The sequence below is a fragment of the Tricharina praecox genome (genome assembly GCF_024521635.1).
Source record: "Tricharina praecox strain CBS 144465 chromosome Unknown BZA05scaffold_6, whole genome shotgun sequence".
Taxonomy (NCBI): domain Eukaryota; kingdom Fungi; phylum Ascomycota; class Pezizomycetes; order Pezizales; family Pyronemataceae; genus Tricharina; species Tricharina praecox.
The window spans coordinates 12,874-284,366 of record NW_026250408.1 but is presented as its reverse complement, the minus strand read 5'-3'; the positions used below and the strand labels follow the sequence as shown (position 1 = coordinate 284,366).

Genomic DNA, 271,493 nt, shown 5'->3' with positions numbered 1-271,493 from the left:
CGAGCATCACGAGATCGAGACTACCTTCCTTCCTACTGGAGGATCTCGGTGCTATGAACGGTCTCGTTTTTACCGCCTCATTTCGCGATCCCAGGCTCCAGCTACCGCACCGTACATACGGCCCAATGGTGATAGAGAAGGTGCTCGAGAGTCGACCCCCAGCAAACAGCGTCGGGTCTTAGGCTTATGGTTAGCTGCATCGTTTGTGAGAAATGATGGTATCTCTATTACCCCGCCAATGTTGCAGCCGAAGTTTCAACCAGTGGAAACGACACGATCCTCGGGAAGGAAACTCGGAGCAGCATACACGAACACGGCCCCTCGACCTCCCGGCATCCAAATCGTCGATCTTGCGCATGTGGCATCCCCGCTGCAGGCTACGGTTGGTCGTACCTATCAACCTATCACCGTACATCTTGTCGTGACTGTGTGGTCCCGCTTCGGTGGGGGCTTTCTCTACGCTTGCCTGCGTCTCTGACTCCTCTGGGAGTCCGGGGTAATCCAGGCGTCCCAGGTTCTGCTGTACGTAGCCCTGGAAACTGTAAATAGACGTACAGTCAAGGATCCCCCTTCCCCGCCCGCAACGTACCGCTGCAGCAAGCGCAGAAGCAGCGAAGGATTGCTCACAGCACGGTGCTACATACGCAATCAATGGCTGGGCTCCATATGGTACCATTTACAAGGGGGGGTTCGTATCCATGACACACGCGACCATTTCGACTGCGGTAGTCATTCGATGTCGTCCAGAGCAAAGCAAGCACGCCTCTGGCTGGCATCCGTGCATGTGCGGGTAGGATTCAACCTTGTTCGTGTCCTTTTATTTTCAAGGTGCACAGTTGTTGGATGACTTCAGCTCGTATGTACCTATGTATGCAAAAAAAGCACTTAGGCCTTCCAGGCTTTCATCCAATAGCCAGGCATGCTGTAGTACTTCAAGCCTGAGCATCCTGTGCCGCCGAGTCGTCGACCGGCAGAACACTCGTCTGACTGGCCAAAGATTCCGGGGCGCGTTGGGGACACTGTAGCTGAGCTGGAGTTTACGACTGAATAACGCGGGAGCTTTTGGCCGCGTAAAGGCCCGTCAACAGCACTCGTAACTACCGTAGTTTCCAACCCAGAAGACAGAGGGATCACCGGGGCTCGAAGGAAGGGCCATGAATCAAGATGGGACCTCCGAGGCTCCGACTCTCCGAGCTTCATTCCATGAATCTACCAATTCACGGACCAGGGGTTGGTATACTTGTAGTATCGAATCGGATCGGAGCACGGGCAAGTCGTCAGTCAGCCTGGAAGCTAACTGATCAGATCTTTAACTGCCCAGGTACTTGGCTGCCAAGTGTTGGTACTCGGGTGTGAGGGAAAGTCGTGCACCATCACCATTACCAATGGTGCCTGATGGGGTGCACCACTTACCCTTGCACCCGAGTACATATGATGATGTTTGAGGCTTGTGAAAGATCGTTGGTCAGATACCTAACAAATGTTCTAACTTCTCCGTAACTTCTACTACAGCTCTTGAAAATTCAGATTCTATTTATAGATGATGATGGCCTTCAGGCTTCCGCCGTGTTTAATGCTTTTCTCGTAAACAAACATACAGACAAAAAGGAAGGACGACAGAGTAAAGGAATTATATACCGCAAATCATGCTTGCTGACCACATACCACCCCACGTTTTGCGGAGACAAAGCCGTTCTCGAAGCTTTTCCGATATCACTCGCTCCGCTCATCGCGAGCGAACCTCATAGCTACATAACATAGTGACGGATGAACAATTGCTCATCTCGCCAACTCATACTCCATATCTATCCATTGCTCCGGTTTCTATTCCTCCCAGACCAGAGGTTCGCTGGAACCACCCGAGCATCCCCTATGCCAGCCTCTCTCGTCCTCGACAGCACGGAAAACTCTGACGCCCCCCTGACACATGCCGCTGCCTGAACCCAGACGATACTTTCCAGTCTGCACAATCTTGACCCCGCCGACGTTCTGCTCGAGCACCTCACACACCCACGTCTCTCCCTCCTTCCAGGCATCGGTAACGACGGCCGTGTGGTCGGGAGCACCCGCCGTAGTCCATCCCCCGTCAGGGTAAACCCACTTTGCGCTCAGGAACTGCAGGATATCGCCACGTCGGATGTCGACACCCTCGGTTTTTTGTGGAGGTGAGGGGGGATAGTGGGAGAAGATGCAGGCTCCGTGCGTTGTTTGCTGGCTCGACATGAGGCCCGCAGTGGCTTCGAGTGCGTCGTGCGCCAGAGTCCAGCACTCGCCATTGCCCACCTGAGTGCCTATTCTCTGTTCGCACCACTCGACGATTTCGTGCCCCCGGCCTTCCTGTGTGTGCAGCTCCTGTGCGGAAAGAGGAGGCGGAGGCGGGAAGTGACGCTGCTCCGCTTTGACGGTGGCGGCCGGCGCAGATGCATCCCAGGTTAGTCTGATCAGCGTATAGGAGAGGTTTTGCGTCCACAGGAGTGAGAGTAGCAGCGTGTGCTTGGCGCGTCCAGCGGCTGAGCGTGTCCAGGAGTTGGATGTGCGATACGCCTTGTACGGATTGTTGTGAATGCTCGGCGGGAAGCGCATCAAAGATGTGGTGAACCATTCCTGCTCGAGGGAAAGATCTAAATCGCATGGGAGCTCCGAAACGGTGTCGGTTGGATGACCGCAATTGGGCAACGAGGAGCATTTTGCTAAAGATGATGACTGATGCGGGCGGGAGGCTGCAGGGATCGGCGGAGGTGGGGGGCTCGGTGTGGCTAATATCGGTTTCTTCTTCGGCGGGGGTGGCGGTGGCTTTTTCTTCGCGGGAAGAGGTGGGGGTTGCATATGTGCCCGCGTTGGCGTCGGCGGGGGTTCGATATGTGCCCGCGTTGGCGTCGGTGGGGGTTCATGATGAGAGGCTTCTGGTGGTGTCTCGGCATTGCCTGGGATCAGTCCCAGCTTGTTCCCGACCCTTACGCCCTCGGCGACCTGCTCTCCATGACGCTGCTGAAAGTTCCTAGCGGTACCAGCTGCAGCTTTCATGTCTGTGAATGAAACCTTCGTGGGGTCTTTGTAGAATGAGTTCGCCGTTTTGATCGCTGCCTGCTTCTCTTTGAAGGTGGTACCCGTAGCTGGAGCCTCGGGATTGGACTTTGAGAAGCGGTCTCCTAAGGAGCTGATGGAAGGACGACTTCCAGGTGATGGTGGTGGCGGTGGCAGTATGGACGTCTTCGTGGAGGATTGGTTCTTCGTAGAGCTGGTCGTTTCGAACCCGGGAATCGTGATCCCTGAATTCCCCAACCGCCTAAGCGCACCGACGGAGCCGGAGCTCAATCCACCTCTGTGGGCCAAATCCTCTCCCGAAACCTGTCTTTCCTCGGGAAACGCAGCAGTAGTATCCGTAGCCGGCGACCTTCTCGGCGGCAGACGCGGCGGTAGCGGGGGTCTCGCACCATCTTCAATCGTAGCCCTTCTCGTAGGCACAGGCGGGGGCTGGGAGCCCATACGGATCGAGGCGGAGGCCACATCGTCTCCGTAGGCAGCACGGTGCTTCGGCGGAGGCGCGAAGGAATTTGGATCCTTCAGAGCGGCCACTGGACGCGCAACTCGTTCTTCCTCTTCATCTTTGCCCGTAACGCGCTTCACCAAGCCCGTAAACCGCTCGCCCAACCCTCCCTCGGACGTGGAGCTGCGGAGGCGGCCGGGAGGAGTCGATTTCCGTGAGTCGCCGTACCCCGCATACGACGACTTCGGCTCTTGCCCTGGTATCCGCTCCTTGACGGCGTTCGACATAGATTTGAGGCGATCCATACTGAGTGAGTGAAGCGTTGAAACTTGACAGGAGCTGCTGCTGACGGCGGTTGGCGATGGTGATAGCTGGCTCTAGTATGACCGTTGCCGAGCCGCTAGCTTTGATAGCTTTGGCAGAAGTCAGACCCTGCGAGAAAAATGTTGCAAATCGTGGTAAAACGCCAAGCTCGAACGGATACCTTGTCCCCCCCCCCCCCCCCCCTCTGGCCACCAGCAACCCTAACCTCCGATAAATGACGTGCGAACCATTTGGTCGAGACTGAGCAAGAGAAGTGAGACAAACGGACAGCAGAATTAGCCTTTTTTACTAAATTGTTTACGCGGAAGATCACCGCCACCTGTACTCGGGTGTGAGGGTATTTAATCATCTATTCTGACTCTGTACACGATCTCTTACTTTTATTTCTTGTGGTATTTGAGTAGAGTAAAGGAGTCCCGGTATGATCGATTGATTGCCAGCGGGGGCGTCAAGATTGCCCGTCCGATACTCATTTGCATGTAGTCGAGATCCGAACGGTAGAGTGGGCCGGAAATTGATAAGATAAGAGTGACCAGCGACCCTGCTGGCAATAACAAAGTGTACAGCGAGTGCATTCCCTATTATATCCTTCAAAGTTATCGCATCCGTCATATAATTCTGAAGAACGTGCTGAAAGCTGGCATTTACACTTCTCGCCGACACGCCGCCTTACGTACCTTTCTTATCAACTATCGAACACATATTATTAGGAGCAACCACTATGTAGCAGATATTCTCGCCATGGCTCGTGGGAAGATCTGATAGAAGCTGATCTGAGACCTGATCTGGTGCTCGAGCTTGCTGATTACCATGGGCACAGTATCGAGCGTACTCTAGAGTAGATCGTATGATGACCCGTGTGCGTGCTGGATGCTTTCTGCGGGTGGCTGTTGGCGAGGCCTGTTCGTAAACCTGCGGTTGAGTTGTGAATGCCGGCGATGGCTCGGTGCATATGTACTACTGGTCACTGCAGCGGGCTGTGGATTGTGGGACGAGAGGTGAATACATACACCGCCGGGCAATACCTACTCTAGTTGGTACCGGTACCCAGCACCGCGCGATCATCTGCTCACGTGCGCAGCGCACGCCACTCGCTACCTAGAGTATTATCTGGCAAATCCCAGACCCCCGTTGTTCACCTCTTCACCGCACACCCAAGTTTGGCAGGGCTAGAGTAGTTGACGCATGTGGCGATCGCGGTGATGTGATGCGCTGGCCGCTATCGATATCTACCGTACTATACGACAGTGTACTTATTCGGCTACTAGACGCAGAAGCTAGCTATTAAAGACAAAAGCAAAAAAAAAAGCAACAACAATGGGACGACGACGTAGGTTCAATATATCAAGGCCGAGGTGATGTGCCCAAGTGACTGTTTATATCGTTTAAGCAGACGTCCAGTTATACTATATAGCGTATGTATGATACATATCAGTAGCCGCCAATCAGTACATATTTACATAATCCATCCCTTGCCCCGTAGTATCACGGCTGTTGTAGGTGCCCGGTGATCAAGTGCCCTCCCGAGTCCCGATATGGTTTTAACTACTGTATAGTCAAGGGGGAGGGGTAAGAAATGCGATGTTTCTCGCTGGACGCATATTGATATCGTATCCGGGCAGAAAAATACGTATTATGACCGTACTGATACGAAATCACTACCATTGTTTTTGAAAATACGTTGGCACTACCATTTTACGGCATAGTTCAGGGGAGGGCGAAACAACATCGTTTCCCGCTCCCACAGATACTCTATTAAGATCGTATCAGACATCAAAACACGTATTTTGACCTTGTCGATGCTACTACCGGTATTCCATGTCACAAGTAACTGCCATTCTGTTTTGTAGAAATCGAATATGTAATCATCGCTTTCTCGGCTGCCTACTACCAATGGTCCTATGTAAATAGCATTGGCATATGCGTTACTACTAACTATAGTTAGGCCAAATATTAGTATGTTCTGCCACAAGACAGCCCGCTACCTAGGTACCGAAGAATGTAAGGTGGTAAGGTGGCTGAAGATAGCTAAAGAATGTGTAACAATCGTCAGGGAACCCACCAGGTTGAGATCCTTTGCTTGACGCAGGGTATCATGTCAACACACGCCGACGGTGAGATGGGACGGACATATACATCCGACAACGTTGTTACCTAGGGTATTTACATTCTGGATCTCTTCAGTCAGCCATGTAACCGCCCTTTAGGTACATAGCGCTCAGAGCTGGATGATATTCCTTCATCCACCGAACCCTCTGTACCTAGGGGATGAAACTTACGCCGCATATGTAGATGATACTTGATCGGCGACCCAGTTCCATCTCCAACAAAGCTTACCGGTTAATTGGGACGCCATGCTTGTACTAGTAGCCATGACTACGGTAACTAGTTAGTTAGTTATGGACAGGCCATGCTTGCAAGTCAAGACCTATGTATGAATGGCGTGTAGGGCAACTGGTATCGGCCGAAGCGATGTGCACTGTTCACATGAAGGCCTCAGGCGCCCCTCCGTCTCTGCTCCCTGTTGAAAGTTGACCGTTCGTCCGATGATATGTATGATGTAGATCCCCATGTGCAGTACCGTATGTACACCCAGCCGCCCGCAGAAAAGCAAAATCCTAGGCAACACGGTAAAGGACGAATGGCGGTTGTTGGTTGCCGGGAGTTTTGATAGGTAGGGCGAGGAAGGTGTGCTGGGCTGCTGCTGCGCTGGACGAGTACAAGGCGTCGGTTCTTCCTGTATGGGATGTGGGTATGTAACATTCATCTTCCTCCTGTTCGGACCCTTCTGACCCTCCAGCAACAGTCTCGCCGCTCGACGCGGCCCGCTCCCTCTCCCCCGAGGAACGGAACGCGATTAATCCGCCCCCCGCCCCCCATGGCAAGGCACGCCGCTCCACCGACTAACCGACCGACAGGTCCTTCGGAACCCTGGCGCAATTAACTCGCTAGTTATCGGTTGGTCGTCGATGATTTCGATTTCGAAAGGCTAAGCTCGTTCGGTGGACGTGGACGCCCCCAGTCGGTACCTAGCCGTTCAGCTTCCCATCACGAGCCGCTGAAAACACACCGCCCTGAGGGTTCGGGATATATCCAGGACTGGAACGGCAACCGGAAGAGAGGTCGTAATAGAGGACAGGCTCTATATTTCGCCGAAACCGGCTTCGCTAGTTCGTGTGCTAGTGGAAGTGGAAGTGGAAGTGGATGTCGGAACATTGTTTCCTGGTCCAGTGTGTCTCGGGTATGCAGATCTTTGTCGGTTCCGTGTGTGCCGGCCCTCATGCTAAGAGCTAACAAACACCATCGGAACATAGGCCGACGTTCGGACTTCAAAGACGCTCCAGAAATCCCTTGCAGTGACACTCCTCTCCGATGAAACCGCGAGACCGTGCCGATGACTACAACCGCCGGGAGAGCGTTCCGGGAGAGCGTTCCGGGACCGTCGCCCACGACGAACACATCATTACCAACAGGCGACACCGCTATGTTGGATGCAGCGGTGCTAGTGCGACCCACTGCCGGTCCGAGTTGCTGGCCGCCCGAGGATCGGACCAGGATGTCCAAGCTCAAGATCGTCCCAAGAAGTGTGAGTACAGCGCTTCGAGCTAGTGCCTCTCGGAGATGGCGTGCTGATCGAGACAGGTTGATTGGTATCCGTTCGTGTGCTCGGGCAGCATCAGCGGTGGAAGACCCCCGTCAACCAAGTGGGGGGCCGGGGCCAATCGGGAGTTAAAATTTGTCTTTCGCAAATGGCGGAGGCGTCAAGGTTCCTGCCAAGATGCCGCGAGCCGGCTGGGGTTTAACTACATATCGGCCTGTTCCCCAGCCCGGCTCAGATCAGGGAGAATGACTGAACAGAATGCCGCTGCCGTCAGACGGGACGACAACTCGGTCGTGACATCGAATGCCACGGCTTCGACCAGGGGGTGGGAGCGGGGGCACCACCGGACTTCCGCTTCAGTGTATATCTGCAGAGATCCTTTTAAGGTTCTCGTCTGCAGCGGCTCCTAGTATCGGACTGAGGGCTGTAGCAAAGACGTCACTGGCGTCCTTTTCCTGTGGTTTGGCGGCCAACTTCCAACAGCTGCACACTTAGCTTTCCAACCGGACGTGGATAACCACCCCCTACCTATCCGAAAGCCAGCTGGCCGTGCGTTCTGCGTTCTGTTGCCCGATGCAGAGACGAATCCGTCGCGAGCTTTTATGCATATATCAGCCCTTTACGAGTGAATATAAGCCGAAGCATGGAAGTCGAGAAGCGAAGTTCCATACCTGTCCCGTGTTGTTGCCGCGCCATATGATTCGTTTCGAGTATCAGATGCCGTGCTCGTTTCAAGTCTGTTGGCAACTTTTGCTTTTGTTGTTCTGTTGTTCTGTTTGCCACTTGCTTGTTCCTCCAGGGGCGTTGCGAGTTGTTCCGCTGACGTCGATAGGTAGGTGGTCGCGATTCGCCACCCCCTGGGGCATATATAGGGACAGCTCGACAACACGAGAAGTCGTGCGACTCGTGCCAGCCTTCGAAGGAACTGCACCGCAGAACATTCTCGGGGCGGCCTCTCAACGCTCCAACTGTACGTGTACACCTCAGCCGCAGTACCAGTTCGCGGGGGAAGGGGGACGGAATCCAGAACAAGCAAACCCGGGATCGATCGATCAGCATGCGCACTTCGTACCTAAGGGAAATCCAACGTTCAAATAATCGGGGGAGGGTGGTGTATTGGGTTTGAGGAGTGAAGGTATCTTGAATGAAAGAAGAGAGTGGTGGAGATCGAGACATGACTGCCAAGTGCATCCCAAGTTGCTTCTTGGACTCGCTATCTGGCCAGTTTGTAGGACACCATCCAAGAACATTACTTATATTTCTAACGAATAGGATCGTCCGAGCAACTGCCGCGTTTGCACACCTGAGTGGGCGGGGTGGAGTTCGCGTCAGTTTTGGCCTCAATTTCGACTCTAGACCTCTTCGGCCCATGGATAAGCGGCCCGATTTATTACAAACAATATACTTCGGCTCGACCTCTAACGACAGTACCTGATCTAAAACAAAGACACTGCAGTGAATGTTTGATTCAGATGAGTGCATGCTCCTCCACCAAAGTAACTTCCCCACCCCCACTAGAATAACTTCCCCCACCCCCCTTCCCCTCCTCCCACCTTACCCCCTCTTGCCAAAACCTCAATAAAGAGAGTTAAATCATAGAACCGCAAAGAGAAATGAAGAAGAAGAAGAAGAACAACAGAGAAAAACACTGAATCTATAACGCAGGAAATTAGAACGGAATCGCATCGCTGTTGTTTGTGGTTCAATACCGACCGATGCCACCTCCCATCACCAGTTATCACCGATCTCTCTTTCGATCGAGCATCGCTCCTCCTCTACGACAGCGCCCCCCTCCACGACCGTTGCCGGCATATATGAAACCTCCTGCCACACCTTCGTATCCCACTGCACCTCCATATCCCCACTAGCATTTCCCCTCCTGTTCTTTCCTTTTCATGCACTTCACCCCTCCACCCCTCCCGCCACCACGGAACGGGGTAATCCGGGAACGCTGCATATATCCCCAGTATTTCTCCGCCATAACCTGCTTTCCCGCCCTCCTTTCCCATCACCGTTACTGCCAAATCCCCACTTCGGACCCTTGTGCGGCGGCGTGGCTAGACGACAACTCGGGAACGGCTCGGCAGGAGGGTGATCATACATATGATGAATCTAGCGTTGGAGGGCTCGATCCTGCGAAGTACGACATAGGTAGGTAGGGAGGCGAATTCCAACCGGGTCGCCGCATGGGTCTGTTCCTCCTCCTTCTCCTGCTCCTGCTCCTCCTACTCCTCATCCTCATCCTCATCCCTGCTTCATTTTTTACCGGTTAAACTTTCGCTCGAACTCATCAATCTCTCGTGCGATGCGAGCCTCCCGTTCGTGCGCAAGGCTAACGTTGAGATTGAAGCTCTCGGGGTCGTTGAGGAAATCGCAGACGCACTCTTTCTTGTTCACCTGCGTCGCCGTTTTCACGTACGTCGAAAGAGCATCGCGGTTGGAGTTGTGGAAGTTTGCTGCTGCGGCGGCGGCGGTGTTGCCGTGGCGAGGATTCGGGGCCGGCATTGTCGCGGATTTTCGGATTCTAGACGGAAGCGCGTGTGGATTGATGCGAATTCGGATCCGAGCAATAACGGCGAGTCTGCGAGTTTCGGAGTCGAAGAAATGCTTGTGTTGTTGCGGGAAGGGGGAAGGGCAGGATGGCGGATGGATGTTTCGGTGTTGCGGCGTTTCGGATTCGACGAATCTCGCGGATTGTGCTCGATTGCCTCTCTTCCTTTTTTTTTCTCGCCCCGTTGGATCTTACGGCTATGAGACCACGCCTGGCGATGGGCAGGACGAAAGCTAATGAATTGCAGGAGGAAAACAAACGAAGAGGGGTTGGACTTGGACTTTACTTGACCAGCTTGCTTGTTGTGGGGTTCGAGGAGATGGAGGGTGATGCGGAGAAGTAGGCTCTATTTAAAAAATTATTCTGTCCCATCCAGCTTCTACTGACGATGGACTCAACTAATTACTATAGGGGCCCAGCCAGTGTATCGAGGGCACCCATGCTGCGGTTCCGCCTCCTCCTCACAATCAGGTTGTACTTCCGCGAACGAATCGAGCTACACCTCCATAGACACATTGCCAACGCACTAATACTCATGGTCACATCGGATGATTGAACTCGTCGCGGGACCTTTGCGGGTCTGGATTACTGGACTCGACTCCGCCAACTTGTCTCGGTAGGCTCAACGTGGGGGGCACTGAGTTCTAAATGCATTCACCTACACACAAGCCGACTGGGCGCTGCTTTCACTTGACCCTATGAATAGAGCGCAACTAACCATACGCCGGCACGCTGTGTATCGGTGCGATCGGTGGCTATGGGGAACAGAGTTTTAGGTCATCCGGGAAAGTTGGGGGGTGCAGCCGTTTCGACACGCCCACTTCGATCGTGGGGATGAACGCGGGCCCGATGGCGCGCAAAACACTGATCCGCACAGCTGCTGCCTGGAGGTCCATCCAATAAACAGTGACGGGTCATGGACTTGCGGATGGGCGAACCACCCACCCTCTCTTCGTCAAGAACGGACAGACGAGTCGCTGCGATTCCACCCGCAAATACATTCTTTCTTATTGATACGTGTGCAAATTTTCGTGGCCGGTTTCAACTCGAGAGTCAAGACTTTTTTTTACCACCAGAAAGCCCGCGAGCCGCCTGGTTGTGTCACGCAGCGTTTCTTGGAGGAAAGATGCCTGCAAAGTGTCTCCGTATCATCGAGAAACGGGACGAACTTTTGAGCGCGTCCCGAGTTGGGGGATTCCACGCGATTATCCAAATTCTTGAATTCTTTGTGACTTGAGCTCAACCGTAGAAACGGTTGGCTAAAACATAGCCGCTGGCTGTTCTCGCCGAGTAGAGTACAACATACTCTACCTAGTACTGTGTCAATGCGACCCGGTAGCGGCTCCGCCCGCCGAAGACCATCGCATCGGCATCCGTTAAACGGGTCCGTTGCGCGTTCACCTACTACCTCACATTACTTGCAAGGCCCTTGATCGACGTCACCGAAAGGCCTCGGAAGGTTGAATGGTATCTACCATGTCGAAGCTACGATGGGTTGCTCGTCAGGCTATGCAACTGCAGAGTTGGAATTAGGTTTCCCATCCATGGGCCACGGTACCGTACCGTACCGTACCGTAGCGTACCGTACCGTACTTTTTCCAATCGCTCGTTTGGTGAGAGTACAACCTGGAGGTATCCGGACGCGGTATCACATCACATCGACTTGGATCCACGTAGGTATAGGTGGTACATATCACAAATGAGGGGTTATGTACCAGTCGCTCGGCTTGGGAAGGTGGACGCATCGCCGCTGCTGCTGCGTATACTCTCTGACTCAAGATTAGGGTGTTTCTCCTTCGACACTCTTCACCAAAAATTCGGCTATGTAGTTACTTGGGTTATGCTATGCGGCGCATGTGGGGGAAACGGCGGGGGGCGGTACATCCGGTATTGATTGTTTCCTCGCAGATGTGGCCCATGTAGGATCATGGATGCGTCCAGGTACAAATCTGCCACCCATCCGAGTAGATATCATCCCGATCAGCATTGCCTTTTTCGCTTTTCTTTCTTTTCTTTTTTTCAGTTTTGCTTTTACTTCTCGCATGCGCCTACTTGACCAAGTACCGTATCTACTCTACTTACTCTACATAATAAGTACCCCGAGGTTCTCCCTCCCTCCCTCTCGCTGGTGCTGGTGCTGGTTCCCCGGTCACCGAGCTATCACCTACCTACCTACCTACCCACTCTATGCATACCCACAAGGCTGTGTATATTAAGCGTAACTTGTCCTTTTTTTTCTTCCCCCATGATCCATCACGGCGTTTCTATGTACGGACAACGAATAGGTGTAGATTAGATTGGAGTCTGCCTTGCGGATAAAAATTTGACATTTGAGACATAGGTGGCCACTGGCAACTGCGGACTTTTTGCGGTGGTGCTGGTGCTGGTGGTGCTGGTGGTGGGGCGCATTGGGAGCCGGAATCTGCCTCGTTGTCGTTGTCGTTATTGATGCACTGTGGGCCGTGGCAGACGTGGTCGGGTCGTCGGCAGAGCCCCGAGGAGAAGCAGAGGAAAGCAGAGGATTCCTGTTTCACGCACGGCTTTGGGTGTCTCGATGAGGCTGGGTGCGGTGGGCGGCATATACGCTGATGCTGTAGTAGATGCGCACACGAACCCACGGGTACATATCGTCTAGCTACAGCGACACATTCCGCGCGTATGCATGAAGTGTCTACCGCATCCGAGACGATATGGAAGCCGCTAATGATAAAAGGTGATAAAAGGCATGGGGAAAGCCCACACTCAGGTAAGCTGTCAAGCACAGCCGTTTATCGGGGGCTGTTAAGCTAGAAACAGCCATGGTGGTGGGGCTGGTCGTGGCGGTATGGTGTAGAGAGTTGCCGGCGGAGTTGCCGGAAATCGTGTCGAGTTCCAATAAGATTGGATTGGCTAGGCCGGGCCCTGTTGCACTGCCGGAGCCGACCGGAGACCTTTGGTTGAACCCGTGAAACTCCTCTGCCTTTCGCGCAATGCACGGTTCACAACTCACAATAACAACATCAACAACAACAACAACAACAACAGCCCGTTTACAATCGTTATATTTGGGCATGGCCATGGTACAGGGTATGGGGTATGGAGTTGGGGGTTCGGTGCTCTGGGCTCTGGGTTTTTGATATTCCTACTTAATTTGACCTGCCTACGTATACCGAGTACTCTACTAGTACCAGTGTGTTTGTTTTCATGTTCTGTAGATACGTAACTTTATACTTACGAAATCTGTTGATGATCTCCATCTGTATATGCATTTATGTAAATCGACCGTGCATGGTTCATTTTGGGCTTATGTATAGTAGGTGATGCTAGTCATATGCAAGGTGCGATTTGGGCTGTGCGCAGCTGATCCGACATACATCACCACCCAACGTGCATGAAGACTGCATGCCGTGCATATGTGTAATTGCACAGACTGCATGCCGTGAATATGTGTAATTGCACAGACTGCATGCCGTGCATATGTGTAATTGCACAAGTACTAGTATTTCCACTGCGATTCATCTGTGCTAGGGAACCATGTTCCAGAGCTTTAGAGTTCCAGGGTTCCAGAAAGCAGAGTGTGGTAGGACCACACGTTTTGTTTATTTCAGAGTAGGTAAGAAGTACGTATGTAGATCCTACCAATCGAGAGTAGATATCGGACGACACACCCCCCGACCCTGTCGGAAACAAACCGCTCACGTCTTACATACGGGGTAGTAGGGAGGGCCCGGGGGGAAGGGGAGTAATACAAGATTGCCGAAAGGAAAGGAAAGCCTAAAGGAAACAGATGATAGTACAAGATCCACTGCCATCCATCCGCCGTTCGCCCTGTTTTCGTCCAATTGTCCAACCGTAGTCCGTTCAACCGTCCCACCGGCCCCGCCTCTTCTCGCCGTAAGAAACGCTGCCACAAAATACAACCCAACACGCCAGTGACCATTACCGCCTCCACTCTCCACTGCACCTCCACTGCTACTCTCCATCCACAGCAGTGGCATCCCCATCCCCCTCAGCGACCACCGTCCCCTAAGAACCACATCACCCACCAATCCGCCACTCAAAGTCCGCCAGCCTAGCCGCCGCAGCGGCTGCGTAGTCGGTGTTGGCGTTCAGAATCGGCGTCCACGGGCCATCCGGGTCATGGATGAAGCGGACGACTTTGGTGTATGCGGGGGGTTCTTCCGGTTTTGGCGTGGGCTGTGGAGCAGGCGGAGTAGCGGCGGGAGTAGCGGCGGGAGGAGCGGTGGGAGTGGGAGTGGGAGTGGGAGTGGGAGTGGGAGTGGGAGTGGGAGTGGGAGTGGGAGTGCTGTTTTCGGCCGGTTTGGACTCGGGCTTGGGCTTGCGCTTGGGGTCTGCGGCTTTCTGTGCAGCGGCGGTGGGAGGGTTGGGGTTGTCCATCGTGACGGTGGTGGTGGTGGTGGTGCTGGTGCTGGTGGTGGTGCTGGTGGTACTGGCGGATTTGATGCTGGATTGTGGCTTGAAGACGGGACTGTTCGCTGATCGGAGGTTGGCTGGATGGCTAGATGGCTGGATGGCTGGATGGTTGGATTGGTGATCTCGATGGGCGGATAGATACAAATATATATGCTACGAAGGGAGGGGAGGCAGGCGAGTGGGTGGATGGAAAAGCTAGGGTGGTGGTATTGTGGCCAGCCAGCAAACGAACGAACAGAATCCGTCGTCAACGTTGTAGGCAGCCAATCGGAAAAGCGTGCCAGCTTTAACAAGCAGTGGCCGACGTTAGCCAGGGCAAAAAGCGGTGAGCGGTAACTGCGATCGACAATCAATCAGTCTGGTAGATAGCCGAAATCTCGAAATTACTAGGTATCTCTGCCGCCACTCTCTCTAGATTTCGTACATGATACTCCAGTTAGTTAACAGCGATGCTTAGTTGAACACGCCCTCGATCCTGGGGGTTTACGTAGGGCTGAAATGAGGTTCGACGCGCGGGTGCAGTCGTGATTATTGACTAGAGTCATTCCTGATCATTTACTAGAGTCATACCTTCAATGACCCTAACTATGTGGATTGATTAACTCTTCCAATGCTTCCTGGATGACTCTTGTACGTAACAAAGACCAATACAACAACTTTCCTTCTCAAAGCTACTCCCCGTCTACCTTTAAAGTTTAGAGCATACCTGAGAGTAAAGCTTGGCAGAATTCACGCCCAATCATGCCCTGGTGTTATTATGCGCCTTACCTACGTTAAACATGCAGAGAGTCTTCCATCTCCCGTCTACTATTTAATGGAAGCCGCTTATAGCCCTACGAATTGGGCGACCGGTGAGGTGACGGAGGGGGGGGGGGGGGGGGGGGGGGGGGGGGCTCGCGCTTCCTCCAACTACCACGTAGGTATGTAGGTAGCTTCCTTCCTGTAACCTAACTCCGGGATATAACAGTACGTACCAAACTCGGCTCTGCCCCGGTCGTGAGAGATAGATGCGGTACTTTGTGATCGCCGACTGCTCCTCTCTGTGCTTCTAATTTTGCCGAAAACCGGGACTGCGGTGTGAGCTTCAAATCTCGCAACCTCCTCGCTCCACGTGCACGAAATCCACGGCCACTATTTACTCTCGCCGAACGGATTCCACGCAGTTCCTAGACTATTTCGTTACGAGCGGCCCGCACCATACCTATGCACGTCCGAGATGTATGGCGCATACCGAGCAAGAAGACCCGTCAAAAAACGCAACGTCGGCTCGCGTAACTACTAACTAATACCTACCCGGTGTGAGTACCTACTCCCTACCTAAATGTACTATGTCGATCACAGCGACGGCCTGCCCTGCTGGTACATAGGTGTCAGCGATTGGGGTATCGATCAATTAGTAGTACCGCTACATGCGCTTGCCTTACTGGAGAAGTTCCTATGTACTCTACAGTAATTACTCTACATGTCATCCATCGAGCCATCCATCGCCATCCATCCATCCCTCTCCATCTAGAGCATACCTCCTCTACTCACATGCAGTTGCTTCGTCGTGCATATACTCTAGTTGGTTCTAACTAGTAACTAGAGTGTGTAATAGAACCGCTTCGCGTGCGCACGCCGCACGGACGCTGAGCAGCTACTCTACTAGCATTAATGGCCAGGGGCCTGCCGATTTGGCGTTTGCACGCGCAACGGTATGGCGTTCGTCGCCTTTCCCATCCCATCCCATCCCATCTCTTCCCCCTAACTCCTCAATCCGTCTCTCCGCAATCTACTTTTCCAGCTTAGGGCTAGCTGGCTGCTGGCGAGCTGGGGCAATGGGTATGTGAGACTCGAGAGTCGAGACGGCTGGCGATAGTGGTGCTGATGGCGGTCATGGTACTGGTGGGTGCATAGTGGTATGTAGAGTAGTGGTCACGGTGCCAGGCGGCGGTCGGAAGGCGAGGTAACGTAAGGTAATAATAGCCGACCTCTTCCTTTCCCTTCCCTGTCCGGTTCGCTGGAGGCAGCCGGCTTGAGGTTTGAGCTTCTAGGTAGTAGGTAGGGCCTGCCAGTGGGAGGAGGACCTGCGGAAGAAGATTGTGATACGTTTGCCAGGGTATGGGCGCGGGGAACGTACGATGATGATGACGAGGATGAGAAAGGGAGGAGGAGGGGAAAGCAGCGTTTGCCCTGACTGGTCCCGCGTATCACAGTATGTAGAGTACGTACTAGTAGAGTATTTACTCTCGATGTACACACACCGCACAGATCCTCTACAGCCTCCAGGGCCAAAGAAAGGGCGGCGTCGGTATCACTCGCTCGCCCAACCATGATGTGGCTGGTGCAGCCGTGTTTGTGCTGGACATCCTACATACATGTCTAGTCACACGACGTCCGACCGCAAGCAACATCATATTATTGAATGAGCGGATACTACTCTATTGCCTTACCGTAGGTAAGCGCCACGCAGCAGAGTAGAGCAGAGTAGAAAGAGAAATCCCTCCCCTCCCCCCCTCAGACCCGCAGAGAGCCTCACACACATACCTGGTAGCTTCCATGCTTCCATGCTTCCAGAAAACACGGCTTACATTCTAATTCCTGTTTGTTTTTTTTCTCGCCCCCTCAGCTGTGTAAACTGCCAACTTGTTTGGATGATTCTGCAGACCTATTCGAAACTGAACTGCTGGACCATCGGGGGATAATCATGGAGCGCCAGGGATGGTCAGAAACATTGCTGGTCACAAGAGCTACTCTGGAGGTGTAGATGCTCAGCCTTGTCTTGTATGGTGGGTCACAGGCAAAGGTTGTGTACGATGACCAGGGATTGAACGCCGAAGGAGTGTCCCTGAAGTTAGACCCGTTCTCAGTGCTCACTGCGCACAGTCCTTAGACACCGGTCAAAAACCAAAAACAAATTCTGCTAACAGTCAAGCCGACGCAAACGGAAGTTAAAAAGATGCAAGCTCGAGTGTCTAGGTATGACCCCGACGTGATTTGAACACGCAGCCTTCAGGTCTGGAATCTGACGCGCTACCGTTGCGCCACGGAGTCTCGTAGCTTGCTATAACGGCTGTCATGTTTTTTGGTATATAAAGGACAATCAAACGTTCTGCAGGATGAAGTAAGCACTTTTTAGCTGCACTTTGGGTAGGATTTCTTTCTGTTTGAATCTTGGCATTATTCTACGAGGTACGAATACTAACTATTGCTCATATGAGAAGGCACTTCCGACTTTTAGAAGCCGAACCCCCAGCAGAGCAGGCTGTAGGTGGTCAGATGCCCCTACAAAGGCAATCGCGGAAATCCAATACCCAAGCTCGCCCCTTCCCTTCTAGAAGATGGCCCTTTGCCTTCTAGAAGATGTCGCTGTAGCCCTGATTTACCCCCAAGCCCACTCGACCCATGCGGTGTCCCACTCTGACCTTCTCTCCTCCCACTGTGAGCCGCTCTTACGAGGCGCTGATTCGCATGACCGGCCAAGCTGCGAAGTATAACCACAGGAAGGGCTACACTTCGTCTCGGCGTTCTCCCCATCGTCGATGTGGGTGTGGGTTGTATGTAACGGAAGCCGTGGACTCGCAGCGATCGATCGATTGCGGCGCCGAGCGGTTTTGTCGTCGAAGCCTTCGGAATGAGTCTGAGCTGTCCACCATCAATTGGCCATCCCTCCTCGAGCAGCAGCAGCAGTAAGCATTCCCCCCCTATCGTTCACACCAGTGTCTCGCCCTCCCAAGCGTGGAGCGATTTCCAAATACCGATCCCAGATCCTCTGTGTGCCATTATATTGCTCAATTCCTCGTCCACGCCTTCTTTCCAACCTTCGAGAACGAGCTGATTTCCAGAACCGGGGATCTCAGCGGGCAGTGCTGGACTATGGCTCTCGTCGCAGTCACTTCTGCAGCCCATACATAGCGTCCATCTCCCCGGACTCTGGAGTAGTGATCCATCGATGCATGGAAGGTGGAGGTGGAGGTGGAGGTGAAGGCGGAGGTGGAGCTCGCTTATGATAGCCGGCAAAACTACATGCCACCGCAAATCCGCCAGTTCTCGTGAGTATGTGAGGATGATGACCGCAGCGTCAGCAAGCACCTAGTCAGCAGTCAACCTGTCAAATCGATGGATGACAACAGGCTCGCGGCAGCACATAAGAAGAAGAAGAAGAAGAAAAGAAGCCACTTACCGACCCTTCGAGCTGCTGCAGATGCAGCGAGCGACTCATGACACCTGAGCATCTCGTCCGCCTCAAACTCTCGTCGCTTTTCCTGCCAGCCCAGCCCCCCCTCCCCCCAAAGGAAGTCGACAAGAACCCAACACCGTTCGCCGTAGATCCCCGGACTCAAATCGCTCATCGAGTCGCCGTTCAGTGTCGTTATCGTCACCACCAGCAGCACCACCACCAGCACCACCCACCAACCGTATCCTATCTGATTCGAATCGATACGATGCGATGCGTCCGTGCAGGTATCCCTCACTCTCCACGTCGACGTGGAGGTAGGGTGGTAGATATGGGTCATTCGTGGCCTCGACATACGATCGTTTCGCTTAGGTGTATATTCCGGCGTGTTCTTTGCTGAGTCGTGTGTATGTCTGCGTGTATGTGTGTGTGTATACGGGATGATATGAACTGTGTACCAACAGTCGGCGACTCTCTCTCTCCGCGGAGGTTCGGGTGGTGGGTGGGGGGGCTGAGGGGTTGTTATGTGGAGGATCCACGCATTCGACGGGCTGCACAAAAGCGGAGAACCTGAGGCTGGTAGGGGCTGGGGGGGGGGCTGTGCTGTATTTTTTCTCCCGCTCCATCATGCAAATCGCCGAGTGCGGAGAAGACTGCAGTGGAATGGAACATTCCAACTCGCTATCAGCTAATCTTGTAGATTCAGTCCAAACCTGGAATGTAAGTGCCGGGGTGGTTATTTGCCGCCGAGCCATGAATGGGTTAATACGTAGAGGTGCATGTGGTATCACTCGCGACGAGCTGTTGGAAGGAGGTGGGATGGGTTTTGGTCGGTCATCAATGAGTGGGTCGTCTAGACGAGGTGCTGTAAATCCCCCCGCCCTATGTACCAACTGAGAGTGGAGCCGTAGTTTTACTGTGTGCCTGTGAGGGAAGACGTCGATAATGATCACTGCCCGGTATCGTCAACGCAAGACCGCCAGGCCACACCCTGAGTGCGCGGTACCTAAAGGTAATTTGGAGAGAGGCAGAATAAGAATCGTGTGGTGGACCGACCGCGGGATTAACGAGAGTTGTGTAATGTGCACACCGCTTTTCTAAAAAGTGCAAGTGGTGAGCTGGCGATGCAAGAAGAAACGAATTTGACAGGTGCAGGTGCAGATATATCTGTTGGCTGAACAAAAGTTCATTCAAGGAATAAAGGGCTTTCCCAGGCCCCAGAGACGCTGATGGCAGCAGGGCAGAGTACCGTAGTCGTGAGATTTTCGGAGGAGTAGAGGAGTACAGGAGTAGGAGCGGGAGAAGGATGGGAGACTGCGAGTTGATCACCTCTTAGGTCTTTTACTTCGAGTGTACAGTAATTAGTTCCTTTTGTTGGGAGACGGCGATGGGGACGCTCCAACCTACGTGCCCCCACTACTCGTAGATACGTGGGGGAGCAGAACTACGGAGCGAATATCTCCACTACTATGATAGTCATTGGCCGATACCGGCCGAGTGCAGTGATGATGAAACAAAACCAAAAATAGAACGGTTCGCTGGGCGTGGGACGTGGGGGACGATTCTCATATGGATTATGGATGGGGACGGGTTTACGAGTGCTCGTCTGTGTCAGACTTTTGGCCCAGGGTCTTACCTATTTCGCCGTCTTGGTACTGTTTACCCAAGCATCTACGACACAGTCAAAAAATTGGTGTCTAGTGATGCGGACGAGAAAGTACATACTCCTATGTATATTCTTTGAATATGGGCGTTGGATTTACATCGATAACAGCGAAAACACCTGTGACGCATCGTCCGGCAGTGTTGGAGGGGTGGTAAGTTAGCACTGCTATCTCGCGAACCAACATCGTATTTCACCTGGGATGGCAGTACATACCATCAGACATTATCGTAAACCCTCGTTTCGGCTGTTTATACAGACTATGTATTCCGCATTTCAGGCTAGGTCAACACGTGCGTGTAGTTCATGGGGAATATCGGCATTCTGCGTCTGTCTGTCGGACTGCTCGCGCCGCGGCCACGAATGTCCATATTTTCAGCCGTACCGGTAGTACACTATTACACTACTGTAGCCCAGTCTTCGCTATCCGTCCGCTATGTACATAGAAAGCTTCGGTAACAGTCTACAGAGCTCCCGTTATCTACGGTACTCGGTTTCTGCCTCACAGCCGGAGTCAGGAGTCAGTCCTGTCCACACCTTTTCACTCGCGGCTGTATGCATGTATGTGCAGTACATACACACGCGCAATCCAAAACACGATGTCACGAGGGACGTATACGCTCCACTCGGTGAAGTACCGTAGTCGTCCTGCCAAGTAACAGTGCGCGTGACCTAGAGGTCGACCGGCTCGACAAATCACAAGTGGGCCATCTCATTGGAGAAGCACCTTGGTTAGTGGTGACAAGACCATCTTGAAACAAATGAGAACGAAACCAAACCGAACAGCTCTGGGGGGTGAGGGCGAACGTTTAGATGAAACTCTCTATCTAGATAGGCCAATGATTGGATCTCAGCTAAGGTTACGCAGGTGTCGAGAATCAATTTTTCATGGTTGCCTCAACTCCAGATTCCAGAGTCAATACTACATACATACGGCCGTCCAGCCAGAGGGGGAGGCGGGAATTCAGGGTTTTCTTCAGCTATTTCATCATACTGCATTTGACCTTCCAGATTCCGGATCGCGGATTCACGATTTGTTCCAAAACCTGTATCCTATTGGTCACTCGCCGCCGTCCAGGTCGAAACCTGGCATGTTGGCACCGTGTGACGTTCCTGGCACCCAGATTGTTTCATTGGTAACCGTGTCCAGCCAGAACAAAAGAAAAGAAGCACACGTACGCATTGGATCGCTGATCCTCCCGCCCCACGCTCCGCCCCTACCCGCCACGCCCCCCGCGATTGACGGACGATCCACTCGCTAATCTCCGATCCTCCTCCTCCACATCCTCCCCCTCCTCATTGCTGTCCTCTCCGGGTATGGTCTCGGTGCTCCTCGGAAGCCTACTGCAGGGTCTGCACTTTCTTGCACAACCACAACGAGTCGGATTTGTGTCTGAAGTCTGCAGTCTGGAGTCTGGACCTGTCCTTTTTTTAGATGCTTGACCCTCCCGGATCCGTCGGACCTGTCGGACCCGTCCAGCGGGATAGTAGGATAGCAGGATGGATTCCTGACCTCCTGCAGGTCACGATGAGCTACTTATGGGTCTGCCTTAACGTTGATAACTGGTTCATCGGGTATTGGGGTTCACGTTTTTTTTAGGTTCCATCCTAATGCATTCGACCGCATCTCAGTGCTCAAGCTCGTGGCATTTTGGACCGTGGCCTGTCTATAGTGCCTCAGATGGTATTAGTGGCTTGATTTAGCGCCCTATGCACTTTCCTGTTCACTACCAGCCTCCACAGCTGTTGCGAGCCTAAAAAAAGGTAATGTCGCTCTTCCCTTGCTGGAATACATCACCATCAGTGAGTGATTTTGCATGATGTCGACTGTCGACTTTCATCGACAAGCTTTGTCCATAGGGCCCGTTTAGATGCACTCACTTTTCAGTTCCAGTTTTAGTGGCAAATCCAGTTCCCTGCCGGGACACCGAACACTGTCCAGTTTCAGTTTCCGGAAAACCTTGAGGTGAATAGAGTGTTTGGCAGTTCTCAGATTACTCAGCCATAAGTCTGAATAATAGGCTTCACCAGAGCTTTAATAGTGGACACATTGTGGCCCCGCTTTTTTCTCATGGTTGAAGTTAAAATGCGATACTGAATGGCGGCAAAGAAATGACCTCTCGAGGTCAGTACCAGTTTCGTCGCTGGAGCCGCACAGTTTCGGTTTTTTTAAAAAAGTTTTTGTGCCATCCAAACGGGGTCTCAGTTCCATTTGCTCAGTTTCTCGAAAAACTGAGGCCATCCAAACGGGACCTACAAATGTGTCGCGGCAGTGCCGATAGGTACTCTCTTGAGCGGGCTGCGGGATGTTTTCACCGTCACCTACGGGTTGCAAAAGCCCCGCAGCCTCACGCAACCTCACGCAGCCCACGCAGCCTCGCACTGCCGCACGCGCCCGCGCCCGAGACCGAGTACCGACTACCAACTTGGTACCGGTATAAGCCCGCTCCCCGCGGGTCGCGACGAACTCCGCCATCCCCCATCGGCGCACGTGGAGACGCGCCTGGAGGTTAGTCTCGAACTCCTCGGACGGTCGGACCACCCCAGCGCCATGGTACCAGATATCCGACCCCGTCGGCAGACAGGAACAGTCCCGCCGTGCTCGCTGTGCCGCCATCCCGTAGGACACCATTCCGTATCCCGCCGTCCCGCCATCGCACCATCGCACCATCGCACCATCGCACCATCGCACCATCGCACCATCGCGTGTCGCATCCACGTGCAGGCGCGACAAAGTCTTTTGTGACCAACCATTAATGAAGGCCCCCCACCCCCGCCCCCGCCCGCCGCCGGCTTCGCAAAGTCATCGAGCGGATTCGGCAGAGTGTACCTATCGTATCGCATCATGGCGCTGCTGGGAAGTACCATCTACCTATATGTACATGATGTATGTATGTACAATACACGACCGTTCGGGGGGACCCACTACCTACTGGTACCGTAATCCGCAGATCGGATCGGCATAACTACGATACCGTACCTGACTAGAAGGGCGAGTGAGACATTGTGATGAACACCGTGCGAGTAATCCCCTCCTGTTCTAGGTATCCCATTCTAGGTACTCTAGTCTTTTCTTTCGTTTTCCACTTCCTTTCCACAATCCCAACTCCATTCCGCCTCCATTCCGCCTCCATCATCCCCCCCTCCCTTCCTCGCCGTCCCCCTCTCACCAACCCCGAGTAAGCCGAGCAAGCCGATTGATCCGAGTGAGCCGATCGAGCCGAGCGACTGATGGATGCGTCAGCACTAGTGAGAGACCTCCGAGTCTCCAACGGGTACGGGCAACTGGCGAGACTGATTGAATTCGCTAGAAAACAACAAGAATGAAAAGCAGCCTGTATTCTTCAAGCCGAACAACCTCAAGTACTTCCGTGATGTTAAACTAATAATGTCTGATGTTTCGTGTATTGAACGACAGACTGACCGACCAGACGAACATAAAAGCAGTAACAGAGAACATCTCAAGTTCTCAACGTTGAGGCGACCGCCGACCGCATCGGGTCTGGCCCCCCGAATCCCACAGTACTCTAGCCAAGCCCCCCACTGCGAACACAACGTCTCGGGAGTACTCTACATTCCCTACGTAAGCACTATAAATCCTCCCCCTATCCACGCTCCGACGCTCCGACGAGTCAACGCCACCACGGAAATACGGGGGAACGGGGGAAGAATGGAAGGATGTCCGATCCGATGGAAGGATTCTGGGGTTCTAGGGGACGACGTCATAATTAAAGGGAGTGAGGTCGGGGACTCGCGACTCGCGAGGGCTGGCTGGGGCTGGCCGCTGGGGATGGGGCTGGGGAGGTCCGGGACACCCCTACGCATGCTGGGTAGTGGGTAGTGGGTACTCCACTCTCCCGGGGTCCGACGGGGCGACATGTCAACACTCTATGTACTCTATGTATCTACATGGAGATTTCGACATCTCTATGTGTAGCAGAGTAGAGTAGAGTAGGCGTGTATTTCGGTAGTACTCAGGCAGAGTGGGAACTGTGCGCCGATTCCTCAATTAGATCGCACGTAGGGATCGCATCATCACATCACATCACATCACCACCCGCGTCCACCGTCCGCCGTCAGTCAGATGCTCTTCAATCCCCCGCATCGCATCGTCAATTATTTTGTTTTCGCTCCACCGTACAGAACACACACAACCACAACACCATGGCCATCCTAAATCCCAATCCAGAAAGAAAGAAAAAACCGATTCGATATTTAAACCTTCTCCTGCACCAGACCGTCCTTCCAGAAGATCATGTAGGGCGTTACACCGTCCTCGCGGTAGTTGAGGAGCGCAACCATGCCGTCGACGTCCATCGACTCGCCCATGTAGAACTCGTAGTCTTTGAAGTTGGCGATCAGCTTCTTGGCGGCCGCGGCGGCGCGCTTCTCGAAGCTGGCGACTTCCTCCGCCGACTTGCCCTTCTCCTGCATCTTGCTCTTGACCGCCTTCATGTAGCCTGAGGTGGAGAGAGTGTTAGTGAGAGGAGCAGGGGGGAGGGGAGGGGAGGAAACTCGTACCCTTGAGGTAGGTGAGGTAGCCCTTCTTGTCGAAGTTGGTCGAGTTGAGACGGAACGAGTGGACGATGTTGTTGACGGTCTCCTGACCATCCTCGAGCTCCTCGCTGGCCTCCTCGGCGGAAGCGTTGGCACCGATATCTATCCCCAATCAAGTCAGCCATGCGCACGCACATTCCCACCACTCCCTCTCCGAGAAGAAAAATACGTACCGACATCAGCGCCCTTCTTGATCGTGATCATGGCACAGTCTGCCTCGTAGAGGGTACCATCGACCTCCTTGAGGTCGTACACATCCGAGATCATCTCATCGTTGGAGAGGATATCCTGTCGAGCGAGTCCGTCAGCTTCTGTTTCGCATTGGCCCTATTCCGTTCTGTCCTGTCCTATGCGTCGAGATTTCCACCCATCTGGTACCCCGCTACCCCGCACCTCGCCTGGTGGTGCTGCTGGTATGCGCTCCGCTTCCAGTACTCGACAGAAACCCGCGCAAAAGAGAGGGACAGAGATCATCTCACCTTGAAGATAAGCATTTTGGCGTGTGTGTATGGGGAGTAGTGAGGGGAGTCGAGGTTATTGGCGGGCGGTGGTGTGTAGAGGTGGTGAAGGAGAGGAGTGGGAAGGAGCGGGGTGGGATGGGTGGGGTGGCACGAATGGCTATGAAGAAACAACTTTATCCCACGCCCCAACTTTAATTTTCACTCACTCGGGCTAGCCAAGACGAGGGGGGCATGGGAAATTTTTTGACAACTAGAAGCAAAGCTTGCATGCATGCAACGCAACGAGATTGATCCGCTAACCAGCCAGCAACTCTAGACGCACGCACGTGATCGCCTCCGCCACAGCACGGATCGCCACAGCACGGATCGACGCCGCCTCGGGGCGCGGCTTATTCAGCCACGTGGGGCTTGCCTCACCCCGGCCAATTCCAGTGGCGGCGAGGCGACTTGTGCATTTTGGACGATGGACGACATCACTCTATTGGACGGTGGGGTGGGCCGGAGTCCGGACGGATCGGCTCTCCGGAGATACGCGCGCGAGCGAGCTGCGAGCGTGGTTTGTGCGGCATGCGGCGGGCAGCGTGCGGCGTGCGTCTGGAACTGGAACTGGAAGAATCTCGGCTCGGATGCCGACCGGAACAACGCGATGCCGAGCGCACGAAGCCCAGAACTGGTGCACAAGAGTGGGGGGGAAAGGGGAAGGAGATGGGGAAGAGGAAGGGGCAACTGCCATTCGTGCGAAGGGCGAGACGACTGTGGAATGAGGTGCTTTACTCTACATACGTCCAGTTGCATAGGCAATCAGCGGACGCGCTGCAGTTATGGGCCGGCCAGTCATTCATTCAGTCGGTCAGAGGGCGGCGCTCTCTCGGGGGAACTTGAAGCCGCACACGAAGGATACGAGAGAGACACGAGAGCTGTGATGGCAGTGCTCCAGTGGACGAGCGGAAGAGGGACATGAAGATGAAGACGAAGTAGCAGTGGCAGTGGACGGTACATGTATCTATGTACTATGGACCTGGGTGTCTGCTCCATACTGCGTACCCGACGTGTTCAAGTGGTGGTATAACTACTACGGTGCATAGTACCTACTAACTACTTCATGGTACTGGGATTCGGCGATAGGTAGTGATAGTGGTGGTGGCCGGAGGAAAACACCGGACATTTCGGGGTTACTCCAGAGTATTGGACGTTTTCCAGAGAAAGAGTGTGTACCCATCACTTTAGAGTAGCGACAGCGCGTGAAACTCACGCGACTGTCAGCGCACTCGTCAAGACCAAGCATCCATGGAGACGGCGCTGCCGAGTTGAGTCGAACGGAGTCACCGGCCGCCATCTGATAATCTGGTGGTTCTCCATCTGATTTCACTCGTCTCCATCTCCAGCTCATCGCAATCCCTCCCCTTCCGCTCGTTCGACCGGATCCACGCTCGACACTACCGAGTATACCTATAGTACCTGGTAGGTACCCATTGACCTATCTACACACCTGAGCACTCACTCGCCCACTCCCGACTCCCCGCCCACTCCCCAGACGACTTTGATGCTCCAATCAGGCGCATTCGAGACCACCGCTGAATAACATCGGACATCCCTCGAATCAGCCCAACCCCCCACCGCAGCCACGGAATTGCGTTCCCGGTTGGCTGTGTGTGAACAATCTCCAAGACACAGCCTTGCCCGCCTTTGTCCTGCTCGCCTCGCCTCGCCTCGTCTCGTATTACGTTCTTGCTTCCTTCCTCACCCGCATTATCATCGTCTTCTTCCTCTTCCTCTTCCTCTTCCTCTTCCTCTTCCTCTTCCTCTTCCTCTTCATCCTCGTCATCATCACTTGTCTCTCTCTCGTTGTTCGTTTATCCCTTCCGTTGGCCGTTCGGATCGTCGGACTTTGGCTTCCCTCCTTCCTTTTCCCGGTCTTCCTGGTCTCATATACCAGACCAGACCATACCATACCATACCTCCGCAGCAGTCAGCAAGCAGGCACCACTAGTAGCTAGTCAGCAGCCGTTCGAACCTCTATCCGCCTTGTCCGGCCGTTCCAGTCGAAGAATCCTCCATCTCTCTTCTTCCCCCCCCCCCCGCCCCCCCGAACCTCCAACTCCTCCTGTCCGCTCCTGAAACGACTCGTCCGTTCCATCACCTCCTGCCCGCCGCTGACGATCCGCTGGCTGCTCTCCTCTCGACTTTGTTCGGCTTCGTGGCGAGTGCTCTGCTTACATAGCAACAAATCCGAGCGGCCTTTTTCGTCCACCAAACCCAATTCGCTACGCTTGGTAGCACCAAACCCTGCACGGAACCTGCCCACTAATCAACCAATTCCATCCTCTGCGGCAAAAAACGCCAGACAGGACACAGACGGAAGAGACAGACCTCGTCACCACTCACCCCCCCTCCCCCCCCCCAAGACTGACAGATCAACCCACCACCCTTACGAATACCTCCAAGCCAAGTTCCTTTCACTCTCTTTTACCGCTCCGCCTACAAACTCGCAAATCCTCCTCTCGATCTTCCGTCGCTCGCTCACACCTCGTTTCGCCCACCTGCCCCCCGTAACATCGGTACTCTACAGCTCTTGTCGTCGTGTCGTTCTACTCACGCACTCACTCACACACTCTCCCCCGGACGAAAACGCACTGTCGCTCCTTTTCTCGCTCCCGGCCCTCAGCCCTTCCGGCCCGATCGCCACACAGACTCCGCTCCGATTCTCTCACATACACAACATGGCTTCGCAGCCGCCAACACTACCTTCACTGACAAACAGCTCGTTCCCCTTCCCGCCTCCTCCGCCGACCACGTTAACTCCACTACCGCCATTGCTACCCCCAATACCCGACAGTTGGGTGCTGCTGGCGCTGCCCATCATCACCTACTGGTCGCTGTCGCTGTTCTTCCATTTCCTCGACACCTACAATCTCCTGTCGCGGTATCGGCTACACACACCCGAAGAGGTCCTGAAAAGAAACCACGTTACGCGCCGCGAGGTGATCCGCGATGTCGTGCTGCAGCACATCGTCCAGACGATCGTCGGCGGGATAACCGCGTTCTATGAGCCCACCGAGATGGTGGGTCGAGAGGCGGCCGAAGTGTTTGCGCTGTACACGCGGTTCTTGTCGGTCGAGCGATGGATGACGGCGGCCCTGGGGGTCGTCGGGATCAATGGTGCCGCGTTGGAGGAGAAGGTTGTGCGCGGGGTTGTGGGCGCCGGCGGCGGCCAGCTGCTGAACACGGCTATGGGATGGTTGGGGTTGGGCGGTGGTCCGGCGGACTGGAAGCTTTCGGTCGCAGAGTTTGTCTACTGGTATATCCTGCCGGCTGTCAGGATATGGTTCGCAATCTTTGTTCTCGACACATGGCAGTACTTTTTGCACCGGCTCATGCACGAGTCCAAGTGGCTTTACAGTGCGTCTCCCCCCCTTTCCCCCGTTACAACAGTCGTTTACGTCATCCACCTCGCCAACTGTTTGTAACACTAACCGAATTCTATAGAAACGTTTCACTCTCGTCACCACCGTCTCTACGTTCCATTCGCGTTCGGCGCGCTCTACAACCATTGGTTCGAAGGTCTACTCATGGACACCATCGGCGCCGGGCTCGGTTACAAACTTTCGGGAATGGGCATCCGCGGCGGAATGATTTTCTTTTCTTTCTCGACCATGAAGACCGTCGACGACCATTGCGGGTACGCACTGCCATGGGATCCTCTGCAGAAGATCTTCTGGAATAATGCCGGCTACCACGATGTGCACCACCAGAGCTGGGGAATCAAGGTACGTGGGCGCGGAACAGCTGGGGGAGAGAAAACACGGAACACGGAACACTGACACCTCCGGCAGACCAATTACTCGCAGCCATTCCTGATCTGCTGGGACCGCTGGCTCGGAACGCAATGGACGGGTGGCGACGCGTCGGCGCGCTACGCCGCCTCGCGCGAACGTGCCGCTGCCGCTGTAGAACGGGACCGCGTCGCCGCTCTCCTCCCGCCGCAGAAAGACGACATCACAAACTCGCACGTGAATGGCCACACCACCACCAACGGCGGCGTCGCGGCCATGAACGGCAAGGTACGGGAGGGGCGGAAACAAGTGGGCGAGACGGTGGTGCGGGAAGAGGCGGCGGAGGAGCGGCGAGCACAGGCCGAGGTCGAGTCGCTCCGGAGGAGTACGCGCAGGAGGACTACAAGGATTGCCGCGTAACCGGCGGGACGGGCTTACAGGCTTGCAGGGGTACGCGGGGTCGTAATATGTGGTTTTTTTTTTCCGTTTCCGCGGTGTTTTTTTGTTTTTTTTTTTCCAACTTTTTGTTTTGTTTCTCATGGTGTCGTGCGCGCAAAAGAGAGTACCCTTCTTCTTAGTTTTCTCTTCTTTCTCTTCTTCTCTCTCTTCTTATTTCTTATTTTTCTTTTATTTTGAGGGGGGGGATTTGTATCAGAGTGTGATGTATGGATGCGATAGGATGGGATGGGATCGGATGGATGGCTGTTTTTGTACCATGTGGTGTGGCGGGGGGTTTGTGGGGTTTGTAGTGTGGGTTTCTTCTTGTGTTGTGATGGTAACGACGAAAGGAAAGGAAAGGAATGGAAAGCATGCGGCGACGGGGCGGGGATGAGGCCGGGGACGGCGGGGGTAGGATAGCTCGACACAAGTATTGAAGGGTTTCTTTTCTTTTCCTTTTTCTTTCAGTTCACTTCTTTTCTTGCCGCTCCTGTGGAGCGTGTACTATATACTACTAGTAGTACTAGTATTTAGTATCTAAGTACTTTGGTGTCGTTTCTCATCTTTCTCGAGGTGGGATTTTGTGGTTCCTTTAGTTTACGGTGGGGGATTTTAGCTACGGCGGGATTGGGGAATGACATCACTGGCACTGATACTGACGGTTATGTATTAAATGAATCTGGTTTTATTTCACATTATCCCGTTCAGCCCGGTTCGGTGGCTTGTAGTATGAGCGAGGAGATTCTCGGATTCTAGGTGGGGGAAAAAGATAGTAGGCGAGTGATATGAAGTGATCGCACGTTACCGCCCCCCGAGTCGAAACAACGATCTGTTTCCGAGCACTGAGCACTGCGTGCAAACGAAGCGGAAGTGGGTTTGCAGTAGAGTAGGGATAGGTATTCAGCCTCGCACTCGCGCTCGCGGGAGGTGGTAAACAAAAAAAAAAAGAGTGTGGTGTGTGGCGTGTGGCGGGGTTTGCGAACATCATCCTCCTCCGGCCACCGGCCACCAGCCATCGGCCATCGGCCATCGGTCTGAGCGAAACAATACCTACAGACTATAGTAGTGTAGGTAGGTACTCTGTCGGTTTCGCAAACGTCTCATAGGTACTGCGCCGCCTCGAGCTAGGTATCACACTCAGGAGTCAGCGTGAATGGGGAAGGGAGGAACCCCCCCTCGGTGTACAATACATCCCCTCTCCCGATCGCGGCAACCCGTTACCTAGTGGTTACAGTACCTAGTCTCGCGAATTGCCACAGGAGACGGAGGAGGTAGATACCTCTGTCAAAACCCTATAGAGTACTGAGTTGAACGGAAAGCGAATGGGGAGGGAAAGGAAGTTGTAACTTGTAAGAGCCTGCCGGAATGAGGGTGAATGAGCAGGGAGGGTGAATGATGAGGGATGGTGAATGGGTATTTTAAGGGCGTAAAGAATTGATTCTAGCCTCTAGCCTCTAGCCTCCGGGCAGTATATATGGCGGTCTACCTACATATGCTCTATAGTACTAGGTACCTGGGTAGCCGCCTGTGCTGGGCTTGGTGGTGCGACTCACGGGAGCTGTGAATGGGTACTACATAGCACATTGACAGAGCTTGGAATCGTCGGGTTGTACTAGTACCTGGGTAGCTGGTCGATGGAAGTCAACATCATGCAAAACCACTCACTGAAGGTGATGTATTCGAATTTCCAGCAAGGAAAAAAACAGTGACATCAGGTTTTTTGTGTGTGGAAGGGGTAAAAGGGGAAGTATTGTACATAGGGTGCTACATTGAGCTACCATGGGCAGGCCAAAGTCTATGTACCTATTTAAAATGCCACGAGTGAGATGGAGTCGAATACCAATCCGGCAAGTATTTCCGACGAGCTGTCCGCAAGAATCACAATATCGCACTCGCTACGGTCACCGTCAGTCACGTGCTCCGTATCCTTCGTTGACGGCGTATGTAATCCACGGATGAGGCCAGGTGGAGGATAATAACTGCCATGATCTACCTACCTACCTACATGGTATCGTCGATGCAATGATGAAGTAACAAAAAACGTAGTCCACGGATGGATGGTTAGGTACTCTATTTCAGCAGTGGATGGATGGAGCTGTCCCACTCTACCGGCGCGGGAGCACAGCTCTTCAAGTGCCGCCCCGGCCCTCGAGTGGAAGAGCCAATGAGCAGAAGATATCTAGATACAGTAGAAATCGGTTCAGAAGTCGAAAACACGGTAAATTTGGAGGAAATGGGACAGGATGGATAATACTAGGTATGATGATCTGAAACGATCGAGTACAAAAATAAATGTGAAAAAAAAACCAAGGAAAGAGTACATCAGGAGGCAATTGTAAAATAGAAAGCTGCTATCAGTTCGAATCCAAACCATGACCGATCCCCGATTCCACCGGTGAACGCCTAAACTAAAGGAATAGATACCAAAAATTATCCCAGTGCCCGCCGCGGCGCCGCCTCCCAAGTTCCTCCATATCCCATCCACCTAGGCCGCTCGGACGGCAGTGTTCGACACAGTCCGGTCAGGGCAGCAGTCCGGACCGGATGGCCCGCCAACATACAGTCCAGTCCAGTGCAGTTCAGTGCAGTCTGGTCCTCGGCCCAGGACGGACGGACGGACGGACCAGACTAGGTAGGTGTGTCGAACACTGTCCGCCGGGTGTCTACGCCAGCTTCTTCTTCTTCGCGCCCTCCCACTCAAACATTTTCAGAGTAGCGCGACCACATTCCGCACACAGATCGCAGTCCTCGCAGGGGGCCATATCTCGACGCTTGAGTATGCTGAGACATGTGCAGACCAAGTACACTAGGTATATTGTCTGGAAGAACGAGAGTACGCCGACGACTAGTACGACAAATTTCGACTGTGGGTTCGTGAACAGAAGGTTGCGGAAGTCGCTGATGGTGTTGGGTGTATCGCCCGTACTGCCGGCTGCAGCGACCGCGTGTGGGTACGTGTGGAGGTGGTGATGGTTCATCTTGATTTTTGGTTCTTTGCGGTGTTGATGTGTGATGTGTGATGGAAGATGTTTGAAGGGGTCGTAGTGGAGGGAGGGGAAATTCCTGAGTGGTACTGGTAAAGGGAAGAAGGGGTATTTATGTGGAGGGGTGGGAGCTAGGGCTGAACTGAACTGAAAGCTTTTAAAGTGAATGGGGATTGAAGGATATCCAGCCCCGGCTACAACTTTGGAGGACCCATCCTCAAAGGCCTGTAGGTACTCCGCGTCGTATTTCAATCGTCCGTGTGATTTTCGCTGCTTCCATTGGGTACCTGCGGGGCTACACGGTGTCACTCGCAATAAGAGGGGGTCGGAGCAGCAGCAGAGCAATTGACCCAAGCCCCTCCTTGTACGCATGGTACAATAGCGATTGCCCATCGTTGTCCTTGACTCGAGTATTAGCACCACGGCTAATGAGTGAACGTACCACATCGGCACCAATCGAGAATACCCCCGGAAAATTGTCACGTCAATATCCAGTCAAACCGCTCTGTAGAGGGCAGTATTGCCGTCTTGTCGGCTATGTTGATTGCGGTGCCGCGATGAAGTAGGTAGGTAGCCATTCCGTTATCACCTAAAAGCCTCGGCACAAAGTGGGACATCCCCAGAAGCACCGACGGAGTGGTATCTATCAACGTCTGAGAGTGGCAGAAAGACGATCGGGCTGCGTGGGAGTCTGCTCGGCATGCTTACAAGGACAACTGGTCCTCGAAGGTGGGGATTTGAGTAGCTGGAATGGCCGTCATTGTCGGTGCGCTAGATCGGAAGCTCAAATAATGGTGGATTTGAGATCACATTAGCGAGACTCGGCTCCGACAGCATCGTCCACCATGTGCCTCTCGTCACCGAACTTCGAGGGTGAGCGTGGAGAGATTCCAAACCCTCTGTTGCCTGTATAGTAAACCATACTTCCCCGGAGGGCACACTCAAATACGAAGGCCATTTTCCGTCCACGAACAGTGTCGTGACTCCCGGTAGAGACGACTGACATTCCATCGTCCTCTAGACGGATCTTGTCCAAGTGGGACATCATATACCGATCGTGCATCGAAAGCTCGCGGTTCGACTCGAGGACGTCGTGAACAGAAGCCCGGAGATTTGCCGAGCTGCGGGCAGCCTCCGTAGATGATTCGCTACACTTGATTAGCAGAGCGTCACGACGAACTTTATTCACACTGACCAAGCACATGGACGATCCAGCCGATCTTTCCCGACAGTGCGAATAGACCTGGGAGCCGCCCGGGAAGCCGCAAGCGAGATGGGTTCTGCCACAGCAATATAGTATCGACGACGCGGCGACGGGGAAGTTGGGATTTCTTTGAAGGGTTGCGGCCGCGTCGTAGGGAGTAGATTCGTCCGTTCGAGCGGTAGAGTGTTCCCAGGCAGGAGCATTGGCGGCGCTTGAAGGCTTCCTCTCCACTCTCCACTCTGGCCTGGGTTTCTTGCGGCTGAAGAGGCTGCACCGGCACGATTGATTCGACCATGTACGTACTGGTAATCTATGTAAGTAGATAGGTACGTAATTAAGTGGTTATCACTGGCCACTGCCTCGATAGTCTACCCCGCCTTTCGCAGGCTCGGCGAAAACATGGCACGACTATTTTGCTTTTTGTGCCGCCGATGTGAGGGGGCCATGGGCTCCACGGCGCTACATACCCACGCTGGGCCCGGGCCCCCGGGACGTCCGTTTTTGCACCCGTATGATCCCTAACCCATCATGAGCGCCCTCGCTGGCAATGATCAGCAAAAAAAGACCTATTCGCATGTTTGTGTTTCACCTTCCTTCTCATTTCCTGGTCACTCCCATTGGCGTTTCCACCAAGCAATCATTCTCCATTGCTTGCATTCGCGGATCGTGCCGCGCTGGGAAAGTGCAAAAGTGCACATCCGCACGGAATTGCGAAATGCCGATTTTGCGCATGGTTAATCACTCGCTTTGGTCACATGCCTTCCAAACAGAGGAGGAAATCCGGAAGTGAGTGGGTGCCGTAGTTCACATTGAGCATCGCAACGAGATGTTTATTGGGGATGATAGAGGACAGGGCGCTTGCAACCGCGCGGTACTTGCGCTCCTCCTCCAAGTGTTTATGCGGGCTTCGAGAATCGAGACTGGTGTGTTGGCATCAGGCGGAACGGAAGTGTTCGATGTACGATACCGGCTGTTCGTGGAGGTTCTTTCATCTCCGTCGTAACTATGGGTTGTCAAAGTCCGATCTGGGTCTCCACTGGCCCACCGTGACTCCTTCGATGGGACCGTTGTGGTAGTAGTACATACGTTGTGGTAATTCGAGTCGTGGGGAGGGTAGGCCTGCACGAGACGGCTCGTGGAGAGAGGACCCCAGAGGAGGACACTGGAGATTATTGCACATCGGACAACTCCTCTCGGGCCTCTATCCTCTGGTGGAGGCTCGGCGGAGGTTCGGCGGACATTTTCTGGATGTTCTTCCTGAACGGCGAAATCTCTGTGGAGATTACCACGTGCTGGCCTACGAACTGACTCGCTGAGAGTATGTATTTAGCATGTACGCGGAGCCGATATTGCGTGGCATATGTGTACAAGAAGACGGCGGGCCTTAGGATACCTACTCAAGTCCCACTTACTGATGATATCCACAGCGAGATGGACCGTCGCTCAAGACCGTTCTTTCGCCGTGACTATGTACGGATGATGCCAATCGCGGAAATTTCGGTTGGCCACGATACCCTTATCTTGCGCCCTTCACATCCATGCCCGCATTGCCCACCGATCTTCACATCTTACCCCGCTTCCGCGTTCTCATCTCCGGATTCTGCGAGCGGCGCGAGTGACAATCGGTGCGTCCAAAGTATTGGTCATCTGTTTCCATGTCCACCCCAGATCCGCAGGCTCACTTGCTAGCTGGCTGGCTGTATGGTTGCTAGAAAAACAGCTGCTTGTAGTTATCAGCAACTCAGTAGTCACTACGGTATAATAGTATGTATCTGCCCACTCGCGCTTTCACTGCGACCCTCGCGCAGGATCGTCTTTAACTACACGCGGAACCAACCCAACCCGCCTAGCTACGTAGACTCTAGAGTACTCCACACCACATATAACTATAGCTATCGAAAACCCGCGACGGCAGCGTGCACAGACTGCAAGCAGGGAAGGGAAGGGAAGGGGCGGGGCGGGCAAGCACCCCACATCATTCCGACCATCTAGAAGGAATTAAATCTGCACATGCGGTCCAACCGCTTCACGACTAGCACCAATAGCCCCCCACTGGATCCACACTGGATCCCGCAGGATCCCAAATCCTCAGCACGAAATAACCGCACCGTACCGAAGATGAAGATGAATCCGCACGTTGATCACCTCAGTCCACCCCACTTCCCCGATCAACCCGTGTGAGGATAGTTTTCACCCCCCACACACATACACACACACATGGGGCCCGGATTCCTCAGCGGATGTGCCTTTCCGTTCGTGCGACGGGCAAATCTTGCACCTATGTATGTACCGCCGAGTAGTCTATAGTAGTGTATCGCGGTGGTTGGTTGGTTGGCAAGTGTTTTTTTCCGGGTGTAGGTGCTGCGTTTTATACGCTAAAGTCTTTTGGGCACCGTAAATAAAAATAAAAAAAAAGTACAGCGCCACAGTGCTCGGGGGATATGCGTTCAGGGGGGGGCATCCTTCTGCAGACGCGTTACCATCACCAAAAATTCACCACGTACACACCTTCCGCGATGCGGACAGCACACTGTCTCCGCAACGAATCATCCGCTAGTAAGTTCACTATCCTTCGCTGTCCGACTGACAGCTCCTACTCTTTAGCAATTTCCTCGCCGTGGATACCACGGTTTCGCGTCGCGGATACCACAGTTTTGTCGCCGCGGATAGGTACCACAGTGTCTTTGCCGACTCACCGCGAATACCATCGTTCAGAAGGATTTCTCTGTCCTCGATTCAAAGAAAGTACTTCGTTGGGGAATGGTTTTTGTGTTGCCATCGCGGGTTGAGATTCTACAGAAATGGGGACACTTGGCACAATTGACTCCACCCACAAAATGAACAAGCGGAAGAATTGTAATAGATTTATTTGCGGAGTGTTTTGTCTCTTTGTTTTCCTGTCGCGACATTTCACAGAGCGCGCCGGGTGATGCAGTTGCCTATATACTTTTATTCCAGTTCACTGATCGCACTGGGTGATGCTGCTGAGCGCGGGTGATGCTTCTGAGCGCGCCAGGTGATGCTGTTACCTACAAACTTTTATTCCAGTTCACTGAGCGCGCCGGTGATACTTCTGAGCGCGGGGTGATGATGTTGCCTATATACTTTTATGCTTCTGAGCGCATTGGGTGATGCTGCCACCTACATACTCTTATTCCAGTTCGCCGAGCGCACTGGATGATACTGCTACCCACATAATTTTATTTACAGTTCAAGGTGATGCTATTACCTACATACTTTTATTTCCAGTTCACTGAGCCCGCTGGGAGATGCGGTTACATAAATACTTCTATTTCCAGTTCATTGAGAAAACCGAGTGATGGTGATGTCGCAGCCTACATGCATGTTTCCACTCCAGTGAGCGCGCCGGGCCCGTCAGCACGCCGAGTCAGTCAGCGCGCCAAGAGTCAATCAGCGCGCCAAGCGATGCCATAAATTGTACGGTGGGAGTGAGGGTGTGGCAGTGCTAATTCCTTTAAGTGGTTAGTGGAGACTAGCGTTCGCAACGCAACAGAGTATCCTTTTTTTCCTCACATAAGTATGTACTCGCACAGTCGCAAAGTGCCCCTTCCCCCGGGTGACTGAGGAGTGAGCTGCAAGATCTATCCGCCCCCGGCCCCTGAACCATGTCTCTCCGCCACGTCCCGTCCCGTGGGTTCTTGCGTCCGAGCGGTGGGCGCGGGGGCAAGCCGGCACCGCGCAGTGGTAGTTGGTTAGTGGGCGGGAAAAGCGGTCATGAGTGATCACCACAGCGCAGTGTCACGAGTGATCACGAGTGATCACGAGTGATCCCATGAGCCCCTCCCTCGCTCCCTCCCTTCCCTCCGTCAAGCCTGGTCTTGGGAATGTACTTACTTCCGCCTCACGGCGGGTGGGCGGGGGTAGGACGCACCGCGGAAAGAGTGCTGACACCGACGAATCCGCATAGCGCTTCGTACTTTGTATGCGTGGGCCTATGGCGTCGAGAACAAACGCCCGTATACAAGCGTGCAGGGCGGGTTGGGACAGCAGCCAGAGAGCGCTGCGGTTGCTGTGCAGTGGTTGGTTGGCTCGATCGATATCATATGCATACTGCGTGCTGGAGGGAGGGTATCCGCCCGCGACAGAGGAAGAGCAGTAGGGTAAACGCCGAAATGCAGGCTGGCAGGCTGGTTGGAGCAGCAACACCACCACCACCTCCACCAAGTAGTTATCCACTAGCTCGTAGCAGCACCACCACCTCCACCAGCACCACCACCGCCATCACCCACTAGCTCGTAGCAGCTAGAGATGAGGTAGGAGATCTCTGGAACTAGCCCGAATCCCGCGGCGGTGCGAAACACTCTAACCCCGAAGCAAGGAATGCGGTATGTCGCAAATCACATGCAGTCAGAATCGAAATGTATTCGGCATGAGAGGGCGGCGGCGCGGATGGCCACAGGAAGAGAACACGAGCTGCAATGGATGGCCATATCAACGATCGATAACCATCTACACGAAGGGGAAGATTATGCTTTCGTCACTGTCCGCTCCTCCGACCTCGTATCGGAGTCGTTGCGAAAGCCCGAGGTACATACGAAGCCTACGATTGCTTGCAGACCGCGTCAGGTGGGCGTTCGTACTCATCTGCTGCTGCGAAGTCCAAGGAGTCACACCCCCCCTCTTACCATGGGTCTGGTCCGTACGGGAAGCAAGGAGTTTCGAGTTTTTGGGGAGGCTCGACGTTGGTATCTGACTCGCTCTAGTAGAGCTGAGGGGGGTTCGCGCTTCCTGTAGCTACCATGCGCGTACTCGAAGCCTCGAAATACGATAGGGTATTCGGCCCAGGGTGGTGGAGTATGGCGGCCTGGCAGAGAACCAGACGCTGGACGTGTTAGTGCGCGGTTGATATTGTGGTGATGAGGAGTAGGAGGAGGAGGAGGAGGGAGAGGAGAGCGAGGGGCGGGAGTAAGCTATGTGACATACCGGTACATCCCTTTCGTTGGCCCTACCCACGGGCCAAACGCGTTTCCTGGGTCATGCCTGCTCTCTTAATTCTTGATCCCATGGGAAGAAACGCAGTATCCGCTTGCTGCAAGTAAGCATCGGCGATTCAAAGCACACGAACGGAATACAAAATCTTACATCGCATCCCTTTGTATCGTACAGGCCATAACCGTCTTGATATAGGCGTCTCCCCCCGCCCCCATAGCTGGCTCTTCAGTTCGATCCACAGAAAGCAGACCAACCAGACAGGGAAATGGAAAACACTGGGCAAAGAACTACCCACGAAGAACGTAGAGGAACTGCGGATCCCGGATGAACTTCGTTAGGGGTGGGGGAGGGGGGGTGGGCGTATCACTCCAAGACTACCAAGCAGCGCTTTCGGCAAAGCAGCCCTATATCGAGGTTCTGCACAGCCCGTCTTACATAGGTCGTCACAGCAACGGAGGGTTGCAGGGGTGTTGCAGGGGTGGGTCCAGGGAGTAAATTTAAGCACATCGTCGAGGCTATGGACGAGGCTGACAACGCCGGGCAAAGTATGCACAGGAAAACTTGGGCGTAACCCCTGTCCGTCCTGTGCACCCAAGATGTAAACAAACTACCTGATTGAGAATTCAGCCACAACTCATGTCAGAGACTCCTGTGGCGCACGCGGAGGTACAGAGAGAGAACTCCCACAACCACAACCATCACTATCAAGGCTTCAGTTCAATATGGACTCTATTACGTCGTTCGCATCAAATCAAATTCCCTACGGTCGCTACAAATGGGGTTTTTTCTCTTGTGAACGGTTGAGTTGCGCGTCGCGGCGTCGCGGTGTCATGGCATCACGGTGGATTGTTGGTTGTGGCTTTAGCTGGTTATGGGTCGCCTCTCCCCGCCACCCGACCGACTTTTTTTGGTTTTGGATAGGTTATGCAATGCCAAGAACGATACGTTACGACGGCCGCTGCAGAACTTCGTTTAAGTTTTGTGCTTACTTACTCTGAAAAATAGGACGGGAGTTAAGTAAGACGGGCCAGAACCTCGATAATAGGAGCGAAGACACCACGCTTGCGCTGCGGCAACGAAAGTGTCGATCGCGGTCACCTTCCGCCGCTCCGCAGGGGAAAACAGGCCAGCGCTCACAAAGTGCAGCTATTGTGTCTGACCAGCCGTAACTACGTGCTCATATAGACTTCGCACGGATGGTGGTTTAGCGCTTAGCCAAAGGAAACAGAACGGATCCGGAAACCCTCGCGAACGAACGTGCATGCGTGCCGGACGGGCCAAGGAAAGCGCACACGGTCATATGTGCTTGCTGCGAGCGGCAGCGAAACCGCCTCCCATCGACCTGAGACTCCTTTTCCGACAACGCAAGCGAACGGGGCGTCGTGGTTTTGCTGTGCGTGCTCGGTCGGGTTCATAATCTCTAGTGTAGTGTAGTGCAGTGTAGTGAGCGAGAGGAGTTTTGCTTTTTGAGGCCCTTTTGCTCTCGCAGGCGCGGGCGGTCATGGGAATGCACTCTGCACCCTGCGCAAAGTTCAAAGAGCCAAGGCGGAAGGTCGAGTGCACGCATACATACATACGCGTAACGCTGCTGAGGCCTGGGCGTGCGCATCCAACTGTACTACTCGGTGGTGGTGGTGGTGGTGGTGGAGGTGGTGGCCCTCTCCACCAGTGGTCGGAACGGAAAGCCGGCCGGCAACCCGTGTGCGGAATGGGAGGGGCTTCACTACCTAGTCAATCGCGTCCTCCTGTTATCGCGTCCGCGAAGGCTCATCCCCGTCTCCCACCACCAGTCAAGTGGCTCGGTCGTCGATAGTCGGAGCAAGCCGCTGGGCAAAATCCCGCATATGTACATGTCCACAAGCGCAAGCAAATCGGAGTGTCATACGTACATACCAACCAGTATGCACAGCGTTTCGGAGAAATTGTTATGGACTCCTTCACGTGTGTGTAGTAGTGAACATGGTCGTCGACGTTACTAAACCTGACGGGAACCGTTAACCCCCCGATAGTTGCAGGCAGCGAATTAGATTCCGTACCTTCAGGCAGCTGGCTGGCGAGGTTCTCTCATATCGAACCTGTTGACATGCAGTCGAGTAAGTGTGTAGATACCGGTATTGGTGGTCCATTCATACTTTAGTGGGGGTGGGGGGGAGGGGGGGGGGAAAGTTAACATATCGTAGTAGTCAGCGGCCTTTGGATCATTGCCATTCCCGTGGCTCGTCGATACTCTAAACCGATGGACTGTTGGCTGATAGGTTTGGTATGTATCTGCAGTTTCTCGTAGACCTCCAGGAGCACAGTCCAGGAGGTCGTTCCCTGGACTCTAGGTCAGTAAATGGTTATGTGACATTGAAGATGATGGACGAATAGGCAGAAATGGGGGCCTCTCTTTTTCCTTCCTTGCATTAGGCGTCTCTAGAGCCTAGAACCATCCCAAAACATCCCATTCCCCACCCCTCCCCCCGAGTCCCCGGGCTGAGCAGTGAGCACTGCAAGGTTGGTATTTCCCCTCCACTCTAGTGAAGTAGATCCCTGCATTAGGCGCAGCTCGAACCAACCGATAACCCAACTGATTGCAACTCGGCTGGCGTCGGAGCTTGAGAAGCTAGAGTAGAGTTATGTACTAGTGGTTGGCCCGCTCGTTGAACGATCGTACATACATACGTTCTGGCAGATGACCTCGGGAGGAAGGTCTGGCATGAAGTACATACCGTACCGGCGCGTAAAACAGAGTCTCTCTCTCCGACGTCGTGGCTATGATACCTTCCACAACAAAACAAACTTCAAGCATCGTCAATGGCGAGGGTAAGGCCGGGGAAGCCCACCGCTACTCAAGATCCGGACCGCGGGAGGATGAGGGGAAATGCGAACCAGGGACGGAAAACGGCACTAATGAAGAGTATTATGTACCATTACCGGTTTCTCTCCGTGCATGGATAACTAGAGCACACAAGTGCGCATTAACTTCATATCATATCATAAAAGGGACACAAAAAAGCACGTACATGGGGAAGTACTTGGGTATACATACCGTATGGCGAGCCCCCTCTCCCTCTCCCTCTGCGCAGTGGTGGGAACTGTATCGGACTGTGGCGACCAAGTTGCAGGAAGGGAAGCTGCGCGGCGAGAATCCGTGCCCGCCCCCCTCACATACCTCAGAGCACCGTAGTATGTACTAGTATGTAGCTCTCTCCGCTATGTATGTAGATTTGTATGTATGATACCGTCGAACACTTGCGAGTCGTGGGGTCGCCCATCCCTTTCGTCTGATTCCGCGATAAGCCCTTGTTAGGGAGCTCCCTATACTTAGAAGTTAGTACTGTTTAGCCCTATACTTAGCCCCCGCACCCACCTTCGAAACAATTTCCGGCTAGCTGCCTCGCGTGATATTCCGAATTCGGTTCCTGTCCTAAGGCGAAGTGCACCGTAGGTATTCCCCGCACAACAAGGAAGGGAAGGGCAAGTGCAGGCGGAAAAAAAAAGGGAAAAAAGAAAGAAAAAACCGCACAACTTCGCTCAGCTTCGGCGGGGTGTGTGGCGATCGTTCATACCTTCAGGTCCATTTTGCCAGCACCGGCACCCCCATTCATGGGCGGGGGGGCCTACAGGTTCCGGTGATGCCGGTGGCGGCGGTTGGGGTGGTGCCATAGTGGTGGTGGTGGCGGCGGCAGGGCGAAAAGTGCAAATAAGCTGGTGACAGACCCAAAAACTGGATGAGACAAAAAGGGTTGATCAATTGAAAGTGAGGTTTTTGTTGCATGGTGATGATGATGATCAGAAGAAAGCAAGACGGACAGACAGGCAGAACAGAATAGTTAGAAGAAATAGATAACAAGTCAACGTTGAACGACCGTATCAGGTCTGATCCGGGTCCCACCTCCATAGCACTTAGGTCCGACCAGGTCCCCCCTAGTCCCAACAAGGTCGCTCATCCCAAACACAAAGTCTCAGCAAGGTCTCTCTCTCTCAGGTGCTCGCCAATGACGCCAAGCCGCCTCGTCCTCCGCACCCGTCCCCATCTAGCCCGCGCCATGGTGTTGCGGACGGAAACCGGCGAGGATGCGCATCGCCTGTCGGAGGCGCCTGTCGGTCCTGGTGCATCGAGTCATCGGAATGCAAGAGGTATACAAGCAGTTTGGAGCGGTCCAAGTTTAACGCCTTATCGTGTTGTAACTTGTTGCGAATCAGAAATCGGGCGCCGATCAAGCAAGGAGTGACGAGCAATGTTGTATCGTAACTATGGTCTGCGTGGATGCGGAAGGAGAGAATGCAGAGATGATCCGGCCTCCCCCTCGAAAGATACCAGAGACCAGGTAACAGGCAGAGATGCATCTCAGGCCCGATCAACGGTATGATCCTTTGATCCTGCGACGAGTCGACGAGTCCCAAGCGCACCACGGGTTACTAAATTAGTTCTAGTGACCACCCCGATGCGGCAACCAGCGCTCCGGATTAGGGCTCTTGGCAGGGATTTTCGGAGTTACTCGAGCTGATTTCTATTTTTCCGTAATTCCCTCTTCCGCTAGTACCCACTCTAATCATGCTCCGAGTGCGAAGAGCAAAGAACCGGGTTTGGGCATTGGTGTCGCACAAGTGTGTGTGCAGGAAAAGAAGCAATTACGAGCTATTCTGGCGTACCGTGGCTGGGCTGGATGAAACCCGCAACGTCGAATCGACGGGCGAGTCTGGCAGGTATCTACACCAAAGTCGTGATGTACTCTACGTGGGCAGTAAATGTGGAGTGAAGCCGTGAAACAGCGAACCTGTCCGTGGACTCTGGATGGCTAAACACGGATTTCACACGCGCGCCGACAAACGCCGCAGTTGGAAAGCCCCCTACGTAAATGGGTACCGAGAAACCCAAAAACGGGTGAGGAACAAACACATGATCAATTGAACCAGAGGTTTCGGTCGATGGTGATGATGTAGAAGGTGGAGATTTCTAGAGAGAACCGAACGACGAGTCGACGACAATAGGAACAGAAATAGTGACAACAAAAACAATTAAGCGTTGGACGACCGCGTCGGGTCTGCATCGGGTCCCGCCTCCACAACACCCAGGTCCCACCAGGTCTCAACGAGGTCTCCTCTCTCCGGTGATCACCGAAGACGCCAAGCCGCCTCTGCCTCCTCACCCCTCAGTACGTATGTGGACCCCGGGGGGTATCAGACTCCAGTGTGGTGGAGCGATGGAGGAGCTGTCGGCGAGAGAAGGACAGCTGTCGGCGAGAGGAGGAAGTGAAGGAGGACTCCTGTCGGCGGCAGAAACCGAATGTGGTTAGTAGTAGGCTTCAGCATTGGCGGGCTTCAACGTTGGCGGGCATGGCGGGGTCTTCTTCTTCTTCTTTCTTTCTCGATCATCATCTATCAAATAGACGGTCAATCCCCCATCTCCTCTCTCTCTCCTCTCTCTCTCCTCTCTCTCCTCTCTCTCCTCTCTCTCCTCTGTGTACGGTTCCTTTCTCGTCAGGCCTGGAGAGGCATCGGCAAAGAGCACTCGAAAAACCAGACTACGGTGACCGCGCGTATGGCTGCGGCGGACTCATTGCTCACGGGCCGGAACTGGATCGGAAATATTTCGTCCTATCCCCCGCACCCGCACCACCACCACCACCACCACTATCTGCAGGGAAAAAAAACCAATAGGGGAAGTGTTGAAATCGCGACTGTTTCGTGCTAACTACTGCTACTATTACTTTCCTCTAGCAACTAGTTCCCGATCCCGCCCGCCGCCTTTCCCTCGCCGAAGGAACGGCGCCGTTTCTGCACCACCCACGGAGTATATACCCACCTACCATACTGAAGTATGTACCTACTTCTTAGGTATGTACTACGCGCCGCTCCATGCATGTCTCTTCTCGTACATAGGCTCCCAAGCTCACGATCGGACCCGAAAATTCCCCAGAGAACCGTTAAACAAGCCTCACGATTCGCAGCCAACCGAGGTGTCGGTACCCTTTTTTCACGATCACGATCGGGATCGCTGCAAGGATTTTTTCCGCAGCACCTAGCTGCAGATGATTGGCATGACCTCTGCTGTGGGTCCGGCCGTGGACGAGTGAGCGAGGCCTTCCGACGCGGGGGTGGGAGCAGCTGTTGCAGCCGTTGCAGCCGTTGCAGCAATGGAGAAACGGAGAAACGACGCTCATTCGCTAGGGACTCTGATGGCTGCGCTGAACTCTGGAGGGAGGCTGGATTGGAGTGCGGTGCAGTGGGGTTGGGTGCGGTATGAAGGTTACCTAGGCGCCGCGCAAGAAGGAGAAACTTCAAACCCCCGCCAGCTGCAATACATAGCGTGATCAGTCCACGACTCCTCGAGCAGTTACATTCGGTATCCCCCCTCAGGCCTCTCAGTCCCCCAGGCCCGCCATCGATCTCGATCCTGAGTCAAGGGCATACATATCCGTAGTGTATCTACTCTTACTATCATAGTACTCGGGAACATACTGGTATGATACGGTGTTATGATGCGCCACAGCGGTTGGCTGGCCTGGCTAGCAGCTGGCTCGCCGGTGGTGCTGAAAGCTGCATCTGCACGCGAGTCCTCGCTACGCAAGTCCGTAACTACTCTATGTACATCCATGATCCAAGTGACTATCTTGCTGGTTAGCGGGCCAACCACAGCACAGCAGATAAGAGCAAAAGTCCCCAACGCTGCGCGATCATCGATGGCGATCATGGATTCCTGGATGGGCTCTTGGAGTCTCAGACTCTACATAGAGTGTCAGACATGCAATTGCAACCGTTAATTAACGGCCACAATCTGGCATCTGCGCCCAACAGCACTGTAGCAGATCACAGCAGCTCTTTCGTTTCCCCGCCAGCCGCCAAGCCGAAGTCCGCGAAAAAGTTACTTACCGTTGGTTACTCGGCTCGAGGGACCTCCGCATTAGAAACGTTTGGCCATTTTTATTTACTTCTTTATCCATTTAATTATTTTTATTTACTGTCTCCGGCGAGACTCCGAGAAGATTAGACACGGACACCAGCGGCCTCCAGTGACCACGCACCGAATTGATCATGGGAATGGGGATTCGCCCCCGCCAGCCAGCCAATTCCCCCCGCCAGCCAGCCGGACGGACTGGACTGATGGACGGATTGACGTTCCGTTTGCAACCGCATGCTATGCACGGGCAGCCGTTCCTCCAGTTGGGTGGTGGTGGTGGTGGGCGTCCGTGGGCGTAGGTGGGCGTGGATGGGCGTGTGTGTGTGTGTGCTAGATATATCTATCTACATACCAAGTAGGTTAAGTATAGTCCTCACTGACACACATACATAACAAATCTGCCCCTCGCTTGAATAGGGCACTCCGCGCCTCCCGAGTCCTAGTTAAGACCGCCGCGAGGATCGTGACCATCCGTGCCCCCCCCTCGCCTCCCGTCTCCTCGTCCCTCCTCCCCCGCCCCCATCAACAGATGATGGCCACCGTACTTCTCCGCGAAGATCATGTACGTGGGTCACCATGTACGGTGTGCATATCACACATCCTCTACTAGGTACACACGACCGGCAGGCAAGTGAACGGCGGTGCGTAGGGACCGGTGTGGGATCGACGTCGAACCCCAGACCTCGCTCCCTCCCACACGGTGAGGGCGAAAGGCGAAAGGCAAAAAACAAGTAAAAGCACGCAAAAAAATGCACAAAAAAGGCAAAAAGGCAAAAGGCGAAACAGGCAAAAGCAAAAAAATTGCACAAAAGCAATAACAAAAAGGGAAAAAAGCAAATCCGATGCTTATGTGTATGTGTGTCCGTGTGTGTGTGTGTGGTGTGTGCAACTGGCTGTGCGTAGGTGTGTGCATTGTGAACACTGGGTTCGCATTGGACTTCAGCTTCCTGGGCCGGTGGTATACCTCCTCGACTCGACTCGTGAACTCCAGACGAGACCGCAACGCGCTCTTCTTACTGGTCGCGTGGACATGGAGACGGCGGAACAGATCGGAGTGTACTTTGATACTAGGTATATTGCGATTGGGAATCTTCGTGTAATTTTCGTATGGGGTACCCAAGAACGTGGGGAAACAGAGAGACAAAAAATGCCAGACGAATGAGCTCCTATTCCCCCTCCTCCACCCCCCTCCTCTTCCTCCCCCACACCCTCCCCTCCCCTCCCAAAGTTATGAAACGGATAAAGACGGACGATCGTAAATAAAGAAATAAAAACGGCCCAGCAGACAAACCAAACTAAACCAGAAACAGACCGGATAGGAATATGTAGAGTAAAAAGACGGTAAAGACTAAATCGATGAACCGAGCGACCAACGACCCTTCCCCCTCCCCCAAAAGAAAAGAAAAAATAAGAAACCCCGGAATGACGAGAGTACCTTTTATATACCATGAATACCATGACAGGGACATAGTTTGACCCACAGACCTCCATTATGGCCGCGACAGGCGGCGACATGCGGTCAGAGTCTGGTGCGAAAGTGATTTGAGCGAAGGTATGCCCGCGGTGGAGCTAAAAAGGTACGCGATACCCTCACCAGCCACAGCAAAAATCCTGCAACTTACGCGTCGACGCAACGAAGACGATAGAAAAAGAGAGAACCCCGAGATATCGTAGTGAAATAATTTTTCATGAGGATCTGCTTGCATTTAATAACCGTCTAATGGCGAATTTGTCTCCAGTCGCGCGTTGTGAATAGCGCAGACCAGATGAGTGGAATCGCTTGAGTCATAAAAGTTACTGACTCACCATGCGCACATTTACTGACTTGTCATTAAGTTCGATTGACTCGTCACTAAAATAAATTCACCCGCCATTAAATTGGATTGACTCGTCACTGAAGTACCAACCAAGATTTTACTTCTCAACTGATGGAACACATAACCCACGAAGAAATAGTTATAAAAGTTGGGAACGTAGCACCGTAGTGAGCTTCAGTGCTTCAATAAAATAAAAGTAAAAGAATTATTTTTCTCTCTGTCGAACTCTCGTTGCCCAGTTGACTTCTTTTTTGTACGCAGAATTAGGGTGGCGGTGCAGCGGGCATCGCGTACCGACGAGATTTTCGCACCAGACTCTGACCGCCTGTCGCGGCCATAATGGAGGTCTGTGGGTCAAACTATGTCCCTGTCATGGTATTCATGGTATATAAGAGGTTGCCCCCTGTATTTCATGGTATATAAAAGGTACTCTCCGGAATGACTGGCCGAAAAGAAAAAACAACCCAACAGCAGAACAGCAGAAGCGATAGGTATCCCGAACCAAACAAACCAAACCGAACCCCATTCCCAAAAGTGAACACGAAATATATATGTTACGCCCCCAATCCATCCATCCCAATCCATCCGAATCCATCAATCCATCCGAATCCATCAATCCATCAATCGATCCATTCCCACGCCGAGAACCGGGGAAACAAAAAAAATGAAAATGAAAAAATAATGAAAAGAGAAAAGAAAAATAAAAAAAGTGACCTCACATCAGTCACATCCCGTCAGCCGAACCATTAGCCCGATTCTCCTTGAGCCAATTCAGCGTCCTCATGGCGTTCTCGCACGCGGCCTCGGCCTGCTCGTACTGTCCGATCTCGACCCTCCTCTCCGCCTCCCTTAGGTTCTCCTTGAGCGCCGCTTGCTGGAGGTGGGTGACAGACGGGAGCGGGACCTGTTGAGGGCCGCGGCCATGGTAGGGGCCGAGCGTCATTCCCGGCGGAGACTGCTGGTGATGGTGGTGGTGGTTGTGGTTGTGATGGTGTTGCTGCTGGTTATGCATCGGACCCATGTGTTGCTGTTGTTGTTGCTGGGGGTGACCAGTATTGTTCGGCGCATAGTGGCCCATGTCCGCGGCCGTCACGGGGGGGTATGTGTCGTGCTCGTACTTGAGCACGGGGATGTGCGCGTACTGCTCCGCCGCGTAGTGGTGTTCGAGCGGGGCGGCCATGCCGCGCGTGGACCCGCGGTGCACCACCGAGTGCGTGCTCATAAGCCGGTATAGCGAGTTGGCGCGCGGAGAGTTGTCGTCCGCGTTGCCGTCTGGGTCCATCGGTGGCATCGGCGGCATCGGGGGCATGTCATGTTCCGTTGGCACGACGATGGGGGATTGGCGCTGGAGAGGGCGGGCAGGTTAGCCGCACTGGCGAGGGAGCGAGAGATGTGATATGATATGGCAAAAGCAGGGGGGTGAGGGGGGGATGCGGCGGCGGCTTACTGGTGTCTTTTTGAACCACTTCCACTCTTTGAACTTTTGTTTGTAGGCACGTTCCCTTTACCCAGCTGTTAGGAATAGAGAAAGGAAAAAAACCCGGGGCATCACATGAGAGAGGACGTACGAAGCCTGGAATCCGTAGTCCTGTGCCATTATCCGAGAGACCGTCGCCAGCTTCATGCGACGGAGCATATAGCTTGATACATATCACCGTGAGCGAGTGCAGGGGTGTGGCAAAGCCAGCCAATGTGGACGGACAGCACGTACAGGTCATGGAGACGCTCCTTTTCTCTCTCCCAGTTCTTTGTCATTTTTGTGTCGGTCTTCTTGTCGTCGCTTTTGAGGATATTCTCGTGACGGACCTTGGGCGGGGAGGGAGGAACGGGGGGAGGGACGGAGGAATTCGGGTGCAGTGGTGGTGTTGGAGGTGACGGTGGATGTGGTGGTGGTGGAGGTGACGGTGGTGGTGAGTAGTAGGGCGAGTTACGAACGAACGTTGTATGTATGCGTGTGCCTGGATGTCGTATGTCGTATGTAGGTAGGTGTGTTTTTCTGGTATGATTGGACTCAAAGTGAAAAAAAAGCCGGTGGTCTGGAAGATCGAAGGTGCTGAAGTTTGAAAGTGATGTTGAAAGAACGCGGGCACAAGTGTGCTTTTAAAATGCCCGCAAAGGGGGATCGAAGATGGCCTCCATCATAGTCCCCTCTCCCACACACACACCCACAATCCACGTCCGATGGTGGGGGGGGGGGGGGGGGGGGGCAACGAGATTTGTGGTTCCACAAAGTGAGTTGCTTTCGATCCAGGACGGGATAGTACCATTGGCCGCCTCGCTGACCGCAACCGTTAAGACGGTCAACTGACAAGGGGATGGAAAGCTTGGATGGCCATCCCTCCTCTTCCTCTCCTCCTCCTCGCCCTCCTTCTCTACCTCCTCTTCTTCCTCCTTCTCCTACTCCTCACTTACCTCCCCTGTCCCCCCTCCCCCTCTCTGCATGCTCAGAAAGCAAGGCACCTATCCATTGCCGGGAACAGTGGAGGGACAGGCCCGGATGTAGAGCTGAGCAGCGCGGCTCACCCCTTCGCCAGTGGCCTGGCCACAACCTGCATACTTGGAGTCTGACGGGTAGCAATCAGCAATCGACGATGATGATCATGATGCTCAAGGATCAGCGGTAAACCTGTCGAACATTGCTTGCTTTCTGGACGGATGGGACCGGCATTGTGCAAGTGTGGATCCCCCAAGCGCAGCCCTTCTTGCGATGGGAACTTCACTTGCTCTGGCAGAGAATGTTGCATGGGGATGGATGGATCTTTCTTACTGAGCGCTGCCGGCGTGGGACGTGGCGTATAATGCGCTTCTAGAAATATACCACGCTTCTAGAAATATACCACGCGGCTGTATCTCGTGTTCTCCATCCCGCCCCCAACTTCCCAAGTCTCTCCCGCTACAAGTGCTGAGATATCCTGAGCACCTTCTGCCCCCCGGCGGCGTGTCAGGATCCTCCCGTTGCCCTGATATCCAAGATCCTATTGGCCTGATGAAGTGTGTGCTGCCGTGCCTATAACCCGGACTCGTTATTCTGAACGAGCTTCACGCATACTCCGGCAAGTAGCACGTGCAACATGTATATGGATATCTCCATATTACCTCATCCTCCACACGTCGTCCTGCGTGCAGTCCGCAGGAGAGCATCCCTCGCTCTCGCTATGCATTCGCAACCCTAAACAGCGTATGTATGCTAGCTCCCCTCCCCGAGCGCGAATCGAGGCCATCCCTGCCTCGCTGAGCGCACACAAACTTCAAGCATCGCTGCCAGAATGTGACCTGACAGCAGGGCCAGACAAAGTGATGTTCAGATGGAAGTATGTAGTGTATGTAGCACCTGAAACAGCCCACCATGCAAGGAGCCACCACATAACAACACAAGCCAAGGGAATGAATGTCTCCGACTCAAGGGAAATAATGTCACCGATCTATGGAGGTACAAGCACAAGCAAAAGCACGAGCAAAGGGACGGGCAAAAGACCGAGCAAAAGAACGAGTGCAAGCATGAGCACGAGTGAAAGCATAAGCACTGGGAGGGAGTGTGTGGATGTGCTGATGCGCCGATCGACAGTTACCGTTGAGGCCAGGCCCGAGGCACTGCTGGTCGCCCAATTGGCGGCTACTCCGCGAGGACCGCAATGTGATCCCCCATTCTTCTATTTCTTCATCTTTAGTGCCGCGATCACGACTCGAGAGACACACACACACACACACACACGCGCAAAGCACCCGGACATCATATTGCGAAAAGGCCTGACAGCGCTGGAGTGGATACTGTGAGTTGTAACTGCTATACATACGGCAAAGACGGTATATGCGCTTGTGAGCAACTGGCAAACACCAGTAAGATACTCTCCATACCTACACAGACACATACGTACATACGATTCGGGCGCTGCGCACCACCCACGTGCCTGCAGGCTGCAGCTTGCGCGTCTGTTGCACCGCGCCAGATCTACTTTACCCCTGTTCGGTAGACCGGCAAACTTTTTAGGGAATGTAGATGCTCCCAGCGCCCTGTCGACTGTCGACTGTCGCGCAACCCCCCCGGCCAGTTACCCAGTTTACTCTTACCTACCCACTGACCAGCGTCCATGAGCATGGGGGGGGGGGGGGGATAAAAAGCAAAGCGACGAGATATCGCTTTTTCTGCTGATTGTGATATAGCCGTGGACGGCAGGCCAATAGCCGTGGTTATGGCGCTAACTGAGTATTACATGACTACATATCACATCTACCTGCCGCTCACCACCGCCAACGTCCACGAGCAGTGTGTCCGTGTCAGTGCCGGCGCAAGAGAGCGGCGCGTCTTCCTACTAGTATCTATCTATGCTCTCCGGCCGCAACTACTCCACATACATAGATGATAGACGCCACACAATGCACACAGTGACAGCAGCAGAAGCGCGACAGACAAATCCACAGCTGACCGCACATGACTGCATCCGCCTGCACGTAGAGTACTCTATGTATGTACGCGGCGGTGGCGCATGGTCGAACGAAAAGTCAAATGTGATGTGCCCACAATCAATCTGACAAGCGCCAGTCCTGTTCCTAGGCGGATCGACCGACCGACATCAAAAGTCCAACCCACCACCCCCCCCCCCCCCCCCCCCCCCCTTGTCTTGTTTTGTTTTTGTTTGATCGTACATACGTACATCTGATACTGCCATCTGGCGATTTCGGTCAATGCAAGATTGTGGCTGTCAATTGTGTGTACTTTTTTCGCTCTCTGTTTATGGTGTCAAACCCCCCACACCCCCACCCCCTCACTACCTTGAAATGGTGGAGAAGCACGAGTGATATTCTGTGAACAACAGTCCCGAAAAAAAAAAAGAGAAAAAAAAGAAAAAAAAAGAAAAAAAAAAGAAAAGAAGAAAAGAAAAGAAGACAAAAAAAAGCATGATTTCTTCTCTTCCCCGCCCCCCTCCCTCCCCCCCCTTCAGTAGAGACTGGAGATATGCAGTGTTCCCCTACCTGGTAACTTCCGAGAAAGTACCGCTTACGTGTGTGTACACTGTACAGTAGCTGTACGGCGATACCTACGTTTGTGCCAACCAAATCAGAAATCAAGCCTTCCCGCCGCCGTGACACAGCACGCGCACACTCTATTCTATTCCCACATTCCTTGGACATTTTGAACGATGAATGAATGATGAACGTTGCAAACGTACGTGCTTTTCCTGCCTTTCTCCGCACTCACGCTGGAGAGGGTGCATGGAGTGGAGTGGAGCTCTTCTCCCTCCATACTTTAAGCTTACAAGCATACATGAGGTGCATATCTCGATTGATCCGTATGGAGACACTGGACGCCGACTCTACATATATCCTTCCATCCATTGCGGCAAGCGGCTATGCCCCCGGCATGAGCATATAACGAGGTCTCACCATCTCACCTTAGCCCGGTAACATCCATCTTACAGCCTACTCTACAGGCTATGCTACAGCCATCAGCCGAGCCTGTGTTCTTTCTTTCTTTCTTTCTTTCTTTCTTTCTTTCTTTCTTTCTTTCTTTCTTTCTTTCTTTCTTTCTTTCTTTCTTTTGTTTTTCCAGTCGTTCCTCTCCCCCCGGCCTTTGATCGTTACCTAGTCACCTAGGATTTCTGATAACCCGGGACAAACATTCCTCCGAGTCTGTGTTCTCGGTTCGGTACGGTACTGTCGTTACGTTTTCAACTCTTCAAAGCTCAGGCTTCGACGGAATGTAGGGATGGGCTTTGGTTTGTACATCCAACCTACGTGTGGAGTACCAGTAGGTATGATATGTATAGTAGTACAGTACGTTTGCTTGAACGTCTAGGAGCTGGAGCATGCAGCACGGATTAAACTTTCGTTCACACTAAACTGCCGCCCGCTTCCCCTCCCCCTTCATCGCCGCAACCATATGCATCGGATCGATCTCTGGCTTTTCGAAGGAAGCGTGATACTCTACCTAACCTACCTAACCTACCCTACATCTGCCACCTCCCCGCGCCCCAAGCGGAATCAAAGCTTCCTGCCAACATACATATGCGTGCGTGCGCGATCCACGCGGCTGCATCTCCTCCTCCAGAGTCCATCATCCATGCACGGTCGTTTCGAGCCTGCGAGCTCTTCGAGGTCGGAGGGACTCTAGACTCTGGAACGGCGGACTACGGAGGCAGACGTCCGTCACCACGAACGGCTGCCAATCAGCTGAACTTTGGTGACTGGTCGGTGTGCGTGAGCAGTGTGGAGACCCCACGGTGCGTGATCGAGGGGGACGATCGACTGGGCGTGCTGACGTGATGCCCTCCCGCCAAAGTTCCAGTAGTTGCAATACTTGGTATGCGGAGAGGGCTCTACTCTAATTTCCTCTAGACGTATGTACTCGGTACACAGGTACAAACACACAAACCACAGGCCAAGCCAACTTCCAAGCATTGCAAGCAAGGTGCGGGGCGGCAGATCCCATCCCATCACATCACATAAGTTTGTGGGCTTGTGGCGTTACCGGGAATATTCCACCGCCGTCGGAGGCTTATTTATGTACGTACATACTGCATACAATCTTAAAGCTGCACCCCCTTCCTCCCTTCATCTCTCTCCTCCTTCCACCCCTACATACATGCATACGGTACTCCAGCTTACATGAACGTAGAGTAGAGTACGTCGGAGTCCGGACGAGCCCGGAGGGAAAAAGGATATCCCTTTGCTCCTGCTTGCTCCTGCGTGCTCGCAACACCACCACGGTAAATCCCCGCTTGTACAGTTCTGCAGCTCTGCAGCAGCAGCAGCAGCAGCAGAGAGACAGACAGAGCCCAGAGATGCCCGTCAGCGGCTGCGGGGATGCACGCACGCCGGGAAGCTAGCTGCTGGATTGTTCCGCTTGCCCTGTACTGTGCTGTGAGCACTGTGGAGCGCATGGGATGGGATGGGATGGGATGGGATGGGATGGGATGGGATGGGATGGGATGGTATGGGGTGGGATGGGATGGGATGGTTGGGGTGGGATGGGCTGGGATGGGATGGGATGGGATGGGTTGTGTGCACCGTGGAGTGCACTGTGGAGTTGAAGTGCAACAATGCAAACAGAAAGCAGCAGACAGCAAGCAAGCAAACAGGGCTAAATGCTGACGGCAGTCTGTAGCTCGTGCCCCGGATTACCATGTTAGAGTACTGCCGCCGCCTCTGCTGCTGCTGCTGCTGCTGCATAGGTGGAGGATCCACCCCTTGGAAGTTGGCTTTAGAATCTTCGATGCTTAGATGCACGCGGACGGTAGGCAGATTGAGGCTGTCGGTAACGGCGGGGCTGGGTTGGGTTGAGGAGGGATAGTTAATGGGGTTAGAACGGTGAACACTGAGTGAACGGTCCGCAGCGTTTGCCGGTGAGCGATCAGGAGTCCTCGAGGCCTCAGGCTGCGAGCTCTCACGCCCGTCGCCCGAAATTCGAAGGCCAATGATGGCCCAAAGTCAAACTAACCCGTGGTCACTGGTCACTGGTAAGTTTAACGTCCGACTCCATTTCCATCATTGCGATTTGCCGCCTCACTATGTCGGAAAAAGGAACTGTAAAGATAGAGTATAAGCGCTGCCGATGCGAGCGAGCGAGCGAGCTCTGGGTGGGTTTCAGGTCCCAGGGCAAACGCTGGATTGCGGTTCGTTTCGTTTCGTTGACCATCTATCCAACCATCTATCCAACTATCGATCCAACCATCGATCCATCCATCCATCCAGGAGACGTTCTGGTCTGGTGACTGGTCTGGTCTGGGCCCACAGTGGGAGTACGGCCAGCCGAGTGAGAAACCGGACCACCAACTGTAGGTACTATGCTCCTATGCAGAGCGTCCTATAGCCAGTACATACATACGTACTCACCCGTCATGGCAATGGAAGGAAGGACGGGCTCCCGCAACCACCAGCCAACCAACCAGCTCGACTGTGGATGCCAGCAAAGCAAGCTGGAAGCAAACGAGCCGAGCGATACGAGATGCCTGGGACACATATTTAGAGCTTGCAGATGGATAATGGACCAGCAAACATGGCCGGAGTGAAGTGGATTGGAGTGGAAGATTGTTCTCGTAGTCGGTCGGGGGGGGGGGGGGGGGGGTTTGCTGGCAGGCCTGCCAACTCACCGTCCCCCAGGAACGGTCTCCCTTGGCGAAGAGCTCGGAAGTGGCGATTCCCTGGCTTCACACAATCGCGGCTTCACACACTCACGGCCTCACGCTCTTCCCCGGACCCACATCCCAATCTGGAAGCCGCCGGACAATGCGCTCCACCACCTCACCGCCTAGTACCTACCTACCTACTTTTCAGTGTTTACAGCGGAATGCCTGGAAAACACACGGGAACCACGATCATTGAAACAGCACTTCACTTCCATAGCTCTAGAAGCTTCCTGCCCCAATCATATATAGCCATGCATTGAAGCGGAACTGCGGAACAGCGGGAGTGCTCAGCGAGCCTGAGTCAGAACGGTGAGACTCCAATGTAATTATAGTAGTTTCCATTGCACTTTCGTTGTTTGAACTTTGAACTTTGAAGTCCCTCGGCCGCCCACGTCCCACGTCCCACGTCCTATGTTCGTATCATACAGACATGATACAGCGGGTGGCAAGCTACCTATGTAGATTCCGTCCACGAGCTCGACCGATATACGTCCACGATAAAACCCCCAGGGCCCACAGGTCGGCGGGACCGGTGATGACACTGTCAAACACCGGGGATTCTGTGTATATAGCTACGCCTGGAAGTCCCGTGTACATATCATAAGAGCTGCCACCAGGCTCCAGCTACCATTAGTTACTTAGGTACCCGCATCCACTCGGAACTTCGTTCGCACAGCTAGATGGACACATCCCGTCACTCGGCCGGAGCCATTTTCGCTACGGAATACCGTTTGAAGTTGTTGCCAGAATCAGGGGTAGAGTGACAGTGGCAGCGGCAGATACTTCGACTAGACCCGTATATAGCCAGTCGGCGCAATCCAATAATTTTTCTACTGTCTACATACATGTCGGTACGAGCCATCACACTTAACTAAAAACCTCCCAGTAGACTTGGAATCATCGCTTCCTCGGCTAATTCTCCCTCAATAGGTATTTAGGTAGATACGGTACTTCTGGTCAATCAAGATTCGACAGCCGCCAGCGAAAGAAAACCAACCGCCGAACCTAGAGTTTCTTTGAAGTTTCTATATAGGTACACAAGCGTAAACTCCGACTTCCAAGACCCGGCTGGCTCGACCATTTTCTTGGGCAGTGTGAATCCAGTTCGTCGTGAATCTCTGCTGACCAGGCGTAGCGAATCATCTACCGAGGCAGCTGGTAGCTCGGAAAAGCCCCCAGGCTACTGTTCACTACGTCCTCGAGTCGAACCACGAGCCTTCGATGCACGTTCCGTATCTGATGTCCCGCTTGGATGAGGCCCATCGAAAGGAACGATGGGATGTCTGTCATGTCTACCGGGAGTTGCAACACTGTTCATCGACGGAAACTGGCCTTCATATTCGACCGTGTCCTCCGGGGAACAAGGGTTGACTATCCAGGAAGCAGAGGGTTGGAATCTCTCCACACTCACTCCCTAAAGTTCTGTGACGAGAGGCATATGGTGGAAGCTACTGTAGGAGCTGAGTCTTGCTGATGTGATCTCCAATCCACAGTATCCGAGCCTCCGATTTGGCGCATCGAGATCTATGACGATGGCCATTATCACACCGTCGGCATTTCCGGGGACGTCTCAAGCAGTCCTGTCCTACATACCTTGCGCGGTGTTGACGGGAGACGATGAAGCTCTGGAGCTGCTTCTTGCCCGGGACGCCGATGTCGATGCCCACAATTACGAGAGCAATCGTGCTCTGTCTTGCTCAGCTCCAACAGGCACCGAGGATCATCATTTGTGTCACTGCACTGTGCGGAGGGCCTTTAGGTGATGACGGAGGAACTCTTCGGCTACTTAATTGCGGCACCGCAATCGAAATCCCCGACCGAGACGGCAATACTGCCCTCCACAGAGCGGTTCGTCTGGATATTGACGTGACAATTTCCCGGAGTTCCTCGGTTGCGGTGCCGATGTCAATATTGCCGATAGAGGCGGCAATACAGCCTTGCACTTCGCAGCCAAGCGTGGGCGGATAACGATGGGAAATCTCTTTTATACCACGCATACGAAGAGGGTTTGGGTCAATTGCGCTGCTGCTGTTACCACCCCCACTTATTGCGAGTGACATCGTGTGGCTCCGCAGGTAGCGGAGGTTGCGACAATCCCACGGACGATCGAAGTACGACGCCACGTACCTACAGGCCTTTAGGCACTGGCCAGATTCCTCATAATTCCTCACAAACAGAATAGGGCCTCCGAAGTTGTAGGCGGGGCCAGGTATCCTTCGATCCCCATTCACTTTAAAAGCCTTCAGTTCAGTTCAGCCCTAGCTCCCACCCCTCCACATAAATACCCCTTCTTCCCTTACCAGTATCACTCAGAAAGTTCCCCTCCACCACAACCCCTGCAAACATCTTCCATCACACATCAACAGCGCAAAGATGAACCACCACCGCCGGCACACCTACCATCACGCCGTCCCTGCAGGCACTGCCGGCAATACTCCCAACACCATCACCGGCTTCCGCAATCTGCTCTTCACCAACCCACAATCGAAATTTGTCGTACTGGTCGTCGCCGTACTCTCGTTCTTCCAGACAATATACTTAATGTACCTGGTCTGCACGTGTCTCGGCATATTCAAACGCCGAGAGCCTTGTGAAGACTGCGATCTTTGTGCAGAATGTGGACGGGCTACACGGACAATGTTTGAGTGGGAGGGGGGGAAGAAGAAGAAGTTGGCCTAGACACCCATCACGAACTTGGGAGGCGGGCACTGAGAGAATTTCTAGTATTTCTTTGGTTTGGGCACTCACCGTTGGATCGGTCATGGTTTGGATTCGATTCAATGCTTTCTATTTTGTAATGGCCTTTGTACTCTTTCTGAGGTTTTTGTTTCACCTTTTTTTTGTACTCGATTGTTTCAGATAATCACAGTATTATCCATCCAATCCTATTTCCTCCATGTCTACTGTTTTTATCCATCCAAACCTCCACCCACTGTGTCTATCTTCTGCTAGCTCTTCCACTCGGGGCAGCGCTTGAAGAGGTGCTCCCGCGTCGGGGTCGTGTAACGGCACCACCCGCACCGGGCATCGGAGCGGCTTTTCGTCCACTAGGGGTATAAACTAACCGGTGAGGCAATGCCCCGTATTCAGCTGGTAGAATCTTCAGGCCAGGCACTTGGGGGCCCACGCCGGGATCGGGCCCCCTTCCACCCCACACACGGCGGGGTTATCAGTCGCCAGCTTGACCCATGTGTCGGCCCTTTTCGTTCTCTGGGGATATCTATGTGTGCCGGTACCGTCGAATCTCGATCGTGATTCTTGGTTCCCTCCGGTGCACGGCTGCGATGTGCTTCCTGGCCTGGATGGCGTACTTCCGATCGGGGCCAGGGGCGTCGTGGGTTATCTTCCTAATGGCTGCTTGCACGTCTGTAAGTCTACTATGTTTTGTTTTTGTTTAATCATTGATTGTGTGCGACCTAGCTATAGTAGCTCATGACAGTACCATGTAAATCTACCATGTTTCCGTGTTTCGCTGATGACCAATTTTTCCATGCGTGACATCCCATGAGTCTTGTTCACTAAATGTCACCCGCGACCTCAAGCCTTACGCAGCACTCGGAAGCCTCGCTACCGTACTCACACCTCTTGCCCTACCACCCTACACCATTGAAAAGCTGTATTCATGATTAGATTACCACCATTCTCCCACTTCATTGCGCTTGTTCTACCTTCACTATCTGACCCGACCACCTTTATATCCCACAAACTCACCCACAACATACTTCCTTAAGTAAACCCCACTCTCCTCATCGCACGACCTCCACCAACTAACGTCTTCAGAACTCAACAACACCTATAACGAAACAATGTCATCAAACTTCACCATCCTCTCCGACAAGGGCCGTCTTTACGCCATCGTGTGCGGAATCTTGGTCGCCTACGTCGTCATCTACACCGTCTACCTGGTGTGGTGCTTTCAGCGCTTCAATGCCCGTGCCGAGCTGCAAGAGGCCGAGGAGGAGGAACACAGAATGTATGTCGAGAGGGAGGGCAGAACGATGTTTGAGGCGATGATGAAGGAGCTGGAAGAGGCGGAGGCGAGGAAGAGGGAGATGTTCGCAGACTTCGATAGCGGAGACGAGGCCGAGTGGTCGACAGACTCTGAGGTGGGATACAAAGACGAGTGATGGTCGGTGAGACAGCGGGTTCGAGGAGGGAAATTGAATCTGTTACCGGCTGCTCTACTCTTCTATTCTTTGCAAGCTTGCAGTAAAGATTGTGCCTAGTGAATACCTTTGAATCCACGCTACCCTCGCACCCTCCTCCTTCTCCGCCTTGCACATAATACCATCATTTTTCTCCTCCCAATCACCCATCATCCACAACTCCCACACATACCCCAAACCGCTACACCAAACATCAAACATGCCAGCCACTATCACCGCTACTGATAACACATCTGGAGACTTACAACCGTCAACCTCGACTTCAACTACAGTGCTATCCTCGACTGTTTGGGTGACTTCCATCACTTACATATTATCGACACCTACTCCTACGCGGAGTAGTACCTCAATGACGGATACGATCAGAGACAGCATGGGGGGTCAACCCATGCCGACAGGCTCCGTTACAGAGACGATCAGAGATGACATGAGCGGAATTCCTCCACCAACCAGCTCTGATACCAACGGCATGAACTCTACGTCCAGCACGGGGACAAATTCGCTGGCTACGGAGCGAACGAGTTTGATGAGCTCTGAAACTACAAGCTCGGTGGCTACAGAAACGATCAGAGATGACATGAGCGGAGTCCCTCTACCGACCCACTCTCATACCAACGGCATAAACTCGACGTCCATGACGATGACACATTCGGTGGCTACAGAGGTCGCCAGTTTGATGAGCTCTTCACCTTCAAGCATGGATACCGAGCCATCCACAACTATTACAATACCACTAACAGCCACAAGCACTCGCACCTTCATAGTAACGGTAACACTACCGTACGAGAGCTCTCAATCACCATCTTCGAGTCAGGAGACCCCAAGCTCGAGCAGAATCCCGATGACTACACTGGATCTGAGCAGCTATATTGTCTCAACGATGGCTGCAAACACATCCAGCTTGATAATCCCTCGACCCTCCAGCCTGATAGTTAGCTCGAGCACTTTTGAGGTGTTTACAAGCAACCCAACAGGCGTGTTCGCTTCAATGTCGGATATCCTCCTCGGCTCGAGCACGAGGACCACGCACGGGATTATGACGAGCGACACTGGTTCGAGCACGATGCTCGCGACCACGAGTCCCTCGCGAACCACCACGCGATTGAGCAACGTACCGGCGGAAACGGGGATGCCGGGTTTGATAACTCCTTCGACCCGGCCAACTCGGTCGAGCACACTCCCGACCAGTGGGACCGGCCCGTCACTTTCAACTCCCATCCCCAGCGTAAGCGGTACAGGCGGCCCAACAGGCGTCTTCGCTTCAATGTCCGATATCCTCCTCGGTTTGAGTACGCGTACAACTCGCAGAATTACGACGGGCAACACTGGTTCGAGCACGATGCCCGCGAGCACGAGCCGGTCAAGAACCATGAGGCGAGTGAGCAGCGTACCGGCGGTGACGGGAATGCCGGATTTGATAACTCCTTCGACCCGGCCAACTCGGTTGAGCACACGCCCGATCAGTACCACCCGCGCGTCACGGCCAACTTCTATCCCTAGCCTGAGCAACGCCCCAGCGAGCACAAACCTACCCGGCATCATTTTTGCCTCTCCATCACGCTCATCGCGCACTCTTGCCAACACGAGCACGCCGCCAGTGACGAGTATCACCGCCTCCCCTAATACCTCTAGCTCACCCACACAGGATATTCTCCCATCGCCACCCACACCTGCCCCCCGCAGCAGCAGTAGCATCATCACACTTACGCGGCTGTTCCCGCCGCTCCCCCACCCGTCAACTACACCCATCATCCCCGCAACCAGCAGCACCTCAACCAAATCCTACAAAACGCTCTGGCTACCTCCCATCACGCCCCCAATAACGCATGCGCACATACCGACATACCCATTCCCGGCCACCACCCCGACCACCACTCCCACCCCCAGCAGCAGCAGCAGCAGCCCGGCGGGGCGTGTCAGTGGCAACAGCGCCTCCTCCGAAACCAGCAGCGGCAGCTCGGCCGCGAAGGAAAAGTACCACACGTCGAAGAACCTTGCGGTAGGGCTTACGTTCTGTGGCGTCTTCTTCGCAGTCGCAGCGGGGCTATACTTCGTGTACAGGCACCGGAAGGGGGTGATGGTAAATGTGCGGTCTTACAAACAGCGGGCGCAGGCGCTGGGGTATAAGAGGCGAAGGAATTTTGAGGACGCGCGGCTCGAGGCGCAGGATCTCGAGGAGCAGGGGCGCAGGGCAGAGGATGTCGAGGAGGAGAGACGGCACTCGGAGATGCGGGAGCGCTATGCCGACGATATCGACCTGCGCGAAATTGCTATCGACTGGGGATCCACGACAGGCGTCGAGGATGAGGATGAGGTCCGGGAGAGGGAGAGGAGGGAGAGGGACTGGAGGCAGCGGGAGGCTAGGAGACGCGATGAAGAGGTGGTAGAAAACCTGCGCAGCTTTGTGCCTGGGTTCTATACGAGGAGGGAGTTTAGGGGGGATTCGAGACGGTCTAGTAGGCCGAGCAGTGGTGAGAGTCAGGGCTCGTCGAGGGTAAGGAAGTTGGTGTAGGTTGGTGCTTGGACGTCTTTTGGACTTTTCTTTTGGTTTTCTATTGGGATGTGCATCTGGTATGAGTTGGAGCTACAGATAGGTGTAGATAGGTGTAGATAGGTGTAGATAAGTTCTTAGGCGTGTTTTGGACTTTTTTTTGGATCGCTATTTTAGATTTTTCGGTAGATATTCATAGATACTCTTTCTACCTACTCGCGCGGGCACTCACGACTGTGAGATCTTTGCTATGTATCAAATCGCCATGAAGGCGTGTGTGCAGAAAGCATGCCCGATCTTTTTTTTCTTCGGAAAACGTTCACGCCTGGGAATCGTCCGTCCAGTCCGTCCTGGGATATGCCCCGGACGGGACCGATTTTGTTGAGCCTGGAATATCAAGGACTGTAGGGCTCCGGGAAAGCCAGAGGAGGACTGGAGCCCCATCGGGGCCCGGGGATTCTACTGCTAGTGGTACTAGTCGGGGGCGGTGGCACAGCAGGCTTCCACTGGTACAGTATTGGCGCATCACTTCAATTATATTGTTCTTCACCAGTACTCAGGTTTCCTAGGGATACAGACTACAGTGACAAGTCGTACGGATACGGTGTCTAATTAATGTGAAGCGTGCTGCAGGTACGGAATGTCGGGAGAAGATGACTGTAAACTTAGTAGTCAGCCAGCTTCTGCAAACTTTCGGAGACCTAAGCTGGTGAGAAGATGCGAAATCTTGGGACAGTGACGGATAGGGTTGTCATTGCGCAGAATGAAGCCTGTATCATGCTGATTATGGTAGTAGTGAGGGTTCGTACGGTGGTAACTACTAGTGAGGTCGTTTGAATGTTGAGTATATATGGCACGCGAAATGGTGGTACAGGAAAGGTTGCTGAGTAGCGATTGAGAGTAGTGCACACATTAGTTGGCGTTTTTCCGTTTCATTGACCGTGATTTAAGGCCTCAAAAGTACCACGGTCTCTAGAAAAATTATAATTACCAGCTCCTCGCTCCCACTCTCTCCTTTCTTTCTACATCCACCACCCTAAACACTCAAATTCAAGAATTGTAAGTCCCCCCTCCTCTCCCCCCTCCCCCCACAACACACATACGACTCCACACAAAAACCGTTCCTCGCAGACATCTTTTACAATTTCTGTTTGCGAACTGTACTCACATTCAAATAGATGGTAGCACCAAATATCCCCGCCACCCACGGGCACCTCCTCCGAGACCGAGCCACGATTAAGGCACCGGACAGGGTAAACTATTCACTCTTCCCTAGCCACAATTTAATGCATCACCCACTCATTCGATTTGCACACAGCTTTCCCCAAGCTTCGTCCAGCGGAAGAGGGCCCGTGGCGCGAAGAAGCACAAGATCCGGGGCGTGAAGGTACGTTCATTCATGCTGATCCATCTCTGTATCTATATCTCTAACAATACACAGAAAGCCGCCGCCGCCACCACTGCCACCGCCGCCACCACTACCACCGCCGCCAAGGGTCGATCCAAGAACCCACCCAAGGCCATCAAGTACTGGATGGTCCTCTCTCCCGCTGGCGGGAGGATTATCATCCAGGTCGCCAAGGGTCGCCCCAAGAGGCCGTCTAAGTCGATCAAATACCGGATGGTTCTCTCTCCTCCTGGCGGGAGGAGAATCATCCAGGTCGCCAAGGGTGCGGAGGTGCCTGCGAACGCGATCTCGGTCGTGATCATGGTCCAGACCTCCCACCGATTCTTGGACTGGCCCGAGGTGGCGAGACTGAAGGGAAAGGAGGAGGTGGAGGGGGAGGTGGAGGGGGAGGTGGAGTGGGAGGAATAGCTGGCTATTCCTCACCTCAAAAATAAAATAATCTTTTTCAAGTCAAACTTCTCGTGAACCGTCCCGTCCGTAGTCTGCCGGTGTTCTCATCTAGAATCAACCCTGAATCTGCCTTCGCTATGTAAACAGAGTGGTTTTGCGAGGGCTGTTTCGTCATAGCCTATTCAGGCCGGGAAGCGGGGCGAGAGAAGGAGAATGCACAAGTTACCTAGGTGATGCAACCGGCGAGGGGAGTTGAAGAAAAGTTCCGGGTTCAACCCGGGGGAAACCTCTTTGGATTCAGCTCTTAGGGATTCAAAGCCACCTGCCGGGGTGGTGATGGGTTTTTGTTTTTGGTATGGTGGCGGAGTGAGCACTAGTCAGATATCGCTCGGTATTTAATAACACGTGACAGATTTCACGCTGCCACCGGCTGTGAAGGCGAGACGAGAAGCGACCCTACTATAATATCCTCAGTGAGAAGTAGCTTACCAATTGGCAGCCCGGCGCTCCGTTCTGGCGGGTTTCATGAACTTCGTCGTTGTTCCAGTCCGTCGTGGGGTGGCACCCACCATGTGGCGAAGTGGTGGAGGAGCTGTCGGCAAGAGGAGGAAGTAAACTTTGGCCAGGCTTTAGGATGTTTGCTTGGTGTACCACTATGTAAATTCATCTACAGTCGCTTCCACACGGCTCCCCTAACTTTGTTGGCTCGGACGGATCCGTCCTAAATTACTATTCCAGTCCATGAGTAACTACCAGTAGCTGCATCGGCACAAATCCGATCGGTTTGTGAGCAGCTAGCCATTGGCCGAATAGTTTCTATCCACGATTCTACTATGTACCTACAAGCATTCCCCCGAATGCCAACATGTCTGCATACGCTCGCCTCCACCACAACCAAAGATCCAAAAGCCCCACCATCCAATACGCCAGCTCACGTACCAATCCGCCATCAGGGACCGGGGTCCGGGGGTGGGCGTGATGGACGTGAACCTCACGCAGGTAACCGTGATAGAGATCATCCGGCATGCAGCCGGACGATCATCCGGCGATCATCCTCTGCTCCGTGAATCGCCCCCGGATCAACACCCGTCCGGGGGCGAATCGGCTGACGTACTCGTTGTAATTCCTGTACGAGTGGAGCTGGCTGGCTATTTGGCCGGTGCTTTGCAGTGACGCTGGCCGTGGTACCGGCACCGTACTGCGCAGATATTAGTACCGTGTGGTGTAAATCTTGCATCTGGGTAGAATGGGGACACACAGAGTGCTCAGCCTCCAGTGGACCTGTTGGCTTTCCGAAGCGCGACCTTCCACTACAGCCGTACTGGCGTCGGTCGTGCATCCCTGCTCGTGATCTTGTTCCTCCGCGTGCGCGGCTGTGCATGGCGTGTGGACGAATGATGATCATGTATTTCTTTCCGATGAGCGCCGGTAGTGTGCTGGTAGTGTGCTGGTGCTGGTGCTGGTTGGGTGGTTCGTTGAACTTTCTTGTTTTTTTGGTGGTGATGTTGGTATTAGAGTTGATGTTGGTGATGGTTAGTAACGTGACGGGTACCGCAGTACCGGGCCGCCGCTGCCATAGGTATCACCATCCCCGAGTTCACGAGTTCACTGACGCACAGCTCCCAGTAAAGAGGGTATATTAAGTACCTATCCATCCGTAGTATCCATCCGTATCTCCAACCTCAAGCTGCGAGTCGCTCAAAGAAATATAGAAACGAAAGATAAGATGTAAGGAAGTAAGTATGAACATAGAAGGTATCGTATCATCCACTCATCATCAAGCCAAACCAAACCAAACCAGTAAACAGACAACTCCTCGCCCTGCCCAAACCCACCTCAAACAAAACGAAACAAAACGAAATAAAAAACACGGCCGTAAAAACGCAACCCTCAAAGACAAAGACGATGCTGCCAGCACAAGGCAAAAACCAAAACCAAAAACCAAAAACCAAAAACAAAGTCGTAGAATTACCACACTGCCTCGACTCGACCAGAACTTAGAAGATCTTCTTCCACCAACTGCCTCCACCTCTCGCTCCCTCGCGACCTGTCATGTATCCCTCATGATCCGTCATATCCGCGGTGTATCCATACGTCTGCACCTTCCCCTCCTTCTTGCGTTTCCTGCGCTCGCGCTTCTCCTCCGCGTCTTCGTCAACGCGCTCCTTCTCCTTCTCCTTCTCTTTGCGGTTGGTCCCGGTCCCGCTTTGGTGGTGGTTGTGGTGATGGTGGTGGTGCTTGTCCTTCTTCTTCTCTTCACTCTTCTCCTTCTCCTTCTTCTCCTTCTTCTCCTCGCTCCGCTCCTTCTTATCTTCCGCGGGAGAACCAGTATCCGAGAGCTTTCGCGCCTCCTTCCGCATGCGCCGCCGCTCACGGCGAGCTTCGTCTTGAATCTCGATCGAGCTGCCACTGAACCTAACATCCTTCGAGGGGGATAAGCTAAGCCTGCGGCCCTGGGGGCGGCCCTGACCTCTCGTGATGCTGCGGTTCCTCCCGTCAGCGGCGGCGGCGATCTCAAGGCCGCCGCGCATCGACTTCGACCGGCGTTGCGGGTGGTGATCGGAGTGCGATGTCGCAGGAGTCTGGTAAGCGCTGCTCTCGCGATGGGCGGATGGTCGGCGGCGGGGATGGTTGTCGGACTGCGAGGTCTGGTAGCTGCCGTAGCTGCCGCTGCCGAAGCTCCCAACGAGGATCTCGGGCGCGGCCTTCTTCTCCTTGCGCCGCGCACGTCGCGCCTCGCGCTCCATCGCCTCGGGGGTGTACGGGTTCAGCTCCTGGATGCCGTTGGGTGTGTACCCGTTCGTCGAGATGCCCGCGGAATATCCGGCGCTCGCCACCTCCGCGCTGTCCTGGGAGTGCTGCGAACCAGAGTGCTGTAGCGACCCGTCGTTTCCCTCCTTCAGGGCGCGGCGGCGGCGTCGCTCGTCGCGTTTCGCCTCCTTTTCGTCGACTATCACCACTTCCGGGTTGGCAGGAATGGGACGGGACTTGCGGCGTTCCGTGCGCGGACGTGACTGACGTTCAGCCTCCTTGGCGCGTCGCTCAGCCTCTTTGGCAGCGTGAAGGCGCGCCTTCTCGTGTGCCGCCTTCTCCGCCTTCAGCTGTCTCCGCTCCATGCGGCGGCGTTCCTTAGCCGCCTCTTCCTCGTCGGCCAGCCTCTTCGCCTCCTTCTCGGCTTTCTTCTGGGCACGGCGTGCGCGACGCTCCTCTTCGGTTTCGACGGCGAATGGGAGCGAGACGGGCATAGCGGGACGGATGAAGCGCGCGGGAACGATAACGTCATTGCCATCGGCGTCTTTGAGGACGATGTGTTTGCTCGAAGACAATTTCTCCGATTTCGTCGCGGCGACGACGACATCAGCTATGCTGTGCTTCTTGCTCTTGCTGCTCTTGCCGCTCTTGCTCCGGTGCCGTCGGGGCTTGTCCTCGGGTGCCGGTGCCGATTCGGGTTCCGTCTCCAAGGGTGGAGCACCATATGCGAGCTCGCGGAGTTCGTCGTCGACGGTTGGCATAGGAGGGTCCGAGACATATTCGAAGTCTGTAAGCGCTGCAGCAGCAGTGTCTGCTTCACCAGGGCCGTCCAGAGCATCTAGGAACTGTGTTTCGTCTCCAACATCTTCGTGATCGGAGTCCTGGGCTGCCTCCTCGGATGCCAGTTGAGCTGCTGCCGCCGCCGCTGCTTCAGCCTCTGCCGCCGCCGCTGCTGCTGCCGCCGCCACTTCTGCCGCTGCTGCTGCCGCCTCAGCCTCTACCGCGGCAGCTACAGCGATACGGGCTTCCTCCTCGGCTGCCCGCTTGGCCTTCTTCTCCCTTCGCTTGCGCTCCTTCCGTTCACGGCGCGCATCCTCTTCCTGTCTCACCCTCGCTTCCTCTTCATCCTGCAGCCTCTGTTCCTCGAGCAGTCGGTCTTGTTCTTCCTGTCGTAGGCGCTCCTCTTCCAGCCTATGTGCCTCCTCCAGTTGCCACTGTGCTTCGCGCTGGCGTTCCAGCTCCTCTTGTTCCTCTCGCTCCTGACGCTCAGCCTCTTCGCGCTCGAGCCGTTCCGCCTCCTCTGCCTCCTCCTGTTCTCGCCGGCGTTGCTCCTCGATCTTCCTATCATCCTCCTCCTGCTGCCTCTGTTGCGTGAGAAGCTGCCACGGACTCATGAACTTACTAGCGAATCCGCGGGCGGCTGGCGCCGGAGCCGTCGCAGCTGTAGCTGACGTCGGCTCCTTAGCCTCGTCGATCTCGCCCTCCTGCTCAACCTCCACCTCCGGAAGAGCAGCGACCTCCGCAAGGACCTCGGCGGGCACTTCCGTCTCAGGCTCCGGTTCGGGCTGCTCCTCTACCGCCTTGCCTTTCATTTCCGTCCTCTTCTTTTTCCGCTCTTGCTTCTCCAGCTTGCGTCGTTCTTTGTCGGTCAATTTCTTTTCAGGCGCCGGGGGCGGAGGTGGTGCAAGCGCCACTTCCTCTTCCTCGGGGACTTCTTCAATGACCTCGGGTTCTCGCTCGTGCTCGTCGTCGGTGAGGAGGGGTGCGGCGACCACTGGTGTGGGAGGCATCAGGAACTGTAATGGGTTGAACATGCTGCGCGTAGCCTTCGGGGTAACTGGGGATGGTGCTGTAGGTAAGTTGTCTAACACGTCAGTCACTACCCCGAAGTGGTGAAGATACAAAACCATCATACCTTCGTTTCCAGGCTCCACACGCTCGTCATCATTACCCAGGTCGAATGCCAGCCCACCTTCCGGAATTGGCTCTGCCTCAACGATCTCCGAGCCGGACGCGTGCTCCGTATCAAAGAACTCATCATCATTCTCCTCTTCGTATTCTAGTTCGGGTATTGGGGAGGGCTCGCGTGGCGGGGGCGGGTGAGCATGAGGGTGAGCCGGTGTTGGCGTAGCACCCCGCGAGGAAGCCTCCTTCTTCCGTTTGTTCACTTCTTTGTTCAGCTTCCATAACTCACGCAGTCCCATCGCCCGGACAGGTTTGCCGTTGCCGTCGGCCGCTTTCGAGCCGGACGACGTGCTTCTGACTGACTGTGGCCTGGAGGAGAAGGCGGGAAGTGGTTTTGGCTGCTCACCTTCACTCTCAGCTTCAATTTCTTCAACATCATCATCATCGTCACCAACAATCGCTCCGCCAAGTTCTTCCTCAGCCGCCACAGGCACCAGGTCCGGGATGATCTCTCGATCCCATTCCTCTGTGGGGAGTACGGCGCCCCCGTCGTCGTCCTCCTCGAAGTTATTGACGTCGCTGACTTCGGCATCGGGGACTTCCACAGCGGACGTCGGCTCCATTTCCAGTACTTCCGGTGGTGCCAGAATGGAAAGAGCAACATCAGCAGTGGGGTCCCCGTCCTCCGTCGTGACCGTCGGGGTATCAATCACCGCCTCCTGCGCCTCCTCGAAAGTCTCTACGACTTCCGGTGCAGGCATTTCTTCCCATTCAACCGTGGCGGGAGCGTCTTCAACAGGGAGGGTGGAGGGGGTTTCATCTGATTCGGGTTCAGGGCTAACCTTCATTGCTTCCACAACCTTCGCAGCCAACTCCTTTTCCCGTCGTTCCTTCTTCTCACGACGCTGTTGTTTCTCTGTCTCTGCGCGCTCGTGGGCTTCCTTCTCTTCTTGCTCTCGTAGTGCAGCCGCTGCGATTTCCTTCTCTCGGCGTCGTTCTTCTCGACGTTGTTCCTTAGATTTCGCTTCGCGCTCTCGCTCTTGATTCTCGAGCTCCTCGCGTTCCCGTACTTCCTGTTCCCATGCTTCCCGTTCCTCTCGCTCTCGCTGTTCAGCCGCTGCGATTTCCTTCTCCCAACGCCGGTCTTCACGACGTTGCTCCTTGGTTTTCGTTTCCCGCTCTTCCCGTTCTCGTGCTTCCCTTTCCTCCTGTTCGCGCTGTTCCGCAGCCGCAGCCGCCGCCGCTTCCTTCTCGCGGCGCCGTTCTTCCCGTCGCTGCAGTTTTTCAGCCTCTTCGCGCTCCTGCACCTCGCGTTCCTCCTGTTCGCGCTGCGCCGCGGCGGCAGCAACAGCAACAGCTTCCTTCTCCCTGCGTTTCTCCTCGCGGCGCAGTTCCTTGGCCTCGCGCTCGTGCTCCGCGATCTCCTTCTCCTCCTGTTCGCGAAGTTTCCGTTCCCTCTCCTCGCGTTCGCGACGATCCTTGACCCTCTCGCCGCGCTCAGTCTCGCCGCGCTCCCGCTCCCGCTGCTTCTCGAGCTCCTTCTCCTTCTTGCCCTTTTTGGATTTCGGACCCATGATGGAGGCGAGGAGGCCGGGCTCTTCCTTCTTCTTCTCGGACTTCTTAGAGATCTTCTCTCGCTTCGAATCCACGGGCTCGGGTGCAGGCGCGGGCGCGGGCGCGAATATTTCCGGTTCAGGCTCCGGCCCCGGCGCCGCCTCGACTTCGACAACTTCCGCTTCGGCGGTTTCGAAGGTGGCCTCTACCTCCTCGACAACAGGATCCACCTCGATGACTTCTGCCGCGGGTTCAAATTCGGGTTCGGGGTCTTCTTCGGCGGGCGCGGCCTCTACTTCTGGCTCGACTGGAGGAGAGGGTGGTGGTGGTGGAGGAGGCGGGGCTGGTGCAGGTGCGACCGCAGCCTTGCCAGCCTTTCCAGCAAGCCTGTCATTCTTGACCTTCTTCAGCCTTGCCTTCGCCTCGGCCAGGGGATTCAGGGGCGCGGCAGCCTTTGCCGTCTCCGCTTCCACGGCCTGCCTGGCAACCGACCGCAGCCTATTTCCCTTCAGGAGTGGGTTTCCCAGGGCAACCTCTTTCTCTTTCTCCTTCTTTGCGGCCTCCGCCTCGACGGCCTGCTTGGCGACGGATGCTAGTCTACCTTTGCCTTTGCCGAGTAGATTCGCTACGGGCGCGTACTCGAACTTGGTCGGCTGCGCGTAGGTGGGCACTGTCGGGGCGTATTCGAACTGCTTGACGTCGGCGTACCGGGGCTTATCTGGCACTGGCGCATAGCCTGGTGCAAGCTCGGCGTACTTCGCTTTGGGGATCTTGGCGTAGAAGCCGTTGTCGTCATCTTCGGCATCGTCGGGATCTTCCACGGTTTCGGGGACTACAGTTTCTTCCTCGACGGGAAGTGCGGGAGCAATCGCTTCGATGGAAGATCTCTCGGGAAGGTCGTCGGGATCAGCAGCGTCAAGGTACTCGTTCTCGGGTTCTGGATCGAGGTATCGGCTCAGTTGCTGCGGGGCAGGCGCTTTCGATTTGCTGAACCATCCGCCGACCCACGAGTTACTCTCCGCCTGTTTCCGTTCCTTTTCGGCGCGAGATGCGGCTGCTTGGAGGGCAAACGGGATGGGTGATGGAGCTGGTGAAGGAGCGGGAGCAACTTCCGGCTCAGGCTCTGGCCCTGGCTCCACGACTGGTTCGGGTTCAGGTTCAGCCTCTGGTTCTGGCTCTGGCTCTGGCTCGACCACGGGTTCGACGACGACAGGTTCGGGTTCGGGTTCCGGAAGAGGGTCGGGCTCTCTGATCTTTTTGCTCTTCTTGCCCTTTTCTTTCTTCTCCTTCTCCTTCTTTTCCTTCTCCCTCTCCTTCTTGCTTTTTTTCCCTTTTGGGGCAGCAGCCGCTTCCTCTCGTCTCCGCTCCTCTTCTTTGCGTTCTTCTGCGAGTCGTCGCCGCTCGGCTTCTTCGCGCTGTCGTTCTTCATCCTCGAGGTGCTCGCGCTCCAGCTGGTCTTCCTCTTCCTTCCTCTCTTGCTCGATGCGTTCTTGTTCGAGGCGTTCCTGTTCAATGAGTGCCTGTTCAAGGCGTTCCTGTTCGAGTCGTTCCCGTTTGAGGCGTTTCCGTTCAATGAGTGCCTGTTCGAGGCGCTCCTCATCGATGCGTTCCTGCTCAATGCGTTCCTGCTCCAAGCGTTCCTGCTCCAAGCGTTCCTGCTCCAAGCGTTCCTGCTCCAAGCGTTCCTGCTCCAAGCGTTCCTGCTCCAAGCGTTCCTGCTCCAAGCGTTCCTGCTCCAAGCGTTCCTGCTCCAAGCGTTCCTGCTCCAAGCGTTCCTGCTCCAAGCGTTCCTGCTCCAAGCGTTCCTGCTCCAAGCGCTCCTGCTCCAAACGTTCCTGCTCGAGGCGTTCCCGTTCGCGGTACTCCTCTTCTTCGCGCTTCGCCTGTTCCTGTCGCTGGAGCTCTTTCCGCTCAGCCGCGAGCCTTTCCTTCTCCCTCAACATCTGATTGAGCCTGTCGTCGTCATCGTCCGGATCCCTCGATGCCCACGCGTCCGTCGCGTCGTCCTCGTAGCCACCGCCGTAGTCGGGCGTTGCCAGGAACCCCGCGGTCTTGGGTTTGCCATTCGAATTCGCATTCGCGCCCCACGTATTATTCGCAGTCGGACGAAGTTGCGGTGGTGGATTAGTCTTCGGGGGAGGCGGTGCGGCTTTGGGCTTGGGCTTCTTCTTAGCAGCGAACAACCCCCACAGGCCACCGGCGCTCTGTTCCTCCTCCTTCTCTTCCCTAAGCCTTCGCTCCTCCTCTTCGCGCTTCCGTCGCGCGTCCTCAGCTTTCCGCCGCTCCTCGGCCGCGCGCAGTCGGATCTCTTCGCGCCGCCGGAGTTCCTCCTCTTTCCGTTTCGCTTCCGCCTCCTCCGCCAGACGTTGCGCTTCGGCAGCTTCCTTTTCAAGACGTTGTGCTTCGGCGGCGGCGGCGGCCTCCTCCTCGAGCCTCTTCGCCTCGGCCTCTTCCTCCTCCGCTTTCCGTCGTGCCTCCTCCTCCTCTTCCTCCTGCTTCTTCCTTGCCGCCTCCTCCTCCTTCCGGCGCTTCTCGTCGCCGCCGTCGCCGCCGTCACCGCCCGCACCCGCGCCACCAGGGCTCACGGGGCTATCATTCTTTCCGCCGCCACCACCGCCGCCACCGCTGCTAGGGGCTGTAGCCGCCTTCTTGCTGGTCGCGACGGGCTTCGTGTTCTTCTTCTTCTTGGGGGGCATGTGAGCTTTGACGCCGTAGAGGCCAGTGAAATCGATGTCGCAGTCGAGGTTCGGATTTACTGGCGCACGCGTCGTCGTTGTGGGGTGTTGCCGAGGCGTATACGGTGGAGGAGGAGCGACGAGAGCGACGAGAGCCGTTTCATAACTCGGGGGAGCAGGAGGAGGAGGGGCAGTCGGTGGGGTCGGTGGGGCGGCGCACGCTTCGTATGCAGGCGGAGGGGTGGTGGTGTGTGCGGGGCTGCCGCCGCCGTCACGTTCGAGGCACGATGATATCGTCAAGGACTCGCGCATGACCTACATACGTCCCCCCCACACAAGGCTCTTGTTAGCATCCGTCCATCCATCTATCGTCGTTTGCACCCACCACCGCAGCCAGGATCGCCAGGATCCGGCTAAACGGGGCGGTGCGGAGAAAACGAAACGAAACGAAGGAACCGCGCAAGACGCCTAGCACACTGCACTGCACTGTGCACCACACCACACCACCTTTTTTCTTTTTCTCCACCGTCCGAAAGCGGGGGGATGGGGGAAGAAAAGGGGTGTGTGATCTCAAGGTGTGGGATGTGCGGAACGAGTGCGGGGGAAAAGCGAGATAGATTCAGGTTCAGGTTCGGTTCGGGAGGCAAAGTTACCAGCAGCAATCTATCGCCACCGTCGGCGCACCAGCTGTTTCTGTTTCCGTCGCGAAGGAAAAAGCATTTTGCTTCCTGCTGTCGTCGTAGTCGTCGGAGAGAATTTGAAGTCTAATGAATGTGGGGTTAGTTTCCTTCGTGTATCGTACAGCGCCGCGCATGCAAATCGTGGGCACGTATGTGAGATGTATGTAGGTTGTGTATGCGAGGAATCTTGCGATCGCGAGCAGCGAGCGAGTTACCTCGGTCGCACCACTGCCGAGAAGAACATCGACATCGCAAAGTAGAGGAGGAGGAAAGGAAGCGCGCGCACCTCATCACCACCATCATCGCGACTCAGGCTTCGCGATTTGTAGTCGCCGCGCGGTAATGTCGTCATCGTCATCGTGTCGTCGTAAACGGGCGGCGCCACGATCGTCGTCGTAGTCGTCGGTATCGTCGCCAACAGTATTGTCGCCATCGAGGTCGCCATCGTCGTGTCGTGTCGCGCAACTAGCTGTCGTTCCTTCGTTCGGTCGGTCGTTCGCGGACTCGTGCTCACTTACCCATATGTACTATGCGTCCTGTGTCTGTCTGTTTGTCGGTGTGGTGGTCGCCTCGGTCTCGGTCGGTCGTGCGAGAGGAGGAGGGGTGGAGCTTCGAATGCGTCCGCTTCGCAAGGGGGAAAGCGACGCTGTTTTCTAGAACTAGAGCAGTAGTCAAACGCGAACCAGCCTAGAGAGGGTGAGTTGTTCTGTTCTGGCAAAGAAATTCCGACAGCTGCATGGAGTACACCGAGCTGGGGAGAGCACTGGACGATGCTGCGGGATGATGCACGAACAAAAACCGGAGGATGCTGGGCCCCTGGATGGATGGGAACTGGACGGGAACTGGAGATGTGTCTCCTGACGAAGGAAGCTCTCCCTTCCCTTCTCGCATCTCCCATCTCCTTCATCCATCCGCCGAAAGAAGAAGAAAAAGCACTCTGGAGTATGTAGAGTACGCACTCGTGAAATTACGCTCCTTCTCAACGCGTCGGCTTATCCGAGCTTGCAGGCACCTTTTCCTTTCCCTTTCCCGAGTTTCCTTCCTTCGCTGCAGCTGATGGATGGGATGATCCCCCCAACTGGCACCGGCTGACACCCCCCCTTGCGCTCGTGTTTGCGGGAGAACATAGTAGACGAGCCACCCACCCAAAGTGCCCACCCAGCGCCGAATAGAGGAAACAAGACACTCGCCGTGGGGTGTTTGCATGCGCCGGGCTATCTAGGTACTCCACACATGTCGATACTCTACGGTAGAGTAGAGTACGCAAGTAGTGAAGTAGGTACCGTGTGGGCCAGACCTGCCAGCCTGCCTGCCTGCATCATAGAGTACCGTAATAGTACCGTAGTGGGCATGTACTCTGCACACCTGCAACATGCACACATGCACGCAACCTCTGCAAGAAACTGCAGCAGAATGCCAGAGAACATCCTATCTCGCACGCAGAGACATTCCATCGCGGTGGCGACGGCGCGATTGGCCTCCTCCCATTCCTCCCACTCGGCGGCTGCAAGCTTGCATCGAAAAAATGGACGGAAAACTTGGAATCCGAGACATGGAGGATAGTCGGTTGGTTGGTCGGGTGATTGGCTGCGGAGGCGGGGAGGAGGGGGGGGGGGGAGTTTTAGCTGAAACCAACGAGGTTGTGAGATAGATACCCAGTAGAGCACCGGTAGAGTAGAGTAAAACATTTGGGGGTGAAAAGATTAGGCGCGCGAACGGTGCGCATAGTTTACCTCATACCTGGATGTAGGTATATAATCCAGACTCCAGACTCCAGAGAGGGCAAAAGTCAGCGCAGTACGGTACGCAGAATAGTACTCGTAACTATGGTAGTAAATAGTAGAGTGGACTCTAGGGTGGATTATCCGGTGCGTACCGCTAGTTACCTGGTCAACGCCACTGTGCCCAGTGCCCCCGCAGGCCGCAGGCCACTTCGTCCCCCAGCAATTGGGTGGTTCGGTCCAATCACGCCCCATACCTTTCGCACTCGCCTCGAGTCTCGAGTCTTCTGCGCAGGCCCGCAGGGCCGCAGGGTGCAGGCCGCAGGTGCAAGGGAAATTATTGGGATGCCGTCGAGGCGATCGGCCAATAGAGGAATGGGCTGGGGTTTCCTGTTTCGGTTCGCCGTCGCGAGAAACACTCGCGGTTCCGAGGTGGGGAGAAGAGTGTTCCTGAGGTGCCGAATCTACTTTACGCGTGTTGAATCTATGAAATGGCGAGAGTTCTCCGCGTTGGGAAGCGGAGGTCAGTTAGTACATGAGGTACTCTGGGTAGGTGTGGAGGTATGGAGAAGGGAAGAAAGGCCACCCGTCGGGTACATACCATAGGTAGACACTGTAGGTATACGGCACTTTATTCTGCAGCTGCAAATATCAACTCCCACCGCTACGTACGTATTGTACTCTACCGTACCGTACCGCACTCGCCAATGAGGCCGTTGAGTATGTAGATAGTTATGAGATGTCCATCTCCATTGGCCGTCTATGTACCCACTATATTCCGCAGCGACAGTTAGCTGCAGGTCCGAGATTGACTGGGAGCGGTCTCACGTATTGCAAATAGAAGCAAACGGCGCGGCACCGTCCGATTTGTCGGCCGCCCGCTCATCAAACCGACGAGCGAAAGAATCTTTTTTTTTTGCCGAGATGAAGAGGCGAGATGTTCGGAGCGGGTCGGAACATCGGCCGTATATACGTGCAGCGACCCCGGATCAACTACCGGCTGGCCACGTTTGTCTCGCGATGGCATTGGTTGCTGCCGAAGCGCGGCGATCATGCTGCAGATCTGGAGGTGCACGGGCATTGGCGGGCGGTCGGGCGGCGGTGTGTACCTAGTCGGTTCGACGGTCGAGCGGTCGCACTTGCTTTTTCGTTTGAGAATCATCGCATTGGACCGTGATAGAGTAGATGCTATAGTAGAGCATGGCAGTCGAGGCCGCACTTTCGCATGCAACGTGCTCGAGCTTCGCCTGCAGAAAGTCACCTGCAGAAAAACATGTCATGTCGCTGAAGTGCCGCCGCCGCTGCCGCCGCCGAGCGCTGTAGCGGCGATGGGATAGGTAGCGATGCTCGAGAGGATACTGAGAGACCCAAAATGGGTGAGATACAAAAGCGTGATCAATTCAACCAGAATTCTCGGTCGATGATAGGTAATGATGTACACACAGGATGATGAGTGTGATGAGTGTGATGGACAAGAGACAAAGCGACAAACAGCAAGAACAGAAACAGTGCCAACAGAAAAAGTTCAACGTTCAACGATCCGCATCGGGTCTGCATCGCGTCCCACCTCCATAACGCACAGGTCCCACCAGGTCTCAATAAGGTCTCCTCTCTTCGGCGCCCGCCGACGACACCAAGCCGCCCCTACTCCCCCGTCCCTCAGTACCCACGTAGCCGAGACCGGTTCGATATCGATATGCATCGATAGACTCGGAGTAAACGCTCCCCACCCCCCCGACCAGATGGAACCGGTCCGGACCAGTCGCCGCACACAATCTCACTCGCATCGCCGCATCTCGGCCTGCACCGCGACGCATGTGGAAATTAAACCGTTTTAAAGTGGTACTCCGACCACTCACCGCGATAACCGGTATCGCGAATAGAATAGAGTAAATACAAGTGCCAGATGGCAAACTTCGGGCTCTTATCGTCTTGACTCTTCACGCTGGAGCTCGACTTCGAGCTCGCCGGCCTGGACGCAACTGAACTGCCGCACTAAGGATTCGGGCCGCCTCTGCTTCTGCTTCTGCTACTACACACTTCTGCGTATGTAGGTTATCTATGCCGTGCAGCGCACGCAATAATACATAGCCGTGTCGAGTGAGTAATCCAGACCAGACCAGTTCGGTGTTCTCCAGCTCCGCAGACGGCACAAGACACGGTTATCAGAGAAGCTATCAGAGAACGGACGAAAATGGGACGGACAGATAGGTAGGTGGTGCGGAGAAAGTTGAAACATGTGAATGTTTCCTTTTGGAAACGGATTCATCACGTTGTACATACGATGTACCTAAGGAGGTGATATCACCCATCTCCGGTAGCGAATATACCACCCTCCCCCATCCCCACCCCATCCCCGCCTCCAGGAGCCCGGGAAAAAAAGAAAAGAAAAAGAACCCTTATCAAGAGCTATCATCAGCTACAGCTACAGCTCGATACCGGCATTCTGGTCGGCATGTAAGGGCTCACCAGCTACATACTTACACTCCTCTACATACGGTACTCTAGCAAAGTCTACTCTGCATATGATTTCCGCGGGGGGGCGCGGAGTGGGGTGAAGATATTGCTTTTTCTTTTTCCATCTGCGGGGGGCGTGCGGGGCGTGCATCACGCAGTCTGCACAGTGGGCGATAAGCGCCGGGGCCGAGACGAATTCGCCGCCGCCGCCGGATACGAGGTTCGGATACGGGGTTCGGCATGTACGAACAGAGCAGAGGAGAGAAGAGAAGACCACCATGGCGATGTCAAGGACTTGCCCGGATCCGTGAGAATGTTGGGGGATTTGTAGATACTGCCGCTGCTGCTGAAACAAACGTGTCAGAAGTCGGGAATACCGCGCCATCTTCCAGTCCTGATTCATAGGTATTTCATCTTACCTCCTGTGTAGGGGGACCTGGGTTCCTCACCGTACGTTTTGCTTGCTGGCTTCTCTCGCCTCCACAGCCGGCGGCAGCGTAAGGCGTGTCACGTGACATATTTACCGAGTGATATCTAACCAGTGCTCCCTCCTTGCGTCACCACGCCAAAAACAAAAACCGTCACCACCCCTGATATTTGAAGGGTCGTTCTGCTGGCTGGTGAGGGGAACTCTCGACCCCTTTGAAGGAAAGCACTAGGGCTCCTTCTTTGTAACACACACTCTACTTACCTTCCTCCTTTCTCTTCCCATTCCTCTTCCTCTTCCTCTTCCTTACAATCACCACCACCACCGGCCTTGGGCAACAAAAAAGAAAAGAGCCATCCTCGCGCAGCTCCTAGGACCACCACACCACCAGCGCGGCACGGATCGGAAAGCCATACATGATCAACATTCGTCCATACGCCACATCTTGGTTTCAATACCTTGGCAGTGACAACGTGGGCTGATGCAAATTGGGAACCTGGGGACCAACTGGACACACCAACCGGACAACGCACGCGGCGGATACCAACGGACCCAGCAGCAGTCAGCAGTCAGGGAACTGTGTGGGGAGGGAGTGCGGACGTAAAGCAGGCCGCACAGCAGATCAGCAAACTCAATAAACTCAACAAACGGGATCACGTACCCGCGACCTCAGCAACCTCAGCAACCTCAGCAACCTCAGCACGACGGATCAACAAATGCAGCAGATATACTGGACCAGTACTGAGCAGCAACACGACTGGGTATCTGGATACCATCACGATCAATGGACGTATAGCAAAAATGCACCCTTTCATCACGCTGAGGTTTTCTATGCTCTGGTTATGGGGGGCGCGAGCGCACGCAGATATGCCGGCTTTCGGGGGAACGTATGTAGTAGACTGTAGCATCGTGTATAGAAACGATTCGGCCAAATGGCTGGTCACAAACATCGGGAGAAACAATTGCCTAAGCACGTAGCCTGCTGCGTTGGTAGCGCTTCGGCCGCTTTCACCCCACTATATTCCGTGGGAACGACGTCAGTCGGATCCTTGCCGTACGTTTTGCTTTCTCCCTTCCCTCGCCCCACAGCCGGCAGCGTAAAGCATGTCACGTGACAATTCCTACCGAGTGATATCTAACCAGTGCTCTCCGCCACGACGCCAAAAACAAAAAACTATCACCACCCCCGGCGGGTGGCTTGGAAACCCCAAGAGCTGAATACATAAGGCATTTACCCGGTTTTGAACCGGGGACTTTCCCTCAACTCCCCTCGTCGATTGCGTGGCCCTTGACCACTGGACCACGCGGGGTTTTTTCCGTTCTAGATACAGGAATTTGATGGTTATAAAGTGGTTGGTGCCAGCCCCCGCGAAGGAGAAGCCCCGGCGCCACAACGCTGTCTGCGTTTGAAACGAACAATAAAGACAGCACGCCTATCCATTGCAAATGCACCATTGCCGCATGTCTTGTAAATACCCTAGACCCAAGGCTATCCGTGCAAGCAACCCGTCACGACGGTCCACGAGCCGTAGGTACTCCACCTACTCGTATGCGTAACCCAAAGACAGACAGCTAGGCGCCCCATCATTCAGACTCGGGGAATTCTACCGTTGAGGTCTGCCGGATATGGATACTGGAAAGACAATAAAGGAAGGTGGCGGGTGCCAACTGCCCACTCCTACCTGCGCTGGACAGTAGGCACGGTGTATGTCCATTGATCGGCCACACCGCTCATCTGACCTGGTTCGTGCTCTGCATGCGATATCACTCGTTTTTCTGCAAGGAGTGGGATTTTCAAAGTCTGCGTGGCACCGCAGGAGTATTCGCTATCGCCATCGAGACCCGCATAACTCTTAGGATGGAAATTTGGCGGCCACCAAGTTCGATGGCTTATACCGAAGGTATGGGGTAGTTCCTTCTACTGGCTGGTACCTTGTACATAGCACAAAGAACAGCCATCGGGGAGAAGCCCAGACCGTTCAAGATGAAGGCAACCGGACGATGGAGGTTCACAATGTGGGTGTGAATGTGAGTGTGAACGACACTCACACTCACAGCCTTTGATCTTGTACGTACGCAAGTACTTATATAACGGAATGGCCCCGCAGCGCGCCGTGGCAGAAACTTCTGTCCTCCGTTGTTGATGTCACCCCTGAGCGACCCCGAGCGCCGCAGCGTGACCTTCACGCTCCAGCATCCGCGCAGCGCGCAGCACCTCCCAACAAAGCTCCAACGGGACCACCGCCAGCCCAGCGACCGAACGCTCTGCACCGCCCACCGGATCTTCAACAGCACGCTTCTGAGCTCGCTCTCCTCGCGCCTGCACTCACTATCAACCAACAAATCCGACCTCCTAGCCACCGCCCTCGCGCTCGCGCGCGCCCCCTCGCACCCCCCTCTCAGGGCCCGCGATATCGACGCCGCCGAGCGGCTGCTACACTACTACCGCGCGCTGCTGCACTCGCCCGACAGCTGCGACGGCTGCACGGTGGCGCGCGTGATCCGCAGCAACGAGGCGCTGTTTGCGCTCGTCGCCGGGGAGCTGCTGTGGCGGCGCGACCGTAGCGCCGTCGTTAACTGGCTGCCGATATGGATGGAGCGGATCGATCTCGTGGAGCGCAGGTGCTTCGTGGATGAGGCTGGGCTGGACGCGCATCGTGTCAGGAGGTTGTTGAGGACTTTGAAAGCGCGGGCGCCGCTGACGGCTCCCGGTGCGGTTCTTGACTGTGCGACTCCGCCGGACATGCGGGATGAGGCTGATCCCTTCGCTGATCCGCCCGCTCGCGGGAGGAGGAGACAGCAGGAGGAGGACGATAACCGCTTGCCGGCTGCGGCTCGCGCGGGCGCCGTTTCCACGTCGCCGGGACCGTTCGGTGATGCCGGTGGATACGCGTACAACACTTCCCACTCCAGCGGTACGTCCGGCCGTGGGTGGGGAGGCGCCGCTGGTCTCCCGGGTGGTACGACCTCGAACATACCAGCGAGCCAGTGGACGCAGAGCTCCGGGAGCGAGCGTCCTAGGCGCTCTCCACGCGAGGGTGAGTTTTTCTAGAGCCTCAATCGTGTGAAAAGTACGTATAGAGTCAGATTGCCTTCGTGTCATACATCGTGTCAGGCCACACGCGAATCCCAGAGAAAAGAGCTACCTCATGCATTTCCAAGCAGACTGTAGATTGTACAAAAAACGCAAGCCAACGAAAAATAGCCAAAAAAAAACCGTCCCTACAGATCCCGCACGTCCCATGTGGGATTGCCATCCTACTCCACCGGCGCCTCGGGCGGGTCCCACCTCATGACCGGCCCGCCGACGCCTGTGTTTTCCAGCACCATCTCGCCCACAACCCTGAACCCCAGCTTCTCGTACAAGTTCTTCCCATTCGGGCTGGCCTCGAGCATAGCGGGTACGCCCTCCTCGCGGGCCCTGTCCACGCCAGCACTGACAAGGATGGCGCCCACGCCGCGGCGCTGGAACGCAGGATCGACGCCGAGGTACTTGAGGTGCCATCTTGCGGGCGGTATCAACTCGTCTTTAGCACCGATGCGCGCAAACGCCCTATCGAACTCTGCGCGCACCTCGGGGGCCCCGGAGCGATCGTTCGGCGGGAAGATGCGCGCGAAAAGCGCGCGAAGACCAAACTCGACGTCTGTCAACCACTACATGAGATTCGGGCGCGCGCGCAGTGGTGGAGTGGGTGGGCACACACCGAGCAGCAGTCCGGCGCGGGGGTTGATATCCTTCCCGCCCAGCGTGCCATCGCGAACCCACACGCCTACACCGGCAACGCCGTTGTTGGACGACTCGTCGGCGGCGACAAGGATCAGCACGTTGCGCGTGCAGAACAGCGTCTGGAAGGTGCGCGCGAAGGAGGCGGTGAAGTCTTCGGGGAACTCGTTGCGGCGCGGGTGCAGCGCGGAGAAGAGCTGGTCGTCGTGGAAAGCGCGTGCGTAGACGCTGGCAAGCGTCGGGATGTCGGCGCGGACGGCGGCGCGGACGTGCATGGTCGCGGTGGATGTGTGGGTGCGGTTGTCACATCGGTCCTGGGAGGGCTGCGGCTTTATGGCTGCGTGGCCTCGCGTCCATGGACTGTTTGCGAGGAGGACTGGGAGGTGGCGTACGTGAGCTGGTGGGGTAGCTACCTATCTCCCAGTGCACTTGGGGGGGTATACGTACCTATGGGGGACGGAGGCTAGCCTCACTGGGGATGCTCGCGGGAGAGGGATTCATCTGATCTTGTCATAGCTGACGGAGAGAACCGCTGAGCTCGCGTGTGCGATCCTGGCTTTGATGGCGAGGGTTAGCGAACGCCCGCTTCTCGAGCGACATGCCATGCTGGGCAAGAGCGGGGCTCATCATTGTCCTCAATGGGTTAGCCGATGGACTAACAGGTGTCAGGGATGATGTCAGTAGGCTTAATCATGGGATATCACTCTCGGTTGCGATCAACTTGGTGGCTGGGTTGGTTTGTCAGGGTTGCAAAGACGCTGTTAGTGATGAGTAAATCTAGGGTAGAGAGTATAACTACTCGTATTGGAACCGACAATCAGCGGGAATAGGAACAGGAACCTCCTCGAAGTATGGATGAAGCAGATTTGATTCCGTGTCTGCTGGGGCCAGCGGCCAGCCCATGCCTACGGCATAAACCCGATTCCCTTCGATGCATATCCCGTAGAAGTGTTTGAATGATGTTAAAAGCTAGATCCATATTATTCTGATCAGAAACCATACGCGATGAGTCATAGTTCATGACCGCAGTTTTTTCATCTCCGCATTGAATGCGTCACTCGAGGATTAGTGTTCGGAATCGGTTGGCTCGAACCAAATCGCCAAGAGAGCACGTGAAAGAAGTCGTCTGGGCCGTGGACCCAGATCACAGACGTCACGACTAATAACAGAGTAACAGAAGGGCGGTGTCCCGACTCTGGACTCCAGAGCCGGGTGGATTTGTCGTGACCTGGAGATCCGAAACCTGGCGCGATGGCGTTAAAGTAATCATTCAGACGGGGCCATATTAAAAGGGTAGGAGAATGCGCTTCGATTGATGGTTTCCACATTGTAGCTTGCGCTCAGGCAACTGATATCCTCAGATTTGGACATAATGTCGGTATCACTCGCAGGTGCTTGGCCATCTCGTAGATGTAGAGATTCCGAATCAAGGGCCGCGGCCCGACTCTCCATCTTCGGTTCACGAAAACTTCCCGGACGCATACCCAAGGTGGTCGGACACAAGAGTACTAGTAAATACAGGTAACAGAAGTCCAAAACATTAACTCACTGGAAATCTCAGATGCGCTCTAACTTCACACGTGGAGACTGTTGCAAACCGTCCAAAGATCGCAGATCGCCGAGGCAGGCATTCATGTGATTCACCACCGATTGTTATGTCGAGTCCGCCCTGGATTCAAACTTGACCATATCCGTATGGTTTCTGTTCACCAGCAGCCGATGTTCCGACGACAAAAATAACCGAGCGGAATAACTGGGGACCATCATAGCCTTGTCCCATCTCGAGAAAACTTTCCAGATTCCGCCGACTGCATGACATCAGCGGTTGTAGTAACAACATCAGTCGAGGCATATATATGTGCGTGGTCACCTGCTTGACCGTCGCTGTTTCCATCGTCTCGTAGAAGGTGATAATTTGATGTTTGAATTGCTCCCATACACGGCAAAGATCCTCCTTCTGGGTGACGAGAAAGTCCGAGCCTTCCCTCAGCTGCGCGAGGAAGGTCGCCTTTTGCCCGCCTGGACCCGAGTCGGCCGAGTCAGCCTCCACCATCTCGTGTAATTCGTCGACTCGAAGTCCTAAGTGTGGCGTTCCGAAAAGGAATGTCCCTTGAGTTGCGTCCAGGATAGACCTGTGAAGAGGATTGCGATGGGAATCGGCCAATGCCTGGAAGTGGCATAAATACGGTCAGAAGAGCAGGAGTATTTAGAGCCGGGAGGGTGGCAGATGGATTCTAGCCATTCTTGTTGTCCAAGATCAACAAATGTCAAGATCCCCGTGCTCCCGTATGGATGTACCTGTAAAATTAAAATACCCCCAAGGCTGTGCCCTATAAATATGATCGGCCGGTCCTAATTGTAACAACAATCACGTATGTACGTCAACCAGCGCGCACCTTGGCTATCGAAGTCAGCTATTGTAAACATACATCACGTACTTTTGCATCGCCTCTAGAATTCTTGAGCTGTTGGATGAAGTGACTTCTGTAGTCGACCATTTTCATGGAGGACTCGCGAGTTCCGAGACTGCTATCGTAGCCGTAGGTCATGATCCTGATGTTCTTGACGTCTAGCGGCAAGAAGTCTGTTAGCCACATACGGCGAGTTTTGCGGCTGCGCCAGGAATCAAACGCATGGCCGGCGAGACCGGTCACTGCGACTACGCTAAGAGACGCCCAATGTTAGTTACGTCAATCATTCTAACGGCGGCGGCGAGGAAAGGTGCACCAACTCGGCGATAATGTTGTCGCTCGGGACGTTCAACGGTGTCAAGTCGTCGAAATGGCAGTCGATGACAAGATCCACTTCTGCCCTCCTAGCCGTTTTGGGAATCCGCTCGTATCTAGTTTCCTTGCCGTCAAAGTCGAGAAAGTATTCGGTGAAGGTGCGAAAATTCAGCAACGCGGTCTGATCCAAGTCGCAACACGTAGGGTAGAGTGATAGTTCGTAGTCTTGGTCGCTCAAAGACCCATCGATAGCTTGAAGGGCAGCACGCAAGTCACTATCGCTCCAATCTCGTGGGACGGCAGATATCCGAAAACACTTCGGCGCCGCACCCGCGATCCGATCGATGATACGTGCCTTGGTCGCGGTGGCTGAAATTTCCGAATTATGACACTCGATAGGAGGCACTTCTACCGTATACGTACAGGCGGGATCACGAGGCTCCGGTGACCTCGACGTTTGGTTCGGATTTCGAGGACTTCTTCGACGTCTAGACAATGTGTTTATGGGAATAGACGAGGCGTCCGGCGCCTCTTCGGTTTCGGCCAAGGATGAAGATAATCTCTACGGACTTCAAGGTCATCGCTTGGTCGCTTAGGCATCGCCGATAGAAGCGACTGTGACGTAACTAGGCGAAGCCCCTGGTATTTCTAAGGTTCGCGTTTTGGGTCGCGTCGTGGAATCGAAACGTTTCGTGGCGACGGCTACTGAAGGTGAGGGACAGAAAGCGGGGATACTCCAGAAGGCCAGACCACGAGGCTCTGCTACTTCACTGGAGGCCGACCTCGCATGGGATTCCGTAATGCAGAATTTCCGAACGTGGAGATGTGACACGAAATGTAACACAGCTGGTTGGACTATGCACAACTAGGTGGATATTTGTTTTCACGTACTTGCAAATGCCACAACGGAAAATATAAAAGAAATAAAGACACACAAAACGGGGTTGGATTTTATAGTGTCGGTATGATGAATCTGCAGCCAGCTTGTTACTAGAATCGAGTCGGATGAGACTAGGTATTAGAAAAGGCAGATGACCGATTACCCCCATTAGGTCGATGGGGGCACAGTTGAAGTGTGGGGCACGCGCGACAAGCTTACTGACACCCCGAGAGAGAGATACAGCAATGAAATATCACTCGTGCGCGCCTAGACTATCTCATGGGATCTCGGCTTCCACAAGGCCCAGCTGGTTTAATTCGTCGGATGTAGGCGTCTAGAGAGGAGCGAATTGCCGCAGCATTCGGTGATGGCCCCCACCGACGGTTTGGGCTGGTTATCCATATCCGCTCTGTCTCGATGCCCGAGCTACCTATAGGGACCAAGATGTAAGGAAAACTCGGGTAGACTTTGTCCTTTGAAATGGACACATCGACGTCTAGGGAGCTCCATGACAGATAACCGAAACCCAAACCTAATACTGGTACATGTAGGTAAATCAAACAGCCTCCGGAAAGTTTAAACCAAAGAAGAACACCCCAAACTCCCCCAAAAGCTTACCAAAACCTGTAGTAGCACCGGAGAGCTCAAAGCAACGCCGCTCGAAGCTTTGATCCTAATCGAACACACCCGCGACACTCGGAACCTTGCCCATCCTGTTTCGAACCTATTCTTTTTGCACAGCCATAGCCAAATATCACCTGCCAGGCAATCCCATTACTTGCCGATCTTATGTACATGAAGCTTCTGAGAACGTGGATGCGGCAATCGATGGGTTTTCTGAATCCAAGATATGATGCTTCCGGCGGTTGAGTTTTGGCGTGAGCCTTCAAAAAAAGGTGGACTAAACGCGATGTACGAAGGTGAAATATTCGCCGGATGCGAGTACGAGCGACGGATGGTACGATGCGGATAAAGATATCGTATTAGTGGCGATTCCGGTGGTGATGGTGATGAAAGGCTTCTTGCTTTCGGTTCGGTGTATACTAGTTGAAGCGATAACGGCTCGCGCATGCGTTCTAGGAAGAAGGTGGGGGAATTGTAGCTAGTTAGAGTGATGCTCCCGCTAGTTGGAGTGGTGCTCCACGTGGGCCGCGGATCTCGATGCCCAGCAGCAGCTCGGACAATAGGGTCTCGGGCAGTGAGTAACGCAACCGTAGGCTCATGTTCGTTTTCCACGGCACACAGCACCGCTGTTTTGCGATCTAGGTCCACCGCTCCGGGATTTGCTCCTCGATCGAGGAGCACCTGGACCGTTTCAGCGTGACTACCCTTGGCAGCCCAATGTAGCGCGGTCTCGTTGAAAGGGCTTCTGGCCTCGATATCGGCTCTCCGGTCGAGCAGTAACTGTACCGTGGCGGCATGCCCCTCATGAGCAGCCCAATGTAGTGCCGTATGCTTAAATTCGGTGGCTTCGATGTTGGCGCCTTAGTCGAGGAGCAACCGAACTGTGGATTTGTATCCATAAAGGGCAGCCAGAGGAAGCGCACTATGCATATTGCCATCTTCAATCACCTCGATTTTCGCTCCTCGTTCGAGGAGTAGCTGGACCGTGGCATCGTGTCCATTCAGGGCGGCCCACTGTAGTGCTGTACGGAGTTTCCAGGCGTCAGTTGACGTACAAGCGCGGGAACAAGTGCGGAGACATCTTCGAAACCAGGAAAGCCTTCTACCTCTTGCATATGTGCTCCTAGGCAGCTCCGCACATAGTTTATGAGCGGTCGACTGTCCAAATGTCGGACATAAGCCTCAAATTTGTCCGTCTTCCAAGTCTCAGCTGAAGCTTCCCTTGGTGCCTTGTATGCGGCGTAGAGAATGAGATAGCGTATACAGATAGTGACCAGCTAGATATGGGCATCTTTCGCGTTTTTCGTGAATCGTGATGTCACCATGGAGTCGTTAGGCCGGAGGAGAAACTCACGGGCGGTTTGGTGCATGACTTGAACCCTGGCTTTTACCGAGAGTGTCAGTCGGGCTCTGGGAATGGACATTTGAATCTCAAGGTATTTACTTATGTACATACCATCACGTCCCTGGATTTCTAGGAAGTTACGGCCGCAATGTATCACTCGTTTTTCGATTCCCATGATCATGCGGTCCTGAAAGGAGTTCTCGGTGACATCGGCAAACGGACCATCAGGAACAGCAAGTGCATGTTGGAGTTCGGCCACTGTAGGTGACTGGCGGCCAAAGAGTATAAAGCGGAACATCTTGATGCCATGCGCAATATCCCGTTCTGTACCGCTGTCCAACTGTTTGAGCATCCGGTTATAGAGACCTTCTAGCTCTGTCGGCAGACTTTCCAAGAAACCAAAGATTTGCGCTTTGAAGCAACCGGTTTCCGAGTATCTGAGCAGTTCTTCTTTGACTAGGCGAACCCACAGAAATACTCCTTGCGAGTGATCGACTATGTATTCCGTCGCGTTTTGAAGGATATCGTCCGAGAATCCAAGCTTTGGGCCAAGAAATAAGCCCACACAGTTGACTATGTCGGGTTTGTTCATTTCTTGCATCTATATGACTTCGGGTGAATTGATGCACCGGTCGAGCTCCGCAATTGGTCGACTTGCGAAAACCACCTTTACGGTGCAGCATTTCTTGGAACAAAGGTCAAAAAAACGTCGAGAATAGCACGACGGTCAGCTTCGTCAGACTTATCGACCGCATCGATGATAAAGTAAAGCCGTCCTGTCCTGGGGTGATCACCCAACGAGAGCAAAACTCGCTTCAAAGACTCGTAAGGACATTCCGCGCAGTCTTCTCGGCCTCGCTCTCTCATCATGTCACGGTACAGTCGGTACTCTCGCTGAAAGTGGTAGAAAAAGAACTCATTTTGACTGAGGACATCGTAAAGAATTGATCGAAGCATGTTGTGGTGACTCTTCTGGAGCTCGCCTTCCCTGAAGCTGTAGAAGAAAGAGGCGATAGTTGCTGAACGCGCGTCGGGTTCCAGTTCAAGGATATTGTCTTTGAAATATTTGACAAGAGTGCTTTTTCCGCTCCCAGGTTTCCCTCCGATATATAAGAGGCTGGAGCTTTCCGATGCGGATCAATTCCGGTACCGGTGGTGAGCCCATAACCATTGCAACGAGCCTCGATGCTCCCTTGATATTTTGCTGTAACGAGTGTTATCGAAGCGAAGAGCATTGAGACAGTCTGCATATCTGGAATTAGAATATATGATGCGGGGATCCCGGAGTGTGTGATCGGACCTTTTCGTTCCTTTTCGTACTCAATACAACGAACTGACACCCCCTCCAGAGAAAGCTTAACTCCGACCTGTGGCCCGCTTGTAAGCAGAAGCCTGACTTCCAACTTTCCCTCCTGCAGCCCGGCGATGAACGAAGCAATCTCTTCCATGAACCGCACCCATTCCCCTTCGCCGGATTGCGGCACTGACATGTAGATGCCGTCGACGATGAGACATAGATCGACTGGATGTACGGTCTTCAACGCGGATACTAGTGCTTGAATTTGTTCGTGGTCTTTTGCGACATTAAGCAGTTTTGATATGTGATCGAGACCTCTGTCACTTTGCTTCCAATCAGAAATGCGAAAAAATCCTCAGCATAATTATTTCGATAATAGTACTACAAATTAACGGGGCGCATTCTTTTTCTACATCACTTTCTGTCATGTTGCCTTGTCTTCGTTGCGTCGACGCGTAAGATGCACAATGTTTTTTCTGCAGCTTTGCTGTGGCTAGCGAGGGTATCGCGTAACGACGAGGGGATCGAGTACCTTTTTAGCTCCACAGCGGGCATTCTATACCTTTGCTCCTTTTGAAAATCGCTGCTGGTAAAGGTCTAGGATCCAGCTAACAGCCAGCCGTCCACTGTTGGAATCCTTGGGTAGACGAGAAGAGATGATCCATTTGATACCACAACAAGACCAGCGGCGGCGAGGCCTCTTTTATATACAGACAAGTTCAGACTCCGAGGTTGGCCTCTCCGACGGCACTGAGCCTCGACTGCTCGCCGCGCAACCATATTCGCGTCGACACGCGGTCTCGAGTCATCCGCAGGGAACCTTATTGCAGCGAAAGTCTCCGGGCGTCCAAAGTTTGACATCAACCTGGGAACCCTGGAACTGACTCGGCATGGCATGGTCCTGTCAGGACCGAACGTCGTCTTAGAGTACAATCTCTTCCATACGTATTGTTGAATAGAGTGGACGATAATTTCATCGAAGCAGCAGATGGGTAAGGGAACTGCTTAGGTACTGGTAAAAGAAAAAATATAAACAATACAAAAGAAAACAACAGCAAAAACTTCAATATCAAGCCTCAGCGCTAACTAGTCGAATAATCCCTACACTCGTTCCCACATTCAGAACTGGATCGGACGGACTGGGCCGGACTTCGATGCGAGCGCGATACGTGACGATGATGAGAATTCTCGGTCGACATCCGGCATACATAGCATATGAAAGGTAGGACGTCGCGATGGTGTATCGGATCATTATAGCCCCAAATGGGGATAACGATTTGAGTCGTTTTGGAGATTGCTGTTGGACCAGCTTTCTGGCGTGTGTGCCGCAACAGATGCTTGGAATTGCTTTAACCGAAAGTCTGCGAATAGTCGGGCAGTCGACTTGTGTCCTCTCATAGTCGCTAGGTCTCGCGTCATAAGTCCGTAGTTATCGTGCGCACCGATATGGGCTCCGTGGTCAAGAAGTAGTTGAATAGTGGAATCATGTCCGCCCATGAGGGCTAGGTGTAGCGCTACATTCCCCGCTTCGCTATTAACTGCCGCATCAGATAACGGATAGAAGTTGAAACCGTATTGATTCCTGGCAGCAGCGTATGGTGCTATACTTATACTATTGTTGTACATAGCCCTAATATCAGGTGTACGGTGAAGGAATGCCCGGACAATAGAAGCGTATCCTCGCTCTTAGTCATAACGGCTATGTGCAGCGCTGTATCGTGCTCTTTGTCCTTCGCATTGATGTTGGCTCCATGATCAAGGAGTAGCTGGACAATAGAGTCGTGTCCGTTCGTAGCTGCCAGATGCAGTGCAGTACGTTCATGCTTGTTCATGGCCTCGGTGTTGGCTCCACGGTCGATAAGTAGCTGGACAGTGGAATCTTTTCTATTCATGGTGGCTAGGTGCAGCGCCGCATTGTGCCATTTGTCCTTCGCCTCGATTTTGGCTCCATGATCAAGGAGTAGTTGGACAGTAGTGTCGTATCCACTCTTCGCTGCCAGATGTAGTGCAGTACGTCTATGGTTTTCCATGGCCTCGGGATTGGCTCCACCGTCGATAAGTAGCCGGACAGTGGAATCGCGTCTTCCCAACGCAGCCACATGCAAGGCCTGCCCCAACGGTGTCTGCGTCTCCATCCTGCCACCACACGCAAGGATTATCCGTATTGTCGAATCGTGGCCATTCTGGGCGACGACTACCAGCAGGGTCTTATCGTCCAATTCCTAGTTTGCCGAGGCCCCAGCCAAAAACAATGTTTTGGTCGCCAGATGGGATCCCGCAGTAACCGCAGTCAACAACATGCTACGCTTAAATCGACCGGTGCTTGCCGTATCTTCTCCGAAGTCAGAGAACGAGTTGTGAGCCCAGTCGCCAAAGAGGTAAGTTGCGGGGTTTCCAGGTGTCAGGTGCTCAACAAGCGCGGAAACGAGAGCAGATAGTTGGAACGTAGGATAACCTTCCAAATCTTGCATGTGGCTTCTCAGGAAGCTCATCGCGTAGTTAAGGAGGGGTCGGCTGTCTAGATATCGAACGTAATCCTCGAAGTTCCGTAACACCCAAGATTTGGTTCCCGGCGAACCTTCCTCTGGTGTCGTGTTTGCGGCGCAGATAATAAGAGTGGGCAACCTTTGCATTGGTTCTAAGTATCGAGGCTGCTGCGGATCCGTTCGGCCGGAGAAGAAACTCCCGCACGGTTTGGTGCATCACCTGAACACTGGGCTCTATCAATGCTGTTAGTGGGAGGTTGGATGAGCTATGGGCAGGAATAGTAAATACCGTTGTATCCTTTGATTCTGAAAAGTTTCGTCCGCAGTGGACGATCCGTTTCTCCATGTCTATAATCATGCAGTCTTGGAAGTCTTCTTCCCCGAATTCGTCACCTGGACCGTCTGGCACAGCTAGCGCATGCTGGAGCTCTGCAACGGTAGGGGATTGGCGGCTGAATAGGATGAATCGGAACATCTTTATTCCGTCGATAATATCCTCCTCCGAACCACCTTGCAACTCATCGAACATTCGTTGGTAGAGCCCTTCTAGCTCTGTGGGAAGACTCTCTAAGAATCGAAAGATTGCCCCCTTGGAGCAACCTCTGGCTGAATATCTGAGCAGTTCTTTTTTGACCAAGTGCACCCACAGGAATACTCCATGCGCGTTCTCGAGTATGTATCCTGTAGCTCTGCGAAGGATATCGTCGGAGAACCCCAATTCTGGACCGAGAAAAGCATCTACGAAGTTGAGTATGTCGGGCTTATTCATATCTTGCATCCGTATAACTTCGGGCGACTTGATGAAATCCTCGAGCTCCGCAACCGGTCGACTTGCGAAAAACACCTTCACAGTGCATTCTTTCTTGGAACAGAGCTCGAAGAACATCCGAAGGATATCGTGTCTGTCGGACTCATCTGACTCGTCGACCGCATCGATAATGAAATGAAGGCGTTCACTCATGGGGTCACGATCATCAAGGAGGTTCCGACCTGATGCGAATGCCTGATATTTCCAGTACTCTCGTTGAAAGTAGCAAAACAGGAACTTATTTTGACTTAAGACATCGTAAAGAATTGAGCGAAGCATGTTGTAGTGACTGGTTTGGCGTTCGCCCTCTCGGAAGCTGTAAAAGAACGATGCAATTATCGTCGGGCGTGTCTGTGGCTCTCGTTCAAGGAGATTGTCTTTGAAATACTTAACAAGAGTGCTTTTTCTGCTCCCGGGCTTTCCACCGATACATAACAGGCTGGAACTCTCCGACGTCGACCAGTTCCGGTACTTCTGGTGGGACCAGAGCCACTCTAAGGAGCCGTGGTGTTCCCTGGAGATTTTACCGTAGCGTGTGTTATCAAAGTGAAAAGCATTGAGACATTCTATAAATCTTGCATCAGCTTAATTCGGGATGAGAGTGGGGCAATCGAACCTCTTCTTTCCTTGTCGTACTCAATAGACCGCCCTGGTATACCGCTTAAGGAATACGCCGGAACCCCTGTCTGTGGTAGGCTCGTGAGTAGAACCCTAACCTTCAGCCCACTCCCACTCAAGTTTGCGATGAATGTCGAAAGTTCTGTGACGAATCGTTCCCATAGCAACTGATCGCCATGGGGTACGACCATATACAGCCTATCGATGATCATGGAAAGTTCTGACGGTTGTTGGACCTGGAGAACAGACAGTAGAGCATCCATCTGCGCGTGGTCATCGGCGTCAAGCAACTCCGGCAAGGTGTAGTAGCGGTCACCTGGTAACTTCGAGGGGGACTCAAGTTTTCGCTGGCTTAGAAGGACGTGGTCAAGGAAGGCATGAAAGAATACCGCACCAATTGCTTCCTTAGGAAATTGTACAAAGCGGTGAATTTGGTGAAGTAGAGTATGAATAAAAACGGCAGTAAGCGATCGCTTGCCGAATTTGCTTTCAGAGGAGCACGAAAAGTGAAGCACCATAGCATGTGTACCAGCTAACCTTTTCCGCTCTAAGTCCACAATGTATGATGCAGCGAGATCGAGGCGGCGTTCAGGAGGTCCAGATAGCCACAGCACCGGATCAGAACGGCCATGGACCCAATCACCGAAATCAATGTTTTTGAAGATCCAGTGAAATTCCGGTTGGTCAGCAATCGATGAGGGAACCTAGGGCTCATGCTGTGCTTCATAAACTGTAGATAGCAACTTGAGAAAGCTATCTGCACTGGTGCCGTCTATCCCACGCCGAAGAGAGGCCTCCTGGGAGGGTTCTTCTTTGATGATGTCAGTCAAGAACTATTGTCTAAATACCGAAAAGAAAAGAAATGTTCGGTTGAAGTCTAAAATATACGAACAATGAAAGAACACAAGCATAGTAAGAAACCCAACATATTAATTGAATTCAAAGCACGGGAATTTCCAAAGCCCATCATTGCGCGGTGCGAATCATACGACCATCAGAAACCACTGTAAGACCAGGCTCACCGATGCAGGCTTTCATATGGTAAACCACTGATTGGTATATCGTTTCCACCTTAGAATCAAACTTGACCATTTCTGAATGGTTTTTGTTTATCGGAAGCCGATGTTCTGATGGTAGAAATAATCGAGCGGAGAAGCCCTGCACCATCATAGCCATGTCACCATCTCGAACGAATTTTCCCGATTCCGACTGACTGCAGTTAGTGACTGAACTTCGGAAGCGGAAGAGAAATCACCTTCTTAACAGTTGGTGCTTTCATCGTCTCGTAAAAGCTAATAATACACCGTTGGAAAGTCTGCCATATGGGTGCAAGAACCTCAATTTGGTTGACAAGAAAGTCTGAGCCTTCCTCCAGCTGCGCGAGAAAGTTTAGTCTTTGCCGGTCTGTATCTGAGCCCTCCTCGACCATGGACTGTAGTTCTTCAACCCGAAGACCCTGATGTGGCGTCCCAAAAAAGAAAATCCCTTGCGTTGCACCCAGGATAGACTTTCCTGGGTCCTTGAGAGTGGAGTCCACCAAGGCCTAAAATTGCGAGTCAAAATTAGTGGACTGCTGAGTATTTTTGGAGCGTAGACATACATACCTGCAGAATAAGGATTCCTCCTAGACTATGCCCCACGAATATGATTGGTCTATTCTAATAGTTGGCGACGAGTACGCGTATTAGTTGGCGCACATAAAAAAGCATAAAATGAAAGATTGTCGGATAGATAGACTGCACGTACTTCGGCACCGCTTCTCGAATTTTTGAGCTGCTGGATGAAGTGGGTTCTGTAGTCAACCATTTTCGTGGAGGATGTCCGGGGCCCGGTCAGACTGCTCTCGTAACCATAAGTCATGATCCTGATGTTCTTGACGTCGCGCGGCAAAAAGTCTTTCAGCCACATTTTTGGGTTTCGCGGCTGCGCCAGGATCCATACGCAAACGCCTGCAAGGCCCGTGACCGCGACTACACTAGATTGACTAAGTGTTAGTATATTAGCTCGCGAGGGGTTGTCGAGAAAAGGGAGCACAAACTCTGCGAGTATATTCCCGTCCGGTGTGTTCAAAGGTGTAAAGTCGTAGAAGTGGCAATCGATGACAAGAAGGGCGTCTGTCCTGACGGCGGTTTTTGCAACGCGCTCATATGTCGATTTATTGACATCTATGCTATGGAAGTACTGGCTATAGGTATGCAAATTCAACAATGCAGTCTGAGTCGAGCCGCAACACGCCGGATATAGTGACAGATCATTCCGATTGTGTAGAGATGGATCGACGGTCCGGAGAGCATCAAACAAGTCATCGTCGCTCCAACCGGGTGGAACTGCAGATATCCGAAAACACTTCGGCGCCACAGCCATGTGGGCTTCGACAATACCAGGCTGAACCTCATGAGGCAAATCGCTGGGATCTTGATCATCGTTACCAGTAAATGGTACTTCTGCTGTCGCGATGACACTCTAAAGTTTCGGCGATCTTGTCCAGGGACTTCGACCACAACTCTGACCCCGGCCCCGACTCCGGCCCCGGCCCCGAGTTCGCCCTCCACGTGTCGGCGGTGTAGCAGAGGGAATTGGCGCGACTTCCAACGCGCTTTTTTCGGTTTTTGCTGGGGATGAAGATATTCTCCGGCGACTGCTGGATCGCTGGGCACGAGCGGAAAGGTCCTCGCCTAGTCGCTTAGACATCGTCGACGACGGAGAGGTGATTGCGATGCCGACGAAGTTGTATTTGTTCTCGAGTGTGGCGTTTTCGCGTGGGTTGTAAAATCGATCTCTTCCGTGGTGATGCTAAGCTGGATGCGGGGGACAGAAGCGGGGAATTCTTCACAAGGCGAGAGTACGAGCCTCTGTTGTTTCACACCACCAGGCCAACCTGCATGGAACGCGTCACCAATTGCAACTGAGCATTGCGCTCCAGCCTCTAGAAGCGGCAGGTGCAGAGTGGTCGCATGTGGCTGAAGGTTAAGCCGGTCACTTCCACCGAAGTGATTATTATATGCGTTTATACGTAGCGATTAGGAGCTCTTGTCACGTCTGGATGGCTCGCTCGGAAATTCGGTCCTGGAACGACACAGCCACTGCATATACCTATTTTGAGAGCAAAGGTATAGAATACGCGCCGTGGAGCTAAAAAGGTGCCCGGTACCCTCGTCGGTACGCGATCCTCTCACCAGCCACATCCAAAATTTTGCATCTTACGCGTTGATGCAACGAAGATGCAACATGACAGAAAGTGGGGTAGAAAAAGAGAGAACTACGTGATGTTGTAGTACTATCATCGAGATAATTTTACTGAGGATGTGCTTGCATTTCATAAATGTCTAATGGCCAATTTTTCTCCTGTCGCGCGTTGTGAACAGCGCAAACCAGATGAATGGAATTTGCGATTGAGTCATAAACGCTCTTGACTAACTTTGCACACCCCTAGTGACTTATAATTAACATGAATTGACTCATCACTGAAATAAATTCACCCGCCACTAAAATAGATTGACTCGTCACTGAAATGCTATTTCATAGAGGCAGTCATAAAAGTACACTAATTTTTGCCAGTTCCCTACACCCTCGAAAGGTGATCTATATACAAGATCGTTTTCTCTCTGATAACTAACCGACTAGGCGGGGTAGATATCCAACGAATAACCGATCGTCGCGTTGGTGACCACAAGTTGCACCAAAGCTTCACCGTTCGTCACCGTGTAGACCTTATCGGCAACCACCACGATCTCATCGGCGTCGACCTTCTCTCTAAAGCCGATCCAGGGATACTGTTTGCGTTTGTCAGTACAGTTCTACACAGCTAGTGTGGGGTTGGAACTCACAGCTTTGGTCACAACTCTGACGGCGGTGCTGCCCTTCTTCCCCACCTTCGGCAGACTCTTGAGCTGGATCTGATAGGTCCCGGTCTTTCCATTCGTCCCTGCAATGAGCGCGCCCTTGCCCTTCTTGCTGTTCCAGGTCGAAAATACATCGAAGTACCCGTCCGTGGACCGTGTAGATGCTACTCGGACTCCGGTTTGCGCCTGGTAGTAGTATTTGTACAGGTGCCATTCGCCGGTTGCCCAGTAGCCGCCCGAGGACGGGTCGTACACGCCGCCGTTGGTGTTGTCGGGCTTGCCGACTAATGAGGCGAGATAGTCGTGGAGCGCTCCGCCCATGGCCTTGAAAAATCAGTGGGTGATCGAAAGGGAAGTGGAAACGGTGGAGTGTGGTACATACCCAGTTGGCACGAAGTCCCCAGGTATCGTAGCGCTCGAGCGCAGAGATGGTGTACGCGGAGTATCCGGGATTTTGGGTCTCGGGGATGGCGCTATGATATACCATTAGCCAATGACTCAACCGACTCGTGCGAAGGAGTTGTAAGTACTATTCGTTGACGGATGCCGGCTTCTTCGGCAGGCCATATTTATCCAGAAGTCCATCGAGCTGCGACCTGCTCCACTGCACATCATTGCCGGTTCCGCCGGGCTGGAACAGCACGTGCCAGGTGTACATATCCGGAATACTGCCGTTGGTCTTCGCGTACTCGAACCACTGCGGCCAAGGACCGCCGTCCTGCAATTCCGTGGCGAAAGCAGGCCCGGAGATCAGGACCTCCTTCGGCAGGAGCGGCCGCAGCCGGTGATATGCCCAGCCCCAGGTGTCCATGAACTGGTCGAGGGTGCGGCCCGTCCAGAAGCCAGCGTTGTAGTCGGCTTCGTTCCAGAGCTCGACTATGAGCCCTTCGGTCATGCCGAGACGGTTGATGTCGGCTGCTACGCGGACGAGAAACGCGTCGTACGATGCCCAGTCGCCGTTGTCGCCTGGGAACGGGTCGCTGGCGGTTTGTAGGCCATCGGCTCCCCAGAGCGCGGAGTTGAGGAGGAAGAAGCGACCGCCTAGGGCGCGAACATGGAGGTAGTTCTGATATGCCGATTCGATTCGTGCCTGGTGATTGGTCGGTCAGTAAATACCCCCTCAGTTGTGTGTGGGGATGTCGGATGAGGAGGACATACCTCGTAATCTGCTTCTCCTCCCATCCACCCCTTACCGGCTACCTGCGAGCCTCCCCCACGCCCATGGTTGATGCCAATCTCGGTGTAGAATGTCTTCGGGATCTGCCAAGTATCGATGGAAGTGTCCGGAATACCGTACAGCACACCACTGCCGTACTGCTGGGGCGTTCCACGGGTGACAGAGAAGTCGACAACGGCTACATGAAGTCAGCATCACCTCAGTCATTAGACACAAAGTACGGGATGACATACCAGTCGCGTTGTCGACAGCAGCGGAGACGGATGAAATGCTCGCCAGAGCACACACGGCAAGAGAGGTCAATGTATGGAACCGCATTGTGTTAGAATGTTCCGCAGGAATGGGATCGATGATGCAAACAACATGAGGAGCATACTGGCAATAGAATATATACCGATCTGTTCATGGGTGGTATCACCACCTCCGAGAGGGTGGGGAGGTCTTCGGGGAAGACTGACACCGAGATGGTGAACATCCAAGTATCAATTAATCCACGATGATGTATATTGAGGATGAACCTGTGCCTACCCTACAGTGCCGGACGTTACCATATTACCCAGAGCTACTTAGCCATGCAAGGTACTGCACCATCACCGTGGCGAGCCGCGACACTGCAGGCGTACAATCTATCTGACCCTGCACTGCATTCTTGGTTTTCGGTGGTCCTTGTTTCAGCTGAGTGGTGGCGCCGGAGCACCAGGGTCCCTTCAGGAAGTGGATATTTCGCCGATATTAGGCGGAACCTTTGAGAGTCGCTAAGGCCCACAGCCGGGTGTTTGTCACGATGCACTCAATATCGGTAAGCCGAAGTTTTTGCCTGTAGACAATGCCGATGAGAGTAGGACATATTCTACTCGTACCTATTGGTGCATAAACTCGGAGTGTAAAAACTGCTCACCCCCACCCTTGGGTTTATTCAACGACACCACAGGTAAAAATTCAAAGGGATCTATAGAATAATACAATAGACCTTAAAGCTTCTTCCTATACACCTAGATAATATATGGGAGTCTTGGTTAATTAGTTGGTCGGCCTTGATGTGCGGCAATTTTGTATAGGGAGCCCCAGGCATATCACCCAATGAGGAGATATATGTACTGGGCTACAGCTCTAGCGCTACTAATATCTCCCAGAGTGGCAATACCGGTGACAAAGAACGCAAATTACTCTGAGATCCCGTTGAAATATCCTTGGTCACTCCAACTGAGCTCGCGCACTATCCAGCGTAGTTCGACCGGGAGACGGTTCGGCAAAATACAAAGCGTTAGGGGGCCTGATCAATAGGGATACGACCACGAGAGTCGTCAACTGCATGCTCTGCGGAATGTTCCCCGTGCGGCGGACTACATAAGAACGTAGAATAGAGGATGTACTTACATATAGTAGCGCCACCCCACATCAGTTCCCCCCGCGCGATTGATCTTCACGCCGTGTAATGTGAGCGCCCACCCGCAATAGGTGCTGGTAGCGTAACCGGGTTCCCCAGGGTCCTGCAACGTCGATCTCCATTTAGCCACTGAGCAGTGAGCATCATACAGACGCGTCGATCCAGTATAGCCGACTGGAAACCCCGCTCTCGGTCGTACCAGTAGCTGAGCGTATGCAGAATACATCTACCTTGATGAGCCGTCGGAACGTGTTAAGCGGAGAGGAGAAGATCAGTGAAGCTTGCCCTTATGTAACGTCCGGATTCCGGCGGCGGGTGGGCGGTGGGTGGTGGGGATACAAATGTAACTTGCATGCTGAAGATGCCGAGTTCTTCCAAGGGCATTCCCGGGTTCGTCCTTCTGCATGCCGCCCTAGGTCTGCGTACGCGACAGCGCGGGGGTGGGGGACATTAATTAGCCTGTCAATTTAACCGGGCATATCCCTCCCCTCCCGTTCGGCATGAAACAAACCGAGACCAAGTTGATACGTCATGTTATCCGATGGCGATGTCCTCTAGATCACCGTCTGGGTAGGGACGACGAGTCATCGTCCGCTCTACATCAGCGGCCTCATCTCTAATCTCTCGTGGCTGCTGTCACGCTCGTACGGTTACTCGCAACACAGCAGAGATCTCGAGACATTGGACCGTTTTGTGGTTCGTTTTTTTTTCTTCAAGAGACTCTTCGGACCCTCACCAACATGTCGCGATCCCCGAGTAGCTCAGACTACCCTCAATGTTCCTATGGCTCCACAAGTCTCCCCAGCGGCTCGTTCTGGGGAAAGCAAACCGCCGGTGTTAGGACGACCACGCTCGCATTCCAGCTGCACATGCTCAAGACGACGGGGCGGTACGACGCGTTCAAGCTCAAGTGGCATCCGAGCTACGACGATCCGCCGACGCACTGGCCAGTTCCAAACCATCTCTTCTGGGATTCGGACGTTGCGAAGTGGATCGAGGGGGCGGTGTATTCGTTGGCCGTGAGTGAAGATGCGGCGGTGGAAAACGCCGTGGAGGAACTCGTGGACATGATCCGTGGAGCCCAGCAGGAGGATGGTTATCTGAATATCCACTTTACCGTGGTGGCGCCCGAACAGCGCTGGACAAACGTCAGGGATCTGCACGAGATGTGAGTTCCTGATGGGCTGCGGCGGCTGCAGCGGCGGAGCCTCGACGCACATTCACTGATGTTACGGTGAAGGTATAACGCGGGACATCTGATCGAGGCGGCAATCGCGCACCACAACCATTTCGGGAACCGTCGTCTTCTAGATCCGATCGTCAAGTACGTGGACCATATAGACCGCAAGTTCGGACCCGAAGACGGAAAGCTCCACGGATATCCCGGCCATCCCGAGATCGAGCTGGCATTGCTGAGGCTGTATGGCATCACTCGCGACGAGAAACATCTGCGGCTTGCCAAATATTTCCTCATCGAGCGCGGAAACCTTACGGGCCAGGATGGTAAGCACTTCTACGACTGGGAGATGAAGCAGCGCGGGGACAGAGAGAACGAGGTCCCTCGGTACTACCCAGAGAAGGGAAGTTACTGGTATCAGCAGGCGCTCACGCCCATCACCCAACAGCAAACGATCGAGGGCCACTCGGTGAGAGCGATGTACCTCTACACCGCCGTCGCGGATCTCGTACGGCTGGATTCTACCCTGTCGGAGGAGTACCAGGTGGCACTGAAAAGGCTCTGGCGCAACATGGTGGAGCAGAAGATGTACGAAACTGGTGGCATCGGCGCAGTGAAGCAATGGGAGGGCTTCGGGATCGATTACCTCCTTCCACAGGCAACGGACGAGGGAGGTTGTTACGCCGAGACGTGCGCTAGCATTGGAATCATGATGATGGCGGAGAGGATGCTAGCAGTAATTTTCCCCACCTTGCTGTTTTGCCTTCTGGCACGCCCGCTAAGACCGGGGTAGATCGACCCCGACGGTGACTACGCGGACGCCATGGAGCTAGCCCTCTACAATACGATTCTGGGCAGTAAATCACTCGACGGCAAAGCCTTCACGTACGTCAACCAACTAGCATCGTGTCCCAACGACCCCTCAAAACGCGACGAATGGTTCGAATGTGCATGCTGCCCACCAAATGTCACTCGGCTATTCGCCACACTAGGCGGCTACATATGGTCGTGGCGCGAACAATCCCCCGACAGGATCGAGGTCACCGTGCACCTGCACACAGCCGCGACTCTGCGTATCCCCACCAGCCACGGCGAGGTGGTATTGGAGCAGATCACGAACTACCCGTGGGACGGCAAGGTTTCGTACCGCGTCACAGCACCGACCGAGGTCACTGTCGTTATCAAGTCGCGGATCCCGAAGTGGACGACGATCCCGGAGAAGCAGCCGTACCCGGTGGTGGGAAGGAAGTATATCCTCGAGGGCGCATCGGAGTTCGAGGTGAACTTCGATCTCACCCCAAGGTTTGTGCGTCCGCATCCGTTCACTGGCAGGGATACGATCGCGGTCGCGAGAGGGCCCGTCGTCTATTGCGTCGAGGATGCGGATCATTCGTGGGTCGACGATCATTTCAAGGTGAGTCCCCAACCCCCATACATTCTCGTGCCTACGACTCGATTGACAGGTATAGACTACGTACCTCGATCCGGTGGTCTCGCTCGTAGAAGAGAACCACACCGACGCCAGTACAGGCGAGGCGTTTGTGCGGATAAAGAGTCCTGGCGGGGGTGCGTTGTTGGATGTGGACGGTACCATGCAACGGACAAAAGACACCTTCAAGGAGCGGAAGGATCTGGTATTTGTGCCATTCTACTTTCGGGGGAACAGAGGAGGCAAGGGCATGTTGAGAGTAGGCCTCAGAAGGTTGGCGGAGTGAATCAGGGTGGGTCCGTTTGATGTATGTACGGATAAGCTGTTTCTCCGTAGAAACCAAGATTCAGTCTTCCTTCCGTCTTCGGCGATGGGACTCAGCGTCTGGGCAGTGGGGGTTGTGTTTTGTGAACGAGCAGTCGTTCCACCGAACGGATGTACATGCATATCCGCTGGAGCCCCGAATATGTATCAACCATGTCCCCGGCGGGAGAGCACGAGACGTATGCCGACATCCGAGACCACGCGCATATCTAGAGACGGTTAACGTACCATTTGTATTTGCTTTGTCAACGGTTATCCATAGATTTAGCCAGTGATGTTCGGCAATTGAGCATAAATTGGGCTCCCGACGCGAGATGTGAGCGGCTGGCAGAAAGCTATGAGGAATACTGAATGGGAATTCAGCCAATTCAACGATAGCGATAGATTTACGGCCGTTTCGGGTGCCAGCTGCATTTTGAATCTACCACAAAATCGAGATGCGGTTTGAACCCCGCAGTTTCAGGGCGATGGGTGAGCGTTCGGCACACCACCTCATGTTAACAATTTGAGAGACTGCATATTATCGACTGAGCCATAATACCAGCAAGATGTGCGGCGTGATGTTGAATATCTGGGTTGCCGAACGGGTCATCCGGGGGGATGAGAGTTTGCAGCTACATCTTTGGTAACCTTCAACTTCTCAGAAACTCAAGGTTTGAAAATGCAGCTGACGACCGAAGCGGCTCCTAGTTAGCGATGCAAAAGCCGACCACGACGAGGATGACGACGACAAGACAAGACAAAACGACAGCGCCTCACGTATGCATACTTCCGCCAGCGTCCCCGTGAAGCCTCTCGGCTATGCACCCGAGTCACACGGCCTACCGGTAGTTACGTATGCACTTACCGGTATGTACCCTCTGCGGCCAGTGAGTGTGCTGGACCGAACCCGTTTTCGGTTCGGGTAACGAGCCAGACTATTGCCTCGCCGCACTGATGCAGCCCCTTCTGTCCGTGGCATTGCGGGTTTATCCGCTCGTGCTTCGCCAATAATCCTTCCACCGCCACCCACCCACCGCTACGACTGATATCATGCACGTGACAGCAGATGGAGACAATGATCCCCAGTCCCTGCGAGATTCAGCGTCTAGGTCCGGAAGACTGGAAGGCCTGGGAAGCGCATTTGACTACAATTTGTGCAGTTCTGGTCACGCATACGCTCTCGAGGATCGAACCTGCCGCACCGGTATTGCCCCATCGATGGACACGGAAGTGCAGAACGGGGCCGTCCAAGCGGGCCGTTAGCTGGCCTAGGTATCGACGCAGGGTGGTATGACAATCAAAAGCGTTTGGTCGATTTATGATGCTATGTAGAACTACCGTACCCGAAAGCTATATCCGCCGTCAAGCGACCGCGTCCTCGCCAATAATTGCCGTTAGCTACATACGTCGAGGTGTCAAGTCTGCGTATTCGTACCGTAGCTGGCTAAATCGATGCAAGGCAGTGCCTTGTCTCAGGCCTGCAGTAATTGACTACATTATGTACATATGCCGACTTTACCCCGCCGAAATGATCATCACCCCACACTCCGCAACCCCGCTAGCTCCCCGGGCCCCCAACCCTCCCCACAGTCCAACCCCGCGGTTAAATCAAATAACATCAGCCGCGAAAACTCGCATGAGAACTGATGGGTGGCATACCAAGCATCACACCGCTCATGCAGATCTTCCGGATTATGGTTTCTCGGTAGCGGCGTCGACCACGAGCCTGGGTTCTCGGGTTATCGATGTCCGGCACGGAAAAACAAGCTCGTATAAAGAATAGCAAAGTCGTTCGGGTCTTCTTCGTCTCATTTCTGTTCCTGTGTTTGGTGGCTGTTGCCTTTACCCACAGTTAGTTATTTACAAATCATACCTCCGGAAATAGGAAACCTAAGCGAGAATGGGGTTCCTGAGCAGATTTCTACCCCCGGATGATCGATATGCCGCGTTGCTGTTGGTGAGTCGTCACTGTCCGAAGCCTTAACTAGTCGAGATGTTGCCCGGAGCTCACACGCGCACGCGCAGTACGGCATGGTGTTTTCCACCTGCTTCAATGGCTACGACGCTTCGATCATGAGCGTTATCCTGGCCGATAAACAGTTCCAGGACTACTACCAAGTGGATGCCAACAGGAGCGGTGTCATTGCTACCATTCCTTGGGCTACCACAGGTGTCGCACAGCTGTTTGTCGCCGGAACCCTAGCGAACTATGTTGGACGTCTCTGGGCACTCCGGATTTCGATCGTCACCATGATCATCGGCGTGTACGTTTCCATTCGTATCGATGTTTGGGGATGGGAGGAGGACCGTCGCTGACCTCCACCAGTGTGGTCCAGTGCGTGCCGAATACCTATGCGGTCCTGATCGTGGGGCGCATGATCACCGGCCTCGGATTCGGTTGTGTCTACGTAGCAACGTAAGTCCCTTCTCCTCGGACCATTCTCTTTTGCACACCCACTCCAACTCGAGTAGAAATTTGTACGTTGCGGAATGTGCACCCACACGGCTCCGTGGTTCGTTCGTCGGGACTGTAGCGCAGTTCGGCTACCAGCTCGGCGCGCTGATCGCGTTCTGGAGCGGCTACGGGATGTCGTTCCACCAGTCCCCATACAACATCGCATGGCGGGTGTCCAACCTGATCCAGATCCCCATCGGAATCGCATTCATCGCTGTGACCTTTTGGTATCCCGAGTCTCCGAGATGGCTAGTACGTTCCGCTTCCATCACCCCACCCCATCCGGCAGGAACAGGACTGATCCGTAGGGAATAGTTGGAGAAATACCCCGACGCGCCCGAAGACGCACTGAAGACGCTCGCCAAGCTACGCTCCGGAACAGTGGAGAGCGAGCACGTGCGCGCCGAGTTCCGCGAACTAGTGCTCTCCCGCGAGTACCGGCTGCGCCACGCGATCCCGGGATACTTTGGGCTTCTCAAGTCCGGTGCGATGCGGAAGCGTCTCGCGTACGGATTCTATGCTGCTGCGTTGCAGCAGGTGGGCGGAATCGCGGCGCTGACCATGTACGCCGTGCTCATCTACAAATCACTCGGATGGGACTCCGGGTCCCAGGCGCTGGCGATCAATGGAATCCAGAGCGTCATCCAGCTGTTCATCGTCCTGGTCAATACCTTCACCGTTGATAAGTACGGACGGAAGACGCTGTTGATGGCCGGCTTTGCGATCCAATCCATCGCCCTGCTGATATTGTCATCGCTCACCACATCTTTCCCGGACAACGGGTTCGTTTCCCCCTTCCACTCAACTCCGTTCATGGCGACTAACCGACAACAGGAATAAAGCCGCCGCAGTAGTCGAAGTAGCGATGCTCTTCATCGTCGGTCTAACCTACTGCTGGAGCAACGGTCCGATCGCGCCCGTGGTAGCAACCGAGATCTTCCCGCAGCACGTGCGTGACAAAGCGTTCGGATTGAGTATGTTAGGACAGACCGCGTGTCTCCTCGCACTCACGCAGCCCTGGCCCCGGTTCAACGAACAAGTCGGACCCAAGAGCTACTGGCTGCTGTTTTCGCTCAACGTCGCTGCATTGGTATATCTTCTCCCCGGAGGCGATAAGTGATTAGAGAATTCTGGCTAACGTGCATATCTACCGCAGATCTCGGTGTACTTCGTCCTTCCAGAGACCAAGGGAGTCTCGCTGGAGCGCATGGACGCCCTCTTTGGCGAGCTGGACGTGGTCGACGAGGGAGAGAAAGAGATGATGGACAAGAAGGGAGTGGTCGAGGTCGAGGTTACTGGCGCAGACAAGAGGGATGCGTGATCAGATGGCCTACAATGTACATACTAGTAGTTTATCAGTGCGTATACATAACGAGAAACGACCGTAATTAGCCTTCAGCATTTGTCTGTGAAATTCTCAGGATATCTAGCCGCGATGGAGAGAACACTGGGTGATACCTCATGCTCAGTTGTACCTACACATCAACGTTGGCGGGGCCAGCGAGGCGCCTGCTCTCTTGGATGTCCTACATAGCCAAGGCAAATTCAGGCGTATTTCTGAATGACAACACCGGCACACTACGAACGGTTCACGAGAAATTGGACTTGAAAAAAATATAATTTTATTTGAGCTGAGGAATAGCTGGCTATTCCTCACCTTGTGCCTCCCCCTCCATCTCCCCCCTTCCCTTAAGCCCCGCCACCGCATGCCAGTCCAAAAACCGGTGGGAGGCCAGGACCACGATCTCGACTGAGATCGCGCCCGCAGGCACCTCCTCCCCCTCGGTGACCTGGATGATTCACTTCCCGCCAGTGGGAGTGAGAACCATCCGGTGCTTGCTGGTCTTTGCCGGTTTCTTAGACCGACCCTTGGCGGCGGCACTGGCGGCAGTGGCCTTCGAGTTTTATTAGAGATTTACTTACAGACATGGAGAAGCATGAATGATCGTACCTTGGCGCGTGGCGGTTTGGTCACCTTCGCCCCAGTCGGCCAAGAGCCGGCCTTTGTGGGGCGAGAGGTTCTCTTCTTGGGGAGGAAGTGCGGCGAGAGCTGTGTGCAAATCGAGTGAGTGGATGATGCACTGAAGTGTGGTTCGGGGAAGAGTGAATGGCTTACCTTGACGGGCGCCTTGATAGTAGCGCGATATCGGAGCAGGTGCCCGTGGGCGGCAGGAGTAGATGGGGCAATCATCTATTTGACTGTGAGCGCAGTTGTCAAACTGGATAGCGGAGGGGAGAGGAGTGGGAGGACCTACATATTTTGATTGTGTAGTTGCGATGAAGAAAGATGGGAGAGAGTGGGAGCGGGGAGCTGTTATTTATAGGTTTTCTGGATACCGTTGTTCTTTTGAGGGCTCATATCACGGTCGATGGGACCTCAAATTGATAAAGGATGTATGCCTACTCTCAATCGCTCCTCAGCAGCCCTTGCTGTGTCGTTTCACGTGCCATATATCCACAACATCCAAACGGCCTCACTAGTAACAACCGTACAGCCTCTTACCGCTACCATCACCCGGAGATTACAGGTATCAAGCAACATAACGCCAACCCTATTCGCCCTCGTCCCCAGATTCCCGTCTTCTCACCAGCCTCGGTCTCCAACACTACCACTTCCTATCATTCCTCTCCCTGTCATCGTTCTACCAGCTATACCTATAGATACCAATCAGTTAGACTAGCGGAAATGAGGAGGCTCATGTCGTGCGGAGTCACGGAAAAACCCTTGGGCCAAACATGTTTATGGACTTGTCATTCCGAGTGACACGACCTGATTGGATCCTACCCGTAGGCTGTCATGACGAAGACGTCACTACCATCACCGCCTATCGTTAATTACTCGCTTCCGCCACCTTCCGTGGCGCCTAAATAGAGTACCAAAGCTCTTCCGCCCTTGCCACTCCACCCGCCAGCTGCATCAGACACGGATGAGCCCTGCCCCGAGCGTGCCACAGAAGATCCACGGCACCTCACCACACCCTCCGCGGCGGTCCAGGTGGCTGGTGGCAGGTGCGTAGGCAACTACTTGATTAGGTACTCTGATTACTCGAGTATCTTTGTGATGATCGGCAGTTGAAGAACACCGGTTCCGAAGCAGCTGACGATTAGCTACGGTGTGTTTTTGTATGCCGCACGCTCATAGTGGTTGGTGATAGAACTAGTAATGGTAGTAGAGATAATTGGATAGTTGGTGAGTTTCCGTGGGCTCCCCCGGTACTCCTATCCTAAAACCCGGGTGGAATTCTCGCAACGCCGCTGTAGTTGTGCAACAATCATACCTGTCACCTACGGCAAGTAAAATACTCTACGGCCGACGCCTCACCCACAGCCCAGTTAATCGCTCTTTGTTCCTTTTTCCCATTGCCACACACTCACTTTTGGGACCCGTTCGGTTAACAGCTGCAAACTCTCATCTCCTCTGATCACCCGTTCGGCAACCCAGATTTTCAACAGCACGCCATACTTTTCATATGTATTGTGGCTCAGTCGGCAATATACAGTTTCTGAAATTCTCAACTTGGGATGGCGTGCCAAACAGTCACCCATTCCCCCAAAACTCATGGTTCGAATTACTGCATCTCACTTTTTGTATGGCCGATTCGAAATGCAGTTGACACCCAAGCAGGCCCTACATTACCCAACTAACATTTAGATAACAGTCATTCCTCTAAGCATTCCCTACCAGGTACGTAGAGATGTTGAATTTGTAGAAAAATGTGGCGTTGGTGTGTGGCTCGCGCAGTGGCTGGCGACGTGATAGGGGTCTTGATCCGCGTGGAGGATTGGCGAGGATCAGAGGCACGTGGCAGAAGCTCGGCCAGGGTGGCTTAGCAGCGTTGAGAGCATGTGACGAGAGCCTCGCTCGGTAGCTTGGCGGGAGTGGGGTTTAGGTCCGGCCTGTGCTTATAGCCTTTATTCGACACCACAGCTGAGCGATACGTAGGAGTTTCGCGATTAAGCTAAAACATTCGAGTAAGATAGAGCGACATAGTTTGTTGGAAGACGTATGTCAGGAAATTTATAGTAGGGCCTAGGCTTTTGTTTCTCCTATATAAACCTCACCATGTTGCCCGTTCTTTTGCATCTGTTCTTTATCGAGTCGGGAAGTTAATACACCATTGGAACTATTGTCCTTCATAAGCTCTCCCTCTCTCCCCCTCTCTCTCCCTCTATACCGCGTCCTCTCCCTGCACGATCTCCTCTCCCCACACCGTCCAGACAGCACGTTATGAGCCCGGGCCTGCTGCATTAGGACCACAATCATACCCCACCGTCCCGAATTGATCCACCCCCCCCCCCCCCCCCCCAATCCGCAACCATGGCCCCCAGCATTGACGCCACCTCGCTAGACCTCGATAGCCTACCAAAACTCCTTGACCAGAGTAACTACGCCGTCTGGGCCAGGACCTGGAGCGTTGCCTTTAAAGCATGCTGCTTGTGGGAAATCGTCAACGGCGAACTCGTACGACAGACCGAAAGTATTATCGGTAAAACACCTGAGACCTTGGATACCCCCGCTACCGGCACCCGTGCGACCGACATTTCTGCTAGGAAATGGGATGTCGTCACCGCCCAAGCACACCATATGATCAACATGGCCGTCGATCCCACCATCCTCCCCACCACTGCATTGGCACAAACCGCCGCAGAAGCATGGTAAGCGCTGAAGACCCGGTACCATCTCGAAACGGCCGAGACCACAATAGCCCTCCTCAAGGCAGTGGTCGACAGAAAGCTAGTTGATGGGGGGTCTCTTCCGAACCACCTCAATAGCTCCAACAGTAACTGGGATCGTCTGCGACGTCACTGCCTCTCATCTAAGGACGAAGTAGCTCAATTCCCCCGGCCCTTGTTCAGATCAAACCAAATCAAGGCCAAATTCATGTTCGCATCCCAAACCTAAACGACAGAATAATCATCCACCGCTCACAATTCTTCGTTTGACTGTCGCCGACGTTAGGGTAGTGAACCGTCCGTCCGGACTACAGTCTAGCACTACGCTAGTGGATTGTACGGCGGGCCCGTCCCGGGCATGTTTTCCAGAGGACTAGGGTTCGGGTGGGCTCGTGGGATAGACAACGGTGCTGGGGGTGGTAGGCACGGGCATTGTGATGGATTTGAGATTCCTGTGTATTTATATTGAAAATTTTTCATTCGGGCGCCGCCGCCAGCAGTCCCCATGTGACCCAGTCCATCCCGGGCCCTGTAGGGTATCTGTTGAGGCAGGTTCCGGCGACGGCAGGTTCTGGCGACGGCAGGTTCTGGCGACGACCGATCGGATGGCAGAACCTAGACGATGTTAAGGTAGGTTCTGGCGACGCCATGGGCGGCCAAGCAATTGGAAGACAGAACCTAGATTCTGGATCCGGCTTCAGAACCTAAAGGTGGATTCAGCATCTGGAACCTTAAAGTATGGACTCGGCACCAAGAATTTGGCCGCTCACTGTGTATTTAAACACCGCCCTATCCATAGTTGCAATTGACATCTTCATCTCGTTTCAACAATATCCGTCCTCATTTCGCCCGCCCGGAAGGATGTAGTTCTTGTTCTCCTCCGCCCGATTAATTCCGTCCCATGTCAGACATCCCCAAAGACCGACTGGAGGCCCTATTCACCGCCCTAGAATCTACACTAGATCATAGCGATATACACGCTGCGAGTACATGAATTTGATCTAATCCATGTCGGAGCAGATATGTTTCTAGCGAGTGATATCATATGCATTCGAGCCGTACGGACTTCAATAAAACGTTCCCCGAAGCAATCGTGCAAATGCGGTGGCGCTTTTCGATCGGGCATGCGCATGTACTCTACTATACTTTAACAAAGTTACAACCGCCCCGGCATGTAGGGGATAGTTACTGGTAAGGATGAAAGGCTTTGCCGCTGAGTCTCCTCACTGCATACATATATCCTAGTCCATTCGAGACCCTATAGGGTATCTATCCTCAATTCGCCAGCCCGGACGACTATAGTTCTTCTCCTCAGCCCGAGTAATTCCGTCCCGTCTCGGGCAACAACAAAGACGGACTGCACGGACGGTTGACCGCTCTTGCCCTTGGCCAGATCAAACCACGCAAAGGCCGCATTCTTGTTCGCATTGCTACTGGAATCGAGGTAGAACATCATTGATAACCCCTGAACCCAAACTGCAGACTCACAATCCACCGCTCACAATTCTTCACTTGACTGTCGCCGTCAGGATGCGAGTCACTGAGTATCACCTGGCTGTGGCCATCTTCGTACTAGCGTCATTGCGCCCGCATCCATTGCCGCGCATGAAGCAGGTAACTTCCCCACCTTTTCGAAGAGCGGGGGTCCCAGGGGACTCACCCTCACAACTGTCGGTCCCACCGTCGATAGGCAGGTAAAAACAGTCAGAGACACATACAAACAACATCATGGCACCATCATCACGTCCAGCAGTCTACAGAGCCACCGGGATCAAACGCCCCCTCACCGAACAGGAATTGGTCACGGCACTCGAGAAGCTCTTCTCCGAGGATGGAACCATCCAGATCCAGGCGATGATTTCCCCCGGGTGTTACTCGCACGATGTCATTGACGTTGCGCTGGTTACCTTCCTACCAAAAGCACCGACATCTCTAGAAGAGATGATCAGAAATCGCGACAGCGTCCTGATTGATACTGAGAAGGGACAGCTGTTGTTCGACAGGAATTTTCATGGACTCACACAGCTCTATCCCACAACGAAAGGAGTTGCTGTCACTGCCGAGTAAGCCTCCACTAGCGACGCTAGTTAGCTAGGATAATGCCGATGCAATTGCGTACTTATGGATGTCGCCCATAGTATCGTCGCCGTCACGGGCCTCGACGGCCATGCCTACGGATCTTGGAGGTCAAGAGAATCCGGAAAGATGTGGCTTCGCGACTTCCTCTCGGAAAGTTTTCCCACTTGCAGAACAATGATATACGGCTACGACTCCAAACTAGGGAGCACCGTGGGCATGCACAGGATACTAGACTATAAACGTGCGTTTATAGAGGATCTCAAAATGACGCGAAGATTGACGGAGGTATGTAAATGCTTTCCCGGCTACTATGATACGGCTAATAGTGGGATTTAGTCTACGGATCGGCCACTTATCTTCATTTGTCACAGCTTTGGTGGTATCATCGTGGCTCAAGTAAGTTGCGCCACACCGTGCTAGGTTAGGTACTTGGACACTGACGGATGAATCAACGTTTCTCGCAGACTTTAGTATCCGCGGCCAGAGCTGAAAAATTTGCCGATCCTACGCAATATGCGATCTTCACCGCCACTCGCGGCATCATGTTCTTCGGCACGCCACATCGCGGACTTTTGACGGAAGATATCCTGAGTATGGTGGATAGAAATGAACAGCCGGAAAGAACGCGGCTAGTGGAATCGATCGATACGAGCTCGCAGGAACTACGAACTGAACTGGAAGGCTTCATCGGAATCGCTGCGGTAGGGAAGTTCAAGGTTTTCAGCTTCTATGAGACCAAGAAGTCCCGAAAGTTGGTCAAGGTACGTTCCCGGCACTACCGAGGGTACATTCATCTATCGCATAGTAATCGTGAATAGGGTCCGAGTGGTGGTTTTAGTAGGAGTGGTGACTGGTTTTTTCCGGTGGCTAATGACTCGGCTTTGCTTGACCTGCCGGGCGATTCGGAGGTCGCGATTCCGGTACACGAAGACCATTCCAACATCGTCAAGTTTAGTAGCCCTCAGGATTCAACCTTTGAGATCGTGCGGCATCACATCTCGGAGGTGAGTGCAGGGCTGTGAATATTGGAGCCAACGAACTGGTTCAGTTAGCGGGTGGATTATATTGTAGGCATTTCAATTTATTTTTCAGGCGTCAGACTTTCAGTTAGTGCAGCTTGTTTGTGATTTATAACCTAGGTAGTTTGATTGTTACTATAAACTGCTTTCACTGCCAGTTGGAAAGAGGACTTATCAGTATCCGTCAAGTGACCTGTGCCTCAACTCCACAGTTCCGTCTACTGTTCATATCCATACAATTCTCTCCGATGATACCTGCTTGGACGGAATTCTAACCGATCGAAACAGCGCGGCAAAACGTCCTGGATCTAGGACCATGGAAATCTTGATACATTTGAGGGGTTTAGCTACAATTGTCTCGTGAGAATTGACTATAACTACGTATCTGGGATATCTGTTACCAGTAAGTGACTTGGCTATGACCGAGAACCTCTCGAGGTGGTGATGGTTTTTGTTTTTCGCATCACCAGTGAAGCACTAGATATCACGCGAACGTATCATGTGACACGCCTTGCGCTGCAGGCGGTTTTTTTGTTTGATCATCACTAGCTGAGTGGCCGTCTAGGTATTCGGGCCTGTCAGGTGTGTAAGTTAGTCGGGCCTGTCAGGTATTCGGTATTCGGGTCTGTCAGTTATCCGGGCCTGTCAGGTTTCGAAGTTGGTCGGGCCTGTCAAGCCTGTCAGATGGTCGTGCCTTCAGTCAGTCGAGCCCTCTAAATTCTACGCGGACTAGCCTGGCGAGGTCCCTCTTAGCGTCATATCCTATCACCACCGGCGAAAGCGGCCGTTGCCTAGACTTGAACTCAGCGTCCTCAAACAATTTTCGTCCAATAAAGTCCAATGAGAGTCGAAATCCTTCCTGAGACATTGGACATGGCGACTGTATGCGACGGCTAGAGCTGAGCAGCCAGTGGTTCCTGGTGTCCGGGGCCGTTCTGGGCGCACAAACCCATCGTTCTCCACAAGCTTTCATCCGATAATGCCTTATTTAAAGGTTGCGGGGGTTGGTCTAACTAATCCGTAGATTATGCGCAGAAAATAATCTACATACGGCATGAAAGGAATGGGTTGCATAGCAGTTACTAGTAATTAGTCACTGAACGATCCAGGACCGAACCGCAACTTGACCCAGCATCCTGCATATTCGACCGGAATGGATGGTGACGGGAGTGAGACATCATGTCCAGTCACATCTCACAAAATCTCGGATGCCAAAGTTCTAACTACAGCTGACTCTGAAACATCGTCAATGACAGGTAGACACATGACAGCTACTAGTACAATCCATACCCCATCGTATCCGACAACTGCGGAATAATGCAAGTCTCGGCGGGGAGATTCATGGGATCATCTGGCCCCTTTACGCTTGTCAAAAAAAAAGGTCCGTACATAGCAGTGCATAACTACTGATCATCGTATACAGATATCGTCGACCTTGGATCCCTCATTGCCCAGTTAATTGGGCCCTTCTGCAACGACTATAGCAGCAATGTCAACGCCGACAGCGATGGCAAGAACACCGCGCTCGCAACCGATACATCCCTTTTTCAACACCATGCCTCTCTTCAAAGTCCTGTACATAAAACTGGAAGCCATCGTGAACGACGGCGGTCCACGCGGCGCCGCGATCAAGGAATTTCTAGACTGGCGAAACGAATACATGCGATCTGTCGGCGTTGTGGTTTGTCACCATACCCCCGCCTCCACCGCGGAGGTTCGGTTCGATTGCTGACGTGATGTTCTAGGCATCCCTCGTCGTAGCAGTCGTGGCGACAAGCCTCCAGTTCGGCGCCATCGCGACAGCGCACTGGACAGTGCTGGCGTTCTGGTACGCGTCGATATTCACGGGCTTCGCGTCGATCTACCTGGGCTCGGTGGAGGCGCACGCCATGTCACTGAACCGGATCGAGAAGGTTCTGCGCGTATTCGAGACGCGCACCGGCGTGCTATGGAGGGGCATCTGTGTCTTCTCGTTGGGACTGGCGCATACCTTCCTCGGAATGTGTATCATACTCTATCTTGCGGGACTGGTGGTCTTCTTGCTTGAGCCGCTGAGAGCGGGGTGGGGGAGGGAACAAAAGGTGTGTTTTGAGCGGGGGACTCGGTGGGTAGGGATGTATTATGCTGACAGCCTTTTTTTCTCTAGGCGGGAGTCGCGGGAGTCGCGATTGGAGTTGCGAGTGGACTCACTCTCATCGTGTCGGAATATTTGTGGTTTGGACCTGTGGAGTACTAATTGCTTCCAGCCGTACATAGAGGCAGCCTGAAGCTCTCGGGAACTTATGGTTGGGGATGCTCATCGGCGGTGGGGTTCACCGTTCGATATTAGCTGGTTGGGGAAATGATGATTTCTAGCATTGACTCTCGGCTCCACAACTCAAAAGAGGGGATAGATCCATCGTGGAGATATACCACACTCCGTCGGAGGGTTTTTCAGTGGATCTACCTACCTCCCTACCGGATGGGATTCTAAAAGTCCCGTCCGTAAGGTGCACTACAAGAAATCGGTGCCAGTGGTGGTCCATGCGCGTGACTGATATCTCATGCAGAGCAATACTCGGGAATCCGGATTACACTTGCATACCCAGGCATCGTAGGATAGATGGGTAACTATTTAACAGATCAAAATACCTGCAATAAAGATTTGTCTTAGCTACGGAAGTGTACATACTATACTCCGAGTTGTGCCAATACCAGCCATACCTAGCTATCACCTTACCGTAGTCCTCCATCATCAGCCGGCCTACCTCCACCCAATAGCTGGTGGTGGACTTATTGAAAAATTATATCAAAGGTGATCAGAGATTTGAAGTGTATTCTATTGTATGGGTATGTATGTAGCATGTTATGGGAATAAGAACTAGGTACCTATTCGAATATAGACGGCGCGACTACCGCCAACATGACTTCTCTCCTCCGGTGCTGGGTGTAGATGTTAGAGAAGAAGCGGGCAACAGATCATAGGATCGGAGTAGATAGGTACTCAACTGGTTCGGATAAATGATAAATCTCCGCCACCAAGGCCCAAGGCCCATTGTGTTATTGAGGATGATTGTATGGTCGTAGTTGTTTTATTGTGTTGTGCAGCGAGAACGCAGCGGCCGGCAGGTCGTCTACGGTGAGGGAGGCTGCGCGGCCTCCTCCATCATAGCCCAGCCTTGGGAATTGGTCGTTCATACTGGAAATAACTAGGCATTCACTCTATGCAATAGCTCGAGGACATTCCCAGCGTTACCAGAGTCAGGACCGTCTACACGCACCCAACGGATTTTTTTTCCCTGATGCGGGCTTATGCCCAGACAGGCGTTCATCTGGCAGTCGGTATGGTCAGCGCCGCTATAGGAAATACATCCAAAGCAGTTCGGCCAGCTGGGTAGAGGATGTACTTACGCCATTCTGCAGCCGAGGCTAGCAGCCCCCCATATGATGTCGCTCCCCCCCCCCGCCTGGGAAGCACCGCTGGAATGTAAGTTGCCAGAGTGCAATGGATCGTTGTGATCCATTGGGCGCGGTCCGACTGGAGCTGGAGGAGCTGGAGGAGGAGGCGGTAGTTGTGGGGTGATGTGTTTGCGAAGCTCCAATAGCTATGTAGCTATGTAGGGAGTGTTGGACTTCTCTCCTCCAATGCTTCAAGCATGAAATTTGAGGCCGAGATATCAGCTGTAAAAAGATCTCTGATCCGGTCGTACTTTGAAAACAGGCCAAGACTGAAAACTAAACCCCGATCTCACAAAAGCCCAACACTCTCAAACATACTTTGCGTCTTCCCAACTTGATCCCACCATACTCTTTTTTCTGCGATCTTCCGACGATTGGTAGTCTCGATTACGGCTTGTTAGATCCGTGACCTCCGCACTTTGTTCCAGAGGCGACCCGTCAGCATCAGCATTGAGAGTCCTGTGGAGGAGGGAGCATTGAGGGTGTCGGGTAATGAATGTGTCGCAGGTATAAGCCGAAAGTCAGGAAGTCAGGAACTTACGGAGGTATCATCACGCACACTATGCACTGGACCTTCGGGAGCTCCTTCTTCAACTTCTTAGTGACGCTGGTTTTCGTTGTTGTAGCGCTAATTGCTGTTGTTTTCTTGCTTTATTATTGTTTTATTATGTTGTATTATCGTGTTGTAATGTGAAAGAAGGAAGAGGTGGCGGGTGAGGAAGACGGTACGAAGAGTAGGAGGTGGACCGTGGACCGTGGACCGTGTGTGACGAATGTCACACACGTCGAAGGCTGTACGAAGGGTAGGGTTGCGGCCCTCCCGCCGAGCTTCTATGCACGCCGAGGCTCTACGCCGACTAATCCAATCGAATTCCACAATACAAATTACAGAAATAGGACCGCCAGAGCGAGAGACAGAGGCAGAGTGGGTATAGAAGTATAGAAGTACGCAGTGCCAGCTTGCGTAGTACTCGAGAATCGATTGGCGCAATCCACTTATCCCACCGGCGGCTGGTGATACTCGAGAGTCGACAGGTTCGGGGGATCCGCTGTAGTCTGTAGATCCAGCCACGTGCTCCGGGTGTGGCGGCGTCGTTGCTGCGGAGGTAGCCGACGATGTCGGCGATCGCGTCCTCGTCGCAGCGCGGTGGCGATTGCAGATCCTCTTTCGACTCCAATCCGTCCGAGGCCGGGGTGCGGTAGCCCATATGGAGGATCGTCGTCAATACGCTGAGCTGGAGGCCCCATCCCCGCCGTTTCTTGGGCTTGGGCTATTCCTCCTCTGGGCCCGGCGAAGCAAGGGAGCTCCTACGCGCCCTTAATCGTTCCCGGAAGGTGCTGCCTTTCCTGCTGTTTTTGTTGTTGTTCTTGATATGCCGTGGTTGCTGCGGACGAGGCTGCTCAAACGCTTGCATGAGAGTATCATCTAGAGAGAGATAGAGGGAACATCAATTTTTTTTGCACCAAGAACAGACAATCACATTTCGTCGCCCCTCACCTCCCTGCACAAGATGCAGACACGGTATCCTGCTAAGCACTCATGATCTACCCCCGATGCGATGCTTTCCTCCTCCTCCTCCTCCTCCTCCTCCTCCTCCTCCTCCTCCTCCTCCAGGCCTGGCGAAGGTTTCCTCCCCATATCCGGCGTTGCAAGGAACTGTAGAATTGCATCGCTGCACCACTCATCCGCGAACACCTCCGCTGTGGACCACCTCTCTTTCCTTCTCTTTGTCTCCTTCCTAACCTTCGCTCACAAGTGTTTCGATATTTACCCCACCTCGCTGCAGCAATGTGCGTGAGTGATATCGTATGCAGATCTGAACAATAGTCGGAAAACCGACTTTCACCTGTGTACCCATGCACCGTAAGATAGATAGGTACCTGTTGAACAGATAAAACTACGTGCAGTAATGATTTGTTCCAGCTAGATAGAGCAATTTACACACTCTACTATCAAAGATCGTGCCACTACTTACCCTCCAGCCCTTTATCTGGCATGATTCCTTCATCGACCAACCACTCATCCCACAGTCAAATACTTTTTCACATGCCTGCTCGCTTCGAGGGCGAGGATGGACGGAATTTGCGTCCATATTTGCTGTGCATGTGCAGTGGATGATTGCTGGTACTACCTAGTACTTATGCATGTGATTTTCCCATCGCTAATGGTAGACTTGTTGGAAGATTACATCACAGGCGATCAGAGAATTTAACTGTAATGTATTATATTGGTATGTATGCAGTATTACTACGGGAAGAGGAACTATTCTAATATCGACGGCGCGACCACCGCGAACCTGACTTCTCTCCTCCGGTGCTGGATGAAGAGGTTAGACAAGTCGCGGACGACAGATCATAGGATCGAAGAAGGTAGGTACTCAACTGGTTCGGATAAATGATAAATCTCTGCCACCATGGCCCAAGGGCTATGTGTGGGATATCATCGTTGAATGCTGACTCTTGCGGTCGTTCCGGTGCTCCCACATGCCCTGGAACTGGGCGAAGTGCTTCACGAACGTTGGGTCGGTGAATAGAATGTCGTGTAGCAGCCGGATTCCGTTTTCGTCGCTGATCCCGAGCAATCCGTAGATACAGCAAACATGATAGCAACGGCCATCATCAAACGGCGTCGAAAGGAAGTTGCGGGAATCATCGTGACTTCTTCGATGATATCCCGCGTAGAAGGAACCTGCTCGGCTTGAGGTGAACTGCAGCTGCTGCTTCCAGGCGTCCGTGTCAGCACCGCTATAGTAAACACAGCCAACTCAGCCCGGACAGCTAGGTACTTATACCTTTCGTCGGGCTAGCAGGTGGAGAGAAAGTGGTAGGGGGAGATGGACTGTAAATACCTGTAGGTTGTCGGTGGAAGCGTGTGACAAGCCGAAATGCGAAGTAGAAAGTAAGGGAGTGAACGGGGAGGGAGGGAGCTGGGGCCCCCCCTCCACCCCCCACTCCTCCACCCCCTGGGGGACCCCCTGGGGGACCTCCTGTGTCCGCGGCCGCCATGTATCCGCCAGCGATTGCCTGGCGATGGTGGTCGCGGCTCGCAGCACCACCGTGGTAGATCTTGGGTGTCATGTGCGTCCTTCTCCATCTCATTGGTCGGAGTTGGATCCGGGCAATGAGATGGAGAAGGTAAAGGGGCAGGGCGAAGATGGAGCAGCGAGAGCGAAAGTATATCCGGGTCCGGGGTCAATTCGGCACTGTTAACAATCCCAAGAGCGAGTAGACTCGACTCGATGGGAACATCCTCACCAGTGGTGCCGGCATGATTGTTGTTCAGGATCGAGCTGATCGACTGGTGGCCTCTTCCATCTGGGGAATCAGCGTCCATTGCCGCCCGTCCATCGGCGGCCTGCTTGAACAGCGGCAAATAGTTGTGTTGTTGTATTGTATTAAGTTGTATTAAGTTGGGTTGTGTTGTGATGTGAAAGAAGGAAGAAGTGATGTGAAAGGAGAAAGAAGTGGTGGGTGGGGAAGACGGTACGAAGGGTTGGTTGTGGGCCGTGGACCGTGGATCGTGGGTGACGAAGACTGTACGAAGGGTAGGGTTACGACCCTTGCGCCGAGCTTCTACGCCGACTAATCAAGTCCAATTCCACAATAAAACTAGGACCGTCAGCACCAAAGTGAGCATAGAAGTATAGAAGTATAGACGTACCGGCGTACCTACCGCGAGAATCGGCCTGCCTGGTAGGTACTCGATAACGATATCGGCGTAATCCACCTATCCCACCCACCGGCCACCGGTGTAGGTACTCGACAATTTCGACGATCCGGGCAGCCACTCTGTACTCTGCACATCACATTTAAACGCCGATAGCCGTGTATAAGGTAAGTATCGTACAAGAAGACAGTTGTAGATGGATGTAGCCTGTCTACTCAAAACCGCGGCTGCTGCTGGGTGTTGCGATTTTCGGTTCTGGCTGAAAGGCCACCGTTGTCACTCGTCCAAGATAGTACACATTTGTCATTGGTCATATGCGCCATGTTTTGCGCCTCCTCGAGTGCGCCGCGAGAAACTTGTTTATTCTCATACTTGCTGCTTGTTCTGCTTTACTGTCGGGTATGTCTAGCTGGTCATCCACTGTGTTCTGCGAATGAATCAAGCAACCGAATAATATCATCTCACACCTATATTCTCAACACTGGGGGTTCCACCCGACTCGAGTGCTCCCAGATGAGCCGCCAGTGGAATCGAGTGGGATCTCTAAAAGTTCGACGTTCGTGAATTGACTGCACAACAGTGGACTTCGCTTCCGGTGGTGCGGTCTATCGACCCCGTCGACTCCATGATATCGCCAATTGGCGGTGGCGGTGGTGGTAGCGGCGGTATCCGCGCCTGCATACCCCTCTTCCTCTCCCTCTTCCTCTCCCTCTCCTTGTGCCCCCATAGCGCTCAACAATTGCGCTCAACCTTCGCCTCCATCCACTCCTCCTCTCCACTCGACCTTCATCCATTCGTCCTCCGATTCTCCGATTCTCCAAACGCTCCGAGTCCGGTAGGTACCGGTTACTCCAACTCCAACCCAAACCCACCTACCTACCCACCTCCATACTGGCTATGAAACTTATCCCGTCCGGAGACGTTTGCACGAATAAGGTGGCACCAATAAGGTTCTGCGGTGGAAGTTCCGCGGTGGACGGCCGCGACCGAGTGTCGACGAGCATATGGTTACACGGCAAACTTTACGTGGCAAACTTTACGCGGCACCTCGTATACTGTGGAGAGAAGCCTCCCTGCTGATGATACTTTTGCCGGGGCTAGTCAATTATCTCCGTCGTTCTATTCGTATATCTCAACACTGGCTCCGTAACCACCGAGCTCAACCCGCCAACATCACCGGATATCACTCTGATTCACTCCGAACTGGAAAACCTTCAACCCTCAAGAACGGGAAGCGAAATGAATTCTATTCCATTCCTATGTACGCCACCTGTTCAAGCCCCCAAGCATATCCAGGCTCGCATCGAGGGCGAGGATTGACTGAATCTCCGTTCACCGTCGCCGTGCATGTGCAGTGGAGGATTGTTGCTACTGGTACTTATGGATGTGATGTATTTGCGATCATGATCCGATAGCTAGCTATTATTGGACATGTGGGAAGATTACATCACAGGCGATCAGAGAAGTGAAGTGTATTGCATTGTAATGTATTATATTGGTATGTATGCAATATTATGGGAAAAATAACTATTCTAATATAGCCAGCGTGACTACCGCCAACATGACCTCTCTCCTCCGATGCTGTGTGTCAAGGTTAGACAAAGAACAGACAACAGATCACAGGACCGGAGAAGGTAGGTACTCAACTGGTTCGGATAAACGATAAATGTTAAATCTCCGCCACCAAGGCCTAAGGGTTTTTGATGATGGTTGTATAGTTGTAGTTGTTGTTTTAATGTGTTGCTCAAGGAGGCAGCAGCGGCAGCCGGCAGGTGGTGGATAATAACGATGGCTGCGAGGCCTCCCCATACCTATCAAGAACCCCCAGTCAGCGCCACTATACCTAGTGGATACAACCAAAGCAATCCGTTCAGACATGTAGAGTACTTACATCTTTCTGCGGCCGGGGCCAGCAGCCCCCCTCTCGCATGCTCTCTCTCCTCCCCCTCCCCTGCCCACCCGGGAAGCACCTCTGGAATACAGGTTCCTAGAGCGCAATTGATCGTTGAGATCCATTGGGCGCGGCCCGGGTGGTTCGGGGGTGCTAGTAGGTGGAGGAAGGGGGGGAGGTGGTGGATGTGGGGTGATATGTTTGCCCGGCTCCAATCACTGGAGGTAGGGTCTCTCCCCCGGCGCTTGAAGCAGGAAAGTTGGGGTTGAAATCAAGTGGTTTGGGTAACTCGATACCACCGCCGGGGGCGGTGCTAATCGCTGCAGCCCCGCGGATCATCGCGGCTATCGAGGTTGTCGCGGTTGTCGTGTTGTCGTAAGGCAGTCATATGATAGTCGTAGTTGTCGTGGTTGTATTTTTATGTTGCATACGTTGTGTTCTGTTGTGATGTGAAAGAAAGAAGTGATGTGAAAGAAGGAAGGAAGAAGTGGTGGGAGAGGAAGACGGTACGAAGGGTGGACCGTGGACCGTGGACCGTATGTGACGGACGTTGAAGACTGTACGAAAGGTAGGGTTGCGGCCCTTCCGCCGAGCTTTTAGGGTAACTATGCCAAGCTTCTACGCCGACTAATTCAATCCAATTAAATTCCATAATAGAAGTTATAAAACTAGGACCGCCAGAGCGAGACAGAGGCAAAGTGAGCATACTATAGAAGTATAGAATTACGCAGTACCGCCTTGCTTAACTCGAGAATTGGCATGCCTGGTAGGTACGCGAGAACGATATCGGTGTAATCCACTCCCCACCGGTGACCGGTCACCGGTGGCCGCTGTACCTACTCAACAGGTTCGGGGGATCCGCTACGGATCCAGCCACTCTACGTGCACTCATCACATCACAACACATCCAAACGCCGGGAGTCATGTAGAGCAGAGCTTCACGTACACAAGAAGACAGTTGTAGATATAGCCCGTCCATAGCCGTATCCGTAACAGCTGGCGGGTTCCATTTGACGCGAGTGCGCTCACATGATCCGCCTGTGGGTCTGTCTACCACAGAGGTTCGACGTTCACGAATTGACTGTTAATGGACTTCGCTTCCGGTTGTGCAGTCTATGGAATCCTTGATATCGCCAATTGGCGGTGATGCTGGTAGTGGCGATATCCCTCTTCCTCTCCATCTCTCTCTCCTCCCCATCTCCTAGTACCCATCGCACCCAACAATCACGCTCATCCTTCACCTCCACCTACATACCGTTATCAAACTCTAGACGTCCGGAGTCGTTTGCACGAATAAGGTTGCACGAACAAGGTTGCACGAATAAGGTTGCACGAATAAGGTTCCGCGGTGGACGGGTGGACGGCCGCGACCGAGTATCGACGAGCACATGGTTACGCGGCAAAGTTCTGGCGGAACCTCATATACTCTAAAGAGAGGCCTCGCTGCAGGTGATAGTTTTGCAGTATCGAATCAATTATCGCTGTCGTTCTAACCGCATATCTCAGCCCCGCCAACGTCACCAACGTCACCATATATCACTCATACTCTCACTACGAACCAGAAAAGCTCCAACCTTCAAGAACAACGGGAGGTGAAACGAATTCCATTCCATTCCTATGTACGCTACCTGCTCGAGCCCCCTGGTACATTCCCGTTCGCATCGAGGGCGAAGATGGGCTGAATATCCGGTTGTTGTTTTATTGAGTTGCTCAAGGAAGCAGCGGCAGCTGGCAGGTAGTACGTGGTGAGGGCGGCTGTACCGCCCCGCCACACCCAGCACTAGCTCATGCTCAGGCAGGCGCTCACCTATTATAGTCAGCACCGCTATAGTAAACACGACCAAGCAATCCGGCCAGCTAGGTAGAGAACATACTTACGTCTTTCTTCGTTTCTTTGCGAGAAGTTCAGTCGGATTGAGGCTCGCGATCGATCTCATGTCTGTATTCGGCCGACGCTCTCGGATAGCTCTTCGAAGTATGCCAGCTTCGGCCCACCAATCCGCAGGATTCTGGGGACACCATTCTCTATTGCTTGCCCCTTGCCCCCCTCCCCGGGTAGCACGGCTGGGATGTGATTTCCCAGGGCGCAATGGCTCATTGAGATCCAATGCGCGCCACCCGAGTGGCGCTGGAGGCGCTGGAAGAGCAGGAGGAGGAGGTGAATTATGAGGTCCATATAGACGTGAGGTATTATTGTAATTGTCGTATGTAGTTGTCACGGTTGGCGTGGTTGTAGTGATTATGGTGGTCGTAGTCGTAGTTGTCGTGGTTGTATTATTGTTATGTTGTATTTCTGTGTCGTATCTTTGCTATTGTGAAGTGAAGTGAAGAAGGAAGGAAGAAGTGATGGGAGAGGAAGACGGTACAAAGGGTGGTTTGTGGACCGTGGACGGTGGCCCGTATGTGACGAACTTCACGAACGTCCAAGACTGTACGAAGGGTAGGGTTGCGGCCCTTCCGCCGAGCTTCCACGCCGACTAATCGAGCATCTACGCCGACTACCTAATCGAATTCCACAATAAAACTAGGACCGTCAGTGCTAGAGTGAGTATAGAAGTATAGAAGTATAGAATTACGCAGTGCTGGCTAGCCAAGTAGGTACTCGAGAATCGGCTTGCCCGGTAGATACTCGAGAACGATATGGGCGTAATCCACTGATCCCACCGGGAAGTGACGGGTGTAGTAGGTTGTAGGTACCCGACAATTTCGAAGATCCGCTGCCAGATGGCCAGCCATTCTGCACTCTGCAAGTACTCGACAAGTTCGACGATCCGCTGGTAGATGGCCAGCCAGCCACTCTGCACACATCACATTAGATCACATCCAAAAGCCTTGAGCCGTGTAGTAGAGCGTGACGTATACAAGGAAGAAGATAGCTGTAGATGTAGATGTAGCCGGTCCATAGCCGTAGCCGTAACTGCTGCAGGGGTTCCACCCGACTCGAGTGCTCCCACATGAGCCGCCTGTGGGACTGTCCACCACAGAAGTTCGCCGTTCACAAATTCACTACATACTTAACAGTGGACTTCGCTTCCGGTGCGGTCCATGGACTCCGTCGAATCTATGAATGGTGGCGATATCCGTGCTTGTATCCCTCTTCCTCTCCCTCCCCTTGTGCACCCATCACGCTCAACAATTGCGCTCAATCTTGACCTCCAACCTTCACCTCCATCTACTCGTCCTCCGATCCTCTAAACGCGCCGAGTAGGTATATACCGGCTATCAAACTTTACCCACCCGGCGAAGTTTGCACGAATAAGGTTGCACGAATAAGCTTCCGTGGTGGATTGATGGACGGGTGGACGGCCGCGACCGAGTGTCGACGAGCATGTGGTTACGCGGCAAACTTTACGCGGCAAACCTTCATACTCCTTCGGTAGAGAGAGCTCTCGCTATTGATGATAATTTTGCTGTATCTATGGAATCAAGTATCGCTGTCGTTCTATCCGTATAGGTATCTCAAAACTGGCCAACTCAAGCCTACTGTAACCACCGATCTCAGCCCCGCCAACCCCGCCAACGTCAAGAAGCATCACTAAGCATCACTCACTCTCTCACTTCGAACTGCAAAATCTTTAACTCCCAAGAACGGGAAGTGAAATGAATTCCATTCCTACGACACCGCCTGCTCCAGCTTTCCAGCTTCCCAGCACTTCTTCTTCCCCCTCTCCGTCCGTTTTGCCTTGCTTCCCAGCACTTTTCCATCACTTTTACCGTGCTTCCAGGCTTCCAGGCTTCCACGCTCCATCACCACCCCCCGTTCCCCTGCAGCCCAACCCAGCCCATTGTCCCCACAATGCCCAACCCCCAAACCCACCCACCCGAAAGAAAGAAAAAGGAAAGCCCCAAACGAGCAAAAAGAAAATCCCCCCTGAAAAGAAAAAAGCGAAGAAAAAAGAAAGAAAAAGAATAAAACTCCCAGAACGACCGTTGCCGTGACCGTGTATGAATGTCCATGTATGATGTGCGTATGTGCAAGTAAGCCAGTAAGTCAGTAAGATAGTAGTGAACGAAACCCCTCCAATGCAATCTTCAATGCCCCCATGAGAAAGGAAAATAACAGCTAAAAAATGCCATGATCGAGAGAAAAGTGAAAAGAAAAAGAAAAAGGAAAAAAGCCGAGCAGAGTGATGTGATTTCAGTGACCGAAGCAGAAAGAGAAAGGGAAAGGGAAGAATCCCGCATATGTGCAAAACAGTGCAAAACAGTCGCAAAACAAACTGAAACGCAAGCGCAAATCATCGACAACCGAAACCGTCTATATTCCCGCACAAGAGGCCGACAAAGGAAGCAAACTTCAAACGACCACACTCCCGAGGTACCCATGCTCCCCGACAATCTCCCTTTGCCACGCCATCTCGCCGACGACCTGTTCGCGCAGACACTCTAGCGACGGCACTGCCCCCACCACCACCACCACCACCACTACGGGGAGAGGTTGCGCGCGCCTTACCCTGAACCAATCCCGCGTCGGCGCCTTTCAGCTCATCAAAGTTGTAGTATTTCGGAAACGCGACATCGACAGGCGTAGCGAGCTCGTCCTCGTCGTCCTCGCTGCTGTAGAAGGAGCTGTACATTCCCGGGCTCGGGCTTAGGCTGGGGCGGTCGGGGTTCTGCGAGTACACCGATGACGCGGTCGAGTGGGGGTGCGTGGTGGGCATGGGGAGGATGTACTGCGATGCCTTGGGTGTGGCGGCGTCGTTGCTGCGGAGGTAGCCGACGATGTCGGCGATGGCGTCCTCGTCGCGGCGCGGTGGCGATTGCAGATCCTCTTTCGACTCCAGTCCGTCCGAGGCGGGGGTGCGGTAGCCCATCCGGAGTAATGCGGTCGATACGCTGAGCTGCAGTCCCCATCCCCGCCGTCGCTTGGGCTTGGGCTGTTCCTCCTCCTGGCCTGGCGATGCAAGGGAGCTCCTACGCGCCCTTAATCGCTCCCGGAAGGTGTTGCCTTTCCTGCCGCTGTTGTTGTTGTTCTCGATATGCCGTGGTTGCTGCGGATTCGGCTGCACGAACGCTTGCATGAAAGTATCATCACCGTCTCCATCGAAATCAGCAAACACCGACGAGCCGATGGTACCCATCGACGAAACCGGAGTATCCGACCGCTCCACCTGCTGTTGTTGCGCAAACTTGACCGCCGGCTCCGGCGTCGGCGGCAACTCGACCGGGACGAACAACGTCGACATTAACCGGCCGGTGCGTGGATGTACCGCTAGCGACGATGGTAGCGATTGCGGATCGGGCATGACATTTTTCCGGTCCAGCAAGAACTAATTATCCGCACGCACGGGTCAGTACACTCGCGTGGGTCGGTACCCGGGGGAGAGTGTCCACTCCGGATGTAGGGCACGCACATAATAAAAATGCTCACTCCCCATCTCGAGGCCTCCATTGAGCGTCAAGATGGCCTTCCAGACATCGCGGCCAACGCGCCTATCCTGCTCCAGCGGCATGGCAGTGCTAAAGTTATCCCACGATCCGACGACGTCGATGGTGCTGGCATAAGTAGATGGCGGTAAGGTTCTACGCCCGTCAGTACATGTCCGCCTCCCCCGCCCCCGCCCTCGCAGCTGAATTGGAACTTGGAAGGGTAGCACACATCCGGAAGGAAACATGTGTCCTCGGCCGCCATTCGGGAGACGATGTGGGACGTGTTGGACGGAAGTTGGACATCGTGTGTGTATGTGTGTGTGTGTGTGTACGTGCGTGTGTGTGTCTGTGTGTTGACAGGTGCGATGTGACGAACCTTATTCGATCGGAAAGTCAGTTTCGACCGCGAAAGCAGGGAGAGTGGGTGAGTGAGTGCGCTGCGCACCCGAGTAGCAGGCCGAGCGGACGGACGGGCAATGGAAGTGGAAGTGGAAGTGCTGACCTGGACAGGCGGGCGGGCAGGCAGGCGACGGGAGTCGATCAAGTGCCGATGCGGATGTAGATGGATGGGGTGCGTAAACGTGGGTAGTACCCGGGTGATGCGCAGCTGCAGCCGACGGATCAGATTCCGATGGATGGGCAGGGAGACTTCGAGACGTGGGAGGTGGGATTTGGAGACGGAGACGTGGACGTGGAGGCGGATCGAGTCGAGAATGGAGTGTAGTATGGTAGGTATGAGCAGGACTCGACGAAAAGTTATCGTTGAGCAGCAGCTAGGTGTAAGTATAGTATTTAGGTGCGGCTAGAGTAATGAGGACTCGACTCGGGAGTGTGGTGGGGGGGAAGAAGGAAGGGGGGGGCGGGGCGTGGGGCTGGACTGGCTGGGATGGGGGGCGGGAGAGAATGAATGGAGAAGGAAGAGAAGCCTGGTGGTTTAAGCTGAGCTGAGCTGAACTGAACTGACGGTGCTTGTGCTGGTGCTTGTCTTGTTGTCGTCGATATGTACCTATGTATCTACCTAGAATACCTAGAAGATGTGGATGGTTACCTAGAGTACATCCTGGGTATTCTGGGACTGCAGATCACATCTGGCTGGCCAGTAGCAGCAGCAGCAGAGCCACCACCAATACAAGCGTAATCCCACCACCACCAATATGTACCAGCACCAACAACTGCAACCCAACCACCACCACCACCACCACCACCACCACCAGGCAATCGAGAGAGAGAGAGAGAGAGAGAGTCGCCTAATCCAGTCACGCTGCGCGATTGATCTCAATTGCGCGGATGTCCGACGCGCTCAACCGTGGTTGGTGTCTTTCTTTGCTTTTTTCTCTCTTTCCCCCGGCCGTCGATGCAGCAGGACGTGTACTCCCAGACATCATACCAGACATGTACCGTATCCTGATTAGTGTCCGCTCCGGCAAGTACTCACTCTACTCTACAGCAGTCTTGCCATCTTGCCAGCGAGACGGACTGACAGAGGAGACACGGTGGATATGGATGGCCGCAAGACGGCGGCGGACGAGAGCGCGCGCGCGCGGAGGAGTCTCGAGAATAAAGATCTGTGGATATCGGATGTTCGCTCGACGCTCGCTCGCTTGGCTGGTGGATACCTGGGAATAGGCAACAGGCAACAGGCAGTATGTAATACGGAAGGCCACAGGCAGTGTCAATGTGTCCCCATGCAAGTGCAGTGCGGTCGGTCGGCAACATGCGGGGAAGATACGGTATTGAAGGAGAGGCGCGAAACAGCGGAGAGGAATGACTGCCTGAAGGCCTGACTGCGCACCGGTGTGGAGGTGGAGGTGGAGGCGGCGGAGGAATTCTCCACAGCTGACGAGAGATACGGATGATAGGCGTGTGCAGTCTGCAAGCCTCTCGAGCAATCACAACACAGGCTCCCACCTTCATTTCGCGCGAGGATCAGCCTTGAAGGAGGAGCGAATGAACGAATGAAATCGGGGCTGATGTTACTCTATTCTACCTATGGCGGAGACCTCAGACAGACGCTCACGCACCAACCAGAACCACCGCATCCATCACGGCTCTTCGCCGTCACGCCGCCGCGCCGCCGCCGTCGCCGCCGATCACATCGCGATGATGATGATGATGATGCTCTAGAGTAAACTAGCACTTTGGCCTAGCAGTGTAGATACTAGCAGCTACCCAGTAGCGTACCAGCGATGCAGCGAAACAGAAAACTCCCGCAAGCCAGGGGCTCCCGCTGGCCCATCCTCGCTCAATTTGCTTGTGGCCTTGCTGTGGCCATACAACCGCCCTATGAGTACAATAACTACCGCCATTCCCTCTCTTCAATCTTCAATCAATCACAACCAGAAACCAACAACAATCGAACACAAACCGATTAATATTCCTCATCTCCGTAACTATCGCTGGCCTCCCTCAATCCCAATCGCCCTCCCCAACTTCCAATTTCCCAATTTCCCAGATGCCCTCCAAGAGAGATGATCCTGGTCCGCCACGCCACGCCCCCATGTCCAGCTAGTTGGTTAGCTAAGACACTCGGGACTTGCTTGCTTGCCACGGAGATAGATGGTAGAGATGGTCTACAAGCGAGACGGAGATTGGAATTTTTGCATTCTCGGTGGAAAAGTGAAGAAGGGAGGGAAGTGACGATTCCGTAGATAGGGAGATAGGGAGTTGGTTATCTACTACCGTAGAAGCGAACCCACGTGTTGCGGGTCATGATGGGAGTGATGGGAGTCGTGATGGGAGGGAGGGAGACCGACCCTTAGAGTAGGTACATGTTATGCAAGTACCTACGTGTCGTCTCAGACTCTCAGACTCTCAGACTCTCAGACTCTCAGACTCTCAGACTCTCAGACTCTCAGCTCCTGCAATGCAATGCAATCCTCTTCTCCTCTTTTCTCTTCTGTACTCTTCTCTGCAGTATGAGGTATGTACCCACCACGCCACTCGCCGCCTTGTATGTACATACGCCGCAGACCTTTGAGTCCAGCGTGCATTTCGGCGTGCATTTCGGCGAGGCTTTCGGCATGCATATCGTCACGGTGACGCCGACGCTGCGTCGGACGCCGGGGGTGATCTACTCTAATCTGCAGCTCAAAGTGCATTTGCTGGGAATCATAGTATGTAGAGTAGAGTAGAGTAGAAAACACTCTACACCAGACCGGCCAGCCTCCGAGTCTCCGACATCACATAAGGCACGGCGCGGCGGTCGCAGGCATGGCGGTCGCAGGCATGAGGTGAATGGTGAACCTGGTCTGCGGGTGGGGTGCGGGTGGGGTGCCAGCAACGAGCATATCTAGAGCCCGGTGGATGTGGCGGTGGCGGTAGAGGTGGCGGTGCATGGCCTGATGTAACCTGCGAGCTGCGGCGGGTAGGAAGGGCGGGCGGCATAATTATCATGAGCGGGCGGGCGGCTGTCCAGACTCCAGACTCTAGGCGCAGTGTAGTGGGTGTGCTTATGCAAATGCAAGCCACTTTCCTTTCCTTTCCTCGTCGGTGGCGGCAGCAGAGGACGGATGAACGGGCGGACGAGCGAGCGGGATGACGGGCGGGCGCTAGAATGCCTATCGTGGGGCTGAGCTGGAGATTGTGGCGATTGTGGCGATTGTGGCGATTGTGGCGATATGATAAGAACGGTGGCGTTCGTACATAGACGAACTGGCCGTGGCTATGTCATAGGTAGAGTACTAGAGGAAGTGAGAAGTTGGTAAAGGCTGAATTCCAGCCCTCGAGTGTCTACTCAACCCGAGAATTCGCCCGTGTCGCTCACATACGGTATGTGCCGGTACGGTATCCTCGCCGCCCAGAAGCAATGTTCTCGCACGCCTCGGCCAGCCTCGCCCAGTCGAATTCCTACATACGGACCCGACGGGCGCTAGTCGGACATCGTCACCTCTTCGAAAATCCTATAGTTTTTTCGACCGCGCACACTTCGGCACGAGGTTTGAGAGGCTCCGCGACCAGACTGCTAGGATTCGCGGATAGTCCTCTCTCATCAACGACTTGTCCGTCGGGCCGATTAACTGTCGGTCACTTTGGGCCGATTAACTATCGGTGCTCGTCAGTCGGGCCGTTCTACCTAACTCTCGGTCACTTTGGGCCGATTACCGGTAGCTATGGGTTTCGACACACTTGTAAGTCGTGCTACTTTATTCGGTCGAAGGACGGCGACGAACGCGCACTCCGTCAGGTCGGCGTCGAGAGCGACACCGACAGACTACAGCAACGGGTCCTCGCCGGTACGTACTGGTACATTATCATACGCCCAGCATTGTCATGACCATACCCAAGCTCTGAGCTTTGAGCCCTGGCGCTGTCGCTGTCGCCCTGGCGCTGTCGCCTTGTCGGTAGAGTACTTTGAAGTTTGGTATGACTTACGTGATGATCTGTGAGACTGTGTTCTGTGACACTGTGAGACCGAGCTAACTAGACTCTATGTAGAGTCTATGTAGAGCACGAGCGCTGATCTATTTTCGTGCGAGTAGCTCCCGGCTCGTCACGCCAAACTCCAGTGCTCCACACGGCTATGCTTCACCGTGCATCTACACAGCCTCGATTCTGGAAGCACGAAGTATTTACCGTATGTAGAGTACTCCATATGCAGACTCCGGTTATAGATAGACTTACGGTTCCGTCGAATAGGCGAAGCTCGCCGAGAACTCTCTGTTCCGTCGATCGACTTGCTTTCGATGTGGGGGGCAGACTGCAGACTTCTGTCACTCGGTTGTCACTGGTGGAGTATCTGCTTCTGGTCCGTCTTCCGGGGCCGCGTACGCCATCCATCGACATCTACTCTACGCCCTTCGTCCGACAGACAGGCAGACAGTCGGACGCCGGATAGGCATGCTCGACCAACCTGGGATCACCCCCGCCCGGGCTGACGCCGAGCACGATTGTTGTGTCCACTGTCTGCCATACGGGCCTCAGGAATTGAGGACAGCAAAGATCGTCAGCTTCCTCCGGCGTCTCCCTCTTCCTCGTATCATACTCGTCAGGACTCCACCGCCAAAAAACAAAATGGAGAAAAGCACCCAGCATGTGCCGTGCGCATTGATTACTCCACCTATTGGCTGGCTGCATCCCTGTGTCGTTCGCATGTACTCCACGTACTGCACATCATGGGTAAGAGTGCCCACGATAATACGGCACTTACCCCGCTTCGCTCACCCCCACCACTCCTCCTCCTCGCCAGCTCTGAGCTCACTCGCCAAAGCTCACTCGTCCGACTCCATGACTCCCTCCACCAGCGACTCGGTAATCCACTGCCGGCCATGTCACCGACTGCCTCCTGCGGAAATACTCCATCGTACCCTGGAGGTACCAGTACATCACCCATCACACAACCCAGTGTTTTCAGCACAGCAATATAAATCGGAGCAAAGTATCATATCACCAAGCCCCCATTCGCCCAGTCCCATTCGCCCAGTCCCATTCGCCCAGTCCCATTCGCCCAGTCCTGTCCCAGCCCGTCCGTGCATGAAGTACAACACTCCACACAAGTAACCACCGAGTGTGTATGTAGAGTAAAGCGAAGTCGCAGATTACACCGCAGCGGCGGGGCTGATCTGCTGCACTGCTGCACTGCTGCAGAGTGTGATGTGCCTCGCCGTGAATGGCCAGGCCGGCACCCACACACAAACTCGCGCTCTCACTCTGCCGTAACCTATCGCGCGAAAGAGTCGGAGTCTGCGTGGGTGGGTGTGGGTGGAGTGTGAGTGGAGTGTGTGTGGGACGAGGAAGGGACGGTGAGGAGTCGGGCATATCATAAAGAGGCGTGCCCCTTCTCCGCTGCGCTGGGGGAGGGAAGGGAGGGAGAGCCTAGAGGAGACTGAATATTGAATACTGAAGGAGAGCTCACTGTTCCGGACCGGCCGAACAAATCCCACCGCCCACCTATCCCATCCACACACCACCCAGCACCCCGCACCCCGCAGCAATGGCACCCCGCGCGCACCCCCTCCCAGCGCCCATCCCGCTCGCGCACGCCCTAGCCGACGCACACAAAAACGGCTGGAACGACGATACGGACGACACGGACTCAGACGACGACGACCGGCGATGGCGGCGCCCCTCCAGCACCTCCACCCCCACGGGCACGTCCGCCGCCGACCTTGCCAACGGCAACGGCGTCCCCACCGGCGCCTCGCTAGTCTCCTCCGGCAACAACAACGAGAATAGTATCCACCCCGTGGCGATAATCCTGCCCGTGCTCGCGGGCGTAGCCCTGCTGCTACTGGCCATAGGCGGGTTCATGATCTGGCGGCGCCGCAGGCGCGCCGCCGCCGCCGCTGCTGCTGCCGCAGACGGGAGCATGGGGACGGAGACGGAAATGAGTGTTGCTGCGTCTGCTGCTGAGAGCACGGCGAACCTCCGCGGCGGAGCGGGCGCGGGCGGCACGGCAGCGTATGGCGAGAAGGTACCCCCCCCCCCCCCCCCCCCTGCCCCCCCCGACTGATGCTGGATAGTGCTGGATAGTGGTAGTGGTGTTGGATGTGGGCTGATGATGATAGTACTACCCCGGCCCCCCCGGCGCCGAGATCCCGCCGCGGTATGAGGACTCCCAGCGCGACCGGAGCGTCAGTGTCAGCACTGTGAGCCGCCATGAGGACCCGTTTGCCGATCCGTATGAGCGCGGGCTAGACCACAGCCATGGGCATGGGAATCGGGATGAGGATGATACGCCCGTTAGTCCTGTCAGTGAGACTGCTGCCGAGAGGGGCGTCGTCGCCGATGGGTATAGACATGAGGGGCGGTAGGTGCGCGTATGGGGAGGAGGGAAGGGGGAGTCGCTGAGGGGTGGGAACTTGGATGGCGTTTTTTTGGTTTTGGTTTTGGGTTGGTTTGGGATGTGGATGGCGGTGCGGTAGGTGTTGGTAATACGTTATCTACTTTTATCTACTTTGCTTGTGCGGATGGATGGGTGGAAGGATGGATGGACGGACGGTTTATTCATGAGTTATGTGCCTGTGATGGAGTATCACGATTCATCAGACCGTGAGTAGTGAGCAGTGAGTAGTGAGCAGTGAGGAGGGCGGGGCGATCCCAGTGCTCGCCCGGTTGAAGTTGGGGAATGACTATCCGCCGCTCTCGAAATGATGAAACAGGGCTCGTATCTATGATATGCCGACGCCTTCTTCACTTTTCACTAGATACCAGTAGCCTCTGCAGATACCGCCGCCTTCTTCACTTTTCACTAGATACCAGTAGCCTCTGCAGATACCGCCGCCTTCTTCACTTTTCACTAGATACCAGTAGCCTCTGCAGATACCGCCGCCTTCCTCACTTTCCAGTGTCCACAGTCCACTACCGTCGTCTCTGCTCAGTGCAGATACCGGAACTTGAAAGCACCATGCATTGTCTTTCTTCAGCCCTACCAGTTACCGTAGTACCTCAACAAATCCCCAAATCTACAAGTGCATCCATACACGTCTGGCACTGCACTTTCCTCTCTCTGCCATCCCTTCGGGCACCAGGCTTCAGCCGTTCATTCCCGGGGACGATTGCGCGCGGCTCGAGCTGGTAGTACACTGAGGAGAAGTACTAGGTACTCTCCAGTCAAACTCACCCCCCTCCTCCTGCTCTTGGCTTCAGTAAGGTTTGGTCACCGAATCTTCCCTGCGATTTTTTTTCGCCGGCTCCGAGTGACAGTACATGAGCGCGATGTTTCTCGGAAATACCCTACATACTGCGCATGCCTGCACATGCCGTAGAATATCCTTCCAATGCACCTCCGATGCGTATGCCGCGTTGCAGAGGATCGCTGAGGCCGAGGTGGTTTCGGACCAGGCCACTACTATACCTACCACACCTACTAGAGACCCGATGTGATTCGATATGGGCTGTTGGATATGCGCTCTGCCGAGGAAACGTGACATACATACTCTAAATACTAGTAGTCTAATAGGTGGAGGCCCGATGATCGATCTTCGAATACCTACCCAGGTACCTATGCTGTGCATAAAGTCAGCGATCGCCTCAAGATCGACTGCGGGTGCGGGGAGCGTATGATGATCCCGCCACCACCTCCAGCTGTCATACGATCGGTACCTAAGATCTAGGGGACGGGAAAATGAGTAGATCGCGTGAGCACTGAAGAATGACGACGGTGCTGGTGCTGGTGTTGACTGGTCGCTGGAGGTTCGCATAGAGTACATACCAGGTACTCACTTCTCGCCGTCGCATCCGTTGCGGTGAGTTTGCGAGTTTAAACGGCCCTGGGACACTAGGTACGCCGGCAAGGATTTACTTTCTGCCGGGCTGCCGGCGAGGATAGAGCATCTACCGGTATCCAGTGAACGATCCGAGTGGACTGTGGGACGCGAGAAGGCGGACTTTTGCACACATGATGCAGCTCATCACTATGCGCGAGGACGGCGTGGAGTTTACTCTACATTCTCCACATAGCACGGTACAGCTCTCAAAGCCAAGAAATCTAGCACGATGATGTCAACCACCTCGAAAGGCTTGTCCCAAAGTTCAAAGTTCAAAGTTCAAACACCGGCAAATTCCACCCCAAAATAGCCCCCTTTAATAAATTAGCTGCGATAACCGGCCGCATCATCGCTCCAGCCCGTCGGTCGCACCACAGCCGTAACAAGCATGGCGCGGGAGGGATGCATGCGTGCAGTTACGGCATGTCCTCCCTTCAAAGTTCTCCAACCCATCCGGGAGATTTTTCCGCTTGCAGCGCAGGTTCTCTCTCTATCTCTTTGTCTCTGTCTCTCTCGGTCTCTTCTGCCCCCTCGTCCACGCCTGTCTGTGTCTGTCTTTTCCGTCCGTTCGCTGCTTCTTCAGCTTCATTTTTCTCCGCTGGTCGATCGCTGCCCCGATCGGGTTACACGCTCTTTTCTCGCTCCCTCCCCCCTTCCTTCTCTCCTTTCTGACGTGTGCGCGCGATCCGATCCATTGACCGCCCCCTCCCCTCCCGCCCCCCCCCCCCCCCCGCCCCCGTTACACACTCCTTTCCAGCTTCAACCGCCCACCCCCGTTTGCCGTCGTCCGTCCTCGTTTCCTTCCCGCACAAGCAAACGAACGAACGATCAATCGAGCGAATCATCAGCCCGCAAGCCCTCCACCACCACGCACTTCCGCGCTCCCCACCGCCCCCTATCGCCGCCTGCGCCGCCCATGCCCGCCACCGGCACACACTAGCCCACACCCCACCTCCTTACCTCACCCTCTACCTCACCACGCAATGCAGCCACCACCACCACCGCCGCTCTCCCCCGTGCCGGAGGACTCAATCTTCATCTCCCGGATCCCCTCCCGCTCAGAGCCATCTCTACACCAGCAGCCGCACTCCACACCGCCCCCCTCCCGAAGCGGCGGCCTCGGCGCGCCCCACTCACGACACTCCACCGGCGGCGCGGGGGGCGCGCGCGGCCCGCGCGTACCGCGCCGCCAGCCGCCTACGCACCCTCACCCGCGGCCGGTGTCGTTTCCGCCGACGTCGGCGATGCGCGCCAGCTGCGATCTGGTCTATGATGGTAATGGGTCGAAGGAGAGTATCATCGCGTCTGAGTACCTGAGGCAGGTTGGGGGGGAGTATTATGGGCCGAGGATTGTGAGGGGTTTCGATCTTGAGGGGGGAGGGGGGAGGGGTGGGGGGACGGATACTGTGACCGTCGCGAGCAGTATGAGTGAAGAGGTCGAGACGAGGCGTGAGTTCTTCCTTGGACGCGGGGATGGGGGGAGGGGGTTATTGGGGGGGGGATGGGGACATTGGGGGATGGGGACAATGCTGACAGTGGACAAACAGCGCTCTACAGACGCACTTGGGTCATCGCTATATACGTCGGGATAATGTTTACCATCATTGCGCTGGCGGCGGCGCTGGGCGTCGTGCTCAGCTAACCGCCACTACCACCGGTACACTGCCTGCAGGGGCTGGGCGTTTATATTCTTTTCGGTTCCTTTCGCGGGTTCTGGAGGGAGGGAGGGAGGAAGGGAGGGAGGGAGGGAGGGAGGGAGGGAGGGAGGGAGGGAGGCATTATACCCATCGTTCGTCGTTTTTATTCTTCTTTCTCTTTCTATTACCTTAGACATGCGGCGGTGGTGAAAGCGGGCGGGTGCGTGTCTGCACACACACACATACTTTATTGCGAGCCTACCTACTTCCTACCCTAAGTACATACACTCATACACTCATACATCCGCCCGGTCGGTGTACATACGACAGTACCGTACTTACTTCTTACACTGTTATTATCCTATCCTATTCTATCCTTCTTGTTCTTTACCATAGCTTGCTTGCTTGTCGGCGGACTTAATACTCACCTACGGAGCGGGCGTTGCATTGCGCCCCTTTTACTCTACGTCGTCATTCGCCGTTCGTCGTTCGTCGTGTTTGTTGTGTTTGTTGTGTTTGTTGTGTTTGTTGTGTTTGTGGTGTTTGTTCTGTTTGGCGTGCAGATGTTGCGGCCGGAGATTGGTGTATTTGCTTCTTTTGTTTCTTTCTTTCGATTTCTAGATGGAGCGATGGTGGTGGTGGATGGTGGGTGGTAGGGGGAGAGGGAGAGGGCGGGGGTGGCGGATGGGATGGGGTGGGATGAGATGAGATGGGATGGATGTTTGTATGCACATACTTATCATGCAAAGACTGGGAGACTGGAAGACTGGAAGAGAGCGTATGCAGGTATGGGAGTATGGAGGGTATGGAGGTATGGAGGTGTGGAGGTATGGAGGTATGGAGGTTGAATGTACATGTTGAGATGAGATGATACCGTAGTGGCAGTGTATGGAGCTATGAAGCGCAGAGGTGATGAAACGTAGAGGAATGGAAGAGGAATGGAAGAGGGAATGCATATTACATAGAAGTTGCCGGGAGCGATTGGAGTTTACTTGTGACAGTGGTCATTGATGGGACTGGACCATGGTACCTGAGTTGCTGGCACGTGATACTAGACACCGTACCTATCTCGTGCTCGTGCTGGTGCTGTGACAAAGCAGCTCAGCCACGGGATCCGCTGTGGCTGCCCTGCGTCCGTGGTCCCGTCGGGATCACTCGTTGACTTCCCATACAACTCTGGTTTGACAGGTATTTTCAACGACTGTGGCACACGCCGAAACCCGGAATCACGCACCGTATCCCATTATGTACGCACACAGCGCAGTTTGAATCCATCCCTCCGTACTTCCCACCCGCTCCGCCAACACCGTATGTACATACACCCTCATACACCCTCATCGTTACATACGGGACCAAACATCGTCTGCCACATCGCATCGCATGGCACCGCACCGCATTTGATCCGCACACCCGCACCCTGCACCCGTAAAACTCTACACATACATACACATGGATGGGTGGATAGCCGCATGCTCCATGATTCATGGTTTCGGATCCTCGCTCCCCATCCTCCTGCTGTGTGTGCCTTCTCTGTTGAATGTTCTGCCCGCCCCTTGTACATGCCGTATGATGTATGATGTATGTATGTACTCTATAGTATGGCGGAGGTGCACATGGACACCTTGCTGGCCCCGCCCAACCCAACCCAACATCGTCATACTTCTAAGTTCTCTTCGCCCACCGTAGGTGCGAAACGAAAGAAACGAAAGAAATATCTTCCACCATCCCTGGTAGGCTGGTGGAATAGCGTCTCGTTTCGTCTCCGGCCTTTTCTAGCGTGATAAAGTAGGTAAGATAGTGCCCCTCGCTCCACCCCGCTCCGCTCCGCACCGCACCGAGCGAGAAAGTGAAAACCGTAGCGACCAGTCAGTTCACTTCTGTTTCTCCTCCTCAAGCTCCTCCTCGTCCTCCGAAGTTCCGAACTTAACCCACTGCAGGTCTGCAAAGCTATTTAAGCTCGTGATGGATGATGTGTCCCTTGCATATGCAGGCTCCCTCGCTCGCTCCCACCAAGGTGTTTGCAGTTTGCAGATTTCTCCGAAGTGGGGGGTTGGTGAAGTGAGTGAGTATCGTGGTGGTGGGGGAGGGAGGGGTGGGGAGGGGTGTTTTTTCTCCCCGACGAGCGAGTGCAAGATGCGGGGTCCCGCTGTTGTAACCGCAGGGAGGAGGAGGAGAAATACGAGGAGGAGGAGGGGAGGAGAAAGAGGGCTGCGTTTATCATGGTGGGCGTGTCTTCCTGTTCTGTTCCCCCCCCCCCCCCCCCCCCCTCTCCGCCGACAAGACCAGACCAGCACAATCCAGCAAGAACCTCACCCTGCTCTCATGAGTTCCGCCGCGACCCTACCCGCTCCCTCCTCTCTGCCGCCGCCTGCGCGCGCCGTCGCCACGCCCACGGCCGCCCCCACTTCCACGCCCACAACTGCGATCACCGCCTCGATCCTGCGCATCTACGCAGTATTCCAGCGCTCTCCGTCGCTGGGGCCGTCGCCGTCCGTAAACGCCGCCTTCTCCGAGCTTGTATCGCTATGCATCCGGCCCTACGACTCCGCCACCGCCGCCGCGATCCTCGAGGACCGGCGGGTCCGCGCCATCGCGAACGCGCTGCGCGCGAAGTGCTCAGAGGGCGAGTTCCTGCTCGAGGCGTGGTGGGCTAATAGGATCCTGGCGGAGGAGGGGAGGGGCGAGGAAGGTGCGTACCCCTCTCCGCGGCGTGTAGAGTTGTGGTAGTGGTGCTGATGACAGCAGCATGGACCTCACTCCGCGCCTTCCCCTACTACCAGAACTACATGGACCTATCTCGTCTCGAGCTGTCCGCGCTCGCCGCGGTACACCCTGCGCCCATCGGCTCGCTCGCATTCATCGGCTCCGGCCCGCTCCCGCTAACCTCGATATGCCTGTCCACCCTCCTCTCACCCCCGCCGCGTCGAATCCACAACATCGACATGTCCCCACAGGCAATCAGCGTATCGCGCTCGCTGTGCGCGCGGCTCGGCGGGGCCGCCGCACGGCTGTCCTTCGAGTGCGCGGACGCCAAGGAGGTCGCGCTCGAGGAGTTTGATGTCGTTGTGCTCGCGGGGCTGGTGGGTGGCAGTGCAAACGAGAAGCGAGAGATTCTTAGGAGCGTGGTGCGCAGGTGTGGGAATGGTGCGCTGCTGATGTTGAGGAGCGCACATGGTGTGAGGAGGCTGCTGTATCAGGAGGTTGAGCTCGCCGAATTGCAAGCGCTTGGCTTGGATGTGCTACTGGTTGTGCATCCATGGAATGAGGTGGTTAATTCTGTTGTCGTTTGTAGGGTGAGGGAGAGGGGGAGGTTGTAGATGCGTGGGAGCGGGAGGGGTAGAGGGTGGCTAGATGGTAGAGGGGGATTGCGAGGTGCGTGGAGTTAGGCGTTGGTTGCTTGCGTGCGAATAAAGGGAAATTCTATCCGGCCTACATATCCGGTGCAGTCATGGGAAGGCACTCGCGCGGGGCGTACTTTTGTGGGTGCTCATTGACGTTGGACGACGCGTAGGCGTGCTGCATGGAGTCTCTACGGTACGGCACCGCGGAATGAAAAAAGCAAATAACGAAAGCTGCATACTGCGATGAGTCCGACCGACCGACCTTCCTCAACCAATCGGCCGGAGGAACTGTGGCCGGCTACCCGCCCCATGGGGAAGCTCTCCGGATCCCGGGTATAAGTACTATCTAGACTCTAGAGTACCATACATACATACAGCAAAGTAAGTCAGGGGCATTTAGAGAGAGACAACCGACTGCGGGATGGAACTCAGCCGACTGCTATGTATGAGGAGAATGCGAACGTCACGACATAAATACGATATGCACATACATCCCATCTACTACTGTATAGCAGGCTGATCTCGCCTTCCGACTTTCCGCACTGATTCTGCCTGATCACCTCGGACAGGTACTTAACGAGCCACATCCAGCGACCTGGTTACGGACTCCCCACGTTTCGTATCGCCATCTCGCCATGCGTCTCCTACTGCAGCTTGTGTTCCTCGCCTCCGCCGCGGCGCACACCACACTGCCAGAATGCCTCCTCGCCGCCTCAGTGCCAGTCCTCACGCCCTCCTCCTCCTCCCCCGCCTCCGCCGGCAACTTCACCACCGCAATCCTCCCGTTCAACCTGCGCCTCCCCTACGTGCCCGTGGCGCTCGCGGTCCCCACCACAGTCTTGCAAGTCTCGGCGGCCGTCGTCTGCGCAGGCCACTACGGCGCAAAAGTTGCCGCGCGCTCTGGCGGCCATAGTTATGCTGCGTTTGGACTGGGTGGACAAAATGGCTCGCTGGTTGTCGATATGAAACGCTTTCGGACGCTGGAGGTGGATGCGGAGACCCAGGTGGCGACTGTTGGGGCGGGGAGGAGGTTGGGCGATATTGCGACGTATTTGTTTGAGAGTGCAGGGAGGGCATTGCCTCATGGGTTGTGTCCTGGGTGAGTACCTACTGCAGTGCGGGGATGGGGGGGTGGGCTGGGTTGACTGGTATAGGGTTGGTATTTCTGGCCATGCCCTCCACGGCGGCTTCGGCTTCACCAGTCGGATGTGGGGGACAACACTGGACACGATCCTGTCGCTAGACGTAGTCCTTGCGAACGGAACCTTCCGGCGCGTCTCCTCCACGCAGCACGCGGACCTATTCTGGGCGTTGCGCGGGGCAGGCTCCTCCTTCGGCCTCGTCACGTCCTTCCGCTTCCGCACCTTCGCGGCGCCCGTCAACGGCGTGGTATACAACTACACCTTCCCTTCCTCCACCTCCCCGGGCGCACAAGCGGCCATCTTTGCCGCCACCCAGGGCTTCGCCCACTCCGCGCCGTCGAACCTCGCCGTGCGCCTGTTCCTGCGCACTCCCGCTATTGAGCTCGGGCCGCAATTCTTCGTCTCTGGCGTGTTCTGGGGGTCCCGCGCAGGGTTCGACAGCACCATCGCGCCGCTGCTCGCCGCGTGGCCGGCAGATACCGTGCACGGCGTCCAGGAGCTGCCGTACCTCGACGCGCTGGTGTCGTTTAATAACGGCGGGCAGCTGCCGCAGCCGAAGGAGTACACTGAGCACGGCACGTTTTTTGCAAAGAGCGTGGTAACGCCGGAAGCGCTGGGGAATGCGAGTCTGGCGAGCTTCTTCGGCTTCGTCGCGGATGCTACCGATGCGCCGGTGCCGTGGTGGGTCATCGCCGACTTATACGGTGGCGCGAACTCGCGGATCAGTAACGGGGACGCGGAGGGCGCCAGCTACGCGGGCAGAACCGCGTTCTTCACGCTGCAGCTGTACTCCATCTCGGATGTGGCGCAGACGGGGCCGTATCCCGCTGAGGGCATCGAGTTTATGGACGCGCTGTCAAGGAGTATTACAGAGCCCCAGGGCGAGACACAGTTTATGGCCTACCCGAATTATGTCGATCCCACGTACAGCGCGGAGGTGGCGCATGGGTTGTATTATGGTGAGAAGTATGAGAGGCTCCTGAGCATTAAGAGGAGGGTTGATCCTGAGATGCGGTTTTGGAATCCGCAGGCTATTGGGGTTGAGTAGGGGATGTATATTGGCGATGTATGTTGTCGAATGAGTTATGAGTGTATGTACTGGCCGTGGACAATCTCTAGAGACCCGAGTGGCAGACACAAGTACCTGTAAATAGCTATGATATCGGGTGATGAGCCATGTTCGATCCCACAGTTCTGTAGCTGTATACCGTAGGTGGGTAATGGGTACATCAATCCACCTCCACCACCGCCACCCAAGAGTAGAGTCCTGACATCTTTCTCTGCCTACTGGGTATGTAGCTGGTAGGATTGAGCTTTGGATTGGCCGGTACGGTACGTCGGTAGTAATACCAGACTCGGGGCGGATGGAGGATGGACGATGGACGATGTGCGGATGGCGGAGGTGAAGATTGTGTCCAATGAGAAGGCTCAGTGCGATGGTTGCACAACGAGAGGAAGACGGAGAGGAAGAGGGAGAATCATATGTAGAACCGGATATATCATATCCCCACCACCACCGCCACCGCCACTGCCAATTCGCGCCGGACATTGGAGTCTATATAGTACACCGGCCGCACCACCGGAAGTGAAGTGCATGCATGCAGAGTGGCTGGATCTGCGGCGGATCGGATCCCCGGGGCCGAACCTGTCAAGCACGCAGATTCTCGAGTAGGTACTAGGTAGGCAGGCCGGCACTGCGTATACGTACTTCTATGCTCACTAACTCTGGCTATGGCGGTCCTAGTTTTATAACTTTTATGGTGGAATTCAATTGGATTAGTCGGCGCGGAAGCTCGGCGTAGAAGCTCGGCACAAGGGCCGCAACCCTACCATTCGTACATTCTTCGACGTTCGTGACGTTCGTCACATACGGGCCACGGTCCACGGTCCACAACCCACCCTTCCCACCGTCTTCCCCTCCCACCACTTCTTCTTCCTTTCACATCACTTCTTCCGTCTTTCACATCACAACACAACACAACTTATCAATACAACAACACAACAGCACAACCTTTTGCCGCTGATCAAGCAGGCCGCCGATGGGCGGGCGGATATCCTTTCGCTTCTCGCCCTACCTCTTCGCCCTGCCCCTCCACCTTCCGCCTTCTCCATCTCATTGGTCGGAGTCATCCGACCAATGAGATGGGGAAGGCCGCACATCACAGCCAATATCCACCACGGTGGTGTTGCGGCCGGGAGCATAGGAGGTCCCCGGGGGGGGCTGCGGGCCCGACGAAAGGCGTAAGTACTTAGCTGGCCGGACTGAGTTGGCTGTGTTTACAATACCGGTGCTGACCATACTAGGTGACGGCCAGCCTGGGCATGAGCCAGAGCTGGAAACCCAATTCCAACGTCTCCCGAAACCAACCACCAACACACATCCGAAAGCCTTTCGCACAGCGCACCTCACGCCACGATGCCACCCCGCGGCACCAAAGAAACCACCATGTCGACGAAGACGGCTGCTACACGACATTCTCTTTACCGACCCGACGTTCCTCAAGCACTTCGCGCAGTTCCAGGGAATGTGGGACCCCCGTAACGACCGTAAGGGTCTGCACTCAACTATGACATCCACAACACAGCCCTTGGGCCTTGGTGGCGGAGATTTATAATTTATCCGACCAGTTGAGTACCTGCCTTCTCTGATCCTATGATCTGTCGTCCGCGACTTGTCTAACCTCTACATCTAGCACCGGAGGAGAGAAGTCATGTTGGGGGTGGTCACGCAGTCTATATTAGAATAGTCCTTCTTCCCATAATACAGCATACCAGCATACCAATACAATAAGTACATTACACTTCGCATCCCTGATCGCTCTTGATGTAATCTTCCAACACGTGACATGTCCAACACTAGGTATTGGAATATTGCATTCATCACATCCATAAGTACCAGTACCAGCAATCCTTCACTGCACATACACGGCGACGGCGGGCGAATATTCAGTCCATCCTCGCCCTCGATACGAGCGGGGATGTGCTGGGCAGCTGGAGCAGGTGGCGTACACAGGAATGGAATGCAATTCATTTCGCTTCCCGTTGTTGAGAGAGAGAGAGATCTTCAGTTTATTTCGCATGCAGCCTAGGTATCTAGACTATGCTTCCCGTTGTTGAAAGTTGAAGATTATGCGGTTCAGAGTGGTTGAGAGTGATTTTCGGTGACGTTGGCGTGGTTGAGCTCGGTGATCAGTTGATGGGCTTGAGTTAGCCAGTGTTGAAATATACGGATAGAACGACAGAGATGATTGATTCGACAAAGCAAAAGTACCATCAGTAGCGAGGCCTCTCTCTACCTGTGTGAGGTGCCGCCTAACGTTTGCCACGTAACCATATGCTCGTAATCATATGTTCGTAACCATATGCTCGTCAACACTCGGTCGTGGCCGTCCACTCGTCCACCGTGGAACCTTATTCGTGCAACTTTATTCGTGCAAACGTCTCCGGGCGGCTAAAGTTTGACGGCCGGTATGGAGGTGGTAGGTAGGCTTGAGTTGGAGTTAGAGTAACCGGTACCGCACTCGCCGCGTTGGGAGAATTGGAGGACGAGTGAATGGAGGTGAAGGTTGAAATTGTTGAGTGCGATGGGTGCACAAGGAGTGGGAGAGGGAAAGGAAGAGGTAGAGGGAGACGGCGAGGAAGAGGGATATACAGGCGCGGATATCGCCACCACCACCGCCACCCCCAATTCGCGATATCATGGAGTCACGGAGTCCATGGACCGCAACACCGGAAGCAATGTCCACTATTGTGTAGTCAATTCGCGAACGGCGAACCTCTATCGTAGACAGACCCACAGGCGGCTCATGTGGGAGCACTCGAGTCAGGTGGATCCCCAGCTACTCTACAGACGTATGCACACGGCTCTCGGCCTCTGTATGTGATGTGATGTGATATGTGTATGCAGAGTGGCTGGATCAGCAGCGGATCGTCGAACCTATCAAGTACGCCGATTCTCGACTCTGTAGTTTGTCAAGCCGGCATTGCGTACTTCTATGCTCACTCTGGCGCTGACGGTCCTTTTTTTATTATGAAATTCGATTAGCCGGCGTAGAAGCTCGGCGTAGAAGCTCGGCAGAAGGGCCGCAACCCTACTCTTCGTACAGTCTTCGACGTTCGTGACGTTCGTCATATACGGGCCACGGGCCACGGTCCGCGGTCCACGGTCCACGGTCCACAAACCACTTTTCGTACTGTCTTCCCCATCCACACTTCTTCTTCCTTTCACATCACATAACAGCAATAATACAACATAATAAAACAATAATAAAACAACAAAACAATAACAACAACCAGGTCAACAACAACGAAAACCAGCGTCACCAAGAAGCTGATGAAAGAGCTCGCGGAGGTCCGGTGCATAGTGCGCGCGAGGATACCAACGTAAGTTCATGATTTCCTGACTTTCCGGCCTATACCCCGCGACACATTAACTACCCGACACCCTCAATGCTCCTGCAGGCTGTACAGGACTCTCAATGCTGACGGTGTCTTTTTTTAATAAAAAAAAAGTGCCAATGGATCCAAGATCTTTTTGCAACTTTACCAAAACACTTTGCCCGAATCCGAATCCGAACAATGAGTTGGAGAAGGCCGCACCAGATGCCCAATATGCACCCTAGTGGTGCTGCGGGCCGCGGCCACCACGGAAACTCTATCGCTGCCGGATACTAGTACATGGTGGCCGCGGATATAGGAGGTCCCCGGGGGGGGGCATTGGGGGGATTGGCGACATTGGCCTGCAGGGTGGCGCGGGGGGATGGAGCGTGGAAGGCTGAAGGCAAGGTACAAAGAAACAGAGAAGGGCTGGGGAGCTAGGCAAAAAAGACTGAGAGGGGGGCGTACTGGGAAGTTGGAGCAGGCGATGCTCACAGGAATGGAACTCATTTCGCTTCACGTTATCTAGAAAACTGAAGATTTGCGGTTCAGAGTGAGAGAGTGGTTGAGAGTGATATCTGGTGATGTTGGCGGGGCAGAGCTCGGTGGTCAGTTGATGGGCTTGAGTTGGCCGGTGTTGTGACATACGGATAGAACGACAGCGATAATTGATTCGAAACAGCAAAAGTATCATTAGCAGCGATGCCTCCCTCTTAATTAGGTGCCGCCTAAAGTTTGCCGCGTCACCACATGCTCGTCGACACTCGGTCGCGGCCGTCCACCCGTCCACCCGTCCACCGTCCACCGTCCACCGTCCACCACGAAACCTTATTTGTTCAAACGTCTCGGGGCGTCTTCGGGCGTCTAAAGTTTGATAGCCGGTGTGTAGGCAGGTTACGTAGGAGGTAGGTAGGCTTGAGTTGGAGAACCCGGTACCGGCCTCGCCGCGTTCGGGGAATCGGAGGACGAGTGGATGAAGGAGGAGTGGAAGGAGGAGGAGTGGATGAAGGTTAAGGTACTACCGGTAGTAGAGTGTAATGGGTGCACAAGGAGAGACCTCGTTGGGAGGAAACGCGGTGGTCATTGTACAGGACGACGATATCACACAGGTGACTGGAACGCATGGCAAAACACCGACAGCCCAGAGCTACTTACCCACCCATCTATATAGTACCTACATACTTAGGTATGGTAGACTAACCATGAACTATGACCCGCGTTGCAAAGAGGTGTCGCATGTCCTGTTGGATCTCTGGAGTCTGGACTCTGGAGTTTACACATTGGACAGAGCCACTCATGAACAATCACCCGTGCTGCGGAGATAATGTACCATGTAGATACCTGGATACATGTTACATGTCTTGTCGGATCTCTAAGCTTTGAGGGAAGCGGCGCAGACATGCTCGCTAGGTATGACATTACAGTGACTCGTGAGTACGATGCTGGGAGATTCGGAGGTCCCGTGTAAGAACCGACGGCCGCGTTGGGATAATGCACGGTAGGTATATAGGCGTTGCGCCGCAGATCCCCCCGAACCTACTATATCGGGTACACCGGCCGCCGGTGGGATAAATGGATTATGTACGCCGATTCTCGAGTACCTACTAGATAAGCCGGCACGTACTGGTATGCTCACTCTGGCTCTTGCGATCCTATGCACTTGGTTTTGTTGTGGAATTGAATTGGATTAGTCGGCATAGAAGCTCGAGGCAGAACCTCGGCATGGAAGCTCGGCGGAAGGGCCGCAACCCTACCCTCCGTACAGTCTTTGACGTTCGTGACGTTCGTCACACACGGGCCACGGCCACGGCCACGGTCCACAAACCACCCTTCGTACCGTCTTCCCTACCCACCACTTCTTCCTTCCTTCTTTCACATCTTTTACATTACAACAGCAAAGATAGGACATAATAATACAACACAACAATACAATAATACGACCACGGCAACTACGACAACTACGACCACCATAATCACGACAACCACGCCAACCGTGACAGCTACATACAACTACAACAATACCTCACGTCTATATCGACCCCATAATCCTCCTCCTCCTGCTCCTGCTCCTCCAGCTCATCCAGCTCCACTCAGGCTGCGCCCAATGGATTTCGACGATCCATTGCGCCCTGGGAAATCGCATCCCAGCGGTGCTTCCCGCGGGGGTGGGGGGCTGGGGCATGCAATAGAGAATGGTGTCCGCAGAATCCTGCGGATTGAGGGGGCCGAAGCTGGCGTACTTCGGAGAGCTATCCGAGAGCGTTGGCCGAATACAAACATGAGATCGATCGCGAGCCTCAATCCGACTGAACTTCCCGCGAGGAAAGGCGTAAGTGTTTCCTCTACCTAGCTGGCCGGATTGCTTGGTCGGGTTTACTATAGCGGCGCTGACTATACCAGGTGAACGCCTGCCTGGGCAGACGAGTGGGCTAGGTATGGTGGGCGAGGCCGCGCAGCCTCCCACACCGCAGACAACCTGCGGGCCGCTACGCTCTCGCTTCTAACACAACAAAACAACAACTACAACGATACAAACATCCTCAGTAACACAATCGACCTTGGGCCTTGGTGGCGGGGATTTATCATTTATCCGAACCAGTTGAGTACCTACTCCGATCCTGTGATCTGTCGTCTGTTCCTTTTCTAACCTCTACATCTAGCACCGGAGGAGAGAAGTCGTGTTGACGGTTGTCGTGCCATCAATATTAGAATAGTTTCTCTTCCCATAACATACCACATATGTACCAATACTGCTACAATACAATACAATACACTTCACATTTATGATTGCCTTGATATAATCGTGCAACCCGTGACGTGTCCGGCACCGGCTGTTAGAATATCGAAAATACATCAAGTCCATAGGTAAAGTTCCACCCTGATTGCTGGCCGCTGGCTAGTGCGGCGGGTGAGACGGCGCATGGGACGGCTTTCCGGTCGGATGAGATATGGTCACTGGTGGAGGTAGGCGGGCTGAGGATATTGCACTATAGTGCTAGGTAGTAGTAGCTATGGTTCTCGGGTTGGCGGGGTTGGCGGGGTTGGCGATATGCGGACGGATACCCCCAGCTTACAGCCGACTCTACAAGCCTCGTGATAGGGAAGTCCACTGACGACGTGAGCGGGTCGGTGAGAGGAATTCATTCGGGGTTTGGGTGGGTGGTCGGTGGAGGAGTCGTGTCATATAAAGGATTGGAGGGTTGGAGGGTTGGTAGCGGTGCGATTCGTAGTAGAGTATGTGCATTGCCTTAGCTGAGATAAATCAATAGACTGTTTCACTGTCTATTGCTCTGCTCAATATGTATCTACGTATCCTACGATACATGGGCTCGTAGGTGAAATCCGGATTCCCGAGTATCTACTAAGGTAGGTATTGTTCTGCATGCGATATCACTCGCGTGCATGGCTGCAGCGTGGCGAGGTAAATATGCTGCATCACTAAAGAGGAGGAGGTGGAGGAGGAAAGGCAGAACATGAGCGCGCAGCAGGATACTGTGGCTGTGCCCTGTACAGGGAGATGATGACCGATGACATGTGAATGTCTGTTCTTGGTGCGCAACAAATTGATGTTCTCTCGCCGGTGGTTAGTTGATGGGCTTGAGTTAGCCAGTGCTGGAATACACGAATACATAGCACGACAGAGCATTGGTAGTTGATACGACACAGCAAAAGTATCATCAGCAGCGAGGCCTCTCTCTACTCTATGAGGTGCCGCCTAAAAGTTTGCCGCGTAAAGTTTGCCGCGTAATCATGTGCTCGTCGACACTCGGTCGCAGCTGTCCACCACGGCCGTTCACTCGTCCACCGCGGAACCTTATTCGTGCAAACCATATTCGTGCAAACGTCGCCGTAAAGTTTGACAACCGGTATGTACCTACTCGGCGCGTTCGGAAAATCGAAGGACGAGTGGAGAGGATGAGTGGATGAAGGTGATGGTTGAGCGCAATTTTTGAGTGCGATGGGTGCACAAGGAGAGGGAGAGGGAGAGGTAGAGGGAGAGGAAGCGGAAGACGCAGGCGCGGATATCGCCACCACCACCGCCACCACCACCGCCAATTCCTGACATCATCGTGTCCACGGAGTCGATCGACCGTGACACCGGAAACGAAGTCCACTATTATGTAAGTAGTCAAAATGTGAACGGCTAACTTCTGTGGTGGACAGACCCACAGGCGGCGCACGCGAGAGCACTCGAGCCGGGAGGAACCCCTCCGGCCATCTGGCAGCGGATCGTCGAACCTGTCGAGCACCTACTACACCCGTCACTGCCCGGTGCGATCAGTGAATTATGCCGATATCGTTCTCGAATAGAGTACCTACTAGGCAAGCCAATTCTCGAGAACCTGCTAAACAAGCCGTCACTGCGTACTTTTATATTGCTATGCTCACTGGCGCTGACCGTCCTAGTTTTATAACTTTTATTATGGAATTGGATTCGATTAGTCGGCGTAGAGGCTCGGCATAGTTACTCGAAAAGCTCGGCGGAAGGGCCGCAACCCTACCCTTCGTACAGTCTTCGACAATCGTGATGTACGTCACATACGGACCACAGTTCACGGCCCACAACCCGCTCTTCGTACCGTCTTCATCTCCCATCACTTCTTCCCCACCTACCACTTCTTCCTTCTCTCACATCACAACACAACCCAACATAATACAACATAATACAACACAACACAACACAACTACTTGCCGCTGATCAAGCGTGCCGGCGGCCGCAGATGGGCGGCTACCCAGTCGCTTCAGTCTCCCCATCTTCGCCCCGCCCCTGCACCATACACCCATTATGCACCCCAGTGGTGCTGCGGCTGCAGACACAGGAGGTCCCGGGGTGGGGGGCGGGGCGGGAAGCGGGAGGGGCAGCTAGCCCGAAGAACGGTGTAAGTACCTACCTAGCTGGCCGGACTGAGTTCGTTGTCTTTACTATAGCGGCGCTGACCATACCAGGCTAACTCCAGCATGGCATAAGCCTGGGCTACGGTCACTGGTGGGCGAGGCCGCGCAACCTACTTCACCAGATATAACCTGCTGGCCGCTGCGTTCTCGCTTCACTATCCAATGCGACGACAACTTCAACGATATAATCACTACATATCATGCCCTCGCTCACCAGTGGCGGGGATTTATCATTTATCCGAACCAGTTGAGTACCTGCCTACTCCGATCCTGCTCTGTCGTCCGCTCCTTCTCTAACCTCGACATCTAGCATCGGAGGAGGAAAGACGTCGATTATCGGTAACTGCTAGGTACATGCCTTGTACTTACCTAGCAGCCTGCCAGGCCCGCTGCTGAAGACAGGGCGGCGACGGATCTGAGGCGGAGGATATGAGACAGCGGAGAGACGAACGTCAGGAGGTGGCTGGGGCTGGGGTTGGGCTCAGAGGGATTGGAACCTACCTAGGTACTACCTCACGCCGTCTATATTAGAATAGTTCTTCTTCCCGTAACTTGGGTACTACATACCAATAGGTACAATGCAATACACTTCACATCTCTGATCGCCTTCGATATAATCTTCCAACACGTGACAAGTCCAACACCGGCTGTTGGAATATCCAAAATACACCATATCTATGTACGGATCTACTATGTATCGGCACCTCCCGTTCTTCCGCCGAAGGCTTATCGATACTCCTCACCACACCACCATTCGATTCCCGTCTTCCGCCTTCAGACACCACATCTCTACCCTCCTACTTCATACTTCCAAGTTACTACTTCCCGGCAATCACCGCCTTACAATAACCATAGGTGGAAGTGAGGAATGTATTTTTCCAGAGTATGTAAAGCTAAAATACACGTGCTTGCTTGCTGCTTGACGGAAGCTGAAGCACGAATCATCACCCGACCATCATCACCCGCGACCGCGATTCCGTCGTTTTCGCTGAGATCCACAATTACTCTACTCTACTCTAGCAAGCAAACGGTCGAATTCTTGATGGAAACGGATTCGTGTCTAGATTCTAGCCGGCTCACTCGTGCACGCCGACCGGAAAACGACAGGAAGTAGCCATAGACATTTCGAGTCAGAGACTCGTGAGGAAGATGGTACTCTAAATACCGGACATATATCATTCTGTTTTAGTTTCAATTTCGCCCATGTGTTTTAGATTTTAGATTTTGAGCGATGTACTCGCACACAGCGGGGAGCCACGGATTCCATGAGTCTTTTGTACCATAGGTAGCCAAAAGCTGGTGTTGAAATACCCACTTGGGTAGACGGGAGAGACAATCACTTCCATACCGCAACAATCACACCAGCGGCGAGATCTTTCTTCATATACAGACTGTAGATTTCAGACTTTGGACTTCAGACTTCTTGGTCCGAGAGTTACTCGCCCCATGGTGCTGCCGAAGGTTACGAGTAGCCCAAGGTGCTACTGAAGGTTACTCCCCCGCCGACAGCACTCGGTCTCCACTGTCCACCGTATAAATTTATTCACGGAAGCCTATTCATGCCAACATCTCCGGATCCGCGCGTCCAATCTATTCTTCTGTGCTGCTATGTAGAGTCACCACAACGATCCGGGTGGATGCGCACTCTCGCCCCCCTACACTCCCCACCATCAACATTCACACACGCTCCCATAACCCCGACCGCTAGTGAAGCAAGAACAAAAACAGAAGAGAGCAGAGCAAAAACAAAAGATTTAGTGACCCCGACGCGATTTGAACGCGCAACCTTCAGGTCTGGAATCTGACGCGCTACCATTGCGCCACGGAGTCGTTTGATGTCGCTCGGTCAGTTTTATAGTCTATAGCCAATTTTAACAATATCCTGCCGGAAACACTTGCGGAGAAACTAGTCCCTCGAACCGTAAATCCACGATACTTCCGCCCCATAGAAACAATTTCCCATTTCTCTGATGCTGATGAACAGTTATCCGCCGAAGACAGATACAAAGACAAAGCCAACGCGACGGAGCTCACCTCCGCGCCCCCCAACTTCCCAGGCTCCAACCTCCCAAGCTCCAACTCCCCAAGGTCCAAGGCTCTAAATTCCCGTTCCAACAAGCCAACAAGCCAGCAAGCATCAAACAGCACGCAGCCAAGTGAGCCGAGCCCGACGGGCCCGCTTGGCTGACGCTGGAATCACTTGGCTCCACGGCGGCGCCGCTCCGTGCTGGATCTTGGCCGCTTGGCTGGTTGGTGACTGGGCTGGTTGGCCGCTTAGCTGGTAACTTGGCTTGAGACCAGATCGCACTCCACTCCACTCCGCTTCAGGTTCCGGGGATGGGGATGGGAAGTGGTGACCGTTATCTGCGCGCAACAGATCGTGGTTCGTGGCGATGGGGGCGGGGGACATGGTTTCTCTTTCCATGTAGATACGGCGTGGTCTGCGTAGTGGGGAGATACCGGAGTACCGTGAGAATGACGGCGTTCACACGTTAGCACTCGCGTCCGCAGCAGACCAGCAGACTGTGGCGAATAATTACTTCCTTGGTACCGCCACAGCGATCGGTGATTACAAACCAATGAAAGGTTGGTTAGATACCGCCACTTTGTCATGATTCGTGGTTGTGAGCACTGAGTGGGACTGGGTGGGATTGGGTCCAGACCTGGAAGCTCGCCAAGAGCCGCAAGTGCGAACGGCGGGCAGACGAGGATGTTTGGTGGTTTCTAGAAAGTTTTGTAGACCAATGGTACCTAGAGGAGCGAGAAAGAAGCTGCGTAGAGCTAGCTGCGTAGAGCTAGAGGAAACAAAAAAGCAGGAAATGTGGGATGGCGGATCGCTCATGATGTGGCTAGAGAGCAGCGCGGAAGAAAACATTCCGGTGGCGGAACTGGAAGCTGCTCGAAGCAGCTGGACGGGCAGCACATCCCACCGACGGCGTCGACAAGGCGTCGCGGGGAATATCCATGAGCGGGCTCGGTAAACCGTGTTCTCATTTCCGTGCTCGCTCGCAGCAGCGGTGAGAGCTGCAACTGTTTCATCGGTCGCAGTCCGATCTCCGGGCAACTCGGCCGGGTTCGTTCCTTGCGGCCAATGAATCAGGGCGGCGGATATCGGCCCGGTGCCGGGCTACCGCAATATCTGGATTCTGGGCACGATAGATAATCAGAAATCCTAGCTGTCGGCTTGGCTTGAGCTCGGTAATCCTGTCGGCTTGGCCAACTAGAGCTCTGCGTCGTCAGCTCCTGCAACCCCGCAGCTTGGCCGGAGAAACCTTGGCCCCTTGAGGATTCCCACGAACGAGCCCGCCCGGAACAGGGACGAAGACAGCACACGAGGAAACATCCTTTCAGCCGTTGCCGTGGGTACTTACTCGCCTACCTGTGCCAACAAGAAGCGACATCGCAGGGTGGGAATGAGATGCCCCCACGCTGTCTTCATGCTGCGATCATGATTCACGAAGAGTCAGCACGTCACGTGTTCGTGATCGCGGGGCGTCGGCTAAGGGAGTGGATCGTGCATGGCCGGAGGCGGCAATCGCATCCGAAGTCCCGTGTTCGCAATGTTTCAGGCGTGCAAGTGCTCGTGAGTTCGCCAGGGTGGACGAATTTGCCCGTGTTCCCTGGAGTCGTTTGTATCATAACAGCGGATGGATGTCGGTTAATACCTAGTCTGCCGTGTGTCGGCGGCGGATCGTCGAGATGAGGCTCGGTCTCGTCCTTATCGATTGCGATTCGATACGGCAGATGGGTGCTATCGCACAGTATTAAGCAAAGTGCTGGTACATGTGTACCTATATTGCACATTAGGCATTGCATTAGGTAGAGCAGGTAGAGCACCACCATGTACTGGTAGCTTCTTGATTGGTCCAGTGCGACAAGAGCCCGCCTATAGGTGATATTCGCTTTGCTTCCGGAATGGCCCGTGGCGATGCACGTCCGTTGGGGGCCGTTTCTGCCTCCGTTGTTCCTCTGCGTTCCCGCCGTTGTTTCCCTTCTTCTCTGCTTCCTTTTTTCGTTCTTCTCCGCGTTTTCATTCTTTTGGGGACCGTCGAGGAGGGGCATGAGTAGACGGATAGACAATCTGGCATGCGATTTACCCTGATCGGCATGGCTTCTCCCCGGAGCACCCACACTCCAGTGCGGGGAAGCAAGACACACCCGTGCTCACGGGGTCCAGATGCGGCCGAATAATGGACGACTGGGGAACGTGGCGCCATGTTGGCATGCCACCCAGTCGATGGCAGATGCTTCCCTTGCACAGGGATGGATGGCCGGAGCCGGTAGGGCTGCGAAGCTATACCGGTGGGTATGTAGGTAGAATCGCAGCTCAGGATCGCGACGAGCTCTCTCTGCTGTACTTTCTCGTGCCGAATCTTGTTCGCTGTCAGTGTTCGCTCTGTTCGTTCGCCATTGAGGCGATGATTCCATGTAGATAGTACGTACCATGCCGGTAGGCGCTAGGAACTATCTATCCCTGGTACTAGACAGCTAGTAGCTATGACGGAAGTCCTGAGCTGTCTTTGCAGCCGGTTCGTCGTGGGAAACATTGAGCCTGAATCAGCGAATCGAATCGATAGTTACTGGTAATTGTCCTGATTTTGCGTGCTTCTTCGCAATTCAATTCTGTTGATGCCACCCTGTGCAGCGCGCTCCATGGCGAGGTTGGCGGTCATGGTGATTGGCCAGCGATAGCTTGTTGAAAGCTTGGCGAGCCGAGGCGCAGCAGCTCGGCGGCGAGAAACAAACCCAGCCCGTCAACCAACCAACCTCCCTGGCCCTGCACACACACCTCCCCCCCATCGTCATATCTTTCAAAGTCCCCATCCACATCTCGCAACTAAGCAGAATAGCCCCAATCATCTTAAGCACTAGAGCTCGTCAATAAAAAGGGAAAAAAGGTATATATGCTCCCCTCCCATCACCCTCAAAGATTGCCTTCCTCCTACCCGCCTTCTTGATCTCTGGAAGCTCACCTCAATCGTCGAAACTTCAAATAGTATCTTACAACTACTACTTTGCCCCCCCCCCCCCCAAACCGCTTCGTCTTCCTTCATCTATCTATACAAACTTCGTCAGGTTTCCAGTTCTATTGAATGGTGAACTCTACTCCCGCTTCGTCCTCTTCCCCAACCACCTCTCCCATCAACCAGCACTCTGGCCTCGTCACCGTCCAAGCCAGCGAGGAAGGTTGTAATGACGACCCGCCGCCTATACCGCAGCCTTCTGTCGGCAATGGGCCCAATCCGCCCTATCACTTGCCGGCAGGAGGCATTCCTATCTCCCACAACGATCCAGTCGACGTGACTGCACGGCCCCAGCAGCCGTTTGAATCAACAACCACGCACCAGCTCGCTACCGGACACCACGTCAAGGTCTACGACTATGGCGCGTCTCACGCGGGCTCTCCGACGGAGCAGCCCAAGGGTGGTTTCGTCTCGCAGCAACGGCAGCAGATAAGCCCTTCGACGACCGTGACGTCCATCAGAGACACCTCGACTTCGACCGCTCCCGTTTCCGCCAATTCTTCGGTGACCGCAGTCGAGACGGATGAGACCACCATCGATATCGAGATGAAGGGCTTCTACGACGGCAAGAATCCGCACACCGCCGACGCCGGAGCTGTCGCTGCGGTTCTCGGCGTGGACATGGCTATGGGTCTCAAAACGTCCGTTGCTCAAGAGAAGCTTCTGGCCGATGGACCCAACACCCTGACCACCGGAGAAGGCATCACCTGGTGGGGTGTGCTCCTGAGACAGGTTTCCAACAGTTTGACTTTGGTAGGCTAACCCCCCGTCTTTACTTTGCTCTTTGTTTCGCTTCGCGTGCGCTTCTTGTTGCCATACTCGATCCCCCTTGCTTCCGGCTTATCTCCGTACTTATGTGCGGGGTAATCGGGGAAACGTGTTTGGTGACACGAGAGCCATGGTTACTCCATCCGTTTCTACGGAGAGTATTATACCACCACAACCCTGCGAGGTCGATGGCGGGCGGCGCGATTTCCCGCGTTCGTACCCCTCGACTGGCGTGGTTTCGTGGCTCTGTCCTCTTGCATTTACCCCACCTCTTCGGAGAAGAGACTGATCCGATAACCTGCTCCTGCTCCTCCCTTCATTCCTTGTCACTCAGATCGGAGCGGGTTTTGTTTTATTTTACGAGTGTGTGTTTGTAAATTGTTACTGTTGGGATGGAGGAGAGTGGAGCATAATACCCTGTACAGCCTCTGGTTGGATTCGTCCTCCATTGGCTCATTCTATGCCTGTGTTCTTTATCATCGCCTTCCCCCCTATCATGTTGCACCGCATTTTTGTTCGCAGAGAGAGAGGACCGAAAATCCAAACTCGAAGTACCAGCATATTTTGTCCCATTTCAAACCTGACAAAACGGAGACATACCGGACAAGATGACGACCAGAGCCAACACAACCTTGACGATACGAATGATATTAACTGTTTCTCGCAGGTTCTCCTCATTGCCATGGCAGCTTCGTTCGGTATGCTCGACTATGTCGAAGGCTCCGTCATCGCCGCCGTCATCTGTCTCAACATCGTGATCGGTTTCGTCCAGGACTACCGCGCTGAAAAAACCATGCAATCTCTGCACTCCCTGTCTGCCCCCATCGCCACGGTCATCCGGAACCAAGGCAAGATCGAGAAGATCAAGGCGGAAGAGCTGGTTGTCGGCGACATCGTCAAGATCACTGTTGGTGATGTCGTGCCCGCCGATCTTAGGGTCTTTGAGGCCATGAACTTGGAGACGAATGAGGCTTTGCTCACTGGAGAGAGTCTACCGATTGCAAAGAACCCGGCGTTCCTTGTCACCGACGCCAACTGCCCTATTGGCGATCGCCACAATATGGTATGGGCGTCGAGTACTGTCTCCAAGGGTCGTGCTCTCGGTGTTGTCGTCGCCACGGGTATGCAGACTGAGGTAGGTAGCATCGCCGAGTTGCTTAGAGGAAAGAAGGAGAGGCAGGGCGGGCCCTTCAAGAGATTCCTGAGGAAGATTAAGGAGTCGGGAAAGAACATTCTTGGACTTGTTGGTACCCCCTTGCAGGTCAAGCTCAGCAAGTTCGCGCTGCTCCTGTTTGGTTTCGCTATCCTGCTCGCCATCATCGTTTTCTCGGCATCCAAGGTATTTCCTTCCGTCCTACGAATTTCTATGATTGTGCATTCTAACCGAGAATAGTGGAAAATCTCCGATGAAGTCTTGATCTACGGTATCTGTGTTGCGGTGGCCGTCATCCCCGAGTCGCTGATTGCCGTCCTCACCATCACCATGGCCGTCGGTACGAAGACCATGGCCAAGGGCCACGTTATCGTCCGCAAGATGCAGGCGCTCGAGGCCGTCGGTGGTGTCACCAACATCTGTTCCGACAAGACCGGTACCCTGACGCAGGGAAAGATGGTTGCTCGCAAGGCGTTCATTCCCGGTCTCGGAGAGTTGAAGGTGGATGGTGTTGAAGGTCCTTTCGATCCCACGAGTGGCCAGGTCTTCCTCGGAGAGAAGGCTGTCGATGGTTCTCTTGTTGAGAAGCACCCGGAGTTGGAGCGTTTCCTTGAGGCCATTGCTACCTGCAACCTGTCGACCGTTTCTCGTAACGATGACACCAATATGTCCTCCGAGAAGAAGGTTGGACAGTGGACCGCCAACGGAGAGCCCACCGAGATCTCGCTTCAGGTCCTCGCAATGAGGTTTGGAAAGGGAAAGCAGGATCTCCTGGCTTCCGGTGACTGGGACTTGATTGCGGAGCATCCTTTCGATTCGACCGTCAAGAGGATGAGCATCGTCTACCACCACAAGGGCCGTGATACTATCGAGGCTTTCATGAAGGGTGCCGGTGAGGTCATTGTTCCTACGCTCGCCATCCCCGAAGACCAGAAGGCCGAGATCATGGATATGATTGAGCGGCTTGCCGGCGAAGGACTCCGTATCCTCTGTGTCGCCCACAAGCGCATCGACCGCTCCGACGCAGCCAACCGCAATTCGGTCGAGAGCAACATGAACTTCTTGGGATTGGTTGGACTCTACGACCCCCCGAGACCGGAGACCAAGGACGCCGTCCGCCGCTGCAAGATTGCCGGTGTTGAAGTCCACATGCTCACCGGTGACCATATCCGTACCGCCACTGCGATCGCCCACGAAGTTGGTATCTTGGAGGCAGCCATGCCCGCCGCTCTCGCCAGCACCATGGTCATGACTGCCACCGCCTTCGACGCTCTTTCCGACGCCGAGGTGGATGCACTCCCTGCGCTCCCCAAGGTTATCGCCAGATGTTCTCCCACCACCAAGGTCCGCATGGTCGAGGCGCTTCATCGCCGTCGCGCCTTCTGTGTCATGACCGGTGATGGTGTCAACGACTCGCCAGCCCTCGCCAGAGCCGATGTTGGTATTGCCATGGGACTCAGCGGCTCGGACGTTGCCAAGGACGCCGCCGATCTGGTTCTCACGGACGACAACTTCGCATCGATCGTCCGCGCCGTCGAGGAGGGACGAAGACTGTTCGACAACATCCAGAAGTTCATCATGCACTTGTTGATCTCCAACATCTCGCAAGTTGTCCTCCTCCTCATCGGTCTCTCCTTCCAGGATCAGAACAAAGTCTCCGTCTTCCCGCTTTCCCCGCTCGAGATCCTATGGGTCAACATGATCACGTCGTCGTTCCTAGCACTCGGCCTCGGCCTCGAGGAGGCCAGCCCCGACGTCATGACGCGTCCACCGCACGACCTGCGCACCGGCGTCTTCACGTGGGAAGTCATCATCGACAAGATGTTATACGGGATAACCATGGGGGTCCTGTGTCTGGTGTCCTTCGTCATCGTCATCTTTGGCGCCAACGACGGCAACCTCGGCCGCGACTGCAACCATGGCTACAACGAGACCTGCGACGCCGTGTTCCGCGCCCGCGCTACAGTCTTCTCCGTCCTCTCGTTCCTACTCCTACTCACCGCTTGGGAGGTGAAGCACTTCACCCGCTCGCTGTTTCGGCTTAACCCTGAGCGCCATACCGGCCCGTTCGCGGTTTTCCATGCGGTCTGGTATAATCGCTTCTTGTTCTGGGCGGTCGTTGCGGGCTTCTTTGTCACCTTCCCCGTGGTGTATGTCCCTGTGTTTAACACTGTCGTGTTCAAGCACATGGCTATCAGCTGGGAGTGGGGCGTGGTCGTGGGGTGCTGTGTTGTCTACTTGAGTGTCGTCGAGGGCTGGAAGGCGATTAAGCGCTGGAGGGGATGGGGGAGCGCTGGGTATAAGAAGCCCGTGATCCAGGAGATGGAGAATGGGAGTATGCTGGAGGTGAGGACGAAGTAGGGTGGCGGTGTTGGAGTTGGCGGCGTTGGGAGGGGTGGGGGTTTATGATTTTGGATGGGTATGGGTATGAGAGATGATGATGTGGTATGAGAGATGATGGATGGGATGATGGATGGGATGATGGATGGGATGATGGATGAGGGATGAGGGATGGGATGAGAAATGCTGTTGACCAGAGTTACTTTCTTTATTTGTACGTGTATATCGCCTGCTGCGTATCTGCTAGCTATGCGGATTTGGGGATATGTGGAGAGTACAATTTACTGGCTGGCCATAGTACGTTTTGTTCCTTTGGTGATGTGATGTGAGATTCGTGAGAAAACGCAAACCAGCCACAGTTCTAACCACCATGTAATCCATATCAACACCTGCCGACCATATCTAGGACACTCGCTCTTGCACCTCCTTTCAGTCTTGGAAGGAGAAGCAATCATGAGATAGACAGGATTCTCCAGCCCCCGGGCGTGCAAATATTACCAATGACAAATGTGCAATACCTTCCTTGAAGTTTGGACGAGTGACGACGTTGGCTTTTCGGCGAGAATTTTTCATCGAGAATCGCAACACTTCGAAGTTTGAAGTTCGAGGGATGGGGAAGGAAATTTTGAGTCGTGAGTCGTGAGTCTCGAGTCGCGATCCCCCTTCCTTTAGGCTTCGGCTAGAGTACTCTCCCGTGACCGGCGACCGCGACCGCGCCCCCGGCCCGTCGTGCCGCCAATTATCATCACCAACCCAGAGTCCCACACACGCGTCGGCGACTCAGCGACATCTACATACATAGATTCTGATTCTGCTTCTGAAACCATCAACTTCCCCATCGCACAGCACGATTATTTCTCAAACCCGTTCGAAGCATTGAAGCATCGAAGCATTGGCACACCTGCAGCTACAGCTGCGGTTGCACCGGCGCCGCGACGGCGGATAGTATGTACCTGGTATGTGAGCTTTCAGCTTTCAGCCTTCAGCCCTCGGGACCAGGCAGGTCACTTGAGCGCTTGCTTGGTGCTTGAGTGGACGCCCGATTAAGTCTTGGAAATAAGGGAGGTATCAAAAAGACTGATGGATGCCTGGCTGAGGGCGATTCTTCTGGGCTTTCGAGGGGATGGGGTTGACGGCGGGCGAATGGGGGTGAAGATTTTGGCCTCAAAACAGATGACAGAGCAAGCCGACGGCTGAGAGAAGTCACCGCGATGCTCTCCCACTCCCACAGCCCCGCCATCGAGACTCCACGGTTCAGCCCCAAGCCAGCCTAAGCCCAAGTACTCGCTTCTCTAACAAAGATAGGTACAGTTAGTGGCTGGGACATGGCTGGTGTGGCTGGGCGTGGCTGGGCGTGGTTGCGGCTGGGAGCAACGTGTTAGTGCAGATGGGCGTAAGTGCAAATGGTGCCCCTATTTTTTTGTCGTCCACGGGAGAATTCTGTAGATGCGAGAATACAGTACATCATGTCACCAGCAATGGCAACACCTAGGCGATGGCGGAGAACGAGAGATGTTTGTGCTGGGAGTGGGTCACCCGTTGGCGGGTCCCCGGCGCCGGATGCCTACATGAAGTATCACGTGATGCCAAGATGTGGCTGACAGGACTCGGGTTTTAGCGCTGTACCTATCTTTGTTGGACTAGCGAGTACCGATAACGCACCCGGATCGCCACTAAGCAGCCGCCGCCGAGACATCTTAGCGTCCTCCGCACGGAACTAACGGATTTTCGATGGAGCCGAAAACCACTCTAGTTAAGCGCTGGAGTGGGGCTCGGGGGAGGGGTGTTATGCTGACGAGTGGTTTCATACGTGATGATAATTTCATCGCGGTATGAACGAAAGAAAGAACGAGAAGTGATTCGTGAGGAATCGATTGGAAGGTACACACCCTAGATACTCTAGATACTCTAGATACCATACATACACGTGCTCTCCATCTCCCGAGATCTTAGGCGTCCACACAGGCCTGGCAGATTCCGCATCCGCATCATCCCATCCCCATCGGTGTCAGCCAGAGGAGTTTCTATCTATAGCGACCGTGCAGCCACCCCCAAAAGTCAGCAATCTGCCTATAGATCACGGATGGGCTGGGTTGTTTGCCCATCCCTCACCCTCACCTTATCCGTTTCGCATTCATCCGTGTAACTCCCCAACCCGACAACTGTGTATTCGTTGCGTTCCCTGTCCGGCTGCTGCTGCCAGAAGAGCGAGGCAAGATTCGATATCGATGCGCAAAGCGGGCTGTGCTGTGCTCCATATTCTTCACCAATTCGACACCTCGACTCCCCCCGCCCATAACTAAACTACGCTAGAGCCAGGTCGCTACATTCCATATCTAGTCCGAACTACCCTTCGGCAGGCACCTCGCTAAGCCGATGTCCGCCCCGCATCCGGCGCGCCCGCGCCCTCGCCCGCGACCACGCTTCTCGTCCACGGTGACCGAGCCGTTCGATCCCGTGTACAGCTACGACGAGCACGACTTCTCGGACACCGATGGCCACGCCCCCTCGCGGCGGCAGCGCGCGCAGACCTCGCCGGCGCCCGCGCCCGTGTCGTACCCGTTCTCGCCGTACGAGTCCCCAGCCACAGCGGGCATGCCGCCCGTAGGCGTAGGCGTGTACGGCGGCGAGTTCTTCGAGAGCCCGGAGTCGTCGCCGCGACTGCAGCCGACGGTGATGCCACACATCCGCCCACGTACCGCGTCCACCGTCGAGGTCCCCTCGATGGGCGCGTGGATTGCGCCCCTGCCGCCGAGCGCCGCGCGCGTGGGCACCGGCACGGGCACAAGAGAGAGGGACTTTGCGATCCCCCCGTTGAGTCGGCAGAGTACCTTTGGCAGTATCGCGACGCTGGATGATGATGAGGCGGATGTGGATGTGGAGAATGTGCCGCTTTCGCCGGTTAAGAAGGGGGGCGGGGTCGAGGTCGAGGAGCGTGGGGACCGCGAGGAGCGTGTGGATAAGCCGAAGGATAAAGGGAAGCGGATGACGCTGGCGTTTGACGAGCACGGGCCGGGCCACGGGGGAATGTCGCGACACGAGAGTATGGCGACACGGCTGGGGAGGAGTATCATCGGGACTGTGACGCGGGGTCGGACGTCGGCGGGGGCTGGTGGGGCGGGGAGGTGGGGCACGTTAAGGAGGAGTCGGTTGCTGGGCGATGAGGATTATACGGAGCTGGGCGCGCTCGAGGAAAGGGAGATGCCCATCGGAATGGATGTTTCCACATTTGGGCCTGAGTATACGGTGCCGCATCAGACGGCGAAGGCGATGGAGACCGCGGGGTTTAATGAGAATCTAGCGTACACAGGTGGGTACTTGGCTAGATGGACGATGGCAGCGGGGAGGGGCTGATACAGCGCAGATACCGGAGAGGCCATTGATCTGTCGATATTGTCGGGGTTTAATGATGAAGGTGGATTTAATAGTTTCCGCAGCTGTGGGTATTACCTTGTTTGACACCCCCGAAGCCCCGCTAACCGTTGGCTACAGTGGAAACAAGATCGATACACCGCGCTAGCACGTTCGATACCTACAACAAACAGAGCTTCTACTTTCCACCGGGCCGACATGTCCCCAACTGGAAACCGATAGTACTACAGACATGGTACCTGGTGATGTTGATAATATTGACGATCATCATGATCGCCACCGTCGAGGTCCTGTACCAGCTATCGGATCGGCATGTCTTGCGAAAAGGTCCCATTCCCGAGGGCGGCGGGTTATTCTCCTACATCAAGATCGACCATCTCACAACGTTACAATTTGCAATCTGGAAATACGTGCCGACCCTCGTCGGCGTGGTCTACGGTATCCTCTGGAAAGTGACGGACGAAGAGCTGAAGCGCTCGGAGCCATACTACCAGCTCAGCAAAGGATCCTCTGGCGCCCTCGCCGCAGAATCCCTCAACATCGAGTACCACACCGTGTGGTCGCCGATGGTCCCGATCGCGGCACTGAAGTACCGGCAATTTGTTGTCGCCGCGGGAGGAATGATCTCCTTCCTCGCATCCACAACAGTGCCGATCTTCCTCTCCGTCGTGATCCGCGTGGACCCCTCGCAGAAAGAGCGCAAGAGCCTCCCCGACGGCGGCAAGAGCGCGATCAAGCGTCTCGTCGTCGACGCGGTGTGGACGCGCCTGGTGGAGGTGAACCTTGCCGTCATCGTCGTGCTCGCCATATACGTGGTGTGGAAGCTTACGCACCGCCGGTCGGGACTGCTCGGGGATCCCAGCGGCATTGCCGGGATCGCCGCCATGGCGAATAAGTCTCACATCCTGATGGACTTCCGCGACCTCGATGTGGCGGATGAAAACCGCATCCATAAGCAGCTCGCGAAGCGCACCTACATCCTCCACAAGGGCGCACTATGGCAGGCCGAGGTCCTCGCCGACGCCAATGTTGACGGCGACGCCTCCGCCCCGCGCGCGATGAACCCACACCCGCTACTCCTCCGGATCAAGGGCATGGGCCCGTTCATGTTCTTCTGCTTCCTGATGCTCGCGCTGCTGCCGTTCATGGTATACAACCCGGCGGCCAACGTGATAATCGACAAAGCGCCCTGGGTGATAACGGGGATCTCCATCTTCCTCAAGTCGGTCTGGGAGCTGCTAGAGAAAGACATGCGAATGCTCGAGCCGTTCTGGCAGCTGTTCCACCGCAACGCCGGCAGCAGCGTGCTCACACTCGACTACTCCGCGACGATTCCCGGGTACATCATCATCAAGGCCCTGTCGAAGGGCCACTTCCTCCTCGCTTGGGTCACCTCCGTCACGATCCTTATCGAGGTGCTCACCGTCGTCATGGGCTCGCTCGACGTGCAGGGCGGCGAGGAGAGCCACCTCTCCTCGTCGATCTCGTTCGGCCTCGCAATCGCCATCTTCGTCCTCGTGCTGATCACGGAGTGGGCAGTGCTGTACTTCCGGCGGCACCCGTTTCTCCCGCGGCAGCCGGGGACGATCTCGTCCGTACTGGCGTTCATACACCAGTCGCGCATGCTCACGGACTTTGAGGGCACGGAGACGGAGAGCACACTGCAGAGGAAGAAACGTCTGGCAAAGGTGGGAAAGCGCTACGGCTTTGGTTGGTACTTGGGAAGAGACGGGAAGAGACACCTCGGCATTGATCATGAGCCGCTACTCGAGGGGTATAGGTTCGGGATGGACCCCAGGAAGGCGGTCGTTGATGCGCCCGTGGGGTGGGAGAGGTATGATGGTGCCGGCTGATGGGTGCTGGAAGTGGGAGATCCGAGATGGCTCGAGACGGGGATGGGAGGCGGGAGGGGAGAGGAGTGGGGGTGAGGAGAGGAGGACATGTACCGCTGCTGCTGTCTGTAGGGACCTAATTGGGCGTGCGTACGTGTTCCCGTGTTCTCCATGTAGAGGAGAAGTTTTGGTTATAATGGAACGGTTGATACCCATTTGCGCGTTCGTGAATCGTGATCAGGGACTGATAAGGGTGGTATCATGGTATGTGTTGTGGCAACGGATGGATGGCAATCATGCGATGTCACTCACTGAGTAAGTTATAGATGAGGTCATTCGAATTTCTCAGTAAGCCCCCGCGATAGCTGCCGAAGAAGCGAACACGCCGCTCGGGAGAGCAAGTGATTTCAACTATTACCTAGTAGGGGTAGACTGTGGTCGAGCGAAGGACGAATCAGCCTTGTAGCTAGCAAGGGGTTGAGTTTGTGACAAGCGGGCCGAGCCGGCGATATGATAGATGTGCAGTTTTGTAGTTTGCTTCTTTGCGTTCTTCTTTGCTGGTATGTGCTCAAGGCGGCAAAGAGGGGGACGAGGGGACACGGACATACCATCTCTTGAGATTTGATCTCTGCGTTTACTACCAGTCTCCGCCTTCGGTCCTCCGACTAGTGAGACGGTGGTTAAAAGGTGTGATCAATTGAGCGAAGTCGACTCTCAAGGGTATCAGAATGAGGATGGGGTGTTTGCCGCTGTCCACGACTAGTGGTACGGTGCCTTTGTACAATACGGGTCTGAACTTGGTACGGGAACAGATTCCCCGGGTTCTCGGGGGTCCGTTTCTACCGTTGCAATTAGCAGTTTGATACCGGTGCCGAGGGTTACCTTGCGTTGATATCTTCTGTGTGATTGATATCACTCGGGGCTTTCACACTAGTCAAACCAAAACCGGATTTGCTGTTCAACGTTATCGCACTGCCCTAGCCAACAATGCCGGTAACCTTTTGAATGTCCGGAAGTGTGAGTTAGGGTTCCGATATCCAACCCTACGGCCCACAATCCACCACAAAACCAGCCGCAGCAAAGCCGCATCCTTCTCTTCCTCTTTCTCTCACATTACACTTCAACACAACACACATCCACCTAACATCAATCCACCCACAGCCCTTCGGGGCAATATTTCCCACCCACCTTTCTTTCTCAACTCCACGCCTTTTAATTCACTTTCCCTTCCCTTCCCTTCCGCTTTGCCCGCCCAGGGTGAACTGGCAAGGAACTAGCTCTGGCAGATAGGACCGCTCCATGATCTTATCTGCACGGCGGCCATGATCGAGATAGTCGGCCGGCGGAAATGATGGTTGTTGCAGAACGTGGCCGTCGCTTTTCTCCCCCCTCGAGGGGGCGGGGTGGTTGGGCCGGTGACGACACCGGCCCACACCAACTGGGTTGATTCGCTGCCACACCACCCCGTTCCCCTCGACTCTCCAACGCACAGACTTGGGTCGGCGTCGGCTTTCGGGTATGTCTAACCAACCAGCCATGTTAACGAACGGGTTTGAAGAGTCGGCTAACATATTAAGTGCGGGATATGATAGCACAATGTTGCGTGCGTGTCCGACAAGCGGACGAAGGATAAGAAGGAGAAGGCAGTCAAGGCTGCCCTGCGGATACCGGGAGGGGAATGGACGCAACTCGAAGATCAAGAGCGAAAATTGCCCCGGTAGTCTCGGGGGTGCAACCAGCAGGATCTGGGCTGCACAGTAGAAGGTGGTTTTCTCACCATCGCTTCCAATTTCACACAGCGCTGTCTGTTCGACCACCTTCAATGGTGAGTGTTCTTCAATTCAAGCTGTCGGTTGATCACTGCTAACTATTCACTACAGGGGATAAACTGCCTTCCCTCCTCAGCAGAACTTTGCATTATTTGTGCGGGTTCAGTTGCGTGGGCGATGGCTGACTCCCGGATCACGATCCGGCAGCTTGCCAATGCCCACGCCGCTGGTACATTAGCCTGTCTGGAATTTGGGTCCACAGAGGAAATCGTTTTCCGGCAGCTCGCCAATGCCCACGCCGCTGGTGCATTAGCCTGTCTGGAATTTGGGTCCACAGAGAAAATCGTTTTCCGGATGTGGAGGCTCCCCGGCCCGTGGCTCATGCTGCTGTCAATTTCGAGGTTCGTTCTAACATCCACTCCCGACTGCGTGAGCTGTACTGACTTGTAGAAGCTGCGTCCGATTGACGACCAAGTCGCTCGCCATGCTTCCGACCAAGAGGCTGAGCATAGCATCCAAGTCGCCGTTCGTCATGCTTCTAACCAGCAGCCTCAGCCTGGCATCGAAGTCGTCCAGAACCATCACCATCAGGCGGAAGCCGTCGTCACTGCCGAGGATCCCGATGCGATCCGCGAGATAGCTGTGTTTTTGTTTTCTGCTGTGTTTTTGCTTTGTTTTTGCTTTTGTTTGGCGGTTGCTAGGAATAATTGTTGCTGCTGAGTTTTTGTATTACTGCTTGAATTACTGCCTGAATTTCAATGAATATTTTGATCCACCCATAGTGTCTGAGACTTGAACTGAAAGTCGTTTTCTGCGGCCTGCGGCTTACGGCCTGAGTGACAGTTGACACTCCACTCCACTCCATTCGCGGGCTGGACGAACAAGGTAGGTATCATATGTACCATTACTCGTACAATACGCCACGTTCTGTGTGCTCCGCACGTGCTCTATAGTACACAAAGTAACAACAGCTTAGGTAGGTACGCCACATTCCCAGTGGCCATCGCCCGCCCGTACATTGGCACGGTCCGCCGTCCGCCGTCCGCCGTCCGCCGTCCATCTGCACAACTCCAGACCCCACTCCAGACTCCCGAGTCCACGCGCAGGCCCGCAGCCCGCAGGACCGCAGGGCGCATCCTGGTTTATCTGCAAGACTGCAAGACTGCAAAGGAAGATTAGTTATGCCGCAGTTATGCCGCATGGGACCTGTGTAACACCTCTACCTCCACCTCGACCTCCACCTCCACCTCCACTTTAACCCGGCTCAGCCCAGCCCAACCCGTCCTATCCCAGCGCGTCCCAAGCTAGTTCACAGCTGCCGAAGAATGAAGACTGAAGACTGAAGTTGAGTTTCCACGCAGTGCGCACAGAAGGGCCCATAACTAACCAATCAGGTTTGTGAAGGAACGTACATCCGCCGTCCGCCGTGCGCAGGAGGGAGCGCAGGAGGGAGGGTGAGCGATCGCTTTGTCATCGACGCATCGACGCATCGGCCGGCGAGCTGGAAACTAGGCAGAAACTAGGCAGAAACTGGCCAGAAACTTGAAAGACACTGAACACTTGACGGTACTTTCCCGTCACTGGCAGAGGAGAATACCGCGCACGGGGAGTCGGCGTCCGATGATACGGTGAAGAGGGAATGCGAGACTTGAGTTAGGTTTCCTATTCTCCGGGTAGAACGTAGGTGTCTTGACGGATTCATGTCATACAGACGGTCGTCGGTTGTGAGGGAATTTCCCGTTGCTTATCGCGACTGGCGACTTGCGAGTGTCGCATCACCCCCCCCCCCCCCCCCCCCCCCCAACAGACTCGACACTCGACGTGGGTGTAACCCAAAACATGAGATATCATCCTGCATACCGGGGTCTGGTACACTACTCTAGTGATTTGTCATCCGGATATACAACCGGGATATATAACCCGGATTTACGGAATCCCGGATTCGCGAGTGATGCGGGGCCACGGCGGTCATAGCCCATCGGGGCGAGGGCTGAGGGGACTCGGGGAGGGGAGGCTATGTACAAAACATACATGGGTCATTGACTCATCGACCTATCGGGCCGCTTGACGGAGGTTGAGATGGACTGGATATGGCTGTGGATATGAAGACGGAGTGTATTGTCCATGATCCAGATACTCAGGTTGCATGCAATTGACCGTTTCAAAGATAATCTCAAATTCACGAGTGACGTCGAATGTTGCCCTAGCCGACAGACCGCCACCGCCGCCCATCGCAACGGAAACCATGAGTGTCTGCAACCTTGATGTATTTTATTCTACACCCCCTTCCATAGAGTAGATAGGCACTTCCTGCGCCGCCGCCTGCATCGTCTAGGTAGATATGTACAGCTCCGCTCCCAACCGACATCCCACAGCCCAGCCCATCCTTCCACTCCCTTTCTCCCCCTCTTTCGTCGAAAAGTATATATACAGAACCCAACCCCCCCGCCTTGACCATCCTTATCCTTATCGCATGCAACAAATAAAAGCAAACCAGCCCAACAACTCCCTTGAAAAAGAAAACGAAAAAAGCCAAAAGAAAATGTGAAAGAAAATGTGAAAGAAAAGGTGTAAGAAAAGGTGTAGGAAAGGACGAGACATAGGAGATTCCGCGAAACTCCAATTCCAATAATCGTTCTAACCATTGCATCGTCGTCGTCGTCGATATTTTAATGTCGTCCGTGGTGTAGTAGTGTCGTGGGGCAGGGTATGCAAGCAGGGGGGGGGGGGGGTTTACTGCGACTTCTTCGCGCCCTCCCGCGCCTTGCTTCCCTTCTTAGTGTAGGACTCGACAAAGAACGCGACGAACAGGTAGGTGAGAGGGGCGAGGTAGAAGCAGTTGGTGAAGGTGGCAAAGATCTCGCCCGAATTGCTGAGGCAGGGGGTTTCCTTGTCGAGCTTGACGAACAGGTGCAGCGCGGCGAAGGAGCCGCCGACGATGAACTGCGTGATCTGCAGTGTGGTGAGCGACTGCTTCAGCAGCGCCGGCACCCGGATGTGAAGCCCCGTCAGTGTGTAGTACGTGTACATCAATGCGTGGATCAGGCTGTTGAAGATGCAGAAGATCCAGATCGGGGGTGCCATGTAGCTGCGAGGAAAGAGTTAGCGCAGGATCACGATAGCTGCGCGAGAAATGGAGGGGAACATACCGGATACCAGCCCACATGCAGATCATAGCGCCGGCGTGATGGTATGTCTGCAACAAGCTGCTCTTGCGGCCCTTGAGGAGGATGACGGCGGTGTCGATGACCTCGTAGAACTTGCTGAGGTAGAACCACCAGCCGTACCAGGCGAGCGCACCCTCCCACAGGCCCTCCATCGGCACGCCGTCAAACGAGCCCTCGATCCCAGTCGACGTTCCGTTGCCCATCATCAACACGCCGCGGGTCTCCTGGCGGATCTTGCACAGACTACCGATGGCATTGGGCAAGCTGCTCTTGTCGAGGGCGTGGTGCAGGCCACGGACCATGCCGACGAACGTCCATGCCGAGTAAACGGCGAGGAAGATGTTGTGCGCAACGACGAACGCCTTGAAGAGCCGGGTCTTTGCGATCGCGTAGGGTTGGCCGTTGGCGCAGTGGTTCAGCAGGTGCGCGGATACGGCGTAGACAGCGGCAATGGTGAGCGGCACACGGACATCGAGGAGGGCAGCGTAGATGTCTGCCGGGATTGGCACGTGCTGGGGGACGACGAGCGACGGCTGTCCGGCGTGGAACTCAGGGGTGAAGGGAGAAGCCGGAAGCGCCAGGTGGATGCTGCTCAGAGTGATGGCCATCTTTTCTGCTGCTGTGGACGAGACTGACGATGAGGAGATCTGGATGAATTCTGGTGGAGCCTGAGGCTGTATATGAGCAACTGGCGGGTTCTTGGACGCGGCGAACTGTTGAGAGCTTGGGGGCTAGTGTGGGGGAGGCAGGAAGCGACGAGCAGGAGAAGCCGGGCGGCCAGAGAGGAGGGGGGAAGGCGAGAAAAGTATAAAGAGCGTCGTGGTTGGTCCCTAGCTGACGGCGATGTCTTGGACAGGGCGATAGCTGTTCGCTTAGAGTTTTTTTTCTTTCTTTTCTTTTTTCTTTCTTTTTTTTTCTGTTGAGCGCCGGGCAGCAATTGGGTTAGCGACTCTGAGTTCTCCCAACAAAACTGCTCCGAAGACGCGGGTGCGTGCCAAGCCGCACCGTGTTCGAAACTCCGCTTTTCCCAGGATTTGAGGGAGGGACGGTGCGGCACGGCTGACTGGCATGCATTTTGTTGCTGCTGGAATTTAGCCATTCTTCAGCAGATTCGTCAATGAGGAGAGCTCGCGAGAGTTTGTGTGCACGAGTATCGATACGGATGCCTGGACGAGACGACGACACGACCAGACGGCGAGAGGGCGACGCGACGAGACGACGCCACCTCACGGATCATCTCCAGAGTCCGTGCTACTGCAATATCCTGGAACCAACACCCCGCTCGGCCCCAACCGTGGCCAACGGCATCGGTTGAGCTTTGTTGGGCTCTCTCCCTGCAGGATGACGAGACGAACAGCACGTCTAGAGCTGCAGCTGGCCCTCCCCTCCTCAACCTCATCCGCGGCTGAAAAACGCTTGTTTAACCGCCCTTTTCTTCCCCTCCACCTGCTGGCGTGGACTCGGCGAATTTCTCCGCGAGAGGGATGGGAAGCAGGGGTCGAGTTACCTCGGCATCGGTACGGCCGGCCTGGGAAACGGGCTCGATAAAGATCGTGGCCTAGGCGATGGGAGAAAAGGCGGAGAAGCCGATGGCGAGAGCGTAACCGTAGATGGGTTAGCCGCGAAAAAAAACTGTTGGATCCGCGACAAGGTGTCGAGTGGGGTGCAGGAACCACTCGGGAGTCGGCCTTGCTGCAAGCGGGATGGGTGTTGTGTCAACTGTCACTCGCGCGACGTCGTTTCGACAGTCAATATGATGTTCTCTCTCTCTCAGAAATCATCCACCTGTTGCGATCGCAAGACGGCCGGAATTTGCGATCTTCACCGTCGATCAGTTCCCGCGAAACGCGTGTTTGGCCCAAAGTCCAAACAATGGAGAGCCGTATAAACAGCCCACAAATTCACGACAATCCCGAGGTACCTCGCGGGACCTGCCTCGCGGGACCTGCATACGATCTAGGCATCGACTCTCGCGTGCGCGTTGTTGAAGATTAGCGTAAGGCTGCAGTTTACCGGGAAGATCTCTACTCGTATTCAGGCTGTATGGAAGGCTGCGCACGAATCGGTTGTCTTATCTTATCTTGTCTTTGGCCCGGGTATTATCTCTGGGTCTCGATCTTATCTTTGATCCTCACGCGACCCAACGGCTGACATAAGCGTGAAAGCTGCAGTCGCTGAAGCCGTCGAACGCAAGGTTTCGAGGGTGAGAAAGTATAAACACGATCACAATCTACGCGTACAAAGTACCATGCGCATCGGGTACATATGGTTTATCCCGTCGGAAACCTGCACCCTAGCCCAGTGCCCACAGATCTAGAACGAACTTCACCACAAAGGCTATCGCCGAATCTCCGATCCGGGGTGAGAGTATAATACCGTAAATCGCCGACACGAGGCGTGTCTGCGCACTGGGTGCACATACAGAAACGGTCTAGATCTGGAATTCCTCTCTTACATACATACCGCATTTAGGCGCGCGCCTTGTACCTATCCAGAAGTCTATGGCACTCAGGCTCCGAAAGAAACTCATATACCTATTAAGGTTCCATGCCGAGCTGATTGAACTCAGTAGATTTGTCTACCCCACCCAAAGACTTTCCATATTCCCCCTGCGAGTTTACGAAGCGGCGAGCGTATGCATACGGCCGCGCTCCAGATCAACCTGTCACCTCCGGCGGAGGTCGTTGCCCCACCTGCAGTACCTTGCTGCAACTCGTGAGGCTAAAATGATGTCATATTTTTGTCGAACCACTGTCACACACAGAAGACTCCGTGGCGCAATGGTAGCGCGTCAGATTCCAGACCTGAAGGTTGCGCGTTCAAATCGCGTCGGGGTCATTCCTTTTTTGCCCGTTTTGGCCCCACCCTCAACCCAACTATCCCCCCCGCTCCCCACCTACTATATACCCCTCCGCTCCCCACACTACAAACTAACGCGGCGAGGAGTCGTGGCAGATGCACAACACAATGTACGGGACTTCGTGGCTCAGATAGTTTGAGTGTTCTTTCGTGGGTTGGGGCCGAGTCTCGCGGCCGAGTCTTCCAGCCGACAACCCACCTGGGCAAAAGACATACAAATTGCGTACGTTTCTACATACATACCAGACTTATGTGTGAAAAAGACTGGACTCCGGCGGATGAGAGATCGACCCCCTTCCTTCCTTCGGCGGTCACTGGTCAGTGGTCAGTGGTCACAATCGAGATCTATCATCTCTGCAAGCACCCGACGGCCCTGTATCTATTTACTATCTCCTGTTCGATCCCGCTAACCACATATAGCTCGCCGAAACAGGCAGCGGAAAAAAATGTTTCAACCTTCTCTTGTCTTCCGGATCCGTGGTACGAACATGGAGGAGGAACGAGAATGAGAACTAGGTACCGGTATTCCTCTTTACCAGTCGCGGCCTCGCGGCCCCTCCATGCGCAGGGTCCCGTTACTACTAGGTAGGTGGTAGGTGGTAGTAGTAGTAGTGTCTACGCTCTCGAGTCTCAACAGTAACAGTCAACAGTCAACTGCCGACGTTCCCGCATAGGGAGTCACTCGCTCACTGCGATTCCACCGGTCTTGTCTACTAGGTAGTGTGTTGTGAGATCATCATTCTGCCGCATAACTAGATATGGCAGTACATGGACAGCTCGGAAATGGCCGGAACACCTACAATTACGGAAGGCAGTGCAGCTAGCTCGAGGAGGAAAAGTACTTACCTAGGTACCTAGGCTCGGTGGTGTAGCTATTTTCAACTTGGGACTCGATGAGGTAAGAACTTAGGTACGGAAGTGATAAAGCTACGATGTGTTTTCGTGTATGCGGTTTGTATTTAGTCGCCAATCAATTAGAGCAGAGACGGAGACGGAGATCGTGCAGGTAGTTCGTCCAACCCGCGAATGGAGTGTCAACTGTCACTCGATCCGTAAGCCACAGGCCGCAGAAATCGACTTTTAACTCAGACCCAAGTACCTATATGCCAAACATTCATTGTAATCCAAGCAGTAATACAATAACCCAGCAACAACATGTATTCCTGGCAACCGCCAAACAAAAAGCAAGACAAAACCAAAAACGCAGCAGAAAACAAAACCAAAACCAAAACCAAAACCAAAACCAAAACCAAAACCAAAACCAAAACCAAAACCAAATCACAGAAAAAACACAGCAGAAACCAAAAAAATCAAGCAATCCAGCGAAACTCATCACTGCTCGCGAAGGCTGCAGCCGACCCGCGGCTTTGCTGCCAGCTGATCCAACCACTCCCAGCCCCCGCCGGGTCACCGTACGGATGCGCATTAGCATCGTCCGCCCACCAGAAAAGGTCATCGTGTGGGCTGCCATGTGCTCGGCCACCCACCCACCCACCCCCCCACCGACAAGGTGTCTGGCAGCGAGGGGGAGTCTCGCTCTCCCTCATCCCTCTCCGCTTTTTCCGCCTCCCCGTACTGGGTACCTGTGGATTCCTTGAGACCTCCAACCGCCAGTCTGACCGTCTCTTCTTCGTTCTGCGGAACGCGGCACAGCCGCAGATGAATCGGTGGCAGGCGGCGACAGACGACGGAAATGATTCCATCGTTTCGGTATCGTATCATAGTTTTCGGCCGGCTTTCCGTTCTTCGACCCGACCGACGCGAGCATCGGTGGGGAGTGACACTGGATTGTGAGGGATGCAGCTGTCGCTGCGAGGCATCGGCGCAGCGGCGTGGGCATTGGCGCCTCCGGATCGGGGTCCGGGAGTCTGCCAGCGCCCACGCAACTGAACCCGCAAAAATAGTGCGAAGCTCTCCTGGCTGGAGGGATAATTATTGCGGTACGCTCCAAAGGAATCCATCCACAAATGTAAGAACTTGATCGTGATCATATCCAGTTGATTGTCTTGGTTGTCTTCGGTATTGCCGGTGCGGATAAATTTGGCCTCACCTCCAGGTAGGGACGGCCGTAGGCCTGAATCCTGCAGTGAATCGTTAGCAGTGAGAAATCGACATCTGGAACTGAAGAATACCCACCATCGAAGGTGATCGAAAAGACAGCGCTGTGTGAAATTGGAAGCGATGGTGAGAAATCACCTGCCAGCGTGCAGCCCAGATCCTGCTGGTTGCACCCCCAAGACTACCGGGGTAGTTTTCTCTCTGGATCTTCTTGTGTCCATTAACCTCCCGGTATCTGGGGGGACGCCGTGGCTGTCTTCTCCTTCTTCATCGTCGTCCGGTCGCCGGACATGCAGGCAATATTGTGCTATCATATCCCGCACTCAATGTTAGCCGACTGCCCGAGCTTGTTAATATCACTGGATGGTTAGACATACCCAAAAAACGAGGCCAACCCAATGCGGTGCGACGGGAGAAAGCGGCACGCCTAATGTCGTAGGGCTTTCCTCCCGCGCCGACCCAAGTCTGTTCGCGGGAGTGAGGACGGGAAGGAAAAGGGAATTGAAAAGGCGTGAGGTAGGGAAAGAAAAGTGGGTAGGAAATATTGCCCCGAAGGGCTGTGGGTGGATTGATGCTAGGTAGGATGTGTGTTGTGTTGAAGTGTGATCTAAGAGAAAGAGGAAGAGGGGAGCAGCTTTGCTGCGGCTGGTTTTGTGGTAGATCGTACGGCTTATTTGGGGTTGGATCTCGGAACCCTAACTCACTCACACGTGTTCTTCCTGTCATTTAAAGGGCTATCTGCAGTGTCGGCTAGGGCAGTGCGATAATGTCAAACAAGAAATCCGGTTTCGAGTTTGATGGTTTGACTAGTGTGAAAGCTCCGAGTGATAACGAAACCACACAGAAGATACCAACGCTACTAACCCTCGGCACCGGTATCACATTGCCAATTGCAACGGTGGAAACGGAACCTCGAGAACCCAGGGATCTGTTCCCCTACCAACTCCAGACCCGTACCGTAGGTACAGTAGGTCCAGTATCCACTGTCTTTCAAGTTTCTGTTCAGTTTCTGTTCAATTTCTGGCCAGTTCCTAGCTCACCGGCCGATGGTTCGATGCGTCGATGACGAAGTGATGCCGCTCCCTCTGTGTAGTGCGGACGGCGGATGTACTCCCCATTGCAGACCTGATCGTTTGCGGCACATTCTGTGCGCACTGCGTGGGAACTCAACTTGTTACTTCAGTCTTCAGTCTTCGGCAGCTGCTTCACCTCGGCTGGGCTGGGCTGAGCTGGGCTGAGCTGAGCCAAGCCGGGTGGAGGTGGAGGTGGAGGTAAAGGCGGAGGTAGAAGTGGAGGTGGAGGTGTTACAACCTACCTAAGTCCCATGCGGCATAACTGCGGCATAACTGCGGCATAACTATAGCAATCTTCCTTCGCAGTCTTGCAGATAAGCCAGAATGCGGCCTGCGGCCTGCGCGTGGAGCTCTGCAGCTGGACTGGACAGCGGGCAGTGGACGGTGGACGCATTCAATGGCAATAGGCGAGGAATGAGAATTGAGCAATGAGCAATGAGCATACGGCGGCGCGGCTTTTACTGCTCTATATATATGAAGGAAAGAGCAAACAGAGGATAGAACGTGGCATATGTATGGTACCGGTATTCGACGACCGGTAAATAGGCGGTATGTATGTGCTGCAGCGAATCATGTGATATCACTCGGCGTGGCAAATCGTCGTCATCGAGAACTTATGACGGATCCGGTTCTTCAGAGTCACCACCGACTATGGCTAAAACAAATGCACCAGGTAGATCTCGTGAGAAGTGCCTGGAATAGTCGCAAGGTTTAAAACAACATGGCCAAAGCCCAATAAGCAGGTCGCTACAATGTTCATAGCAATCACTCGGCAAACATACCCAGCATCGACAAGATTTCAAATCCGTATGTACAATGTATGCAGAGCTATGAACCACAGGAAACAGAAAAAGACACTCGCTCAATTCATTCAAACACCTAACATTTAGATATCCGCTCAACAATGAAACGCCCGCAGCAAGGTATGAAGTCATGAAGTTATGAAGCAGGTATACAGGTATGATCGGTACCAGAAATCCGGCCATCATGCAAGACAACCGCGCATCAAGCAAGAAGTTTTGCAACACAAACCCTGATTACTTCGCCTTCTTCCACGGCTTCCTCATCGACTTCGCCCTATCCAGCAGCGCGGTTCCACTGCGCGACTTCTTTCCCTTCTGTGCCGCGGCCGCATCGTAGCTCACAGTCCTGACCAGCGCCTCCTCTAGCGTCTCTAGCGTCTCCATCCTGTCCTGACTGTCGTGGCGGCCGTGGGAGCGGTGGCGGTGAGGGAGCGACGGACAGCTATTCTCCTTGCTGTGGTGGGAACTCTTGCCATCGCCAGCACTCTTGCGGAACAGCGAGGAGAGCTTGCCATGGATACGCGTGGACGACGAGGCGTGCTCCGGTTCCGGCTCCGGGGGTCGGTCGGGGATCAGGTCGATCAGCGGAGCCCGCGGAATGAAGACGGTGTTGTTTTCGCGGGTGGGGGGTGGGGCGGGAATCGGGTAGCGGCTGTCGGTGAAGGGATTGGTCGGAAGAACTGCCGCCGCCGCAGGATCGACCTGGCGGTACCGCAGGGGTCGAGTTGGGTCGGCGAAGGGATTGCGGGGGTTGCGGTTGATGTCGTTGGGTGGGATTGAAGGCGGCGGCAGGCCGCGAGGCTGGAGATCGTGCGGTGAAGTGCTGGATACACCCATGGGGGACGGCGGTGACGTGGATGGCATCGGTGTGTAGCGAGGCGGCGGCGGTGTGTTGGCACTCCACCTGTCGCCGAAGATGTCGTACCAGGAGACGGGGGGTGCGGTTAGGTTGCGGCTCGGATTGAAAGCACCCCGACCTAGGGTACTCCGGCGACGTTCGGGCTGAGGGGGATTGAAGGTGTTCTGACTTAAGATACTCCGACGACGTTCGGACTGAGTGGGATAGGTAGCGCTCTGACCCAGGATACTTTGGCGACGTTCGGACCGAGTGGGATAGGAAGGGGTCGACAACTTCGTAAAGCGGCGGTTGGCAAGCGTGTAGAGCCCCCTTCTATTTGCAGGGTCGACAGCACTGCAGTTGGTTAGAGCGAAAAAGAAGAAAGGAAAAGGTGAGCCTTACGAAGACGGGTCCAATCGGTCCGATCGAGGTACAGACTCCAAGCCTTCAAGGCTAATTTCAGGAGAAGTTGAATCTGTGCTCCTAACCGTGCTAGGCGGCGACCCAAATCGCTGATCTGGCGATTCGAACAAGCAGAAGTTGCGGTGCAGTTTATGTCGTGCCTTCACCTCCTCCGCTTCCTCGTCGGCGATGAGACTAGCACGCAGAGTTTGGATGTGAGACCACAACGGAATGCAGTCTTCCCCTACGATCGGGCTACGGCCCTCGTTCATCACTGCTATTTCTTCACTCTCAAATGGATTCTGCTCATCGGGAAGAGCCGAGTGATCACTCGCCTTCTGCTTCACCATACCCATCTCTTCAGTCTGAAGTTCCTCTTCACCGTAATCATCACAATCTTCACCACGGCTGTGAGTAGTGCGTCCGGCTGGCCGGTGTGACCCCCGGTGAACAAAGTCCACAATCTCCTCTCCCACCTCCAATACTGCCGCAGCCCGGAGCTCCTCGATGTACCTATCCCTCCTGCGCTGCTCCAACTCCTCGACGCGTTCCCGTCCACCACCCACGGCACGTAGTTTAGCCAGCATCGGCTGTAGTAGATCATCTTCTTTTGCCGCCCAAAGCCTCTCCCCCTCCCTGCGAGCCGGCTGGTCCTCGAGCCACTGTAGGAACAGCGGATGACGAAAGAAGGTGGAACTCTGGGGGGGCGGGGCCTCGAAGAGAGTTGAATTGCTGTCTGAAGCGCGGAGATCACTGTCGGTGTTTGAATCTTCCGGGGAAGAGGAGTAAGTGCTACTTGGTGGCGGGTGATGGATGGATTCGTCGGAGTGGAGGGGGCACGATTCGTCGGAGTGGAAGAGGGACGGCGAGCGCGTGAGGGGTGGCATCGCGGACAGCGCCAGCGACAGCATCGATGCTTCGGCATTCGGAGAGTCCACGACGGTCAAGGAAGAGGGGTAGGTGCGCTGAGTATTGGCAGAGAAGGAATCAGTAGTAACATCACGGAGCACAATGGCATCGTTGAAGGCTGAATCGCCTGTCTGGGGTGCAGTCTTCCGCCGGGATGAACGAGCAAGGGGGTTCAGAGTCACCGCCATGCCGACGGTATGTTCGCTGGACGGCCGGATCTTGCTGGAAGTTTGTGTCTTGAACGGTATTTGATCTTCCCAAGGAGGTGTTCGGACCATAGCTGCCTTCGGGGGCTTCGTTCGGTCGTCCTCAACGCCGAGAAGAGAGGTCTTAGCAACAGCCGGGAATGCACAGAGAGTGTCATCACTATTTTTGTATGATAGACTTGTTGGGATTCCAGTTCCTTCATCCGTCACCATTTCATCACGGGTCTGACTCTCAAGGTGAGGAGTCTCCTCCAACGTGGAACTCAAGTTCGTGGATCGTGAACTCCGATGAGAATCGCGAGCTGAAGGTATGGGGCTTGCTGGTAGCTCCATCTTGTTGAATGCTCTTCAGCAGTACACTAAAGGAGGAGGGAGTAGGCGACGTGGGTAGGGGGTGGTGGGGGCAGATAAAACACGCGGGTTGTGGTCGATGATGGCAGGTGTTGCGGTTGCGGTTGCGTGAGAACTGTGAACATGGGAACACAGGTCGAGAGCTGGTGAAACAAAAATACACTAAATGGGAGCACACCTCGCTAGCTTATTTAAAGAAGATCAAAAGCTTAATGGATCGAGAAAACGAACAAGAAAGTCAAACGTGGGAGTCACAGAAAAGCATATCCTTGCCGAGTGATGAGTTATGTAGTCAGCTAGGTATGCGCGTATCAGAATGCGGAACCGTGGCCCAACCATTGACTCATCGGGGGAAGCTAAAGTCAAAAGCCGAAGACTTTGTCAATTTGAACATCGAAGTCTCCCCACTGCCTCCCGCTTCCTCTTGAGCCTCCTCCTCCGTGACCGGCTCCGCCGCCTCCTCCGCGACCGTCTCCGACACCTCCTCCGTGACCGTCTCCGACACCTCCTCCATAATCACCGGCAACTGGAATTCACGGAGGCCCAGACGCGGAAGACGAAGACCGACCTGAGCACCCCAGACGCATGCGAAGCGTTGTTCCATAGGAGCTGTGACATCATGGTGGAAGTGGTACTTGGACCTTGCTTGGACGGCGGAAGTATCGACCGGAGTCTCCTCGCCGGCCATGCCGTTCTCGAGGTTGCGGTTGAGAGCGCCATGGAGGCCTGGCTTCTGTGTATCCGTGATGTTGGGCTTTCGGTAGCTGTTAGAAAGGCACCAGGCCAAATGCTGGGAGAAGGGGCCGGGTGGGAATGACTTGGCCATGGTGTCGTTGTCGCTGGATCCGTTGGTCGAGGGGATGGAGTCGGCATTGGTGCGATCGTCCTTCTTCTCATCCTCCACCTCAGGCCAGATTGCGCGTACATGTGGATGGTGAGTGTAGTACCAAACGCCGCGCTTCATGAATGTGAAATCTAAGACATTAGAATGTAGATCTTGGCCGCGACGAGTAACGACAAATACGTACTATCAGTCCCACCCAGACATCTCGGCAGCGGCGGGGCCACTGGAATCGCCAAAGAGCCAGGAGGTGCTAACGGCTCGTTGATGGTGTCCGGGAATAGGGTAAACGAGGCCCTCGGCGTCCTGTACGTCTTCTGGTACGGAGCCTGGTAGAATTGGAACTGTCTGGCCGAGCTATCGAGTTGATCCCCACCAGGACAGCCGGAGGGCGTGTTGCCATGTTGCGAAATATTAGACTGCATGATTGGATCGGGGAGATTGTTTGGGGGGGGGGGGAAGGTGCGGGGGCGAGGGAATAGAGGAGTATGATGGGGGAGGACGGCGGAGGATGGAGGCGGATAGCGGAGGATGATGTGGAGGATGAGAAGCGAGGAAGAGGAGTGAAGGAAAACCACACCGGGTATCGTGACGAGAGTTCTGTTGAATAGCACGATGGGCTGATGGCGAATCGTCAAGGGCAGGGCAACTCCACCGGATCGGCACGGCGTTTTTACCTATTTAGGGTGCGACAGAGTCGTCAGGAGAGGCGATGACCAAGTCGTCGGCCGTGATGCATCATGTGTTAAAGAATTCCGGGAAGGATGATTGACTAAAACCGGGCGTATCGATTACTGGAGGCAACCCGAACCACTCGGATATAGAACAACAGAGAACAGTGAAGACGTAGTCCCTCAAGGATGGGCCGCTCGGGTGGCCGCGGCCGTATTGCCGGCCTCGAGATTTTGAGACCACACCCGAGTGAAGGGAGCGTAGAGTTACCTACTACATCTCTGGGTTGAAGTAAATTAACAGTAGACTTCTAATAATAACGTGAATACTGAGAGACAACTACGGTATACTATGTGGGTATTGAAACAAACCCGGCCAAAGGCAATAGGTGATATACCTACACCGGCGATTCTGAGCGATTCGCAACCATTCGGTACAGTTAAAAAGGACGGTACAAACACATGTCGAATGAGAGACCCGAGAACAACAGAGAAAACACGAGCAAAGTCGGTTGCATTACAGCTTATCTGAGGACGCCCTTATTACGTGACAGAACTGCATACAACACGCGGCACGGGCCAAATCGGCGTGGACTGGTCCTGCCTCGGGTGTCGGGCGGGGGTGCAACACACGTTACAGTTGTAGCCGGTGGTAACAGTATTGGAAGCGAGTACAGTTCTCCCGATCGGCGTTTTCCCCATTGAATAATGAGGTAGGTAGGTAGAAGTAGATAATAAATTCGGTACAGCAACAATATCGTGAGAAACGAGCTCTCTATATACAAGCTTCAGTGTTCACCAACCAGAGTACCTGAACATCAATCCCTACGAAAGGTAGGTCTCCCGCGCTCGGATACCCCGCACGGACCATGCCATCTCCGGACGTCCGATACTCTGACGCTTTCCCTACTACGAAAGAAAAGTCGGTTGGGAATTGGAAATCGTACTTGACCAGAGATTTGGAGCACTGGTCACCACTCGACTACGAGTGACCCCTGGTGACGGCAGACGATTCCGAAAACGATTCCGGAATACTGACTGCCAACCATTGTTGTAAGAACCTGGAATAGTAAGCCTTTAAGTTCCTCGCTGTGTGAGCGGCTCGCTCGATGGGAGTATTTCCACAGTACCAGCTTGTTTCGATATGAAAACCTGTAGCCTGAATCAACTGAAAAATACGCGACTACGATGGAAGCCCCACATATGATGGTTTAGAATCTGGAGACGTGCTTTAATGTGCACGAAACGCAAAGATAGACGGTGTTTTAGCTATGGAAACATCGCGTGACTACGCATAAGCAAGACGAAACAATCTGTTTGGAATGGTAAGAACGATCGAATTCAAATTCATTGTAGATAGAGCACATATACCTAGGAGCTTTGTAACAGAAAAGACACTGATTACATCCCAAAGAAACAAAGTAGAAATAATCAGTTTAGTGGAAAGAAATAGGAAAGATGTGATCGTAGGAAATGAGGGAACGGGATTGACAAAGACTACACAGCCTTGCAGCTCGACTTAGCTTCTAGTGACCCCCCTCCCCGTTTGGGTGAAATGGAGCTCTATCTCTGAGGATGTCGTCCATTGAGAGCATTGTCACTGGCAGCTGTTTCGTGGTTTCTTCGAGCCCGTCTATCTCGGCCAGAGTCCGGACCTTCGTGAATGATCCAGCGACATTGGAGGGCTGTTCGTTGTAGATATCAAAGAAAGGCATTCCAAGTTCGCATACGTCTTGTACTCGATGGGCGTGGGAGAAGTCGGCATGCCGGTGATCGCCTCAAACGCGGTGGCGTTGAGAACTTGTACGATGAGGAGCTTGGCGCGCCCTGTGTTCCAAAGTCGGGGAGAATGTGGGTCTTTCCAGATACCCTGCTTGATCGTACCGCCAGCTCCGACTGCCATCTCGTGCGATTGCGCATAGCCTCCCCTCAGCGTTAAAATCAAATCGATTATCGACCCTCGAACGATGCCGTAATCGGCAACCGTTGGAGTCTTTAAGTTTGCGCTGGAGGGTATCACCGATCCTGGTTAAAAACCGGCCTCTCTTGGTGTTCCGAGCAACCTAGGCGCTCTGCGATGGACGCTAGATTCATCCCATAGGGCAAAGCTCGGTTTCCATAGGGTAAAGCTCGGTATGATCTCAAACTCAATTCCTCTAACCGTTTCCGAGCCGGTAACCTTCGCATGAAGTCAGCGATGGTTTCAAACTGCCATGTAATCGGGGGGAGTATTTCACCTGATGTTCGACAGAGTAGCCCAACTTATAAGGCACAGCCACGAACTGTTTGACAACCCCGGGGCTGGTGGCAATACCATTCAGCCACGGCTGAGGTGGTACCACAACGTAGTCCTGCCTCTCTTCGTTTCCTATCGCGGCGGGTGCCAGAGTGTCTTTGTCCGATGGAGTGGGAGTCATGGGCTCACCCGAGACACCATTTACACCCCCCAACGAAGATACGGATGGCAAAAGGTCGGCTGGCTGTATAAAGCAACCATCGACTCGTCTCGGTTGATCTGCAACCCGCCAGGCACGGTCTGCAAGTAGCATGAAGGCCCGTCCGTGACAGTAATCATCTCCCTGGTCTTGGTCGTGGTCATTATCGTGTCTTGAAAATACTCTAGCGAGTCGAAAGCGAAATATCGATGCTTTTGATGGCGACGTCGGAATGAAAGGGGAAGTGGTTGCGATGACGCGCGCCGGAGGTGCGGGGCAGACCGTGGGCTGGGCCGGTCATTGTCGATAGATAGCCTGGGGCGAAACGGCAGGTATTGGCGGAAGTGCCGCTGCAGGTATGGGGAACGATAGCTTTGTCGAAGGGTAGTAACGTTATTATCGTCGAAGGGTAGTATTAATGCTATTCTGGTGAGAACAGTCTTGGTTTCGTTTTTGACGCTTTCGTTGTACCACCGTGGTGAATGCCTCGAAAAGAGGAACCCACAGTCAAGCCCTGTTTTGCACCGACCAGTCAGTCTTTTGTGGTTGTGTACCCGCGCAGTTTTCCTCGCCGGTCAAGAACATTTCACTCTGCGTTCCGCCCGCATGGGGCTGTAGAGATCTGCGATCGATGATTGGTTGAGTTGCCGACGAAGAAGACGAAGCAGCAGTGAGGCTGAGACCTGAAGAATTAAAATGGGATCAACACGGATAGCGATGAATCCTCTCTCAGTGGAAGTGTCGGTTACCGGATCGGGCAACCCCTAAATGTTTATTCCAACCGTCTAGAAGAATGATAAAATACTAGACATGTTTGGTTTCAATTCATCAGCATTTTGCGACCCAGTGGGCCAGTGGTTTCGGTCCAAATGGACAGGATGGCTCAAGACTAATAGGAGGCCGGGACAAGAAATGCGGTTGATCTCGTAACCGTCGCGCGAGCGCCTCCCGCGCTCGAAATTCTGCGAACTCCTGTCACTATTTTGCCTGCGTACCTCTGCGACGCCACTTCGTATCTTGCAATGTCACGGGTGTAGGTGGCTGGGGCCATCGTCCTGCCACTCTTCGCTAGTCCCGATGTGGATCGCTCGGGATCAGCTTTCACCGGCGGCCATGGCGGCGGACTTTGGCGTTCACTCTGAAGTACCTGCAAAATCGGGAGGTGCTTTGAAGCCGATTTCAAGTCCAACTCGGCTTCGGGAGATGTGTGTGCAATCGCATCTGAATCCGCTGTGGTCAGAAAAAACGGCACTCCCATTCTTGAAGTGTGAACTTACCTAAATATTTGGTAGATGCCGGACGTTCACGGGTGAAAGAAGTTGCATTGATCCCATCACTTAACTCGCTGTTCACAACTTGCTGTGTTCATCTTACGGTTGATTCGTCTCTTAGTGATCCATGTGTGAAGTAAATGGACTGATTCGACCCTGACTGTTCCTGGTGACGAAGGTTCAGTGGGTAGCGGATGCATTATCACTCACTCGCAGTCAACGTTTGGTGGAAGTGTTGATCAAGCCCTACACTAGGGGCGAAGTAGGCTAGCTGAGTAGCCACATCAGGTGGGATGCATTTAATATGACAGCCTCTGTTCGATTTTCAGTGCCTCCGTTACAGGTTAACCTCTCTCTCATCACCCACACACCTTTCCTCCAACTTCATACTTTCATTTTCCTACCCGATCTCCACACCTTTTCTACCACTCCCTTTTCCTCATTCAGAACATACAACTGCACCTAGGCATCGGTAAATAGTAATCAGGGAGTACAATGTCAGCGCCACAGGGATTCTTCGATCCCTCCCAGTACCCCGGATACCCAGATCCGTTTGGTTACCACGGATACCCTGATCTCGCTCGTTTAGCAGATTCTTCACATTACTCCGATCTCGCCCAGTTTCACGAAGGCCTGATACCACAGCAGCAACTAATCCCAGGCCACCTTCCTGTCAATAATCCGGGGCCTCCTCCAGGATTCGGTGGGCAGTGGAACCCCTTGGCCCGTACTTTCGGTGGGGTTCCTGCCGGAGGTCAGCCCGCAAGTAATGGTATGTTCCTGCCTTGCTCTTAGAAGATACATGTCTAACCTTGTGCGACTCAAGGCCCGAACATGCCTCCAGGGTTCGGGAATTTCGCCCAGGGTCCGCGTCGATCTTCGGTTAGTGGTTCAGTGCCACCTTTTATGCCGCCATATACGATGCCGTCACAGAATTCCTTCCCAATTCCGAATCCGCCCCCGGGTCTCGGTGGACTCCAATCTCAACAACACAGCCGATCCATTTCGATGGGCGGGGAGATGGATCAATTCGGAAACTGTGGCGCGATGCGACCTCCACCTGGCTTTGAGAATTCTCTACAGACCCGTCCTGGGGCTCCTGGTGACAGTGACGGTTCCCACGCTCGTCACATCCCCACTAGCATCGCGATGGGTGATCAGGATCCTGACGCATCTGCTGGGAGATCGCAAGTAAAGGACCGTCAACTTCGGCACATCCCCACAAGCATCTCGATAGATGATCCGGATACCGATCCATCTGTTGGGAGGCCACAAGCAACGGGCCGTGTGGCGCCGCCTGTTCGTAAGAGTCTCCACTCTGCACGCCTGCTGCAGCTTCGCCAAAAAGTGCCCGGAGCTGAGGAGATGAAGGGAGATTACAGTACGACTCCATGGCGCCGTTTGGCGGCAGAGCCGAGTACGCCGACCCCATCGGTACCAGCATGGCGTCGTACGGCTGTACCGCTTCAGTTCGGTGATATGCCTACGCAAGCTGGCCCGCCTGGTCTCAACTTACCTCCTGCTGGAGCTACGATGACTTTGGAGCAGCAGAACAACTACGCTGTGGACAATTGGACGGATCGTTCTCTTTCGTCGCATGGTGATGGTTTGCAGCAACAAGTTGAAACTGGCAAGGCTGTACCACAAACAGGTCCCAGTCGTCTGACGCAGGCGGAGTTGATTGAAGCGCAGAAGACTCAGCGGCGTCTGGCTGAGGCTTGGGGCGAGCTGAGTGCAAATGGGAGGAACCCAAATCATTCCTCGTCGGTAGTAGGTAGTAGTCGAGGTGGGTTCTCTTCTCTGTGGTTATCATTATATTTGAATTCCGTTCTGACTACAATAGACTTTATGCCTTCAACCGGTACTGCTACAACCGCCACGAGGAAACCCACGACTCAGACGGATTCCCGCCTGCGCATGAGTCCAAATACCCAGGACCGTTTCTTCGCTGAAATGGAAGTCGCACGGGAGAAGGATCGTCATCTTCGTGAGAAAGACAGTTCGCTGATCGAAATCGATATGAGAAACCACAATAGTTATCTATACCCTAACCAACCATCAAAGACCGACCCGTTGCTATCAAATGGTATGTCGAAAGTCAATTATCCTCAAAGACGATCTCCAAGCTAATGGGTAACCGTTCACCATCACAGAGGGGAATCTAAAGGACTTCGACGTGTATAGTTTCTTCGATGCTGTCGAGGCCAAGGAAGAGGCGCTCCTACAAGACGAGCCAGAAACCCAGCAACCTCTGCATTCTCCCGAAGGCGACTTCCCTGCACCATCCGTCGCTGAAAATTGGAACTCCAAAGCTCTGCATGGATCCATGCGGAACTGCAACAACTTATGGGGAGATGCCGATAGCATCACCAATAGCGATGGTGCTTCGTACTCTCGCCCATCGACTCCTGCGTCACCTACCCCGAAAGGCGATAAGTCCGGTTCGGCTCGTCGTCAGTTCCTCATGGCGAAGCAATCTCCCGAGCAGTTCGATCCGCAGCAGGAGGCGTTTTCCAAGAAGATCTCACAGATGGCTATAGGCCGTAGGAACCTTGATCTACAATCTTCTTCCGGTCCCTCTAGGAGTGACTTTGGGCCGCCCAAGCCTGCTCTCAGCGGTTCGTCACGTTTCGGTCCATTCCGTAACGAAGGCAATGGGAGTACCTTCCAGCAGGATGGTGGTTCATCGTCCCGCAAGGTTACCAATCGCAACCTTGCAACTGGTCAGAGAGGTTTATCGAAGTTGTCGCGTCCTGGTGCTTCTCAAATGCGCAAGCATGAGTCGGAGCTTGCCCATCAGATCGATATGCTGCCAGAATCTTCTCCAGGAAACTACCGTGATGGAATAATGAAGGCGGAAGATAACGCAGAGCAAACTGCCGCTAGGTATTGTGGTGACTACGCCTCGCGCAACGATTTGCGCGTGACATCGTCAGACCAGGCGAATGTTTTCAGCAAGCCGTCAACTCAAGACACCACCGATACTGGAGCCTTTCGTCCCGGTAATCGCATCGACACCTCAGGTAGCATCGGCGACGCCTCACGCAACGGGAGGCGCACGAAATTATCGGTCCCGGCGTATGTTTTTAACACGCCCACCCCCTGTAGTTGGGCCTCTCGTCCCGGCAATCGCACCGACAATCCAGGTATTATCGGCAACGCCTCGCGCAAGGGGAAGGAGGTGGAACCGTCGGACCCGGCGTATTTCAACAAGGCGTCCGCTCAAGACACCACCGGTGCAGGCGTCGTTCGTCGCGGTAATCTCACCGACAACTCAGGTCGCATCGCCGGTAATCCGTCAGCCGTGCGTGTTCCGACCTCTGTAGGAGGAGCTGAAACCGCGACCCCGCACTCATCGGCTCCCGCAAAGGCAACCGTCCAATTGCTTAAGCAAGTCGCCACGCCTGTGCCAGCTGTGGGTGGTCCGGCGGCGATCCAGCATTCCACTCCGTCAGTTTATACTGGCTTGAGCTCTGGGCCGGTTTCGATTGCACCGACCAGGATTCCCGGCTTCTTCCACAAGAGCGAATCCGGTCAGCCGCTGCACGCCGCACCTCCAGTCTCAAGCGCCCAGAGCGACGCCCCGGTTGACGCTCGCGCCGCGCCCTTCGAGCCCGCGCAGAAGCGTGCCCTCGTCTACGCTGCTACGGGCAACCCTAAGTTCATGAAGGGTAACAATCCCGACAGCATTCTAACCAGCCAACGCGAGACCATGCGGTTCCTCAACATGTTGAAAGTGCCCGGCTACCACCACCGCCTCCCCATGAGCGTCGACGGTCAGGTGCATATCTTCGAGGGCGACCTACCCCCACTCGGTCTTCCCCCGCTCGCGCCCACCTGGGACTACTCACTATACGAGAAGCCGCCGCGCGCCATCCCATGGGGTGCACTCACCTGCCCTCGCGGCGAAGACGTGGAGGCCGGCGGTGTCTCGAAGCTGTACGGTCCGGAATACGAGTATCTCGACGGGATCGTGTGGGATGCCTCGCTCGGCTGCTCACGCTTCGAGACCGACGCCGAGCGCACGGCAAGACGCGGCCCCATGTGGTGGGAGACCGGCGCGGCGAAGGAAATGGCCGAGGACGACGACGAGGACTTGTCCAACGCGGACGGTCGCATCGCCCGTGCTTCCAGATAGGCAGGCGGCTATGCTACAGAAAAAATAGGCGGTGGGTACTACTGGGTGTGGACGAGAGAGTTAAATGTCTTTGTGCTGATTTGGAAGACATGTCGAACTCGGTTGCACTGTGTCCGCGAAGAAAGACGTGATTTGGTACGGATAGGCGGTGATGAGAATTGTAGGGAGCCCTTAATGCTGTTTTGTTTTCTAAAAAACTACCGTTTCATCCGTACGAAGATCTACAGGCTATCGATCTTCGGGTGATCCCATTTTGTAGTGTGATTTTTCCCCTACCCATGGAGCACATGGCTTTACTGAGTAAACTGTAAAGTTACAGTAGCTATGGTTGCACAAACATAGCAGGTCACTCGCTGATTCCACATTGTGGCAGTGCGGGTTCAATCAAGTCCAACAAAAAATGAAGAAGCAGGAGATGAGGATGGGCTGTGAGATGTTCTTGGTGCGATTTCATTTGTTATTTGTTTGGTAGGCAGCGGCGCCACATCGTGCTGGATGGTAGCGGGATCCTAACCGCCGGCCGGCCAGAGTGGGCAGGAAAGGAGTGCGACGGTTCTCCATAGTCTAGATAGGCTGCATGCGAAATAAAACAGGAAGATCTGTCTCTCTCAAGTCCAACAATCATTACCGACTAGGTATGCTAAGATGCACGAAAAAGCTGTGACTGGCGGGTCGTTTGTGTGTACTGTCAAGTCGGTGTGTGGTGACCGTTGATATCAACCCGTGATGATTATGGCGGGGCCTCTGCTCCTCGCAGTTCGACGATTCATAGTATTGCCATACGAGTTCGGACATTTTTCCGAAGGGAGGCAACAGTCGGCGGCCATCCGAGGCAGTCTCATCTACTAGTAGGATCATGCCCGTCCAGTCCGGTAGTGAGAATCCATGAGTCCAGCGAGATATCGACGGTTGCTTGAGAACCGCAACTTGGAGTCTCAGTCCTGCGGAGTGGTGATCTGTCGCGATGGAAGTGGATCGGCGGAGTGGAGAGTATGCCGCTGAACTCAGAACGGTGAGCAATAGGGAACGTGCGGGAAAGTTGCAAAGATTTCACGTGATGCTTGCCGCAGTAGTCGTAGGCCTCCACGTGCAACTCTCCATCCAAAGCCACAGCCCTGGAGCCCCAGATATATGTACATACTCCCGGATCCTTCCCACTTTGTACTGTACGATACATATGCAGTCCTTGTATCACTCACGAAGTTCCCACTGTACCAATCCATACGCAAAGTTTTCCAACCACGAAACATAACCCATTTAGTGAGGCTGCCAACATATCTGCCATGACAAACATCGGAACAAAGAATGTGGCAATCCCGAAGAAAAACGAAACCATTGGCTCCCGGAACATTGCAGTCGAGAATACCCAGATCCAGACAGCGAGATATCACCTAAGAATAGTCAGCTAGATCCTACTAGTCCCCGCGGATTTGGAGGGGCACAACCTATGAAATCAAGTCTAGATTAAGTTTCATGAAGGAAACTCTTCCTGAGCGATGCCCAAGAGCGATGACGTTGTCATGGACAGCGTAACACCCCGCTCGATAATCAGGGGGAAGCAAGAATAGTTTCCGCATCCCTAAGGATAACCAGTCCCCACGTACACACAACATGAATGGTAAATTGGCTCGCAATTGATGCGTAAGATGGGCAGGTGCAGATACTCCACCATAAGTTTTAATGCGACCACCGTCGATAAGAGACAACTGGGATATTTCTCTTGCGTTTACCGTACCGATTGCATCGCCCAAACCGATGTGCCAGAAGCTGACGGTGTTATCGTCGGATCTGGATGTGAGGAGCTGGCCGTCTGGCGAAAATTCCACTACTAAACACGAGCCTGAAAGCCCTTCAATAATGCTCTGGCTGGTCATCGTGTTCGAAGTCCAGAGCCGAACGGTATGGTCGTCCGATGCCGAGGCGATAAGCGTGCCATCGGGCGAGAATGCCACTGCAGAGACCGAGCCTGAATGGCCTTCGAGGGTCCCGAGGCAGGTGCCCGTCGTCGGATCCCATAGCCGTACGGTATTGTCGTATGATGCTGACGCGAGAAACTTCCCATCGGGCGAGAATACCACTGCCCTAACAGCGCTTGAATGACCTTTGAGAGTGTTTCGACAGGTGCCGTTCATCGAGTCCCAGAGCCGAACGGTATCACCGTTGGACGATGCCGAGGCGAGAAGCTTGCCGTCGGGTGAGAATGCCACTGCAATTACCGAGCTCGAATGGCGCTCAAGAATGCAACGGCAGGTACTCGTCATCAAATCCCAGAGGCGAACGGTATTGTCTGACGATGCGGATGCGAGTAGTGTGCTATCAGGCGAGAATACCACTGCCCGCACCAAAACCGAATGTCCCTCAAGAGTGCCCTGAGAAACCCCCGTTGCTGGATCCCAGAGCCGGATGGTACTGTCGTCCGATGCCGAAGCAAGAGCCTTGCCATCTGGCGAAAACGCAATTGCAATTACCGAGCCTAGATGGCCCTCGAGAGTGTCACCACCGGTAAGTATTGTCGGATCCCACAGTCGTACAGTATGGTCGTCCGATGCTGAGGCGAGAAGCTTGCTATCGGGCGAGAATGCCACTGCCGAGACCGAGCCTGAATGGCCTTCGAGTGTGCCGCTGCAGGTGCCTGTCACGGGATCCCAGAGCCGGACGGTACGGTCGTACGATGCCGACGCGAGAAACCTACTATCGGGCGAGAATGCCAATTCATAGACCGACAGAGAATGGCTCCTAAGGACAGCGCGGCAGAGCGTAGTGATAGGGTCCCAGAGCCGAATGGTGCCGTCGGACGACGCAGATGCGAGAAGTTTCCCGTCGGGCGAGAATGCCACTGCAGAGATTGGATCCGAATGGCCTTCGAGAGTGTCGCCAAAGGTGCCTATCGTCGGATACCACAGTCGGACGGTATGGTTGTCCGATCCCGACGCGAGGAGTTCGCCGTCAGACGAGAATGCCACTGCATAGACCGAGCCTGAATGGCCTTTGAGTGTGCCGCTGCAGGTGCCCTTTGCCGGATTCCAGAGCCGGACGGTGCTATCGGATGACGCCGACGCGAGGAGATTGCCATTCGGCGAGAATACCACTGCAGAGACCGGCAGCGAATGACCCTTGAGAGTACTATGGCAGGTTCTAGTCTTCGTATCCCACAGGCGGAGGGTATTGTCGTCCGATGCCGACGCGAGAATTTTACCATCGAACGAGAATGCCACTGAAGTGACGGTGCTCGAATGGCCTTCGAGAACGCCACGGCAGGTCCCTGTCATCAGATCCCAGAGCCGTACGGTTCTGTCAGACGATGCCGATGCGATGTGCTTGCCATCAGGCGAGAATGCTACGGCTATAACGACGTTTGAATGGCCCTTAAGGGTGTTGCGGCAGGTGCCCGTCGTCGGATCCCAGAGCCGAACGGTACGGTCGTACGATGCCGATGCGAGAAACCTGCCGTCGGGCGAGAATGACACTATCTTGACCCAATGTGTGTGTCCGTCAAGCACCTGTAACATCGAGTCCCAGTGTGCGGGAACTCTCGGCAAGCCGCTAATCCAGCTTGGGATACAGTCTCAAAATTGCTCTCGGAGTATGCTTTTTTCCGGGCTGAGGGTTTGAGCAGAACAATATACTTGGAGAGGCGCAATCTCGATGATTGATCTGAAACTGAGTACGAATCGCACTGCGTCACCTGCCATTGCGGTCAAGTGAGGACTGGCTTTGGCCTAGAGTGCAATGTTAGCAGGATTTCGCGTCTAAGGGCACATCATGAGCCGGCAGGAATCCCCATTCGCAGACAATTGGAGTCCGAGATTCTCATCCAGTTCCATCCATTGACGCTTGGCTAGACGACATCTCTCCAGAAAGAAATAAAGCTCAAGATGTTCCGGATCGCTCACCGTAAGTATAGAGTCAAACGTCTTGATCATGACAACGCCATCCGCTATCCTGCCCATTAGGCTGAGAGCCTCGAGCCAGTGGAGGAAGTGCTCCTTGATGAAACTGTGTACTCGGTCGTGTAATGGTTCCTCGTTACGGAGTTCGACGTCAATTCCGTGTAGATGATCGACCCAATACCGGCACGCATACTGAACCTCCTGGGGAAGGTAACGCCGTACTGTACTATCGTCGATTTCGCTTGTGAGCGTACCCCCGTACCCCAGACCACACAGATCCTGCTTTAGGCGCTTTGACATGAGCTCGAGGCAGCTGACCAAAAGATCGTTGTGCGCCTCTCGCCCAACTATTCTGAACCGATCATCAGTGCATCTTTGATCACTCAATAAATAATCGCAGAAAGACAGATGCAGAACCGTGATCGGAACGTCCTCGCTATTGGAATATCCCAACACGGAGCTCAGGGAATCCAATGTTCGCTCCACCTCCCTCGGTTCCGTGTTTAGGAGTTGGCCTAGTACACCGGCGGTTAGGGCGTCGATTAGTACCACGATGGCTCCGACTATCCGCCTGAACCGTTGCAAGAGCTTCTTCGTTCTCTGCTGAGAGTCGCTATCTTTAATTACTGCGTATCGTAAGATCGTCGTGTACATCAAGTCGAGTTGTTCCGTCGGCGATCCATCTTCCATGCTATCTTTCAAAACCAAACTGAGGCGTTGTGGCGGATAACTGTCCACATGCCCAATGAACCGGCATACCGTTGCAGCGTAGATAAACAATCCACCCGCCTTCTCGATGAGATGATCCTGGCTTGCTTTGTCCGGCCATTCCAACGTCCCTGCGAGGTGATGACGTCTCCGGATTCCGTCCAGCTCGTGTCCGAGAAAAACCAATATATCGTGGTTGACGATTGGGTTAGAGATGCTATGAAGAATAAAATCCCGATGGATATCTTGGGATATCGCTTCGAACTGATGGCGAATCGGAGTTTCTGGCCTGCTGGTGACAAACACTAGCAGCCGCACAGAGCTGACAGATCTCGCTTGGGAAATAAGTTCAAGGATCAGTCCAGTATCTTTTTCATTGTCGCACTCGTCCAACGCATCGACAACTATTATCACAGACTGCAGTTGGGGTGATCCACCGCTCATCTGAGAAAGCGGTTCAAGGATAAGATGTTTCCACTGCTCGCGTAGGCTTTGTCTAGCGACATCGGGGTTGTCGCATACACCTTGAGCAAACCGGCGGCAAGTTCCGGCTGGGCACACGGTAGCTGGTATGCAATGGTAGCGGAAAGTTTCGAAGCATGAGAAAGATCGCCGTGACCTCGGGAAAAGAAGAAACTTGCACCGAGTCGTTTCTCATCGGCCCATTTCCGAGCGACCGTACGAGCTATGGTCGACTTTCCAGTACCGGCCATTCCATTCAACCAAAAGATGCATGCACCGTGATTGGGCGCGTCCGCCCAGCGCATAATTTCCTCAAGGAGGGCAACTCGGGTGTCGTCTAAGCATCTTGGCTCGTGTTCCAAACGACGTGAGTTGAATCCGGCGCCATTGGCACAATGGGCTTCTGCTTTATGGTCCAGCGAAGATTAGCTATGGGAAGTATGTACCGTACGGGTTTCCTCCAACCTACCGAACTTTCCCAAGGATTCTACGGTTTGTGGATCAGGCTGCTGGTAGTAGTGAATCGACGTAGTTCCTAAATCAAGATGGAAGGATGATCAGGTAAAGTGTTTCCTCGTCGTTGCATAGAACAGGCTACGAACCGAATCCTACGGGCCCCCTGAATTGCGAGTCTCGAATTTCGTTGTGCCTCGAGCCGCTGTAGGCACGAGTGATACTTGCGACACCGGTGCTATTTTTTGTTGTCATGTTCTGGATATCGGTCGTGGTTTCCGAGTCCGCGTGGCTGGTGCTCCGGATGCTGGAGAACCTTTGTAACGCGTGTTTCCGATGTTGAATTCTACTCGCTGTTTTACCAGCTAAATAAGTGATCGTTAGCCACCATCATTATCCAGACGGAGCCCGAGAAGCATGCTGACCATCGTACGTGAACTCACTTCTCCCTCGGGTGTATCCTGTTCACCCGCGAGGGGCCGATCCGGAAGCCCGTGTTGCGTTCTTGAAGCTTTCCGGACACACTCGGACAGCCGTTCCCGAACTATTGTGTAGTGGGGGTCGCTATTGTGGGCGAATTTCACCATGGTTGAGTGGTCGGCAGCGATTGCTACGTACTTATGCATGACCCCGTGAGGCCTGGGGCCAAAGGTTGCTGACGCCTCCGGGACTGCCCGGATCATCGCGCCACTCCGTGTCCAACTTCCATCCGGGTGGACGCCCACAGCTCGAGTGTCTCTAGTTTCAAAAAAGGACACAATCTGGCAACCCCCGAGATGAACTTCGACCGCTCGCAGGAAATCGTCACAAGTGAACCTTAAGAAGTCCGAGTCTTCCGACAGGTTGTAGATGTAGTCTGCATGCTTCGGCTCGCGTACTAGCGTCCTCAAGCGTCTGAGGTCAAGACCTCTGGAGGGTACTCCAAAAAAAAAGATACCAACACACGAGCTCAAGATGACCTTATCGGTATCGCGACCTTCAGGTCCCGATGCATGCGCGATTGCCTATGGATTATAAGCTTCAGTCGTGCCCACGAGTGGAGCGGCATTTTGTACGTACCTGCTTGATGACTAGGCCACCGAGGCTGTGGCCGATGAATATCAGGGGACGGTTACGTTCCTGGCGACATCTGTTCAGCTATTACGTTCTCAGCGAGGCTGCTAGCTCGATTGCACATACATTGTCTCCGGTACGTGCACCCGCAACACTCTTCAACAGCGATGTCGCAAAAGTGTGAATAGTCGGGGCGTCCCTATCGTCTCGGCGGCTCGTGTCGTAGCCGAAGGTGAGGATCCTGATGTGCTCGCCTATCTCCGACGGCAAAAAGTCCCGTAGCCACATCTTCGGCTGGTGCCGCGGTTTCCACGATTCATACGCGTGATCGGCGAGGCCCGTCACAGCAATAATACTTGGGGTTTCGTCAGCGGCAAACCAACGCACACGAGGGCGGGCACTACCCCACTACGGGCATCTGCGCGCTGTACAACGGCGTGATCCCAAGAAAGTCGCAGTCAACCACCAGGCCAGCGACTGTTTCCGGGTACGAAAGGTAGATTCTGGTACCTGGGGAACATTCGGAAAAGGTTGGAGGCTCCCCCTCGGTGAGGGTAATGGTCGCAATCGCATCCCTTTTCGAAGGAAACAACGAAAGTATGAAACCGTCGTATCCAAGAAGCTCTTTCAGATAGACTCTAAGCTCATCTTGCGTGACATGGGGTGGGATGCAGCGAATCCGGAGTGTTCGCGGCCGAGTCGGTGGCTGCCAGGGCGGTATCGACATGTGAGGTGTGGTAGTGGCAGGCTCACGGCCTGGCGCCCGGCGCCATAGAACGCGGTTCCAGAAGTTCGACATAGGTTCCGCGAAATATGTACCAGGTTTCGAGCTGAAGGTTGCAACAATCTTCGTGAAAACAACCGAAAGAGCCTCTTTGGGCAAGGGATGAGGATTGACGGTAAAAAGCGGGGATACTCTGCTTCAGGCCCTGGCCAACACTCAAAAGTAGGCGACTCGGAGATTTCTGACAGCACACTGTGCAACACGCATTTTCTCCATTTGTGGTGGCCGACCAATCGCTGCGACGAATACCTCCTCAAGCGCTAACTATCGGTGGCATCACGCATCACGCAACGTATCGAAGATTGGTCCATTTCTGCGGAGTCGGCGCGCTATTCGCTGGCGTCACGTGACGTCATGCACGGATCCATGCACTCTCCGCTATTTGTACTCACATAAGTCAACCAATTAGCATGGAATGAAACTCCCGGGCGCTTTTGCGTGCATGACATAGAGCCTCCACTGTGGTCAAGCTGGAGCAGGAACATCTACTGCCACGACGACCGCCCGGACAGATTCCCGGCTGGTCGCGAATTGTACTTTCACCCGGACTGATAGCCGGTGATGGCCAGTCTCCGTGTTCGGTAGAGTTAAGAACATATAGATATATGGTGGCCGACACTTAGAAGAGGTAGCGTGACAGTGGTACCGAGCTCGAAAACAACCCCCATCGCCAGCCGTAATTCCATCACCCAGAATAAAAAAGAATTTATTTTGGCTCTGTAGGGGGATAGAGGAACATGTGTACAAAACCGCTACAGAGCCCGATTTTGATTTGCTGTGGTGGTGGGGGAGTAAATACGCTTTGAAAACATCAACTTTGGTTAGGCAGCCACAGATTCACATCACGCACTAACGCTTTTGGTGTCTGTTTATACCCTATTAGGCAATTCCAGTGATAGATAGCAGCGCTTACTAAGTCTCTTGGTATAGCGCTATACTCTATGGAGACATTCGAGTGTTATCAGGTGCATCTTTGAGTAGATACAGGACATCACTCGCGCTTAGTCACCGGATTTGAAAATCGCACATTTGCCAATAAATGCCAAGGCACTATCTCGGCTAAGTGTCGGCCAGTATAGGCACATGCGGATCTAAATGTGCCGTTATGTGCTTTTAGAGCACTCCCTCACTCCAGTTACGCTAACCGCGCACCCCTCTTAGCGAATTGTGCTGTAGAAATGCATTGATGGTCGATGACATGATGCAACAGTCAGCACATAGCGTGGCACGCAGAAAGGCGTGGAGGTTCACTCGGTGGGAAGGCTGAACATCATTCTACGGTATCTACCGCTCAGGGCTCCATCCGATGACCACCGCTGACTACTCGGCAACACGATTAGTAATATTGAGATAGACCGACGACATAAGTTCAGCCTCGCTATGCGATTTGCGTAAATTTCACAAAATTTCTTCAATCCAGTTGCTCAAATACCACCACCACCACCACTGCTGATATCGTTCAATTTCTCTTGAAAATTTCTTTGACATTGTCATCTTGATAGTTGTGGTGATTAGCACCGTTGGGTGATGAGAAAGAGACCCGCCGACCGTCATCAGCCTCATCTTGGCGGCGCCAAGATCTCAGCCTATCCAAATAATAATGAACTCATCTAGGTATGATAGTCGTGTGGGATTCGGGGCCAGATCCGGTGCGGTCGCCTCAATGTTGTGATGTTCTCTGTTGCTGATTCTATGTTCTCCTAGTTTTTGAGTCTGTCGTTGAAGACAGCGGATATTATCAACAGATGAGACATCAGACATTACCATCACCGCAGATATTATTAGTCCAACACCGCGGACATACTTTGAGGTGGTTGAGCCTGACGAATATTCATCAGGCTGCTTTCTTCCTTGTTCCTTTCTAGTCAATTCAATCAGTCTGAACAGTTGCCGTACTCGTCGGGAGTCCCTCAGTAGATGCCTAGCCTGTTCCCGCAACTGTTACATATCAAATCTACATTCCGATCGCAGCATATCTTATCGATCTTATCCCATCTTATCGCACCTTTCAGGATGGCAGACAACAGAACACCCCGGTATGTACTCTACTCTACTGTTCTAGTCCAAGCGGTTGATCGATCACTCCGTGTAGAAAAAAAGGGTGCAGCATGCCGCTGATATTTCTCCATAAGTTGGGTACCTAGAGAGGTTCATGTACATACACAGATCGGAGTGTTTCACTAAAGGGTTAGGTACCCATATCGTTCGAGTATGCGCGCAACCGTCGGTTAACAGCTGGGAAGCCGTAGCTACGTGACCGCGTGCCAAATGACAGTGTTCTCCATCGTACGGTCCGTCCGGCCAAAATACCTGACGGTCCGAGCCTGAGATGGACCGTTGCAAGATGTGTCCGCCAGATCTGGGCACGGGACGGACGGGTTAGTCGTTATCCGACGGTGGAGGACGACCGTCCAAGTCATGTGAATATGATTCGGCGGATTGATGATTTCTTAGCACCGATATCCTAGGCACCACTGCGTCAGTTCATTCCTCATCGCTCCACAAACTGTGCAAAGTGGCAGTATTCGTACTCGCACGCCTAAGGTGCGGCGCCCGGCCCCTAGTTATCACAGCGCGCTAGGCACCATAACTCACTCGGCAACTCAAGGTTTACGCCCGAAATTAGGTTTTTACCCAGGGCTTGACGGACCGTCATTGACGGCCGTCCTGAGCCGTCTGGCTCGTCCATCCACTGAGAACAGCTTGAAATCCACGTCATGGGCTCGGACGGACGGGAGTCACGTCGTCCGTCCTCGTCCGAGGCTCGGGACGGACGGACTGGAGAATGGAGATCATTGCCAAATACACGGATGCAGAGATGACTCTCGCTCTACTGTTACAGGAAGCCAACAACCTCCACCTATCTCCTGGACCAGCCCACATTCTTCCCTTTGCTAAACGGCTGAAGGCCCACCGGTTTCCTGAGGCACGGCTACCCGGTGATCACATGGTACATGGACGGCCTGCAGAAGAGGACTCGCCGGGGCGGAAGAATAGCAGTGCGATAGTTGTACTAGTAGTTATTAGTGGTGGTAAACTTTTAGACACTCCGAAGCCTCTATCGTATCAGAGTGTAGTGAGTGACGGTCATCTTCGATGATCCACGGATTTCTCGCATGGCCGTAGTTTTTCCATGTGGTTTGTCACACAGCTGACGTTTAACGAGGTGCAGGAGAAGTGCAGGCATTTTAGGACCTCCGTCTGTCTTGCTGAATTTGGATGCTATCTTGTGGGGGTTGCCTCTCGAGGGGTACTGTGAAATGTCGGACGTCCGGAGAGAAACGTGGCTCCAAGGAGGCCACAGAGGACAACTTTCCGAGTGAATATGGTCGCCATTTCGGGCGTTCCGCCTCTGATCACCGGAGCGGATGCTCTATGAAGGTCCTACCTGTAACTACCTATTTAGAGATCATCATTTCCTCCTTTCCAAGGGCATCATCACGATCAACGAATTCACATATATCTCTCCACCATTTTATTGTTGTCTCTATCCACCGATGTACTCAGATAACTTCCGAAGTTAAGGGCGGAAGTCTTTAATCATGACGATAATTTCGAAAGAGGAGAGAGAGAGAGAGAGAGCTTTTTCGGACCGTCAACTGGAGTCTTGTTGTTCTATTGTCTGACTTGACTGATGGTAGGAAAACGCGAAAAGGTTGCAATTCTTACCGAAAACCCACCTTCCGACGCATGCCAGCCTTCAGATAAAAGAAGAAACGTAGATGTGGTAACAGCTACTTCATCGACTTCTCAGCTTGATATCCGTATCTCGCCCAGACCTCCAGGCCGGCGTCGATGCCAACCCAGGTGCGGATGGTAATGAGAGGTAGCCCGTGGGTTCTGAGATAGTCGATCTCCCAACCAATCCGCCTGGCGGCGATGAGGTGGTAGATAGCTGTCATTTTCTCTTCGAGCTGTTGTATACGCAAGGCGGTCTCCGTGCTAATTGTGGTGTCCGCGCCGGTGTTGGTGGGTAGTGGGGTGGTGGGGGGAAAATCGTCCCACCGAATCAAGCCGCCGAGATGGTCCTTCATTCACGTTAGTCAGTTATATGCGTGTACTCGGCGGGGAGGGGGTGTTCTATACCCTATTGGCAAGCGTGTTTATCCAGAAGAAGGGCCGGCGCATGGTGGGGAGCCACGTGAAGGTGAGGTATTCATTTGGGCTCGGGATTCCGGTGATCTCTCCGAGATTGAGGGTGACGAGGTGGAGACGGTAGGTGATGCTGACTTCGATGCCAGATGGGTTCGAGATCCCCTGTGGCACATATGAGTAGGTCCGACTCTTGGCCGGATTGTCATAGAACTCTGAAGCCATCAATTTAAGTCGGGGATGGGTGGCCGGTAGGATGATTTGCGTTGCTATCGGTGTTTCCTGGTGGTGGTAGTAGTGGTGGTATTGTTCTCGTAGCTCTCTTTTTATGGGTGAAGTCACGACACTGGATTCCAACCCTACTCCGTCCGCAAGTCTAGGTATGCGGCTCTCTCTATAGCCCTACTGGCGCGATCGCCGGTTATCACGTGCCTATTGCCCTACTGGCGGATCGATAGTTATCACGTGCATATTGCGATGCATGTGCTACGACTTCTTCCAGTTGATGTTGCCCTCCACCAGTTTACTTGGCACTAGTCCACCATGCGATATCATCTTCAAAAGATATAGGTCGTACTCGGTTTTCCATTCCTCTTTTCAACGTAGTCAAACAATTCTGAAATGTATATTGCAAAGAGAATCGGTGATGCTGGTGATCCTTGAGAATACCCGAATCGAGTTGATGTTCGGCTCCAGCCTTGTTGTTTACAGGGAGTACGCCCTCTGTATCAAGGTTGGCCACGCCTGTGCTTCGTTGCTTCCATATACCTAGTGAATTTGGCCAGCACCCGACCGAACGTGAACCGTTTATAACCGACAATCGAACCGGTTTTTGAAGAGCAACATTCCAACAACTACATACTTGGATACCTAGGCAGAATCCACCAACGCAACTTCATATTTTAGAACCACAAATGAATAGTGAGGAATTGGTTTAAACTCGACAACTAGTTACACTGGAAAACTATTGCCATTGTAAAGCCCAGAAAAGCAGTGGCTATTCGGAATGATCTGAGACGGAGACGTCTGCGCCGTGGTCGAGAAGTAACTGCACCATCGCCTCGTGCCCTCTCCCTGCCGCCCAGGTTAGCGGCGTATTCCCGTACACATCTGAGACGGAGACGTCTGCGCCGTTGTCGAGAAGTAACTGCGCAATCGCCTCGTATCCTTCATGTGCTACCACGCATAGCGGTGTCTCCCCGTCCACTGCTGCTGCGACGGAGACGTCTGCGCCGTTGTCGAGAAGTAACTGCACCATCGCCTTGTGCCCACTCTTTGCCGCGCAGAATAGCGGTGTCCTCCCGAACTCATCAGAGACGGAGACATCTGCGCCCTTGTCGAGAAGTAACTGCACAATCGCCTCGTCCCCTTTTCCTGCCGCACAGAGTAGCGGTGTCCTTCCGTCCCAACATGCGACGGAGACGTCTGCGCCCTTGTCGAGAAGTAACCGCACCATCGCCTTGTCCCCTTTTTCTGCCGCACAGTGCAGTGGTGTCCTTCCGTTCCAACCTGCGACAGAGACGTCTGCGCCGTTGTCGACAAGTAAATGCACAATCGCCTTGTACCCTTGGTGTGCCGCCACGCATAGCGGTGTACTTCCGTTCTCATCTGGGACGGAGACATCTGCGCCGTTGTCGAGCAGGAACTGCACAGTCGCCTCGTGCCCTTCGTATGCTGCCCAGCATAGCGGTGGTTGTCCACCGTTATCCGCGCCATATTCGAGAAGTAATTGGACCACCGTTGGATGCCCTCTCTCTACCGCCGAGTCTAGCGGTTTCATTCTGTCTTCATCCAAGACGGAGACGTCTGCATAGTTGTCGAGAAGTAGCTTCACAACCGCTTTGTGTCCGCGAAGTGCCGCCCAGTGTAGCGGTGTCTTTCCCTCCTCATCTGAGACGGAGACCTCTGCGCCGTTGTCGAGAAGTAACTGCACAACCGCTTCGTGCCCATCTCGTGCCGCCCAGTGTAGCGGTGTACTTCCCTCCAAATCCGAGACGGAGACGTCTGCGCCCTTTTCGAGAAGTAACTGGACCACCGCCACATACCCTTGCTGCACTGCCGCGTGTAGCGGTGTCACTCTGTACTGATCTGAAGCGGAGACGTCTGCGCCCTTGTCGAGAAGTAACTTCACAATTGCTTCGTGCCCGCCTCGTACCGCCAAGAATAGCGGTGTTCTTCCCTCCGCACCCGAGACGGAGACGTCTGCACCTTTGTCGAGAAGTAACTTCACTATTGCCCCATACCCGCGATAAGCGGTTAAATGTAGCGGCGTCATTCGAACCCGATTTGGGACTGAGACGTCGGCGCCCCTTTCAAGCAAGAACTGCACCACCTTCACATGTCCGTTCTGCGCTGCTCCGTGAAGCGGTCCTCCAGCAGAGATGTCGGCACCTCTGTCGAGGAGCAGCTGGGTTGCCGCCAGGTGCCCCTCTGTTGCAACGATCGATAGCAGCCGCTCAGGGGAGCTTCCACTGTTAGGGGGCTGTATGAATGTTTCGATGTGCAGCCCTTCGTCCAGCAACAACTGAACCACGTCGCACTCTCCCCTTTGCCCGACTTCATATGGGGAGAGCCACATCCCAAGACCATCAAGTTTAGGCGGACTGAAACCCCGATGGGTTAACATTTGCCTTACGACATCATAGTAGCCCCACTTCGCAATCGTGAACAACAAAGATTTGTGGTCGTCTGGGAAATATTCTCCGTGTGCTGAATGAGGCTGGGATGGTGGAAGGAACCGCTTGGCTGCTGCAACAGCGACCACAAGAAAAGAAGTAGACTCCATCTCCGGGGACCGACCAAGGATACCAAGAAAGTACTCGACAATATCCACAGTTGATATCATCATTGCGGCTAGCAAAAAGATCGCATCGTGGTTGACCTGCATTGAGTGCTGGAAGTCTGGGGTACAGCGAATTATGTGTAGCCCATACCCGAGCAAGAAAGCGCCGAGAAGCTGTGCGTCTGTTTGAAAAGCGGTCAGCACATGCTAACACCCATTGACATCCACCGAGGGAGGGGACTAACCAAAAGTAGTGGATAATATGATCTGCACACCTGCTATGCTGACGATGTTGTCGTGCCGAGGTTTCAGAGTAGGGAAGAGTTCAGCTAGGACCGGTTAGCGTAACTACATCACAAAGAGTCTGGCCATCATTCTCCCGACAGGTGAATATATCTTGCTTAGAGGGGGGGGTTATCCGCATACCTGCAAGCTCTGCCAAACATCTCCAGCTCTGATCATGAACGACTAAACGTGGCTTTCTTGACTTCTTGTCCACTAGGAGTAGTACTAGTGACGGAATTGGAATTTGCTGGTAGCTAGCCTGGTATCGAGCAAATCTACGCCAAAGTCAGAGTTGATAATTCGATTCAATGAAGGAGAGCATGTACCTTTGAAATATGATATCTTCATCCTTCATTACCCATGTTCGCTCTCCCGCTATGGAGCCTGGTCTCATCGCGGGGCTCGTCAATTGCGACTCCCAAATCTCCGGGTCGTCGACATCTTCAAGGCTAGGAATCCGAAGATTCTTGTCCTCAATGTATTGGAATTCCTCCTTGATTGCCTGTAACATGCGTTAGTTAAACTGACTTTGGTAACTACTCGGAACAGTGCTCCTTAAACTACGGTTTAGGATAGGGGCACAATCGGAGAGACTGTGTCAGACAAGTCGCCTGCCTGTGCCATTGAAGATCTAAGCTCACCTCGGTCAGACGTAAAACATCGCATTGCACACTGGCCTCGATGTAGATCATGTGAGGATGAACAACGATGACGTCCGTTAGAATCCAGGAAGCCTTCAACAGGTTGGCATATGCGTCATTGGGCACCGTGGCTCTCGCGGCAGCACGTAGCTCCATATGGGCCTGTACGGTCAATAGTCAGCCGTGTTGCGTTTAAGCGGACTATCAAGTAGCTGTGAAGGTTCCTACCTTTAGGAGCCACCAGCGGCCTGCTTTTGTCCACTCTTCGATACCTATCAGCGTCCAGCGCTGAGACACTTTCGCCGCCTGCATACACCGTTGACTGAAATCGATCTTTGCCGGACTATTTGTAGCGCCAAAAGCCGAAACTATCGGGAGGTCTCCCGTTCCGACGCGTTTGAGGAATGTCTTTATCCCGTGAACTCCAGCGTCGATCGACTGAGTGGTGGTCTCCAGACGTTGGAGTGATGAACTGATCGCCACACCCGAGAGTTTCCATCAGCACACTCCTTTAGGTTGAGAGTTCCCGTCACCACTCGGTTGGGGTATACCCACTTTCCCGCACAGGTGAGAAGTAAAGCCAAGAGGCCGTTGAGGTAGGTAAGCTGAAATTGATTACCAGGTAGTTAGTCGTACATCATACAATATTACAATCTGGGGGCCGAGGCATCCTACCTTACTCCGCAAACCCTCGACGTCCTTCACTCCAACTGCCCATTTGAACTGATCCCATCCCCGCTTGAAGGACGTTCGGGAGACGTTGCCTAAATTGCGATGCTTGTCATAAGCTTCCCGCAGACCGTTGAGGACATGCATCACCTGCGCCAGCAAATCCTCCACCATTCGCAATCGATCCTCTCCAGCTCGCACTAGGACCGAATTTGGGTCCCCGAACTCGTCTTCAAAAAGCTTAATTGTGGCGTGTAGCGTCTTTAGTTCGTCAACCAGCAGCCGGAACTCCTGTGGAGCCCCCTTCGCGACGAGGAAGCAGTCGTGGTATAGATACCAAGCCAACTTGCCAACCGCGGCGAAATCTCCGACGCCGAATCCGAATGGCATTTCGCCCAATAATGATGTTGAATGCCTGTTGAGAAGTAGTCGTCGTTAGACAATCTAACGGACGAGCGATGATTGCGCTGGATTGTGATCCCACTCGGAAAGCGGGGTCAGCGGCTGAGTTGCAGGATCTGCCGGCTAATCTGAGCTGCAGTTGTAGGGTCGCTGCTGACCTATGAGTCACACGCATCGAATCACCAGATGCTTACGTAGGTCGCGATGAAAAAGAAAAGAGACGTATCAAAAATTCGGTGATTCAGTAGAGTATAATAGGAAGATGTGAGCTGTCACGGAGGAAGCGATCGTATGGTAGCCTCGCGGGGGAGGACCACTCGTGCCGTTCCGGCGCATCCGAACGCGGCGAGGTGGCTGAGGGCCAACGGCATATTCCGTCACCAAATGTCGTTGAGCTGATGAAGATATATGCCGTACGCAGACACGCGAGAAAGGTTGAGAAGGAGAAGGTTATCTTTCTAGCTACCGCTCAGGGCTCCATCTCGTGGGCTCACCTGCCTGGCCTAACCCAATCTCCTCTAGCGTTATCCTCCGTCAGACGTCATCCGATCCTCTCTCCTATGTACCCCCGTACTTTTGCCATCTTATCTTATCGTATCTTATCGTATCTCATCGCTTGGTACTACCTTTCTACTCCACAATGGCCGCCATTGAATGGCCGGAGACAACACAAGCAAGAGGTAAGCCGTTCAGTGTTGAAATTACCATCGATCGGGTCTCCGTGTGGATGGGCGCCGAAATGCGAAAAACTATGAAGGTCGATCATGCTCCACATCGTGCCTAACACGTCTCGATAGTATGCGAAGGGAAACAGTATATGTATTGGTAGGTACTGATTACCTTGCAGAGTACGTACGTGCGTTATACACTCGGTGGAATTACGAAGATATGTAGGTACTTTTTTCCCCACGTCTTAGCGACGTCGGCTGGCTGGATCGATTGACCAGACCGAGCCGCTACATACATTGTACTTGCCGCGAAAGGCTTGTTTTAGCGTACCCGCAGTACGCTTGCCGAGTGATTTGAAGTGTATAGCCCATGCTGGGCAGGACGGAGGAGAGGCTGATAGAGCCGGAAGCTTGTGCGCGTCCGTGGTATAGTAGAGAGACTCCATACACGAGTGATAGCTGGATGCAGCAGAGCCAGAAAATTAGACCAGAAGATATTGGCGGCTGGCCGGTTGGAAGAGTTTATCAGTATGCTGCTCATCTGGGGCTATCGGGATTACTAAAGCGTTGGGCGCGCGGATTGCAAACACCCCTTCCGACTCGTCTTGGTTTACTTGCGCATTTGTGAATCCTCTCTAGTACGGCGGTTGAGAATCCGTCGTACACCGGCCGTGCCGCCCAACAGTTATGCCACGAACCGGACGGGTGGGTGAATAACAAAGTTCCGCTTCCGTTCCTACCAGGTGTACATCAGCACAGGTAACTGGCCTAAACGTTCTATGCTATCCTCCGCAATCAATATTGGCATCCACGCCGATATGTACCAAAACACCACTCTAGCAAAGCCCTCGGTCGATCCGAGGGGACATGGGTCCGCATATTAGCAGCCGTGGCACAGTTTTATCCACGAACTAGACCCACCGCTCGGCTCAATACGGGCATATCACGTGCCGCTGGCTATCGCGCTGTCATAAACGCCCATAAGAAGAATTCTTTTTCGTTGGTATGCCGTAGGTACCTACTCTATTCAGTCTGTGAAGCCCGGAGAGGGTGATAAAGCGATGAAGCTTTGCTTGCGACTTGAGTGCTCATGACGCAGTGGGTTCTACCATTCTAGATAGTAGGATTCTTCTTGCCGGCGAGCCTAAGCCCAACAGCCGACGCACCACCTATCACTCGGTTACCGTATTTTGCACTCTGCTTGCAGTGTATTCTCGACCAGCAGCTGGGAGGTTAGAAATGTCTAGATCTAAAAGTTGATACGTGATGGTAGAGCCTGACCGATGCCGGCAGTATATGTAAGTAGGCAGGTGTTTGAGCACGTGTGGTGGATACTGTCTTGGTACCCGGTTTTGTGCGGGCACACACCCGAAGTCACGCATCTTGAATCATTCGCAGGCTTGGGCCTCTTTGCCCACGCAAGATTTCCCACTATATCTTACTCGCTTCGCTAGGGTTCGCGTAAGAGGTGCCGACTAACTCGGCTTGCGTGTTTCACCAACGCCGACTCATCCAAACACCTCCGCAACAACATCCATTTCTCGGCGTCTCTCTTTAACACACACAACTACAAGAGAAGTGATCACAATGAAGCACAGGAAACACTCCCGCTCCCGTGGCAGCAAGAACGTGAAGTCGAAGCCATCTCCCAAAGCAATCGCATCTTCGCCTTCCCCTTCATCCAGCTCGCATGAATCACAGAGGTATGGTTTGTTGGGCTTATGAAAGCGGTGTGATTGACGGGCGCACTGACCAGCGGTGATAATAGGAGTACAACGGAGAACTTTCTTCAAGAAAATGAGGTCGACCAGTTCCTTTCTCCATACGAGCCGACACCCGCTGGTGATCCTGCGACTCCAGACAAGGGAAATGAGGTTGCCGACGAGTTACTGAACGATGAAGAGATTGACTCCCTGCTGTCGCCGTACAGACAATCCGGCAAGTCGGTGAATGAGATGGATGACGAGCAGCTAGAGGCGCTGCTCGCTTCCTATACAGAGTCATCGGCGGTTACAACGTGAGTTATTGTTCGAAGTCGAAGCGGTGGTCGATAATGTCGACAACTCTCCGCGCTGTAATGTACAATGCTGATGCGGTTCTCAGTCCTGCTAGTGCGAAGCGCAGCTGCGGATCTCGTTTGGGCGACAAGAGTAATCTTCCGTGGGTTCCCCTCATTTATTTTGTGTCTTTTCTTCTGCTTCCTTCTTCGTTGCTTCATCCACCCCCGACTTTCACATCATTCCTTCATCCTGCACAATACCGTCGTCAAAGATACCCCCCTCTACACCATCGAATCCTCTATTCCTCAAGATGCCAGAGACTACAACTCCTGATCCCATCTCTCCGGCTCTTCACGAGTCAGTGAAGAAACGTATCGATCTTTATCTCCAAGGACTCCCGGCTTCGCAATCTGCGTTTGAGAGTCTGGCTTCGGCCGCTCGCTCGAGCCAGGAGGAAGACGAGGAAGAGAGCAGCGACGATGAGCTGGTGTCCGATGAGGACGACAGCGATGACTACGGAGTCAAGGAGGACTATGAGGAGGAATCCACCGTTCCCGATCCAAGTTGCGACACTTACCCCCCTTCACAGCCTATCACTCCGTACGGTACTCCGTTTATCGCACCGACAATTGCGCTGACCGCGAGATCTAGTGGGTCGATCCTCGACATGACCGTCGAAAACGTCACGTATACGGATGGCAATGTGCCCACGGAGAAGAAGAATGAGCTCCGGGTCCTTCCTCCCGAAGCCTACGACTGGACGAAGGGACCTAAGCGCCCGCGCTTCTATACCGACGACGAAGCCCTCCACTGGGAGGAGCACGGGGTACCGTTTAACCTGATCGAGTACCTGATGGCGCGTCGCCGCATGAGGATCCGTGAGGATCCCGATTACCCCGACCCATTCACCATGCCTCGCCCGAAGCCACCTCCCCCCAGCCCAAAGGTTCCGTGGCCGTTCTCCTTGTCCGATGACGAGGAGGAGGCTGCAAAAGACAAGGGAAAGGCGAAAGAGAAGACTCCAGAGAAGGCGTCCAAGGTCGATGATTGGGTTGTCACGCCGCCGAGCCCACCGGGTAGGTGGATGCAGCAGGAGGGGGAGTTCGTCACTCCGCCCGGAAGCGACGACTCCCAGTGGGTCCCGTCGTGCGGACAGCCGGCGCCCCCACCCCTCAAGGATCCCCGCCACGCGGTGTATCTTGAGCTGGGCTTGCCGATTCCGGAGGTGTGTATCCGATCTTTCCACGTACGTACCTATCGCTGACTCGGTCATTTTCAGTTCAAGCTTCCGACGACCCAGGAAGAGCGGGATGAGATGCTCCTCGAGTGCATCAAGTCCCGCGACTACTGCAAGCACCGGCACATCCAGACGGTACAGAAGCTCAACGAGCTGTACTCGGACCACTACCGTCTCGAGGAGCGGTACTGCATGACGTACGAGATCCTAGACTTCGTGCGGGGCGGAGACCGCTCGCGCAACCACATCTTCTCGCTGCTGCCGGGACAGCGCGAGTACGGGATGGAGGAAACATGCGGGAAGGTGCTCGCGGCCGCGTGGCGCAAGGAGAACCCCGGCAAGCCCGAGAGGGTCGCGCCAGTGGTGCCTCCCGACTCACCGGCAGTTGCGGCGGGGAAGAGGACGGCTGCGAAGAAGCGTCCGGCTCCCGCTGCCCCCGCCACGACGAGTGCTGGTAGGGGGAGAGGGAAGAGGGCGAAGAGGTAGATAGCGGAAAGAGGAAGCACGAAGGCTGGGGACGTGGGGAGTGATCACCCCATGTCAGTGACGTTCTTTTGAACGGTAGCACCCAAGCCTGCGTGGCTTCGGAATCAAAGGTTGTTTCTGCGAGCGCGTGAGTTTCGTGAATTGTGATTCGTTTAGTATCGCCTATCCCACCCACAAATTCCACTTTTTGTCCTGTCAGGCTCCAGTTCTGGTAGATTTAGGCCTGAGAGTTGATCATAATCTCGATGGTGGTAGTGGATGTCTGTTGCGGTCTGGCACCCTCTGGCTCCCTATATGATGAAGTTTGTAGACCCTTCGGGCTGTGCTACCACGTCTACACGAGTGTTATGCCATTGCACGGTAGCATCTGACGAGGACTCAAGAGAAACGTAGTTGCAAGCGCCCAGTATCTGTTGTGTCCCCGGCCGAGACCAAGACTGTAACGGATACTCAACTTTCAGAATTACCGTCTATAGAGACAGAGATAGGGATGGATTGTTAGGCGGTGATAGTATTGAATTTTCTCACTTCCCGCAGGCTGCCGGGGCTCGAGCCTCGGGGTGGCGACTCCTCTTCATAAACACTCGTTCAATCTAAGGTATCATGACGACGCTCTCTATGTCGAGTATCCTCCGCCTATAACGCCACGTCACACAGAGCCTTCAGGAACGCTGGTTCGCATGCGGAATGGTGATCTTCGGAAGGTACATCTTCGGAGTATTTATGTAAGATGTTTGGCTTTACGCAGAGGTGTTACCGGAGTGCAACTACTGCGGAGGCACGAGTGGGTTTGAAAACCGTAAAGCTTCCTATTGCAGCCAAGAGGTACGGACCAACTTCATAAGCCGCTTTGTCGGAACGATGCGAGGGTAGCGATGCTGTTTATGATGGACATAGTGGTAGAGCCCTCAGCCGTGGTACTGCCGACGGAGGGGTTCATAATTGATTTTTCCATCTCCTAATTTCAGCCAATATAGCTCACCGATTCTACAGTTCAGCACTTTGATACAAGTTCGGGTATCCTTGGCTTGTCTTTTTGTTACTCGCCGAGTCGCTGTGTCGCCGCCGTTCGATCTACACTGGGAGCGGCAGCTTGAGAGATTTAGGTAGTAAAGGACTGACCCACGTGATGATCGCGATAAATCATTCAAATCTAGGTAGTCCATGCACAGCTCACTTCATAGTACCTAACATATATCCGAGGACGGTTTCCGTTGCTAAGCATCGAGCCACGCATACTGCGGTTTCCTGTGTGCATACTAATATTCTCGGGAGATGAAAACGACCTTTCTCAGCTTTCCTGTCAACAATACGGAAGATAGAGATAGGGATGGATAGATAGATAGAAAATGTTCTGGTTGATTCTCTAATTCTCGTCGGGCCAGAGAGGTCCTCTATATACACGCTTGTCTTGTCCAAGGTAGAATATTCTTAGGTAGGAGATACTCAGATTCTTTGGCTTCTGGGACGAGCACGGTCCGCGCCGTGTCATCAAGTGGAGCCTTTAGGATCGTAAGTCGTCTAGAGCCTTCTGGACGTCTAATCTTGACATTAACCCTAACAATATAGACAGTCAGTATGGTAAAGCTACAGACAAACACTTGGCGAAGTAGGATGCCGAGCCCCGAGCCCCGAGCCCCGAACACATACAACACCCATCATACCGAGGCGACCATGCATTGCGCGAAGGAATAGTAAAAATGACAAAAAAACCTCCAAGTGAGTTAGGCGGAGGATTGGTAGCTGTCTTCACTCGGTAGCGGACGTGGCGTCGTGGTGTAGTGTAAAGTACAAACGATACTGTTTATAATGGACAAAGTAGGAGATCCGTAGTACTGCCGACGGAGAGGTTCATAATTAATATGCTATCAATTAACGTCAGCCAAGATAGCCCAGACAATTTTACCATTTAGCACTTTGATACCTGGGCCCGGGTATCCTTGGCTTATCTTTTTTTTACTCGCTGAGTCGCTGCTTGGCCGCCGTTCGATCCACACTGGGAGCGGCAGCTTAAAATATTTAGGTACAGTAGCAAAAGGTTGGGTGAAAATACCAGGTTTATCGCAATACCAAAGAACTACCAGGTTTTTACTTAACCTGTATTTTTTACTTTTTTTAAAAAAAAAACCAGACATCACGTATTTTCACATAGAAAAAAGGACTACCATCTTTCCCACACCATGTATCAAAACATAATCCCTCTACTATAGACCACGAGAGTTATTCAGTGTTGGAGTCACATTTGCATATCATACGTAAATATAAAACCCACATAGTTCGAGAATCATATGGTAAACAAAACTGCCTGTTGCGTTGACTTCAATGGTACTCCGTGATCTTCACCAGATGTCTGCGATATCTCTACTAAAAGACTTCCGTGCTTGCAGAAATCTGTGCTCACTGGTACCTTAGGGTCGTACAATGCGATCTTTTTGAGTACCATGGGGCTTCGTCCGTCTAGTCCGTCCTGGGCTAGGTATACCTCAGACAGGATGGGAAAATGACTCGTCACCGAGCAGGAATGACTAGTCACTAAAGTGGGCATGTCTAGTCACTAAAGTGGGGATGACTAGCCATCAAGTTGGGAGTGACTAGTCACCGAGTATGAATGACTCTAGTCACCGAGTATGAATGACTCTAGTCACCGGGTGTGAATGACTGTCAATGAGTGGGAATGACTCTAGTCACCGGCGCCAGTATTGCATCCATGGCCCCCAGGCGACAGCAGTACTGCCTCCATTGCAGCGTGAGGGGGGTCGGCGGGTGAAATCGAATGTAGTTAGTAGTGGGCCTCAACGTTGGCGGGCATGGCGGGCATGGCGGGGTCGACCGAGTGCGGAGGAGGGGTACTTAAGCTGGGTCCCGCGGCGTTTCTTCTTCTTCTTCTTCTTCTTTCTTGATCATGTTCGACAGAATAGACAGTCAACCCTCCCCCGCCGCAACTGCTACTGCTACTGCTACTCTCGCCGCAAATCCTCCTCTCGCTTTCAGTTCCTCTTCATTTCGCAGAAAGCTCCTCTTTCTCGCTAATCATTCCTACTCACTGACAAGCCCTCCTCGCTAACCACTCCTCCTCGCTGGTAAGTCCTTCTCACTGACGACTTCTCCTCACTGACAACTCCTCCTCACTGACAACTCCTTCTCAATGATAGCTCTGCTTCCTACTCGCTGACAACTCCTCCTCCTGCTCGCTGGTAATTCCTCCTCACTGACAACTCCTTCTCACTGACAACTCCTCCCCCCACAATGCGTTCCTCCCACAACTCCTTCTCCTGCTGCAAATCCGCCCCGCAACTTTACCCTCACCGCAACTCTACCCTCGCCGCAACTACTCTTCCCCCTCCCGCTACAACTACTACTGCCGCTGATAGCTCCCTAGTCTTATAGCTTTCCTCGCCGCAACTGCTACTGCTACTACCACCGCAACTGTGGGGAGGGTATCGGTGGTTGGCAGGTGCTTCGATTGGAAGCACGAGCCGCCTACAGTGATCAGTAGTAGTAGTAGTAGTAGTAGTAGTAGTAGTAACACCTGAAAAGTGCTAGAATGTCGTACATTTTTGCTTGCGTACAACATGTCTTACCCACAATACGTATTTTTTGAAGCCGGAGGGTTGCTACGCATTTCTTCCGTAGATCTCTTGTACTTGTAGTTTTACTACAATTCAGAGACCATTTGGTTGACATGACAACGGTGCTCTCTGCACTACGTTGTTGTGCATACAAGGTAGTTTCCTGATATTTTTCTGGTATTCCCGACACCACGTAAGATTTTGCGTCTGGAAGAACTGCAGTGCTTCTTCCCACTTTTTGGTATGCATATCTTTACAACCTTACGTAAAGATTTTCGATACCGTAGAGTTGGGACTATGGGAAGAAAGAAATAACAAAATACATCTGTATTTTCGGAAAACTGCTAGGTTTCTACCTATACGGTGGTTCTACTCATGACCTGCGGAAGGAGTCGCACCCCACTTTTTGCTACTGTAGTAAAGGACTGACCTAGGTATGTGATGTTCGCGATGAATCATTCAAATCTAGGTAGTCTATGCACCGCTCACTTCATAGTACCTAACATGTATCCGAGTACGGCTTCCGTTGGTAAGCATCGAGCTACGCATACTGCGTTTCCTGTGTGCATAATATGATTCTCGAGAAACGAGGACGAAATTTCTCAGCTTTTCCCCTTACAATATAGACAGTCGGGCTACTAAAGCTACAGACAGACACTTGGCGAAGCAGGATTCCGAGCTCCGACCACATACAACACCCATCACACTAAGGCGACTTCGCGACGATGCATCCGCGAATGAATAGTAAAAATAACTCAAGACCTCCAGGTGCGTTGGGCGGACGATTGGTGGCCGTGTTTACTTGATACCAGACTTGGTGTTCAGTAACGTACGGCGAAAACCACAAGCGAAGGACTGGACATGCGGAAGGGAAGGTTCCACCCTTGATACCCTCGGCCTTACTGGTACGGCCACGGTGACGTGAATTACCGGCACATACAGTATTCTCCATAGTCCAATCCGTCCGTTCTCAGCCTCGGACTGGACTGGACTACATACATTCAGTCCGTCCGGAGGAGTCTTTCGGACGAACTAGTCCACCAGTAAGGTCGGATGGGACGGACTGCAGTCGATTGTAGTCGACTGCCAAGACTGGTACAAGGCGACAGAAATCATGATAGAAGGCCCGCGGCGTATTATCGGTGGTCGTGGTGGCTGAGGGGAGTATTTGCGCACGGGCTCAAGATGATACCGCGGCGTTGATGGCACTTAACAACTATTGTGGCGCAGATGGTGGCGCAGTTTATTGCTCCTGGACGAAGATTGTGGCGCGGCATACCCGGTACTGGACGAAGATGGTGTCGCCGCTCACAGTTTTGCTGGCACTGGACGGAATTCAACACACGATAGTGGGAAATACCACCAAAGTTGGTGGGATAAGTGCTGAAAATAGTGGCATTTGTTTTCACTACCGGACTGCAGTCCAACCCCGTCCAGCAAATTGGCGGACGGGACGGACTACTTTTATCCCTTCCGCAAAAAGGCACGGACGGGACTGGATCTTGGCAGTCCGTCTCGTCCGGGCTGCAGTCTGGACCGGACTACGGAGAACACTGGGCACATACAATACCATATGCTACTCATTGATGCTACTTACCGCCTAACTAAAGGAACTCATGTAGATATGGTGCAGTGGAGCCCTATCTCCCTGCTCCTGTAAGCCTACCCACGTGACACCAATCACGTATTTGATGGAAGAAAACACAAAATATCACACAGCTTCAACAAAAGACGGATCAATCAATTCTCTCCGCCACGGTCAACAGTCCTACAAGGGTCTAAGACAAAGATACAGCCTCGCGGAAGTTTGGCATGAGTGGCAAGAAGCTATCGAGTAGTACATCCCGCAGCCCTAGTTTCCGCGGGCGGCAACTCTGGCAATCATCTTGGCAACATGGGCCTCATCGGGCTTTCCTTCGAGCAGGAAGAACAGCAAGTTGAGCTGAGCGACGACCTCGCCGAAGGCGGTCTCAATCTTAGCTTCCTTCTCGGGAGCCCTCAGCTTCATGCCCACGAAGACCGCGTTGATAAGCCTATGGAGGTGCTGAATTCCGTGCTTCTGCTCCATTGTGAAGCTGCTCTTCTCGATGAGTCTAGCAGCCTCGTACGCGGCGTATCCGCGCTGCTCCCAGGCCTCGAGCTGGGTCTGTGGAGTGCGGGGATCTGGCGCGTAAATGGGTGGTTCGCGGCGGGCGCTGCCGGGCGCAACCGGGTGAGCGCTGCGGTGGCCATGGGCTGTGAAACACGGATCGTAGCTCGCTCCGTTCCGCGAGTCGGGGCGTGAGCCGGACCTCTGGGATCTAGCACGAGCCCGCGATGCGGCGGTAGGAGCGCACAGCCTGTCGAACACGTTCAAATTGTGGGTCGACACAGCCGTGAAAAGGCGATTCGGCGGGGTGTGACGTCTTCCGGAAGTCTGGACAGGTGCAGGCCGGGTATCGACGGGGGCCTGGCGATGAGTGGCCTGCGTACCGAGCTTGGAGATGTAGCCACCAGGTATCCTGTCTTCCAAAGGTTCGCCAAAGCGAGCACGGGACTTGTTGCGGCGTAGTGGCTTCTCAGGGGAGGGATGCAAACCGTGTCGACGACCGGTGAGGGACGGATCTTGGTACATGCCCCCGCTAAAGGCGGTACTTCCGTATGAATGCTGCACAGGCTGCCTCATAGTATTCGTTGGGACAGCATGGAACCCCATGCTGGCCGGAAATCTGCGTGGGCCTTCAACACCCACCTGCCTCGAAAACCCCTGCTTGCGTCCTTGGTGATCATGTTCAGCGCGGTGGCTCTTTTCCAGAATATCCACAGCGGCACCAACGAACTCAGCAGGAACTACGGCGATGCCCTCCCACGGTGGTCTCGCTCGCGATATTCCACGAGCATTATGAGTGAAATCCTGAGCCTTGCCTCCGAGATCGGGAACTCTCCTGGTGTGAGTCTGGGCAACTGGACCAGTATTGAAAACTCCGGGATTATTCAGCAGCTTGTTATCCCTCTCAGTGCGAACTTTCGATCTTGCGCGGGAGCTCTGTGTTGGAACCATTAGGCGACTCGAGACAGCCACGCCGTTTGCGTTCGCCTTCTTCTTCTTTTGAGGGAAGAAAACCGAGTGAACGTTGAACTCATCTTCTGACGAGTCTACACCTTTTCGGCGTCGACCAGCGTATCCTTGACCCGCGTATTGGGTTTTGGTAGACGAAAATGATTCCGTAGAGTCATGATCTGAGTTCGTTGGTGCCTTACTATCCGATCGCGACTGGTGGTGGACCAGAGCTTGCTGACGATGAATGTTTGGAGTCGGGAGGACGGTTCGCTTTCCCACCAACCCAGGAGTCTGCACGATGGCGGGAGAGGGTGGAATTGCGCGCATGGTCCAGTTTTTCGGGGTAATAGGCTGGGGAGTGTCCCTTGTCTGACGCGGATCTGTTGAAGTATTGAACGGATTATAGCCAGAGAGCCCGGGCGATGGTGCTTGTGAAAGCCACACTTGCGGCACAACTGGAGGGCTGATGATGGCTTGGTGTTTGTGGTTCCGCTCACAGTACTGAGCCCCGCCACATGGAGAGAAGGAGAGTCGACGAGGATCCACCTGAAAGGGATCATCTAGGTACCGTTAGCTGCGACTCGATGGCCATGCAGGATATTGAAACCTACCGGGTATCACCGATGCCGTCGTGGGTGTAACTTGTTTAACAGGCCTGTTGTGACGAGGAATCGACACAGAGTAATTCTGAGTATGTTTGGTGACCGGTGTCGCCATCAAATCACCATGTATCATCTTGTCAACCCCGGCCGCTTCCCGCATCCGGTTCAATGGACGAGTTTGCCACTCCTCCGCGCCTGTATCCTTGTCACCATCGCTATCGTCCTCTTCTCGAAGTCTATCCTTTTCTAGACCTGTATTGCGAGAGATTCGCACCGGTGATGTTTGGTGGTCTTGGATCTGTTTCTTGCGACTACTTGGAGCGATAGGGGATGCGTTGACACTCAACGGCGACGCACGACCGGGAGACGCAAGCTCGTTGGCTCGGAAGCGGTAGATGGGAGGAACGTAGTCCATCCGGATTCCTTGTCGATCGTAGTGCACAACAGGCGAGTAGTGTCTACTGATTTCCTGAGAGGGATTATTCCTTCCGGTGTTCGGTGGAGGACCACTGGACGCCGCTTCCGAAGTCGTCCCGCCCTTATCTGCGTTCCCATCCGCGAAAATGTGAAGCCCGCTCAGCTGGCGTTCCAGCAGAAGGGTCCGCTCCTTCTGCGATGGCCGGCTTTCGTTGTTATCCGAGCCCTCCGCCTCTCCAGCAGAATTATTTCCAGAACTCCTGTACGCAGGACCATCCAAACACATTTCTTCCATCCGCTTTTGAAACCGCTGCTGTTCTTCCTCCGTCAGTTGCAGGAGTTGGGGACGCCCAGCCGTTCCGTAACCGAACTTGGTATCCGCCAAAGCATCTTCGAGTTCCTTACGATGCAGGCGTGCATCTCTCTCCACACCTTCGCCAGTAGAGGCAATGCTGGGCGCAGGAAACTGTAAGCTGACCTCGGCAGGAGTGCGAACCAAGTTCTTTAAAGAGTTGGCAATCGATGGAGACACTTCCTGAACATCTGACTCTGGAAAAGGCGATGACGGAGGGAAGTCATGGTTGTAGGGAGGCGGTGGCGCATCAAACGGGGAACACCGCGCCGAAGACGGTGCCGGCGGGTCATCCCCGGATGACATCTTGAAGTGCTCTATACGCGGTGCTTCGTGGACGTCTTTCGTTGCGGGCGGGTCGGCGGCAGTGGTTGACAAGTCGGCGGTGGTGCACGGGGTGCGCTGAAGTGGTTTTGAGGAGGGTGTTTGAGGGAGGGTGCCGAGTCGTTGGTGGAGGGTTGTGAGTCAGTGGTTGCGCGTCGTTTGTTGTTGGTAAACATAAATGATTAGGGCAACTTCCGTTGCTTTGACGATCCGGCAGATAAGTCAGCTACTCATCCGGAATTTAAAATCGTAACCGACGCTAACCTATCGGGTTACATCAAAGAAATGTGTTTACATTTCACAACAAAGAAGGAGAGGACCACCAACTATGCCTTTACTAATACGAAGTACGTAATTATACTAGCTGTAATGGCCTTGTTGCTACTTGCCTCTAAAACTGTGATCGGTTCATGGGGTGTGCACTCGGTATCTTCACAGATGCGCACTCGGAAACTAGGGCTCGACGATGGGAGCATCGATGAGAGCATCGACGAGGTTTTTGCGAATGACCATAGTTTAGATAGGCTGAATATGAGTGCTATTGAACAAAACAAGAGAGCATCAACGGGGCGGCGATTAAGATCGAGACCCCGACCGCACTGTCCCGGCGCCGAAAGATGCGCCAGCTGTCGGAGAATATTCAGTTCTCCGGCGAGCATGGACGCGATCCACACCGTACAAACGCCCACCACTACCGCCTCTAGCAGCAACCAATACGGCGGTCGAAAGTGAGCAAATAGTCACCTGTTGTGCATGGCGCATTGCGCATTCAACTTTTGGCTTTTGGCTTTTGGCTTTTTGTGCAACACAGGGCTGGTGGCGGCCGCTCGCCCCACCTCACACCGCAATAGAGCGCCCACTGAGAGAAAAATAGAGAGAAAAAGAGTGGGCAAAAGAGAGAGAAAAAGAGAGAAAAAAATAAAGCATAAGGGAGAGAAAAAGAGAGCGGAAAAGAGAGCGGAAAAGAGAGCAAAATTGCGGGAGGACGGCAGGTGACAGCGAGGAGACCATCAACCCCGCTAACTGTGGGAGCAGGCCGCCGAGCGAGACGTTGGGGGTGGACTACGAGGCTGCAGGATTGTCGCAGAGCACTCCCGCTGCCGGGCGAAACGAGATCGCCGCACTGTGGCTGGGCATTTCCGTCAACGAGCGAGACGATTAGAGGGGACTACAAGGTCGTAGGACTACGAGGCCACAGGACTGTGGCAGGTCATTCCCGCCTCTGTGCGAGACTATTGGAGGGGACTACGACTACGAGGCCGCACGACTGTGGCAGGGCATCCCCGCCACCGAGCGAGAGAATGGGTGGAGCATGAGGCCGCATGACTGTCGCAGGTCATTGCCGCGACCGAGCGAGACGGTGGGTGGTGGGGGGGAGGGTGGAATCTATCTTAATGACTAGTCACTAATTGTGCGCATAGCAAGTCAGTAAGTTTTTTGACTTGAGCATAAATTCCACTCATCTGCCATCTGCTGATCATAACGTGAGACCGGAGACAGACTGGCCATTAGAAAGTTATGGAATGCGTCGTCCACCCAAGCCGCCATCTCCCTCGGCGACGCGTTTCGCGGTAAGTCTACCTCTCAGGTTTTCCACTCCCCCCCCAGTTCGTCCATTCAATCCGACATCTGCCTCAATTCTTCCCACCAGTCATCCACACAAGCCGACATTTGCCTTGACAACGTGCCCCACAACAGTTCCTCGCCAGCATGCCACGGAAGCCAGTTGTCGTCATATACTCCACTACTGAGCAGCAACCTCAAGGGAAGAAGGCAGAGAGAGAAGAAGGTTGATAGCAAGCGCAAAGAGAAAGGAAAATAGAAGAAAGGGAGAGTGGGTTGAAACGATGTAGGGTGCGTTCCGGCCTAGGCTGATAATACTCGGGACAAGGGATTCCACGTGACCGTCTTCGTTGGCGAGAACAGGGGTCCTAGGCCGTATCGGACACGTGAACCCCAGAAAAGGCGGAAGTCGGGGAAGTGATGCGAGGGGACAGCAGGAGAAGCGGGCACGTAGGCCATACCCGTGCTTACTGTCAATTTACTTTTTGCTTGTGTCAGCCCGAGGTAGATGGGTAGGGGAAGTGGGGTGCCGCACCGGACTAGCCGGTATCAGGGCTTTCACCTGGACTGGCCTGGGTGGGGGCACGGTGAGATGTAAACAATGGTAGCTGACGTCGTGAGAGGGAATGGCTGTTGCCTTTTCCTTACTCTATCTCTGCTTGGTGCGCTTGCATTCTTTTGGAAATAAGGCCAGGGCGGAAGTTTGGGAAAGCCACATCAGGCCGCCTGATGAAAGTTGGGTTGTACAGTGGCAGGGTATCAGGGGTTAGGTGCACGGGTATATGATATTACCATGATCTAGAAAGGCCGCATGTAATCACTAAAAGAACAAAAAACAACCAATGATACACTCTCACTCGTCCGCGAGAAATCATTGCATATCACTCGCCCAGGATGCAATCACTTTGTATCACTCACGCTGGCGCACCTGCGATTATATCAGCTGGTATGATAGCTATCAGGCCGGCTCTAAGATCCAATCATTCAGAGTGATCGCTTACTAAGTTCTGACCGTGTGCAGAAATACTGGAGCAGTTAAACCTGATGTGGTGTTGGATTGGGCTTTGAGGGACGAACATCTTTGTTTCCTCCTATGATGATTAATAGATTTTCTTTTCAACAATCGATTCATATGTTTCAATGACCCTGATAACTACATGGGAACAAGCCAACCACATGAGATCCCTTGCCCCAGCCATCACACATGTGGACCACCGTCAGTTGCATGGTCAGTGTTGTTCAGCTGTGTCATGGGCGATCACTCACTCTGGTGAATGTGTATGGAAGGTCACTCGTTTCGATTTATTGTTGCATAAGGTATCACCCGTTAAGTTACAGTACATTGCTGTGGTAACACCGTCTCCTCCTGCTTTGAGGACAGCCACCATCAGTGCCAGCCAATCCCAGTCCCATATCCTCTTCCTTCACAGCTTCCTTTGTTTATCTCAATCGGGTACAGCTCTGTGGTGCCGAGTGATCGTTCATGTCTTTTTGCTGGTTTTTTTTGTTGTTCCTTCATTGATAGCATGCGGCCTATCTAGATCATGGCATTGTCATCCACCCGAGCATCTCCCGCTTCCACGCCACTTTCCAACCCAAACATGATTAGGCGGCCCGATGTGGCTTCCCCTGCCCTCCCCCTGGCCTTTCCCAACAGTGTGTGAGCTCACCAAGCAGTAACAAAACTAGGAGGAGGAAACGATCGTTTTCCGCCGCGTCCGTCTCCACCGCTCGCTCCGACCCCCGCTCCGCATCCTCGTCCCCACATCCTCGCCCTCACCCCCACATCGTCGCCCTCACCCCCGCATCCTCGCCCCCGCGCCCGCATCCTCGCCCGCACCCCCGCACCCCCGCATCCTCGCCCCCGACCTCGCACTGGCTCCCGTCCTCGCACTGACCCCCATGCCCTCTAGCCGCCCTACCTCCACTGTAACTTTCAGACCCGCTATTCTTCATTGCTCGACTTCTCAGCTTCAGAACCCTCCTGTGCCTCGACTTCCGCACCCTCCTCCTCCTCCTCCCCCTCGAGTCGCCTCAGCTCTGCTCTCTCCTCCCGCTCCCTGAGCTCCCACTCGTATGTCTCGCTTGCTGCATCTTCCTCATCGGCTTCTGGAGTTCGTCTGCCCACCGTGATTGTTCATGCCTGGACTTAGAGCGACCACAGGACTGTTTGGCGCCGAGTGATCATTCATGCCTGGGATCCCGGCGGCTGCAGTTTCAGTAGCCAAGTGATACCTAGCCAGGAAGGGGACAGCATTTGTTAACCGTGAGACTTCCTGCATAAAATCTTTCTTCAATGCCTACTGACCGACCTCCTGCCTCGCCGCTGCTGCTACGACTCATGCAGTGCCGCATGCATTGCAGCCTGCTGCCCAACCTCCTGCCCCACCTCCAGTCCCACCTCCAGCTGCGCCGCCTCCAGCCTTTTTCGGAAACGAATGCTACAAAGGATGTTCCAGTGATACGGAATAATGCAGATGACCCGGAGTCCTCAAATGCAACACCCACATTTTCCTCAAGCCTTCTCCTCGACTCCATTCTATATTCCACCTACGTATTTTACAAGTCATCCCCTTCTGTATCTGAACTATCATGATGGCCTACCTCCTGATCGACTGCATCAACGTCCCAAAGAGGTTCTTTCTCTCTATCATCGTCCTCCAACTCGATTGGAGTAATATCGTGACGATGATCTTCTCTTCTAGCATACGCATTGTTAGGAAGCCATGCATATGCACCTGTTGGAATAGTGCATAGCGGAAGTACAGCACCTTCGATGTGGAGCAGCTGAAGCTGAGACCGTAGATGACAATAAGCTAGCATATGAACTGCATCCAGCTCTGCTGTTCGGTCCCGGAATTTGATAGTGCCATGAACCCTGATAGATGCCAACATCTCCTTACACCAAGCAAATGTGGCATTAGGTAGGTATTCATCAGGGTCTACCATATGACAGTTAGTTTATACGCGTCTGGTATCTAATCCCCAGTGACATACCCCATGCAGCTACATCAGCCTGTAAATGTTCGAGGACCTGTCTGCCAGGTTTCCAGCTGTAATCATTGACACCAGTCACAGGTGTGAAGTAGAGGACCACAATTTTTCCAAATGGCAGATAGGGACGCTGAGATTGCCGGCGGATGTGCTGGTTATTCCATACCTCAAGAAACTCTAATATCTCCTCCCGAATGGTGGAGAGGTAAACATAGAGTAGTGCAATTTGGTCAGCAACAGTGCCTTCAGTATAAAGCCCCATGGTACGTAGATTATCAAAGAAATTCTATTGAATGTAAGTTGAGTTCAGTACTGTGACTAAAAACAGGTAGCCGTAACTAAGTACTTCCACGCTGTTGTTTGAGATTTGCTTAGCTGTCGCCACCAAGCTTCAATACGTTGGTTCAACATAGAGGTACCGTACCAGTAAACTGACTGGAAAGTCACATCCGGGTTCAAAGCATGGTGAAGTAGGAAATGTGCGTTCGCGAGCATAGGAGTTTCGGTTCCCCAGTTCGAACGAACGGCATGTGGTATCGTATCCGTTGCACTCACAACATCAAGGTATTGACGCAGAACAGACACACCAGTTTTGGCTGATATTCCTACATAGACCCACAACACATATCTCAAGTATCTATTAGCGCTATGAACACGGACATAATACGCGGGGGACAGGACGAAGGGCTGGAAGTTTATATAGAGTGGCTGGTGCGTATGCATGCGGGTATATGTCATGATGCACGTTCGATAAAGATGCAGCCCAGGTACTTTTCCCTTGAGTAGTCATCAATAGCTGCATGGATCTCAATCCTGTACATCTGCATCTTCAAATAGCCATCGATTGACCAGATAAAGTTGGGCCCGGGTGTGCAGTATTTGCCGCGTGGAGACGTAAATAGATTGAATGTGCGTTCCAATCTCTTTCACAGAAGCGTTAGAATCACAAGATTCTTCATCAATAAAAACTTTGACCACTTTCATCACATTGGGACTGTACGAGGTTATATTGTGCAGAAGTTGCAAAGCGAAATTACATTTTGTATGGGGCTCCAATACAAAAAGCCACTTAGCAACCATTAACTTTTCCCCCGTATGGTATTGCTCCGCAACAACAATTCAGAACTCCGTGAGGATCTCCCATATCGTTCTCGGTGTAGTTATAGAGGCCTCCCGATAATCTCAGAGTTTCTTCGATACGTTGTGGTTGTTGTATCGGTGGTTGAAAATGGCCATTTTTGGTGTAAAACGGGCACTGTCCGATCCTGTTTGTCCTAGTACTGTACCTCGAGGGAGATTGCGCGGCGCTTGTCGGCGAGCTCAGCCTTGGACCTCCTCTGGTATTGTCGGATATAGACAGACATGACCGCGGTGGCGGAGCCAAAACCATAGTATCGGTACAAGCTCGGAAGTACAACCGTTGAGTTGCAGGGTATCCGATATACACACCTCCTGATCGGGTCTGCAGCCCTAATAATTGACCCGACGCAGCGCAACCTCATTCCCCACCTTTGCACGGGCACCGAAACCATAGAATGATAGAACGCGCCGAAACGATTGCACGATACCGAACAGCCGACCAAAGGATATCTACTGGCTCGCTGCCTCCGCATACAACGCACCGCGTAATAGCATTGGATGGGGTACGAAGTGTGCCTGCGCCAATTCTCCAGCCCTCGTACTGCGTTCCCGCGCCGACGACGGGAACAGTAATAACTGTTGAACCCCTACTGGACCTCCAGATGAAGACGATCCAAGCACGCGTTGAAGTTCAGGCGATCATCGGTAATCTGTTTTTTTATTCTGACAGTAGGTTTACCAATGAACAGGAGGTAATGCAGTGTGACTATTGATATCACATGCCCTCCATGGCAACTTCGGTCGAGGGATTGTTCGCCTTGCCATCAACCTCCGCTTCATCATCGGTTGAATAATCGATCGCCTTCCCGTCATCCTTCATGTCATCATCAGTCAAGGGATGGTTCGCCTTCCGGTTAACGTCCGATGATCCGAGTACCGCGGCGTGTCGCGCCGCATACTCTCTCGCCGTCAGGGAATTAATCGAATCCCGTTCCCTCTTCCTAGCGCCAGCGTGACCATCCTTCTGCAGCCATTCCATGGAAGCGGAAGGAGCGGCCTTTGCAGCACCAGGTTCCTTGGCGGCACATCACATCCTCCACGCTTTCAACATAGCCAATCCCTTTCTCAGCTCCATCGTCGCTTGCTCAATAGCGACGTGCTGCTTCAGAAGCTTCATCGTGTCGTCGATCAGCGTGGTGAGGATCTCGACCTGCTCGGCGGGTTCGTACGAATCCAGCACGGCGCCCGAGATTGTCGTCTTCTCTTCAGGCCTAGGCGGGCGGCCTCGTAGTTATGTAATTTGCTTCTTGCGCATGTCGTAGCCGGTGAGTCGAATGGGGTGAGGCGATGTAGGTGTGTGGTGTAACTAGTTGGTTATCGAACGTAGGAGTGACCCACTACCAGATGTGAAAGTTGAAATAGCCACGTTGTGATCTACCGCTTGCAACTTCATCTTCGCTAGCGTGCGACAGCCAGTGCACGCAGTAGCCCGGCCCAATCATAGCCAGTCCGCAGCCCGGCGGGTATATCCCAGCCCGGGCTGGTGGGCCGTAGCGACTGTGTTCCAATGGTGCGTCTCTGCTACTATCATCGTTGAGGGTGATTCGGCATGGCCACCTCCTGTATCCCAACAACAACAACAATCGCAACAGAATCGTCTCCCGCAGCAAAGTCAGCTCCCGCATATTTCGACAGATGTAGAATGAATGTTTAGTAGCGCGAAACTCGTCGGGACGGACGGCCGGTAGTTAATGGTTGAAGCCTGAGATCATTGAGGCCTGCTAATATTTGCGACATTGGCATGCTTCCGCCACTGTGGACCTGTCTTCTTAGTCGAGTAGCTTTATACTTCATTTACTGTTTCTTTCCTTCTGTTCTCCTCTGTCTTTCTGTCTTGAGGGCGCTGTCGGCGTGGACCTGTTTCGTATCTATCATGAGAGAGCGAGCGAATGTCAAGTATCATTGTCGCATGCGGCCTTCCTAGACATTGGAGACCACCAACTTTCAAACCTGTCCTTTCCTGCCAGCTCCGCGTGGTCGAAAGAAGGCTCTAAATAGCGCACGGATTCTTTTGGTATTGGTATACGAGCTAATACTATCTAATGTTTCTCGCCCCTCCCTCCATCTCTCCGATCACTCCGCCACTCCCTTCACTTTCTCGGTCCAGAGCACCTGCTGGGAGGAGTCGCCACCTCATCCGAGGTACGGCGCAATGTCCAAGTCCTCCCCAATGGTGATATACTCGGTTACCTTCTTGCGAAGGTAACACGAGGTCTCAACCACCGGCGGACGAGGGTCTGACAGCAGCCTTGCCCGGAGATGAGGAGCCACCTGCCAGGACGCAGCTGGTGGCCTGGGCTCGGTGGTCTTCGGCCTGCTCTCGGAATCCGACCGCTTCCCGGTAGCTTCCTTGTCGGCAACTGCGACGGCCGACTCGTCTCTCCACTTCATCTCGAGTGAAGAGTTGGCCGTAGCCTGCACCTTCTGCAGCCTTTCGGCGTACATGGCGGTGTTCGTCTCGACGAGTTCACCCCAGGCCGCGACGGCCAACTGCCGGGAAGGATCTCTCTCCATGACGCTCGGGGGCTGCGCCCTTCTGTGATGCCTGCTGCTCCGCTGCCAAGGAGGTACGGCGTCTCGACTAACACTACCAGGATTACTGGATTTCTTCGCGCCAGTTTCTCCAGTGGTAGTGTTCGGAAGGGTCATTCTCTGACCCTCTGCCTTCTTCTCCGCGTGCGAGCTGAGATGCAGTGCCTCATGCACCAACGACTGGGTGTCGCCGTCGGCCTTCAGAAACGCCTCCCACAACCTGCAGTCGTTAGCCTTGATGCTGATTATGTTGAAGTGGTAGGAAACTCACGAGCTCGCGTTGAGTCCTTGTTGCTCCTGGCCATCCTCTCCCTCCGCCTTGGGCTGCATAGTTGCGGCCTCCGGTACTCTAGCGCACAGGCTGCTCTGCTTCCGGAGCCTCGCCCGTCGAGCGGCATGCGCCTCACCACTCGTCCTAGAATTTCTATCAGCTATTGCATCTCCGTTGAGCTGGAATGAACACTTACTGCTGTTTCCGTCCCGAGGAGCATCCAGCCATCTTGGCTCCAGCTGCTCCCGGTACTTCTTCGTCGCCGGTGCTCCTACTGCCCCCCCTGGTCGCCTTTAACGATCTCTCACGCAAACGGCGACTAGCTCGTCAGCATTTCCGCACAACTAGTGTTTGAAGGATCAGTACTGCTTACATCTTTCGATTAGGCACGCTTGTGGGAGCCGAGCCACCGACCTCCGCCGTGATCACTTCTGCACCCGTAGGTGCGTCGTATGCCGTAGCAGTGACGACAGAAGCAGTCGCGGTGGAGCCTGCGGCTTCGGCCCCCTCGTGCTCCGCGGCCGACTCTCTTGTCATATTGCCCCCGTAGGAGACTTTGCGCCCACTGCTTTAGCCTTTCGTCAGTATCTATTCACGCGCAGTCAGAAGTATCACCGCAGTGCGCAGTTAGTAGTTATTCACCTGGTCTTCTTCGTGACTCTGTTCTGTCTGATCCCAGCAGGGCATCGCACCGAAGAGGTCTGCTCGCGCAGGCACTCTTCCACTGCCGTAGCAGTGGTCGCGGTGGTGCTGGAGACATTCAAAATGCCCTCCAGTCCACCAGGAGCTTCGAGCTCCGCGGCGATGCGTGCCAGCTTGTAGGCCTCACGGCGTCGGCGCTGCTGAGGGTTCGGTCGCCTGCGGTGAGCACAGTTAGTAATTTTTAGTGGTAGTGTGTGTTGGAAGAAGAGGTACCAACTTCTGCTTGGTCTTCTTGGCGAGGTGGTGGGAGGTGGGGGATAATTCCGACATGTCCATATCGGCGAAATGGTTGTGTTGTCAAATAGTTGTTTCTTCGAAAGGGTCTTCGGATGATTGTTCAGGAGAAGCGAAGTCGGATGGTTTTTCAGGAGAAGGGGGATGGGATGGGTTTGTGGGAGATGCGGGGTCGTGTTTGCTTCGTCGACGTTAGTGGGGTGTGGACGTTAGGGCTAGTAGCCTAGGGTTTCTTTTCTGCGACTAACGCAAGTTCAATGGTCGTTACACGTACTACCAACGGTCCACGGGTGAGGCTAGCACATCGTAGTTTGCATAGTCCCGTGTTGTAATCACCTGTCACACTAATCACAGAGTCGTAGCGAACGATTGATTCTTGCCTTCTTTATTTTACCCTTTTACTTACGAGCTGTACTGCAAACATCAACCGGCGGCTCGTATACTACACTAGTTATGTGTATTGCTATACGCTATAGCCATGCGGTAATCTGCTCTGCCACATAGACGGCGGCCCTCTGGAGTTTGTTGGAAACCCTTCCGGCGAAGCAGTGACGTAGTGCAATTGAGGCCTGGCGAAAATATTTGGCCTATTACAATTCCACCGTTCCTCTACATGCTCAGAGGCTCGAAAGTAAAGATGCCCATCTTAGCCGCTACCGGTGTGAGAATATAGTACGATATTTACGATACATATGCTGTTGCCATTGAGTTTTACGTTTTAACGGTGTGTGCAATCCACGTCCATGATATCCTACTTCCAGTTGGCTTCGACAGGGGTATAAGCCCTACTACTTGTGAAGTATTCTACAGACGAGCGGATAGTAGGATGAGCGACAGCGGTAGTTGGTTTCGGACCAGGCAGATGCATCCCTCACAATCTTTCATTTTCACTCGTTTATCGAGTGACACATAATGCAGGCTATTAACAGAACCCAACTATATCGCCCTTCACGAGCGGATGCACAGCCGTAGTACCACTCCTGGTTTCTCAAACTTTGCATACCTACGTCTTAGGACTGAACAGAAAAAACCACCTCTGGGTGCAATAACGTGCCTACCTAATGTATCACTTGACATTCCAACACGTTCTCTACGCTCTTCTTGCGTCGTGCATTTACGTCGGCGAGATTTTGCGAGTGTTCTTGAAAAGGATTAGTTTTCATTTCACGGTATCTGACTGAAGGTATTCGACTGCAGTTGCACATCTTTACCATGTCGTGTCAGCACTCAGATCATCCGTCATGACTCGAGTCTCACGTCAGAGCAGCGCCCCAGCTATTTTGTCGAATGCGGGACATCCAGTTGCTCAGTTAAAAGAGGGGATACCGGCAGCAGCAAGATACCTACCAATTTATATTTTCCTCGAGGAGAGGGCTGCGCTGAGAGCGATAGGCAACACGCACATAGCTCGTGATCAGAGGTGGGTCGGTGACAGCCTACAGCCAGGTAGAAACAGAAATGTAATCTGCAATCGCCTACTTCAGCCGAATCCCTTGATGATTCAACCCAAGGGAAAAAAAACCAGCGACGTGAGATAACCCCCATGTCGAACCGGGCTCGAACCAAAAGCCTTGAACACGCCCGTTGGGTGGCTTGGAAACCCCGATAGCCGGACTCGTGTCCTGCCAACTCCGCAGGGTGTGTGACCGTTAGGCCTCGCGGATTCTTTTTCCGTGCTGGGAGTTTACTACCCGCGGTTATGAATACGTTCGAGCTCTGTGGGCCACGTTTTAACAAAGCGACGGAGCGGTAGTGCTACTGCTGCACACTACATGCTAATCGCCACATTCGATAGTTCGACCATCCGAGCTAAGGATATTTTCGTAGTTAGTAGTATCTGTGAGCTCCACTCTACGACTACGTCGTAGCCCGTTGATGCACAGACCTGCGAGGTGCCACTGCACGCCTTTTCATACGTATGGCACTTCGTGCCCGCGCAACGAAGCTCTTTGAAATGGACGATGTGATCTACTTTGGTCCATACATACGTCAATCAAATGATTTCCCGGCCACCCCTCGCAACGAGGTCAGGCTGGATGTATTGCGTCTGCCGTATTGAAGCATCATCACAGTAAAATACGCCTGTCTTGTGCTGTGTAGCTCTGCTGTAGATTTACCTTCCCTAGTTCTTTGGTGGTCACGATTCGCAAAGAAGACCGAAAACGAGTGATAACTGCATGATAGCTGATGATTGCAACATACTTGTAAATAAGATTCCGATGTGAAAACACACAACAGGAAAAACCGAGTATGGACCGCAGGAGAAACGAACGCCTTGTGCGCACTTCAGGGCGCTTCTACAGAGATCTAACCACGCCGCAGCGTGCTGTTGGAATGGCACTGCACTAGATTGTCAGTATGGATAGTACCAGTGGTCCCAATATCATCTACTCTCAACAATCCACGCATATTCGGACGAGAGTTACCTGTTTACTTAAGCAGCCCCGCGGTTCTTTAAAGCCGTGTGGATAGTTCTATGCGATTTCCCTCATACCCAGTAGGGGCTTCGCTTGTACCAGCCTGCGCCGCCGTTGTGTTCTGTGCTTTTTCATAAAACAGCAGGAATCCACACGGCTCCGGCGGTCGGAATCGATGCTTCCACCATCTCCAGCCTCCGAAACCCGCTCCCGGCCGGTATTGCAGTACTGTCCGCCGCCCGTGGCATATGCACTTGTAGAAGGGTCCGCGGCATACGCGCGTGCGACGGTACCGCTACGACCCGGCTGCCGTCGATTGTACGGCCAGCGATCGAAACAGCTTTCCCCGAGCTCGGCGCACTTCCAAGTTCGCACCAGCAGAGGAGAGCGGCGAGATAGATACCGACGTCCTTCGGAAGAACTGCGACAGTCGCGAATTCCTCCTTTGGACTCTAACTTCTTGTGATGTCGAAGGCGGTTGATCGATTATTAGACCCGGCCACCGACGATCTCTGTGGATGTGGTTGGTATGGGAACAGGTCAAATCTTAGGCGCTGAAGCGCAGTACCGTGATCATTATTGTTGAATATATGAGGTAGATAAACATGACAATAGTATTCGATACAGCAGCAACATCGCGAGCAGCGAGCTCTCTCTGTATACACTCTTCATAGACTAGGAAAGCTCGGCATCAATCCCTTCAGGCGGTCGGTGTTCCGTCACCCTTCGACCGTCACCCGTGCTCGAATACTCCACTAGAGTACAGTAGGGACATCGCCATTTCCGGACGTCCCATATTCTGACAATTGTCATGAGGCAGCCTGAGTAAGTGCACCTCAGGAACGAAGAAGGGACTCTGCGGCCGGGCTCAACACGTGCGCCCATCAACTCCACCCGTGCAACTCATTTCAATCTTCAGTCGCCACGCGGCGCGAACCCTAACCCACATCCTCCAACCCGGTTACTATATCGGGCGCGGGCCGTGCCGTGCCGAACCCTCCGATACCGGTAGATGTGCGACAGTGCGAGGGTGCGACGATGCCACGGAACTAGGCGGCTGCGATCGCCTTTCATGGATCGCCCTTCACGGAAGGAGGTACACAGCAAAGAGATTTTTCCACCTGGCGGCGCATCGCCTGTCGTTCTCGACTCTCGCGACGGATTGCGCACTGCAGTCTGCAGGAATCGCCGACGGCGGCGATCGTATCCGACCGAGAGCGTGTAGATCCGGGGTTCGGATCTGCTTTCCTAGATATTCCGCATTGGGGACGGACGTGGATTGAATTGGATTGAATGCACTCAATGGCGGCGTGCATACCTACTGTATCTTATCGCCTCTGTCGACGCCACTTTTGATGATAGATGATGGATGATAGATGATAGATTATAGATGATAGATGATAGATGATAGATGATAGATGATAGATGATAGATGATAGACGATAGATGATAGATGATAGATGATAGACGATAGACGATAGATGATAGATGATAGATGATGCCTAGATTATAGGAGCAGCGCCGGGGCTGCCACTGCCACTGCCACCGCCTACGACACCAAATCAGCAGCGCCCCCACACGCACGTGAAGATATGCGAACTTGGTGCTCTGGTAATCTGGTAATCTATTTAGCCGGTGCAACAACTCAGCAACTGGGTACCGTATTTGGTGAGCCAGGATGCCCATCGATAACGGTACCCGACCGGCTACGTAAAGCACCTACCTCGTATGGAGGCTGTTGCTCAGGGACAACCTTGCGGGGAAGCGTCAGCACACCCGACTGAGCGAGCGATTCCGAGTTCCGGCAACTTGCAAGGAATGCGTGAGTGGGTGAAGGCTCTGGAGCCTGGACGGTGGTTGAGTTCTTCGTATCGGATACGCAGGATATCAGTGGTGATGAGAATCTCGCCGCGTACGCAGGATATCAGTGGTGATGAGAATCTCGCCGCGTACGCAGGATATCAGTGGTGATGAGAATCTCGCCGCGTACGCAGGATATCAGTGGTGATGAGAATCTCGCCGCGTACGCAGGATATCAGTGGTGATGAGAATCTCGCCGAGTACGCACCTTCTCCAGGTGATTCGATATCGAAGAATCGGCATGCTTTCAGTTACCGATCGGAGTCATCGCGCCGCCGTCGAACAGCCTCAAAAAAAAGCAGAAAACCCCGAAAAGAAAAGAAGAAAAGAGAAGAAAAAGAAAGAAGAAAACCCCGAAAAGAAAAGAAGAAAAGAGAAGAAAAAGAAAGAAGAAAACCCCGAAAAGAAAAGAAGAAAAGAGAAGAAAAAGAAAGAAGAAAACCCCGAAAAGAAAAGAAGAAAAGAGAAGAAAAAGAAAGAAGAAAACCCATCGTCAGCCACACACGCACCGCCAACGCTGCCGTCCCGACCAGGACCAGGCTGGACTCTGGAGCCGGCCGGGCTCCGCTGCGCCGCTCCGACAACACACCACGACTCCATGACGGGAGCCAGGCCAGGCCAGGCTCGCTCCGGTGGCGGCGCATCATCTGTCTGGCTGGCTGTCTGTGCGACGTGCAGCACTGCAAGCAATGTAGCGGTGCCTTGATTTTCGGTCGGGATGTGGGAGTACGACGGTGCGGTAAGACGGTAGATTACGCACGTCAATCACATAGCAGCACCCCGTGAGTCGAGTAGGAAGGCACCGCACGGCTGGGGACTGGCTGTGGGTTATATGTCTGATGCGGTTCGAATCTTCGCCGGTCGAGTAATGAGCGGCGATCCGCTCACGACGATGTTGCCGGCGAATACGGTAGGATGTGAGTATGAGCTGCGAGCTGCCCCGAAGACTGCCTTGCGGGACTGCGACTGCCAGCTGTCGCCGACAGCCCGTCGCCTGTCCGGCAGCGACGCGACGTTTGCGGGAAACGGAGTGGTATGCATGGTACTCTGCGGGGCGGTACTTTGCAGTACAGTGCTTTTCTACAGTGCTGTATTCCATAGCACTGCAACTGCTGCGCTCGATCGCCCGAGCGGTTCAGTTCCCAACGGCACTGTTCTCCATAGCACCCAGCCCATCCCGTTTGTTGCCGGGGACGGTGACGAAGACGAGAAACAAAGGCCATCACATGCGGGTCGGCCCTCGCTGAGGCGTTGCGGTGTCACAGCACGGAGCGACTGGCTCGCTCTCTCGGTGGCGGGTGCCTCGACCATGCCTGCGGAAGGGTCCAGAGTCGGTGCATTGCGCCATGCAGGCGGTCCCCGTTGGCCGCTGGTGGGAATCAGCGGCTGCGAGTGCCGTTCGCGGATTGGCGCGACCGGCAGGGTCGGCTAATGCGGGCGAACCAGCGAGAATCCATAGTGGTTGGCGGGAATGTGCCGTTGCAGGGATGGGCGTGGCTCGATGGATGGGTGCGCAGGGATGCGATTGGCGGGAGGGAGGGAGGGACGCTTGTTTCGTTTTCCGGCGACACGAGGGCTGCGCGACAGTTGCCTGCGGAATAGCTCCAGAGTGCCCACGCAAACGTATCTACGTGCTGCCCGGTAGACCTCATGCTCGGCGACGGACCGTCGAGCAGACCCAATTGCCGCGCCGTGTGCGGAGACGGAGCACGGGAATAGGTGGCTGCCAGGAACGGGTGCCGCACATCTATACGTCACCTGTGACCGTAGCAGAGCACTGCTGTCGGCGCCCCCGCTGAAAGAAAGAAAGAAAGAAAAACTCTTCTCTGTTCCTGCAGCGGCCGTCAGCGTCCATTGTGTTTCGGCGACAGCTGCTCGACCACATTGCGCTGGCTAGCGGGCCTTGGCGCAGGCGACGTCGATTTTGGCTGACCCATCCACATCTTGCCCCACCATCGCAATCCACAACCACCACCGCCAGCCCACCAACCAACAACACCCACCCGCCCCCAGTCCCAACATCCAATCGCGCGACGCCAACACCGCGCCCACCGTATTCCCCCTCCCTCATCTCGAATCAACGACAAACGCACGAACAACCTCGCCACGCCCAATCGCAGCACATCTACGAACATTTCCCACGAGCATTCCATACCCGGCATACATGCGAGACCGCCCGCACCACCGCACCCACGGAATCCGGTTTATCTAGCTCGCTGCTCCGCCGCCGACCGACAAAAATTCGCTTCGATCTTCAGTCTCGTACTCGCACACAACAGCGCCCACGGATACTAGTCCTCTAGCTTCCGCCGCCGGAAAAACAACATCACATCACATCACCGACCACAAAGACGGCAACAGCGACCCTCACCTGCCGCCTCTCGCCACCACCCCAGCTGCCCTCTTCCCCCCACCACCGGCCATAACCACCATGTTCACAGTCCCGACCATCAACTTCCACATGACGTTCACGCTGCCCTCTTTGCCGCGGCTGCCAAAACTCCCGAAGCTGCCGAAGCTGCAGATCCGCCGGCGCGTGCAGCGCGCCCTGATCCGCGTGATCCTTGCGGCGCTGTTCATCGCGCGCGCCGAGATCCGCGCCATCAATGTGCAGGGCATGTTGCTCAGCTGGTTCCGATTCTGTCCTGAGTTCCGCGATCAGGCGACGACTGGGAAGAGTGAGTGGTCCTCCGCGTCGCCTGGGGGGTCGGCGGGGAATTCGAGCGGTGGCTCGGCGGAGGAGGGGCATGGGAGGCCGTTTATGGGCAGTAGGGTTTAGGCCGATGGGAGAGGAGGAGTGGGGAGAGACAGATGCGCCATGGAGTACGAATACCGATCACCGATCACCGATCACTGATCACTGATCATCACCCCCGTCGTCGCCGCCGCTACGGACGCTTGGCAAACATCTTCGCCGGCTACCGACCACATCACGACATCGACCGACACCGATACAGTCACCGACACCGCCATCGGTACACGCTCCATGTTCGGCACAGCGATTCCAACATCGGCACACACACATTTCCTTCGTCGCTCTCACCGACACTCACTCTCACATTCACTCTCACTCTCACATTCACTCTCACTCTCACATTCACTCTCACTCTCACATTCACTCTCACACTCGCTCACACTCATTATCTTTCATTCACCACATCGCACGCATGCATGCATAAGTAACACATTGCCACGTCACGTCACGTCAAGTCAAGCCACGAGACGACACGACACGACACGACAAATGTTACAATACGGGGTTCCATCTTTCTTTCTTTCTCTTTCCTTCTTTCGTTTTTATTTCTCTGTCGCTTTCATTTGCTCCTGTTCATCTTATTTCCTTGCTTTCGAAAAAGGTGTATTGTACTATAGACAAGCGGAGTTTTTATTGTGTCAATGGGGTTCTTTTCTGCTTCTTTTTTTGCTTCTTTTTTGACGGTTTTTTGTTCCGCGGAGTTTGGGCGATGCGTTACGATACGATACGATAGCTACGGCATGGATGTGGGGATGCGGGGATGTGCGGATGAATGAAGATTAATGAAACATTACTGTTATGTACTCTACCGACGACGACCATTGTGATGTGTTGTGAACTCGTGGAGTGGATGAAGGGTGGGGTTTGGAAGGAGGGGGGGGGGGGCGGGGTGGGCAGGGATGGTTGCGTATTAGTAGTGGGCGTCGGCACCGAGAAGCGGCGAGAAGCGGCGATAAGCGGTCGTACGGGGATGCTATCCCCACATTCTACTAGTGGCCTTTCGGCCGTTGCTTGGCGTCGAAACGGATATTGCCGGTTTCGTGCGCGTTTGAGAAAATATGGCCGGAAGGGATGGATTCATCTCGAATTTATCAGATGTATGATATGACTGGTAAGGTGCTGTATTTGGCGTGCAGCATCTGCAGCTTTTGCAACGGTTATCACCAGCGCCGAGGTGACTTGCGAGTGATGTCCGAGTGATAGCAGTGATAGCTAGTGTACCACCGAAGACCACACCGTCAACGGTCACCGAACAAAGAAGACACTGCGATGAGACCTCTGAGCAGACAAAGACAGGGGCTACGAATATTGCCATACCGGAGCGAATACCTGCATACGCCCTACACAGCTGCTCACAGCCCTCAACCCTAAACCCTCAATCCTCTACCCTCTGCCACTCCGCCACCCCGTCACCCCACCACCCCGCCGTCCCGCTTCTGCCGCCACCCCTCCCACCCCTCCCACCCCTCCCACCCCTCCTACCCCTCCACGGGTGTAATCATCCCCCAAACCTCGACCAGCCCCTCTTTCGTGCGATACCAGCCGCCAACACTGACCCCCAACCCGGGCCAGTTCTTTGCGCACTGCAGCACAATACTCTGCGTCAGCAGGTTACACGCCTCCGGAGTGAAATCCCAGCCGGAGGTGGCGTTCATGTTTTGAGCCTTGACTTCACGCACACGCACTGTCAGCCACAGCAGAAGGGGGGGGGGCGGGGGGGGGGGGGGGGGGGGGCAGGGGCTTACGTCCAATACGACTATCCCCAACTCCGTGCAAATCCTCATCATCGGGGACGCCAGTCACCCCGGCCCCGGCCACCCCAGTCACCCCAGTCACCCCGTCCACCCCATCCACCACATCCCCATCCACATCCACATCCACATCCACCTCCCCCACCCCCCACACCGGCCTCGGCCTCGGCCTCTCACTCCCAACAACCTGCAGGTGCGGTATCGGCCCGTCCTCGCCCGCCGTAGCGCACCATGCCGTCGCTGCGTCCACTAGATGTTTTATCGGCAGCGGCTGAGACCAGTACTGGCAGCGTACGCCGAGGGTGGCGAGGTCGGCGTGTTGGCATAGCTGGTCAGAGGAGGGAGAGGGGGAGGGGGAGGGGGAAGGGGAGGGGTCGGATGAGGGGGAGGGGGAAGGGCTGGCGGTGATGGGCTTGATGATTAGGCTGGCAAGCAGGAGGGTGGAAAGGAGGAGGAGGCTACGGATGAGGAGGCGGGAGCGCTTCGGGCTGTCGATGGCTGTGCTGGGGTGCTGGCGGTCGGAGGACATTGTAATTTTCGGTCTATGGGGGCTCGAGGTGGGAACCGGAGATGGCACGGTGGAGGGGGCATTATATGTAAGTGTTCTCTTTATTCTCGTAGTGTTTGAAACAGGTGTGACACAGACGATTTGATTGTCCGCGCGGAAGGGGGACAAACAGGAACAGAACATAGGGAGCATCTCGAAAGACCTACAGAAGGCCAGTATCATCATTGCAATCAAGACGTCTTCGCTGAAACTTCGGTCAAACAACGTGGAAACATCAAAGAAAAACAAAACTGCCGAGTGATCCACCGCGCACCCACCTCCGTTTGTACGAATCCACATCCCACGCTACTCCCCCCTCCCACCGGCAGAAACAACCTCCTCACAAACGCCCCGCCAAAAAACCTCCTACGACACTCCACCCTCTCATCGAACCTCCAGCGCACCTCCATCGGCGCCTTAGCCCTGGCAGCAAACATATCCGCCCACGTCACGCCCTCCCCGTCAGCCACCCCACCCACCCCACCATCCCCCCCGTCAAGCAGGCTCCACAACCACTCCCTAACAGTCTGCTCCCACGTCCCTTGCGGAACTGCCTGCCACCTAAACTCTGACAGGCTAAAAGCTGGCAGCTTCCCCACCCCCGCGGCGAGCAATCGCCGCGCGCGCAGCACGTCTGGATGGAACTCTAGTTTGTTCGGTGACACGGATAGCACGGGGAGGGTGCCTGAGGTACGCGTGGGTGTGTGGAATGATTTTGGGCGCGGGTGGGGGAAGTTGAGGGGGGTGGTGGTGGTGGTGGGGGTGGAGGAGGTGGGGGTGGGGGTGTTGGTGGAGGCGGTGTTATTGGGGGTGGGGGTGGAGGCGGCGGGCGTAAGATGCGGGGAGATGGGGGGCGGTGTTCCGGTGATCGGTGGAGGGGCACGGAAGATTGTGATGGGAAGAAGACTGCGGCGGGTGTGGGGGGTGGAAGGCGGCGGGGAGGGAGGTAGGGCAGTGGCGGTGAGTGCCGTAAGGGGAGCGGGATGCGGGTACTGGGGGTGGGGGTGGGGTGGCGGGAGGGCGCGGATTGGGAGCTGGAATCTCGGAGTGATTCGGCGAAGCGGTCGGGGAGTTGCGGGTCCGCCGTGGGCTCGTGCACTCCACTAGAGTCGGGTGTCCGCGGCCGGAACGGGTGCCGCAGCCGGGACGACATAAGGTCCGCGGCCTCCGCCCGCCCTCGGGAGGTAGTACGTCGGCGGCGATGACGTCCTGACGATGTATCAGAAGCGGGCGTTAGCACCGACGGTTTGATTGTCCGAGTCGATGAGGCCAAATAGGAACAGAATTGTTGTATATGGATCATCTGGAACAATCTAAGGATGACATGCTACGACCGCAATCCAGACGTATTCGCTGACGTTTCAGTAAAACAATAGGACACATTCAAAGAAAAACATGATAACCGAGTGATATCCAATGCGAACTACCCTATCTCTGCGAACCCGCAGCAGCTACTCCCCCCTCCTCACCGGCAGAAACAACCTCCTGACAAACGTCCCTCCAAAGAACCTCCTACAAAACTCCACGCGCTCATCGAACCTCCAGCGCACCTCCATCGGCGCCTTCGCCCTGGCGGCGACCATATCCGCCCACGACACGCCCTCGCCCGCCCCACCCACCCCACCCTCCCCCCCATCAAGAAGGCTCCACAACCACGCCCTCACCGTCTCCTCCCACGTTCCTTGTGGCATCAACTTCCACCCCTGTTGCCCAAACTCCGGCAGCTTGAAATCCGGAAGCCTCGGCACCCCCGCGGCGAGCAGCCGCCGTGCGCGAAGGACGTCGGGGTGGAACTCGAGCTCGTTCGGTGACATGCTCAGAACTGGGTGGCGGCGAGAGACGCGCGTCGATGTGTGGAATGATTTTGGGCGCGGGTAACGGGAAAGGATGGGTGTACCTGGGGTGAAGGCGGTGGGGCTGGTGGGACTGTGCGGGGGGGAGGGGGTCGGCGGGATCGGGGGAAGGGGGGTGAGGGGGGTGAGGGGAAAGGTGACTGAGGGGGGTGGGCGGGCTGCGGGGGGATGGGAGAGTGGGATGGGGATGGGGAGGAAACTGCGGCGGGTGTGGCGGAGTGGTAGGCGGGGCGGGAGGTGTGCTAGTGGCGGGGGGTGGGCTGCGGGGAGAGGGAGGGGGACTGGGGTGGGGGTGGGGCGGAGTGAGGGTACGGATCGGGAGCTGGAATAACGGAGTGATTCGGCGAAGCGGTCGAGGAGGTGCTGGTCCGTCGTCGGTTCGTGCACGGCGCCAGTGTCTCGACCGCCTGGAACGGGCGCAGCAACCGGGACGACGAATGGGCCCCGGCCGCCGCCCGTCCTCGGTAGGTAGTACGTCGGCGGCGATGATATCCTGACGATATAACCCGTCAAGACCCACGTTCTTACGATGCCTGAGAGGCGACCGGCCAGCTGCGTGTGTATGGCCATGTTCTGGTGCGAGAGGCGGCGGGAGGCGGGGAGGTCGTTGCTATCGACTTGGCTGGCGAGGGGTCCGCGAGATCGGGTTGAGACAGAGGTCTCGAGATGGATGCTGGACGTGGAGTCCGCCTTAAGTGTCAACGGACCGTGCTGGGGTGCCGGCGGCGGTATAGATTGTGATCGAGCGCGTGAGTGTTGTGCCATCGTGTTGTGTGCGTGTGGCCTGTCTGCCAGGACGCGGCGCGGGAGAGGATGCATTTGTTTTATTGTTGGTATGCTTTCACGTCGTAGGTCGGTGATATGCGTTCTATGGGACGGTAATGGGCTGCGGTTATGTACGGCTTTCAAGGTCACGCGATATACGTTTCTGTGAATGCGAAACGCATGGCCTAACCGCTCAAGGATGTGAGTAGGGCCCATACGCGAAGAAGAGTGTACACATATCATGATTGCGACACAGCGGCGAACGCGAGATGTCACTCGGTACACACCGTATTTGGCCCCATGGTCCTAGGAATTGGGAGAGGTCCGGGGAAGAACCTAGGCGCGTCAGCTATCATCGACTATGCTGATTATGACTGTGGCCGTTCTCAACCGTGCAGCCAGGGGCTAGGTGTTTCTCAGTGCTCACTCGCCATTTCGACATGAAGCCCCAACAGAAGACTTCGAAAACAACCATCTCTCATTTTCGAGTGCCAGTATGCCAAGTTTCCATAGACCACGGATGGAACCGCAGAAGATTGAAGATGGGCGATCGTGCTCTGCTTTTCAATTCGTAACATAGCTTCGCGGAAATTTAGATGTAAGGCGTGATCACTGGACACTTTTCCGGTTCATCTCATCAACATATCCTACAAACATCACCTCCAAATCAAGCACCACAGACAAGTTTCCACATCGCAATAACTCCACAGTCCTCGGCAACCCACGACAACCCACGACAACCCACGACTATCCACTACAACACATCAACTTCCGCAGTCTACTCAACGACCATCCCCCAATGACGCGCCTCGGCAAAGTCTACACCTGGCGCTGCTCCTTCTGCGGACAGCTCCGCAACATGATGGACACAGCCACGTGCAGCAACCCCGACTGCAAGAAGCTGTGTCCGTACAAAAAGTGATAGGAACACCTGGCTACTGCGCAGGCTGTTAAGGGGTTGTTGATTTGAGCTGTGCTTACGGGACGACGGGGGGGAGGGAGAGAGGGAGGGAGGCAGGGGGGAGGGATGCGAGTGCGAATTTACTTTTCTTTCGGTTGAATCTTCTGTTGACGTGGGCATGAGGGTGCGCGGAGGAACCAGAGAGAGGGGCTCCTACGCTGTATCTAAGTTCTGTTTAACAGGTTAATTGTTTGATTGTTTGATTCCCTGGATGGTTTCAGTGTCTCTGTGCAATCACGTGAACATATTATCACATACTCCGTGGTGAAATGCGTGCCACCGAGGATACAGAGGGAGCAGGTAATGGAGGGATGTATATACGTAGCTGAGAAATGGAGCAGTATGTCCTCTTCCTCCGTACCGCCATCATATCAAGTCACTCGCTGCCAGATATCACCTCGATTCGCGATGACGTCATGCAAAAATCACTCGGTGTCTCCGCGCTCGACGACATCTCTGATGATTCCATCTGCTGACACTTATATTACCATCCCGATCTATCTATCTAGATAGGCCGTATGCAATCAATGAGTACAGAGAGAAACAAAGCCATTCACCTGGCAACAAATCTGCTCCTCTAATATAAACAGCTTCAACGGTTAACAACTCTCAGTGTAACATTTGTTCGAACGTCAAAGTCAGCAAGTAGTAAGCACAGCCAGTATCAGGCAAATAACAACCGTGTATGAGGGGAGAAAACAGAAAAACTATATGTTCATGACAGGAGAACGCGTTGAACTTCCCTCCTCCAGCAGCAGTGAAAGTGCTACAGATATCCAGTGATGTCAATATTTACTTCTGGAGTAAGGCAGAGCGCCAATGCCTTTGCAGTTACATTCTGCTCACAAGCTTCAGCAGCGTGCAAGCTGGATCGCAACTACCACCGTCGAGGACGTCTCCGGGATTGGAACCCGCAAGACCCGTCGGGTTATCCGAGTCGGAGATTCCGGGGGTCAGGACACCTTTCCCCTTCACATCCACCACCGTAGCTTCTTTCGGTTCCTTCGGCGATGCTTGGGATGCTGAGGATGGGTCGTCGGAAAGATCCGGTGTATCGGCTCCGTTAGCACGACTGCTGGGCTTCGGTATTCGATTCTTTACTCCACGCCGGTCAGGGGTACGGGCAAACCTAGAGACCGTAGGACTGGCTGGTGGGGAGGAGATGGATTGTTGGCGACGGTGGGAAACCGTAGTTATGGTAGCGACGCTTGGATCATCCTGCATTTCGATACCTTCTCCGGGCTCTACAGATCATCATCAGTCTCGCCCATAACCAGTAAATTCAGAGACAAACCCACCTGGCGCCGTAGCAATCCAGGGCGTTCCCCAAACACCCTCAAACTGCATCCTGCACCTCTCTCTCTCCCTCTTGCGGTAGGAGGCGTACTCCTCAGCGATGGGCAGGGCCAGTGTGGACGCCGACGACTCGTGGATTGTTTTCCGGACCGTTGCCGCTGTCCGCACTTTGTGAAAAGACTCGCGGATACAGCGTGAGGCGAGCAGGATGAACGTTAGGTAGATGCTTCCGATGACGATGAGAGGGATGACAGCGACGAGCGGCATCGAAAGCTGCGGACTGTTGCTAGAGGACCGCGAGGGCGGGGTTGGACTTGGTGTTGCCACGGATATGTCCATAGCCATGGACGAGGTTGCTGCCCAAGTGACTCCCAGGGACGAGGTTGCATTTGCCGATGTAGACGTCCAGATGAAAGACGAGGAAGGAGTAGGAATCGGATGTCCGATGTAAGCTGCTCCCACGACCGTAGCCTGTAGGGAATCGACGTCGGCGGATGGAGCGTGAGTGAGAGGTGCACTTGAGATTGGAGTTGGCGTTATAGGCACCATGACCACTGTCAGCAGAGTGGTGAGGTAGTAGCTTTGCAGCGTGACTGCTGGTGGTGGCGGCTCCATTGCTGCTTCGAGGCCTGAGTTCGAAGTGGGGAGGTGGCCGGCGCGGTGCAAGTGACGCTGTTAGAAATCATTGGTAAATACCTAACAGGTGAGTACTCGGGTGTGAGGGAGAGTCGTGCACCAACACCACTAACAAATGGCGCTCAATGGGGTGCACCAATTCCCCTTACACCCGAGTACATGATGAACCGGAAATCACGTGCAATGTGCGATTTCGAGTTAGCGGGGATGAGCACGGACCAAGTCGCTCACGGACCAAATTGAGCAAGCAGTTCCCGTGACGAACCGTAGAAGGACTTTCTTCCACGATCGCACCTCCTCCTAGAAGCTACTACAATCCCACAAACAACACCCCTTCAACCCCTTGCAACACCTCTGCGACGACTACTCGAATGACCACTTATCTCGACTCCCTGATTGTGACTTACGTTTACGTTCTATCCTGGTTTGCGAGCCTCCGCTGGCCTGGAGAGAATCTGAGCGTCCTGGATTGCTTGACAGGTATGGTCGAATACATCTCTAAGTTCTGGTTCAGTGGGCTTCGCTACGGCTGGGAATCATTCTGCGGGATGTTGAGCTATGGCTGGCACATGTTCGTAGCCTGGTTTACCTTTGATGGACAGAGAGTTGCCGGCGGTGTTGGCAGGAAGCTCGTCACCGTTCTCACAGCTATCGGGTTCGACCTGCAGGACGTGAATTGGCCGGAAGCCCGCGACCGCTTGATTCACCGCGTCAGTGAGAGTCGCTCCCAGCTGGCTCTCACTATGGGCTCCAGGAACTGGACCGTCACTAATGTCCTCGTTATCCTTTTGCTTCTTGCTCTGTACGAGCTGTCATTCTACCTCAACAACTGGCTCGACAACCCCTACTGCAGGACGCACCTCGCCCCTGTGCGTGCGCTGACCGGATATCCGCAACTCGGCGTGGAGACGTCGATTATCGGCGCGCTGTTCCACAACACCAGACTCGGTATGTACGGAAAGAAGGCGCTCGATGCCCTTGGAGCAATCTGCCGTTCCATTTTCCTCGGATTTCTGAGCGTGTACATGATGACCTTCACCCCGGTTCCCTTCCCTCAGCCGATTTTCGAAGACGAACACGAACACGCCCATCACATGCACGCGGGTCACACGCCCTTCACCATGCTTGCTGTCCCGGGTACCGAGAACTTCTTCGCGCCGCCGGATGACATTCACTTTTTCAACCTCAACGATGTCAGCGACCACCTTTCCTCGTCGGACGAGGATGAGGAGGACCGCAAGAACCGCTTCGACAATGCTTCTTTGAGCGCTCGTACCCTAGCCAACAGAAGCAACGGAAGTGATCCCGAACCGAGTACCGGACCCTCTACCAGCGATGGCCAGCATCACTGTGCCCGATCTGCCCGCGCCAAGAATGACGGTCTGCCTTCGCCCAAGTCGCCCCGTATCCGCATGAACCCCAGGCGCCTCCCATCCAGAGGTGCCGATAGTGCCGAGCCCAGCCCGAGCGAGTGTGCCCTGGCGAGGAAAATGAGGAAGGCACGAGAGGCTAGAGAGGCCAAAGCGACTAGAGAGGCTCGACAGGTGAGTTAGAATCTCGCCAGGTGACAGTAGGGAAGTGTCACTGACTAAAATTGAACAGGCTACCAGAACTGCTGCTGAGGCACAGAAGGCTGAGGCCGGCGAAGCCACGAAGCCGCGTATGAGAAAGGCGTTTTCAAAAAAGGTGATGCGTTCAAGCGATCCCGTCGACAAGGCGTAATCCTGGGGCTTTGCGTGTTATGGTGCCATGGAAGATTGGGTCATACTGAGAAGCCTGCGGTGCCATGATGCTCAGCTGCTTTAGCCATCAAGATTTCAAGTAGTTACGGTCAGATCTGAATGGAAAATAGTGCATCGTCGTTTCTTGCGGTTTTCAGGCTTGCTCATTAACATGTTTTCTCGGGAGCCGTTCGTTATCGAAGGGAAATTGTTTAATAGTGTGGTAGATACCTAGGAGGAGGTGATAAATTAGGCACAGCAAGTATCGTGAGCAGCGAGATCACTCTATGTACGAGCGCCAGGATCCTGAGGGTCGGGGAATCGATTCCTACGGAATGTCAGCCCCCGCAGTGGTCTCCGGCGCTCGTATTCTCTGTGCGGTCCTCGTCATCTCCGGACTTCCAGTTGTCCAATATCCTGACAGAACTCAACGAGAAACTCCGTAGGCTCGAAGTTGAAGTGTATCTACATCCTTACTCCTCTCTATTCTACTTCAAGTAATCTGTTATCATGTAACTTCGTCCAGATGGTACGCCGCATGGACAATGGAAACCGTGTGCACTGAAGATCATCAAAGATCACTCGCGCAGGAGAAATATCTTCAAGGGTGACGAACTGTGCCGCAGTGGATTCGGCGGCCCTGCCCATTACGCCACCATGTTTCGTCTGGCAAGCCTTTCTCTTATCTTAACGAAGTTGAACGGTGGAGACGGCGAATAGAGAACGGAGTGATGATTTTGCGAGTCGAGCTATCGAATGTCAGTGGCATGAGGGAACTCTCCTCATGTCCGGTGTAAGGTGATGGTGAAGTTTCGAGGAGCAGTGTTCACAGTTCAGAAGGAGTCAAGGACTCGGTCATGCGAATCGTATCCGGAGAAGGAGATGATCTTTCTTGCTGTTTGGCCGCGGTCATGCAAACTGTATCCGGAGGACATGCGTTCTACTGTCTGGTGTCGCCGGTGGGTCTATCTCCCAATGGTAGAAATATTCTGCATAGATAGAAGGGTGCCAGCCCGGAGAAGAAGAAGAAGCAAGCAACAAAACAGTTTTATCCTCCCACCAATCCTTTCATCTTCCTACCAATCCTCCTATCCATCTGGGTATCTTTAACATGAAGGTATGGAGTAGTGGGTAAGTAGTAGCACTGCTGCTGCTTCGTCGCTGGGGTAAAAAGTCGCACTACAGATTTCGGACGTGTTCATAAGCACGTGTAGTAAACTTACAGCATGGAAAAAAACCCCGCGTGGCCTAATGGTCACGCACCCGGTGGAGTTAGCATTGACACCGGTCCTGCTATCGGGGTTTCCAAGCCAACCACCGGGGTGGTGAAGGTTTTTGGTTCGAACCCAGTTCGGCACGGGGTTATCCCACGCCGCTGTTTTTTTCTCTTCGGTTGAATTATGATGGGATTCATGGGATTCAACCTTAGTAGGTCATAACAGATTAAATGTCTGTTTTTACCCGGCAGCAGTTTCAGCGACCTTTGTTCACGAGAGAGATGCCGTCTCCATAGCTCTCAGTCTAGCCCTCTTCTCGAGTCAAAACCATAATTTTGCATCTGATGGCATACCCTAATTCGTCTAGGAAAAACGTCGGGTTGAGCAGTGGCGTCGCAGTTGAGGGTGTATGTGTGAGCGCTGCCATGATATAGATAGCTCGCATGCAATCAACGATTCAACAAAACCAAAAACCGGTAGCCGTCGTGGCCGAGATATGGGCCGCCGAGGACGCAGCAATACGAGAAGTGCGCCTCGACGATACCTCATTTGACCATCCTCGGAGCGCGGCATGGATCCGACGCTTGTAGTCAGTGGTGGTACATCGATATGCGAAGTGTTCGAGTCTACGGTCCGCGGAAGAGCGAAGAAAGACGAGTCGTGACCTAGACGAATAATTTCCTTGATGGTGCCGCTGGCCGTCGGACTCTGAGATAGCGTAACCAAGTGCATAGCGGAGAGATTCACTGCCGATGGGAACGTAGACGCGGACAAAGTAAGGTATAGAAATGGTAGAAGGCGGACAAGATAGCAGAATCGCAGGTTTTCGAGCACAGCTTCGTGGAATTAAAAACGTAGTTGCCATACTCGTGATGGTCATAGCCAGAGCTTGCGCCGCAGACGAGCCGGTTGCTGTTTGCCGTGTAGCGCGTTAGTAAAATGGTATAAACATGAGACCGAGAATCATTTGCCTGCTGAGATTCTGTGATTGGTCCTGATAGGTGATCAGCAGACGTAGCAATGCAAACTATGCTATGCTAGTCTCATCTGTTGGTAGTACGTCTAAAGACCATTCACCTTGCGCGAGACATAGAAAACAAAACCCTAGTAGTAGGTAGCCCTAATTTTCACAGCCCACAAACGTCGACGAAGCAAATACGACCGCACGTCCCCTACAAAACTATCTGATCCCCCTTCTCGTGAAAAACTATCTGAAGAATCAACCCTTTCGAGGAGATAAACATTCGACAACACAAATCTTTCGCGGATATGGAAATTTCGGAGCCTTCCCCCACTTACTCCCACCTTGCCAAAACGCCCAGGAAAAAGTTGTTGGCTCTTTTTCCCGCACGGGTACCAGACGTTACTTACTAGTTTCATCGCAGGCGGCCAAATCCACAGCTGCGCCGACGCCGTGAGGCCTACAAGCTGGTACGCATCGCCGCGGAGCTGAACGCTCCTGGTGGACTGGAGAGGATTTTGGATGCTCCCGGTACCACCGCGGCCACCAGCTGCGCCCGGGCAGGTGGCTCCTCATCTCCGGGCACGGCTGCTGTCAGACCCTCGTCCGCCGGTGGTTGAGACTTCGTGTCACCTTCGCAAGAAGGTAACCGAGTATATCACCATCGGGGAGGACTTGGACATTGCGCCGTACCTCGGATGAGGTGGCGACTCCTCCCAGCAGGTGCTCTGGACCGAGAAAGTGAAGGGAGTGGCGGAGTGATCGGAGAGATGGAGGGAGGGGCGAGAAACATTAGATAGTATTAGCTCGTACACTAATACCAAAAGAATCCGTGCGCTATTCCTTTTCATACCGAGAATCCAAAAAAAACCGGTAATGTCATATTCACTATCGACCCCTAATTTCAACTTACCAGAGCCACTATTAGTAGGCAGCGGCGCAGCAATGGGCCGTGGTATAGCTTTCTCTCGACCCAGCGGAGCTGGCAGGACAAGAAAGGTTCAAAAGTTACTGGTCGCCATAGTTTAGTACGGCCGCATGCGTAATAAATCAATGTTCTCTGTCTCTCTCTTTACGTCTAAAGACGAGTCCCAAAAGTCCATGCTTCACCACTCCCGCTCCATGAAACTACTCTATCGTATTCCCAATACCACCTCGCTAGATGCCCTGTCATGGCAAGCGGTGAAAATCGCGCGAATTTGCACGCCATGAAGGCAAACTGGCCTTAAACCATCATTAGAACCACCTGAATACAATCGGAACCCTTTATTAGCCCCCAAGGCAATCTTTGACTAGGGTGTGGGTAGTCTACTTGGACGGGTGGAGGAGTGGCCACTTCTGAGGCGATTTTCGAACTCCAGCTCGATGCGATCCGTGGGATAGCAGGAGGGCGTGCAGTGGCACCTCGCCGGCAGGGCTGTCAACCGTCCGTCCCGTCCGTCTTTGAGGTCGCCCAGCCCGCGGCGGAATTAACTGCTCCGGTCACGAGCCCGATAACGACTTTCTATGGCTCTCCGCCCAGCCCTCCCCTCGTCGTGCCCTGTTAATATGGGTAGATATTCCGCACCGACCGAGGAGCCCATTTCGACCGCCGACAGCCTGGATATGGTAAGGCAATATGGCGCTGCGCTTTTCGTCAACGGGATACCTACCTAGTCTGTGCAGCTGTGCAAATGAGCAGCCAATCAGCTCGTCGGTAGCCTGGTAGCTGACACCACGTAAACGTAGGAGTAGTTGCAATAATCTCGTTACCGGGAAGGGGTCCTGTATGTATAATTACATCAAACGTGCTATCTAGATGGCTAGAAGGCTTGGGTTGGACGCATGCCGTCGCCGCCTACGCCGGGCAGTTGCGCCGCTGCGTGCACTGAGGCTTCTCCCAGCCATGTACAGTACGTGCTCAGAGCTGTCCCCATAGCTACATAACGGACGTTCAGATCTGACAGAAATAACCAGCCAACGTTTAGACCACCGTCCTGTGCAGCCAGCGATCCACAATCCAAATGTTCAAGCCCCGCCAGCCACCTATGCGTCCGCGAAGGACGCCATCAGCAAGCCAATTCATTCGCTCCGAGTGATGCTGTATCAGCGCGATCTACACTCAGAGGCGGCCGATAATCTCGACGAGAACGAAACTATTTATCCTATATACCAATGGCACTCCCCTCTGCAGAACACTTGTCCGCGGGGTACGTGGCTGTTTCCGCCCTGACGATCGAAATGTACCGGTGAGTTCTGGTCGATGACCCGATCGTGGAATGAAATGAGTAGGAGGCGGAGAGGGGATTCGGGAGGACGAGGGCTCGGCAACGGATGATGAATCCACACTGTCAGCTCACTGAAACCAATAAACTAGAGAGTAAAATCCCTCGCAGACGATACGGTAGCGGATAAGCATGTAGAAGTAGAATTGGTAAATTGAAGTGCGGTATGAGATGTGAAATTCTAGATCTAGTCAAAGTTGGCTGGTTAATACTCAGTAGCGAATAGACCACGCAGTGAGATCCGGAACCTCGTATCCTTCACATCACTGTACAGCGGATATACTTCTTCTTGGACTCCTTGTTGGCGACGGCGCCGGTATCGGCCTTATCATCAGCGTGCTCGTCGTCGTCACTGTCAGATTCGAACATCTCATGGTCAGAGGCAGGATCTATCCCCATATCAGCACTCTGTTCCTAACACTTCCACCCTCAACCTCATCACGCACAATTTTTATAGTAGAATCCACTCTTGACAGTGCTCTGCGTGCCACCCGAAGAGAAGCTAGCCGCGCTCTCTATCGACATGTCGGACAGCTTCTTGCGGATGCGTCCGTCGTTCGCGCGGCACTTCAACTTGCTGTGGCCACTTCCGGCAGGCGAAGGCGGGGCCATGTTGGCGACCGTGTCACGGCGAGACCGGCGGACAGCTAATTCATCAATTAATCCTCAAGGGTCGCGGGACAGTGTATTTGCAGTTTGGAGGGTACCGTCAACGGGAACGCCGCGTGTGGGCGACATGCCGGCAGCGATGATCCAGCCGTCCTTGGTGGGGATGTAGCTGTCGTTCACATGGTCAGCGACAACCTTGTCAAGTGAACCAGGGGGCAAGAACTGCATACATATGCCCCTGCGGCTTTGGGGGGAACGCTCCAAGCTTGGCGGGATACGAATGCCGGCGGCTGAGAGTGGTAGGCGGTAGGATGAGGGTGGCATGCTTGGCGCCATGAGCGGGTGGGGGGGATTTCTCGGACATGGGGGGTTGTTGGGGGAATAAATGTTTTGAGGGAAGTCTGGGTGAGAGGGGGGATAGATCTTCCTATTTTATGTTGCAAACCGAATGGAGCGATAGAACTCAGAGGTTGCGATAGAAACGAGGCGTGGGTGTGAATCGTTGTGAATGCGTGGGTCACGTGATACGTAATACCTGATGTGTGACGGGCAGACTCGGAGTCGGCCCACAGTCCATTTGCAGCGGCACATGACACACAACATATCACTTGCTACTCACAATTGCGCTCCCGGTTTTAGGGCACAAGGTAGATTGAGGGTCAAAGACTTAGAAATAAAGCAAAAGACAGCAGAGACTTGGCAGTACGCTACATGTGACATATGATGAGATAATTCAAGACATAGGAAAAGGCAGTTTAGGATGACCCGGAACCGCGAGGTTAGATGCAGCTTCTACGCACTCGGAGAGACAAGCCGGTAGGACAATCGCGTGAACGGCTAATTGTAACTGCACAGGGAGTGTATTTCAACAATGGTAGGCTTTTATCAACGAATGGAAAACGCGGCATGCCTTAGGCCCTCAGCCAGTAAGAAATATAAGACAACTTTTCATTTCATGCTAGAAAATATGAGCTATTGCTACACGTCAAGTCACGCATAACATATCATGCCAGTTATTCCACAGTGAACAAATCATCAAGTGCTCAATCATGCGAGCACCGTCGTCATCGCCATAAGGGCTTCCTGGCGGTCTGCAAAGTCGATAAACGCCCATTCCAATAGCGCGCCAGTGGCTGCATCTGTGGGAATCGCGACTTTCTTCCTATTTACACAGCCATCATCAGTATCTATTCATCATCTCTCGAGCAAGGGAAAGGTACTCATACTGCCAGTCCACGGTCTGCAAAGTACCTGCGAACCTTGTCATCAGTGATTCCCTACGAGACACCACCCATGACTAGACGGCAATCATCTACAAAGACGATGATACGTCCATATCCCACAGGCGTCGATGGTGAATCCGACACGCCGATAGTAGTATTGGTCGCAGCCTCCACTTTAGCACTCGGGGACTCGGATAGCGGGTCGAGAGTAAGAGAGCTGTGGGCGTCGACAGTGGCGAGCTGCGTCGCAGAGGACGAAGGCTTCGGGTCGTTTGAGGTTTGAGTTGTAAATTCCTCAGTAGGCGTAGGCTGATCTGTCGAGCTGTCAAAATCCTCAACGATGCGACCCGAATATTGCACACCGGTAGCGATGGCATTCTGGTAGGCCTCAGCCAGCATCCACCTTGTGCGCGGCGCCTCTTTCTGAGGCTCGATCTCTTGCTCGGCACCGTTGGCAGTGCTGATCAATGATACTCCATAGAAGGAGTTCACCACATTAATATCACGGATGTAGACGGCTAGATACCTCTCTTCCTCCGCGCGAGGTTGCTCGTTTCAGGTGGCGAGAGACTGCCTCCTTAGTATACGTTTCTCCGATGCGCAAGTCAAAGCCCGTGGAAGGCTTCAGGAGCGAAGAGGTGGAGGTTGGGTGTCCGCTCCATGGTTGGGCGAAGGGAGCCATTTTGGCTGCTTGTCGATGGCTGTAACTTATAATCTTGCCAACGGGTGGAGCAATCGTCGTTTTAGAAGGTGCCGGCCGAGAGTCGGGTAGGTAGCCTGAATGCACTGGGCAGCAGAGAGAAGAGAAAGATGGACGTTAAGGTAAGGATCAATGGGGAGGCATGGATGCAGTCGATCATCGCTGGCTGGGTCGCATCCTGGATACATAGGGCATTACCGTACGTTCACTCAGGTACATTCCGACCGCTTCCGTAGTTCAAACAACAGAAAACTAGAATATCACGACCTACTACATCTTATCCAGATATCTGCATACTGCTTACATAAGACAAGTGCTGGCTTCGGTACTAGATGACTTCATTAGTATTGGGATAGGCTGAAGACAGGGGTTCAGCCTTGCTGTGCGACCCTCATAACTTTCTCATTTTTTCTCCAAACCAGCGATGTAATTATCAGCACAACCACTGTTTAAGACGTTATCTTTCTTTCGAGCATCTTTTCAAATTGTCATCATGATAGTTGTAGTGGTTGGCACCGTTGGGTGATTAGAGAGAGACCCTCTCACTATCATCAGCCTCATCTTGCAGCGCCAAGATTCAGCCTATCCCGATACTAATAAAGTCATCTAGTATAACCGTGGACAATGGCGGGACGACTAAAGGTAACCAAATAGTGCAATCTACGAAGGTACGCTTTTACGAAGCGATCGAAAACGCAGCACGCCTTAGAGGCTTAGCCAGTAGGAATTTTAAAACACTCCCTTTTATTTCATTCTGAGAACTATACTGTCCGATATCTGCAGCCAAACGTATAGCATTGTGGGTTTCTTCCCTAATAAATACCGCATTGAGCTATCCGTTAGGTGAGTACAGCCGTCACTGCCGTAATAGCATCCCGGCCATCTCCAAAGTCAATAAAAGCCCATTCAAGTAGGGCGCCAGTAGCGACATCGATAGGGATGGCGACTTTGTGGCCATGTTCAAAGTTAGTATCCGTTCATCATTTGTTGAGCAAGGGAAAGTCACTTACACCGACAGCCCGCGGTCTGCGATTTACTTTCGAATCTTGGGTTCAGTGGTTCTCTGTGAAACCCCGCCCATTACGAGACGGCAACCGTCAACAAACACGATGATGCGGCCAAATCTGGCTGGCATCGAAGGCGATTCCGCCACCGCGATTGCATTAGCAGCGGGTGCCGCAGCTTCCGCTTCAGAAATCGTCGATTGTGGGTTGATTGAGGGCGAGCTGAGTGAGGCTGTAGTAACGGGCTCCGTGACAGAGGACGAAGAAATTTTGTTGGATGCCCTCTGCGTTGCTGGCTCGATGTTGAAATCATTCGGCATGCTGGTGATATCCTCGACGATCCGACCCGACTCTTGTACCCCGGTGGCGAACGCATTTTGGCATGCTTCGGCAAGGATCCACCTTCTGCGCGGTCGCTGTTGCTGTGGCTCATTTTCTGGTTCGCCGGAGTCGTCGGCACGAATCAACGGGACTCCATAGAAGGAGTTTACCACGTTGATATCGTTTATGTATACAGCCAAGGAGCGCTCTTCCGCTGCACAACGCTGCTCGTTCATGTGGCGAGAGACCGCCTCCGTATAGGTCTCCCCAATGCGGCAGTAGAAGTCGGGGGTAGGCGAGAGGAGAGAATGGGTTGAGGTCAGGCGTTCGTTGGAGGCGGGGGCGAAGGGGGCCATTTTTGATGTCTTGTGGATAATTGTAACTTTAAAAGCTCCTAAGGGGTGGAGTAATCGTTCTACTGAAAGGTAAAGGCCGAGTGTCGGGTAGTTTAGCTGCAGGGAGCCGCAGATAGGAGAGAATGATGGAGGTGGAGGAGATGATTGAGGTGGATGTAAAGAGGGAAGTGGAACTGTCGAGGGTAGGATAGATGTGGAGGAAAGGATGTGAGTGGAGAAAAGGATGCAGGTGCACGAAAGGCTGCGGTCGATCATCGCTAGCTGGGTCGAACGCTGCGTAAGTAGGGAATTAGGTAGGTTCACCCGCGTACCTTCCGACCGAGTCCCTGGTTCAGGCGCCAGAATATAGGAATACGAAGACCAACTACATCTCAGCCAGATATGTACTGCTGACATCACACAAGTACATATGGTTAGGGACACCTGAAGTCGGAGATTAGCAGACAACTCGAGAAGTTTAAACTGCGTATTCCCCACCGTACAAACATATTAATACAGAAAGCAAACGTCTAAAACGACAGTTGTCGGGCAGTATGGACTACAGGGTCGACAAATCTGGCATTTTAGACGTCTACCATTAAAACATCTTCTCATGTAACAATTTCCACTTCACTATGGAGCAGTAATAGATGTGCGCCATCCCCGGATAAGCGTCCGCAGCGATACGTCTTACGCTGAGTTGATGACCTTAAGGCGGAAACAATCGGAGTACATAAAATCACAAAGCGAGGTGAACGCTTGTTTTGCACCAGATTATTCCGCATTACAGGTGACGTCATCCCCGTTCTTCAGCATATACACAGTTCTTGACTATCACAGGAAGTTGAAGACTCGGCTCAGCAGCTTAAGGTTCTGAGCTGGGCCGGCGAAGAAGTACGTAAATATGGGAGATGAGACAAGCTGAAATCTAGCAGGCGCTTATCAACAGTTTCCCCCGCGTATCTCCAAGGGAGTTATCGGTATTACTCCCGCTACCCCTCGCCCGCTAATCCGTAGGTGGAGCCAAGCCGCGAAATTCGCCAGGTGGTTTACCAAAGAGGGTCCGATTCGGCTTCCGCCAATTCCCACAGTATGGACACCCGTGCTCCGGCTTGTACCCGGTTACAGCAATCGGCATCACATCGCATTCTCCCATGATGGCTGCTTCACTACGTCGTCCAGCACAATAATACTGTAATAGTGGCTGTATGCCGTCCTGCTCAGAGTGATGGCGATCCGCTACCATCAGGATCAGACAGCTCCCCGGCGATGTCCATCCGATCACCACTATGGGCCCGGTTGGATTGCGACACTTCATTACCCACAATGTCAGCAGCTCTGGCGCTCCTCGGCGCGAAGCAAGGTGCTTCTTCTTCTCATCGGCGAGACATTCGCTGAGGAGCGACATGCGCTCGCTATCCGTCACCTCGACGAACGCCTTCTCCGTCGCGTAAGACCCCGGCCGGCGTATGTGCAGCGTGAGTGTCCCGCTGCTCTCGAGGATGTCGAAGTCCACCACGCCAAGGGAGTCGTATTCCACGTCTGGCACTTTGAATCGATGTTTCGTCGTGACAATTAAACGGTTTCTGGTTAATTTTGCTACGTCGATGCCGTTAATTATGACACCCTGATTATTATAATCCCGGTGCAAGCTGTATAAGGAGTGCACGCGCCCATCGATCAGCATCTTCTCTCCCGGCTTCAAGACACCCCATTGGACCGTCTCCAGAGGCAGTTGCTCCGCCCTAGCAGAGTGCGCCGAGTGCTCATTGAACTTTAACACGATTCCTGTAGGATAGGCGGTTTGATACCAGGGTAGTATCGTCTCAAAATGTTTTATCGGGAGCTGCAGGTCAATAGAGTCCAGGCTCAGCCGTCGTACCGGCGAAACACTGCGTGGTAAGGAATCGCGGCTTTCTGTTTCGCGCATCTCTTCAGCGGCGGCTATAGACTCGCGGGAGGTGAAGGAGAAAGCGGGAGATTGTTCTCGCAGGACGGGAAGGGGTTGTTGACGAGGGGGGGCAGGCGAGTCCATCGTCGAGGTTGATGGATGGAAGATTCCCGGTGGAGCTCTGCCGAATTGCTCCTGCTTCTCCTCCTTGTTCTTCCCCTTTCCTTTGAAGAGTTGGACTAGAATCTTCGGTATTGTGGCCAGGCGGGTCGAGCGCGCCACTGACTGTGCTGCCGAGGAGCCCAAGGCATCTGAGCGAGCGTGATGAGCACGAGTGGTCTCCTCTCGTGTCACCTGACGGAAGTAGTTGGCGTGATCCTGGATTTCTTCGCGAGAGGGTCGGACCCTTGAAGTTCCTTGTCTCGGAGTATTGTGATTCATACTGATGAAACAGATGCTGAAGATATCTTTACTGAGATTACTGGAGAGATCGAGCTTGGGTTCTAGTTGGAAAGAAATATGGATGTAGAAAAGAAGGTGGAAGGGAAAAGGGAGGGAACAAGGGTGTATATAAGGGTTCGGTTCAGCGGCCTTCAATGATTATCCTCCCGTTTTCAAGTGTAGACGCCCAGAGCGGAATTCAAAGTTGCAATCAACATAAAGCCATTGTATGACATCGCTGATTGTGTTCTCGCTTACGAGAGACAGGCAACTTTCAAAAGGGTTTCAGAAGTTCCGTCTGATCTCAGGGAACTCGTTCCGAGGGGCGTCCTTCTTGTCAAATCTCCATGCGGAAGTTCCTATGTACCGCTGCCAACAGCCACCCTCAACGCACGCCATCCAAGGCGGAGCGTAATCTGGCATCGAATGTTGTCGCCATGTCCTGAATTCTGGGAAACTAATTGCTTAAACACATCATCATGCGATGATTGCGTAATACCAGTCAGACGAAAGACGCGTTTAGGTGAGAAGACCAGCCCTATCGCTATTGCCGGGAATGTTTTCTTCGTCCCAGCTTTCCACCGCATTTTCGTGACCTGAATTAGTTTTACCGCCACATGCGAAAGGAGGTTACAATTGCACAAGCAAGAAAGTCACCCACAGTGATCTTGGCTAACTCCAGGTCCTCTCGACCTCGCCGGCGTCGTGGAGGTGAGTTAGCATTTACTGGATGAATGGTTGATGGCCCTGCTGGGTAGAACCTAGAGGGTAGGCGTATGGACTCCTGAGCTGAGATGGAATCCGGTTTCTGACAAAATTTGCGGCTGTGTTAATAGTTCTTACTCGTAGCTTTCACATATGCCCATTCCTTGGCTTCCTTCCACTTGGACTATGTGATGCCATGCTTTGGGTATGCTGTCGACGATGTCACTATGACCTGACGCGTACTGTAGAGCAGCGGGTTCTTTCCAGTCCTTACAGATTGCTTCATTCGTCTGCCTTCTCAATTCTTATAATGCATCCTTGGAATTGTTAATGGATGACCAAGGAACTCTACGCGACCGTTCCAGCAGCTGCACCATATTCAAAATCCTGTCTAACACGAAGCATATATGAATCATGCGAAGCCACAGCAAACACCCTTGGTGATTGTCGGGGAGAACAAAATCACTAGAGTTAAGCTCAACAAATGCACCCTCTTCTTCCTTATCAACATATAGATAGTATCACAGAGATTTTGGCAATGCAAGTTAAACTTTGAGTGACGTCTGCATATGGCTACCAGTGGAAAAGGATAACTCGAGTGACCGCGGAACTAGTGTAATGAAACAGGGCTCCGTACCCTAAGTGGATAGTGCGCAACAGTAGCCGCAACACGCGCACTTAACCGGCACAATACGCGCTTGAAAACAGATCCTAATGACGTAGGCGGCTCTTCGCCTTCTTTCGTTTACCACCCTACCAATGAACAGCCGACTAGCGGCACTCAACATCACCTACGAAAAGGTACGTACGTCACAGCAACCGTTATAGGTGACCCAACTAATCTTTTTAGAAAACTGCGCTACCGTGCAGCCGCGCTACGGCGCTACCGTAGAGCCGGAATGTTCCGGCTAGCGGAGGAGCACCCGCGATAAATATCGCGGATGTTTTGAGTCTCCGCTTCTTTTCTCTCTCACACCATCGACAGAACGACAAGAGAGAGTAGCGATGCAAAACCATCGCACCACACCACTGTTTGAGGGAGTCAAGAAGGGGAGCGTTCTGGAGGCGATGATGGCGGCAACCGGGATGAGGAGTCACACTGTGCTGTGTCTCCTCATCACCGTGTTCCGCCGGAATCATCCAAATCGCCCCTGCGACTGGGTCGGTCATGTCACAGGTTAGTAACTTTACAATACGCTCAAGTGGTTCGAAAGCTGAAGGCATCGCGCAGGGGACATTACCACAAAGGAGGTGGGCCTGAGCGCCCAATCAGAGGACTTTTTATCCTGTGAGTTCATTCCATTCAATGGTTGGTATGGTTTTGGCTGACACAGACAGTCTGGTTGGCGGTCTTCCAGGGACGATTCCGACCAACGCTGGATTTGTTTCCGGTGTTGGTTGGAACTCCCCTGGAGCCGATGCTCAGGGCCAATGTGAACCTGTGGGAGTCGCAGCGCAGCAACCGCGGCGTGTCTTCTGGTTCTGGTGTTCCTGCGGTTGGGATGGACGTCGACCAGCCGGTTGACAATCCATCACCCCGGTCGAACGCGCCAGCAAGACCAGACGTCGCTGCAGCCCTCGCCCCTCAGGCGTCACTTGGTAACCCCGCCCTGCCCGTCAACCCCGTCCCGCCCGCCAATCCTGCACCGCCAGCCAACTATCATGGCGCTCACAAGTACTGTGGGCCGCCGATGAATATCGTTGTGCTCGGTGGCGGTGAGGATCCGCAGACAATTCAAAACGATGATGGCAAGGTTGAGTGTTCGCTCTGCGGTGACATGCAGGCGTCCCAGGCGTTACTCAACCGCCACTTCGTCAAGCACAGGGTCGGGACTCTGGAGTGCCCTTTTGGTTGGCGCCCTCCTGGACGCACCCCAACTTGCTCGCCGCATATGGTCTTTTACCGCTGGTACGTATTTTCCCTCCATATATGCTGCTTCGCACACGGCATGCTGACCCTCAGATAGGGACAAGTTCAACGACCATATCAAGCGACACCATCCGGAGGTCAATCAAGATGACCCCACTCGTATACACGTATATGAGCAGTACCTCAAGCGCGGAGAACGTCCCCAGCATAGCAAGCTGGCGCAGAATCTCAAGGGCGAGAAGAGGAGGCAGCGATGATGTGGTTGTTTGACTGTCAAAAGGGGTAACACGATTTACCACAGTGCCCTCATTCTGGGGATTACACTGTTGAAGAATAAGGGGAACGAATTTGAAAGAGGAGAGTCGTGGGGGTGATAGAATGTTTCAAGAGGGGGATGACACGTTTGATATACTGATATATTGAGCGGAGATACTTTCTACGAGAGAGGATGATGGCAATCGTCTGATTGTTTCAAAAGGAGGCTTACACGGCTGAAGACTGAGCTGAAAAGGTTTGAGATTGGGGAGTTGGGCAACGGTATCCGGTTTTTCATACGTTTTGTGGAGAACCTTGTTAGTTTGTTCTCTCGATAATTGGTGCTGTGCGATTTGCCAGATGCAGTGTTGGGATTTCATAGACACATGCATAATACATGGCTTCGCGGATGGAGATCAAATTCTGGCGAAATATTTCTTTGTCCTATGAAGCGTATAGCATATAGTATATGCAGTAGAAGGCTTTGATACTGGGGTGGCAATCGAATAGAGAGAGTTATATGCGATACCTCGAGCTGTTGCAGCGGTTAACTACACCCCTACGGGATACCTGTGTCTTCTGGATTGCACCGACTTTATCTCACAACTACCACCAGGCCACAGCATACCCACCGATAACAAAATTCACGCAGAAATTTCTATCGTTCAACTTGAAAATCAGCCTGCAAAACCACCTCAACTTGGCGATACTTCCAGAACGCACATGGCAATCAATCAAGATGAAGACAATAAAATCCTACTACAATCAAGATGTTCATCTTGGTGGGATTTTCTTATATAATCCCTGCGTCCTCCTATGGCCATCCCTGCTTCCTCGAGAAGTGAAGATATAAAAACCGGGTGTTGAGTACCAAACCTCGGACGACCTTATCCCGAAGGACCTAACGAGCGTACCAAACTTCATCCAGGCGACGCGCTAGAAGCCACCAAGCGATACAAATGGTAAGAGAAAATAAGTCGAGGATATACCTGCATCATCTGACTATGACTTTCTGAGGGCTCATGATAAATCCGACCAAAGCTGACATACAATTTACAGAGTAGCTCTCTAGAAACCCCGAAACGGACGGCCGATCCCCGCCGAAAAAAAACCAAAACTCCGCAAGCGACATCTCCACCATCTACTACCAGCACATCTCCCCGAGAAATACCACCACAGCCGGTATCCTCAAGCTTGGAAACTCCGGCTCTAAGCGCCGAGGAATTGTATAGTCAAAAGGACTTCGGCTGGATTTTCCGCGAAGCGCCAGTGATACGCGATGCACCCAAGTTTTGGCCGCAGTATGGGATCCAAATTCCCACGGATGACGGTCTTGGATCGACTGGTGCAAGCTCAGCATCTACTATGGACACCCGGCTGGCGTCACGAACCTCGACTCCGAAGCACCCCAATCCAGCGTCGACCAAGTCGTCATCTGAGACACAATCGACTCAGGAACCACCAAATATCCCCAGCTACGCACAAGCCTCCAAGGATTACAAACGTCGTGGGGATCCCAACGACTTTTCTAGACGCAATGCCCTTATTGACATCGCGACATTTACCGGAATCACGGAGACGGATCTGATGAAAATTCTTTTCGATCGATTCCCCATTGACTTCCTAGAAACGTTCGGACACCAGGGTAACTGGTTGACGGGCTTGCTCTGTATGCAACGACCACCGATGTATCCCAGATGATCATTTGCTGACCGACGGACATAGTTGACGTCCAGCGTGAGAGAGGTCGCACATATACAGACGAAATCGGGCGATGGCTCAAAGGTAAGTAAGCCATACATCGCTTGCCGATAGTCGCGGCTAACCCTTCAGAGTGGCTGGCCCGTTTAAGAGTTTATACGTACCACCCGCGGTGGCCGGGGATACTCGTCAACAGGGAAGAATTGCAGAGAGAAAATGCGCGGTTGGAACAGAGAAGACTTGCAACATTGGCGGCTACTACTCAGAACAAGGTGAATATCGGCGACGAGAGCAGTAAGGACGAACTACCAGCGAATGTTGGCAACCAGGAAGTCTGGCATGTAAAGCGTGCGGACCCCCGCGTACGCTCCATATATCACAACTGGTACAATAGCGCAAAATGGAGCCCCCCAGCGCGAGGCATGGGGCTTGATCTGGATCCCACCCTGATCGTCGACATCCATCTTTTCGGCGGGAGAGGCGACCATGAGCCCAAAGATTATGGCGGACAGAGGGTGCACTGTGGAGCTTGCAATGCAGTGTTTACTGATTTGCAGACATGGTTCAAACACGCAGAGGCGTACCGTGGATGGGTACAGTGTCCGTGGGAATTTGTCGAGGGTAAACATAATTGTGGGCCAAAGGTGCAAAGGTACCGCAAATTTGCCGTCCCGCCACCACTTCCCAGACTGTACAACGACTGGGAAGAGGTATGCTCCCCTCAGAGAGTACGAATAATAACTACTGACCGTAAGAATAGTTCATCAATCATATTCATGAAATGCATCCAACCATACCGATTCGATGGCCCAACTGGCATCCCACGGTAGCGGCCGCTTGGTGGCGTCATGTCCAACCGGGGCCATACCTACACATGAACATCATCCTACGTGATGAGCGTAAGCCCACTGATACCCTTCCTGAAGGCAGTGAGTTCCGCCTTCAAGAAGACCATATTTGTATCCAACACCATCTCCGTCCGGAGAACTTCGAAACACCGGAAGGCTGTAAACCTAAGCTCCACAAAAACACCAATACGCCCAATGGCTACGTGGGTACACCCCAGCCATTAGGATATCCCAGGCCTATGGGAGATGCGGTGAGTTTTGCCTTCAAAACCAAATTAACATTCGCTAACGTTTGTGCGTTCACAAGGCTTTGCCTCCCCCGCAGACGGCGATATCAACATCAACCGGCTGGTCGACATCGGCACCATACATGCCAAGGGGGAGAGCAGCGGAGACTCCGAGGGTTCGGCAGACACCGCCACCGACACGGCCGCCACCCGCATCCACCGTTGAAGAAACACAATCAGAAAATAGACGAAAACGCGCGAAACCATCAACCGACGTCCTCCGGCCGCCACCAGGTCTGGCTGAAGCCGCAAAACGAGAGGCCGCCGCGCGTCTCGCTGCTGCGCGTGAGGCGCTGAGGCAGAAAGCGGGCCCTAGAGTGGGGGGGTTGCCGCTGAGCTCACCAAATGCCAATGATGGAAAGGTGGGCGGGTGGTGATAGGTATGGCGAGCGAAGTACCGCATAGCCGCCGAAAACTTGGTAGACAGAGTTGGCAAGGGGGAGGAGGAATGATGATTTTTACTTTTCTCAACAAAACGCCTACTATGTAATAGTTTTTCTGTGTTCGGCAGGATGGAATTGGATGAATCATGACGGTGGCCGCGATATTTGCAAATATAGCCTTCAGCTTTTTCCCGAAGCAGAACTGCTAGAATTGATCGTCGGTGTGATACCCACGTCTTGGCCACCGGGACTTTGATGTTATTTTACTGACCGTGCGTACTCTGCCGGGGTGAGATATGACGCGTCACTCGGTTTGACTTCCACTGGTCAGCGTATTCCTTGCGATAACCAACCATTGGTCGATGAATTGAACGATCAAACGAGAAACAACAATCTTCGGTGTGTGTAAAGACAAATTTGCATGGATGATCGCAACCAGTCGAAAACAGTCGAATACAGTCGGAAAAAAGTCGAAACCAGCTCTGCGTCTCCAGGGATGTTGACTCTTCCGCCTTCAACTCGCGCATCCCCCTGAAACGGCGTTTGCTCGGCATAACAATCATGACTTCTCGATCACCAACGCCATACCAGCAATTTCAGTGACGACATCCCGTATAGTTCTGGCTGTCCGTCCCCCTAAGTGTGCACCTCTTCACATTCACTGACCCTCTCCCAGAGCAAGCCGGGCCGTCCAGGTTGATGATGCAACCATACGACCAGGCTACCATCTGCGGCACTGCAGCTAGCTTTACCGAACGGACGTTACGCTCACCACCCAGAAGTTTCTGTGACACCCATTCCTCCAGCGTCGGAAAGCGCAGTCTCACATCAAACGATGAAAGTTTTGGACCATTCGATCTTCTCCGTGACGGACGCGAGCATACCGTCTATGCCGAATGACATCATCAAACCTACTGAGGTAGCCGGAGAAACAAACACTTACTCCCCATCGATCTCATAGACACCGAGGATCCAAGCTACTGGCCTCCGCCATGCAGAAGAAACGCTTCGACACAGTCGAGCTTGGTAGGATAAGAGTCTTCACGTGTTTGCGCAGAGGAACTAGTACTCGAGAAGGGAGTGGAACGAAAGGAATATAATCACGGACAACCTCTATTATTCTGACCCTCAACGACACCGCTACGGAAAGGTGTCATTTCGTACCGTTCCGCAGCTTTCTATTCTATCTACTTTCTCTCACGCGGTATCGTGTTGACAGAACTCTTAGGAAGCTCTCCTCCGTGACGATGACGACTCTTCGGCACATGCGCCTCTTCCCCCTGGGATCCCGACGAGCCCTTCAGGGAGTCTCCCAGCTTACCTAGCCAGCCCCACGTCACGCGAGCGGTCGTGTTCGCCTTCTTCTCAAGTTCTACGCAATATTAGTTATTGTCGCCACCCAAGGGGGAGTGAATACTGACCTTCGATAGCCTCACGTCGGAGGTCACGATCTTTCGGAAGAACACTCCCAATGCTGGAGGAGCTCTCCTGGCGCATGTGAGAAACCTTGGTGTGGCCGGGGCTGGCGGTACTGTCAGTCTGCACAGGTGCGGCATAAAGGGGTACATTACTGGCTGCCGCAATGGATCTTCTCGAATCGGAATCGAGGTCACGGTTTTGCATGGTTGTAGATGTCATGCGGCGGTTGGTATCTAAGGAGATGATGCCCGACGTGCGAGAGCTTTGACCTCGCTTACGTGCCCCGTTTTCAGAAAGAACTGTCTCACGCCTGATGGAAGAAGCAGGAGCTCCAGCAGCCACTGAAGAAGCAGTGCTTCCGCTCTCATTCCAGCTCTCGATCTTCTGACGAAGCGCCTTTGGTTTTTCCGCATTCAACGCAGTTTCCTGCTGCTGCGAACCTGAACTGGGTAAAGGCGCATCCGGGGCAGCACGACCAGCGTTAACAGGCCGACGAGCTTCCCACTGCTTGATCGCCGTCCGCTTTGCAGCATCGTCCTGGGCAGTCACCTTAGAGCTGGAAGGACCGGATGCCCTCAACCGAAGACGTTCTTCCATGGCGCGAGGGTTTGCACCGGCAATCCCGGTCGTCGACGGCTTTGACGTGCGGGCGTGATCCCGGTTAATGCTGGACGAGTGAGGCATGGAACTCCCGATGGTTGCATTGACCGTAACAGAGGCACGAGTTGCATCGTTGAACCGTGAAAGTCTGCCAGTACTGATGTCTCGAATACCGATGGCGGCACTGGATCCGCGTTGCATAACATCGTATGCGGGCTTTTTGCTCTGGGGAATATACTCAGTATTGGAACCGCCGGTCGGGTTATTTTTTTGCATTCTCATTTGCATCTGCTGACGAAGTGGCATAGGCTCCCGCATTTGACGATCTTGATAGCCGGGGTTCCACGTCTGACGATGGGGCTTCAGAGAGAGATCGGCAAGCTTCTTGTCGATCTCGGGTGCGCTGTCCACAGTCGGAAGGGTGATTGTGCGGAACGTGGCTGTCGGAAGCCTGGAAACAGATGTTGGCCGTGCATCAGCAGAGGTCTTGATGGAAGATCCACCGGCAATCCGAGTGACCGACGCACGATTCTCACCCTGAGCGCTTGTTCCACGATATCTGTTGCGAACCAGCAGCTGGTGGGTTCCGGTAGTGCCGGACGAGTGGTCGAGAGATGACCTAACGAAACGCCTCTCGTACGGTAATCGCTCCATTGCTGGTCCCGGCATCTTGGAATTGAACTTCGAGGGTTCATGATCGGGACTACTCAGTTGCAGCCCGGGGACGCCAGCACGCCCGTTCTTCTCTTCCGGGACCGCCGTCTTCATCTCGTCGACCTTGGACTCCATCGGCGTTTCGTCGGATGCCGATTGCGAAGGTTGAGGGCTGGCATTGATAGATTGAGGAGTGATCGGCTTCTCTAATATCGCCTGCTCATCCATTGTTCTGTTCCGCTGCACACCCGAAACTGCCTTGCTCAAACGATCTTCGATCGCAGTAACGATTCTGGGAACCTTCTTCTCGGATGACTGCACGAGTCCCCGGGGAGTACGAGGCGACCGGCCTAAGACGTCCTTCATCGGAGGAGACAGGTAACCGTGGTGGATCTGTTCAACCGGGAAAGTCTTTCGCTGCGTCTGCATCACTGCCTGATGACGGTCATTCCCGGTGATATCCTTGGTTACCGTCGCAGCAGTAAGACGTGGAGGAAGTGGCGAAGAGAGCTGAGGAGAGTCTTCAAAGACAGACATATGTGACTCGGATGTGTTGGTGACCTTCGCTGGCTCTAGCGAGACGTTACCAGAGCGAGTCGCGATACCGCCAGGAAACGCGTGGTGTTTCGTGATGGTCACAATATCGTGATTCTGTGTTGACTGTCTTGTCGGTTGAATGGTCCCTGTGCTGGAGACCGAGGATTCCGAGCGGGAATTTGTGTCGCGACCGCCACAGTCGTTTCTTCGAAGGAGCATCACAAAGTCGACTGTAATTTTGCGTGAAAGACCGGTCGACTGCTTCATAGGTAGAGTATGAACCAACGCAGAGACACTCGGATCTTTGCGATCAGTCCATTCTTCCCCTGCAAGGGTGTCTGACTTAAGCACACTCGGATTGAGTCGCTTATCCATCTGGGATGTCGTCGCCGCTCCCCAATCTTCTGGCTTCAGTCCGAAGAGAACCTCAAAGCCACCAGCGAGAATCCTTTTGGTCGGATTTACCGCCGCAAAGAGGACAACTAGTATGTCCTCATCGGAAACATCGACTGCCATCTCGACCTCAGGTTTGACGATCCTGTACCACTGCCATGTGTCAGCTGCCAGTATCGTTATCCGGGTCGAGCCAGGGCAGGTCACTTACATCCTCCGCCCACTCCTCCATCATTTCCCTACTGTTCAAACCAATCCTCGCATAATTCCCCAGCCTGCTTGTGATAATCCTTCCGGGATCCCGGTCGGGCTTGACCACCGGCTCTTCTCCCTGGTACTGAAGTCGCTGGATCATGACGTGGTACACCGTGCTGACCACACTAACCAAGTGCTGCTCGGCAACCACTCGCTTCACAGCATTGTACGTCATATCGAGGCGTCGGTCGATAGTGGCGTTGAGTTCCGCAATTTCATCTTCACGTCCGACAGTTTGGTGGCTGACAAGGAATTCCAGCTGGAAGACAAGGTCTTCGAGGGTTTTGCGCCGTTGGCTAGCCATAATGGATGGTGTCGAATGGTATGACATCGGGTATGGAAGAGCCCAAGAAATCCAAGGAAGGCTGGAATATCGGGTATGCAAGATGCAAAGGAAGGGAAAAAAGTACGGAAGAAGGACTCGGTGCGGTAGGGACTCTATTTTTATTCCGGCCCGGGGCTTTGGACACAATCCTAGGACCTACTCACAGTCCCATACTGTGAATATGAGTTCCGTCCGACTCACACTGTGCGTATGGACAGTGTGCGACGTCTTGGAGACCTGGACTGGGAGAAGGTAATGCTCTGCTCAGTGCACAGCAGTGTACTCACTCCGCAGGAATTGGCCATGTTCCTCCGGCAGCTCATGTACCTTTGGGCTCATACAGATATGTGCACAGTCTGTCAGTCCTTACGCGAGTGATCAGATATACGACATATTGTGGTAGCTATTCTGCTCCTCGGCGTTAGATCCGATCATATTCTTCCGCAGCCTATCCATCTGCAATGACAAGTATCTTATGCCTGCTCTGCAGCAACATATTTTTGTCCCATCGATAGCTTAGTAATAAACAAGAAGTAGTGTCCGCAACGACGGTGACATCAATTATGTTAAAATCCCAGCTTATCCGTCGTTATTGTTTAATATTTGATCGACTTCGGCGGGGCCTGTTTCTAGACTGCCACTACAGGATAGATGTTGCCCATCACATGATAATATTTGGTTTGTCGCCAGATGAGGGTCAGCTGTGGACGACATTTTGTACGGTGCCTGCGGTCAAGTAATAAAGCTCGCGATGTCTCGCACCCATCAACAATCATTCATAATCTAAAGAACCAAACCCAGGATTTCCCTTCCTTCTCACTTGTGGCAGACCGATGGGAAAGATACTGGCGGAAAGATGAACGTCCGAGTCGTGACTGAGAGTCTGAGATGAACAATATCCTCGGCTACGCCGTGGTCACAAATTCGAACCATCACGGGCGAGTGCGTGTTTTAGAGACGGTCCGTTGGGAGATGGGCGCGGACACAACAAAGCCTGGAGATGTTCCTAGGTTTGGTAGTGGGGAATGACATTGCATGCGCGTAACGTGCGCGATGGGTCCCTGCGGTCAGCTGAACGAGCGGTTGTCACCTCGCTCGGACTGCGCATAGTCTTCGTATTTCCCGGCAGAAGACATAGTACTATCAGAAAGCGTCCTGGCGTAGTGGGTAGGGAGCTGGTTCTCGGGCTGGTGCCGCTGGCCTGGGTTCAAGTGCCGATAACCGCGCGCGGGAAAGAAGTGCGGTCCTCGTGCACACACAGATGCTGCGAGGGTTAGGGGGCTTTCATTTTTTGCTACTCTTCCTTTCAAGGGTCCTTTTTTTGTTGCCCCGAGTTGTAAAGACCGGGATTTCGGCGGAAGGAGCCAGCACCCGCGGTGGTGGGTCGCGCGATCGCCTTTGCTGTCTTAGAGGTCTGCTTTTTCTCCCCCCTGCTCTCATCTTATGATTCGTCTTTTTCATTTTCTTCTTCTTTTTCCTTTTCGGCGTCTTCTCATCATAATCACTACCATCATCCAGATAGACGATCAACCCTACGATGTTCGCTTTTCCTCTGTGGGTGCTTTCTTCCAAGGAGCGGCAAACTCTTACTTCACCAATCCGAACCGTTTCTACTTCGCCGTGGTTACCGATTACTTTCCGATCATCAAACCTATGCTACACCTTTACGCGATGACATCCACAACGATCCCCTGCTACTACTATCTTCTCTATCTCTCGCACAACACTGCGTGACTGCGGTATCCCGCGTTGTCTCGGCCTACCGGGTGGCAGCGCTTCGCAGCCATCCCGACAAGCAACCCGAGCACGCGAAGCAGCACAAGATCATGGTGTTCCCGATGGTATTTTCTCTAAGTCTTCGAACCGATGATCAACCACTCACCCAGCTTCTCAGGACTGGGGGCACCACGCACATCATTTCGGTGCCGTACCACCGGTGACCCACTGACAGGACCATTACCCCGCGTTGTATGTCTCCATAATATAATTACTCTTTCACTCACATGCTAACCGTTTGAAGGCGAGTTCTGCAACCTGATCCGAAAACCCTGAAGAGGCAAAACAGGAATCCAGAGACCAGACCAACGACGCGTCCTCTGCGCAGCCGCTATGGGGAGTGATTCTCCCTGCCGATCGAGCTCGACCGGTACACCGATTGCACCATGGTGCAAGTTTGCGTCGCCACCAAGGAGCTCACCAACATTCCACCCGGACTGCCGATCGCTTCGCGCCCAGGCTGGATCTTTGTGTTCCCATTCTGGCGGGGCCTACCTTTCGCGAAGATCCACACGGATCGGAAGGCTAATATTAGCCACAGAGGGACTTCCAATCAGCACGTGGGATATAGGGACTTTGCCCCGTAGCGCGGGGGGAAAGGGGGAGGGTGAGGAGGAAGAGAGAGCCACGCGGCCTCCAGAAGAAGGACGTCCGTCTTCTTCCACTAGAAGAAGTGACGGCGTGCTGCGACAAACGGCACGTGAGGGAGAGTTGTGAGGAGTGAAAGTTGCTGCGGTTCGTACGTTGTGTTTTGTGCATTGTTTTGCTATGTTACGCCAGTATTCTCACCTTTTGCACACAACATTAAAAAGTTTGGGCGCAGAAGATGTGATCTATTGGCCCTAACTACCACAATTAACTCTACGATAGCGGAATCTTCATCTCGGTGGCTCGTCCCAGTTTTCACTGTTACCAGTCACCTGCAAACACATGATCATGCGCCGGTGGGATTGGATTCTAGCAGCTCGATACGCATAAAAATTGCCTGTCTCAATCGCCGCGCACGTACATAATTTTGTAGATCGTCGATTTTCAAAAATAGGTACCATCTGCAATCATTTCTCCACACGGAGTCTTCGCGACTGTTTGGATGAAGGGACTCAGGTACCAAGGTTAGTGCTCGAAGAACAAACAATTGCCCAAAATCACTTCCTTGAAACCATACTCATCGGAGGGAGTGGGGCAACAGAACGAAAGTCAGAGTCCTGGAGAGATCATCTGGAGTGCCGTCGGTCGTTGGCGCGTGTAATCGATGGTTACACGCATTAGTGATTAACTTTCGGTGCTAGTGCGAAGCGCGTCTCGACGCGGCTATATTCACGGCGGCGAGTGATAATTCCACCATCCTTCCCCGAGCTCAAACAGTATGAGGAATCGTTTGATTGTCCGCGTGACAGGTGAGAAAGCGAAGATGTAGCTAGTTATTGATAAGGTTTGTGCGTTCAAGGAATTGCAGTGGTACTTTGGGATGCGCCTGTGATGCTCCTAACCACACCGGCCTCATTAAATGAAGCAAAAGTAAATCTAGGAACAGTTGGCGTAGGTTTTCACATTAGAGCAACATTTGTGGAAATCAAAGTCCACTCAGTTTGAGAAGGGAGCCAACGCTCCTCAGAATATGATCCAGTTATCAATCCAGCATCTGGAAAACTGCGACACATCATTCGTCGTTCACATAAAATTTTAGTCTTTCTACTTCCGAGATTCACCCTGTCTCCCTGATCCGCATAATTCTACTCCTTGATCTCCTTCTTCTGAAAAGTTCCTGCGTAATAATTACGTCAGCATGCAATTCGCATCGTAATCGGTTTTCCCGCGCTCACCTGGAATCTCCGGCATCCACGACCTCCGATACTTGCAATAAAACTCCCCTTTGGGTCCTAGTTCTTCCAGTCCTTGCTCATCGAATGTTCCGTAGGTGATATAGGTATTATCCCCAGCGTTCCCCCCAAACTCCAGAATACCACTCCCGCACGTCCCGCAAAACTCCCTGTGCAGACTAGTACCCGATCCGTTATCGCTCATGTGTACCACCGGCTTGCCGCCGGTGATGTTGAGCGACGAATTCGGGATTTTGGTCGTGATACCGAATGGCGTGCCGAACCATTTCTAGATACCAGTTAGCTATGAGCGGCGAAAGTTCGGGGATGCGGACGGACACGACAGTTGGAACAGTGGCATATTGAGGTCCGCCCAGCATCGGCACTGTCGAGAGTGACCGTGTAGGTTATCTCTTTGCAGTAGCAGGAGCCGGTGTAGGTAGGCATATTGGTTCGCGAGATTGTGGTGAAGGCGTGGGAGAGGTTTGTACGGTGATGCTGCGTGAGACTGAGAAGGAGTCGATTCATTACCGAGTGTCGATGTGAAGTGGCGGCGACTTCGCATGGAGAGGAATTGGGTGATGTTCGCCATTCAAGCACGGTTTCGTAAGAGTGACGTCATAATGATGGAATTGGGGGCTGACTAATAACCCCTCTTCTGTTTCGACCTTGGGATTTCTGGTCATACCTTCGCCCGTGAGCAACACACATCAGACCGTTTCGAAATTCTTGTCTGCAGATACGGTATGTACAGCGGAAACACCACACAGCTGTGTCAAAAAACAAGGAACCTTTGAACGATAAGTTTCTCCATATTAATCTCAAATTCTTTCCGTCGGTGCGCCCAACACTTTCGGCGCACGCAACAGGAAGGGCGACGTCGTCTACTGACCAGGTTAATAATCATGAATGATTGTTAGTGCCAGGCCTGGGAATCGTCCGTCCTATCCGTCCGAGGTTATGCCCCGGACAAGACCGAATTTGTCGGCCCCGGAATATCACGGACTGTAGGGCTCCGGGCAAGCCGGAGGACGACTGGTTTTCAAAACACTAGTTTTGCCCGGCAGGCTAGAACCCCTCTTTCTCAATATTGCAGATACAGCCGGTTCTACCCTGAAGGCGTCACGGAAGAATGATGGGATTTTATTGATGTTATCGCTATCTCTGACAGGTTGACAGCTCAGACAGCGCAAAACAGCAAGCACACAACATTGTTCAGGGAAGAGCTACATTAGTTTGACAGGGCAGGGTGGCTTTGCAGGAGAATCATGTTGATCGTCCAACCAACCACGTTTCAAGATGGACAAAACACGAACGACACTACCCATGATAAAGCTGTGCATAGTTATGTAGAGCTAGGCACAAATCAACGTTCAAATAAATAACTAACATTCATCTTTCTAGACTCGGCAGGCCGAGAAAACCAGCCGAGGCTTCCGGAAGAACGCAGGTGTTTTTCTATAGCCTACAACGATAAAGCTAGCAGAGCATCACCAGACCCTTCGCCGATGACCGAATACCTAAACACACTCCTTGGAATTTCTTTCGTCTGCTTTGTTGTAACACCGGGGCTTTATCTATCCCTTGGTATCTCAAACACGGAATCGACTCGCAGAAGACGGACCAAACCTCAGACAACCGCTTACCAGCGGTGGATGTACCTAACCACGCTCAAGAATCTTCAGAAGCACACCGAGATGGCTATCACACCGTTGCCTCCCATAAAGACCTACGAGGACGTTCCATATCAACCGCCGCTACCATCATCACGGAGCGGCAGCGAGGCCGGGAGCCAGTTCGATGACGTGCCGCGGCCGACTACTTCAGAAAATGATTACGAGCAGCTTCTCATACCTCAATCAGCCAACGTAGAGCCAATTCTGAATGGGTTCTTCAAAGCCAAAGCGGAAGAAGTTTATCGTGTGGAAAATATTCTAGACTATCCAGTCACAGAGGGAATCAAGGAGTATCTTTGCAAGTGGAAGGGCTACTCCGATGAGGACAATAGCTGGGAAGAGTACGACGTTATCAAAAAGGCAAAAAAAGTCCTCGATGCTTTCCACAAGAGGCAGAAAAACAACCCCGCCAAAGAGGATGCTGAGCAATACTACGTCGACGAGATTCTTGACGACCGACGTCGAAAAGATGGTAAGACTGAGTATTTGATCCAGTGGCAAGGCTACGGCTATGATGACGATACCTGGGAGCCTGAAGATAACCTTGGCGCCGCGATATCACTCATCAACGCCTACAGCTGGAGAAAGAAGCTTAAAAGGTACCCTCCGGATTCTCCTGGAATTAATCTCGATAAAGTCAAAGCCATCTTTGGCTACAGATCCCAGGGAAATACAGTCTTGTATCTCACCAATTGGAAGGGATATCCACTTACAGAGAATACATGGGAGCCTCGAGAGATTATCGCACCTCTTTACGCATCGCTCCTTGACCGGTATCATGATAAAGAAGATCTGCCTAACAAACCGCAAAGTCCGTCGCATTCCTCTGACGAAGCCGACGATCTGCCTGACGAACCGGAAAGTCAGTCGAATTCCTCCGACGCAGCCGACGATGGGACAGAGGAAATGGACCCCAGCGTGTTTGAGAAGCTACACTCGGTCACCCGCCACCGCGGAGCTGGTGATACGCTTCAATACCGTTGCCAATGGACTAAATATGGGACAATGAAGACGTGGGAGCCGGCTAAGATGCTGGTCACACAGGATTGCGGCCGTATCAGGGAATACCTCTCTGTTGCTCTCGCTGACGATCCAAAGGAGGTTGCTGCGCATGCACGAACTTTGGTTGCTGAAATCATTGACCATCGGATTGGTAGTGACCAAACTTGCGAATTCGAAGTCAGATGGAGAGGAGAATCGACCCCGAGGCCTGTATGGCTTACCGAAGCTGAGTCGTGGCCGCTGATTGAAGTGATCAGCAAGGTAGCTAAAATCCGACCACATTTCCTGAAACCACCAGCGTGTCAAGACGCATGGACGCCCGAGCAAGGACATCCCGCCGGCACTCAAGGATTCCCTACCACGTTCATTTTGTTCACCGAAGTGCCCGTGGACGCACCTTATTGGTATCAGATAAGTGACCTTGCAAGGTGCAAATACAAACCCGAAGACTACAATATGTCAGTCAAATACTTAGCGGAAGTTCGACAACCATCGCCGAATCGGTCAATCAGGGAAGATGGGCGACGTTGGTGCGGGGGTGGTAACAGAACGAAGTCCAGCTTGCTACCTAAGAATCACCAAGAGACGTTCTCTGACCAACGTACAAATGGAATAGCAAACGCGGATGGCGTCGAAGCGACAATGAGAGGAGCGAGGATTCCGGGTAAAGTTTCCCTGGAAAAACCTCTCCGAGGCTATAATTGGGCCACGGCATTGATTCAGAATCGTGAGAAACTTGGAGAAACTGCGGAGCAGGCAATGTTGATGATTCCTCAGCTGGCAACCCAACCTTTG

General features: G+C 53.8%; 56 protein-coding genes and 3 non-coding genes across 59 annotated transcripts; 24 read left to right on the top strand and 35 right to left on the bottom strand.

Annotated features, from left to right (window-relative positions):
• Window positions 1-1,495: 1,495 nt before the first annotated feature.
• On the bottom strand, window positions 1,496-3,969 carry BZA05DRAFT_390801 (uncharacterized protein). The gene has a single exon (XM_051482920.1). It carries the CDS (start codon window positions 3,790-3,792, stop codon window positions 1,825-1,827), a length of 1,968 nt encoding a protein of 655 aa, XP_051341498.1. The 5' UTR covers window positions 3,793-3,969; the 3' UTR covers window positions 1,496-1,824.
• A 9,823-nt stretch (window positions 3,970-13,792) lies between these two features.
• BZA05DRAFT_465837 (uncharacterized protein) lies at window positions 13,793-14,651 on the bottom strand (the record flags this gene model as incomplete). Its single annotated transcript, XM_051487776.1, has 1 exon — window positions 13,793-14,651. A coding segment is annotated over one exon (600 nt), but the record flags the coding sequence as incomplete, so codon positions are not given.
• A 2,686-nt stretch (window positions 14,652-17,337) lies between these two features.
• BZA05DRAFT_t99 lies at window positions 17,338-17,409 on the bottom strand. Its single transcript has one exon. It is a non-coding gene; the product is annotated as a tRNA-Trp (tRNA).
• Window positions 17,410-18,361: 952 nt separating this feature from the next.
• On the bottom strand, window positions 18,362-19,044 carry BZA05DRAFT_232484 (uncharacterized protein). Its single transcript, XM_051479831.1, has one exon. It carries the CDS (start codon window positions 18,885-18,887, stop codon window positions 18,459-18,461), a length of 429 nt encoding a protein of 142 aa, XP_051341496.1. The 5' UTR covers window positions 18,888-19,044; the 3' UTR covers window positions 18,362-18,458.
• A 5,029-nt stretch (window positions 19,045-24,073) lies between these two features.
• On the bottom strand, window positions 24,074-25,358 carry BZA05DRAFT_390790 (Mss4-like protein). Its single transcript, XM_051482919.1, has 4 exons — window positions 25,232-25,358; window positions 24,926-25,040; window positions 24,717-24,854; window positions 24,074-24,655 (listed from the first exon to the last, which is right to left on the bottom strand). The coding sequence occupies exons 1-4, from the start codon at window positions 25,244-25,246 to the stop codon at window positions 24,411-24,413; spliced, it is 513 nt and encodes a 170-aa protein (XP_051341495.1). The 5' UTR covers window positions 25,247-25,358; the 3' UTR covers window positions 24,074-24,410.
• A 2,575-nt stretch (window positions 25,359-27,933) lies between these two features.
• On the top strand, window positions 27,934-29,406 carry BZA05DRAFT_416786 (fatty acid hydroxylase superfamily-domain-containing protein; the record flags this gene model as incomplete). The annotated part of the gene is made up of 3 exons (XM_051485427.1): window positions 27,934-28,612; window positions 28,700-28,980; window positions 29,047-29,406. 3 exons carry the CDS (start codon window positions 27,934-27,936, stop codon window positions 29,404-29,406), a joined length of 1,320 nt encoding a protein of 439 aa, XP_051341494.1.
• Window positions 29,407-31,942: 2,536 nt separating this feature from the next.
• On the bottom strand, window positions 31,943-33,037 carry BZA05DRAFT_232435 (uncharacterized protein). Its single transcript, XM_051479830.1, has one exon. It carries the CDS (start codon window positions 32,853-32,855, stop codon window positions 32,088-32,090), a length of 768 nt encoding a protein of 255 aa, XP_051341493.1. The 5' UTR covers window positions 32,856-33,037; the 3' UTR covers window positions 31,943-32,087.
• A 14,808-nt stretch (window positions 33,038-47,845) lies between these two features.
• Window positions 47,846-49,326, bottom strand: BZA05DRAFT_472096 (uncharacterized protein). Its single transcript, XM_051487998.1, has 4 exons — window positions 48,980-49,326; window positions 48,837-48,908; window positions 48,716-48,770; window positions 47,846-48,613 (listed from the first exon to the last, which is right to left on the bottom strand). The coding sequence occupies exons 1-4, from the start codon at window positions 49,021-49,023 to the stop codon at window positions 47,993-47,995; spliced, it is 792 nt and encodes a 263-aa protein (XP_051341492.1). The 5' UTR covers window positions 49,024-49,326; the 3' UTR covers window positions 47,846-47,992.
• A 9,871-nt stretch (window positions 49,327-59,197) lies between these two features.
• Window positions 59,198-59,518, top strand: BZA05DRAFT_442849 (uncharacterized protein; the record flags this gene model as incomplete). The annotated part of the gene is made up of 1 exon (XM_051486802.1): window positions 59,198-59,518. The coding sequence occupies one exon, from the start codon at window positions 59,198-59,200 to the stop codon at window positions 59,516-59,518; it is 321 nt and encodes a 106-aa protein (XP_051341491.1).
• A 388-nt stretch (window positions 59,519-59,906) lies between these two features.
• On the top strand, window positions 59,907-63,864 carry BZA05DRAFT_442848 (uncharacterized protein; the record flags this gene model as incomplete). Its single annotated transcript, XM_051486801.1, has 6 exons — window positions 59,907-60,337; window positions 60,532-61,020; window positions 61,058-62,051; window positions 63,227-63,301; window positions 63,367-63,435; window positions 63,490-63,864. 6 exons carry the CDS (start codon window positions 59,907-59,909, stop codon window positions 63,862-63,864), a joined length of 2,433 nt encoding a protein of 810 aa, XP_051341490.1.
• Window positions 63,865-67,506: 3,642 nt separating this feature from the next.
• BZA05DRAFT_390774 (uncharacterized protein) lies at window positions 67,507-68,768 on the top strand. The gene is made up of 2 exons (XM_051482918.1): window positions 67,507-68,446; window positions 68,513-68,768. Exons 1-2 carry the CDS (start codon window positions 67,990-67,992, stop codon window positions 68,698-68,700), a joined length of 645 nt encoding a protein of 214 aa, XP_051341489.1. The 5' UTR covers window positions 67,507-67,989; the 3' UTR covers window positions 68,701-68,768.
• A 12,506-nt stretch (window positions 68,769-81,274) lies between these two features.
• BZA05DRAFT_442845 (acyl-CoA N-acyltransferase) lies at window positions 81,275-82,015 on the bottom strand (the record flags this gene model as incomplete). Its single annotated transcript, XM_051486800.1, has 2 exons — window positions 81,275-81,660; window positions 81,721-82,015. 2 exons carry the CDS (start codon window positions 82,013-82,015, stop codon window positions 81,275-81,277), a joined length of 681 nt encoding a protein of 226 aa, XP_051341488.1.
• Window positions 82,016-83,819: 1,804 nt separating this feature from the next.
• Window positions 83,820-84,779, bottom strand: BZA05DRAFT_333783 (uncharacterized protein; the record flags this gene model as incomplete). Its single annotated transcript, XM_051480700.1, has 3 exons — window positions 83,820-84,092; window positions 84,179-84,404; window positions 84,472-84,779. Coding segments are annotated over 3 exons (807 nt in total), but the record flags the coding sequence as incomplete, so codon positions are not given.
• A 1,829-nt stretch (window positions 84,780-86,608) lies between these two features.
• On the bottom strand, window positions 86,609-87,613 carry BZA05DRAFT_416775 (uncharacterized protein; the record flags this gene model as incomplete). The annotated part of the gene is made up of 4 exons (XM_051485426.1): window positions 86,609-86,851; window positions 87,026-87,093; window positions 87,325-87,354; window positions 87,427-87,613. 4 exons carry the CDS (start codon window positions 87,611-87,613, stop codon window positions 86,609-86,611), a joined length of 528 nt encoding a protein of 175 aa, XP_051341486.1.
• A 371-nt stretch (window positions 87,614-87,984) lies between these two features.
• BZA05DRAFT_334047 (uncharacterized protein) lies at window positions 87,985-88,431 on the bottom strand (the record flags this gene model as incomplete). The annotated part of the gene is made up of 1 exon (XM_051480714.1): window positions 87,985-88,431. A coding segment is annotated over one exon (447 nt), but the record flags the coding sequence as incomplete, so codon positions are not given.
• A 1,432-nt stretch (window positions 88,432-89,863) lies between these two features.
• BZA05DRAFT_472091 (uncharacterized protein) lies at window positions 89,864-94,888 on the bottom strand (the record flags this gene model as incomplete). Its single annotated transcript, XM_051487997.1, has 10 exons — window positions 89,864-90,143; window positions 90,278-90,834; window positions 90,898-91,237; window positions 91,319-91,332; window positions 91,388-92,472; window positions 92,565-92,928; window positions 93,780-94,067; window positions 94,129-94,182; window positions 94,271-94,499; window positions 94,563-94,888. 10 exons carry the CDS (start codon window positions 94,886-94,888, stop codon window positions 89,864-89,866), a joined length of 3,537 nt encoding a protein of 1,178 aa, XP_051341484.1.
• Window positions 94,889-96,050: 1,162 nt separating this feature from the next.
• Window positions 96,051-98,046, bottom strand: BZA05DRAFT_472090 (glycoside hydrolase superfamily). Its single transcript, XM_051487996.1, has 6 exons — window positions 97,777-98,046; window positions 97,525-97,721; window positions 96,897-97,456; window positions 96,749-96,839; window positions 96,352-96,690; window positions 96,051-96,297 (listed from the first exon to the last, which is right to left on the bottom strand). Exons 1-6 carry the CDS (start codon window positions 97,859-97,861, stop codon window positions 96,145-96,147), a joined length of 1,425 nt encoding a protein of 474 aa, XP_051341483.1. The 5' UTR covers window positions 97,862-98,046; the 3' UTR covers window positions 96,051-96,144.
• Window positions 98,047-99,446: 1,400 nt separating this feature from the next.
• On the top strand, window positions 99,447-102,077 carry BZA05DRAFT_434541 (uncharacterized protein). The gene is made up of 4 exons (XM_051486328.1): window positions 99,447-100,098; window positions 100,171-100,843; window positions 100,901-101,521; window positions 101,577-102,077. The coding sequence occupies exons 1-4, from the start codon at window positions 99,671-99,673 to the stop codon at window positions 101,820-101,822; spliced, it is 1,968 nt and encodes a 655-aa protein (XP_051341482.1). The 5' UTR covers window positions 99,447-99,670; the 3' UTR covers window positions 101,823-102,077.
• A 1,318-nt stretch (window positions 102,078-103,395) lies between these two features.
• On the top strand, window positions 103,396-105,680 carry BZA05DRAFT_369904 (MFS sugar transporter-like protein). Its single transcript, XM_051481639.1, has 7 exons — window positions 103,396-103,799; window positions 103,868-104,106; window positions 104,169-104,258; window positions 104,315-104,549; window positions 104,613-105,079; window positions 105,132-105,387; window positions 105,454-105,680. Exons 1-7 carry the CDS (start codon window positions 103,743-103,745, stop codon window positions 105,616-105,618), a joined length of 1,509 nt encoding a protein of 502 aa, XP_051341481.1. The 5' UTR covers window positions 103,396-103,742; the 3' UTR covers window positions 105,619-105,680.
• A 416-nt stretch (window positions 105,681-106,096) lies between these two features.
• Window positions 106,097-106,488, bottom strand: BZA05DRAFT_442839 (uncharacterized protein; the record flags this gene model as incomplete). Its single annotated transcript, XM_051486799.1, has 3 exons — window positions 106,097-106,192; window positions 106,249-106,347; window positions 106,414-106,488. 3 exons carry the CDS (start codon window positions 106,486-106,488, stop codon window positions 106,097-106,099), a joined length of 270 nt encoding a protein of 89 aa, XP_051341480.1.
• A 4,096-nt stretch (window positions 106,489-110,584) lies between these two features.
• BZA05DRAFT_390741 (uncharacterized protein) lies at window positions 110,585-112,238 on the top strand. The gene is made up of 5 exons (XM_051482917.1): window positions 110,585-111,034; window positions 111,110-111,335; window positions 111,387-111,446; window positions 111,515-111,811; window positions 111,869-112,238. Exons 1-5 carry the CDS (start codon window positions 110,700-110,702, stop codon window positions 112,070-112,072), a joined length of 1,122 nt encoding a protein of 373 aa, XP_051341479.1. The 5' UTR covers window positions 110,585-110,699; the 3' UTR covers window positions 112,073-112,238.
• A 1,026-nt stretch (window positions 112,239-113,264) lies between these two features.
• On the top strand, window positions 113,265-114,530 carry BZA05DRAFT_472085 (uncharacterized protein). The gene is made up of 3 exons (XM_051487995.1): window positions 113,265-113,750; window positions 113,815-114,150; window positions 114,216-114,530. The coding sequence occupies exons 1-3, from the start codon at window positions 113,559-113,561 to the stop codon at window positions 114,303-114,305; spliced, it is 618 nt and encodes a 205-aa protein (XP_051341478.1). The 5' UTR covers window positions 113,265-113,558; the 3' UTR covers window positions 114,306-114,530.
• A 652-nt stretch (window positions 114,531-115,182) lies between these two features.
• On the bottom strand, window positions 115,183-116,745 carry BZA05DRAFT_465783 (uncharacterized protein; the record flags this gene model as incomplete). Its single annotated transcript, XM_051487775.1, has 5 exons — window positions 116,513-116,745; window positions 116,049-116,135; window positions 115,826-115,966; window positions 115,460-115,653; window positions 115,183-115,226 (listed from the first exon to the last, which is right to left on the bottom strand). The coding sequence occupies exons 1-5, from the start codon at window positions 116,713-116,715 to the stop codon at window positions 115,183-115,185; spliced, it is 669 nt and encodes a 222-aa protein (XP_051341477.1). The 5' UTR covers window positions 116,716-116,745.
• An 8,617-nt stretch (window positions 116,746-125,362) lies between these two features.
• Window positions 125,363-126,738, bottom strand: BZA05DRAFT_442834 (uncharacterized protein; the record flags this gene model as incomplete). Its single annotated transcript, XM_051486798.1, has 4 exons — window positions 125,363-125,463; window positions 125,519-126,335; window positions 126,420-126,588; window positions 126,665-126,738. 4 exons carry the CDS (start codon window positions 126,736-126,738, stop codon window positions 125,363-125,365), a joined length of 1,161 nt encoding a protein of 386 aa, XP_051341476.1.
• Window positions 126,739-127,646: 908 nt separating this feature from the next.
• Window positions 127,647-128,401, bottom strand: BZA05DRAFT_390733 (uncharacterized protein). Its single transcript, XM_051482916.1, has one exon. It carries the CDS (start codon window positions 128,347-128,349, stop codon window positions 127,867-127,869), a length of 483 nt encoding a protein of 160 aa, XP_051341475.1. The 5' UTR covers window positions 128,350-128,401; the 3' UTR covers window positions 127,647-127,866.
• Window positions 128,402-129,298: 897 nt separating this feature from the next.
• On the top strand, window positions 129,299-130,997 carry BZA05DRAFT_434535 (uncharacterized protein; the record flags this gene model as incomplete). Its single annotated transcript, XM_051486327.1, has 7 exons — window positions 129,299-129,355; window positions 129,405-129,548; window positions 129,589-129,665; window positions 130,154-130,203; window positions 130,543-130,562; window positions 130,592-130,667; window positions 130,914-130,997. Coding segments are annotated over 7 exons (507 nt in total), but the record flags the coding sequence as incomplete, so codon positions are not given.
• Window positions 130,998-132,222: 1,225 nt separating this feature from the next.
• BZA05DRAFT_472083 (uncharacterized protein) lies at window positions 132,223-133,673 on the top strand. The gene is made up of 2 exons (XM_051487994.1): window positions 132,223-132,844; window positions 132,939-133,673. Exons 1-2 carry the CDS (start codon window positions 132,365-132,367, stop codon window positions 133,182-133,184), a joined length of 726 nt encoding a protein of 241 aa, XP_051341473.1. The 5' UTR covers window positions 132,223-132,364; the 3' UTR covers window positions 133,185-133,673.
• Window positions 133,674-135,375: 1,702 nt separating this feature from the next.
• BZA05DRAFT_472082 (uncharacterized protein) lies at window positions 135,376-136,367 on the top strand. The gene is made up of 2 exons (XM_051487993.1): window positions 135,376-136,088; window positions 136,187-136,367. The coding sequence occupies exons 1-2, from the start codon at window positions 135,623-135,625 to the stop codon at window positions 136,279-136,281; spliced, it is 561 nt and encodes a 186-aa protein (XP_051341472.1). The 5' UTR covers window positions 135,376-135,622; the 3' UTR covers window positions 136,282-136,367.
• Window positions 136,368-138,598: 2,231 nt separating this feature from the next.
• BZA05DRAFT_369897 (Nicotianamine synthase) lies at window positions 138,599-139,664 on the top strand (the record flags this gene model as incomplete). Its single annotated transcript, XM_051481638.1, has 2 exons — window positions 138,599-138,965; window positions 139,022-139,664. 2 exons carry the CDS (start codon window positions 138,599-138,601, stop codon window positions 139,591-139,593), a joined length of 939 nt encoding a protein of 312 aa, XP_051341471.1. The 3' UTR covers window positions 139,594-139,664.
• Window positions 139,665-140,015: 351 nt separating this feature from the next.
• Window positions 140,016-142,032, top strand: BZA05DRAFT_472080 (uncharacterized protein). The gene is made up of 2 exons (XM_051487992.1): window positions 140,016-140,716; window positions 140,772-142,032. The coding sequence occupies exons 1-2, from the start codon at window positions 140,253-140,255 to the stop codon at window positions 141,805-141,807; spliced, it is 1,500 nt and encodes a 499-aa protein (XP_051341470.1). The 5' UTR covers window positions 140,016-140,252; the 3' UTR covers window positions 141,808-142,032.
• A 9,758-nt stretch (window positions 142,033-151,790) lies between these two features.
• On the bottom strand, window positions 151,791-151,862 carry BZA05DRAFT_t98. Its single transcript has one exon. It is a non-coding gene; the product is annotated as a tRNA-Trp (tRNA).
• A 3,045-nt stretch (window positions 151,863-154,907) lies between these two features.
• Window positions 154,908-159,617, top strand: BZA05DRAFT_390710 (potassium/sodium efflux P-type ATPase). Its single transcript, XM_051482915.1, is given in 4 exon segments — window positions 154,908-155,809; window positions 156,492-157,163; window positions 157,218-159,453; window positions 159,466-159,617. 3 exon segments carry the CDS (start codon window positions 155,126-155,128, stop codon window positions 159,336-159,338), a joined length of 3,477 nt encoding a protein of 1,158 aa, XP_051341469.1. The 5' UTR covers window positions 154,908-155,125; the 3' UTR covers window positions 159,339-159,453; window positions 159,466-159,617.
• A 2,811-nt stretch (window positions 159,618-162,428) lies between these two features.
• Window positions 162,429-165,041, top strand: BZA05DRAFT_390706 (uncharacterized protein). The gene is made up of 4 exons (XM_051482914.1): window positions 162,429-162,627; window positions 162,682-162,756; window positions 162,810-164,785; window positions 164,848-165,041. Exons 1-3 carry the CDS (start codon window positions 162,519-162,521, stop codon window positions 164,540-164,542), a joined length of 1,917 nt encoding a protein of 638 aa, XP_051341468.1. The 5' UTR covers window positions 162,429-162,518; the 3' UTR covers window positions 164,543-164,785; window positions 164,848-165,041.
• A 1,283-nt stretch (window positions 165,042-166,324) lies between these two features.
• BZA05DRAFT_231906 (uncharacterized protein) lies at window positions 166,325-167,008 on the top strand. Its single transcript, XM_051479829.1, has 3 exons — window positions 166,325-166,346; window positions 166,402-166,691; window positions 166,744-167,008. Exons 1-3 carry the CDS (start codon window positions 166,344-166,346, stop codon window positions 166,928-166,930), a joined length of 480 nt encoding a protein of 159 aa, XP_051341467.1. The 5' UTR covers window positions 166,325-166,343; the 3' UTR covers window positions 166,931-167,008.
• A 1,535-nt stretch (window positions 167,009-168,543) lies between these two features.
• Window positions 168,544-169,025, bottom strand: BZA05DRAFT_390704 (uncharacterized protein). Its single transcript, XM_051482913.1, has one exon. The coding sequence runs from the start codon at window positions 168,933-168,935 to the stop codon at window positions 168,567-168,569; it is 369 nt and encodes a 122-aa protein (XP_051341466.1). The 5' UTR covers window positions 168,936-169,025; the 3' UTR covers window positions 168,544-168,566.
• BZA05DRAFT_231900 (ELO family) lies at window positions 168,919-170,292 on the bottom strand. The gene is made up of 2 exons (XM_051479828.1): window positions 169,440-170,292; window positions 168,919-169,378 (listed from the first exon to the last, which is right to left on the bottom strand). Exons 1-2 carry the CDS (start codon window positions 170,063-170,065, stop codon window positions 169,024-169,026), a joined length of 981 nt encoding a protein of 326 aa, XP_051341465.1. The 5' UTR covers window positions 170,066-170,292; the 3' UTR covers window positions 168,919-169,023.
• A 1,931-nt stretch (window positions 170,293-172,223) lies between these two features.
• BZA05DRAFT_t106 lies at window positions 172,224-172,295 on the top strand. Its single transcript has one exon. It is a non-coding gene; the product is annotated as a tRNA-Trp (tRNA).
• Window positions 172,296-176,484: 4,189 nt separating this feature from the next.
• BZA05DRAFT_416755 (uncharacterized protein) lies at window positions 176,485-178,677 on the bottom strand (the record flags this gene model as incomplete). The annotated part of the gene is made up of 2 exons (XM_051485425.1): window positions 176,485-177,442; window positions 177,491-178,677. 2 exons carry the CDS (start codon window positions 178,675-178,677, stop codon window positions 176,485-176,487), a joined length of 2,145 nt encoding a protein of 714 aa, XP_051341464.1.
• A 622-nt stretch (window positions 178,678-179,299) lies between these two features.
• BZA05DRAFT_416754 (uncharacterized protein) lies at window positions 179,300-180,222 on the bottom strand (the record flags this gene model as incomplete). The annotated part of the gene is made up of 2 exons (XM_051485424.1): window positions 179,300-179,931; window positions 179,985-180,222. 2 exons carry the CDS (start codon window positions 180,220-180,222, stop codon window positions 179,300-179,302), a joined length of 870 nt encoding a protein of 289 aa, XP_051341463.1.
• A 1,228-nt stretch (window positions 180,223-181,450) lies between these two features.
• Window positions 181,451-182,885, bottom strand: BZA05DRAFT_442822 (uncharacterized protein; the record flags this gene model as incomplete). The annotated part of the gene is made up of 4 exons (XM_051486797.1): window positions 181,451-181,529; window positions 182,199-182,474; window positions 182,532-182,647; window positions 182,706-182,885. 4 exons carry the CDS (start codon window positions 182,883-182,885, stop codon window positions 181,451-181,453), a joined length of 651 nt encoding a protein of 216 aa, XP_051341462.1.
• A 1,784-nt stretch (window positions 182,886-184,669) lies between these two features.
• BZA05DRAFT_442821 (uncharacterized protein) lies at window positions 184,670-188,312 on the top strand (the record flags this gene model as incomplete). The annotated part of the gene is made up of 4 exons (XM_051486796.1): window positions 184,670-184,946; window positions 185,001-185,960; window positions 186,018-186,260; window positions 186,328-188,312. 4 exons carry the CDS (start codon window positions 184,670-184,672, stop codon window positions 188,310-188,312), a joined length of 3,465 nt encoding a protein of 1,154 aa, XP_051341461.1.
• A 1,063-nt stretch (window positions 188,313-189,375) lies between these two features.
• Window positions 189,376-193,638, bottom strand: BZA05DRAFT_429114 (WD40-repeat-containing domain protein). The gene is made up of 13 exons (XM_051486119.1): window positions 193,433-193,638; window positions 192,206-193,400; window positions 191,974-192,031; window positions 191,932-191,937; window positions 191,566-191,877; window positions 191,466-191,526; window positions 191,037-191,435; window positions 190,975-191,003; window positions 190,781-190,944; window positions 190,605-190,747; window positions 190,558-190,565; window positions 189,758-190,518; window positions 189,376-189,703 (listed from the first exon to the last, which is right to left on the bottom strand). The coding sequence occupies exons 1-12, from the start codon at window positions 193,621-193,623 to the stop codon at window positions 189,758-189,760; spliced, it is 3,327 nt and encodes a 1,108-aa protein (XP_051341460.1). The 5' UTR covers window positions 193,624-193,638; the 3' UTR covers window positions 189,376-189,703.
• A 726-nt stretch (window positions 193,639-194,364) lies between these two features.
• On the bottom strand, window positions 194,365-195,659 carry BZA05DRAFT_349757 (uncharacterized protein; the record flags this gene model as incomplete). Its single annotated transcript, XM_051481262.1, has 4 exons — window positions 195,283-195,659; window positions 195,005-195,233; window positions 194,885-194,944; window positions 194,365-194,829 (listed from the first exon to the last, which is right to left on the bottom strand). Coding segments are annotated over exons 1-4 (1,077 nt in total), but the record flags the coding sequence as incomplete, so codon positions are not given.
• Window positions 195,660-202,553: 6,894 nt separating this feature from the next.
• On the bottom strand, window positions 202,554-204,770 carry BZA05DRAFT_429113 (uncharacterized protein; the record flags this gene model as incomplete). Its single annotated transcript, XM_051486118.1, has 8 exons — window positions 204,138-204,770; window positions 204,018-204,067; window positions 203,691-203,934; window positions 203,463-203,624; window positions 203,148-203,323; window positions 202,963-203,096; window positions 202,782-202,865; window positions 202,554-202,718 (listed from the first exon to the last, which is right to left on the bottom strand). Coding segments are annotated over exons 1-8 (1,398 nt in total), but the record flags the coding sequence as incomplete, so codon positions are not given.
• A 2,741-nt stretch (window positions 204,771-207,511) lies between these two features.
• BZA05DRAFT_442816 (uncharacterized protein) lies at window positions 207,512-208,924 on the top strand (the record flags this gene model as incomplete). Its single annotated transcript, XM_051486795.1, has 2 exons — window positions 207,512-208,426; window positions 208,481-208,924. The coding sequence occupies 2 exons, from the start codon at window positions 207,512-207,514 to the stop codon at window positions 208,922-208,924; spliced, it is 1,359 nt and encodes a 452-aa protein (XP_051341457.1).
• A 5,421-nt stretch (window positions 208,925-214,345) lies between these two features.
• On the bottom strand, window positions 214,346-217,210 carry BZA05DRAFT_442815 (uncharacterized protein; the record flags this gene model as incomplete). Its single annotated transcript, XM_051486794.1, has 2 exons — window positions 214,346-216,093; window positions 216,145-217,210. 2 exons carry the CDS (start codon window positions 217,208-217,210, stop codon window positions 214,346-214,348), a joined length of 2,814 nt encoding a protein of 937 aa, XP_051341456.1.
• A 6,430-nt stretch (window positions 217,211-223,640) lies between these two features.
• BZA05DRAFT_442813 (uncharacterized protein) lies at window positions 223,641-226,706 on the bottom strand (the record flags this gene model as incomplete). The annotated part of the gene is made up of 8 exons (XM_051486793.1): window positions 223,641-223,940; window positions 224,022-224,136; window positions 225,072-225,677; window positions 225,729-225,872; window positions 225,925-226,047; window positions 226,102-226,293; window positions 226,371-226,586; window positions 226,648-226,706. 8 exons carry the CDS (start codon window positions 226,704-226,706, stop codon window positions 223,641-223,643), a joined length of 1,755 nt encoding a protein of 584 aa, XP_051341455.1.
• Window positions 226,707-233,372: 6,666 nt separating this feature from the next.
• Window positions 233,373-233,720, top strand: BZA05DRAFT_416744 (uncharacterized protein; the record flags this gene model as incomplete). Its single annotated transcript, XM_051485423.1, has 1 exon — window positions 233,373-233,720. One exon carries the CDS (start codon window positions 233,373-233,375, stop codon window positions 233,718-233,720), a length of 348 nt encoding a protein of 115 aa, XP_051341454.1.
• Window positions 233,721-235,174: 1,454 nt separating this feature from the next.
• Window positions 235,175-235,976, bottom strand: BZA05DRAFT_465734 (uncharacterized protein; the record flags this gene model as incomplete). The annotated part of the gene is made up of 2 exons (XM_051487774.1): window positions 235,175-235,365; window positions 235,442-235,976. The coding sequence occupies 2 exons, from the start codon at window positions 235,974-235,976 to the stop codon at window positions 235,175-235,177; spliced, it is 726 nt and encodes a 241-aa protein (XP_051341453.1).
• A 1,469-nt stretch (window positions 235,977-237,445) lies between these two features.
• On the bottom strand, window positions 237,446-238,612 carry BZA05DRAFT_416743 (uncharacterized protein; the record flags this gene model as incomplete). The annotated part of the gene is made up of 2 exons (XM_051485422.1): window positions 237,446-237,891; window positions 238,180-238,612. The coding sequence occupies 2 exons, from the start codon at window positions 238,610-238,612 to the stop codon at window positions 237,446-237,448; spliced, it is 879 nt and encodes a 292-aa protein (XP_051341452.1).
• Window positions 238,613-241,212: 2,600 nt separating this feature from the next.
• BZA05DRAFT_416742 (uncharacterized protein) lies at window positions 241,213-243,227 on the top strand (the record flags this gene model as incomplete). Its single annotated transcript, XM_051485421.1, has 6 exons — window positions 241,213-241,316; window positions 241,347-241,370; window positions 241,412-241,437; window positions 241,504-241,572; window positions 241,986-243,049; window positions 243,108-243,227. The coding sequence occupies 6 exons, from the start codon at window positions 241,213-241,215 to the stop codon at window positions 243,225-243,227; spliced, it is 1,407 nt and encodes a 468-aa protein (XP_051341451.1).
• A 6,097-nt stretch (window positions 243,228-249,324) lies between these two features.
• BZA05DRAFT_416740 (uncharacterized protein) lies at window positions 249,325-250,182 on the bottom strand (the record flags this gene model as incomplete). Its single annotated transcript, XM_051485420.1, has 3 exons — window positions 249,325-249,439; window positions 249,559-249,960; window positions 250,088-250,182. The coding sequence occupies 3 exons, from the start codon at window positions 250,180-250,182 to the stop codon at window positions 249,325-249,327; spliced, it is 612 nt and encodes a 203-aa protein (XP_051341450.1).
• Window positions 250,183-251,039: 857 nt separating this feature from the next.
• BZA05DRAFT_442805 (uncharacterized protein) lies at window positions 251,040-251,881 on the bottom strand (the record flags this gene model as incomplete). Its single annotated transcript, XM_051486792.1, has 3 exons — window positions 251,040-251,146; window positions 251,211-251,236; window positions 251,307-251,881. The coding sequence occupies 3 exons, from the start codon at window positions 251,879-251,881 to the stop codon at window positions 251,040-251,042; spliced, it is 708 nt and encodes a 235-aa protein (XP_051341449.1).
• A 1,116-nt stretch (window positions 251,882-252,997) lies between these two features.
• Window positions 252,998-254,192, bottom strand: BZA05DRAFT_442804 (uncharacterized protein; the record flags this gene model as incomplete). The annotated part of the gene is made up of 2 exons (XM_051486791.1): window positions 252,998-253,099; window positions 253,182-254,192. 2 exons carry the CDS (start codon window positions 254,190-254,192, stop codon window positions 252,998-253,000), a joined length of 1,113 nt encoding a protein of 370 aa, XP_051341448.1.
• A 1,464-nt stretch (window positions 254,193-255,656) lies between these two features.
• BZA05DRAFT_416737 (uncharacterized protein) lies at window positions 255,657-257,024 on the top strand (the record flags this gene model as incomplete). Its single annotated transcript, XM_051485419.1, has 5 exons — window positions 255,657-255,698; window positions 255,936-256,074; window positions 256,129-256,185; window positions 256,236-256,806; window positions 256,865-257,024. 5 exons carry the CDS (start codon window positions 255,657-255,659, stop codon window positions 257,022-257,024), a joined length of 969 nt encoding a protein of 322 aa, XP_051341447.1.
• A 1,363-nt stretch (window positions 257,025-258,387) lies between these two features.
• BZA05DRAFT_442802 (uncharacterized protein) lies at window positions 258,388-260,024 on the top strand (the record flags this gene model as incomplete). Its single annotated transcript, XM_051486790.1, has 5 exons — window positions 258,388-258,691; window positions 258,748-258,807; window positions 258,856-259,433; window positions 259,484-259,778; window positions 259,879-260,024. The coding sequence occupies 5 exons, from the start codon at window positions 258,388-258,390 to the stop codon at window positions 260,022-260,024; spliced, it is 1,383 nt and encodes a 460-aa protein (XP_051341446.1).
• Window positions 260,025-261,428: 1,404 nt separating this feature from the next.
• BZA05DRAFT_442801 (uncharacterized protein) lies at window positions 261,429-264,403 on the bottom strand (the record flags this gene model as incomplete). The annotated part of the gene is made up of 3 exons (XM_051486789.1): window positions 261,429-261,613; window positions 261,663-263,997; window positions 264,056-264,403. The coding sequence occupies 3 exons, from the start codon at window positions 264,401-264,403 to the stop codon at window positions 261,429-261,431; spliced, it is 2,868 nt and encodes a 955-aa protein (XP_051341445.1).
• A 3,237-nt stretch (window positions 264,404-267,640) lies between these two features.
• On the bottom strand, window positions 267,641-268,618 carry BZA05DRAFT_390687 (Mss4-like protein). Its single transcript, XM_051482912.1, has 3 exons — window positions 268,360-268,618; window positions 268,024-268,309; window positions 267,641-267,965 (listed from the first exon to the last, which is right to left on the bottom strand). Exons 1-3 carry the CDS (start codon window positions 268,546-268,548, stop codon window positions 267,934-267,936), a joined length of 507 nt encoding a protein of 168 aa, XP_051341444.1. The 5' UTR covers window positions 268,549-268,618; the 3' UTR covers window positions 267,641-267,933.
• A 1,099-nt stretch (window positions 268,619-269,717) lies between these two features.
• On the top strand, window positions 269,718-271,113 carry BZA05DRAFT_465730 (uncharacterized protein; the record flags this gene model as incomplete). Its single annotated transcript, XM_051487773.1, has 4 exons — window positions 269,718-270,168; window positions 270,199-270,295; window positions 270,509-270,959; window positions 270,997-271,113. The coding sequence occupies 4 exons, from the start codon at window positions 269,718-269,720 to the stop codon at window positions 271,111-271,113; spliced, it is 1,116 nt and encodes a 371-aa protein (XP_051341443.1).
• Window positions 271,114-271,493: the final 380 nt, after the last annotated feature.

Excerpts from the sequence above, each read along its gene's own strand:
- BZA05DRAFT_390801 (XM_051482920.1), bottom strand. The coding sequence starts at position 3,792 with ATGGATCGCCTCAAATCTATGTCGAACGCCGTCAAGGAGCGGATACCA.
- BZA05DRAFT_232484 (XM_051479831.1), bottom strand. The coding sequence starts at position 18,887 with ATGTCGAGGCCACGAATGACCCATATCTACCACCCTACCTCCACGTCG.
- BZA05DRAFT_390790 (XM_051482919.1), bottom strand. Across the intron at positions 24,855-24,925 it reads CAAGAAGGGCGCTGATGTCG|ATATCGGTGCCAACGCTTCC; the intron begins GTACGTATTTTT and ends GATTGGGGATAG. Across the intron at positions 24,656-24,716 it reads CTACCTCACCTACCTCAAGG|GCTACATGAAGGCGGTCAAG; the intron begins GTACGAGTTTCC and ends TCTCCACCTCAG.
- BZA05DRAFT_232435 (XM_051479830.1), bottom strand. The coding sequence starts at position 32,855 with ATGTGGTACGTTCACTCATTAGCCGTGGTGCTAATACTCGAGTCAAGG.
- BZA05DRAFT_472096 (XM_051487998.1), bottom strand. The coding sequence starts at position 49,023 with ATGACAAAGAACTGGGAGAGAGAAAAGGAGCGTCTCCATGACCT. Across the intron at positions 48,909-48,979 it reads AAGGAGCGTCTCCATGACCT|CTATATGCTCCGTCGCATGA; the intron begins GTACGTGCTGTC and ends ATATGTATCAAG. Across the intron at positions 48,771-48,836 it reads GACTACGGATTCCAGGCTTC|GGAACGTGCCTACAAACAAA; the intron begins GTACGTCCTCTC and ends AGCTGGGTAAAG.
- BZA05DRAFT_390774 (XM_051482918.1), top strand. The coding sequence starts at position 67,990 with ATGAACTTACTAGCGAATCCGCGGGCGGCTGGCGCCGGAGCCGTCGCA. Across the intron at positions 68,447-68,512 it reads CGGGGTAACTGGGGATGGTG|CTTCGTTTCCAGGCTCCACA; the intron begins CTGTAGGTAAGT and ends AAACCATCATAC.
- BZA05DRAFT_472090 (XM_051487996.1), bottom strand. The coding sequence starts at position 97,861 with ATGCGGTTCCATACATTGACCTCTCTTGCCGTGTGTGCTCTGGCGAGC. Across the intron at positions 97,722-97,776 it reads TGCTGTCGACAACGCGACTG|CCGTTGTCGACTTCTCTGTC; the intron begins GTATGTCATCCC and ends GACTTCATGTAG. Across the intron at positions 97,457-97,524 it reads GAGGAGAAGCAGATTACGAG|GCACGAATCGAATCGGCATA; the intron begins GTATGTCCTCCT and ends ACCAATCACCAG.
- BZA05DRAFT_434541 (XM_051486328.1), top strand. The coding sequence starts at position 99,671 with ATGTCGCGATCCCCGAGTAGCTCAGACTACCCTCAATGTTCCTATGGC. Across the intron at positions 100,099-100,170 it reads GTCAGGGATCTGCACGAGAT|GTATAACGCGGGACATCTGA; the intron begins GTGAGTTCCTGA and ends GTTACGGTGAAG. Across the intron at positions 101,522-101,576 it reads GGGTCGACGATCATTTCAAG|ACTACGTACCTCGATCCGGT; the intron begins GTGAGTCCCCAA and ends TGACAGGTATAG.
- BZA05DRAFT_369904 (XM_051481639.1), top strand. The coding sequence starts at position 103,743 with ATGGGGTTCCTGAGCAGATTTCTACCCCCGGATGATCGATATGCCGCG. Across the intron at positions 104,107-104,168 it reads GTCACCATGATCATCGGCGT|TGTGGTCCAGTGCGTGCCGA; the intron begins GTACGTTTCCAT and ends GACCTCCACCAG. Across the intron at positions 105,388-105,453 it reads CGCTCAACGTCGCTGCATTG|ATCTCGGTGTACTTCGTCCT; the intron begins GTATATCTTCTC and ends TATCTACCGCAG.
- BZA05DRAFT_390741 (XM_051482917.1), top strand. The coding sequence starts at position 110,700 with ATGGCACCATCATCACGTCCAGCAGTCTACAGAGCCACCGGGATCAAA. Across the intron at positions 111,336-111,386 it reads TGACGCGAAGATTGACGGAG|TCTACGGATCGGCCACTTAT; the intron begins GTATGTAAATGC and ends AGTGGGATTTAG. Across the intron at positions 111,812-111,868 it reads AGTCCCGAAAGTTGGTCAAG|GGTCCGAGTGGTGGTTTTAG; the intron begins GTACGTTCCCGG and ends AATCGTGAATAG.
- BZA05DRAFT_472085 (XM_051487995.1), top strand. The coding sequence starts at position 113,559 with ATGTCAACGCCGACAGCGATGGCAAGAACACCGCGCTCGCAACCGATA. Across the intron at positions 113,751-113,814 it reads TGCGATCTGTCGGCGTTGTG|GCATCCCTCGTCGTAGCAGT; the intron begins GTTTGTCACCAT and ends GTGATGTTCTAG. Across the intron at positions 114,151-114,215 it reads GGTGGGGGAGGGAACAAAAG|GCGGGAGTCGCGGGAGTCGC; the intron begins GTGTGTTTTGAG and ends TTTTTTCTCTAG.
- BZA05DRAFT_390733 (XM_051482916.1), bottom strand. The coding sequence starts at position 128,349 with ATGAAGGTGGGAGCCTGTGTTGTGATTGCTCGAGAGGCTTGCAGACTG.
- BZA05DRAFT_472083 (XM_051487994.1), top strand. The coding sequence starts at position 132,365 with ATGGCACCCCGCGCGCACCCCCTCCCAGCGCCCATCCCGCTCGCGCAC. Across the intron at positions 132,845-132,938 it reads CGGCAGCGTATGGCGAGAAG|TACTACCCCGGCCCCCCCGG; the intron begins GTACCCCCCCCC and ends TGATGATGATAG.
- BZA05DRAFT_472082 (XM_051487993.1), top strand. The coding sequence starts at position 135,623 with ATGCAGCCACCACCACCACCGCCGCTCTCCCCCGTGCCGGAGGACTCA. Across the intron at positions 136,089-136,186 it reads TGAAGAGGTCGAGACGAGGC|CGCTCTACAGACGCACTTGG; the intron begins GTGAGTTCTTCC and ends GTGGACAAACAG.
- BZA05DRAFT_472080 (XM_051487992.1), top strand. The coding sequence starts at position 140,253 with ATGCGTCTCCTACTGCAGCTTGTGTTCCTCGCCTCCGCCGCGGCGCAC. Across the intron at positions 140,717-140,771 it reads CCTCATGGGTTGTGTCCTGG|GGTTGGTATTTCTGGCCATG; the intron begins GTGAGTACCTAC and ends TGACTGGTATAG.
- BZA05DRAFT_390710 (XM_051482915.1), top strand. The coding sequence starts at position 155,126 with ATGGTGAACTCTACTCCCGCTTCGTCCTCTTCCCCAACCACCTCTCCC. Across the intron at positions 155,810-156,491 it reads TTTCCAACAGTTTGACTTTG|GTTCTCCTCATTGCCATGGC; the intron begins GTAGGCTAACCC and ends TGTTTCTCGCAG. Across the intron at positions 157,164-157,217 it reads TCGTTTTCTCGGCATCCAAG|TGGAAAATCTCCGATGAAGT; the intron begins GTATTTCCTTCC and ends AACCGAGAATAG.
- BZA05DRAFT_390706 (XM_051482914.1), top strand. The coding sequence starts at position 162,519 with ATGCCCATCGGAATGGATGTTTCCACATTTGGGCCTGAGTATACGGTG. Across the intron at positions 162,628-162,681 it reads TGAGAATCTAGCGTACACAG|ATACCGGAGAGGCCATTGAT; the intron begins GTGGGTACTTGG and ends GATACAGCGCAG. Across the intron at positions 162,757-162,809 it reads ATTTAATAGTTTCCGCAGCT|TGGAAACAAGATCGATACAC; the intron begins GTGGGTATTACC and ends CGTTGGCTACAG.
- BZA05DRAFT_231906 (XM_051479829.1), top strand. Across the intron at positions 166,692-166,743 it reads ATGCTGCTGTCAATTTCGAG|CTGCGTCCGATTGACGACCA; the intron begins GTTCGTTCTAAC and ends GACTTGTAGAAG.
- BZA05DRAFT_390704 (XM_051482913.1), bottom strand. The coding sequence starts at position 168,935 with ATGGTTAGAACGATTATTGGAATTGGAGTTTCGCGGAATCTCCTATGT.
- BZA05DRAFT_231900 (XM_051479828.1), bottom strand. The coding sequence starts at position 170,065 with ATGGCCATCACTCTGAGCAGCATCCACCTGGCGCTTCCGGCTTCTCCC. Across the intron at positions 169,379-169,439 it reads TGCATGTGGGCTGGTATCCG|CTACATGGCACCCCCGATCT; the intron begins GTATGTTCCCCT and ends CTTTCCTCGCAG.
- BZA05DRAFT_429114 (XM_051486119.1), bottom strand. The coding sequence starts at position 193,623 with ATGGCCGGTACTGGAAAGTCGACCATAGCTCGTACGGTCGCTCGGAAA. Across the intron at positions 192,032-192,205 it reads CGTTTGACTCTATACTTACG|GCCAAAGCCAGTCCTCACTT; the intron begins GTGAGCGATCCG and ends ATTGCACTCTAG. Across the intron at positions 191,436-191,465 it reads GACGACAATACCCTCCGCCT|TACTCTCAAGGGTCATTCGC; the intron begins GTGGGATACGAA and ends AACCTGCCATAG.
- BZA05DRAFT_390687 (XM_051482912.1), bottom strand. The coding sequence starts at position 268,548 with ATGAATCGACTCCTTCTCAGTCTCACGCAGCATCACCGTACAAACCTC. Across the intron at positions 268,310-268,359 it reads GCCACTGTTCCAACTGTCGT|AAATGGTTCGGCACGCCATT; the intron begins GTCCGTCCGCAT and ends ACTGGTATCTAG. Across the intron at positions 267,966-268,023 it reads GTGGATGCCGGAGATTCCAG|GAACTTTTCAGAAGAAGGAG; the intron begins GTGAGCGCGGGA and ends ATTATTACGCAG.